Source organism: Crocodylus siamensis, chromosome 4, assembly GCF_052110815.1.
Source record: "Crocodylus siamensis isolate JL-2025a chromosome 4, ASM5211081v1, whole genome shotgun sequence".
NCBI lineage: Eukaryota > Metazoa > Chordata > Crocodylia > Crocodylidae > Crocodylus > Crocodylus siamensis.
Window position 1 is genome coordinate 71,553,680 of NC_143398.1, and position 261,768 is coordinate 71,815,447.

General features: G+C 42.8%; 1 protein-coding gene and 1 pseudogene across 1 annotated transcript; one reads left to right on the plus strand and one right to left on the minus strand.

Annotated features, from left to right (window-relative positions):
• Positions 1-55,196: 55,196 nt before the first annotated feature.
• Positions 55,197-240,622, minus strand: KCNC2 (potassium voltage-gated channel subfamily C member 2). Its single transcript, XM_090042545.1, has 5 exons — positions 240,432-240,622; positions 239,283-239,949; positions 66,903-67,830; positions 62,703-62,870; positions 55,197-58,270 (listed from the first exon to the last, which is right to left on the minus strand). The coding sequence occupies exons 2-5, from the start codon at positions 239,928-239,930 to the stop codon at positions 58,134-58,136; spliced, it is 1,881 nt and encodes a 626-aa protein (XP_089898671.1). The 5' UTR covers positions 239,931-239,949; positions 240,432-240,622; the 3' UTR covers positions 55,197-58,133.
• Positions 119,953-120,913, plus strand: LOC149865853 (uncharacterized; annotated as a pseudogene).
• Positions 240,623-261,768: the final 21,146 nt, after the last annotated feature.

Sequence of the window (261,768 nt, forward strand, 5' to 3'; positions counted from 1 at the left end):
AGATGTGGTACACCCAAATTCAAGTGCCAATTCTGTCTATTACCTTAAATACCATCCCAGCCATTGACTCGGGGGTAGAGGTCTGTCTACTTATCTCTTTATCAAACAGCAAAGCATTTCTAATGTGCTTGGATTTATGCCAATGCAGAATAAAAACAAGTTTCAAAACCTTTTGTGAAAGGGTATTCTTATTCTTTCCAACCAGCTGTACTAGCCAGAACCTTGATTTTGCTTCCTGTATTACCTTTTTATCATTTTGCTTTCTGAATTATCTTTCCCACGTGCACCAGGCATACTCCCGAACCCCCACTCCTTTCCCCTCTCTGACATAACTCCTGGCAAAGATATTTACAACTGGAAAAAAAAAGCCAGAAGAAAAAAATGGAACAAAACAAAACACATACAATGCCACATCTCATCACCCAAATGACATTACCAGAAACATTTCAGACAATCGCTTTCAAGAATGACAAAAACTGTTACAAATGACTCCCAATTACCCATTAATTAAACAGTCCAAATACACACACTAACCATCTACTTCAACATACCACCAGCCCAATCATCTGGAGGCATCAAATTTCCTTTTCTATATCACTTGATACAGTTCAAGTTAAAAGCTTCAGAGGTTCTGTGACATGAAGGGAATGACACACATGCTGATGTAGGGAAAGTGGCAATGCTTAGGGTGGGGACAGACAGGGGCTCCCCAGCACACAAAGGCAGCAGTTTCAGAAGTGGCCTTCAGATCCATATTCTCTGGTGCTGCTGCCTCAACAACACTCAAGGAATGAACACACATGTACTTTCTGAATTACTTCTAAATTTATAATCTGTTCTGATGTTTACTACTCCTGGGAGGAGAAAGTGCTTTGCTCACAGGTTTTAAAAAAAATGAAAAAAAACAGTCTTCTTCACCTTGCAGTCCTCTAGAACAAATACAAAACAACTGTGTATGAAATGACAACCTTTTATATGAAGGAGGCACAGCAGTGTCTTGGAATCATGCAATACTGTATTGAACTGCCTTTCAAATTCTAAAATTATCCTTCTCACCATTTTACTTATATTAACCATAACTGCTGCTGCCTTCATTCAAGAAAAAAAATGCACCATGAAAGTCCTATCATCATTTAAGGAAAACCAACACCTCCTTGGGACTTAAATTCACTCAGAAACGCCAGAAGTAATTATAACTCCTTTAAAACATTCCTCCCATATTAATAACTCCTACTGCAGCACTGCAAAGACCATATGCATAAATTAGCTGAGTTTTCAAAACAGATCTATGTAAGAAACTTACGATTCAAATTCATTCATAAGTATTTGAAAAGTCACATAATTTATATTTATTAATCTATCCCTGCTTTGGAATTCCCACTCCGATATGCAATATGGCACTATTAGCTTGTTCCAAGCACTGCCTCAGACCTTGAGTTCTCAGTCTTTCCTTCAGTACAAAATATCAACCTTAAATATTTTTTTCATTATCATCACTAGACACCACATTTTACCAAGTTTCACTGCTTAAAAGCATTTAAAGTTAACAGGCAAAGCAGAATGCTAATTAGCAATACAGGATTCTTCCAAATCTAATATTCTTAAATTTAGAGATGACTGTTTTGCTTAATATTAAAAACTCAATAAAATGACAAGCTCAATTAGCAACATCTCAAATCAAAGCACATTATTTCAGGAAGCATTAAATATGCCCAAGAACATAATATGGGAGAAAACCCAGATCCAACAATCAGACAGCATCTCAATTAAATCGAAACAACCCGTTTCCATTTTTAGCCCAAAGGAGAGATTTTTCCATCTTTCTTCAGGGTGCTTTCATCTGATCTAATTAAAGAAGTAGAATGGGAACACATCTTACTAAGCTATTACCTGCAGCAATGTAATTTTAAATATACCCTGCCAACAGACAGACAGTGTTATTTTGTGCATGGTCTTTTCTTTTTGGTAAGAAAGATACTTCCTATAATGGATCCAAATACAAACCTGCACATGGCCAATCTAACTTAATGATTTAAATCTCAAGTTGCCACTGGCAAAGTTGAACATTAGTACAAACCAGGCTACCATTCAAATTGTCTGGGTTTGTTTTGCCTCAAGGACAATTTTAACTTTTTTTTTTTAACATTAATCCTTACTGTACTTAGAGACTGTCACCACTCACGTATAAAATTCCCATTGATTAGAGTACTTACTGAAATAGGAACTCAAAACTATTCTCCACTTATTTTTAATTCAGAATGGGATGACTTACCTGTCTCAAGACTTGGTCTGTTTTGCTTCCCTATGTGCAGCTTGGGCCCCATTGACAAACTGGACTCATACAGATCTGAGATCCCTCTGGCTCATCCATACAGAGTTCTGTCAGCTTGGACCTTAGAAAGTAACAACAAGCCCCTTAAAAGGGGACTGCTTGTGCAGCTCCTTCAACAGGATAGCCACCTAATTGTGTGAGGACAAGATTTGAGTCACCACCTTCTCCTCAGAATTTCCTATTAGCTAATTTAGGTGACCCGCTGTTTAGCATGCTGGCCTTTGTGACTCCAATTCTTGGATGTCTAGCTCTTCACAAGCACTGCACAGGGGATCCTAAGCATCTAATTAGGCAGAAGGACACTTAAAAGTTAACTATTGCAATGGTAAGTCTTAGTTCTCTTTGGGTGCATTTACACATCGCCCTACCATGATGTAGCAGTGGCACTACAACGACATAGCTATCACATGATTGCCATAGTGACACACTCCTGCAGCAAAATCTAACCGTGCACCACGCACACAGAGCAGTAACTGCCCATACTTTGCTGTACTTTAGTACTTTCCAAAAGGAAGTACTAAAGCATGGCACTATATCAACATCACCATCAAGGTTCTCTCTAAGGTATGCACATGAGCGGCTGCGCACAACTAAAAGTGCGGCCACGCGCAGCCTTCCAGAAGAGGCTGGGGTGGGAGGGTGGCACGGGCTCCGCCAGCTCCAGCGAAGTGCTCTGCTGCCCCGCATCAGGGCCAGGGAGTGGAGCACTTCCCCTAGAGCCAGCAGAGCCCACGCCAGCCCCCTGCCCCAGCCTCCATCCCTGCCTTGCCTCACCTCGGGAAGGAGCTGCTGCCTGCCCCAGTGAGGCTCTGCCGGCTCCTGGACACTGCTCCGCGCCCCTGCATCGCCTTGGGGAGTAAAGAGGTATGGGGCATCAGGGCAGGGAGTGGAGCAGTGTCCCAGAGCCAGCAAAGCCTCACTCAAGGCAGGCAGCAGCTCTTCCCCGAGGTGAAGCAAGGCAGGGATGGAGGCTGGGGCAGGCGGCTGGCACAGACTCCTTCGGCTCCAGGGAAGTGTTCCACTCCCCAGCCCTCATGTGAAGGAGTGGAGCACTTATCCAGAGCTGGGGAGCCCACACTAAGCTCTGGCTCCAGACCCTGGTCCCTGGCTCCAGCCCCTGGCCCCAGCCTCCAGCCCCAGCCACCGGCTCCTGGCTCCAGCCCCTGTTCCCAGCCCCCTGGCTCCTAGCTCCTGGCTCCAGCATCCAGCCCCCAGCCCCCAGCTCCAGCCTCCGGCCCTTGGCCCCAGCCTCCAGCCCCCTTCGGAAAGTGTCCCACGCAGGACTGAGGTGGAGCACTCACGGGCAGCTGCTCCTTGGAGGGAACATTGGTCACCATATAGCGACATGTAGACACACCATTTCTGAATCTAGTCGTGATTACCCAAGAAAAATATTGCTTCCCAAATCACATTAATCAAGATCCAGCATGAAAGACATTCTTTCTTCATAGTGGAAAAGTCCACACAACTCTAGGACTCTGTGGGTCCTACACTGCCTATTTTCCCTCATCAGAGGAATTTCTGCCATGATACAAAGGCTGTTGTTCAGCTCTTTCTGTTTCTAGCTTTCCAAGTTATGTCATTTATAACCCAAGCTGTACATCCAGCTCCAACCATATCTCAGCAGGCCTCTATTAAGACCCTGCCAGACCAGTTAGGCCACTTACCCAGTTTTGGCAGGCTGTCGAGGGCCGCATGGGTATCCCCTCCCCTTGACAGGTGCCCCGCCCCCTGGTCACCATCTTGGGACCAATGTCCCAGGGCCAGCACAGGTGGGGCCCAGAGTGGGGCACAGGCTGGCAGGGGTCTGTGGAGCCGGGCTGGGCTGCACCAGCATGGAGAGGGGGGAGCTGGCCAGCTTCATAGAGCCCCTGCCAGCTGGGACCCTGCGCTCCTGCCACCCTGCTCTGGGTCCCACCAGCACTGGCCCTGGGGGACCAATATGGGCCCTGTTCTCCTGCTGGTTCCCCGCCCACTCACTCCCAGTGCCCCCCAGCCCCACAGTACAGGTGGGAGGCAGTGTACAGCCCCGATCCCCTGCTCACCAGCAAGGAAGCAGCTGGTGCTGAGGGGAAAAGTGGCCCCTCACCCACCCCCATGGCCGGTGCTCCCTGCTGCAGGCAGTCGCAGCCCACATGGGGCTGTCTGGAGCAGGCACAGGCAGCCCCATGTGAGCTGCAAGTGGCTACAGTGCAAGGCACCAGCCATGGGGTGAGCGAGGGACTGCTTTTCCCTGTGCTCAGCACCAGCTTGTAACCCAGCCCCGCTGCCAGCCTGGGCCCTGTGCCAGCTCTGGGCTTGCCTGTCAGTGGCAGCAGCTGAAGCCCCCCCCTCCGCTTGCTGCGCCAGGTAGCATCTGCTGTTGCTACCCACCTGGAGCTTGTGCACTGGGCAGCCCGGAGGCAGTGGTAGCAAACACTGCCCGGCGTGGCAAGTGAGGGGGGGGCCACAGCTGCTGTCAGCATGAACTGCCCTGACGAGCGAGCCTGGAGCTAGTGCAGCAGTGGGGCTGGATCACAAGGTGATGCTGAGTGCGGGGGGGAATGGCTCCTCCCTGCCCCATGCCCAATGCCCTGCACTACAGTCACTCGCAGGCTGTCTGCGCCTCCTCCAGACAGCTCTGTGTGGGCTGCGAGTGGCTGCAGCACAGGAGGCCAGCCACAGGGCTGGTGAGGGGCCGCTTTTCCCCACCCCCTGCGTTTCTTCTCTGCCCAGGCCCCCCCCCCCCTTCTTCCCTTTCCCCCATGCCCTTACCTGCAGTTTTGGCAGGGGGCAGCCACATGGTCCCAGGCTGGAGGGGGCAGGGCTGGGTGGGGCCTACTGTTGTGGGAGCCCACTGGGCTTCCTCTGGGTCATACTGTCCTTGGTTCCTGTCATTTGACAATTTTCTACATTTCTTAGGGGCCCCGTGGGCCATATTCTGCCCACCCCTGGGTTACATACTCACGGGAGAGGCAAGTCTAGTTTAGAAAGACAAAAGTAAGTCCTAATAGCATTGTTTTAGCACATATTGTTCATACCAGTTTATTTAAACAAAATATGAATGCACACATAGGTATAATATTTCTCTCTCCTCAAACAAACAAGTCTATCAGTCTCTGAAGTGAAAAGATATTCTCTTTTTAAGGCAGTGATCCTGCTCTAGTCATGCCAGTTAAAAGCCAAAAAAAGTTACAGGTCTCTGATTCTGTATTATAATGTGTTAATTCCCATACTTTTCCCCAACATGGAATACCATTATTCAGCACTTCCTGATGCAGGATTTCAGCCACAGAAATGAAATCCCCAACCCATAAAGAACAGTATTATAATGGTGCTGAACAGTGCAGATTTCATTTTGACCATGCCTACTTTCTTTTTCTACCAGAGTAGTTATAGTCAAGGCACCAAAGTTACAGCTGGCCACAGCCACGTTGACATCATTTTTTTTACCATGTAAGAGCACTTTCAGGGACAAGGAATCAGTTGCCTCTTGCAAAGATGTAAGATCCCACCTGTAAAGAATCAAAGGCATGCCTAATGAGAAACAACTGCACCTAAGCTGTAAATTAACTAAGCTATATGACTGTTTCTTAATATATTTAATTTCCATATCCAGTACTTTTGGTGCAGGAGTCAGAATTATACAGTATGTTCACTTTTCATTCTAGGATTTTCCTGGCTAGGTCACTGCTTTTCTGCATAGCACCGACATCAGATATTCACAAACTTCTTCCATGAAAGTCATGCTTTAGCAACACAAAAGCATTTTCTGCCCAGAGGAAAAAAAAAGGAGGGGAGAGGGGCTTTGTGATTGGATTTTGGGAGGCATCACAGAACATTAAAGTCCACAGATTGTTATTATGGTATAAAAACAAATAAAATAGGATATAAAAATAAAAAATCCAGCACTCATTTCATGATCCATATCATGCTAGAATGTTTATACTAAAAATGCATAAATGCTTTATCAAATTAATCTATTTGATTGTATCATTACATTTTATAGTAAATAAATTATACTACTTACTGGCTTCAGTACAGGGCTGTTTTAGAATGATTACAACATAAAAAATTGTTATGTCAGTGTTTTTGTTAATAGTAAAAATCCTTCTCTCCCTATACTGTACATAATTCTTCAGGCCTCCTGCTAGAAATAGTAAAAGGAAGCTTTTATTTATTTTTTGAGAGAAAGAAACAAGACCAATTGGTTGTGATAAATAGTAAACCCGAAAGGGCAACTTCTAAATATTACCTTCAGTTTTTCAGCTAAAGTAGAGGCATGTTTTCCTCAGTTGCTATTTGTGATTTCAGACTTTGGATACAATATAATATCTTTTTTAGATCAATCTAACCAAGGTTAGGTCAGCTTAAAATGTCCAGGTATGCATACATTCACAGGGCTTAGATTGCCCTAAAACTGGTGCGCCCAGTCTAATGTTATCTTACCTTAGAGGTGGGCTAATTTTAGATTGCCATTGGGTTAACCCAGTCTAAAATGGATTAACCCAGCCTAATGAACACATATTCTCAGCACAGCCCTGGGGCTGGGAAAGCCCAGCCACTCACCATAGTCCTGGGACTGGGCTATTCCTGTCCTTTACCCACCCTGACCTTGAACAAGCTATTTTATAGCCTTCTAACTAAGCCCCTCACTCCAGCAATTTTGTCTATTACAAGTAGTTTGCCCAGTAGGCCAAGGGGTTACAGTCCAGTGGTTCCACATCCTCAGCGAGATAGGTAGCCACTGAAGACTTGGTGCTACCTGCCTGAGGCTGGGGACTGGTGCGTTTGGACCCCAGAATTGAAGCCATGCCCATGGCGCACATTGGCAGTGGCTGGTGTGGAGGAGAGTGGCTGGTGCTGGGAGTGTGGCACAGGAAAGTGGATCCCCCTCTTCCACATCCCCTTGCCTCAGCACTTCAGCCTCTCTGACTTTGTTCACCAGCACCTGCGTCCAGTGATCAAGGGTTTTGGGGCTGCCAGTGCACATGCTGCCCTTCACCCTCAGGTCACACATGCCTGCCAACATGTGGACTGTACTGGACTGCAAGGGATCCAGCCATCTCCTGATGCCCTCCTTCAGCTGCCTCACCAGTGCCTGCACATCTGGTGACAGTGGCCTGCCCCAGCCAGGAACAGCGATCCCCTGGATTTGGTTCTCCAGTTCCCTCACTAGGGGGAGCACCTGGCTGAGGAGGGCATCACCAGCACTAATGGTCTCAGTAGCCTCGAGGAAGGGCTTGAGGACCACCAAGATCTGGGAGATGGTACCCCACTCAGCTCTGTTCAGGGGGGCACTGATCCAAATCTCCCCAAGCAAGGCCATCTCATGGATGCCTTCTGTTGCTCCATCAGTCTCTTGAGCATCAGGTATGTAGAGTTTCACCAAGTCTCTACATACTGCATGACTCTGTGCTGCAGGATGCTCAGCTCTGCCTGTTTCTTCCACAGCATCTTGCCCCCCTTGATGCTGCAGTGGAAGTAACCCACCACCTTCCTGCATTTCAAAATCAGCTGGCTTGTAGCAGTACTCATGGCGGCACCATCAGCAGCAGCCCTGTCCCCCTCCAAGGCATCCCTCACTATTAGGTGCAGCCTGTGTGCCACACAGCAGATGCCAACAAAGCTGGCATAACGGATAGCCTTCACCATATTAGCCCCATTGTCAGTGACGATGAACCCGCGGGTGAGCTCGACCTGCCCAATAAGCCCCCGCCCCGTGCCATGCGGTTCATGGCCCCTATGATCTCCTTTGCCATGTGGGACTCATCTAGCACCTCAGTTTGCAGTAAAGCCCACTGACAGCCTGACTGAGTGCACCAGTGCCCCATGAGGGAGAGGTAGGCGTGATTGCCACCCCGGCTGCTCCAGATGTCAGAGGTGAAGTGCAAGGCTACCTGCAGGCCTGCCTTGCACAGCTCCTCCCTCAAGTACTCCCTGTATGCCTCATACAGGGAGGGTACCACCACCCTGCTAAAGGTGGTGCATGTGGGCACTTTGTAAAATGGGGCAGAAGTGCTACGAACCGCCTGAACCCTGGCCGCTCAACTAGGGAGAAGGGCTGGCTATCCAGAGCAAGCATCTCCCCAGTGCTCTGGGTGATCTTGCTTGCCTTGGAAACATGCCCCCATTTCTGTCCACCTTTCCCCCACTGGTCCAGGGTGGCCTGCCTCTGCTGTGAGGGGAAGGGGGCTTTGGAGCGAGTGGGGGACTTCTCTTTCAGCACACTTGCACTGGTGCCAGGCTGAGCAGCAGGAAGAAGGGCAAGGGGGTGGTGCCTCCTCAGATGCAGCAGCATGGCCGTGGTGGAGAAGTGTCTCACATCCTTGCCACAGCTCATGTGCCTTCGGCCGTGCTGGCAGATGGCAAACCTGGGATCATCTGCCAGCTTAAAATGATGCCACACTACACTACTCCTCTGCTTCTGGGTTGAGGCTGAGGATCCTGCCTTATCCTACTCCTCAGCAGGCTGAGGCTCAACAGCAGGAAGAGCTCTCTCAGCTGAGCCACTTGCCTCCCCAACCTCGGCCTCCTCCAAGGTGCTGCTTTCCGGAGGAGACCTGGGTGTGAGGAGACCTCTGGAGGAGACTTGAGGGGTGTGGAGCACAAACTCTGATTACCCCTCAGTCCCCAGAACTGCTTGAGCCAGCACGCTCAGCATCCCTGGTTCCAGCTCCAGCTCCTCCTCTGGCAGTGGGAGACTCACACTGAGAGATGACATTGGAGTGGAGGAGACAGTGGTTCCACTGCTGGTGCCTCCTTCTGGACTGAGGGGAGGTGGTGCAGGTGCAGGGACATCAGGTGCAGACACTGCTCCCACCTCCTGGCCTCCACTGGCAGCGCTGATGTCATGGCTGCTTGGGAAGAGAATGTGCTGTGTTGGGGGGGGGGGAGCTTGCAGCTCTAGCTCTCCCCTACCCCCTCTCCCTCCCCTGACAGAAGACCTGGCACCTGCCTTTCCAGCATGCATCATATTGATCTTTCTTTTGCTGCAAAAGGTCTGTGTGCGTGTATCCTTTTGTATTGTGTGTTTTATTCCCTCTGTTGCATGCGTGCACTGGCCTCTTCTTTGAATGTTTACTTTGGTGTTAAGGGTTATGTAAAAATTGTGCACCGTCTGTCTGTCTTCTGCTGCTGTGAATATCTGTCCATCTTCTGCTGTGATTTTTTTATATATTGTGGGTCTGTGTGTGTGTGTGTGCGCGCGCGCACGCACGTGTGTGCGCGTACAAGCAATCTGTGCCTCCTTGCACAGTGATAGATCACACTGGCTGGGAAAATGCACATTTCTTTTTGCAAAGATTCCCCCCCCCAAAAAAGAGCAAATGTAAATTAAAAGAAATAAGTTGAATTGTAATACTGATAATAATTGAATAGAATAGCTAAGCTAAGCTAAGATAAATCCTACCCACTCCTTCTTAATAAGAAAAAGGAGCAGGCAAGTCTCAGTCTGAGCATTCCTCTCTCACGCAGTTGCTGACAGGGAATGAGCTGCAAAAGGCACAGAAGGGCTACAAACAGAGGCTTTTATGCTGTTTCTAGTCCCACCCCACAGATGCTGCCATTGGAAAGGTAGCCAGTGAACCCTGGGAGAGGTTCTTCTCACTGATTACCTACAGACATCAGTCTTCCCCCTCCCCCCGCTCCTTGTCCCTCCCCCCACTCCCACTCTCCATCCTTCCCTCACTCCCCCTCCCTCTTCTAATTGTGAATCAAGATGGCCGAAGCAGGTCTGAAGTGCTTTGGATGCTCTGACCCACTTCAGATACCATTGCTGAGACCCCGCTTCAATCCCGGCGTGCCGCTTCAGACGTCAAAGCTCCAGATCTGAAGTGGGATCCAAAGACTCACACAGCCCTAATATTTCTACCTCTTAACTACAAGTGATTCAAGAATGTAAAAGAAATTAGTTAAAAGAACCCACTCTTGAACCATGTGTAAAGAGGTAGAAATACCTTGCACAGAGAATATATGTATTCACACACTTCAATATAGTACATATTATAAGAAAGAAACTTATGGTACATGACTGACAGGTCAAAAATGTCAACATGGGAAAACTCTCCCCCTCAATACTTGCAGTTAACTGAATTTGGCTGCTGCATCTGCATATGAAGCATTAGCTTTTAGTTGAGACTGATTTTGAATGAAAGCCTTCCCTAAGGACGCTTTAGCTAATTATTTGCAACTACATGTCTTCATCTAATTGTCAATAGAAAATATTACAGCTTCTGTATCAGCTATTAAATTAGCTATTAAATATCAAATTACCTTGCATTTGAATATTCTAAGTATTACACTACCGAGGGAATATAACTTCAACAATCCCTACTGCTGGTAAAGGAAAGCCCTATCAAGTCCTTAAACACCTCAGTCTGGATCCAAATAAGGTCTTAGGCATCTAAATGGAGACTTGGGTAAACTTTAGCTAGATGCTTAAGTCCGAAACTGCAGTCCAAAGCAAACTCAACTTCGGTACCTGCCTAACCTCTCTAAGCGCCTCCCTGGTTGACCTAGAGGTTCTTTAGGTGCCTACCAGTCTGCTTCCCGGACATGAATTTAATGTTAAACAAACAAACAGTCCCCAAATAAAAAAATTAAAAAAACAACAAGAGACATGCCAACAAGAGATAGCCAATGCTTTGGGAGAAAGGTTGTGAAAGTGACTGTACAGCCCTTACTCAAGTGACTAACTCCATTCAGTTAATTTGGTACCTGAATGTTTGCCTTATATTTACATCCTTTGCATTGCTGAGTGACTTCACTCATATTTAATGTGTAAATATTTATATTTATAGAAGTTAGCAAATAAAAAACTGCCAGAGAAGATTATGATACATATAATCCAAATCCTAAAGTCTTTGTCTATACATAAATAAATCCCCATTTGCAGAAACAGTGAAGTGTGGGGTTTGCAAGAAGGAAAAAAATAGTAAGTAATGAAGTCAGGATGTGTCTGTAGGACAAGTGGCTTAGCAGAGCTTGTTATTAATTGACAGACATTATAGTTTTTCACTACCAGGGAACCAAAACAACAGTTTATTATCTAGAGCAGATCTTTAAAGCTAATTTGAATGCATATGCATTTTTGTAGATGTTTTTCAAATTAATCTAATGGCATCAGAAGATGGCAACCTAATTCTTAGTTGCATAGCTGCTTTTTCTGAATTCATCAGCCTGTGCCTCTAAGACCCTCAGCTTCCCCTTAAAAGAAGGAAGTGCTTAAAAATCTAAGTGATAGCCTCAGGTCCTTCAAGATCCCTGATGGAACAAAGAAATGTTAACAGCTACTCTTCATGAAGGCCCCATCCACTATGGAGCAAAAGAAAAAAACACATCCTGCCCCATGGTAAGTCAAGAGTAGAAATAATCCCTAGCAAAGAACACGTTAATTTTTTTTTTTCATAGATTTCATAGACATTAAGGCTGGAAGGGACCTCAGAAGATCATTGAGTCCAGTCCCCCACCTGAAGGGCAGGAAGTCAGCTGGGGTCATAGGATCCCAGCAAGATAAGCATCCAGTTTACTCCTGAAGGTGTTCAATGTAGGTGCTTGAACCACCTCCAATGACAGGCTGTTCCAGACCTTGGGGGCTCGGACAGTGAAGAAATTCTTTCCTTATGTCCAGCCTGAAACGGTCTTGCAGGAGTTTATAACTGTTCGACCTCGTCATCCCTTGGGGCGCTCTGCCATTAAAACAGGATGTTTTTACCAGAGGCCATTTAGCTAGGACAGTACATTTGAGGGGGGGGGGGAGACAGAATTTAGGTCCTAAAAAAGGCCACAAGCCAAAAAGGCCCACAAGCCAAAAAGAGCACATGCTAAACTGAATAAACACTTCAATCAGGAGTAAGTGACCTGGAAAGTTACTACAGCAACATCACATCCGCAGGCACAAACTTTGACATAGATGCTATTGCACAGTAGCAACAAGCTACTGCGCAGTAGGTCATTGCTACTGTGCAGTAGGGTTGGAAACAACCTGTGCACCACCAGGACCGCTTAAGCAAGTACTAAATGACTGTGTGGTAACAACTGTGCAGTCGGGCGCACATGTAGATGTGCCCAATATAACTCATCATACTAAGTAGGTAATTTCCTACAGGACAAGCAGATGTGTGTCTCATGCACTAAGTGAAAAATGTTGACACACTACCAATTACTATATATTAGCAAAATAATAAGCCACCTGGGAAACTGTACAGGGCTCAATTCTACTTTCTTTTACATCAGAGCTATACAACTATAGCTCCATCATTATGAAAGGAGAATCAGGACCTCACTGTACTTCACACAAAATGTTTGTCATTTGGTCACAAATAGTTGCATATCTCTATAAGTTGACCTAGTAAAAATAATTGTAATATGTTAGACATTAGAAAGGGAAAACAACAAAATTCAATACTTACCAAATGGAGGCAAGAAAGATATATCAGCTAACATAGCAACTCTAGGACTGCAGGTATTGGTTTCTGAAATTTAAAGGACCAACCTTCAGAAAGGCATTCTGGAAAAAGGACTTCTAAAGCATGGCACTATGGCATTGACATGAATAGGCAGTGAGGATGGACTGGGGAAGCGTCTACTACTTTGTTTCAAAACACTATGACGTGAGGAAAATAAAAACCTACTTTTATTTCTCCCTAAATAACAATACAGAAGCCAGTTTAGAATGAAAGGTGTTATATAAATAAATAGCAGTCTTCATAGAAGCATATAGAACTGAAAATAAAGGATGCAAGGTAGTACAAATAAACTCAGGAAGAAGTTAATTAGTTCAGGAACTGGAAACAATGGACCAAAGAATTTCAGTAGAACTAGAAATCAAATGCTGTCAAAATATGACTATAAAAGATACGGCTATAGTCTGCAACAGAAATATTGTAAAATAGTCTTAGAGGTAATGGAGAACAGTTTTTTTTCCAGAAGGAAAAATATGCTGGTAGCTAGAAGGAATATTTTTAAAAGACAACTAGCAATTTATATTTCTAATACTTATAAGAATAAAAAGTACCATGCTGCAAGGCAAAAGTTTAGCTGCTGCAAATGCAATGTCCATGTACCCTCCTAAACACTGGAGAATGAAGAAACAGCCCAATGCACGGAAAACATCTGTTACAGAATGTTTGCATGTGTTTGATATTTCTATTTCTTCATTTGCAAATTATTTCTAAGTGGATGTGTTGCCCTTTGCATAAGAAGGTGAGCTATAAACCCAAGACAACAGTGCTAAGCTAGACTTTCATGAAAATCACCCCTACGAATGCTGAAGACCCCAGATGAAACATCTTCAAGAATCTTGAAAAAGCTGGAGGAAAAAGAGAAGTCAAGAAATCAGTCTTCAGAACCCATCTTTGCTGTTATGCTGGACACCTCCTTGTGGTATTTCTGCACAAATGATTAGACACCAACCTAACTAGAAGTGAAACAAAGGGGGTTTTTGTGGCATGATTTCAGAGGCATTTCACAGCAGGCCCACCCTCCACCACCGATTGGCTGAAAGGCCCCTGTGCGAGGAGGAGGGCTAAGGGGGCAGCTGCCATCTTGTCTGCAGTCCTTCATGCACCCTGCCAGCCAGCACCTTCCATTCCTGGCAGTGAGGGGTGAGGGGCACTGGGAAGTCAGCATTTTATTTTCATTAAGTTTTATTTGTTGTTGTTGACTTTGCATATTTTGTAGACAATCCCAGATTTCAGAGTTTCCACGAAATCTGTGAAACCACAAATTAAGTAGGTCCCTACAAATAATATTAGAAATGGCCAAGAAAATTCTCCAGGGAAAATATGAAGAATAGCTTCGATCAAAGAACCTAAGAAGTTTAATGGACTTCACTAGTAAGGTTTATGTTTGTACTCTAAAAAGGCACCACAAGCCGGCCAGTAAGCTTTTGGAAAATCAGGAGTGCAGTAGGACCTGAATGTAAATGCCTGATCTCAATCTGAAGATCTCAGCCTTGAACTAAACATAAAAATAAAACCTCAACTTCTCTAAAGACTTCCAAGTCCAGATAGCTAAGAGCTAATTAACACTAAATCTTGTAGGCAAGGCAGGGTTGCCAATTCTTTTAATTTATTTTATTGCAAGTTAATTTGTAAACTACACCTTTATATTTAAAAACAATTGCTTCTAACCATGTTCATAGAGGAGAGCAGAAAACCAGGAACTGCTCTCCCACTGTGAACTTGGGAAACTTTCCTCTCACTGATCTTATTACTTTCCTCCCCCCCGGTGTCATGGTTTAATAGCCATTTTCACTATTTTGGGAGGCTTGATCCATACTTTTTGAATAATTGAGGTGGGCAATATTGGGCAGGCCAAATGGAAACAAGCAAAACAATTTTGGGATGCCAGAACTAGCACAGAATTTATATTTTTTGTTTTTGCCATGCACCTTATCAGCTGCTACTACATACAGTCCCTGAAAACATCATGCAGAAGGTGACTACATAGGAGAATAGTCTAATCTGCTGAAGCTACAACTGAGAGTTCCTTGTATTTCCATTTGCTGCACCTCAGTACCAGCTGATCATAAACAAGCTTGAGTCTTTGAATGCTAGTAAAAGGGGCAAGGCAGGGGGAGATTTAGTAGTCGAGACGCAGTAGCATAACTTGGAGTGGGTTACCGGGGCTAGGGACAGACATTCAAAAAGCCTGAACCTGAATTGATTCAATCTTTGAAGGTTAGCCTAACCTGGTTAGGCTGAATCAGTTTGTAACTAGACAGACATGCCAGAAATACAGGCACATGCCTGTATTTCTCAGGCTAGTAGCCAGGGGTGCTAAAGCAGCCCTCCCTTCCATTTTACAATGCTGAGCTGAGGTGGGGCATGGCCAGGCCCTGGAAGGATGCTTCAATTCAGGAGCGGTTCCCCCCACAACCAGCCCAGCAGGGAACTGATAACACAATTTATTACCCCTAACTCAATGTTCATCACCCCATTAAGAAAACAACAGAGGGACATTACCAGCTACCTGTTGATTCTGCCTTTGTCCCATCTGCCACAGCACAGACTGTAGCCAGCATGTGGTATGCTAGCTAATGCTGAGAGGTGTCTGTGTAAGGTAGAGGGGACAGGGGAATCCCTGCTTAGCAGGGAGTGGGGAGGGGAGAGTGGGGAGCAGGGAGAAGCCAGGAAGATGACTGCATTCTCTGCTGAGCTCCAGCCAGGGAGCAGAGGGGAGAGGCCAGCTCTGCTGTGAAGCAGAGAGCCCCGCCCAACCCAGAGCGCATGCTGGGATGCTAGGGGAGCCTGTTTTAACTTAAACCAGCAAGGGGTCTGGGGCAGACATTGCAGAAACTGGTTTGACCCAAATCAGTTAAGTCTGATATTACATTCAACCAGGTTTATCTCAAGCCAGTTTCAAACTGGTTTGTGTGCCCTGAACATCTGTTCTTGTACAGATTTAAACCAGTTTTTGATCACATAAACCAGTTTGTGTGCAATGTCTCAGTCCCTTGCCCAAGGTACCAGCTTTAGGCAACAACTTCAGAGGCATGCCAGAATCACCCTGCAATCCTTGCAGTCTTCCCCACAGTAGAAAATACAGCCCCATGACACTGGTCTTGTAGCAGCAACCAAATGAATAGACACCACACTGCTGCTGTAAGGGCAACATCCAGGGAGGGCACACCACACTGTAACTGTGGCAGCAGCAGATGGAGGCTGGTTTCAAGTCCCCAGTGTAGGCAAGACTCCTGTGCCCCCCACCCTGCTCTCAGAACCCCACCTCTCAATGGCACCTCCCCACCACCACTCCCTCCCATCCCTGCTCTCCCACAGGGTTTGCCCATGGCACAAATCTTACTCACTCCTGACAAGCCCTCTAGTGTGAACACTGCTACTGAGCAAAGCTGTGTTATACTCCTGCACCATACTTGCCGTTCCTACAATCACAAAGGCAAATTTTGCATTTGCTTATGCTCATCATGGAACTTAACAATCAGTGAAGAAGTTGTAGAAAAGTTTACCAGAGGGCACAAAACAGTATTTTTATGCATTCTTACTAGAGGAGCTTGCAGTGAGCAACTCTAGATCAGGACTAGGCACTATGCAATCGATCATCTTGCTGGTCTAGTGAGTTTGCAGTCTAAGTTAAGAGACAAGTTGCTTTAACAAACTCATGGATGCTGATACAGAATAGTACGTGATAGGATCAATCACTGGCACAAACTACCGTGATAGCTGCGTATATCACTACAAGCTTTTTGCCAAGATTAAAAAATGTTTCCAAAATAGTTAACATGAGCTTCCCATGGCACTTCTATTCCACTATTTTATAGAGTTCTGTATAAATGTGCATACAACTTTTATATGGTGTCAACCAACACTGACTGTAATGTAACAGATTGCCAATAGCCTGACACATCTATATATTTTTCTGTTATTCACTCAATATTATTTTATTTTTTCCTTCAACTGTGCCAGTTTGGAAGCTTTGTTTTTTGGGGTTTTTTTTAAAGAAACAGATTTATGATTGCTTTGTCTGTACACTTCAGTTTCAAAGTACAAATTGTTGGGACTTAACATAATGATGTTCTTCAGTAATGGGAAGCACTTACTATAATAGATAGCTATGAAGTATAACTTAAAGTGGTTTAAAGTGCTTTCTGAAATACTAGAGACTAAAAAATGGTTGTAATTAGTTTAGCAACTTCACTGCTATGAGAACATCACACATTAACCTAACATTATTATTTTAGTTAGAAATCAAGATTGCTAAGAATGTTGAAGGGGTAAGAAGGAAGGTTGAAAAGAAGGCCTGCCTTCACAGGTCATTTTAAAAGAAAATTTGAACAATAATTCAGAAAAACATACATACGGAAAACAGTGAGGATTCAAACTTCTTAAGCATTCAGCAGCCATGTGGAGCTTCATGAACAATACATCTGTGACAGAAAATGTGTCCAAGTATAGCATGAATTTGAAGTGTGGTACATCACTGTGTCATTGCATTGAGAAATATGGTGATCTAATCTAACGATGTCATATTTCTTCTAGTCTATATTCTGCAGGAACTTTATTTTATAAACATTATGAATGTGCAAATAGTAGTAAGGAAAATAAATATTCACTTCCAAGCCACTCAAATTTAGCCCAGAGTCTGCTGTTCTCTATATTCTCAAGCCTGCACATATGCTAAAAAGTTTGTAAATACTTCTGTGGTTTGACTGTGGTTCTGTACATGGACACCAGGAGCCCTTTTTTCTTTCTTCCATTTCATCCCAGGAAAACATTTTCTAGAGAAAAGCTGGCAGAAGATATTTGCAAGAGGCTGTGAAGTTGGAGGAATTTTTTAGCTTGACCCAAAACAAAGATTTCTTCCTATGGCAGGCTCCATGGGTTAGGGAAGTACCTCCCTGCCATATTGTAACATAAGGTCCAAGTCCCTGCAAATTACATAACTGAAGCATGCAGGGATTAGGCAGTATCCTTTAAATAGCCATGCTTTCTATGCTCTGTGTTTAGAAACCTTCTTCAGTTTTTAGTTACATCTTAGAAGTTACTAACCAAGTTTTGCAAATTTTGAACTAACGCCTTTTATCTAGAATGTTTCTTCATTTCATGTTTTAAGCTTTTGATCCTGCCCTGAAAAACATCAGCTCCAAGGTTATGCTAATTTAGGTGCACAGGACTAGGAGGGACATTGCAAGTTATTCCAGCAATGTTGCACTTGTGCCCCACAGTTGCAGCCACCTATTTAATCAATATAGTCCACATCACAGCAAATCACCCCCCAAAATTAAAAATGTCACAGGAAATGAGGAGAGACAAAGGCACCACCAACGAATATATTGTACCATTGCAATGGCCGGAGTCTAGGTAAAATATTCTTACATGAAATGCATAGCATGCTAAAACAGAGGCAACCCACCCAAATCCTTACCAAACTGATCCTAAATCAGGCAATCAGTTTGAGCTTAAAACATGTGAGCAAGAGCCACCAACCAGATACCTACAAGGTGACTGCATGAGCAGCAGCACATACTTGGACCAACAAGATTTTTGCAAAAACTTGCAACAACAAAAATTTTGTTGCAAAAATCTTGTTGGTCTAATAAAATATACCATCTCTGCTACGAGTCCTGATTGCTAGATAACAGTATTTTTAATAGAGCAACTTTCAGACATTCAAACATTTAATTTGTTTTTGAATCCTGCTTATAGTGGACATATTGTACAGTCTCTAGTGGCTTTGCAAAGAGGTGAGTTTTAGAATGTTCACAATCCAGCAAATGTTTTTTCTGCAGGTTTAATATAAGCTATTGGGTACCTCGGCAGGGGATAGATGTTAGCTTCCATTACATTCAGGAAAACCTTCATTTCTCATCAGTTAAACATTAGCTATTAACCACGCTTCCAGTCTCTTGATAAAGGTGGCTGGCATGTTATATATAGTAAGCTGTTGAAGTCTATTTTCCTAACCTGATATTTTTTTTAACTCCCCGCTTTTTTCCTTCTAACAAGCAGGTAGCCGAGTCCTTAATGACTGTCAGCAGCTGTTTCTTTTTGTTTCACTTTTAACAGGCCTCTGTAATCACCCTCTATTTTATGCTTTTGCTGGATTACAATTCCATCCTCTTTGCCAGTTGTGTTGTTCATTTTTAGTGCTGAAGTAATCACATAGCCCATGAGCTTCAAATAATTCTGTTTATTAAATGTAAACAAAAAAAAAAAAGTAAGACTTAGGTACATGACAACTGTTCTGAAAGCTTTTGAAACAGAATATAGGTCCACTTGAGTTACAGCTATACAGGCTCAGCATTGCGTGGCCCAAGACTCAGTTAGCTGACAGATGTACGAGCCTTTCTCAGGCGATATGTTTCTCTCTTGACAAACGGTACAACAGCTCCACACATTTTCTGTTTTGCTTTTCATCCAATTGGTTAATCCAATCTTCAATTTTAAAGCAATGCCTCCCCCCCCCACACACACACACACCCTTGAAGCATCCCCTGCCATCTTTTTAAAAGCAGAACAGCTGGAAACATTGTCACACATCAGTGCCAAATTAAGGCATAGGCATTATGGCCCAGCCCCTGACAGGGTTTTGGAGTCTAAACATATTTGAAAATCTGTGGGGAAGGGTCCAGTGCCAGGGCTCTTGCTCTCAGAGTCAAATGTTGGCATAAAAACCTCAGCTCTCATTTTAGAAACAAACAAAGCTAATTCCCCCAGTCCATATGGCTAGGGAGAAAGTTTGAAAAGCACAACCCAAGTGCAATCAATGCAGGGACATCAGCCTGAGCCTGAAGACACCTTGAAACAACAGCCTTGAAGTTGTGAACTGCCCCAGTGGGGCTGGTTCTTCTGAAGACTACTCTGCTGGGGTTCTAACAAGATGCACAAGATGGGGACAATTCAGATGAGATCCTTACTGAGCAGGCAGACATGGAAAGTGTCATGTTGCACCAAAGGAGGTTTAGGTTGGATATTAGGAAAAGCTCTCTCACTAGAAGGGTGATGAAGCACTAGAACAGATTACCTAGAAAGGTTTTTAAGGCCCAGCTTGACAAAGCCCTGGCTGGAATCATTTAGTTGGGGATGGTCCTGCTTTGAGCAGGGGTCAGACTAGATGCCCTCCTAAGGTCCCTTCCAACCCTAACTTTCTACAATTCTGTGACAATCCAGCACCAACTGATGGTAAGTTTCAGCAAGTCCAGGAGAAAGGGTGACTGCTAGGGTCCTCAGAGCTCTGGTGCTGGTGCAGGGCTCAGGGAAGTGCCTGAATGTGGGGGTGGCAATCAGTTCTGCTTGCCCCATCCCTGGAATTTACCAGAAGAGAGAGAGCATTGTGTTCTGCACAGAACAGAGAAGGTGAGAATTGGTAGCACACCTATGCTGGCACCATGGCAATTGGGAATGGGCCAGTGGCCCATTTAAGTCCTGATGGGATAGTTAAGGTGCCCAATGGCTGGGTCAGTTAATATTAACACCAAATACAAGTTAATTCATGTGTGTGAGTGGAAACCTGATCCATCCACCCCCACCCTCACACCACCCTGCTTAGCAAAGGCAGCTCATAGTCCATCCACCATCCCCACAGGCATCCTGTGTGCACTAGGGTGCTTTGGTGGGTTTCAGGGTGCCATGTCACTCCTGGTCCAGGGATATTAGTTATTGCAGGTTTAATTCTGCACACCAATACCTAGGGGGTGGGTTTAACAGAGCTCCCACCCACATGACATTTATCAAAACCCCAGAATGCCTTCCTGGAGCGTAAACACAGAAACACACAATCAAAGGCTTTTGTTTAGCACATCTGAATGTAAGCAGAGGCTTACTGAGCAGGGTAACACCCTAAGGAGAAGGAAGGTGTAGAATAGACCATGGCCCTATGCCACCCCTCATTGCCCTCCCACCCCCAGCACTGTTGGTATGGCCAGGGGCAGTCCCATAAGCTCTGCTGTGGGGATCAGGGACAGAGAGGTCCAGCACCAAGGAACATTGTTATCATTTGAGTCTCGGCACATTAGCTGCCTCCACCATCCAATGGATATTGTCATCCTGCAAGATTTCAGGTTCCTCTTACAGCTCAGGGTCGTGGTGACAGTGGGCCCAGAGCATTTGGGAAGAGTACTGTGACCAAAGACATTAAATATTCCTTTTGTGCAAAGAGAGGATCTCTTACTATACCTCCTGATAGAGAAATGGCCTATAGAAAGGAATAAGGACTCTCCTACTGCCACTCAGCCACCCTGTGCTGCTACATCTCCAAAGGATGATGTGGTCCTTTAAAACCATTCCGGGCACACTGGGAAAGAAGTGGAGCCATGACTGTCACATTTTGTAGATCAGTCTGTTGAGGTGGCGCATGTTATACTATGCTGGGGTTCATGATTATCTGGCTCTGCCTAGGAGTGACCGGTAGGGAGTGTACAGAATAGTGATTGACATCATTCTGAATACAGGTTGAAACTCACTGTATCTGGATTCATGAACTAGGCATACACAATAATTTTAGTATTTCAGTGATTTTAATCAGGCAAATTAATTTCTTTAATACGGCATAACAGTGGGGGGGGGGGGTGCAACTTTTTGGCATATGTGCCACAAATTAGCCCTGCACCCTTTTCAAGTGATCCTTTCTCCTACCCAATGTGCTGCTTTGCTTTCTGCTTCAGTCCTATATTCTCTGCTTGATATATTTCTCTGCTGTCATCTCGCAGGTCTGTGCTTCCTGCCTGATGCGCTGCTCAGCTTTCCGTTTCCTTCCCTATGCTCCCTGCCTGATTTTCTGCTTCCTGCCCTATCTACTGCTGTGCTGCATGTCCCTTCCCTGATCTGCTGCCCAAGCCATTTGTGGCATCCATACTGCAGGTTGGATAGACCTGATGTATAACTTAATTCTGCTACTTGCAACATTCATAAATCCACCTGTAAAATCATCAGACATCTTTCCTATTACTTTTTACTGTAATCCAGAAGCCTCTCCACCCAACTCCCACAAAGACACTTAAACATTTTTGTCTTCTCAAGAAAAAAATACACATTTTAAAAATAAATTTAAATTCCTGAGCTACATCCTTCCTGAATCCTGCAATCACTGAGAACTATTGTTCAACAAAATGTACATAAGTCATCTACATTTCCATTAAAATAATCAGAATTCCTTTAAGGTTTTAAAATAATATTAATTTTTCACAAATGTTTAAATAGAAACCTCCATATATGTCTTGTGTTATATGTATTACTATTACAGGCAAGCCTGAACAGCATCTTTGCTGGACTCCTTTCAAACTATCCACATCCTTCTTGAAGCATGGGGATCAAAACTGCACAGAGTACTCAAGGTATATAGAGCACAAGCTCTCATGAACTCGAGCTCACTTCATTAGGTGCTGCTAAAGGACAACATACAGCAGTGTAAAGTGGAGTGTGTGCATATCTACTCTGCCTTTTCCCTCCTCTCTGTCAAACAAGACAGTGGTGTTCACAGACACACAAGAATTGTCCAAGTGGATCAGTCCAATGGGCTTGTTGCTTTAGTAACATTCTTTTCTGATAGTCGCCAGTCTCAGATGGTTCACAGGATACTGCTAAGATTTCTTCACCCATTGTGGCTATTCTAGGCCTTCCCTGCTCTACCCCTAGTCTCCTCCGAGGAAAGACTCCAACTCATTTGTTATTCCCTGGTAGAGCCAAGGAGCTGCACTAGAATGAGCCAGAAAATTTCACCACCTTCTACAGTACACTAACTCATTCATTAAGACTCCCCCTGGGAGGAAGGGGGCTTCATATTCAGAAGCAACTCAATTGCCATCCAGTTCTAATAATAAAAATCTAAGCAAAGCCATGCACAAAGCACAAGTTATATATGTGGTTAGCTCTCTTACAATATAGTGTTTTGTTGTTAATGCGCACATTCAATATATGACCGTCATTTTGTTAACCAGAACCTGTGAAGTGAACATCGCTGGAAGGAAATACCTTTTTGTATATTCCCTTAGGCAGCACTGAATGAAAGCAATATATATATATAGCCTGCATGATTAACTACAAAAGCTCAGGCATTACATGTTACATACCATTAAGAAGAGACCCAAAACTAACCTTGAAGCATCTCTCTTGATGTACTTTAAGAACATGAATATCAGGTTAGTAATGCAGTATAATCCCTTAACAATTTTCTAGTCCATTTCTATAAACTCAGCTTGCTTTTCTTGAAAGAAATGCTCAATCCCAAATATCTTTTAAACCTTTGTATAGAAAATAACCTTGTCTCCTCTGTGTGTTTTAGAGTATGTCTATACCTCCTCTGCACTGTAGCAGAGAGTGCAGCAATGAAGCATGGCATACCTACTAGATTGCCAAAAAAAGTAGTGTAATCACCTCAGAGCAGCACTGGGTGCACACTAACAAGTACGTCAGACAGAAGTCATGACATGAGTCCTGTACTACTCAAAGAGCAGTGACTACATTTTTTATGGGTGTAGCATGCACACAGTGGCACTCTCCAGTGCAGAGCACTTTAAACACTTGGGAATTACTACACCAAGTAAAAATAACCATTTAAAAAGAAACCAGAAGATCTCAAAGTATCTTAGAAGTAACAACTTACTATTAGGAAGCATTGTACCCCTCTTCTGTATGAATAAGCTAAGGATTTGTTAAGTAGCAAACATCTCACTGCATGTCACAACAGGTCTGGAAAGAAAGCTCAAGTACCCTGACTCCTTTATCCCTTCACACCAGACCACATTTTGTCCTTTTACAGACCATTGTGCACTTAATGTTATTATTTCCCAAACTTGTGCTAAAAGTCTCAGAAAACAACTAGATGGCAAGACTGCTGCTCTAAGGAGTTTATTAGCTAAAGTCCTGATTTTTCAGATTTGCATCTGTTTAACTCTGCGTGGGTGAGTATAGCAGACCCAGGTCCCAAGGATAGCCATGATGCCTCCCTTGTGGCTTAACAGTTCCTGACCCTCTGGTTTCAACGCTGTTTTGATGCTGTTTCGATGTTTTGCCCATAAGCTATAATGCGGAGGGTTGAAACTTTGTCATTTCTGGCCAGATTTGGACAAAACTTGCAGAAATGGTAGCCCCTTCTGAGGGCATGACGCATGCCACGTTTCAAGAAGACAGGTGCAGGAGGTTCAGAGAAACTTCACCCCAAACTCCTGAAAGCAAAAGTCATGTCATGCATATGTGTTAAGCCACAGCAGAGTCAAAACTGCAAGCATGCTAGCCCTGTTAAGGGCTCTAAGCCTGCCAAGGTTCAAGGAGATAGGTGCAGGGGTTTGCGGAAAACTGCATCTCAAGCTGCAGACAAGCAAAACTTGTGACATGGGTGACACTGTGTGGGTTAAGGTGCAGCAGGATGAAAGCTGCAGGGATGGTAGCCCCTGCTGAGGCCATGAAGCCTGCCAGCTGTCAAAATAGGTGCAGGGGTTCTGGGGCCCTGCATCTCTGGCTGCTGACAGGCAAAACTCGTGACATGGGTGCTTGTGCAACGGTGCCTGTCTTGGGGCACGGGAGAGGGGAAACTACTGCAGGCCTGGCTGCTAGCCCCTGCTGTGGCCACTAAGCCTGCCAGCTGTTAATGAAATAGGTGCAGAGGGATTCTGGGACCCTGCACCCCTAGCTGCTACAGGCAAAACTCATGACATGGGTGCTTGTGCAACTGCTGCCTCTCATCAGGCAGCAGGACTGAAGATCCCCCATCACCTGCCACCACAGACCTGAGGGTACTAATTGACCACAGTATGAACATGAGCCAAAAGTGTGATGCTGTAGCCAGCAGGGCCAACAATACGCTGGCATGCAGCAATTCATGCATCTCCAGCAAAACCATTGCAAAGAAGTGATTCTCCTGCTCTACTTGGCTCTTCTCAGCATTGGTGAAACCGCAGCTAGAGTACTGCATCCAGTTCTAGGCTCTGCACCTTAACAAGGATGTGGTAAAGCTTGAGAGAGTCCAGAGAAGGGCTAACCATATGATCAGAGACTTGCATGGCAAGCCATACAAGGAAAGCTGAGGGACTTGGGACTCTCCAGCCTGAAAAAGAGAAGGCTGAGAGGGGACTTGGTAGCAGCTTACTGCTGCCTCAGAAGCGTACATCTAGGGCTCGGTTCACCAGGGCACCCTTGGGGAAAACTAAGAATAATGGTCACAGTCTGGACACCCTAGTTGTGAAGTGGTTTTTCCCAATGTTGAGCCTGAAATGAGCCTGAAACAATCTTCCAGGAGTTTGTGACCATTACACGCATTACCAATTTCTTATTTCAGTGGGCCCTCACCTCAGTCCAACTTTGTACCTCTCATGTCCCCTCTGCCCTGTTTGATGTCCATCTGTGCTTGGCCTTCTCTGTTGCTCAGGTTTTGTCTCTCCCATTCTCTGGTCTTGCCACTCACAGCTTTGTCTTCATCCCTCTAGGGCTCTGGGTCTGTCCCTCAAGTCTCTGGTTTCACCCTTCTAGAGCTCTAAATTCATCCCTCAAGTCTTTGATCTTGCCCCTGCAAGCTCTGACTTAACCCTTCACAGGTTATAGTCTCACCCATTTAGGGCTCTGAGTCTGCCCCTCCAGGGCTCTAATATCACCCTGAAAAGTCCTTGGTTCAACCCTATAGGCCTCAGAATAACTACATGTGCATTTGGCACCACTAGGACCTCCACCTGTCCTGTCATCCCAGTACTCTGGTATAAACTATGACAAAAGATAAGACCTCAGACTATAGGGGAAACTATACATCCTCTGGCTGCATAACAGAGCTGAGCTCTTTACAAGCCTTTAGTTTCATACTTGTAATCCTCATGTCCGGCAGATCCCAGTCAGTCACTCAGCTTCAGTCCTCTCAGTGCAGAGCTCTTCCCTTCTGGGTCAGCATGCTTCCCTAGCTCCAGCACTGAATTTATATGCTACCTAAGGCCTGCTTCTTTGGCTTTCCCCCCACCCACAGGTGTTTCTATTTTGGCTGGCAGCCCTTCAGAACAGCTTACAGCTGCTAAGCTAGGAGCCTTGCCCCAGTTATCCAAGCCTGGCTGTGTCCCATGATACTATTGCCTAGCAGCTAGCTCTTCAATAGGTGCCCTGTAGTCCCAAGCCAACTCAGCCCTATTGTACTACTGCAGGACAGCTCACTGCAATAGGCAGTCAGAGTCTCTAAGATCCTGGCAACCTGTTCTCCTATTGCCCATAATGAACAGTCTGGCCCTCCTGGGACTCTCCCCAACTGCTTAGTAACGGTGAGTCTCTGCCTCCCTGTTACCTTGAGTAGTCAATGGAAGTATTCACATGTGTAAAATTAAGCACATGCACATGTTTTTAGGACTGAGATCTTAAGGACTCCTAGAAGGTGATCTAGTTAGGCAAAACCATGGATATGAACATAGCTTTCAGAGAAGGATTGCTTAGATCATGACCAACCATTAAGCATTACATTCTGAACAGGAAATAATACAGACAGGAAGGCAGGAGAGAATTAACAATAACAAGTCTATAAGAAGGAGGAAGAAGAGAAGTTGTTAGGAAACAATGACCAAGATAGGAATACGGGTAGGGTGTCAAGTATCTACAGGTATCTAACAGAAAGGCCAGATTCCATGTTCTTCACCCAATGAGTCATATGTTTCCCATGACCATGTCTCCAATCTCTTTAAGTATTTGACATTCCCACAATACCGGCCTTATTATTCCTTCCATTTTTTCAAGATTCTGATTTTTGTTGCCAAATCAGCTGTTCAAATGTTTCTGTTGAATTTGCAGTTCCAAGTGTTCTGCAAGTTTCTGGAAGCTCAGGTATTCACATGAAATCAGGTGTTTCTCCTGGATATTTTTTGACAAGTGGTACTGCATACAAAGAAATAACATCTTGGTGTCTCTTCTGCATGTTGTAATAGAAAAATACCCCCAGTACTATGTTTTCAAGATGTAACACTACAAGTCAGACTTGCCATTGTTCTCTCATTAACACTGAAAGGACTAACCCCACAACTCCTCCTCTTGAAATCTAACTTCAAGGCATCTTGTCACCTAGAAGAATCTACAACTCTGACGAAGTGCCTAAGACCTCTGTACATGAGGGGAGTTAGGCACCTAAAAAGAGGAGACACAGAAGCCAGCATACTGAGTGTGGAAATGTTAAGCTCACCAGTAGGAAATGCCAGGAATAGAGGGAGAAGCGTAGGCCCACTAAACTCTGTCAAGAAGTTAGGAGCATAAGAAACTCTAGAAGTCCCTGAAGCACCTCCCTCCACTTACAGTTCACATCCCTGAATGGTCCCCTGTGTGAGGCAGATAAGCAACTTTCTCACAAAATGAAGGAGAGGGCAGTTGTGTTAACCCTTCCCCTGTCTACTCAACAGCCCAGTAGTTGAAGTCAGGCTCAATTTCCTACTCTGCCTAAGGAATTTAAATCCACTTCTCTGTCAGGTATTATGAAGCAGGGTTCTATCATCCCCCCTTGTTGAATCTGCTTCATTTTGTATAATTAAATATTCGTTGGGTCAGAGAGAGAGAGAGAATGTGCATGACTGTGTATCCAGGTGGTATCCAGGTGGTTAGAGCATTCATGGGGAATGCATACAATGAGAAGTCTAATATCCCAGGTAAAAGAAAGAACTGAACCCAAGTGTCTTACATTGGCACAATTCCTTTTCAAAGAGACTCTCATATCTGCATGAATATACTTAATGATTTTGATTTATTAGGAACATCAAAAAGACAGTTCTGAAATCCAACTTTTCATAAACGGTCTTTGACAAAGAATAAGCTTCAAGTCTTTGTATGTCAATTTTGACAGATTTTGTCATTAAGCAATATAAGGGTTTGAGATTTCCTAAGGGAGAAAGTAGTTGGATACAGAAGAGTAAATGTAATTATGCTATTGAATAACTCTATGATGTATAGTCTCCTGAGCCTTTCACTGTTTACAGTTGCTATTTCCAGATTTAATTTAATAGCTGGTGGATGGTGGGGTGGGGTTCCTTTCTCTGAGCTCTGCTTTTAACCAAACAGAAACTTCAGTCACCTTTGTAATATTGATTCAATTTGAAGTTGGAATCAGGACAACCCTGTCCTCAGTAAAGAACATTTCCAGCACGTAGACTTGAATAACCTGAGACAGTTGAGTCATCTGACCTCAAGAATTAGATAATAGAGTAATAAAACAATAAACAACATTTTCGGAATTCTACGGAGAGAAGAAGAAATTTTTTCAAAAGGCACTATTTGTGGTGCAAGGTCAGATTGTAAACCCAATCCAGGAAAGCAGTTATGTCCAAACGTAGTCCTAAATAGGTACGGCTTTCTAAGTCAAGCTTGATAGTACGGCCTATAATTTAAGGAGTAGAGGTCTGCTATTCTTTTGAAGGCTGTCCCTAACCTTAACCAGGAGTTTCTAGCTTCAAAATTCCATACTGAAAGGCAACTCCCTGTTCAGTTATCTGCAAACATTTTTAGGGAGAAACTTCTGCTGTGAAAGAGTTAACTTCAAACCAGAGCTGATTGAAAAACGGTAAGACTTTTTGGAAAAAAGACGTTGCAAATACTAATAACAAAATTTCTATTTTATTAAAAGAAACACTACATTTTCTCAGATTGTATTCCCTCTCCTTTTTCAGAGGAAAATACTACAAATTTTGGTTCACATCCAGGGTACTAAGGATTATATAGATGTTGTTTCTAATCTTGAGAAAAACAATAAAAGAACATGACAAAAAGCTCTGAGCGGAGCTTTGGGAAGAGCCAGGGCCGCTGAGCTAAAGCTAAACAAACAAAAATGTAACTTATGTATAGGAGAAATAACAAAGGGCGCGGTAATATAAAGTGTTTTATCACTGTATCAACATGCAAAGAGGATAGTCTTTAGATAGGCATATTTGTGCCTAATCTAGCTGCCTGAACCAACACCCTGAGAGCACTGAGGTTCAAGCATGTCCACTAGATCTGGGACACAAATCTTAAGAAAGATTTGAAAAATCCATCAAGTTGATCTGTATTATACATAATATAAAGGTATATAAACCATCCAGAGGGTCTATGACAGAACGCATAAAAAGAAGCTACCCAAAGAGCGTATTGGCATTGTCCTCTTATAACAGCATTGTCAAAATTGGAGACCAGATGGTTACCACCTTCGAACGCCAAAAAAATAAAACATGAATATGCTCCAATAGAGAAGGAGACTACAGTCTTAGGTCATAGTGTAAACATTTATGGGAGTCTAGTGGTAGCTGTAATAGATCATAAGCTACTAACTGCCATAACAAAAAAGCTCTGGCAAACAACCTCTTGAATAACCACAAAAGACAGAGATTTTAAATTCTATATTATGCTAATTGTATTCATTTATTAGATTTATAACCTGTCCTATCCAAAAGGCTTAAAACAGTTTGCAATTAAGAAACAACCCATACACAGGATTACCCAAGCAGTACCCCAAAACCTGAGAACTCCCATGCTCCCCCACCCCAAACTACTGCATCGCTGGGCAAATCCCCACAGAAACAATGCCCCCCCCCGCATCCTACCCACACCTCCCATCACTCTCATGCAGTTACAAGAAACCTTTTCCCACACACACCCCTACTCTACACACACATTTCCACCTCACCTCCAGGAGAGGTCCTCCCAAACTTTCCCAACATCTCCTGCTAGCCTGCAACCCATCTCCTACAGAGGAGCTGCAGCTGTCACTGCCCTCTCCCACTCCACTCAACAAGCACAACACAAATATCAAAGAATCCTAACAAAAATGTAAAACAAAAAGAAAGATCTTCTGTCCCTACCTCAGTCCCTTCCAAAGGATACCTTTAAGTGTCACTCTTTGGCAGTGCCTGTTCAGGGAATCTTGTGGCTTTGTATGTCCTGCAGACTGGCTTGGTCCTTCAGCCTCCTTCAGGTGGCCTACACGGGGTCTGGGCTGTGCATTTATTAATATTGCATGTTTATTGTTATGTTTGCCTAGAAAAGGAAAAGATGTGATGAACTGTACCTTTAAGAGGCTCTGACATGAGCCAGAACTCATTGTTACATTATGCAGTGGCTCATACTACGTAATACTGATAAGCTTGAATTTAAACACACACTAAACAAAGCAGACTTCAGCAGATTCCTTGTCTCTGTGTAGTTACTGAACTAAACAGCATATACACTGAACAATAATCCTGGATCTGTTCTCCTATGACAGGCTCATTAGTAAACTAAGGGAAAATAGCCTGGATAAAACTACTGTAAGATGGTACATAACGGGGTGGATCATCATGCTCAAAAAGTCATCATCAATGATGTAATCATTTGGAATATGGAGTTGAGAACCCACTTAGCAAATCTGTAGATGATATGAAGATGGGTGGAACCGGAGGCACCCTGCAGTGTAGATTTAGGATTCAGAATGACCTTGATAAACTGGAGATGATCCAAAATTAACTGAATCAAATTCACTAATTACAAATGCAAAAATATTGAACTTGGGATGGAGCAATTGTATGTATACATACAAACTAGGGAGTGACTAGCTAGGCTGCAGTGCTACACAAAAGAACTCGGGGGTTAGAGTAGGGTTGTAGGATGCAATAAGCTACAAGCCAAAAGTTGTAAAAAAAAAAAATATATATATATATAGCATACTGGGCTGTATTAATGACTGTCACTTAGGGTGCAGACAGGCGTAACACTTGAACTGTTCCCAGAATGTCATTCAGTGGGAACCAGTTAACACATGGCCCTGGGTAGAAGCGTATACCCATATGCTGCTAAGGGTTTTAAGTAGAACCCTAACCTTTAGGGATCGCATGGCTGCCCAAATGCCACCAGGGGGTGGTAGAGTACGCAGACCATCATGCCTTCCAGGGGTCATGCCTGGAGCTTTCCCAGGATTTTCCTAGAGGAGGAAAGAACCTTGGATTGGGGGAGGGGGTTGGAATGGAGGAAGTTGCCAGTGTTGGGGGGCTGTGTGGTCCTCTGCTTATGGTTCCCAGGGGACTGGGTGCTCTGGGCCCTTCCCTCAAGCACTCGCAAGTTTTTCCTGCATGCAGAGTGGAAACTTCCAGGCAGGAGTGCAGCACAGAAGATGAGAAGTTCATGGGATACTAATTCAGTTAACATTGAGCACAAAATTGACAGCCATGCTGTTCTATGATGTGCCTGTTGTCCAACGGCTCTGTCCTCCCCCGCCACCCAGCAATTAACAGGTGTTTACTGATACAGGCATAGCCACCCATCCATCAACCACAAGCAGGGGGCCACAACCCCTTCATCCCACCCTAGAATCTGACTACACCCCACCCCAAACAAACCTACATTCCCTGCCCAGAGTCCCTAGCAGGGAAGTGAAGGAGGCTTTCTGCTTCCCCATCCCTCTGGACTGGGGTCTCTGTAGGCAATAGATCTTTGGGCAGTAGAATCCTGGTTGCATCCCAAAGCAGATCCATTGTCTTGTATGGGTTTGCAAGATTGAGGGGGGAGAAGTGGGGGGAGGAGTTGTGCAGCTTGGGATGCATGGAGAAATGCTCTGTGTCCACAAGTAACATTGAACTGGTTCATGAAGGACCATGTCAAAATAGTACTTGACTTTCCTGGTGCGCTTTTGAAATGTTCCAGGAAGTTTAAGCCAGTCTAAAGTGATCTGTAGGGCTAGACTATTGAGGAGGGTACAGAAGTTGCTTTTGTGCCATTTAAAGTACTTCAGTGCCATGACTTAACAGAAATGCAGTTTTACAGCACTTTAAAAATGGTTACTGCGCTTTAAATTAATCCTTGTTAAATGAGGTATTAAATTTGAAGCACTGTATTTTTCAGCATTTCAGCAGCCTACAGAACTTTCAATAACTTCTGTATGCTGGACAAATTTCTGGCAATTCCACCAGTATCCCATGGGCTCTATAAGCTGTTGTCTGGCCCCATGGCAGACACAGTGCCTGTTCCCAGCAAAGAGAGGCAAGGAGAAGGGGATTAATATGACACGCTGTGGGTAAAAGGGCCATACCCACCCCCATACACTCACTCCCATGCGCAAACACACCCAGACCCTGCCCAAGACCCTGCATGGCTGGGGACCAAATGCTTGGAACTGCCGTCAGTGTGGGTGACAGCTGCCTTCGCCACTGGTCGTCTCCTGTCCACAATCTCCTGCAACTCCAGGAAGCTGTGGAGCACCCCATCCGTCCTAGTGTGGAAAGTACAGGGAGGCTCAGAGCCCTTCCCCACCCCCATCACCAATCACTGCATTTGTCATGTTTAAGAACACTGTAACTTTATAGTGTTATTAAAAGTGCTGTAAATTACAGCACTGTAAAATGTGCATAGAGCACTTCTGTACACATCTTTGGGGTTTAAAGTGTATTTAGACCTCTCTAATCTCTAAAGGGTCCACTACCCTTAAAAAATGCAAGGAAGTTATCGTTCTACTCTATTGGGCACTACTGAGGCCTCATCTGGAGTACCATGTCCAGTTTGGGGCACCACCCTTCAAAAAAGGGACAAAATTAGAAAGAGTCCAGTGGAGAGTAACAAAAATAATTCGAGGTCTAGGAAACATGATTTAGAAGTAAAGACTAAAAAAATGGATTATTCACTAGTCTGGAGAAGAAAAGACTGAGGAGGGATTTTATAACAGCCTTCAAATACCTGAGAGGATGGAGACAGAGTAGTCTCAGTGACTGCAGGATACTGGACAAGGAACAATGGTCTTGAATTGCGGCAAGAAAATTTAGGTTGTATTTTAGGAAGACCTTTTTCACTAGGAGAATTGGAACAAATTGCCTAGAAAAATTGTGTAGTCTTTCTTTGGGAATTTTTAAGAGCAGCTTAGACAAACACTTATCTAGGACGGTTTAAACAGAATGAGAAGGCCTGCAAGGGGGTGGACAAGATGTTGTCTTGAGGCACCCTCCAGCCCCACTTTTCTGTAACTCTATGTTTATTTCATAATTTAACAAAGTGCCCAGACTTTGACACTACACATCACATCTGCAAAGTACATACCATGATGACTACTGGAAATGTATTCCTACTTATAGACTAAAGGAAGACCACGCAACTTTTATTCAAGTGAACAGTCTCAGTGACTTCAGTGGGGTTACCAGCATGAGTAAATGGTGGAGTATTTCAGTGGGCTGTTACAAGCATAATTCTGATGACATAGGTATTTATCCAATCGGCTATATACCTGTCATACAGCACTAACATTTAATGTTGTCTCACTGATCCTGCTGCAGATAATGATATTTGCTGGAGTGACACCATAGTGTGTCTTCCTTTAATCCTGATTGATAGATACTGGCATTAATGTAATAACATCTTTCAGAGCCAAATCCTACAGTCTTCCTAGCAACTAATGGAAACTGTTTTAGCATAACAAGGACTTGATCCAGTTCCCAGTAAAGTCAATGAAGAGACTCCAGATGACTTAAACGGGGCTTGACTTCCACCCTATATTTTGCCTTCCTAATCAGAACAGGCAACAAACTGATCCTCTGTCTTATGTTGAGTAGTATTTACTGCACAAAATCCTACTCAATGGCCGCATCCAGATGCGCACTTGCAATGGTACAAATGGTACCGGCACAAATTTGTGCCACTAGTTTGTGCCTCAGCACATGCCCCTGTATGTGTGCTTTGTAAAATGCTGTTGCCCAGCTCCGCCCAGCTCCTAGCATGCTGGAGCAGCAGGAGCACAAATGGAGCAATAGAGATGCTCTGACCAATAGCCAGAGCATCTTGCTGGAGAACCAAGCCTCCGTTTGTTCCAACACATGCTATTTTCTTGTGCTCTGCACTGCTTTTTTTCCTCGGTGCTTTTTTTTTTTTTTTTGCTATCTGGAAATCCTGGCAGCAAAATTTGCCCCCATACTGAAAATTTGCAGTGCAGGGTACATTTTAATATTCCACACATGTGGTTTCTGGTGCCACAGAGGTCTGTGGTGCCATAAACTGTACATGCCTACATGCCTGGATATGGCCAATGGGAACAATTTGCTACCCAGTGGGCATGTCTATACATGCAATTAACATAACTGAATAAACATTGGTGCAAATTGCATCAGAGTAAACTAAACTGATCTGGATGTCACTGTCTATATGTGCATTTAATCACACTAATTTACCCCACCATCAGACAGTACTGGTGTTTGATGGGACTATCTGATGGTGGAGTAAATTAGTCTACTGTAGCCTAATAGCAGCATACATGTAGACAGTGACACCTACTGCAGAGCAAGTTAGTCTACTCCACAGTAAAGCACACGTGTAGATGTGCTTACTATGGATTGGCTCAGTGTGTGCATGCGATTCAAGGGAGTTCAAAAGTATAAATCAAGGTAAAACTTGCTTTCAAGTGCAAATATTTCAGTGACTCACAGACCACTATTAATCCATAGGGTTGAAATTAATACAGTAAAGTCCATTTTTTTCTCAAATAAAATCAAGAACATTTCTGCCCTTACATGAGAAAGAAAACCAAAGGGTAGATTTATTTTATGCATTATTTGTAACAAATTACTGGCTCAGTTACTTTCTACTCCTCTTAGGGTTCCCCCCCCGCTTTCAATGTTGGAATCAGTCACAGATTTTTCTTTAAGCTCTGTAGCACATTAATCTTTTTATCTTTTATTAATCTGACTTTGAACAATTACACTGTAATTAGAACTGCTGACACTTATATGAATAACGCTACTAACTTTCAAAAAACTTTTTTTTCCAAGATTTTATGAAACAGTTTAGAAGTCTAAATCTCAGTATTTAATTTTTTCTAAATCTGTTGCTGTTTTTTCCTGGCCTCTCCACAAAGATACATCAATAGCTTTACATTATCACTGTTCGACACACTGTAATTTTAAGTGTGTGGGGGTGGGGGTGGGGGGGGTTCAGCTGTTCTGATCATGACAGTTCTCTCTCTCTCTCTTTTTTTTTTTTCCCCCTTAAGGCTCATTTTCCCAATTTGTCTCCAGTGTATTATAGTGCAAAGGTGTATGTTACAGCTTGCTTTGGAAAATTTAGTCTTTGCAATTGCCATGAAAAAATTTACAGGACACTTCAGTTTGAAAAGGCAATGATGGCTGCCATTTTGATGTGCTTCTTGGCAGAAAAATAACAAGGGAGTTTGATGCTAAAGTACAAGTTTGTATTGCTGCTTTTAAATTTTTGGAAAAAGGAAGTTACATTGCTAAGCTTACCTGCCTGGTATTGGTTATTTAAATACTCAATGTGGGGTCAAATACAAAGGAGATGCATAAGATGTCAAATATAATTACACTTGCTTAGGCTCTATAAAACCATTCACCCCCCACATACTGATATGTAAGCATTCAGACAGAGCTAGGTCAGTATAAATGACACACACATGGTCATGCAGAGGGCTTAAATCACCCCAAAAAGGGTACGCCTTATCTTAGTTAGTTCACCTGAGTCGGTGCACTAGTTTAGATTGAGATCGGGTTAACCCAATCTTGTGAACACTTGTGTGTTTGCACTTCAGCCCCAGGGCTCGGAAGGCCTGGCCACTAATCCCAGCCCAGGGGTCTCTGCTATTCCTAACAACCTCCCTGACCATGACTGGACAATTTTTAGCCCCATTATATGCCCCTCTCCAACCACACCACCTCCCCAGTAGACCTACCAACCCCTCACTGGATCCACCAGCCCCCTGATTCCACAAACTCCCCCTGCAGATCTTTTAGCCTCCCAATCCCACCCAACCCTCCCCCCTCACCTGAGTTACTTACCACCAGTTTCCTTGCATGGGTCTCGGGAGTAGTGAATACTTGCATGCCCTGCTCCCAGTCTATGTTCATGCAGCTTAAAGTAAGTCACGTGAACACAGACTGGGTGCGGCAAACAATTGTACACTCTCTAACAGAGCTTAGATTGCTTGAACTGTGTGTTGAAGAGCCAAAAGAAAGTACCAAAGAATGTAAGATGAAGGAGACTAGGAAGGAGATGCAAAAAAATGTGCATCTTTTATCACCTGCTTGCAATTTGCTTTTCTTGCTACGTTACTTTCATCCGTCCTTCAGTGGTGACCTGCAGTTCAGACAGCAAGCCAAAGAGAGATCTTATACTATTCAAAAGGCTGTGAATCACTGTATTAGCTAAAAGAAAAGGTTATCTTAGTGCATGGGTGTTATGAATAGCAACTTCTTATGTTCCTCCCAATTCTGTCTTGCCTTCCTCCCAACTATGTATAGTTAGGCTTATTGACAACGTACTTGTAAATAACTATCTGAGCTATGGTAGATGCTAGCTATTTATCTCATTCCATCACACAGAATGTGCACATAGGATTTATGAAAGAAGAATATCCAGTCATTTGTCTTTATTCCTGGCACTTAAGGGAGCCCACCCCTGCCCCAGCCCTGGCACAATCTGTGGGCAAGGCAAGAGCCCCCAAGGGCACACTTGCCTGCCTGTACACTAATGCCAGGAGCCTGGGCAACAAGCAGGACGAGCTCGTCCTCCTGCTCAGTGCAAAGAAATATGATGTCATTGGGATAACGGAGACCTGGTGGGACTCCACCCATGACTGGACCACGGGTGTAGAGGGCTATACCCTGTACAGGAGGGATCGTGTTGACAAAAGGGGTGGGGGTGTAGCTCTCTATGTGAAGTAAAGCTACATGTCCCTGCAAGCTGATGTTGGCGACCGGCGTGGACAGCTAGAGACCCTCTGGGTAAAAATTCGTGGGGAATTCGGCACAGGGGACACAAGGGTGGGAGTCTACTACAGACCTCCCACTCAAAGTCCCGAGCTTGACCAGGAGTTCGCCCGGGAACTGACTGAGGCCACTTGCTCCAGGACCTTGGTTGTCATGGGTGACTTCAATTACCCGGACATCTCGTGGGAAGATCACTCAGCTAAGTCTGAGCGGGCGCAAAGCTTTCTCTCGTGCGTGGATGACCTCTACCTGACTCAAGAAGTCTATGGGCCAACGAGAGGCAAAGCGCTGCTCGACCTGGTACTGGCTATGGGGGACGACTTAATCGGCGACCTAGTGATTGATGGGAAGCTGGGTGACAGCGACCACGAGCTGATCACCTTCACCATCCGCCGTAAAGCTGGCAAGTCAGTCAGCAACAGAGAAGTCCTTGACTTCAGAAAAGCCGACTTTGACAAGCTCAAGAGGCTAGTCAGTCAGGCCCTCAGGGACCATGACCACAGGGAGTTGGGAGTTCAAGAAGAGTGGTTGCTTCTCAAGGAAGCGATCCTCAATGCACAAGCTAAATCTATTCCAACATGGAGGAAAGGCAGCAAGAAGGCACAGCAGCTCCTCTGGCTCTCCAGGGACCTAGCGGACCTACTGTGGCTAAAAAGGAAAGCCTACAAAGGATGGAGGACGGGATTCACCTCCAAGGAGGATTACTCCGCGCTGGTCCGGTCCTGCAGGGAGCAAACCAGGAAAGCCAAGGCTGCAACTGAACTCCAACTAGCTTCAGGCATCAAGGACAACAAAAAGTCCTTTTTCAGATACGTGGGGAGCCGGAGGAAAAGCAAGGGCAATGTTGGACCCCTGCTAAACCAGATGGGGCAACTGACAACTGACGCCCAGCAAAAAGCCAACCTATTAAATAGGTACTTTGCGTCAGTCTTTCATCAGTCACACAGGACGCCCATGCCTGCTATGGGACAGGGAAGTCTGGGTGAGGGGGATCCCCTACCCTCCATCAATGCTGACCTCGTGAAGGAACACCTTGAGAAGCTGGATACCTTCAAGTCAGCTGGCCCTGACAACCTGCACCCCAGGGTACTCAAGGAGCTGGCGAGCGTCATAGCCCAGCCCCTGGCACGGATCTTTGAAAACTCCTGGCGCTCTGCTGTAGTGCCCGAAGACTGGAAGAAGGCCAGTGTGGTGCCGATCTTCAAGAAAGGGAGGAGAGTGGATCTGGCTAACTACAGGCCCATTAGCCTGACTTCTATCCTGGGGAAGATCTTAGAAAAGTTTATTAAGGAGGCCATCCTTGAGGGACTGGCCCAGGCTAACATTCTAAGGGACAGCCAGCACGGGTTTGTTGCGGGTAGGTCTTGTTTGACCAATCTCATTTCCTTCTATGACCAGGTGACCTATCACCTGGACAAGGGAGAAGAGATTGATGTCATATATCTTGACTTCAAAAAAGCCTTTGATCTGGTATCCCATGATCACCTCTTGGCCAAACTGCCCAGTTGTGGCTTTGGCTCCACCACGATCCGCTGGCTGGGAAATTGGCTTCGTGGTCGGACCCAGAGGGTTGTGATTGATGGCAGTCACTCATCGTGGTGCCCTGTGACCAGTGGAGTCCCTCAAGGCTCTGTCCTGGGACCCATCCTGTTCAACATCTTCATTAACTATGTGGACATTGGAGTCAGGAGTGGACTGGCCAAGTTCGCCGATGACACCAAACTTTGGGGCAAAGCATCCACGCCAGAAGATAGGCGGGTGATCCAGGCTGACCTGGACAAGCTCAGCAAATGGGCAGACAAGAACCTCATGGTGTTTAACACCGAAAAATGCAAGGTTCTCCACCTTGGGAGGAAAAACCTGCAGCACCCTTATAGGCTCAGCAGTGCTACATTGGTTAGCACTACAGAAGAAAAAGACTTGGGGGTCATCATTGACCACAAGATGAACACGAGCCTCCAATGCGATGCTGCGGCTAGTAAAGCAACCAAAATGCTGGCGTGCATCCATAGATGCTTCTCGAGCAAATCCCGGGACGTCATTCTCCCCTTGTACTCGGCCTTAGTGAGGCCGCAGCTGGAGTACTGCGTCCAGTTTTGGGCTCCACAATTCAAAAAGGATGCGGAGAAGCTTGAGAGAGTCCAGAGGAGAGCCACGCGCATGATCAGAGGTCAGGAAAACAGATCTTACGATGACAGGCTGAGAGACATGGGACTCTTTAGCCTGGAAAAGCGCAGGCTCAGGGGTGATCTGATGGCCACCTACAAGTTTATCAGGGGTGACCACCAGGATCTGGGGGAACATCTGTTCACCAGAGCGCCCCATGGGATGACGAGGTCGAACGGTCACAAACTCCTGCAAGACCGTTTCAGGCTGGACATAAGGAAGAATTTCTTTACTGTCCGAGCCCCCAAGGTCTGGAACAGTCTGCCAGCGGAGGTGGTTCAAGCGCCTACATTGAACACCTTCAAGAGTAAATTGGATGCTTATCTTGCTGGGATCCTATGACCCCAGCTGACTTCCTGCCCTTTGGGCAGGGGGCTGGACTCGATGATCTCCCGAGGTCCCTTCCAGCCCTAATGTCTATGAAATCTATGAAATCTAATCAGCTGCTGTGCCCAGCCTCTGGGGCACAGTGGGCTTCAGAAAGCTTTGCTGTGCCCCAGAAGCTGGGAACACAGGTCAGCTGATCAGGGCTCCCAGCCTCTGTGGGGCAACAGTCCCTTTCACTCCAACACGCCTCTGAGGCTAGGAGAAGCAGTTAGTGGATTGATGCTCCCAGCCTGGGCCATGCATGGGGGTCAAGAGCTTCCATGTGCTCCCAAGGCTGGGACCCTGATTAGCCTGGCCACACATGTAATTTAAGGCATGATGGGAACCAGCCACAAAGTTGTTATACTTATTTTGTGTAATACATTTGTGGCTTATTCCATGTTTTATCACAGCATTAATTGTGTTAGTGGCCAGGTCGCTGCTTAAGATGCAATTAACTGCTTAATCATGTCTTAAATGTAATGTCTACCAGGGACCTAAAAGTGGTTGGACAAATGCTAAACAAATGCTTGACTAAAGGGGCTAGTTAGTAAGCAATTTGAAAATCATTTGTTTTATAAAAGTCTCAGCTTCACAGCAGAAGGAAGTATATGCAAGATGGTAATACTGCACAGGACTAGTATAAAAGAAAGAAATGAAAGAGGAATATCTCTTTTTGGTTCTCCTTAAAAAGGAAAAATTAAAAAGAAAACAAAACAGTCACCACATTTTGACAGAGTGATGGAAGTATCTGCTCTGTCCCTTGGGAATATATATCTTCAAGTTATTCTTGTCGAGCTAATGGTTTCATGTTTCCCAAAAAAGCAATAAGTAATCTTTCTAATAAAAGACTAAGCTCAATATTGCATACTTATTTAGTTAAAGAAATGTTTCTCCCATAATTCTTTTTCTGGGACTTTTAAACAGCACCATCACTTCCCCTTTTGTATTATCACAATTTTATGCAACAATTTCTCAACTGAAAAAACAAACCAACAAAAAACCCTACCTGTGTTTAGCCACACTGCAAATGAAGGCATTGAGGTGTAGATTTGTTTATATTGGTTCAAGCTTCTTTTTCCACCTACAGAAAAAGCTGCTTAGTTCATTTCTAATCAAAATGTTCAGATAACTTCCTAGCTGAGAAGAACTGTGTCAGAATCATATTTATGCCTGTGGAGAAGGCAAGGCTCAGATTCACAACAGCAAATCAAGAGATTCTACAGAAATGGATTATCCCACACAGTATTTCCAACAGGCCAGAGAGATTAGAGAAAATCCTCTTCTATCTTCCATCCATCAAGCCATGTTATCCTTAACCAAGAGCTGAATTTCCAAAAGAGGATTGCAGTATTTTGTGACATACATGTCACTGAATTGAAAGATGTCATGCACCTGCTTTTCAAGAATGACATGATATCTTTCATCCTATTTGCTAGGTAGTGACCTGGTGCAGCCTAATTTGTTTGGCACAGCTAAAATGCAGGTTTGGCACTCCTATCAATTCAATGAGACTGCACATAATGTACAATAAATGCCTCTCCCAGTAAAGATAAACACTTCCACTTCTTTTGTGCTCTTTCCAATATACTTCCAAAATAGGAAGAAAGTGACCTATTTAATTCAGTACAGATGTCAGAAATGAACAGTAAATTCACATATGTATTTCAGTTCATTCATGCCTGAAAGTGCTTTCTATTTGCCAAAACATCAGCATATGCTGGTGTGATGGAAATGGGCAAAGTTTCCTTTCAAAAGGCATCAGATGTTTAGGGCACAGGGTTATATTTTTCTATCATGCTATCTAAACATGTTTATTGAGATAAAATTCTCTTCCATGTGCCAAGTCCTGTAATGTCCTTCAGTCCTTATGTGTCCACTGTGACCTTTTCATTAGATCAGTGTACGAATACCATAGACACAGTTACCTTTCTATTTATTCAAGCTAAATCCAAAGAGACTGATGAACACCTGTTATAATAAGCCTTTGGGATGCTTAAATAATATTTTCTTTATGTGGGTCCAAAGAAATGCAATGTACACATCAGCAGAGGGCCAAGTGGAAGGTTTAGACACTTACACCCATTTTGAAGTTTTAAATAGTGCATGAGTTTTGAAGCAGGTCTCTGTGCAAAAGGGAAGACTTGAGTAAATAACATTATCCCCATTTCACTGGCAGGGAAACTGAGGCACAACGAAGAAACATGCTCAAGATCACAAAAGAGGCTGGAATTGGACATCTGGTTCCTTGTTTCCAGACCTAGGCTTTTAGGTTTCGAACCACTGCCTTTCCTGCTGTGTCCATGAGCACAGCTGGGAAGCATGACCTGCATACTCACTGCCCAGTCTGCATGTACCAATGCCTAAAAATGAGGCCCTGTGTGTAGTTCCAGAATCACTGCTAGGTTCTGTCTCAGGCCTAATTGTTCATGCACTCAGAGCCATCCAATGGAAGCTCCATTGCCTCATTTCCACCATTTAATGCATGGAAAATGGGACCAAAAGGGTGCAGTGTCCTCCAGTGACCCCTGGACACAGTGCAGAACTCATGCAGACAAGTTCTTAGTCCCTGGGCCAGGCTAATTCCCTTCCCTGAGTTAAACAGGAAGTCTAATATTTTCATCTGAACTAGTATTTATTCAGGTCAGCACCAAGATAGAAGCCTTTGGAGTAACCAACCCTCGTTAGAAGAGCCATGTGCTTGGCAAAGGGCACCATGCTCTGAGGAGCTGATACTTCGGAGGCAGAAGAAACTTGAGCTGCATTTCAAGTTCTGTTTGGCGGGAGCAGCAATTCCATGGATCTGGCCTTGAATGTTTGACAGGAAGTATTTGGTTAGTAATGGCCCTGATCTGCAATCCACAACATGGACAGAATTACAAATTTAGCCCTTTGGAAGACAACAGTTTTGTGGTGTTTTAAGACACCCTGCATTTTCACTGAAATTGCTATGCATTTGAAGTGATGTAAAATGAATGGGAAAGCACTCTAAGGCCGGTAATCCTGATGATGCTAAAACCCACATGCAGCAGCTACACCATGTACCAACACTTGCAATTCTACCTCACTTGCTGCCTCTTTTGATGTCTCTTTGAAAATGCTGCAGAGCAGGATGAAGATGATCTTGAAAGAGAAAACAGTATTTCAAAGGGAATGATTTCACTTCCCCATGTGAAACCAAATTAAGACGCTCAAACTTGACTGACCTGGGAGAAAGAACATTACAATGTCCTCTCATCTAAAACACATTTCTTTTTTTCTTTTTTCCAGGGTGCTTTCTGCATGAGCACATTCATTCCAACATAACACAGAAGTCATAGGCTGAAGCACATGGGCCATCAAGTAATTCAAATATGCTTTAGGAGCTTTGGAGGTCTTATGACTGCATCTGGTTTTTACATGAATGTTGAATAACTAAATACCCATTAATAACTAATTTCAGGGATACCGCCAAATCTGCAGCCAAATCTGTGCATACAAAAAGTGAAAATGCCTGTCTCAAACAGAATTCAGAGCAAGTGCCAGGTCCTGCCTCACTGTTCCCCTGGGAAGTGATGGTGGGTAGGTAAGAAGGAACCTATGTTAGTGCTAATCAGAATTGCATCCTGCTGTATTTCAAGGTGCATGGGAATTTCTCTGTCCTTACATCCCGGAAGATGAGGAAAAGATAGGGCTGTGGCTGGCCAGCTGCAAGGACACATCTGGAGGGCATATGGTGATGTAGTCATAGCCTCTTTCAGACCATGCTGAGGAAGCAAAAGCGAGGGACTTTTTTTAAGCAGATAAGAATCCACCTGCTCACAGCACCTTGCTCCCTGCTGTACTCTGTACTCAGTAGCACCTCCCCTTTCCTCCCCCCTGCCTGTTGCTGCCACTGCCCCCAGCTGATCTCAGGGACAGAGAAGCTCCAGAGCCACGCCAGTCGGACTGCACAGGGAACCAGGCTCAGCTAGGCCAGTGGCAGCAGTGGATATGTCCCTGCTCCCTGCCCAGTTGCCCTGAGTGCTCCCCAACAGCCTGAGAGCAGGCACAGGAAAGGGCAAATCACCTGCCACCACTGCTGTCCCCAAATGTGCCCAGCTCCCTACATAGCCATTCCCCACTGGCCCAGGTGAAGCAGGGTAAGACTGGCCAAGGCAGAGGCAGTGGCAGGTCTCCTCTTCCTAAGTCCAAAAGCACTAGCAAAGAAGCGGAAGGGGAGGGCAAGTATCACTGAATGTAGAGGGGAAAGGGCAGGGTGTAGAGTTGAGGTGGGAAAAACTTACCTGATTCAGGGATTTAAAAAAAGTCCCCCAGCATGCTCCTGCAGCATGGTCTGCCCACCCAGATACAGGGAAAGACTGCAGGGGGGGAACCACCCCTGCAGTGCTAGTTGCTGCTCCTCCCCAGTTTTAAAATTCCTGGATCTACCTAGAGCCAGGTGCATGGAGTGGGCAGTCTTGGGTGTGGAAACATCCCTGAGTTCTAAGAAGCCATAAAATGCCACCTCGTACTCCTGCCAGCCAGTGCTACAGCCCTTCGCATGTGCTATGCCCAAGTGACATGAGCAAGGCCTAGAAGACGTAAATGTGGAGGGTGAAGACAAATGATGAAACACAGTGATGGCACGATTTGGCACGATCCTGAAATCAAAGAGAACTGGAACAAAGCCAGGAGTTGGGCAGATACAAAGGCACAATAAGGCAACTTCTCCTAGCCTAGACTGCCAAGTCAAAAAAAAAAAAAAACAAGACTTACCTGTGCTCAGCTGCTTTTGGTCCTTGTCTCCTCCTCCAGATCTGAGAATATTCTGTCCGCAGGCTGAAGTTGTGTATGAAGCATCCCTTAGGGCAGGTGTTGACAACCTACAGCCTGGGGAGCCATGGCCTTGGCTGCAGTTGGTGGCAGGGGACTCACCCTGCTGTACTCACAGTTGGACACCTGAGGCTTCAGTGGGAGTGTTGGGGAGGGGGGGCCCTATGTTACACTGCAGCTGGGCAGCAGGGAGAAGCAGTGGAGGCAGCCAGATCCTAAGGCCTGCCCATTTCAGGTCCAGGCATTCTGGTCCCCCGCCAGAAAACATTGCAAATCCCTACCCCCACAGTAAGGAGAAAGAGCACTTTGCATCTCTTCAGTGCCTTCATGTTGCCTCCTGAAAGCTCTTGCACCTAGTCAATTTTATCCTGGATTGGAGCCCACCTCCCACAAGTGCAAAAACACCAATGAGATGTACTCAAGACAGAGTCTTGATACATGAAAGTACTTATAACAAAGGGCTCTGTTTACATAAAAGAATATAAGCAAATTTCACTGCACAGCCAAGCAAAAAAAAAAAAAAAAGTCAGCTCTGTTACTGATCCTTTTACGTTATGTGATTATCACATAACACTGCTTCTTGAGCAGAGAACTAAGAGACATCTGTAAAATCCAGCTGGTGTGCTAAAACTTTTAGGTATCATGCAAAATACAGTTCAAGGTTGAGAGCCATCCGACCTGCTACGCATACCAAATCTGGGCATCAAAGAGTATGTCTGCACTGCAAGCTTAACATATGCAACAGCACATGCCCTTAGCTAAATGTCCCAACCATCAACACACAAAATCATCAAATGTGTTTAAGAGCACTTGGAACCAATACTTTCATACTTATCTCAGGACATAGAATTAAGCATGTATGGAGACAATGTCACACAAGTGGCATACACTTAGGAATAAGCATATCACTTATATTGAGTCAATCCTTAACAAAAGATATGCCCAATATAAGAAAGCTTTACACACAAAATCATCAGTTATAAACAATTATACACTCCCAATAAAATACAAAGGAGAAATAAGTTAAAGTTATCTCCTGCAACTATCAATACACTCAAAATTAACACAACAAATTAACTTATTTACTTGCATACCATACTCACCTTTCACTCCAAAATGAGTCTTCCAGAATTAGGATACATGCCTTAAGCGGGAAGCTGATTTTTCTGCACAAAAGTGAAGCATGAAGATGATGCAAGATGGCTGCTGCTTCTTTTCCTTCTCTTACTTCCAACAGCTGCATGGGTGGCAAAGTAGAGTCCAGTAAGAGCAAATCCAAGAGAATCCAGTGGTGCAGTCACTTCCACTTTGATTCTTGCTCCACCCAAACTTTAAAGCCAACTACCAAGCAGCAGCAGTGGCATTTCTACTTGGACAGCAGTAATAGAATAAGTTGACCTCATGGGTCGTTATAGTCTACCTGATTCCTTCTAATTGCTTTCACTCCAGAAGTGTTGACACCTCTTTCCTTTTTAATGGTCTTGATATTCCACTAATAAAGCTATTCCTTCTTTTATTGTTGTCTGTGAGACTCTTCTGGTCATTCTTCTCTTATTTCACAACCCTGAAGACTATTTGTCCTCTCTTTTCAAATCCTAGAACTGCCCACAAACTCCAGTTTTCAGCAGCAGCTACACTTTCAGTTTTTGGCTAAGCTGCTGACAATTCAGCTGTGAAAGGGTTAACACTATAGCTTTTGCCTGAGCAGGAAAGGGAGGGTGAGTGAACTAAGATTAGGTTCTGTCCCTGTTCTAGGTGGCCAGAACTCGTTCTTCATTCTGCCTTCCCAAAAACAAGGTGCATGCCTTATTTGCAGGTCTGCAAGACAATACATGAATTTTAGAGAAAAATAAAGCATCTTTTTCTCTTAAAAAAAATTATTTCTCAAATTGTTTTTTTTCTAAAAAGAAAATTCTACAGAAATTGTGTTTCATGTGATATTTTTTAAAATAAGTTTTATTCCAAATGAAAAGGTAACTAACTTATAAAACATCAACATTTCCTTAAGGAAAAAAAAAGGAAATTCTTGAGTTTCAACTAGTTCTACTAGAGATCTGGCTCTCACAGAAGGTCCGATCTTGAATTCCACAACTTGTAGAATGTTCCATTAATAGCTCCTGCCTACTGACACACACAGAGTACAAGTATTCCATGATAACATAGGGATAGCAGTCACATCTAGATGGATGCAGAACATATATACCGGGCATGATAGATGAAATAAAGTTGCAGGGTCTTCCGAGTTGGAAGATGGGTGCAAATACCGTGGGAGATCATGCAGGAGGTATTTAACATGAGACTGGAAAAGATAGAAAGGAAAAGAGGGAAATGTGTACTGAATGAATTTTCCCACATAGATAAAAGCCACTCTAAAAAGTGTTTCAGAAGCTCAGTTCCATAAAACTGCAGTGCTAGGGAAGCATCAAAACAACAGATCTGAGAGCCTGCATGGAAGACGAGTGCCTGCCTGCAGATGGCCTTATGTTTCCAGTGGAGCATGGAGTCAAACTTTGGCTATAAACAGACATTGACAAACGAAGCAATGAACTAGGGTCATTTGAGCCCAGTTTTCTCTCCTGCCCAGGGCAGAGTGTCAGACTTGATGATCTACAAGGTCCCTTCCGACCCTACTTCTATGAATCTATGAAGTGGATCAGGTGTGCTGGTATGCGTCTCAGCAGAGCTGATCCACTTTGAGCAACACTGACATCGTACATTGCAAGGATCAATCCCAGGGCTTCAGGGGCCTGATCCTAAAGAGCAACTGCAAACCAGAGAACCCAAGTCCCACACTTACAGATGTGCACCTCTGGAATCCCCCAGCAGGGTTTCCCTGCATGGCACTGCTATGCCTCAACTCAAGGCATGCCTCTGCAAATGACAGGGTTCCCCCATTTGCAGAGGTGCACCCTGAGTTGGGACACAGCAGCACCATACCCATGTCTGGGGAATCCCCTGCTAGGGCATGGACACTGGGCCTCTGAAGCCCCAGAAGTGCCTGCCTGGGGCAGCTTGAGAGCTCAGGCAGCTCTGGGCTACTTATGCTCTCCTGCCATAAAGCAAACAGATGTCTGCCTTTAAAAAAGGCACACATTTATAGTACCTATTGTTATGACCACCATTTTGGACATCTGTGGCGTGACAAGACACATAACCATCTGTTCACTTGGCCTTTGTGCTACTATAAAAATGTTTATGGCAGCACATAGGCCACATCTGTTTCCAGCTTTTGTTCTTTCCACTGAAGTTCGGAAATGCCATATGAATTAGAAGCAGCGCAAAAAATTTGGAGACAAGCATTGCTTACCTGAAATCAAGAAAAAACAGGGAATACTAGGCTCAATGTTTATTTATGTTATCTATCTAAATATAGATATATACACACACTCAAGAAATAGATATACTTACAATGCAGTTAAATTTCCTTCTCCTAGAGAGATCAGGTAAGTCGCCTGAAAAAAAAAAGTTCTGCTCCATTTGTCCGCTTGCATTATGGCCTACCTTAATAACACTCTAGAGGAGAGGGACCTTGTGCTCAAGCATGCTAATAAATATAGCACAATTCTGATTAGTGTCAAGAAAAGCCAAGTAAAAAAAAAAAGAAGAGGTTCAACACCTTAGTAGACTGTAGCTTACACGGCCTGCACAAAAGTTTGATAGCATCCAATGTAAAGGCTTTGCTATCGAAAGCCCTTCCTCTGGAGAATGCTTTAATTTCATATTCATCTTTTCTTTTTCCTTTCCTCTTTCACATTCTACAAAATGGATCTGTCAAGGTCATTCTGTCAGAGTTGAGCGACAAACAATTTTTTCAGTTATGCATTACCTTTATTTAAAACACTGACGAAAAGAATAAGATAGAGTGTTTTTTTCATTCACAGTTAAACTTACCTGCTTTTTGTATATTTCCTTGGTAACGATCCTTTCCTTACGCACTGTGTATTTGTTAATGATCATTCAAGCTACATTAACTTGAAGTCTATACCAATAAAAACCATGTTCCCTTCCTAGTTTTTGTTTACAGGCATCATCTTTCTCAGTAGAGGGCTTTTTCTACACTGACATACTACGGAATGTAAACAAGAATCAGCTAAAGCAAGTCAACGTGATTGTGTTAAACAGAACTTAAGTGCCTTGTGGGTGCTCCCAGTCAGGAGTAGGTAGGTTTCAACTATTGAAATTAAACTGTTTTGAGAAGGATTGAGCTATATACCACTTTCCATCTAAACCAGAGCCCGCAAACAAGCTTCTAACTCACTTTACCTTATATACAATTTGTTCGTACCTTGACTTGATTCTTGAAGAGAAAGGAGTTGGTTCACAAAACTGATCTACTGAAATAAACGGGAGTTTTTGCCATTGACCTCCATGGATTTATCCATAGCACTGAGGTAGCAAGTCCTGATAGCACAAGACCTGGGCAGTAATTTAATGAAGGGTGGACAGGCTCTAACTTAAAGAGGGCTCAAGAATGGCAGCTGCTGCCACTGTCACTCCCAGCTGAGCTGCCACCACTGCCACAGCTGACCCAGCCCCTGGTGCCTTTTGCACAAACCCTGGTAGTTATGCCTCTAGACCCAAGCATGCACTGCTCATCTAAGTTCCCAAGACATGACTGCCTAAAATGTGTACATACGTGGCTGTGGCCCCTTCAGTAACTGACACCTCCCAGGGTGCACTGCATATCCTGTCATCACAGCAGCTATAATAGTACTTCTTGCTATGTGGCTCTATGTGGGTAGGAATGCGCTCCAGATGCTCGCTGCCATCCGTTATGTAGACCAGCCTTGAGTTGGGGCTTAAGGGTGTTAATGTCTGTATCTTTCCATTACTCACCAATTAAAGTAAAATGGCCAGGTGTTAAGTAGAGGTTAGCATTAGTAGTAGCAGAAGTCTTTCCTTTGCCTATGGGCACTAATAAAAATTGTTCAGGACAGCTTCCAAGCAGAAAAAAAGAATGTAAAATACTTGATTACATCATCATAGAGGACTGTGTTTCAGATAATTATGTTTTTCATCCACATGGACAATCTGCAACTTCAGAGGTTACCAGTCAGATCTGCAAACAATAGATTCTACATGAGTTAAGAGAAAACTGCAATTTCCAGCTTTTTTCCTCCTCCTTTCCTACTCCCATCAATGGCCTAATTGATTATCAACTGCCCCATGCAGCAGAATATAAAAAAAATACTAATAACCAAGTCTGTAGGCCATGTTCACCTTCAAAATGTCACATGCTGCATTAGTATTGTCCCAGAGCCATTTATAACTGTGACGAAAAATTAAGATCTTCATAGAACATCAGGACTGTATTTAGTCAAGGAGAAAGGAAAAACTGATATGGAAATGAAAATCCATCTATATTTAGTATCAGCTTAATAGGCTAATATGGCAACGGTTCTTTTTCATTGTTCACACTGATGGAATGTTGCATTGTTTCATTATAAAGAAGAACTTTTTAAAATAAATCAGTACTTGCTGCTTTTGCAAATAAGCACTCCACGGGCAAGAACAACAATTATTACTTCAGTAACTCCTAACATGTGTAGACTTAGTGCAACTGTAAAACAGTTGGCACTTTGCAGACTTTTTGCTCTCTAATAAAAAGAGTCTATGCCATTCTGCAACATAAAGATTGGCCTAGCTGTGCCTATTTGCAGAACAAGGAGACTTTTTTTACTATTGATTCATAATAAGATTAGGTTATTGGCAACATGTCCATTTTGTGAAGTACAGCATACTATATCCAATATAAAATGTAGAATAATATTGTCCAAACTGTCCTAGAGGTTTGGAATTCCGTTTTGGAAGAAAGTTAGGGTCTTGTCAACACTAACAAATTGACTTTATTAGTAAACGTTTACGATTGGGAATCCAGAAAAAAAGATGACAAAACTGATAGGGAAATACAGATCACCTGAGCGAGGGACTAATAATAGAGAGATGGGGGTGAGGAGGGGAATGCAACTAGGTTACAGGAGATACAATGTTAGCCAACTAAGCCCGGAAGTGGGGGATAGAGGGAAGGGGAGGGAGGGAGTTTGCGATGCTGAAAGAGAAAGGAGGTAGATACACACAAACCCGTTACAATGGTCTGCAGTGGTGGAGGAAGTGGTTCGAAGGAAATACCTCAGTGCATATAGAGTCTCATTGTGGGGGCCCTCTTCGGGTGGAGCGGGGTCGTCCGTGGTCGAAGAATCATCTCACAGTGAAATGAAGGTCTGTCTGGCACGGAGAGGGGGGTGGTTCAGGCAGTCCCTCCAGGTCCTGTCTGGCGGCGGCTCATCTGGTGGGGTCGGAGTACTGGCGGTGGCCCGTGATGTGTTCCATGTAGATGTCACAGGACCAACGGATGGTGTCGGACACCATGAGGCAGTGCATCAGCTTGGCATAGCAGTGGGAGATGCGGCAGGCATGCAGGACGCTCTTGTTGCTGGGGTTCCAGGCTTTGAGCGTTCCCATGATGAGCGTGCCGACCGACAAGTCGTAGCCGTGGCCACTCAGGGCGACGGCCAGTGGGGCATAGTTCTCCCGCTTGCAAGCCTGGGCATCGGTAAAGGCTTGGCACCGGTTCTCGAAGGGGATGGTAACGTCCACATTCAACATCAAGAACAACAATTATTACTTCAGTAACTCCTAACTTGTGTAGACTTAATGCAACTGTAAAACAACTGGCACTTTGCAGACGTTTTGCTCTCTAATAAAAAGAGTCTATGCCATAGGCTAGTTGTGCCTATTTGCAGAACAGGGAGACTTTTTTACTATCAATTCATAATAAGGTTATGTTATTGGAGACATTTCCATTTTGTGAAGTACAGCATACTAGCTCCAATATAAAATGTAGAATAATATTGTCCAAACTGTCCTAGAGGTTTAGAATTCAGCTTTGGAAGGAAGTTAGGGTCTTGTCAGCACTAACAAATTGACTTTTATTAGTAGATGTTTTGGATGGGGAATCCAGAAAAAAAAGATGACAAAGCTGAGATGGAAATACAAAGTGCCCGAGCGAGGGACTAACAATCGAGGGATGGGGGAGAGGAGGGGAATGTGACTAGGTTACAAACGATACAATGTTAGCCAATTAAGCCCAGGGGTGGGGGGATGTGGGAAGAGGGAAGGGGTGGGGTCGCGACGCTGAGAGGGAAAGGAGATAGATACATACATACCCGTTACAGTGGTCCGCAATGTTGGAGGAAGTGGCTCAGAGAAAGCGTCTCAGTCCATAAAGTCCGATCGCAGGGGTCCTCTTTGGGTGGGGTGGGGTCATCCGTGGCGGCGAATTCCTCTCGACGCAAAGCGAAGCGGGGGGGGCGGTTCAGGCGGTGGTGTCCTCCGGGTCCGGTCCAGCGGCGGCTCGTCTGGAGGGGTCGGTGTACTGGCGGTGGCCAGTGATGTGCTCCACATAGATGTCGTGGGATGAGTGGATGTTGTTGGACACATGAGGCAGCGCATTACTACATCTAGATTATAGCCAGATTAAAAATGTATTCTGTCATATGCGGTGTGGAGTTTGAAGGGAGGAGCCACTACAAATACCACCTATTTAGAGACTAATTTTGAAATTGTTGTTCCTTGTTTCACCAGTAAATCGTTACAAGAAGAATTTCATTAATAAATTCAGTATTAACCCAAGCTATTGCATCTAGATGCCAAATTTTCAAAAAGTATCCTCCAGTTTTTATATGCTAGAATCTCACCATCCATGAATAAAAAACTGTACCTCTGTCAACTGTGCATACATATGTTCATAATAAAGTAACCACTGGGCTTTTGTAATTGGTTTCTTCAAAGTTGTACTCAACATCTGGACTGGCAGCAAGTGCCAGAAAATCAAGGATTTCACTTGAAAACAATGAAAATGTTTTCATAACACAATGGTCATAAACTCAAGACACATTTATCTAAAACCCTTTTTTCAGTCAAAGACCATCCTCCTTCCCCCCTCCCCACAGCCCAGCCCACTGCTTGAAATTTCTTTTTTTACTGCAATTTTGTCTCTATTGTCTGTACACAGTAGCTGGGATGTAATCATCACATTTACAATGCAGTGTTTAAAGACAGTATCCCAAATTTCAGTAATATTCAGTCACAAGTCATCTCCACGATAGAAAAACAATTATCCATAACTTGCCCATTCATAGATTTAAGAAAAATATTTGAAAGACAAAAAGAATGGATTGAAAAATACTGTTAATATTTCTAATAGCTTTGGCTTCATAAAACGCTTTGCTTTTTCATAATTGTTTCCAATTCTATTAGTCTTCAAGGTATCTGTTAAGGATTTGCTGAAGTCACTGCTTGTAATAAGGCCTATTAATATATTCATTTTCTCTTTCTAGTATCATTTTTCTGTTCCACTTCCATTATCTGACTTCAGCATGATTTACTTTGATGATAAAATGAATGTCTTTCCCTTTCAGATAGTTTAATTCTTTCATGACTTTTTAATTCATATCTTCACATTCAACTGGGACAGAAATTATTTTCATGTCAAATTGACTTCCCCCTCCCCCTCCTTGCTTTTTCAGTACCAATACAGCAAGTTGCCATCCTTAAAAATTCCCTGTTCTTCTAATGTCTTTATTTTCGTCTATGGTTCTTCCATCTGAAGGTACCATTAGCAGCAATAACCTTTTCCACACATGAGATTTGTTCCTCGAGGCCCACTACTTGAAATTTAGTGTGTACTCTTACCAACTTTATCTTGAGTATGCACACTATATTTGGGAGACAATGCTATTTAAAGCACCACATATATAATATTGTTTCTAAATATTAATGGAAGAAGGAAATTTATCTTGATGCTAAATGAGGACTTATGAGACATGTAGAGAAAGATATTCATAGTTTTAAAGCCAAAGGCACCATGGTAGACATCTACTCTGGCCTCCTGCTTAATACAGGTCAGTAATCTCTACACCAAGCCCATACCTTCTTTATGTAGTACAGTTAACCTTCTGAACAACATCCAATCTTGACTTTATTTTCTAATCTGAATTTTTCAAGCTTCAGCTTCAAGCTATCAAGTCTTTCAGTAAGGAAAGCTTAGCTTAGCCATCCAATATAGGACTAGATTGGACCCTCAGTGCCTAAGTAAAAATTTGCAATCCAAATAAACACTATCCCACAACCACCTGAACCCAGGGTGCTTAAATTCACTAGCTGCCTCCTTGTTTGAATGGAAAATTCCTTGGACACCTCCAATTCTAATTCTGTACTTGCCCGTAGCTGTGCTACTCAGAGCAGCTAGTCACCCAGTGTCACCCTTTCTGGGAACCAGACACAGAGGACGATAAATAGAGGCGGCAGTGGGAGAGGCTTTACTGGCTATCTTGTACATAAAACATGTGTTCCAATGAGTTCTAATTAGAACACGCTGGAGCAGACTCGATTAATCAAGTCTGCTCCATGTTCCTATTAAAATGCTTTAACATCGCCTCAACATCATGTATATACAAGTCCCTGAGGGTTTAAAAATAGCTGCTGGGGTGCTTTAACGAAACCTTATTCAATGAACTTAAGTCAAAGTGTCCCATGGCCATTTTTAAATGTGTTGGGGCTTAATACACATGCTGCTGCAGCATTTTAATGAAAGTGATTCTCTAGGAAACACTCTTATTACAACGCCTCACCCCCACCCCTGAGCTCATGTATAGGCAGCTATACCGATTAGAACTCCTACCCAGGAATTGGAAGACCCAGTTTTGTCTTCCTTAGCCTGAAGAAGATCGCACCCACATACATTTCCCACCTCGAAGGAGAATGTTCTTATTAATAGACTAAGAGAGAAGGGGGCTGCAGCCCTCCTTTGAACTTGGGCCACTGTGCACCTAAAAAGAACAAGCAAGGGGGGAAAATATTTTTATACACTGTAGGGGTTAGGGCAGTCAGCTGGGAGGGAGGAGTCCTGGGCTCTGATCTGTGTTCCAATGCTATTTAAGAAATTTGCATTAAATAGTCACTCTATAAAGAGTATGAAGAATATAAAGAATTCAGAATTCCCCCTTCCCAGATGGGTATTCTAATCACTTGATAGCTGTCATGCTTTCTTCTACACTCTCTTTTTGGCCCATACATTTTGTACTACTCCCTGCAGAGCAGAATAGCTTCAGATGGAGGAGCAGTACACCTCACCCAGCCCTCATTCTAACCTGGCAGTTAATACACTTCCCTGTGAAATGCAAGATATTGATTTGAATCCTCCTCAGGCTGAGGACAGCATTGACCTTACGTCCCTTATATCCCGAGTAAGCGTTCTAATCCGTAAGCTATTCCACTAGAGGTGAATGACACCACCACCACCTCCAGCCATTTGTTAAAAAGAAAATTATTTCTGTTCAGTTCTTCAAATGAATAGTTGTAGGCATTAGCCCTCAGAGAAAACTCTGTGCTGTGGCTCTTGAATGGACGAGGGCACCTGCCTGCAGCCCTGATTCATGCATCTAACCACTAAAAAGGGTTAACAGCTCAGACATGTCCCTGTACTTCTGTACTTATCATTTCCAACTTGCCTGCTCTTGGCATCTCAGTGCTTAAAGGCAACTGGACATGATGCTAACCACATCACTCCCATGGATGCCTTAAGTATGGTAGGTGAATGGCCATAAGGTACAGATTGATCTTTGACTTCTAACTGGTGGTCTCTTCCTTGTAAGTTCAAGTATCTCATTCATCTTAGCTACAGTTTTGTACTGGAAGCTCTTTCAGTTACTTATCTATCATGACCCTGTAAGTCCTTTTTAGTTTTATTTCATTTTCAGTAAAGACAGGCAGTTAGCCATGTTAGCCTGAAGTCAGGGAGAAGGCAGGGCATGGTGGAACCTTGAGGTGCCTATACACATGCTCTGGGGTGGGGGACATGTTTTAAATACAGCAGGTCCAAGAGCCACTCTAATTAAAATGCCATAGTGTCTTGTATATTCAGCATCCCGCATTTCAAAGTGGCCACAGGGCCGCCTTAACTAAAGCTCATTCAATGAGTTTTAGTTAAAGTGACTCTACAACCATTTTGAAACATGGGATGTTGAATAAATGAGACACTGCATCATGCTGGAGTGTTCCAGTTAAATTGCTCCAGCAGACCTGATTGAGTTCTGCTTAATTTAATCAGAACGCATCAGAGCACATATACAGGCACACCTTAGAGACTAATAACATTTGACAAAGTAGGCTGTCATCTATAAAGCTTATGCCTCTCTGAACTAGTTAGTCTCTAAAACGACACCCTGACCTGCTCCTGCCTGACTTCCTTCTAAAATAAAGCATCTCAAAATATACGTGTGACTATTTTCACTAAAATCAATATGCAGTAATGCAAAACAGGCGGGAGAAAAAATTTAAATCCAGTTCACACTAGTCCTTTGAATGAGCTCCTTATGTGTTCAGGGAAACAAAAATGGCCACAGCCAGGGATACAGATAAATATCAAAAAAGCACATGAGCCATTTCATAGTATATGTTCCAAGTTCCTCCCCAGATCTTGCAGTTTTTATTCTCTCAGTTAGTTACATTTCCATTGGTTTCCACCAGGACTGTGCATGCACCTTGACATGTTCACAAGAGTTCCACAATACAGAGTTTCACAACTGGGATAGGTCCCTACATTGAGGATACCAGGGTGACAGATAGATTCTGGAGAAATTCTCATTAAGTAGGATGGCAAGAACATAATTCTTACACTGTACTGCTACAACGCATCATAAACATAGAATAGACTAGATCAATTTACCACACACAACTCACAAAAAATAATCAAAGAATCTCTCTCTTATGCAAAATATACATTTTAGGATATAATTTAATACATATTTTATATTTATTGATGCTGCTTCTGCGACATTTTGAATTAAAAAAAATATTTTTGCTGCCAGAATTTTATTTCTCATATACATATATTTCTGAGGTAACAATGAAAAAAAAACAACCTGTGAATTTTGAACATAGTCTATGATGTTTGTCTGCAGCCACATTTCTCTTATCAAAGTGAAGAGTAAACTTAAAAATTGGCATGTACACTAGAATTTGTAAAAATATAGCTATGGCGAACTGAGAAAGCAAGGACTTGTAGCAAAACCTATTCTGTCCATGTTCATGGCCTTTGCAGAAAATACCATTGCTACGAGAAGGTTAAAATAGATGTAGTTTACATCACTATCATTATAAGTGTGTGTCTTTATATGATCCACAGCACAACCTACTGCAGGAACCAGGAAGAATACACAGACAGAAGTGTGCGGGCCTTTGCATGGAGTCTTAGAGAAGATGACTTTCAATTCAGCGTTCCTTGACATAGATGGCAAAAACTGTTATTCCATGCACACACATTTTATTTACAGCTGACTCATCAACAGCAACTTTTCATCCCTTCTACTGGTAGCAGCAATTGAAAGCAGTCCTTAATCTTCATTAGCAAGTTTTGCTTCCCATGTGAAGTCTCAGTGACCTCTTCAAGGTGCAAGTTGCTTATCAGGGTCCATTCAGGAGCAGTAGTCTCTTTCCAGTACAGTCCTTGGTATGGCTAAATTCCATTGTCCCTTTTTCAGCAGTCAAAAATCCATGATAAATTCTGTACAACACTGTAGTCAATATAACAGCAGCACCAGACAGTGTATTAATTCCTTTGCTAAAAGCTGTTTGCAATTATCTTTCTCTCTATTGACAGTATTTTACCAAAACTAAAATCAATGTACATCTCTAAATATCAGAAATGTATATTTTGATAAATACATTATTGTACAAGAATTTTGACATGCAGACCATGCTATAGGACTAGGCTATATACAGAAGAATATGTTACATACTCCACAATAAAAGGTATGTTTTCTTTTCCTAACAAAAAATAAACATATGACAGTCAGGGTTTATTCAACAAATCTCAAAAACCTCTAAAGACTTTCTTTTCCTTGTATATCTACGGTTCAATATTGTTGGGTGTTTATCCTCACCAGCTCAAAATATCAAATCTACTACTGTATTTGTACTGGTGCATTAACGGGTTCTCTCTTTTTAGATCGAAAGAAAAAAGGGATACAGTTTGAATACCATAATGAATGCTGGTTGCTAGGTAGCAAAATTGATGTTGCTGCAGTAGGCAACCAGTTAGAACAACAAAACAGCCAAATTCCACGTTTCAGAAATCTTCAAAGTTCCCACATTCGATAGTCTAAAGGTTATTAACCTGCACTTGAAATATATATCATCTATACCACAAAGGGGAAAAGGAGAAAATGTATTTAGCAGTTAATCTAAAAAGATGGGGCATTTTAAAAGGTATCTCTGCACTTTATGAAAACAGATGAAGAATACAGTAGACATGTTACAAAACAGACAGACAGAAACAAACACAGAAGACAAAGCACCTAAAAACATTGACTGAAGGAATTTGTGAAGCTCATGATCCAGAGATTTAAACGCTGGTCAACACTCCCACCCCCATCTTTCAAACTATTGCCCTTCTACAGTTGCACAGCAAAAAAGCAATATTTTTCTTGCTTTTATTTGGTACACAGCCTCTGAATATGTTCAAGAACGCTGGAGTAGAAAAAAATACTATAGTACCAAGCAGCACTTGCTAGCTGAGAATTGCAAGCCTGGATGGCGTTTACCTTTCTTTCATGTTTTGTGCCTTCCCCAAGCCATTAAGAAAGAGATCTGGCCTCTGCTTGCGTGTAACCAGTAATGACAACCTCTTTGCAGTTATCTGTGTGCAAACAACCAGAGACATTCAGAGCTCTGATACAACAATCTAGTACCAAAGTCAATTAATCAAGAAAGAAAACTATTTAAAAACAAGTATTTAAAAAAATTAAAAGGTTAAACAAAGAAAAACAATCCCACATGCAGACCAGTTCATCAATTGCTTTCATATCAGCAGGATGGTACAATGCAATAACACACATCCAGAGCCATCTGTGGTCCCAATAATCCGCAACACTGCTTTCAGAGAGATGATGAAGACAGGATGGTCCATGAAAATGATCAGACTCAAGTCACATTGTGTGCCACCAAGACAGATTCCAGACATCTTCCGAATGGATTAATCACAAGAAATGAACGTCCAATGGAGTGATCATTTGGAAGCACATTGTTTTAGCTATCTCCCTGAAAACATACTTATTTATTGAATATACTGGCCAATGGAGTCCACTAACTGTCCTTTTATTGCCTTGGTAAAGTAGGACAATATAGCAGATAGAAGGAGAAGCGCTACTTTAGATAATCTTAAAAGCCAAGATAAAAATCTTCAGCTACCCAAGTGGCATTTCTTACTACTGACAGTTATATCATGCAGGATTTATACTGTATTTATGGAGCCTACAGTTAATGCTACATTTATATCCATTATGTGGTAAACAGTATTTTGAATTAATACTATGTAGCCGATTGATGCCATCTGGTTTACAAGATAGATGGGATGGGAGATCGAGAGCGTCTTAGAGGACAAGGTGAGCTGTAGGGTGATGTTACTGGAGACAGTCTCAGAGCATTGCCTGCCAAGCCAGCAATGTTGTTTAAGCTTCGGGATTTTTCGTATCCTTTTATGAGAAAATGCACAGACATCAGTTGAATTCAGCCAGGAAATAGACAAAGACAAACAATACAATGCAATGTAACCAAATGTGCTATTTTGGTTCAAAAGGAATTTGCCTGCACAGAACTCAATGTTGAGGCAGCTTGTCAAAAGGAAATGAAGGCGTATTAATCCAGCTATCCTTTCAAATGAGTCTGAACAAAGCCATCGCAAATCATATGTACTATATAATTGTAGTCCTATTATTCAGGCTAGTAGGCTGTATTCAACCCTGACCTATGTTCAGTAAAACTTCATTGGCTTCAGTTATGTCATATTATTGTAAGACAGGGAATGATTTGGTCTTGCATAAAGTACTATTGAGTGATTTCTGTAAATTGTATTATCTGGGTAAATATATTCCAGATTTCATTAGAGCAAAACAGATTGTAACATTTTAAAATCATATACTCTATATTAAATCCAATGTCTAATATGAGCAGATTTTCCTTAAAACTGAGAAGACTAATGAATTATACCATGCAACTATATAGTCATCCATATAGAGGATTATATTATACTATGTTGAAGAAATCCATCTTCAGAAATATTATGGCTAACATTAAAATATAATAAAGATAATTGAGTTTGATTTATTTGCCATTTGATCTGCAAAAGTAGAATCATAATATTTGCAGTCCTTATCCAAATAACTCTAATGAAAAATATAAAATGATTGCTTATAAGACTGAAATGATGAAAAATTTATTTTTAAATTGGGCAGTCGCATGAAGAGAGAGAAACTTCTTGCAATTTGGATGGAACACAGTGCTTGCAGACATTTCTATTCACACAAACTGTCGACTCAATCTGCCCATTTTATGCTGCATAAAGATTTGGCTTAAGTTAATGAAGTCTGTGGTTTAAACCATAAGGAAAGCATTGTTATTCAATGTTTCCCTGTTTTCAAACAGATATATAGCTAAGTTTACATACTAAATAATTTAACCAATTAAACTATGAGTTACCTATTGAGTTGTTCAGAACCTTAAGGATATCAGCAAGAAAAAGGATCATGAAACCCAAATGCTTACAAGCAATTACTTCTGATTTTAGCTGAAATTTCCCTGTGTAGATCCTATCCTGAAAATACTAATGTGAATGCTTAACTGTAAGCAGATGACTACCTGTTGAGAGTTAAGAAAGTCTGTATGTTTACAAGACTGGGGCATTGCTGTGCAAGGTATTTCACTATGAGATTCTCGCTGAAGAAAACTGAAAATGTAAATAAAAAAAATGAGCATTATGTTAGATCTTACTGAGGTTTTCTTATTAAAAGTTATCTGTTCAACTTCCTGAACTTCAGTATTTGGTCATATTTGTGATGGTTTAAATTTGTATCATATTCAAGACAAAGTAATTAGCAGTTTTAGGAAAGTCAGCTCTTAGTTTCTCTCCAAAATACACGTAGTTTAGAACAGAGATTGGGTCTTTGGCTTAATACGGGGCCTAGTACATTGAAAGCCATACTGAAAACAAATAAATAACAAAATTTTTTAACATTTTTTCCTATTCAAGACCTCTTAACTGATGTTCTGAGGAATTGCTTAAAATAAAATCTGTTAATCACTGGATACATCTACACATGCCACTAAGATGACGTTGTTACTCTGCCATGATTTCATATCATGGCGCAATAACACCCCAACCTGCGCTGGACAGTTATTTTTAGCAGCTACTCTGCCATAGCAGCATGCTACAGCAGGGGACCGTGATCATAAAGTAGCTGCTGGTCACATGTAGATGCCTGCAGATACTACCTTGCCGTAGCGCATTGCTATGGTAACGTAGTGTCATATGTAGATGTGGCCAATGTCTGCTAATACATCATGCAGTGTTAGCTCCAGATTGTAAGATCAGGTTGGACTGTGCTGCTTGAGAAACCTCCAATACATTTCAAATTCATAAAGTTTCTTTCAGTATTTGAACAATTAGAGAGTTTGAGTAAAAAAAAATCTAAATTTTTAATTCATATTTGTCCAATTCTTGTGGAAAGATATTCCTTGTAATATGGTAAACAAAGAAGAAATTAAATGTCTTTCATATAGATAGAAGAAATAACAATTATATTATTTCTGTTATGTTTCTTTTCCTCCTCCTCCCTTTATTTATTTATTTTTTTAAGAACAAAAGCAAAGGAGAGCCAATACATATAGGAAAGCAAGACACTACTGCAATTAATGAAAAAGAGATCTCTTAAAGTGTAAAAACTATCACACAGGATAAATAGAGATGGAAGGTTTGATCCAAAATCCAAAGTAAAACCAGTAAGAATCTTTCCAGGGAATTCAATGGGCTTTGAATCAAGCCTTAAAAGATCACAGAGATGATTAAAAAAAAAGAAAAAAAATCAAAACAAAACAAAAAAAACTATAAAAGAAAAGAATCAACTGTGAAAAGTATTGTCAGACATACAAACAAAAGCATAAACAGAAAGGAGACAACAAGAAATAATCCATCATAATACAGAAGTAGACCTGATGTATTAATTAGAATAAAATATTCCAGATAATTTGGTGATATCCTGAAGGTGCTTTCAGTGTAAGAGCTGATAACTTTATTCTCCATTGAATAAACATCAAGGCCATTGGCTAAAGTGTCTGATACGTATATAAGATTCTAGATGGGGGCAGTCAAATTTTGCAGTAAGAAAGCTTCTGGCCAAAAATACGTGAGTACATAGAAACCAGAGTCATTTCTTTGAATAGAACTAAGTTCTTGTTTACCTGCAATATAAAATGTGTTTCATTTCAATTTCTCACTTACAAAACAATGCTAAACTATATTTTTTGTCTTTACAGTTCCTTAATTTTTTCAGCCTAAAATTTTTGAATGAATGTTTTTAATGGGATATTAATTGGGGAGGGAAGGGTGGAGTTTCCAATTCTTCTCGTTATGGTTAATACAAATGTACTAGTAATTCTCTAATGTGTTGAAATGTCTAGTAGAGGTTAAAGATCCTGATCCTACAAGATGCCGGTAATCAGCATTTTGTAGAAGTTCCCTATTACATTTTGAAGAACATTAAATGTCTAATAGATTTTATAGGGTATAATTCTTAGTGGTCTAAAGTCTGTATGCAAAAACTCATGCATAAATTAAGTACCCACATTTCCATCTGATATCATTGCACTGTAGCCACCATGTATAAGTCTATAGAAAATCATACTCTTCTAAATCTACAGTTGTTCATGGCTACATTTCTGGTCATATGCATTCACATTTTGCATAATGATCTCAGCTGCTTATTTTTTAAAGAAATGAGGTACTGCATCTAGCAGAATTATCAGCATAATTTAAGACCATGTTCTTTTCTTCTTCTGTTAGCCAGCTGAAACAAGAAGTTGCAACAATCATGTTTGCTATAGACAACGCTGGTGAACAAAGCTACTGACCAGCTCCAGTTGTGGGCATAGAGATGATACATTCAAATAGCATTAATGCATAACTGTTCAGGAATTTATTTTAAACAGTCACTGAAAACCACCATAGCTAGACAATTCATTAAAAATGCAATCCAATTCTTATAGAAGGAAATGGAAAGGATCTCATTGACATCAATTACATTTGGAATATTCTATATGTAAGGTATTTTTTAACAGTGACCAGCACTGGCCTAATTTGGTTCCCTTTGAAGCCAGTAAGTGAGTGTAAGAGCAAATGCCTGATTCTACAAAATGCTGAGCAATCAGATATAAGGACACTCAGTACTTTCTTATAGAAAGCATCTGGCACCTTGCAGGATCAGACCCTAACTGTATCACGCCTGAATCCTGGCTAGAAGAGACCAATCTATTTTGGTATAATCTTTGTGCCCTTAGTGATACTGTTGTCATGATAAGCTGTCTTTAAGCATCATAAACGTGGTTCTCTTTCAAATGCCTTCAAAAATATTTGTATGATAAGTTTTGTTATGGTTTGGGCTTATTCAATTTTTCAATCCTTCAGTGTCATTAATTTAGCTATCTTTTTTTAAAAAGTTGTTAAATGCAAATTTTAGTTATTGAATAATTAATTTGTCTTTTAGGAATGCCAAAGGGAATATTTAAAGCAGCAGATGAGTGATTTAATGAGAAACGTCTAAATGACTGCTTTTTTCTGTAAAGTATGGACAAACGAAGACACAAGTATAATGGCTATATAACATCAAGCCCTTTTTTTCTTTTGTTTTTTGTTTTTGTTTTTTTTGTTTTTTTAGGGGCGTGGGCGAGTTAAGGAATGTCTTCTAAAAGGAAAGGCAAGAAAAGAAAAGGATGAACAAAAATAAAGAAAAACATGCATTGAACTGACCACAATCGTTCCTACGGAGCATTTGCGCACATTACTTTGTTCTAAGCTTGTTTCTCACAAGCACATTCCTGAGTAGCCTTTTATGATCTAATGAAAGAAGTCCATACCTTTCCTGATCCCTCCATCAGTAGCACACGTGTAATCACCTGTTGTCAGTAGGAAACATGTTCCCCCTCTTCTGTTTTTGTCTCTGGTACTAGAGCGTCTGATTGGTGGGTGCCTTTCACCAGGTGAGAGTGGCTGCTCACTTCCTGCACTGTCTTCACCTGATAACACTGGTTAAAGCACCATGCCCATTTACAGACAATAACGAATGAGGAAATGAGACATCACAAAGAGCTTATGTTGAATGCCAGTAATTTCCACAGCTCAAGTACAAAAAACAGTAATAAGTTCACAATAAAAACAAAAAAACCCGCAGTTAATCATCAGTCACTACAAAATGCAGCAAAATGGGAAAAAATGAGTAAAAATGTTTTATTCAGAAGCAAATGATCTTTCAGCTATCCTGACCCCACTTTAAATCTCACCTCATGTTCTACTGGCTGAATATGTAATAAAATATAATATGATAAAAGACTATTTTAGTTGTGCTTTCAATGACTGTTACAACCTTTATGACTACAGTTTGTCTCCATTGTTTCAACACCGTGTTCATCTCCTTGCCAATGTCCTGTATTAAAAAATGAAGTTATGTTGATCATTTTGATGCAAAATGCATTGTGTTTATTTAAAAAGGTTGCTGTAGAAAGGATAAACCCATCTCAAAACATACAGTTCTAAGGGAGTTAGTTATATGGGTCTGTAAACATACATACCCGAAGGCTAAATGCAGTTTTTATTCACTGTGATAACATTTTGAAAATAGCAAAATCCCTACCTCTACTTCTACCTTTCTCAGTTTCCCAAAGATACTTTTCTTTAGCAACAGATGTATAGTATTTTAAAACACTGGCCACAATTTAAAAAGCATAAATATTCATGGCAGCACTTACATTTTAAACATGTGCTTAAATTCTATTAAAACTTTAACAAGCCTTACTATGTGTTTAAAGTTTAAAACACTCTTCCCTGAACTAGGGGTGCAAATTAATTCTGAAATGACAACTTTAATAGAATTATGCAAAAGAAATTCAGGCTGTGGACATGTGACATTTTGACTAATCTCCAGGGATCCAGGTTTTCCGTTTCCCATGGAAAAATGAAGTAAACCGTGGATTTTACCTTTTACTGGAAGAAACTGAAGATTTCTCATTTTACCAGAGAAACCCACAGAATTTGTGGTTTTGTGACAAGCCCTCTGCAGGCTGACAGTTCCAGCCTACAGGGGGCTGGAGGGAGTGGGAGGAGAGCAGTAAGGCAGGGTGCACCACATGCATGTATATGCACGTGGCCCCAAGCAGCCTGGAGAGCCGCACAGGCAGGTAAGTGGGAGAGAGGGATGTGGGAATTGAAGCTCCCATAGGGAGGGAGAGAAGTTGAGCAGGGCTGGGGCTTAGGGCCCCAGCAAGAAGCAGGAAGGGGCTGTGGGAGGGTCATCAGGGTGGGGTAGGGCCAGGTCCCCACTGCTGCGTGTATTCCTAGGGGGGCTGTGGGGAACCCATGCCCCTCAGGTCTGAGTGTGGGGTGGGGCAGCCTGCCCACTGAGGAGGGGTGGGGGGCTACTCCCCGCTGCTGCGCACACTCCTGGGGGCTGCCCCCCAGACCTGTGCACAGATCAGGGGCTGCATGCTTCCTGCTTCAGGCTCACGCTCCCTGCCCTACTGCCCTCCCCCTGGGCCTCCGCAGCCCAACAGAGCCACACAGGAAGCTGCCTGCTGCTGCAAACTTCGTGCTGCCTGCATACACTGCACACAGCCCCACGCTGCCACCCCGGCTGCAGCTGCGGAAATAGAGGATGCCTCACCAAGACAGTGTGGAGCTCACAGTGGTAGGGGGCTTCCTATGCAGCTCCACTGTTCCGTTCATCACTGGGTCATACACACTGGGCTGCAGTGGCCCTGGGGGAGGGCAGCAGGGTGAGAGTCCACAGCGTACACCCCCTGCCCCATGCACAGATGTGGGGGACACTCCCCTGGGAGTGCATGCCATGGCAGGAAGCAGCCCCCACTCCCTTCAAGCCCATAGCAGTCAGGCAGCACGCAGAGGGGAGCCAGGCTCCACTCCACTGAAGCAGTTGCTGCCTCCTGCCAGGGGCAGGGGGCTGCAGACCCAGTTCTCTGCCCCTATAGTCCTGGCAGCTGGGGGCCCGCTCCAGTAGGGCTGGGGGGGATTTGGGAGGGGGTGCGGGGCAGGGCTGGGGAGCTATGGGTGTGCTTTTCATTTTAAAATCACATATTTGTGGGGTTTTAAATCAGAATTTTCAGTTTTTTATAGAGAATTTGTGATTTTTTTTAATCAGGAAAACCAAGATCCCTGGTAATCTCTGTATGCTGTATAAAAGTAGAGTGGACAAACAGGGGGCTGGACTCGATGATCTTCTGAGGTCCCTTCCAGCCCTAATGTCTATGAAATCTATGAAACATACAGCTCTTCATCTCTGTGAGTTACTATTCTCCAAGTAAAGTAACTCTTCAGAAAGTCAGAATTAATTATAAACTGGTGTAAATTACACCAAATTACAAGTCACGTGTTCACAGCTCTAGTCCATTTCATCCCTGGGTAGCTGTTTTGCTCTGTTCAAACAGGCCCTAACTGGCTCTCCTTGCCACCCAGTGTTGAGGTGCTGTTAGTGGTACCTACTGAGGGCAGCTACCTCCAGAGCTGGTGATCAGTTTCCTCTGGACACCAGCATAACTTGTATTAGTGTACATAACCAATGTAAGTTATATTGTGTCTTCAGTCCACACATTGTGTTAGAACATGAAGCAGAAATAGTGGCACAATCAGAGGGGGAAAAAAAAAGGAAAAATGATCGCTAAGTTTATTCATTTTTGCATATGTCTCTAACCTCAAGGATGGTAGCACCTTGTAAATAAATCTGCAGATTCACTGTAACTGTCTTTCTGCTCTGATCACACAGAGCCTCTTCTGTTATGGAGTACCTCTAGCAGGACTTGATGCAATAGAAAAGCTGTTATCATTAACACTTTGATGATCCTGCCTGAAAGTGTGCATCAGTCAAACACTGCAAAGCATATTCCACCCACTGCATGCAGATTCTCCCTTCCCCCTTTGGCATCTTTAGACTTTTCAAAAGTATTCTCTGTTTACTCCGCTTAAAATGTCTCTCAGAACCTGCAATTCATTTTCTTTGAACCCTAATGTAGTAGTACAGCAAGAGAATAGAACAAAGGTACTTTTCAAAGTGAAGCTTTTTAGCTCCTGACCTCTAAAGAGCAAATTCCAGCTAATAAAAATATTAGTCATGTTTTGTCATTATTATATGTTCACAATATAAAATGAACCTAATGATTGATGTGGGAGTTTTGAAATCCAGTGGTATTTACCATAACAATTAACAGATTTGGGGGAGAGCCCTCTTGTGATTGCAAAACAATACTTATTACATTAGAAACAAAATACTTTTTTTCTCATTTATCTCGAGAGATATTTTGAATATGCCAGGAAGCCACTGAGGTCAGAAGCATCTTTTTATTCAGTGTCTGTACAGTGCCTACACTGGCCTCCTGATTTATGGCAAGGGCTTCTAGGCATTGTGAGAAAGAGAATAATGAATAGTGACAATGCTATTACAAGTTGTTGCTGTTTACTGCTCTTTTTTATCTTTTCTTTAAAAAAAGACTTCATTATTTTACTTTGGAAAAAAAAATCTAAAGTCTAGAGATCAGCTTCCCATGCTACTTCCTTCAAGTGCTGGTGTTTCAATGATAAAACATCTGCTTCTTTGTTATATTTGTTTCTTGTAGTGCATCTTAAATAACATGCCACCATGTGGTGTAGGCAAAGCTGACACAAAAGACAAACACCCAGCAAAACAGCATGGAGTTCAACAGTGTAGAACGTCATGACTTTTCATATAATTACAATCATGCAGGAAAACAAAAAACATCAGTACAAGGCAACAAACAACAGGCAAAAAACTGGTTGATACTACCAGCTTAAATTCACAACATACCATTCACAACATTACAAGCAAACTGTATAGACCAGCTATGCGCAGATCTGAAAATGCCACTGTAACTACTTTACCATATACAAGACTGACGCACACAAACACTGGAGTGAGGGGGAAAGGGTGGATACTACATCTTCTAGTTGCAGAAAGATTTAATGCTTTCTGAAACCTACCAAACATACTGGTCTATAAAGTATTTAAAGATCATGCATTTCAAATTATGTCCTACCTGATCTGTTGTGTTCCATCAGCCGGTTTTCTTTGCCCAGACAGACATCACTCTGCATGCTATTGCAGGCCATATTCAAGTCTGTCTTGCAAAATGTAGGAGAGCTCGCTTGAGGAGCAGGAGGGATGTGCTTCTTCCGCTTTCTTGGCAGTTTCTGTTTTGCCATTGCCAGGGAGTAGTACATTCCAAAATTGTTAACAATGACAGGCACAGGCATGGCTATGGTCAGTACCCCAGCCAAAGCACACAGAGCACCCACTAGCATGCCTGACCAAGTCCGAGGACACATGTCCCCATACCCAAGGGTGGTCATGGTGACCACAGCCCACCAGAAGCCAATGGGGATATTTTTGAACTGTGTGTGCTCACTGGCCGATGGGTCATTGGGTTGGGCTCCTACTCGCTCAGCATAGTAGATCATGGTGGCAAATATCAAAACACCTAGTGCCAGGAATATTATCAGCAGCAAAAACTCATTGGTGCTAGCTCGAAGCGTGTGGCCCAGCACCCTGAGGCCAACAAAATGTCGGGTGAGCTTGAAGATTCGCAGGATTCTCACAAACCTCACCACCCTGAGGAAACCAAGCACATCCTTAGCAGCTTTGGAAGAGAGCCCACTCAAGCCCACCTCTAGGTAAAAGGGCAAGATGGCCACAAAGTCAATGATATTCAAGAGGTTCTTGATGAATTCAAGTTTATTGGGTGAAAAAATGACACGAACTAAAAATTCAAATGTAAACCACACCACACAAACTCCTTCTACGTAAGTCAGAGCAGGATCGGTCTCAATTTCATACTGTAGAACTGTTTCTGTGCTGTTGATGACTTGCTCAGTTTTGTTTATAATGGTATTGAAAGCCTCATGGGTTTCCAGGCAAAAGGTTGTGATTGAAACTAGGATGAAGAATAAAGAGGCAAACGCAATGAACTGCAAAGGAGAAAATAGAAAAAAGAATCAGAACCTTACGCTAATGCACACACGGTACTTTACATTGTTAATACATTCATCATCATTACTATCATGTATGTTAAACTGATTAATTTCAAAAGCTCCTAAACTGATACACAGACTCCCACTCATAAAACATAAAACTAAAGGCTACTTATTTGTGCAGTGCATGCTGCATAAAATATAGTCACTGGGAAAACTTTGACTGTGGGTATCAGGCAAGCTGAGAGCCATAAAAAAAGAAGTGGCATTTTTTGTTGTCTGCACTGAGGATGCAGGAATCCATTTGTCAAATCATCATGCAAAAGACCCTGATATCCCACATTAAACTTCAGAGTTCTCAGTCTCTCAGAGAAAACTGAAAAATTGGGTAGATCTGAATATGTTTGAGATCATCATACCTAAGGTTAAGAAACCCTCCAATTAAGCCATCAACATTTCCTGTACATAAAAAGAGATTCAAACAGAGATTTCATTTGCATTGCCACTAATTCACAGAAGTGGATTATCTTCTATGAATTGGCATATAGAGATGTTCTGACGGATTGTAGATGGAGTTGGTAGAAGAATCTACCAACAAACATTCAGCATGCTGTGAAGGAGAAAATAAAAACCCACACTCTCCAACCCATTACTTTGACCCATTTATCCTCTTTGCATCCCTCTGTTTTCTCTTTTTTCATATCAGACATAAGCTACATGTCTTTGTAGCATATTCTCACTCTGTCTTTTGTCCACTATTCAGAACAATTTCTAATCAAGCCTTTGATGCCAGCCTCAATAGCCTACTTCATTCTCCCATATTGCCCCAATGGCTAAGAAATAGTCCAAATAAACAAGGACAAAGCCATTTTATTATTCTCCATCAAATTCCTCCTTGTACCTTTGCTTTGCTGTGATGCCTCCAAAAACCATTTCCCAGCAGTTGAACAGCCAGACTCTTCCACTGCCTAATGGACTGACTGAGTTTACCTAATCATTTTCATGTACTCCCCCCTCTCTTATTAACATCTATGTTGTAAGCTTTTTGGGGTAGGAAATGACTTTTCTGTTCGGAACAATGGGATCCTGATCCAAGATTGGAACTTGTTGGGGCTAAAAAGTACAAATATCATCCCTATCCAAACCATACCATACAAACCATAATTTAAATTCTACATAAAGACTGCTATCAACCCTGACACAACACAGACCTAACACCCTAACCTGCCACAGGTACAGCGGGGGAACCACAGCAGCCCTGCTTCTAGAAAATGTTGTCAATATACGCTCAAGAGGTCCCAGGCAGAGGGTCACGCCTATCCTTACCAATTTTGTGTTGTCTACAAACTTGATCAAGAAGCTTTCTCTGCGAGTATCTAAATATTAACACACACTTGAAACAGCACCGGGCCAAGGGCAGACCCCTCTGGGATTCCACTTGAAACCTTCTGCCATTCTGACATGGACCCATTAGTAATTACCCTTTGCTTGAGGCCACCTTATAGTAATTTTATCTGGCCCACATTTCTCCAATTTGTTTATGAGAAGGTTGTGTGGTACCTTGTCAAAAGCCTTGCTAAAGTCTAGATACACTATATCTACAGCATTCCCTTAATCCACCCAAGTAGTTACTTTGTCTAAGAAGATCAGGTTTTTGTTTGACACTTTATTTTTCATGAATCTGCATTGGCTGCCTGTGATAAGCCCTTCTTCCTCCAGGTGCTTGAAACGGCCTTCCTCAGGATACGCTCCAGCAACTTCTCAAGTACTGAGGTGAAGTTAACCAGTCTATAACTCCCTGAGTCCTCTTTCTTGCCGTTTTTAAAGAGGGGCACTACACTGGCCCTTTACCAGTCCTGTGAAACCTGGCCCGTCTCCTACAGCTTCATGAAGAGGGCTCTGAGATCTCCTCTGCCAGTTCCTTTAGGACACTGAGATGAAGTTCATCCAGCCCTGATGATGTGAATTCATTCATACCCAACAAAAGCTCTCTGACAATCTCTTTTGTTATATCTTGTAATAATAAAAAAAAGCAACAAATGGTTATAAATTAGGTTGCTCCATAGTTCTCACTGTAAGGCCCCAGCCCTTACAGGAATTAAGATTAGGTTGCTCCTAATCTTGTCATTCGCACTGACATGACCTGGGGCAGGTATATGGTTCAGGCTTACTTTTTCCACACACAAAATTTTTTCAGCACAGATGGTTCATGCCATCTCTGGGAAGGAAAAAATTAAGAAAAGAATTCACAAGAATTCATAAAGTCTTTTCACTAAGATGCTTTAGCATTCAATGCTGTGGAACAGAGATCCAAAATTTGGATAGAGGTTGCAACAACAGCTGGGACAGGCTCTTGACTTTTCTAACTAACCCAATTTGGCCAAGTCATAAATCTCTGAAAAAATGCCACGTTGCACATGCTCCATAGGTATTCTTAAAAGAGTTTTCTAGCTAAATTTTCCCAAGATTTCATCTGGCATGAGCATGCTAAACAGATGAGAAAATAGCAAGTATGTGTGGAGACTGGAACTAGGTGGACAAAGGAACCAAGGATGAAACAAGTATGAAGAGCCTAGGCATTGAAGCCTGAGACTGGCTAGGTAAGATGCCCAAAACAGAAAAAAGGAGCCAAAGAGAGTGGAATTAGGATAAGGAGAGTGGGTGGGATTAACTGGAGAGATCATGGACAGAACGAGTCGGGCTTAGACCAGAAAAAGCAGTAGAATGTGTAACTCCCTTAACTCCCCTCAAAACAGAAACTGAAATACATTTCAGGATTATTCAGTCTTGACACTAATCTACTGTCAGCAAATATGGCAGTGCCACCAGTCATGTCCAGCTGCTCGCCAAGCACCCCCCCTGCCCCGACTCAGCGTCCAACAGTGCACCACCCTCCCCACCCCCGCCCAGTGGCCAGGGTTACACTGCTCTGTGTCTGTCTGCCGGGGGGTATAATGATGCAAAAAGGTTAAAAGCCCCAGAATTAAATAATTTACTCAAGTAGCAGAGGTCCATACACTGCATCTGAAGGTTTAGTCCATTTAAATACACATGATAAAAATCTATTTATTTAAATTACCTAAATGATTGAAAGATCAAAGTTGCTACTAACAAGCCTAGAAGTTAGAAGGATTTTAATCATTGAAGAAGGCAGAACAGTGTGGAATCTTATAGTCCAACTTGTTCAAAGAGGCATATACTTGCATAAGCTACAGTGTACTTTGTCAGATGCAGTGAATTAACTTGCAAAGAATAGGGGTACCCAATAGAAAGGAATAAGGCAAGGTAAAGGTGCACTAACTGAACCAGGGATGCATAAGCTTTTGAGAGCCACAGCTCACATGATCAGAGTCTATGAAAGGACATGCACAAAGCAGGCTATCAAACAGAAGTAGTGATTAAAATACAAAAAACAGATGCAGAGAAAAGGGAGGAATGGGAGCCCTACTAAGAGAGGCAGAGGGGATTGATAAGAACAATAAGGCAATAAACACATAGGGACATAAAAGCAAATCCAGGTAATGGAATAAGAATCCATAGTCCCTGTTCAGATCATAACTTCACCCAATCCAGCCTGTGAATGATTTCTTCTTCTGCCATTTCACATTCAAAGTTGATTTCTAAAATTCCATTGTTTAAGAGCAACTACTCTTGAGATCAGCAATGAAATGTCCAGGAAGTCTGAAATGTTTTGCCACAAGATTGTCATTCTAGACTTGATGTCAGCTCAGTATCCACTCATTCCGTCATGTAGGAATTGCTCTATCCAACACAGACAGCAGAGGGACACTGAGCAGATAATGCTGTATATGAAATCTTATGTTATAGTCCATGTTATTTGGTCCAGTGATAGTGTAATCTGTGTTGATGAAGGGACATAACTGGCATCTGAATCTCTTTGCAAGGCCTGGTGCCTCAGCGAGAAAAGTATTTAGGTATCCTGTTTCTGGAGAAATGCTGTTTTGAGGCTGGCACGCTGTGAGCCAGGACAGGTTAGCCTTCCGTGGCTACCTTGAAATGGGTGTCATTTTCAAAGAGGAGTTAGAGGTCATTAATGGTGTGCCCAAGCTGTGTTGTTCAAGCTGGGGGCTGTAGGTTATAACCAGAAGGATTCTCTTGTCCTGTTATACAGGTAGTAAAGTAGCAGCACAACTAATGGAGTAGGGCATTAGTTGATTTGAGTGGTTAGTTTTGGGATTGTGCTGTAAGTGTAGGAATCCCTAATCTAGACCCCAAGTGGGACCCTTAATCCTAGTTGATGGGGAACAAAGCAAATATGGTAGTAACATACATTTTTTTAAAGTAATAAGGTGTCTTCTCTGACCTATGGTGTCATTTCCATCAGCAACCAGCACCCACAGGATGTTTCTTTGCTATGCAAGCTGATCAAGAGGACTGTAAAAAGACAGTCGGGTTTCAGGCCAGAGACACCATGCATTGCTCTGATCAACGATTTCCTCCCATCTACTGGTTAGGAATGTGGATGAATACTTTGAGATCTTTCTGAAGCGCATGGTCCTGTGCTGCACATAACTAGGATGAATCCAGAGGGAGTCTACGAGTTGCTCTTCCTTTACCTGGAAAGCCCTCATATGCAGAGAATCAAAGCCCCAATTGTCTCTTCCATACACTTCTATCTAGTTGAAGCCCTTTAGCAAGCAGGTGAGAGAATACAGGCTGAAATGGCCACATAAAAGGCACTTAGTTTCTCCTTTTGAAGGAGAAGGAAAGCTGTGTCCATTTCATTAATGCAAAGCTAAAATAGTCACCTGATCATGGTCTGGTCATGCTGATTCATCCTTTTTGACATCTAGGCTTGATTATTTCAGCTTACCTTACTTACAGAAGCAACTATGTGCCCTGAAAAATCCCTTAACTGGTTCAAATGCAGGAATCCATCAGTTTAGCAACACATTACCCCAGTTCTCCATTCTCTACACTGTCAATGAACTCATAAGCATAGTTATTTCTCCTACAGGCAGAGAAGAAAAAGTGGCAGAGAAGTTGTGTTTATTTCTATTTTTAAATATTTAGGAGGCATTAGAAACTACATTGATGAAGATGACAAAAGCAAGCAAAGAGATTGGATAGATTAAAAAGAAGTCAGTGACATTTTGGGATTCATAACACCTTAAAATGATTTAAAAAAAAATATATATATATATACACACACACACACATATACATACACACACACACACTACATTTCAATTATTTCACACTGTAGACCAATAATAATAATAATGATGTGTGACCCTGGGCACAACACTACCCATACCTTCACCTGAATAGTGGCTACTGGGTACCCCAGAATCCCAGTGGCCTCACCCAGCTCCCTGGGTAGCAGCTGCAGAGTGCCTGAGTGGAGAGCCTCCCCTTACAATCAAACAATCTTGCAGACCATTATAAAACTATTTACAGGATTTAATTATTTCCAAGGTAACATATAACCAATGCAATAGACCAAATGTTACACCACATGACCTGGTGATGGTGGCTTAAGGGTTAATGCTTCTTGGATACACATTACACTAGGGCAAGGTACACAAATTACCCATGATAAATAAGGAACCAATAAGTAATTACATTGATACTCCAACTAATAAACCATCACGAATTTATTTACTCAATCCACAAAACGTTTACACCACGTACTGAGAACCTGTGCGCACTGCCCCTGGCTGGGTGTCTCAGGACTGGCTGTGCCCCTGCACAGGACCTGTGGGCAGTCCCTGCTGCTTGCATCCCTCACACAAGCTCCAGGGGTCTCTGTGCAGCAGGCGATGGCTCCTCCCCCGCAGTCCCTGCAAGAGAGCTTGCAGTCCCTGCCCAGAGCCCTTCCTTGGTTCAGCACGGAACAATATCTGAGCTGCAGGTTGTAACAGTTTCCCCTACCCAGCACAGCATCACAGCACCTGGTAAATGCGGCTCCTCCCTGTGCCCTGCCTGGCCCAGGGCTTCTGGTGGCTGGAGCAGTCCCTGCCAGTCTAGCCCACGGCTCCCTCCAGCACCTGAGCCTGCCCCTCCCTGGTGCCTTCTCACTCGCGGGAGAAAAACCAGGGCGGTCTCCAGCAGTCTCCCCCTGGCCCTGCATCCCCCTTCCCTGTTGTGCTCACTCAGCAGTTTGCAGGAGGGTCTTCCCAGGCTCGGAGTCTCCTCACAGGCAGCTCTTCTCTTGTTCTGCCCTGCGGGGCTGGAGGGGAAGGGGGGGAAACGGACACAGTGCAGCACTCTCCATGCAGACTCTCGCTGCTACTTCTGCAGGGCTGTGACAGGGGCTCTCGGGGGAGATGGCCACGGGAAGATCCTTTCCTTGGTCTCCAGCCTGTCTCTTCCCCAGGGGAAAACTGCTCCTCTCCTTTAAACAAGCCTCTCTGCCAATCCCAGGCCAGAACTCTTCCTGGGCTTTAGCTAACCTCCCTCATTCTAACCCTGTCCAGGTTGCATCACTCCTCCCACTTCCAAGAGGGCTACCTCCAACACAGCTTCACTTGCACTTAGGGCATCCAGTGTCCCAACTGGGACAAACTCTGTCTCTTCGCACTCTCTCTCTGTCCAGGGCAGCCCTTCCCATTCCTTCAGGTGGGTCCATTTTAAATGCTGCTACAGATGTAACCACAGTTACATATAAGGGTGAATGCAAAATATGCAGTGCTCTTTCAGCTATTAAGCAAAACCCCTCTCACAGCTCTATTTAATCTTGACAATCTCATGCCACAATGCGCTTATCAAAATTTGAGATCCAGGACAATCTCAGCCTTTGCCTCAGTTGGAAATCAAACTACTAGAAGACAATGGGAGACAGGAAAAATTACTATTAAATAACTTTGGAAATCTGTAACTGTCACATACAATTGAGGTGCTTTAAGCTAAGGAGTTAAATGCAGTGTGCCACTTGATCTTTGATTAATTCATATCATTATACATAAGTACTGAAGACAAGTATTTCCCAGGGCCGGGGAAGGCTAACTCTGGGCTAAGCACTTCAAAGGTAATATAAACTTCATATCCAGCACAGTTAGGGGAATGAAAAAGTTTTTTTGGCAGATTTCTCTGCTGTAATGGAAAGTAGCTGCATTCTCTTAAACAACAGTATTTCAGCACCATAGCTTCTCAGATTTGACTGCATGGTACACTAAAGATAGAATGCGTTTACACGGCTCCTGAAATTATGGCCTGTAATATGTTGGTGATTCATAAGTCTGGGTTGTGAAGTCTGGGTTTCCTTGTGAATGAGCATTTTACAGTTGCTAACACCACAGAACAAACTTCCTGAAGCTGGAGTAGGCCAGTACACTTATGAATGCTTAAGGCCAGAATTTCTGACATTGTTACATAAACTAACAATGCAGACAGGCACTTGGTAAAATCTTCAAAGGGACTAAGCAGTTTTGGCATTTAACATTTGGGTATTTCTGAAAATCCTGCTAGTTGTCTATCTGTATCTTGAACTGGTTAAATACCTTTGAAAATCTGGCCTTTTTGATTAGGGGCTGTAGGGTATCCAGAAAGACATGCAATAATATGACTGCATGCTACTTAGCTCTTTTGGTAGTTGACTTTCTATCTAGTAATAAACACTTATTTCTGCCTTCTTTCTGTTAGTGAAGGGGAAAGGATGTTATGAGGACTTCAAAACGTCTTTTAAACTCCTGAAGTAGGTTCTTCGTCCTTTCTTTTTCTTTTGCAAATCAATTAAGCATGTTTTATGCCTGTCAAAATACTGCTTACAAATTTCCCCGGGTATGGTTTGCTTAATCTCTTAATTCACCATCTAAAGCAAGATCTCTCAACTGCGAAGATTTGAAGCACCCTTGTGAGGTATGTAAAGAGATCCAGAAGGTACAAAAATAACTTACATTTGGTAAAATAATAGCGCAATTGTTTTCTGCTGCGAGTCTACTGGAAAGGGAAAGTTAGTTTTAGGGCCCCTGTGGTAGGTACCAATTGAAGCTGTGACAACTGTATACTGGAGTACAAACAGCTTGAAATTCATTATAGTGAGGTAAAGACAAGACAGAGAGGCAGCCATAATTTGGAATGTCTCTGTTCTGCCAATTTTAAGTCCAACCTTAACAGCACTGTAACTCACTTGTCCACATCTAATAAATTAATCACTGAATCTAAACTGATATCCATGTTACAAGATTTCATCTGCCTTGGTGCAATGTTATATGCTTGTCTTTCTCTCATTTGAGTAGTTAACTTGCTGAAACACTATTTTTGTATGGCCAATAGTAACTATCAATTTTATTCTACAAAACTAATTTAAAATTGTGATGTGACCTGGTAATTTTAACTTCTTCAGTATACCATATTTTCTTACATACAATATGTACCTTTTCCCAAAACTGGAGCGTGCTTTGTATGTCAGAGACATGACAAGAAAACTTTCTGCCACTTACCTGGCATATGTGAAAGTAAAGTCTACATGCAATGCACAGGGAACTGAACAACGGGCAGGCTCTGCTCCCAAGCTTCTAGGCTGTAACACAAATTGGCTGACATGACCAGACATACATTAAGTATATCAACTGAACTCACCCCATCAGCTGCAAACTCTCTCCCTACTATATGGGTACAAGCTATGATACAGCACTAAACCAATAGTGACCAAAGTATATAACAGTACCATCAACTATCCAAATCTTTAAGATGAAAGTGCTATTTGATCTAGAGAGTGCAAAGCAAACTGAGACATGTAGTATGGAATCGACATCTCTATCTTGATGAGATCGAGGCCTCTGATGGGCAAAATTTTAGGAGCTCCACTTTGATTTAATACATGCACTTGGCAACTATGAGCAATCATTTTCTTAAGCATATGGTAAGTAACTTCCAGCCTACCCCAAAATAAACTTAATAATAACTCATAGCAGAATTCAACAGAAACATAAAATAACAATCAAATAAATATTCAGTATTTCTCCAAATCAACTAGGAATTAAATTAGCAAATAATTAGCAGCTACAACTGTACTGTATTTAAGCAAGAATGTCTTATTCAGGTCAGCAATTAGATTCTGTGCAAAAATAGTTGCATGCAAGATTGTATTACATGCTATTTAATCATAGAAAATTAGGGTTGGAAGGGACCTCAGGAGGCCATCTAGTCCAACCCCCTGCTCAAAGCAGGAACACCCCCAACTAGCTCATCCCGGCCAAGGTTTTGTCTAGTCAGGCCTTAAAAATCTCAAAGAATAGAGATTCCACAACCTCTCTGGGTAACCTGTTCCAGTGTTTTACTACCGTCCTAGTGAGAAAATACTTCCTAATATCTAACCTAAACTTCCCTTGCTGCAACTTGAGACCTTTGCTCTTTGTTCTGTCATCTGTGACCACTGAAGAAATCCAGGATGACACATTTGATCATGTTTAAAAAGGATGCATATCCTATTCTACTAACCACAGCTTGAGGATCATCTAGGAGTACACTGCTAAAACCAAAGTACAGCTCTAGTAGGTTTCATTTTAGGGACAGATTTATTGATAACCCTGCAGCCCTTATTCAGATTAATGTACATTCATGAGTTATATGTATTCAGGCATGTTTATATATATGCCATTCATTGTTATGATGGGCAAGGAAGAATCTTATTTCAATATTCATACTAGGCTCCACATGCCATCTGACTGCTATGCCTGAGTGTTGTGCATTGTCTAAACTATAAGCTTTTTGTGTTTTGGAATCATTCACTTTTGTCAAAGATCAAAGTCTTTGATTTCAGATGCCGATGGCAAAAGGTCAGATGGCAAAAGGTCAGAAGCTAACGCAACAAACTCTGTAATTGTAATTTATCCCTCTGTATTAACAGTGCTGCATATACACACCCCTGTCTGTGCCTCATCTTTAATCACTTGAGTCTCCCATATGAGAAAAAGAAGCTAACCTTGAATTGTACATAACTCAAGGGCTATGACATCAAGAAAGATACCGTAACCTGGTAACGAGATACCAAATTGGCTGTCTTTGAAGAAATTGCGAAATTAAAGTAATATACTACGCGCGCCATCCTGTGACCAAACAGGACCAGTACCACCCCAGTAAAAATAACGCCCCCTTTTTTCTGAAACTTGAGCAAACAAAGAGAGCGTAAGTGCCAACTCATTAATTATTCATGCCTGGCGTGTAATAATTGGTCACTTTGCCAAATATAACTTTGAAAGAACTTCCGCCCAAAGCAGAGAACTGCGTATGCAGTCAAGAAGAACAGATTGTGCACAACAAATATTATTTCTCTGCCTACGTATCTTTCTGGCATACCCCTGTCTTGCCGGCCCATCTATCTCTGTCATTATCTTTCTTATCAAGAGCTCTCGGTAATCTGCAGACTGCAACGGCTTATATGAATTGCTCGAAATCTGTAACAAGCAAGGTTATTATCCACCCTGTAATTGCTGGTTAACATGATATCTGCATGCTGTAACTGAATAAATCAACTCCTCTGCCTACGCTGCAAGCCATCAGTAGCGTAAGTAAAATAAACTTTTTGTGTAACCACTAAGCTTTAAATCATCTGACTCCTGCCATTAACCCCACCTGTCCGGTCATAAATCCCTCCTCGCGCCAAGCCGGTTGTGTTGACCCAGGTTTGCAGTTCAAGGGTACACCGGCATTAGGGGTGCAACAACTTTGTGCTTGCACAGCATCTAACACGATCAGACCTTAACCTTTGCAGGTAACATACCTAACATATGTCTGGTCCTGTCAGCCAATTTGTGTTACAGCCCAGAAGCTTGGGAGCAGAGCCTGCCATTGTAAGAGAAGAGCCTCCGTATGATAAGAAGAACCTTCTAAGTAGCCATGTCTGAGGAGATGAAAACACTGCTTATGGTATGAAAGAATGTATACCAATAAAAAAAAAATCCTTTTTTATTTACCATTTATACATTTATTTCTCAAATACTATACAAGTTTAGACAACACACTGAAAGAAAATCTATCAGCGTTTTCCACAACAATTGCAATAGATGGGACTGGTAATCTCCATCTCTCGTTTTATTTATCAAGTGTAGTCTTTTCAATCTAATTTCATGTATTCTCAATCTGAAAGCAATGAGCCCCTAAAATGAAGCACACGTGTATTCCAAATCATATATCAATTAAAATAATATACTTAAGATTCTCTGAAGTTTGAACAGGATACAATATTTGCTGTTTCCTTTCCTAAAACTTGGCATGTTGCTATGCTATTGAACAGGTACTACACTTCATATTTCTATAAAAATGTCTACCTATTCTCTCTCAGTGAGCTCATAACTGGAATTCAGAAGCTGAAATCTTAAGGAGAAATTCAAATTGACCTGACACCATGACCACACTTTTTGCTTAAAACCAATATTTACAATTCTAAATGAAGTGCGTGACACTAGGGCTAATTACAGACATTTGGGAAGGTTAAGTTGGGTTCAAAATGGCTGCCCAATTTAAACTTAGCTTGTCCCAGTGCTGACCTTACACTTACAGATCCAGTCACAGTAACAGGCAATCAGTCTAAAACTGTAAATAAACAAGTTCCATGCACACAAACCGGTCTAAAAATTGCAGATGCAGTTTAAAATAAACTTGGGTCTATGTAGATTCATAGATGCTAGGGTCAGAAGGGACCTCAACAGATCATCAAGTCCAACCCCATGCCTAGGCAGGAAAGAGTGCTGGGGTCAGATGACCCTAGCAGATGCCTACCCAGCCTTCTCTTAAAGACCCCCAAGGTAGGGGAGAGCACCACCTCCCTCGGAAACCCATTCTAAATTTTGACCACCCTTACCATGAAGAAGTTTTTCCTGATATCTAACCTAAATCTGCTCTCTGTCAGTTTGTGACCATTGTTCCTTGTTACCTCAAGAGGCACCCTGTTGAACAGAGCATCTCTAATCCCTTGCTGCGTCCCCCTAATGAATTTGTAGGCGGCCATGAGATCACCTGTCATCCTTCTCTTGCGGAGGCTGAAAAGGTTCTGGTCCCTCAGTCTCTCCTCATAAGTCTTGTCCTGTAAGCCCCTAACGATACAAGTGGCCCTCCTCTGGACCCTCAAGTCTATCAACATCCTTCTTGAAGTACAGTGCCCAAAACTGGACGCAGTACTCCAACTGCAGTCTGACCAATACCGCATAAAGGGGAAGTATCACCTCCTTGGATCTATCTGTCATGCATCTACTGATGCATGATAAAGTACGGTTAGCTTTGCTGATGATTTTATCACACTGATGACTCATGTTCATCTTGGAGTCCACAACGACTCCGAGATCCCTTTCCTCTTCTGTGCTGCTGAGAGGGTCACTACCCATCTAGTACATGTGCTGGATATTTCTGCGCTCTAGGTGCAGCACTCTGCACTTGTCCTTTTTCTACTGCATCCTATTATGTACTGCCCACTTTTCTAACCTGTCCGGGTCTGCCAGCAATCGTTCCCTACCCTCCGGAGTGTGTACATCACCCCACAATTTAGTATCATCCGCAAATTTGGACAGAGTACACTTTCTCCCCACATCCAAGTCACTTATGAAGATATTGAAGAATACAGGTCCAAGGACTGAACCCTGCAGAACCCCACTACCCACATCCTTTCAAGTCAATACCAACCCGTCTACTACCACTTTCTTGGCATGACTGCTAAGCCAGTTTGCCATCCACCAAACCGTGTAAACATCTATGTCACAGCCTCTTAATTTATTCATGAAAATAGGATGAGATACCATATTGAAGACCTTGCTAAAGTCCAAGAAAATGACATCCACCTCTAGTTCTGCATCTAAGCATTTTGTGACCCTGTTGTAAAATAATACCAGATTGGTCAAGCATGATCTACCTGATACAAATCCATGCTGGTTTCCCTGCTAGATTATTAATCCCACTGGACTCCCACAAATATGATCCTTCATAATCTTTTCAAAGACCTTTCCAAGGATGGAAGTGAGACTGACTGGCCTATAATTACTCAGATCCTCCTTCCACCCCTTCTAGAAAATAGGGACCACATTGGCCCTTTTCCAGTCCTCTGGGACCTAACCCAAGCACCACAACTGCTCAAACAGCCATACCGGTGGTTCTGTGATGACAATGGCCAATTCCTTCAGTACCCTTGGATGCAGCTCATCTGGACCTGCTAACTTGAACACATTCAGTCCATCCAAGTGACTCTGCACTAAGTCAGCACCAGCAGTTGGTAGGCTGGTGTCCCTCTGATGCTGATCTAAGAACTCATTAGGAGACTTATCTTGAGCCCTGTTCAGGAACACTGAAGCAAAAAACTCACTGAATAGTTCAGCCTTGTCCCCCCTCTCTGTCACTAATTGCTCCTCCTTGTTCAGCATGCTGCCCTGCACCTTCCTTTTACTCTCTACATGCCTAAAAAGACTTTATGTTGTCTTTAATTTGTATCTTTAATGTAGTAGCAGACTAATCTGATTCAAATTGGTGCATAGAACATCTGTCTACTTCTACTGCACAGCCCCAGGGCTGGAAAAACCCAGCCACTGTCCCCAGCCCTGGGGCTACTCTTTCACCCTTCTTCCCCCCATACTGGTCTATTTTTTGTCTTCACCCCCAGCCCCCAACTGCCCAGCACTCTCAACTCTCATCCCACAAGCCACTCTGGGTGCAGCCACTTTTATTGGCATTTGCTGTTGCCAGAGGCGAGCAAGTAAGTCCTGGTGGGGGGCAGGGAGGGGCAGGAGGTGTAGGTTTTTTGGGAGGGCACCCCACCTGTGGGTCATGCCTGTTCCCCCCTACCCCACCCACGAGTCACGCCTCTCCCCCATCCCTCAGTAGATAAAACCCTCCTGCTCCCTCCTCTGTCTCTACCAAAGGGTACCCTTGAGCATTACCCACCTAACTCTGCAAGTTCAACTTCTTGCTTGAGTGTTAAATACATGGTACAATTTTTGCCTACTCTTCAACATCCTCTGAGAAAGATTCTGCCCAAGTATAAATAGGTCTGAGGTTGGGTGGGATGTCATCACTTACTTCCTTCCTCAATTCCCTCCACTATGTAACATATACTTTCTAACATGAGGATCCAATGGCAGCTTTTAAGGATTAGTCAGTTCATTTCAGTTTGACTGCAGGACTTACAAGGCTTGTCCTTGATATACTGGCTACAGAAAAAGAAAGGTACTGAATATTTAATAAGCCCTTGGAAATACAACATTTAATATTCTCTAGTGCAACTACAGTGTTGACTTGAAAAGAAAACAAAGGTCTCTTTCCAAAGAAATGTATTCATTGGCACAGTGTAAGAAATGATACATAAGTCTGGTGGTGTTCAATTGTGCATCTTCTTGGAACAAAAATGGTTTTTAAAAGAATTATCGGTCTTTACCAGTTCTGGTAGCTTGATCACAAAATTTAGGAGTCAAGAAAGGGTCTGTTTTACTTGTTAAAGAAACTAACCTTTAAGATTTGCCTGATAACAAACCCAATATTATTGCCTGCCAAAGGCACAGTTTGCTTATTTGGAGTCTACTCCTGCAAAATCCTGAGAACCCCTAAGTTCCCACTTAATTCACCCCTCAGCACCACATGCTGATCACCACTCTCTTGCTAGAGCCCACTGCAGAACTGGACCCAGAAAGCATATGCTACTTTTGTAAAAAATTCTGCTGGAGAAGGGCAGAAAAAATCTTGCAAATACTAGCTTCATTAGAAATTGGTTTTTTTTTTTTCCAGCCATTATCTTGCCCACAACTCCTTTTGTGTTTGCTTTGCACATACAATATATACTCATCCAACTGCTCACAGAAAACCAATTTTTCCTTCATCCATATTGCAGAAATAAATGGTGGGGATTTTTTTGTTTTTATGTTTCTGTTTTTTTACATGAGAGGGAACATAGCCGGGGACTGAAGTTTTCAAATCCCCTCACTAGAGTCCTGGTACACAACAAATTCAACTAGCCAGACAGAATTTGACCACATTCCTCAGAGTTAGGCTTATGTAGATATTGTATGATTGTGTTATAAGAAAATAAGTATGAAAATTTAAAGTCTGCATACAGCCATTAAATCTTGTAATGGTCTTAGGTTTCTAAGGATGATGCATTAGGCAAGGTCTCTACGGTTTAGGATAGAAAACCTGTAGTTTTTCTAAATTTTCGGTAACTATTTATGTGACACCTCTACCTAATCCTCCTCAATGCTGCCTTGATTATAGACATGGGCAACTGGTACCACCTCCATCTCGCTGGGGGTGTGGGGGGCAACTGGTACCACCTCCATCTCGCTGGGGGTGCGGGGGGGGGGGGTTTCAATCTTACTCACCGGCTTCTGGAAGTAGCTGCAGCACTCCCACTCCCTGCCTGGCACTTAGAGGGGGGGCACCAGCGCTCCTGCCAGTCCCCCCCAACCCATCACCTAGGCAGGGAGCGTAGCCTGTCAGGGGGTGCACGTGTACCCCCATGTACCCCCTACGCATTACCACCGATTACAGAAGAATTACACTTGTTAAAATCAGAGAACAGGGACAGTATTGTGCAAATTGTTGTGACCAGTCAGAACTAACTTACACAGCTCAGTTTTAAAATTCAGGGATAAAAGCACAATTGCTCATAGCAATCCAGAGTGCAAAACAGAATCTTTCAAAAATTCGAGTAAATTTGTGAAGATAGAGTATATTCAGGAAAATGATGAACTGTCTGATAACATTATATAAAAAAAGAGCTGATATTAAGCAACTAAATTATTTGTTCTGTGCCAGTAAATAGTTACCTAGGGACAGGCTGAAATCTTAAAATCAAATAACCCAAATCTTGTGAAAGACTGCATATGGAGTTGAATGTGGATGTTTAGTTTCATCTCTAGGTTAATAAGAAAATAGGGCTAGAAGAGATCTCATGAGATCAGGTAGTCCAACCACTTGCTCAAGGCAGGATCATTCCTGATGAAACCAATCCATGAAAGCTTGTGCTATAATATATCTACTTTGGTTAGTCTATAAGATGCAAATCTATCCTGCCTTCTAAACCATCCCAGCCAGGTGTCTGTCTGATCTGCTCTTCATAATTACCAGGGATGGAGTTTCCACAATTTCTGTAGCTATCCTGTTCCAATGCTGGACCACACTCAGAGTCAGGAAGTTCTTCCTACTCTCCAACCTAAACTTCCTTTGCTGAAGGCCTTTGCTCCTAGTCCTGCTCCCTATAGCCACAAAGAAAAAAACAAACAACAAATCTCCATCTTCTCTGTAATCACCCTTCAGGTATTTGAAGACTGTAATTAAATATCCCCCATAGTCTTCTCTTCACTAGACTAAAGAAGTCTAGTTCTTTCAGCCTTTCCTCATTATTCATACTTCTGAGGCCTCTAATTAACCAATTAGAAGATTAACCAATTGATTTTTGGATTATGATTAACCAATTGATTTTTGTTCCTCTCACAAGCCTCAGGAGATTGCTGCAATCATGATGTAGCTTCAAGAAAAAACTCTTGTAGATGCTTCAAATGTTAAACTTCAGTTTGTAGAGGTGATCTTTTATTAGACCAACTGGATATTTGCAAAAAAAAATATTTAAATTGCAAGTTTTATGGCGTTTCATATTTCACAGAGGAGTAAAACACCATAACCAGAAGTAAATAAGAACACATGCTGCTTGCATGTAAACAACTTAAAGGTAAGCAGACTATTCCAACTGTTCTCTGAGCCAAATCTGCATATAAAATGAACTTTTCCAAACAGGAGATTTCACCACCTTCAACTCTTCTATGAAATATGAGCTTTCTTTTCTATCCAGGAGAGCTTTTACAATATTTTCTCTGATGCCTGATGGAGGTGTGCCTGAAAGCTTGCAATTAAAGCTTTTTTTTTTTTTTTTTTTTTTGCAACTATCCAAATATCTAGTTGGTCTAATAAAAGATATCACCTCTATCATAAGTCCTGATTGCTTTTTCCTCTAGACCAATACAGCTACACCTGGATATCAAACTTCAGTTTTCAACTTTAATGCTAGAGACAGATATTACCCACAAACGTGTGTAAGTGGGTAAATTTGTAACACAACAGATGTTCAGTGCACATAAACCACTTCCAAAATGGCTCAAACAGGTTTAAGATAAACCTGGATGGATGTTTTATCAGACTGAACTCATTTAGGTTAAATCAGTTTATTGAATGTCTGAACTTGAATCTGAAGGGGATTTGGGTAACTCAGAGTCCCCCAGCATCACAGGTTTTTTTGTACCTCCACCACAAACCCCACCCTGCAGGGTGGTCAGGCTAGCCTTGGCCCAAGCTGTCTGCTCTAGCTGAACAGGGAGGTGTGCTCTAGTGGCCCTCCAGCTTCTAGCCTGGGACACCGCAGACATGTGGCTACATTTCCAGAATCAAAAATGAATGTCTGACACTCACTAAAAGTATAGTGTAGATACAGCTGCTATTCTCACTCTCCTCTCAAATACATTATCACTTACTTCCACCATCTTTCCCTAATCACAGTTGCCATTTTTCATTTCATGCATAAAAGAAGATGACACAGAATCATGAGTAGGAAGGGACCTAGACAGATCATCTAGTCTGACCCCCTGCAATGGACAGGAATGAGCACTGGGGGTGGGAGGGGTCATAAGACCCCAGCCAGGTGCCTATCCAGTCTATTCTTGAAGATCTCCAGGGAAGGTGAGAGTACCACCTCTCTGGGAAGCCTATTCCAGGCTCTGGCCACCCTTACTGTGAAGTAGTTTTTCCTAATATCTAACCTAAACCTATCCTCCCTCAGCTTGTGGCCGTTGTTCCCGGTGAGTCCAAGGGGGGCCCTGGTGAACAGACCTTCCCTGAGTCCCTGCTGGTGGCCCCTGATAAGGTTGTAGGCAGCCACAAGACTGAAGGGATTCAGGTTCCTCAGCCTCTTCTCATAGGGCTGGCCACAGAGGCCCTCAACCATACGAGTGGCCCTCCTCTGGACCCTCTCCAGGTTCTTCACGTCCCTCTTGAAGTGTGGCGCCCAGAACTGGACACAGTACTCCAGCTGCGTCCTGACCAGCACCGCATAGAGGGGGAGCAAGACCTCTCTGGACCTGTTAGTGATGTCCCTGTTGAGGCACAGCAGGGTACGGTTGGCTCTGCCTATTGCTTCATCGCATTGGCAACTCATATTCATCCTGGAGTCAATCATGACTCCAAGATCGCTCTCTGCCTCTGTGCTGCTGAGAGGGTCAGCCCCTAACCTATAACCATAATGCTGGTTCCCTCTCCCCAGATGCAGCACCCTGCACTTGTCCTTGTTGAACCGCATCCTGTTCAGATCCGCCCACTTCTCCAACCTATCCAGGTCTGCCTGGATGCGGTCCCTGCCTGCCGGTGTATTCACTTTACCCCACAGCTTGGTGTCATCAGCGAACTTGAACAGGGTGCTCTCCACACCTTGTCCAGGTTGCTAATGAAGATGTTGAACAGCACCGGCCCAAGGACCGAGCCCTGGGGGACTCCACTGCCCACACCCCCCCAGGTCGACTTCGACCCATCCACCACCACCCTCTGGGTGTGCCCCTGGAGCCAGTTTGCCGCCCATGTGACTGTGCATTCATCAATGCTGCAGTCCCTCAGCTTGCCCACCAGAATTGGGTGGGACAGTGTGTCGAAGACATCTATTATGTTCTGCCAACTACATAACAAAAGTATAAAACCAAGCTCACCTGGGTAAACTACTGTCCCATTCAGAAAAATAGAGGATCACAGATGTTCTTTATGCATCAAGATGTTTTACAGTGATGTCCCTCAGTGTAAGTGAACAGTAATTACTTTCTGAATTATTAGCATTTTTAAAAATTAATTCAAGATGAATATACTGGCATTATCACTGAACAAGCATAAGAAATGCACTCCTTCTTTCACATTACCAGTTTCTAAAGTTGAAAAATGATGCACTTAGAGTGGAGGAAACATTTTTGAGAAAATCTTTACAAAATAATAAGAGTGTTATGCAAATTACACTAACGACAAATTTTAGACATGTACTTAATTATCTGAAATATGAAAAAAATCCATTATTATGTAACTAATAAAACTGACCTAATTTTCAAACATTCTGAAAGCCTACAGGTCACATTGACTTTAATGGCCAATGAAGCCATTTCTGTATCCATGTCTGCACATGGATTTAGTAAAATCTGATTGGGAGGCTTTAGCATTATAGTTGCAAGACCAACATTAAACCTGGCTTTATAGAGTTCTTGCCAAAAGCTTGCTTTTTGTAATATAATAGCTTTCTTTTAGCACACATTGATACCATTCTTTCTTACCCACTGTATTAATTCAACACAATTCAGCATTCAACATAATTGTAAAATATGTTGCCGTTATAATTTTGTGCAGAGACGTATATAAATAGGCAAATGATACATCTGTCAGCTAGTGGTACTACAATTCAAACCAACTTTGAGAACACATCGTAATACAGGATGCTAGGGTTTTTGGTGCTGGAGTATTTGCTGTTCAGATGTTCTTTGATCATCTGCTCCTTTTTTCCTGGTAGTGGGAACTCTCTCTCAAGCACAGACTTAGGCTTTACCAATTTCAGTGGCATCTGAGGGGCATTTCAACATGGTTATGCACTTCCTCATATTCCATTTCTAGAATGAACCACTCCCAAAAGCTAAATCCTTGTCCTATTTGGTGAGAACCTCAAAGTCACCCCATTTACCCTGGATGAGTATCTGGCCCAAATAATCTAAGGATCTTTGGAAGTTAGGGAAGAAATATCAAAAGAAAAACAGAGTTAAATAATATATTTTCAACTGTATTTAAATAGCACTTCCAAAGGACTGAAAAACAATTTACATACTTAAAGCAAAACACATATGCTGTGCTGTTAAGTAGTATATACTTTGCCTTAGCTGAGCATGTGGGAAGTGGATATGACCTGCATTTCAATGGTAGGTGAAAAACCTGGACAGTGGGGGAAAAATTCAATGGGGTACATGGTAAGGGAGCTAAGGGTCTTCCTCTCAAACCTTAAAGTAGTAACAGATCATTTTGCTTTTACTGCTGTTGTCGCGGTCCCCTATCCATGTCTACATGAGACACGCAATAGGACTACAGACCTGGAAGAACACACAAAGAAAAGCCACACAAGTTCTACCACCTTCAGGGTCTTCCAGGATCAATAAAGAATGGATAAATGTTGTTTCTGCCAAGAACACTGATTGTACCAATTCCCGTCTAGCATTATCATCTTTCTGAAGGACTAATTAAATTTCCAAAGCTCTCAGAGGTTAGCTGCTCAGAAAAACTGAACTCAACTTCCTTTCAGCGACAAAGTGGCCGGGGCCCAGGGCAGCTACCACACACAGGGGCAGTAGTGACTTCTGGTTGCCACCCCTAGTGCAACTGGGCAGTTGTGGCAGCAGGCTCTTTTTCACTTTCTCCCTCCTCAAGTCAGCATCCAAAGCAACTGCTCTGGTCACCTGCACTAATTACACCACTGCTTCCTTTACTATTATGCTGTTAGTCCAGTATTGAACCCAACATATAGCCCTTGCCTAAAACATGTAACCCATTTACTAAGTTTTTATTTTTGGAACTTCAGTGCAAATTTCAGGGACCTGCCAATTAAAGGGCAATTTATTTGATCATTTTCTGTTGCTCCCAGCTGCTTTCCTTTCCATTTCCTATCTAATCTGGCTGAGCTGTGACTATCCCAGCAATATACTAAATTTTACAGTTATGAGTTTGGTTGTTTATTTTTAGCTACGCTTGGGATTGTCACTCCAGCAGTTACGATTTAAAGACATAGTTTTGATCTCACTACTGAAAATGCTTGCATGATTAAATGGATCGATAAGCAAACCACTATCACTTATGCATCAAGTGCTATAAATTGCTATAAATTTATGTGATAAAATAACAAAAATATTTCTAGTAACCATAAAAATGCAGAGCATACTCTTTCTTTAGTTACAGACCAAGATAAACAAAAAAGGCACTTCTTTTAGCCACGGTTCTGAGTTACAAATTATAACATGAGATGTTCTGCTCTGATATTCCTTACTACTCCTGGAGAGTATTCCAAATAAAAGCCAGAATTCATGGAAGGTCTAAGGGGAAAGGCGAATTACCATTGCTCTTTCAACCAGGAAGCTAACCATTTTAATTACTCTCAAATCTATGTGTTATATTAAGTTAGCTTCTGTGCATACTTAGTTTCCTTGTCCTTAAACTGCATGTTCTTCGGTCAGTCCCTGTGTGCCAGGAACTGATCCTGTGCCAACTTAGCCGGGCTCTGCATTCTTGGATCTAGCCCTCTACTACCTCAACTGGAACCAACACGACCTTGGTCATGCTCTGTGCCACTCTGGCCCAGCCCTGCACAAACAAATCTAGCCCCACACTGCCACAACCCAGCTTTGCATGCCTGGATATGTCCCCATGCTGATTCATCCCCACGTGCCTGATCTACAAGGTTCCCCATGTAAATTTGGCAACAAGAGAACAGCAATTAAAATTGCTTCTGCTCTCCTGTCACCAAATTTTGGGACCCATAAGCAGCTAATGGGCCAGATGACATGGCTCTGTGGGCCAAGGGTTGAGTATTCCTGGTCTAGATTGAGTTTTCAACTTGTAGGTTTATAAGTTAACTCTGTTGTGGGTGTCACTGGGAGTTACTACATTCCAATACTAGTTTATTGACTTCAGTCTACTTCTTACTATCCATGTCATAGAAACAACCACAGTTGACATTAATTGGCACCCTGGAAGAGTTAGAAGCGACTCAGGACTAAATGAAGAGCAAGACTATGATCTACTTCTCCCTGAGAAAGACCAGTCTAGAACCATAAATATGGGACTTTTAATAATTCCATTTCCAAGAATCAAACAATCAAATGGTGTCATTTTAGTACAGGTTTATACAATTTATATCAGTATTTATATTTATATGCGATTACACATGACAACATTAACGTAAAAGAACATCAGAAAAACTGCAAAACCAAGCTATCAAAAGCCAAGAGATACAAAAATTAACGTTACCCAAACAATCAAAGATCCTTTTTCTTGTGCATGTGCTCTATGACCCAGTTTCTAATTATATAATTGCACAGGGATAGGGATGATCCTGCCTCAGGCAGGGGCTTGGACCCGATAACCTCTGAAAGTCTGTTCCCACTCAGTGCACACTTACTATTCAGAATTTTGTTCCATCCTCATTCTTAAATATCTTATTTGCTATATAGCGTATAATCCCTGCTCTGAAGACAGGACTATTAATTTACACATTTTATAGTCTTAATCCTATCTAAGTGCTAATATCTAAGCTCTTCAAAAGCAATTTATTCATTTCCATAGCATGCCTGTGAGATGAGATGGTACTATCATCTCTATTTTTTACACTTAAGAACAGAGAACTAGAGATCCTCAGAACTATACAAATGCCCTACTTTCATTAAAGGCATTGCTATAAATTAGGAGTGTAAAACTCATCTGGCCCCATGGCTGGGTGTGGCATGGAGCTGATCTGCAACCAGGATCAGGTCCATGAACCCCCTCTCCCAGTTGTCACTCCAGCTATCTGGGACTTATCCAGATTAGAGAAACTGGACCTTTTCAGCCTCCGCAAGAGAAGGTTGAGAGGCGACCTGGTGGCTGCCTATAAGTTCGTCAGGGGGGGCACAGAAGGGATTTGGTGAGTATTTATTCACCAAGGCGCCCCCGGGGGTTACAAGAAATGATGGCCACAAGCTAGAAGAGAGCAGATTTAGATTGGATATTAGGAGGAACTTCTTCACAGTTCGAGTGGCCAAGGTCTGGAACGGGCTCCCAAGGGAGGTGGTACTCTCCCTTACCCTGGGGGTATTCAAGAGAAGGTTGGATGTGTATCTAGCTGGGGTAATGTAGGCCCAGCACTCTTTCCTGCTTATGCAGGGGGTCGGACTCGATGATCTATTGAGGTCCCTTCTGACCCTAGCATCTATGAATCTATGAATCCCAGTGTATAGTGCAAATCCTGGTGTGGCCAAAATGAGAGCTGCATGTGGTACAGTCCAGTCGAGCTGTGTAGCAAGGATTCCTGACCAGCCAGAGCAGGTATCACATGCTGCATGTGGTACCCACCCCAGCTGGATTGCACAACACTTGCTCTGGACTGGCTGGAGCAGGCATCATGTGCCGTGCAGTCCAAGAGCCGCCACGCCATGGTGCCTGCTCCGGCAGGTCTGGGATCTATACCACATGCCCTGGGACTGACTGTACTTCATATGGCACCCATTTATTAAAGCCATTCTGGGATCCACACTGTACATTATCTCTTATACAGTGCAGTTCCAGTGTGGCCAGGGTGGGTACTGCATGAGTTACACATCCTGGGCCCTGCCTGCGAAGCTGATCTGGCAAATGTCATGCTTCATGTGGGTCTTCAGACCCAGGGGCAGTACAGGGGCCAGATGGCAAGTTTCTGTGAGCTGGATCCAGCCTGCAGGCTGTTTGTTTGACACTCCTGCTATAAATAAAACACGTTTAAAATTTAAGTTAAGAGGATACCATATTTTCTTGTATACAACATGCTCCAGAATAAACACACACACACCTTTTTTTTGAAAGGCAGAATAAAGAAAAAAAACTTTTACTTGTAGTAAGGAACTGAATAGCAATAGTTAGGGAACCAAACCTGCTCATTGTTCTGCTCCCTGTAATTCACATGCAGATTTTACTTTTGCTTGTGCTAGATAAATGGAAGAAACTGCTCTTATCACATTTCTCACATATAATATGCACTGCCATTTTCATTTCCAATAACTGTTTTTGGGGGGGAAATTGTGTTATATGTGAGAAACTTTTGAGCCTGTGGACCAGAGGTTAAGGGGGAAAAAAGTCTACTAATTTTGGGTATCAGATGTGACATAGCCAAGACCTGCTTTTTCAGTGTATTCAGCATTAAATGTCATTGTACCCATTCAAAGCACAGGAGCCATTGACTTCATTGTCTTCAACAGATAACTACCACCGTAGCTACTAGAGTAATTCCTTGTATCATCGCTCTATGTTGACCACTCTATGTAGACCAGCACTAGTGGACAAGCAAGTTAGCAGTATCACAGGTATTTATTTACAACAGAAACAGAGTGACACTCAGGAATCTGGAAAAGGTACATCTAGAAGGCAAACTCCCAGTTTCTTTTTCCCAACTTGTCCTAATTTCTTCAAGTTTCCTTTCTAATTCACAAATACCTTTTCATTTCCAATTTCTCCACTCATAGTTCAACTTTTCCTACACTCAATTCCCCACTTGATCCTCCAGCTCTTCCTCCAGCCTCAGTCTCCCCTTTACCCCTGCCTATTCTTGCTGCAGCCCCTCATTTTCCTGCCTCTGTCTCAATTCTTGGTACAGCACGTCTTCTCCATTCACCACAGATTTTTGTTCTATTTTTCTTCCTTCCCCAATTTATATATCTCCCCTAAACATTGGTTCCTAATCCCAGTTTCCCTGCCTTTGTGTTTAACCAAAATTAAACACAAAAACAGAACCATGAGTCAGATACCCAGAATACAAAATACCAGGCTAAATGGTTAAAGGCAGGCAAAAACTTAAGAAACTGAAAACATGGTCTAATAATGTTTTTATAGTTAAAGGAGACATTATCATTATGCTACTTTGTCCCACCTACAAAATTACAGCGCAGTGCAACTTTGATATGGTGTAACTCTGCAATACATATTCATGTAAACTTATCAAATCTGTAACTACAGAATTTGGATATATTTCATACAGGTGCTACCCTCAGGGCTGAAACGCATGTTACCATTTTTCCTATTTTTCTTAAGTAGTATTAGTTCTTCCTGGAACCTGGCCCATGGGAGAAAAATTCAGTGCTTAATTAAATCCACTGCCAAGGTATAAAGCAATTCCTCTTCAGCTGAAGATATCTTTCTATAGTTACACCACTAGTGAATCTTTAAAATGAATTAGTATTTTAGCTTACATTTCATCTTAGTCCAGACAAGATAATGTCCTTGGAATGTTTCCACAAACTCACAACAACAGCTTAAACTCCTTCAAGGTAAATGCATTAATACAAAAATGTAACAGGCAACTAAATTGATGAACTGATAGATTCTAGTGGCATCTTTAATTGAGTACCTGTGCAGTTTCAGTGAAAGAGTAGTTTGAGGTCAGAAGGCTGTTTTTATTACCGGGTTTATTTTAGCTCCTGTAAATGCTATATGAGAATTTGTTCCAAAATTACTACACAATTACATAGATCAAAGCTGAATTTAGGAGACAGTGAATTATTCATTGCAATAGTAGGTAGCAAAGGTTATATGGACTCTCAGGAGCTGAACAAACTCTCAAGTATCTTTACTTAATACAGAAACACTGATGTCCAGGCACACCTTTTTACTTTACGATATTCACTGATCAACCAACTCTCCAGAATAATGCTGAAGAACTTCCCTATGCTCTCCTTTAAAGGTTTTAAAAATAGAATGAGAGGACTTTAAAAAGTGAATATAAATGTTATCCACTTATCTCCATATATCTCCATATAGTCCATGCATCTCAAATCAACTTAATAACACTGGGCAAGGCAAAAAAATTAATGTCCCATTTAGCCTGTATTTAATGTATAGATTATGTTCCATACTATCTTCATTACAATATTAACCAATAAGCTGCACACAGTACCACTCCAAATATATTTAAAGGCTTCTGAATTGCAAATATTGTATAGCTGAGGCACTCTCTCAAAGCTTTGTCACCAGTTTGCCCAAGGATCTAACATTAATCCTGCCACTCAGAATTGGACTAATCATCTATAATAACTAATACCAATGCTACTGTCATACACAAGCCATCATCTTGCTGAATCTTTCTTTATCCAAGGAGTATGTTGCTACTGAGCAAGAGCCTCCAAACATTGGAGGGAACTGATCTGTTACTCTTGAGGGTGTTTTCAGGAGATTCAAGGAACAACTCCTTATGTCAAATTTATCAGTCCATCACATAATGTATTTGTGCACAGTCTTTAGCACAATAAATCTCCTTCAAATGACAATTGATCATCCCAATACACTTGAGCTAAGAATTGAAAGTGTTTGAGAAAGATGCTGTCTGCTGATGGTACCTATGATTAGTACACTGTCTATAGTTCATTTAGGCCATGTACAGGGCATTATGTTTCTACCAGGAGAATTGCCACTCTCCTAATAGAAATCAGAAATGTACAAGCGTTTGTTCAATTTCCACCAGAGGAAATGTCCCCCCTGGAGAAAGATGTTCCAGGTTGACATGTGAAAGTTCTCCCCTGAGAGAGAGTTTCTTTGCTAGACTGAACATATGTATACTTGACTCCTCCATTATCAAGAAAAGTTGAGGAGCAGCAGCATCCCCTGTGCCTTCCCTAGGCTGAGAGACTCCCATCTGGGGAAGGTGAGGGGGCATTTCCCCACAGCTCAACTTCTCCCAATAATTCCCTTCAGATTCAGGAATATAATGGTAATATACTTGGTTCACATTTTCAAAAATATCTTCCTAGAAATGCAGGCTGGGAACACAGATTTTCAATATAAGCATAATCCTCCAAGGTGTAATTTCAGTGGCAAATTCTATCGTCTATGAAATCAGGAAGGAAAGGAGTTCTTTGAGGTGATTGAAGATCTTGTTGCTCATTATGTACAGCTGGGTTAGGAGCTTCTAAAGAATGTGCTGCAACTATTACCAGTACCAGGAACATTATGCAGAGATATTTCATAAATGTATTCTACAAAATGAGTAATTTGGGATATCAAGCAGCAAACTGAATGAAGTACAATTTGCTGTTTCCATTTCAGATGAGATATCTGTATATTTACTGGTGATGGCATTTTCAAGAATGGTTATGTTTATTTGTATTTTCATTTACATAAGGAAATGCTTGTACATGACTTTACAAGTATTGCCATGGCATTTGGTGCATCAATTGAAGCTGGTCATTAAGGGTGGATATAGAATAGCAACCTTTGCTATGAGGAAGTTTATGCTTTTATTTGGTGTTTTATGACATTGAATCAAATGGTTATGCATCCCTTTTGTTTATATGTTGTTGATGGTGTAACTCCTTACAGTGTCAGACAGTATCCTGGCAAAATGATGCGTGTTAAAAAAACCCAGCTATATTTAACTAAAGAGAAGCCATGTGGATGCAATAACCATATCTGACAGCACCCACATCAGACAATATACATCAGAATATAAATCAAATACATAGCATAATTCAGGAGAAGGTATTCCATGCACTACCAGCCATATTCAGGACTGGAATGCAAAGTTTTGGCCATACTCGGGACTGCAATGCACTAAGGAAAACTCCAAGAAAATAGGAGAAAACAAGATATTCAAAATGTAGTGCTGCCGTTCTGGATCCTGCCACTGTAGTAAGGTGGAGGTTCCCGTTGCATGAAGTAGTGAGAAACATGAGTGAGAGACACACAATTATACTTGTGGCTGGTTGGCAGCGGTGGCAGCAGCCCTTCAGTATGAGGATAATAGTCTTCCAGTAAACAGAGAACTCATTGGCGAGTCCATAGATGACTGAGGATGCCAATTCAAGACCTATGCGTTTAATTGCTGACATGGAAAATAGCTCCTGAAGGAAGGAGATCCTGGTAATGTAGCTTTCTCTGTGTTTCTCATCTATCCACCTCCACAATAAGGTGAATTTGCCTCAAATGACTGATGCCTTGTCATACATCACAGAACCACTGGGGACGATTCAGTGCTCGAGTCTCCCAGGTATTGATGTTAATATTGCATTCCTTCAAATTGGCCTTCAAGGTGTCCTTGAATCTTTTCTTTTGCCCACCTCCAGCATGGTGACCATCAGTGAGTTAGGAGTATAGGACCTGTTTTGGGAGCCAGTTGTCAGGCATCTTTATGACTTGCTCTGTCTAATGGAGCTGGTGCCATATAAACATGACTTAACTGCTGGTGTTTCATAGTTTCATAGTTGCTAGAGTCGGAAGGGACCTAGGTAGATCATCTAGTCCGACCCCCTGCCTTGGCAGGAAAGAGCACCGGGGTCAGATGACCCCGGCAAGGTGCTCATCTAACTTGTTGTTTTCTTCAGCCACAACACTCAAGCATGAAGCAGCATTCTGGCTCAAACAAACACCACCAGCATTGTGGCAGGGATAGCATTCATGAATGAATAGAAACTCAGCAAGAAAGGTCATGGAAAGGGTTTCTAGTTCCATAGGGAGTGTTGCTGGGAAGACTGGAAGCTCTATGCTAATAGCAGACTTTCTACACTGGTACCAGAACAGCACAGAATGCCACGGTAGTAAAAGACACAGCTCTTATCAGTCACTACTCTGTTGGGACACGAAGCATACTTCAGGCATTACTGGGTTTCAGGACCACTCTTCTCAAGTGTAGACAAGCTTCTTCATCTACTTGTGCTACTCTTAGCTCTTCAAAAAACACACACTTTCTGGTTAACAATGTAAACATCATCTTTTATGCAAATGAGACACTGCCTCTTCTGTTTTTGTTGCCTAACACAGGGATTGGCAACCTATGGCCTGAAGAGCCATTTGATCTAACCCTCGGATATGGAGCTTTGGCAGTGGGGGCTTCGGCTGTGGGAGCTGTCCCCAAGCCACTGCCGAGAAGAAGCTGTGGCCCTGATGGCTGGGTCTTAGCGCTCACCTGCCTACCCACCTCGGGGATGAGCTGGGTTATTCAAACCCATAACCTGAAAATGTAGCCATCTTCTGGCCTAGCACAAAATAAAATGCCATTCTGATTGGCGTGACAAAGTCTCCATGAAGGACCCTGGGGATGTCTTTTAGCCTATCTAGAGCATTGAATGTTCAAACCCTTGGCATATATTGAAAACTGTGAAACAGTTAAATAGAAGTACATACAAAAAAATTATGTGAAAGGGCACTGAGGGTGGTATACAAACAAAGGCTTGAACTGTACCAATTTGAAAATCATAAAAAAGCTGATCAATTAGCTTAACCCACATTGTTCATATCTCAGTCTTGATTTTTGTAGTATTATCTATAAGAATACTGAGTGGTTCAAGAGACTGGGAATAGAATAGTTTGTTTTGTTTTTCCTTAATCCAACAGCTTCAGTTTCCCTAAAAGTTTAGTTGTGGTTGATAAATAATGCATCAGTCCTGGGGCTTACCACAGAACATGTTTGAAGATTTCTTCTATCAAAAAATGATGATTAATGCAAACTAACATATATCTACACAAAAAAAAATTCATGAAAAAGGACTATTCTTTCCACTTCCAAAATTTATCTTTCAGGATTTCTTAAGGAAATACTCCTAAAAATCAAATGTAAAATATTACTGTATTTACAAACCAGTGAAACCACAGACAAATGCAAAAATCAACAATATAGGTGTTGATATTATAATGTAGATTGCCAGTAGTGATGCAATTCTGGCAAAAGATGTACCAAGACATAACCAAGTAACAAGTGCCCTTTACTGGAACCTGTGAGGCCAATACCATCTCCTTCAGGGTCATAAGTGGTGACCCTAACAGACAAAGCTGACAAAGTAACAGAAAATAATCAACTGAAGACTTTACTTTGTGGTTGGACAGACCAACATGAGCCAGAAAACCATATATCCTGCTGTCTCAAAAGCCACCAATAAGCCACCAATATAATAGTGATTGACGGTCTATTGGAGGAACTTCTAGTAGATGAAGAAGTGGAAAAAACATTTGCAAATATAACGGTAACAATAGTTTCAGAACATGGAGAGGGAAGGATAAAATAGTACCATTTGTCAGAGGAGCTCTGGGGACTCTGTCCATGACCCAGAAGAGCTACCTTAATGACTTCCATCCCATTCAGATAGCCAAAAAGTTGTTTTTTGAAGGTCACACCTTGATCTGTGTTGAGGAGCCTAGGCTTCCAGCTTCTCTGGGGTAACAAGATCCAGAGCCAGGGCTTCTTTCTCTGAGAGGAGAATTTTGAGAATGCATTTATTTTGAAACAAAATGAAACTACATTTAGAAACATTACAATCCTCCATGAAACAGAGTAACTTTCCCTACACATCTCTTAATATACTTCATTCAGGGGCAGCTAGCTATGTTAATCTGAATTCAGGCACAAGGTAGGGCAGGGCAGCACTAACCAGTTATCCTTCAAGGTGCCATCCCACCATACCATACACCTAATGTCAGTGGGACTATTCACATGCTTAAAATATTAGCGATTGGAGCATCTTGATACTATCCCTTTACCATTAGCAAAGAAGATATATGATTGTTCACTACTAATGCAGTATATAATTTAACTAGTATTTAAATAAATCTTCCTCTTGTACTGCTTTGAGCCAAGATTTCTCAGGCTTTATACCACACAAGATTATTTTAGATGTTCCCTAGTTCAGATTTTCAAATGGCGCTCTCATATGTGCACATGCTCTCTTGCTTTCATTACTTCCTTTATCAAGTACCATCTAAACTGACAGGCAGGCAAACAATGCATTAGCTTTTTCAAACTTTGGAAACATAAATAAAAATATCAAAATCCTCCCAAAACCACATAAAATATAATGGAATACAATTAATTAACCTGTCACTAGAGAAGCAGACACCATTGTTCTGATAAGCTTTTTAGATTGTGGGTTGTTTCCTCTTGCCAGGTGCAGCGGCAATGATAGAAGTGGGGGGAAAGCTTAGGAAAATATTACAGTGCCAACCAGCACAAAAATTGGCTTCAAGTCAAAATGAGTGGCCATGTATAATGTGAATACAAGAACTCCTTTTGCAGAAGGAAAATCAGACACACAAAAGGACAAAAGAGGACACAAGAATTCTTCTTCTGTTTTATGCTGCACAAATGTTATCTGTATCACAAAAAATAACACACTGGCATACACAAATATGTGGAGGCTTTTAGGGTCAGGACTGAGAACCTCTTGTAGCTGAAACAACAGATACACAGTAGCTTATGGAATTGCTAAACAGGTCATAGAAATAAGCTCTTAAAGGGATATTTGCCCATGTTCCCAAAAGGCAAACTGCATGTAGAAAACGAGAAAAATTGTTCAGCTTTACAAAAAATGAAGGGAAAAAAACGAAGAAGTTCCATTTTGTATACAGTTTCTTTTAACACTTGAAATTTAATTTCCATAATTGTACCAGATGAATGGGAAGCTTTACATTAATCATTATATAATCCATGTTCTCCTTTCATATCTTCCTAATGATTTTTCCCACTGCTACATTTCATTCATTGTCTATTTTATTATATGGTATCTTAACGGATTTCCTATATTAAAACCTCATCCATTTATAGCTTTCTTTTTCTGGCCTACACTTTAACTTTCAACTCAGATCTGGAAATTCTCAGCACTATTCTGATTTAAACCACTACCCAATACAAATGCTCATTGAACAGGTATTATGTGTCCTTCTGCCCTAGGATTATCCTTGTTTAGAAGTTCATTGTAATTTCTTCATATAACATACAACTGATGAGAGAGAAATGCATAATATTTTAACTACTAATAATCAAATTTAGCTATTAGCATTTTGATATCCTTGGATGGAATACTCTTTAAATACTAAGATGCTGTTAGTACATAATTACTATATTTGGAGTTATGTCAGTTTATAGCCATAACACTCCAACTGAAAGGTAAGGGGTATCTTGGGATGAAGCTTTGCTATATAGTTTTGAAATATACTATGAAAATGAAACTGTGAGGCAGAGAATTCATGGGATTGGGGTGGGTAATGAAATGGGAAAGGAAATGGGGGTTGGGAAAGGGGGGTGGGGGTTGGGAAAGGGTGGAAAAATGAAGGTAGTCTGTCACTAGAGGATAAAAGCAAGGAGTAAAAGAAAAAAAATCAAAAATAAATACAGAGGAAGTAAATTAAAGAAGGCCTCATGTTTTATTAAATTGGGATTTAGGATTGGGGAGTGGAGGGTGCTGGTTGTGTTTCCCAGGATGGCTGGGAGGTGGAAGTGGTAAGGGAAGGTAATTTTGGGGGAAGCCCCAGCTCATGGGGACCCAATCCAGCCGATACCTTGCCCCCCCCCCCCCCACCTCCAGTAGACCCCACACCTGGACCCATCCATGCCCTGCAATGTGGCTAGGTAGCATGTGCTCTGCAGATTACAGATTGTTTGCATGGGGCTGCACCCCTGGGTGTGGGAAGGTCATACTCCCAAGAGCAGGAGGGGAACTGGTTTGGTGCTAGAATCATACCCTGGGCGCTAAAGTTCAGGAGGTGGAAAGTCTGTCCACACAAAAAAGAAGGATTTGGGGGGGGGGGGGGGGGGAAACGGACAGACAGACACTGCACCCTGGGATGCTGGAAGACTGCAACTTGGGCGGCTCATCTGTGAGGAGTGGTCACACATTAATGGAACACAAGCTGGGTAGCAGATCAGAAATAAACCTGTTCTGGAGTGGTGTAACTTTAAGCTGCCTAAAGTGTACTTAAAACTAATCATAGGAGCCACTCTTTTAGCTTACTGGGTAGAGGTCTTTATTTGGAAGATAGGCAGTTAAAGCTTATCTTCCTTATATGCAACATGGAGAATAACTAAATACCATAGTTATTTGAAGGCTATAAAGTATAATATTCTACATATGAAATGGTGGACAATGGTATAAAACTCTTAAGCCTGATAGTTTCATATTCATTACGAGTTTTCTTTAAATACGAGAAGCAGCTCTTTCAATATTGTCAACAGCAGTATTTCGCAAACCGTGAAGTGCTCAGGTGCCAGTTATATTTATTATGTGGAGTTTTGTGGTATTGAATCATGCAAAAATCAAAGAAGAAGCAGATTCTGAGATCGTTATCTCTATCTGCATGCATATGGCTCTGTAGGCTGAGTCCCTTGTCCATGTAATGAATGTTAGAAAAATGTGTCAAACCTCCTGTTCATTAGGGCAAAGCAAGCACAAATTAAATGAAAATAGGTTTGCATGTTACAAATGACAGTGCACAAAAATGGCACTGAACAAGACTTGGTTGACTGTATATGCAAATTGGCACAAGTGTCAGCTGAAGGCCCTTTGGAAAAGAGAAAACAAGATGAACAGTATCCAGTTATAAGCATAGGTATGTATCAGCCATGCCACGAAAAATGTAAGTCAATTAAGACATTGTCTCAACAAAAGATCTGGTCTGCTTTTACTCATGGCACAAATGGCACTGAGTGGATGGCCCAAAATCTGCCTTGGTGCTTGCAATGGAGTTACTCTGGATTTAACAATGGTGTAATTAAGAGCAGCATCTCTACAAGTATCATTTGCTATATTGTTACTAATCTGGCTTATGTTGTCCTTTTTCTTTCGTCTTCCTGGGGCATCTTTTCTTGGTGCAGTTACTCAAATCCTTAATCTTATTCTCCATACGATCACACCATTCATTGAACCAATGTTCTGCATGTTATTTGCTTTTAATATTCAGCTGACCTAGGTCAAACTCCAAATTACAGATTACTATCAGTGAACTTGTTTGTTTAGCTATCAGCCTTTTATTTATAGCAGAGTATTTACATCAGTCAGCATGATAGCTGTTTGGTCACTAATACGTTCCCCACACCATTTTAGATGAGATGCCTACTTAGGGTGCCTAAATACCTCATAACAGATCTAACAACAGGCCAAAAGCATTTAAAATGTGACTAGTATTTCAGCTTGCTGTAGTTCAAGTTTTTATTCTGGCAAACACTGCCAGCGTCTAAAAACCTGGAAATATTACTGTTCAAATCACTATATCCTTCAAAATAACTGCATGTGCCAAAGTGAATTATTCCCTCTTTTAATATTTTACTGGGAAAGAAACTGTTGGTATAATTTAACTGTAATGCTCCACAAGGAAATGATTTAATCAGCAGTTAATCAGCATATAAACATCTTATGTTTAATAATAAGGAACTGTCAGTAAGTCAGAACATTCACCAAGTTAAACTGAGGCATAGTTACCATCCTATTAGCAGGGTATGAAATATGGTCATAAAAAACCCTGACCAATCAACTGCATGCGTCAACTCTGCCTTGAAAGATTAACTTAATTATGTTTCAGGAGGTGGAAACAGAGCACCTCCTGGATTTAAAATATTTTGATATACTGTTATAAAATGCTGAGTTGAAATGCCATGCTATAAAATATGCTATTTAATGCAAACATCATGCATGCAGCTTTCCTGAATGGGAAACATTTAGGAATGCTTGAGCAGGTTGGAATTTGTTTCAGAGAGGCTTGTAAGGGGAAGATTTTGTTAGCTTTATACATTTATTTTAAAGCTGGTCTAATAAAACCCAGTGAAGTCAACAGGACTTAGAAACATAAGAAAGTAGGGCTGGAAGGAAGCTCATACAGACATCCAGTCCAGCCCCCTGCTCAAGGCAGGATCATCACTGATGGTATCCCAGTTAAGTGTTTATCCATATTGCTTCTGAAAGTTTTTAAGGATGAGGATTCCACGAGTTGTAGATAACCTGTTACAGTGCCTGACCACACTTACAGTCAGAAAGCTCCTCCTAATTTCCAGACTAAATTTTCTCTCCTGCAGCATGAGGCCGTTGTTCCTACTCCTAACCCCTGTAGCCACAGAGAAAAACCTATCCCCATCCTTCCTATAAATCACCCTTCAGGTATTTAGAGACTATTAGCAAATACCCACTCAGCCTTCTCTTGTCCAGGCTACATGACCCTAGATCTTTCAGACTTTCCTCACAAGTTTTGTCGCCCATGTCCCTGATCACTTTTGTTGCCCTGCAGTGGGTTCTTTCCAAACTGTCCACATTCTTCTTGAAGTGAGGGCCCAAAACTGGACATAGTACTCCAGCAGAGGCAGCACCAGTGATGAACAGAGTGGCAAAATCACTTCTTTGGATATGAAAGTGACCCTCCTGTTAATACAACCCAGGATGCTATTGGCTGTTTTTTACAGCAAGAGCACACTGTTGGCTCACATTCACTACAGCCACAGGTCCTTTTCAGTACTGCAACCTAGTCAACCATTCCCCAGTATGTACTTGTGTGAGCAGTTATTCCATCCTAAGGACTTGGCTTTTGTCCTTGTTGAATTTCATCTAATTGATCTATGGATCATTTCTCCAGTGTATCCCGGTTATTCTGGATCCTAGCCCTACCCTCTGCAATTTCACTCAACTTGGTGTCATTCACAAATTTGCTAAGTGGGCACTTGATCCCATGATCCAAATCATTAACAAAGATATTGAACAACACCAGACCCAGGACAGACCCCTTGGAAACCCCACTTGATACCTCCCTCCCTCCTCCAACTAGACATTTAGCTATCTAGGATTAAGTCACCGAGTATGATAATCCAAACCAGTTCTGTATCCACCTTACTGTACTTCCACATGGTCTGTATTTCCTTAGCTTGTTAATAAGAATGTCATGGGACACGGACTGAAAAGCCTTGCTAAAGTCAAGGTATACCACATCCACTGCTCCACCCTCATACAAAGAGCTGGTTACTTTATCATAGAAGGAAAGTCAGTCATGCCTTGCTCTTAGTGAATCCATTCTAAGTGTGCCTGATCACCTTGTTCTCCTCTAGGTGCTTCACAGCAGATTCCTTGAAGATTTGCTCCTTCAATTTCCCAGGTATAGAGGTCAAGCTGACTGGCCTGTAGTTCCCCCAAATCCTTCTTCTTCCCTTTTAAAAAAAATGAGCACCGTATTTACCCTTTTCAGCCATCCGGGACCTCACCCAATATCCGTGAGTTCTCAGAAAGGATAGCCAATGACTGTAAAATTACCTCAGCCAATTCCTTCATATCCCATGCAGTCCTACTGACTTGATGAGTGAAGCTGACAGCAGAGACAGGGAAGGAGACAAAGATCTTAGAGTAATGGCAGACCAGGTTAGTGTTTACTTAGAGAATCTAGATACTTTCATAGATTCACATCTATGAAAATATGAAAGCATCTAGCTCAGGGGCAGGCAATTATTTCAGACGGAGGGCTGCTTCCTGAGTTTTAGTAAGCCATTGAGGACCACATGACAGGCAGCTGGGGTAGATTAATATTCATTATCTAAATTCTTTAGGGGCTCCGCAGGCCAGATAGAATGGCCTGGAGGGCTGCACCCGACCTGCAGGCCACACTTTGCCCACCCCGATCTAGCTTCTCTAAGTAAACCCTAGCCTGGTCTGCCATTACTCTAAGAACTTTGTCTCCTTCCTTATCTCTGCTGTCAGCTTCACTCACCATCTGGTAGCTGCCCCTTTTTATGAAAACTGAGTTTTAAAAAAAGCATTAAATACTTTAGACTTCTCTGCATCAGATTGTCCAGATTTGCAGAATGCGAAAGGCAATGACCTATGGAATCTCTGGTCTTCCTCTTACTTTTGGCAGAGCTACAGAATCCCTTTTCATTGCATTTAATGTCCCTTGCCAGCTGCATCTCAAATTGTGCCATGAACTACTCATTTTTCTCCCTGTATGCTCATGCAATACTCTTACTGCACTCTTATAGTACTTTGATAATAGTATGACCAAGTTTCCACTTTTTATTGTATTCCTTTTTGAGATTCAGCTGTTTGAAGACACTGTTGCTAAGGATGTGCAAAATAGGCTGCATTCAATTCAGATTTGGCCCAAATTGGGGGACAGTGATTCAATTCGTTGATTTGGATCACTGTCCTGATTCAATCCAGCTGAATCCAAATCTGAAGATTAGGAGAATCAGCGATTCAGCCATAGACACAGCTTTAAATGTTTTTTCTACATACCTCAAAGTACCAGGCATGGCTTGTGAATGCTGCGATGGTTGGGTAGATGGAGCATCCCACAGGAGTTCAGGTGGGGCCCCTGCATGCTCGGTGTTAAACCTGGAAGTGGACCAGAAGTATTTCTGGTCCACTTCCGAGTCCACTGCTGAGCACACGGGGGAACCCCATACCTTCCCTGCTTGGCAATCAGCTGTGGGGGGGCCCCAGGTGCCTCCCCAGACCCAGGAGGCACCAGTCACTGAGCCAGGGAACAGGGAGAGGGTCACCCACTTCCTCCGCAGTGGACCCCAAAGTGGACTGAAAGTGCTTCTGGGTCCACTTCCGGGCCTGCTCCCAACTGCACTGGGACCTCTCCCCACCCCCCCCACACACACACACACACACACCGCTCTTGTAGGACACTCCATCTGCCCCACCATCTCACTGTTCCTGAGCTGCCTGGTACCTTGAGGTACGTAAAAAAAATTAAAGCCGTGTCTATGTCCAAATCAAATTGGAGGGTTCCGATTTGATTCAGAGAGATTAAAGGGTCTCCTGATTTGATTGGGATTGGGAGATTCAGCTACTGAGTCTCTGCCGAATCAAATCAGTGACCGAAACTTCGCACAGCCCTAATTGTAGCCTTGCCAGGCTGGTCTCCAGTTGCAATTCCCATTCTTCCATCTCATTGGGATAACTTGCATCTGTTTCTTTAAGAGAGCCTCCTTTAAGTACAACCTAGACTTTTTTTCCCCTCAGAGTTGCCTCCCAAGGGATCCTGCCCATCAGGACCCTGAGTTTGTTAAAGTTCGTTTCTTTGAAGTCAAGTGCCCTTATTATGGTGCTCTTCCTTCCTTCCTCCTCTTAGTATCTTGAATTATATCACTCTGTGGTCACTGCCACCCTAGATACCTTCTACCTTCACATTCTCAACCAATTCTTCTGTTCGTGAGCAATAAGTCAAGACGAGCTTCCCCCCTTACTGGCCTCTCTACCATCTGAATCAAAAAGTTATTTCCAACATGCTCCAGGAACTTGCTTGACTGCTTGTTCACTGCTGTGTTTCCCTCCCAGAAGATGTCCCAGTAAGTAAAGTCCCCCATGAGAACCAAACCCTGCGACCTGGAAACTTCTGGCATTTGGTTAAAGGACTCAACCACCTTCTCCTCTTGACTTAAGCACTTGTGGTTAGTCATTAATTGGGTCCTATTTAGTTTTCTTCCTAAAACAAGAGTTTTTTCCCCAGCTAATAAATTACAAAATGCCAAATCTTATTGATCACATTGGGCATGTCTAACTCCTCTGAACATGCTAGGAAGCACCACTGTAAAAAATATTCCTTGCTCACTTACTCCCCCTCTGTGCATGGAACAAGCCAAAAAATGTCAGGTATTTGTAATCAGTATGGCACAGGATACACTGAGCACTAGTTTCATGAGCATACCTGAAACCAGTACTGGATACACACTGAAAAGCAGCTACATGCCATTTTTGGGGGCACATTTCATGTGGAGAAGTAGCAAATGGACCAGAAACATTTTCACAGCAGGGGTCACCATGTTGGTGTATATGGGCAGTACAGACAAGCTCATAAACTTACAAGACCATGCTGCTAAGGTTAGCAGTACGAGTAATAGCTTATTTTCAGCCTTTCTTAGAACAACCTAATAGAATGAACAGTAAAATATATATTTTATAATAATAAAATTACATGATTCATGGTTATTAGTAATAGTCTACAAAGAAATTGTAGCAAAAATTACACAGTCTGCTCATTTAAACAAAAGTAAAATGGAATGTAATATAGGAAGATACAAAAATTAGATAAAATAAAGCAATATAAAATAACAGAATAAAAAGTAAAAGTGGGAGATTTCATTTGATTTGGGGCCTTATTCATTGTGCGAGTAGAGTAAATACACCTACAGAGTATAAGGAGAGGAGCCGCAGTTTTTCTTCATTAGCCTATTATTTAAATTTTTTCACTGCTGGAGAAATCCAGTATCCTCTCATTTCTTCACAGAAATAAGATCAGAAATAGTGATTTCAATAATTTATCTAATTTTTCATGCAAGAACATCTCCTGTCCAAATGTAGGGTCCAACACCATCAACCCAGGATGACTGCAGATCTCTTTAGAGCAAGTCACAGTGTAGTAATGGCCTCTCATTGTTTGTGGTTTTTACTTTACATAGATAAGTTTCCAGGCCAAAAGAGTACTTTTATTAATCTCAGAAAAAGGAAAGTGCAAGAAAACCTCACTGCCTCCCTATCTGTCTGCATGCTAGCATCTTTAATTTGCAAATTTATATCTTGTTTTAAAAGTGGGAGAAATATTAGGTCAGTAACTGTCAGCACATTCCCCAGGCCATTTTTCTGGAGGATAGCATAAATGTTATTTAACCATCCAAGTAAGGGTTTAGTTGGAAGAGAAGAAGCTTCTTAAATGAACTTCTTGGGCTATCTGATAAGGATACAGGCTCTAATTTTTATCCAATAATTTTAAGTTTTTAATTGAGCTAATGTGGTTACATTAAGCAGCCCTGTTTCAGATTACATAAGCCCTCCCATCATAGGGCTTGGTAGAGATAAAGGTCATCTTAAAAAGTAATTACATTTTTTTCTATTTTGGAATGAAGAATGGGGTCACCAACACATAACTCCATTCCATATGATAAAATGAACTCTATCTTAGATCTGTAGGCCTTCAGCAGTGCCAGTATTGCCCTTCTACTAGTCTTACTTGTAGAACAGGCTAACCATATGGAGACTCAGGAAATCGGAGACATCGTCTGGGAAATCCAGGACACTGTCCCTCACCCTCACGTGTTCTCACAAATTGGCAGTGGTGGGGCTGCGTGCCAACTATACCCTGTGCCCCTGCATTTCCAGGACACCCATTATAATTCCCAACAGCAGGCTGGGACCTGCCTCTTAAATCCAGGACCGTCCCAGCTAAAACGTGACATGGTCACCCTACTGTACAAGAATAAAACTCCACCCGAAGCTTGTTTTGCTTTAATGCTTATATCTTTGATGTGTTTATTTCAGCTCAGATTTTTATTAAAATAAAGTCAAAAGTACTCAAATGAGGACACCACCTCTAATTTCTTTTACTGTAAAAACCATACTTATCTCTTCCTTTTGTTCCCAAAAACCAAAACCTTGGGTTTAGCACTGTTTATTTCCAAACGATTAGAGACACAGTACTACCGAAAAACACTTATTAACCTTTGGAGGCCTGTCTGGGATTGTGACATTAATAGTGCATCATCTGCAAACCGCAAGACAGGGACAGAATCATTCAATATAGCAGGTGCATGGAATTGATTCCTTCTTAAGCACATCTTTAGATCAGGGATCTCAAACATGGTCCATGGATCTCAGACTGACTATGCATACAATATACAGAGCTGGTCTGCCAAACAGTCTGTAGGCAGCATCGCAGATGCTACTCACAGCAGAGGGGGACAGTCTGGGGTGCATGTTGTATGTGGCCCGCATACCAGAACAACCCTGTGCACTGGCTCTGGGGGTGAACCATGCTGAGCCATGCTGGAGCCAGCGCATAGGGCTGGCCCAGCACAGGTGCCCATAAAGCATGTGCCCTATGCCAGCCCCTGTGCCAGGAGCCGCCACATGGCACCACGTGTGGGCCCCATTCTGGGACTTGTACTGACTGCAGCATGTGCTGGACACAGCATAACAGGCACTGCCATACCACAGGGGCCAGTGTGGGGCACATGCTGCATGTGGTGCCCTGTTCATGTAACTGCCAGTTTCTTCCATAATTATACTTGGTCTATGGAGTCAAATGTTCCCTTTCGATCTATAAAGGCATCATATACACGATGTAGCCTTTTTTTACATGTTTTGATGACAGATAATACAACATTAAGCAGTGTTCCATGCAAAAATATCCTTCGTTTCTCCCAGAATGTTATTTTCAGAGACCATATTTGATGCTGTCAATAAAGTTTGCAAGCTCAAACATTCACATTCAGCTTCAGAAATGTTTCAGATGTCACTGAATCTTCATTCAAATTTGCAATGCAAGCAACAATTTGAACAGTTACATTATGATCAAGTCTCAGACTTAATACTTAGTCCCAACTTAAACTAGATCTCACTTTCAATTCTACTGTCTGCTCATATCATGTATTGACAGTGCACCAAATTCATACACAGAAGTTTCTGGTTTTTGTAGAGCTGCTCAGAACCCAGAATTCCCATTTTATGGTAAAGTCCAAAATACTGAATATTGTGCATTTCAAAATGGAAATAAAATTCAAAATTTTGAAATTTACCATGGAATAGTAATTCTAAAATGTCATTTAAGAAAAGAAAAACCATTTTAATTTTATTGAGATATTCTATTAGGAGAAGATTAAAACACGGTATTTATAATGTAATACAGTTCCAAATATAAAACCAATAAACTATAAAAAAAAAAGAAGAAGAAATTATATATTTCTGATCCTGTGACACAGTGGCACTGCTTTTTGTTTGATTGTGTCTACTTATCTAAAGAACAGGGGATAGAATTACATCCTCCATAAACAATTTCACTAACTTGGCTGGTTGGCTGGTAAAGGAAAACGTAATATAGGGATAGGTTACAATACAATTTATTCTTTAATATATCTTTGTAAATCAGATCAGAAGAAATCTTTATAAAAAGAAAAGCACTGCAATTTTATTAGGCCATGAAATAAACGTGTAGTAATAATCTGGCTTTTAAATGCATTATATCTAGTTGAATGGCTGGCCATTCACTCCTCCCTAACACACAAAAATAGAACCTACAGCAGGAGAAAAAAAACCCAGATAAACAATACAAGATGCCTGCAAGTGCAGCATCAATATTATAAAATTGATTTAAAACACTGTATTAACCAACAATCCATACTGTTCATGTTATACATGAAACATTCTGTTTTATTGAATGAATATACAGGGGCAAGCATTATAAATTTGATTTAAAATGTCCCCAAGGACAAACAGTCTTTCCCATTACACCAAAACATTTTTACTGAAAGAATGCCCAGTTAATTTGCTTGCTACTGTTCAACAGATCTATTTACAAAAGAATGTGGATAAACTAGAAGAGTTGAGGCATTATTTTTTTGAACGCTAACTAGCATTTGAGTGATGTTGTAACTATGATGGTCCAGGAAATATGTGAAAGGCAAGGATTTTTGTGGGTAATACCTTGTATTGGACCAACTGAATGTGTGGAACAGTGGGTGTCCATTTTAGAGGCTCTAATTGAGAGACATTAAAGGGGACTAATTTTCAGAAAATACTTAAAAGCCTTCCTCTAGAACTATAAAAGTTTTCCAAGCTGAGCATCCAAACCTTGAGGCTCTAAAAACTACAAGTAATAGTTGAAAATGTAGTCCTAATGATGGGTTTTTCAGAAGTGTCATGGTGTGGGGTCCTCAGGAATGGCCATAACGCCCCTAGGGCTCTATGACCATGCCAATCTTGCCCAACAGGTGCCCTTTTCTTCACCTGCCATGTATTGCTGCTTAATTATAATAAATAGGGACGTTGCCCTTGAGTTTGTTTGAGCATGGTCCTGATGGCCCTCACTGTACCCTGTGGGTTCTTGAACCCCTTTTTGGGTCTTGCTCAAAATGGATGCCTCATGGGACACCCTCAACCTCACGGGCTAGATGCGTGGCTCCAAAAACTACCCCTTTACCACACCCCAATCCTCTCAGATGGTATGTAAACATAGTCCCTCTGAGGTCTTGATATAGCTCAGCATCTCCATCACTGGGCTAGCCGCAGCCCTGTCTCTGTGCCCACACTGGTGCTGGGGTCTCCCTAATGAGGGCTCCTCCTCCCCAGTAGCCTCATCCCGGTCCACCAGTTTATAAACAACAACCAAAATATGAGCCCCTGGGTTATAACATAATATAACCAGTTCAGAGTATGTTTGCAGAGACAATGTGTAGAAGGGACACAGGGGATGGGGGAGCCGAGATTGGCCTTCACCAGCTGGGGAGTGGGGATGCTGAGAGAAGTGTCGGCGGCACCTCTGGTGTCCCTTTAAATGAGTCAAACTCCCCTCCACACCCCCGCAAGCCTTAAGTGCCTTGTAGGCCAGGGTACCCGGTGAGCTCCTGGAGCCCCATTAGTCCTATGGTCAGCATAATCAGGCTGCCACAGCATCTTTGGGAAATTTTTCTCTGGAAGCTCCTTCCCATGGCTGCTGCCAGAGAACTAACCCATACTGGCCTCAGCCCTGAGGTTTGTGTGTGCCCAGGGTCCTGCCTTTATCCAGTCTCCTGATTGGGTGCAGGTGCAGGCTAATTCCCTTGTTAGCCTGCTGCCATAGTAACCTACACCTGTAGGGTATCTGCCTGGCTCCTAGAGCCCTCTCCCTAGGCAATTTCTGCTCTTAAAAGGAGAAGGCACTTTAGTGCCCTGTGACAAAGAGCATAAGGCCAAATCTGTACAACAGACATAGTGTGACAGGCAGAGCTATTCTGAAAAATGGTTTACACTTGTTAGATCCCAAATGGGAGGTAAGGCAACAGAATTTACAGGCAAACTAAATAAACTCTTCCAAGCAACTGTTCTCTACCTATCCAGTTTTGCACTGAGGATTGCTGGGTAAGTCCATAAAACCTGAAAGAAGATGTAGGATTTTTGTCTCAGTCTATGAAAAACGTCAAGCCATTAAATTTAAATAAAAACTAATAATACCTAATGTTCAGGAAAGTCTTCCACCAACTTCAATGGACTTGGATCAGGCTCTTAAATAGCAGCTTTTTTTTACAAGGGTCTCAAAGCACTTTACAAACATTCATGCCTGACTGGTGCCTCCCAAGTCTGCGGGTGCACCAGCAGCCAATCACCGACTGGGGGGGCACCCAGGGGCTGATCACCAACCCCAGAAGTGCCAGTGGCAAAAGCAGAGGTGCCACCAACACTTCTCTTGGCACTCCCACTTCCCAGCCAGTGCCAATCTCAGGGGCAGCATGAGCTGGTGCTTCTCTCAGCATCCCCATTCCCCAGCTGGTGAAGGCCAATCTCAGGGGGGGCATGTGCTCCCCCATCCCCTGTGTCCCTCCTACACATTGTCTCTGCAAACATGAATGAATCCTCACAAAACATATTCACTGCTATACATGTTTTAAAGATAAATAAGCTGAGACATAATGACTAGGGACAGACATTCAAAAAGCCTGAGCCTGAATTGATTCAATCTTTGCAGGTTAGTCTATCCTGGCTAGGCTAGTCTAACCTGGCTAGGCTAGATCAGTTTTGTAACCAGGCAGACATCCCAGAAATGCAGGCACATGCCTGCAGTGGCTCAGACTAGAAGCCAGGGGGTGCCAGAGGAGCCCTCCCTTCCCCAGAGATGAGGTGAGGGGGGCATGGCCAGGCCCCAGCAGGGTGCTGTGATTAGCAAGGTCTCCTCCTGCCCTTGGTAACAAAGCATTTATTAGCTCTGTTATCTGCATTTAAAGCTCATTACAAGCTTTTCTTAAACAGCTTTTTTCCAAAGAAGGAATCTGGGGACATTACCATCTGCTGATTGTAATCCTCCCAAAATTCCCTAAGCAGATCCCTGTCCTAACTGCCTTATACATCATTAGCTAGCAGACCACATTCTGGCTATACTCTGTGCTGTGGGAAAGAGAAGGAAAGGATCTCCGCTTAAGCAGCAAGTGGTGGAGGGGAGGGGGGCACAGGGAAGCCAGCAGATCCTGCTGTGCCCACAAGTCTCTGCCAGAGCTCTGTACAGGGAGCAGAGGGGAGGGGCCAGCTCTTCTGTAGAGCACATAGCCCTGCCCAGTGCAGAGAGCATGCTGGGATGCTGGAGGTGTCTGGTTTAGCTTAAACCAGTGAATGGTCTGGGACAAACCATTGCATAAACCAGTTTGACCCAAATCAGTTAAGTCTGATACTACATCCAACCAGGTTCATCTCAAACTGGTTTCAACCGTTGTCAAACTGGTTTATGTGCACTGAACATCTGTTTTGTTACAGGTTTATACCAGTTTCTGATCACTTAAACTGGTTTAATGTGTAATGTCTATTCCTAGCCAATGGAGTTAAATGATGGTGTTTCCAGGAAAAACCAGTTTTGTGCATTTCCTTTTCATGGCTGTGTAGTCAGTGCTAGTAACTTAGCTTGTCATTTATTTTATTTTTCATAGGGACTCCACCAAGAGTCTAGCTGTCTTACCACACTTTCTTGCTTGCCTAAATTCAATTCAGCTACATTCAGCCTGTTGAGGCTGAACTGCTAATAAGGTCTAACCCTGCAACGTGCACCAGGTAAAATGCCACCATATCCAGAAATAAATGCAAACAGCATTGCACCTGAAGAGAAACACAGGCAAAGAGTACTTTCCTTTTAAATTAAGTTATTTGCATTTCCTCTATTATTTATGAGGAATATGAAGAGCTACATCGGTGTTAAGTATTATGTCTAGCATTAGGCTATCAGGACTAATGTTTATAGAAGACCCAATTCAGCAACACACTAATGCACAAGAATGTGTTTGAAGTTAAGCATAAGCCCCACTAAAGTGCTGAATTTGAAAGTGTTTTCAACAGAACTTAGGACATGAATACACAGGCTATGGGAGGTGGGGAGGGGGGCTTTAATTAGAGTGACTGAAAGCCACTCTAATTAAAGCACCCAGAGCATCACATGCATTAGCATCCCTGTGCTGAAAAAGGGCAGTGGGGGACACTTTAACTAAAGATCATTCAGACACTTTAACTAAAGTCTCCACCACCATTTTTCAGTGTGCAGATGCAGACACATGCGACACTGGAATCTGCTGGAGTATGGTAATTACCACGCTCCAGCAGACTCAATTAATCAGGTCTGTTCTGACGCATTGTAATTACAGCATGTCGGCAGCCTCAATGTACATGTATAGGCACTGTTAAATGTTTAGAATTAAGTGTTTGACTTTTTTTGTATGGCATCAGATAGCAACTTCCAAATCTATGAGCCACTGTCTGGTATTATCACTTGATGTGTAGATTTCATCTACTGCATCTGGGCATTTGCAGAGATTACAACTTTTAATTAAATGCTGTGCTGTTTGTTGGACTCCCCATTCACAGGCTGACCACGATGTTCATCTTGTGAAGTGTTGTTTTGGAGCATCCATATTCAGATCTCAGTCTGTTCAACTTTACCCACACTTCTTCATCAAGGTTGTGACCAATGCATAACTCATTTGGTGTCGGTATAAAACACTGTAGGAATAGTTCTGACCTCTCAACAGTTGGCCCACTCCATGGCTGCCCGTAGATTTGGTTCAGCATCCCAAATCTCTTCCAGGAGTTTGAGAGCTTCATGTACAAATGATTTATGACTTAAGTCTCTTAAGCCTCCATCCGTTTGGGTCTTCAGTTAGCAGTTGATGGAACAGGTTATTTTTGTCATCTCTTGCCTCCAGTAATGATGTTAGGGTCTGTCTTGTTATGGTCACTTGGGCTAATGCCCATGAGTACAGGAAGTACATCCATGTGTGGATAAGTTGCACAGCCAGTTATGAGTCTTAGCACATTGTTAAATACAGTGTCATGGTTTTTAGCGTGGCAACTTCTAGATCATACAGGAGCACAATATTCAGCTGGGCCATATACCATTGCGAGTTCAGTAGTTCTGAGCACTTTGAAGTTGGCACCCCATGTCATGCTAGCTAAACATCTTAAGGCAGCTCCCTCTGCAGAGACTACTGCAGACCTTCTGAATGTGGTGTTTATAGGTTTGGAAATAGTCTAATGCAGTGATTTTCAATCTTTCCAGACCACCTAAAAATTTGAAATGGATGTTCAGACAGCTTGGCAGATTTTAAACAGAGGTGCAGACCCCTCTCAATTATAAGTATGGATATTCACATACTTTTGGCTGATCATAGTCATCTTTTGTAGAACTCTTAGACAGTCTGCAGACCCCCAAGGGCTGACACACCAGGGGCTGAAAACTACTGTTTTAATACAACTCCCAGGTATGTTGTGGTATGCTCATGAGGAAGCATGTGGTTGCCTGTTCTGATATTCAGTGTGCTTTTGGCTTGATGATTGTCCAGTATTTTACTGAACTGGGGCATGAGGATATAAGCACACTAGCGAAGAACATCTACATTTCTCTTAATAATTTAGTTATACATAAACTTAATATTTTAGTTATACATATTAAAATAAATAGATGTGCTACCACTGACATTTTTTCCTCAATTATCTATCTTTGGCTCTGCAAACTGTCAAACTTTGCCTTTATTACTTCAGTGGGCCTTTGTAATTGCCCTAACAATATAAAAAAAAGATGGAAAAATAATTAAATACATGGAAAAGAACAATGTATGCAATGCCTGCTGAACAGATGGTTGATCACTGTGCTAAACGAAAAACTCTTTCAGTGTAGGAAATGGCAAAAAGTTATATGCTACAATGTGGAGTCTTCATGAAGGTGTTGTGACATGCCAATAATGGAGTTCCCCTCATGGTTGTTAGACTGATGACAGGCACACGGATACACTAAGATGAACTTTAGCATTCCTAATTATGAATTTTTATTTATAACTATAAGAGATTCACCATGGGATACTTCCTGCTTTTTATTTGAATCCTTTACTATTTGAAACACCAATGTTCCTGCTTGGTTGGCCAAAAAGAACAAAAACACAAAGAAAAAAAAAGGCTGAAAGAAAACACTTCACTCTAATGTCATTTTACATCTTCAAAACCCAGTATCCTAAATAATTACAGCTCACTATAGCACCATATAACCAATGAAATGCTTTTACTAGCATACATTTTAGCCAAGTCTCTAAAAACAATATACAACTTCCTGCTTAGAGTATTTTTGAAATAAAGAACTCCAAATGTAGTTGCAAAAAGGTCTAAACTGCTTTTCCTTTTAATTTAAATTTTGCGCGCACATGCACACACACACAAATTGTACTGTTCCCTTAAAAAATCAAGAGCAAAAAAAAGAAAAGAAATAAAAAACCCTCACTTGATTTGACAAAACAAAACCAAAGTAATTCATTACCTGAGGACCTGCTTTTACTTCAAAAGTAAAAGTACTCCATTGAAGACTATGCTTTGTTTTCAGTTGGTAAGATTCTAAAAGGACATGATGTCCGATTTATGAAGTACTGCCTGAGGAATTTTGAGGATTCTTATAATATTTACTTTTTTTCCTTGCCCTTCATCTCTAAGGTCTATTTAATAAGGTTAGAAAACAGCCCAAGTGTCTTGACAGGCAGGTTTTTATGAGGAGTCACTCAAAGAGACATTTTGAGAGATCAAAAGGGCTTTCATTCCTCAGATTTCTCATGGCTAATGGGGATTAATTGCCCATGTCTCTCATTGTGATGAGCTGGGTTTAGGAACAATAATTGAAAGGTTTGGAAGAACACAACAACATTAATAATGGTTCAGTGCCTTTTCCTTCACTTGAAAAAATTTCTGCTACAAACTCTTAAAAGTTTGTTTTTAATACTAAAATAAATGTGGGGTTTGTTTTCACATAGAGGAATCTTTTTTTAAGTGGCTTTCAACTTCAGTAACTTGCAGAAATAAACCAGAAATTCCTGATTTTTCCATTTAACTTTTGTGAACTTATATTCTGCCTATAGGAAAGTTTTTTACATTATAAACAGACCCTACCTACCTAAGAGTATTTAATACCTACTTGCTAAGGATTAAGGGCCAGATTCCAATAGGTCAACTAGGCACTTGAACGAGACTGGCATAATTTAGGCACCTACATGACAAACAAGTTAGATCACACCCTGATGCCAGGATTTTTTTTCTGGGATTTTTTTCTAACCAATGACTGTCCAATGCAAAGTAAATTTAAAAACCCTGAGAAAAGTCCTGGGAAATAGGACTAGGGTCAAGGTTTTTTCTTCCTCCCAAAGGAGCATTCCTGGGCCACAAAGTCACGCTCCCTCTTGTTCATTCTCCTTCTGGACATCTTTATTTTGCATTCCTGGCTGCCCAATGACTGAGCTTAGAGTGTCCACACCCAGTCTGTCATTGAGGCCACAAACTGATGACACTCTGTGCCACTAAGAATTTGTATGGCAACAGAAAGTGAAATAAATAGACATCCAAGCCCTTTGTCATGCCACAGATGCCCAAATTTGTGCTGCTATTACAGGGTACCTGCCCAGGTTTCCCCATTTGTAGAGGCGAATCCCAAGTTGGAATCTCTGGGCATGTCTCTACAAGTAGGGAAACCTGGGGCCTGCCCTATTTGCAGAGGTACACCCTGAGTGTCATCTCACAAGACTGGATACCCTAAAGCCTTGAGAGTGGTAGAGCCCCAAACGTGATACAACAGGTGACATCTGTTTCCTCCAGTGAAGCAGATCAACTGTGCTCCCATTCATCCTGGTACAGCTGACACACTTCATTTGGTGACATCTGTTTATAGCCATAGCCTGGTGATTCAGGCACATTCCTGAGAGGTGAGTAATGTGGGCTAAAGCCCTTCAAACTCAGAAGAGTCTAAACTCTATTACTTATATTTACTAGACAAGTGTTCTAACCACTTTGCTGTTCTGCAAAAGTTTGGTGGTGGCATCACCATGCCACTGGTCAATTTGCTACTTCCTTTCTGGGTACACTTCACCCTGATTGAAGTCACATGGTGTTTTGCAAGAAGTCAGATGCCTAAGCTTTGGGTACAACCTACATACCTAAATCTTTCCTGTTAGGCACCTTCCTGCTCAGCCCTTATATTCTGGATCATCCTCTGGAAGGAAGGTAAGGCTGTTATAAAGGGGCTGGAAATAGGTTGTGACTGACAAGCATGGTGAAGGCAGAGGCAGACTTGAGATGTATTTCTCCATTTCATTTATGTTACATCAACTTAGTTTCTGGTGTACTTATGAGACCAAAACTCCTATGGCACAATGTACTACTGAGTACCGACTGCAAATCATATTTTTCACATGACATAACTTGTTGATTCAATTTGATTTCTGTAGGGAGTTGTATTTCAAACTCTTCAGATACAGTCTTCTACATCAGGACCATCCAACTCACAGCCCATGGGCTGGGGTCCACAAGGGGTTAAATAGCGGCCCAAAGGCTCCCACCTGGGCACCACTTTCCTTGACACTTTGGCTGTTGCTGGGGTCTTCAGGCTCTTCCTCCTCTTCCTGCTGCCACCACTGGGGGCAGCATGAAGGAACCCACAGCTCAGGGTGTGCCCCAGGGGTCTGCACAGCATGATGAAGTGTGGTACAATGGGGGAGAGGGTGCAGGGAGTGCCTATAGCATGGCAAGGCGCTTGCACAGCACAACATGCCCCCTGGCTACTCAGAAACCAGATAACACTGTTCTAAGACCATGGTTACTCTCTGGAACCATTAAACATTGTTTCAAGGCAAAATATCAACCTAAACTGGAAGAATTGTGAAATGCAAGAAGGACCATGTTGGGTTGGAAAGCATATGTACTGAGTACAATTACATTTCTCTAATTATACAACTAGGTACTGGCTTGAAACTGGAAAAAAAAACCACTAGTCGATTAAAGAAACTTTATAATGGACAGAAACAATTGCCTGCTCATTTGTGGCTTTTTCTTAAGTTTAACTGTATTCATGTAATTTATTTTTAATTAGCTATGCTGGCATTTAATTTTTATTTCACCTACTAAAATGATGACATGAAATGGAAAAAAAAAATCACTAACACTCAAGGGTTGAAATGAACCATTATATGCATGTTTAGTGTTGTGCACTTGCTGGATATTTTCTATTATGGTGCTATCCATCTTAGGCCTTTATATAAATCATTCTAGAAGACAGTTTTATTGACAGGCCTTTGAGATGGCCAGTTATCTTACAGCAGGCCGAGGACAAGTTTCCCTGTTTTTTGGCTTCAGAAGGCAATGCTGAAATGTTTCCAACACTGACTGTTAGGGTTACATGCAAGAGGTCACTGAGAGCAAGAGTTCTCAACTGGAGTGCCACAAGACACCCTCAAGAGTGCCACAACATAGGTGCTGTTGCCACAGCAGCAGGCAGGTAAAACTGTCACGTGCAAGGGGCTGTGGCACATGCACTCCTCCTGCAGGTCAGGAGTGAGGGATGATGGCATGTGCAGGACACTGGTATATCAGGGCAGCTCCTTTTCTGAATGTGGCAGGAGACCCAGTTGAGAACCACATGGAAGACTAGAACTGGAAGGGGCCTCCAGAGGGCACTTAATACAGCTATGCAGTCAGCACACAGGACAGTTTAACCTGGAGGCAGTAGCACCCATTTGAGGTGACAGCACCAAGGTAAACTGAGCACAGTGGTTCTCAACTGGGGAGGTCCTGCCACATTCAGAAAAGATATGGAGGGCCACGCTGACTGAAAAGGTTGAGAACCACTGATATAGAGATAGCATCTGATGAAAACAGATGGTGTTTACACTGTTTCAGTCCTGCTCGACTCTCTTATTGTCATTTATCATTTATCTACTGCTCTATTCAAGATAACAACAGAATGAAGGTAGAAAGCTTAGATGCACACATTGACCATATATTTTGTGCTTGGTATTGAAATTGTCATCTTTCATGACACCTCTTCTACGGTCTCATTATAAAACAAATTAGATAAACCACATATAGCTATTTACAATCACTCATTGCCAGGGATACTGGTTTTCTCTGTTTAAAAATCATGAATTCTCTCATTTAAAGGGAGAAATCCCAAATACTCTGTATGAAAACCCCCAAATCTGCATTTTTTCTGCAACTAAAATATATATAGGTATGAGTTGAACACAATGTTTTATTGATATATTTACAATTTTAAAGCAATTTGGAAGCCAACCACTCCCTCAATCACTATAATATATACTGAATTAAAGTTACCAAAACTGAAAAACCTGTTCTTTCTAAAGGCCTAATAAAATACTTCAGTGTGGAGAACTAGAAGAATTCTTCAAATGCCTCTGCCTCAAGGAATATTTCCACAACCAAAATCAATCCACTTCCAACAACAACTTATCCTCTGACAACATTGAGGAAAAAAGATCAACTCCAAAAAAACCATCAGATTGGACACCTCACAGTGGATGAAACCCTAATCTTGACCGCTATATTGACTGCTTCAGGGAAAGAATGAACAATGAAATAATCAACAACACACACCACCATAACAACCTCTCCCTATTAGAGAGAGAGGCCATAGAATCTCTAAGATCTAGCCACCAAATAGTAATAACACCAGCAAATAAAGGAGGAGCCAGAGTCATCCTAAACCATGAAGACTACATAAAGGAAGGCAACAGACAACTCTCTGACATCACCTACTACAAAGAACTACAAGAAGATCCTACTCCCCTTTTCACCATGAAACTCAATAACACCAAACCATTAACCAAACTCAATAAACTCAAATCATTTCTATCAGGACTACAAGAAAAACTACAAACCTTGATCCTCCCTACTACCTAACCGAGGGACTTTTTACATGCTTCCTAAAATCTACAAACAAGGGAACCTTGGCAGACCTGTCATATCCAACCATGGGACCTTAACTGAGGAAATTTCAGGTTTTGTTGAATCCATCCCAAAACCACTTGTCACCCAAAGAGCAAGTTTTGTTCAAGACACTACAGACTTTCTATGGAAACTTAAAAACATACAGCGCTGTCCCAGCAACACCCTCCCAGCCACCATGGATGTTACCAGCCTATATACCAACATCCCACACCAGGATGGCATCCAAGCCTACCTTACATATCTACAGGAGCAAGATTACAACTCGGAGTACAGACCCAAAGATATTACTGACCTCGTACACTTCATCCCCACACACAACAATTTCACTTCTAATAACTAACACTTCCTCCAGACTGTGGGAAGAGCTATGGGCACAAAAATGGCCCCACAGTATGCCAACCTTTTTACGAACCACCTGAAAAAAAGACTTCCCCAAAGACTGCACCAAACCCTTGCTATACTTAAGATATATTGATGATATCTTCATCATTTGAACTGAAAACCTGCAATCTCTGTTGAATTTCGGATGGAACTCGATTAATCACCACCCCTTCATCTGACTATCTCTTGAATACTTCAGCACCAACATCTCCTTTTTAGATACAATGATCCGTATCCAGAATGATAAAATACAGACTACGTTATACAAGAAACTCACAGACCAACATACGTATCTGCACAGAACTAGCAATCACCCTAAACACACCAAAGCAGCTGTGATATACAGCCAAGCCCACAGATACCACCGAATTTGCATTGCAGAGAACACCCGGGATTGCCACCTCACCAATCTTAAAAGGGTTTTCACTCAACAAGGACGCTCCTCCAGAGAGACAGATCACACATTTGAAAGAGCTACCCAGATACCACGTGAAGAATTGCTGCAGACAGAAGAAAAACTCCCATAAATTGCACACCACTGGTTATGACATATCACCCCTCCCTCAAACCCATACAGAAAATCCTCAAACAATGGCAACCCATACTAAAGAGACCCTGTTCTTAAAGAGATCTTTCCAGAGCCATCCATCCTTCAAGCAAGCACTAAACCTTGCTAACCACCACCAGAAGCAACATCCTCAGGCCCGGAACACACCAAATGGATCCAGACCGTGCCATGCCAAAAAATCCAAAACCTGCCAACGCACCTCCACCACCCCCACAATTACTACACCCCACAACAGAGCCATCAGCATTCCTGGATCTTACAGCTGCACCTTCAAAAATGTAATCTCTCTCATTCAATGCACCAAATGCCCTGATGGAAAACACGTAGGAGAGACCAAACAACAACTGCACACCAGGCTGAACGCACACCGGAAATCTATCAAAGACAGGAATACGCAATTTCCTGTGGGGGTGCATTTCTCACAAGAAAACCACTCTCTCTCCAATCTCTCAGTCCTGATCCTCAAGGGAAACTTACAAAACACTTCCCAAAGATGAGTCTATGAACTCCACTTCATCGACCTCCTGGATACTAAAAGTCATGGACTAAATATAGACACTGAATTTATAACACATTATAACCTGCCTGACATCTGGCTCCCCAGGTACCTCTCCACTATTTATCCCCCTTCTCTCACCCCAACCCAGCCTGTCTCACCCATTGACTCCTCAATCTACATCTTCATTGACTCCCTATCTTGCATGCATACCAGCCCAGCCTCTGGTTTCTTTTCATTCCATTCAGGAAGAGCACACACCAACTGCTAAAACTTCCTTAGCCTGACAAAGGGTTTTTAAACCCAAAAGCTTGCTTAAATTTTTTTTTCAACTGTTTAAGTTGGTCTAATAAAAGATCAGATTCACCCAAAGAACTTTATTTCACTATAAAAATTACATTTTAAATACCTATATATTTTGGCATTTGATTTTGTTTTATTATCATAGAAAAATCAGTGCCCCCACTGCCCCCTTTGTTCACCAGGACGTGGGTCCAGCTGCAGCTGTCCCCCACACTCCCAGTGTTATGGTACTGAGCAGCCCTGATACGCTGGTGCCCTTCCCCTGCCCACGTCACTGCCCCTCAATCCTGACCCACAGTCCCCTGGGCCCTGCCAATGTCCCTCGCTTCCAACCCACAGCTCTCCATCCCTGCAGCCCTGCTAGTGTCCCTCACTTGCAAGCTGCAGCTCCGTGCTTCCACCCACCCTGCTGAATGGGGCCCCCAGCTGCCAGAGCTACAGGACCAGGGACAAGGACCAAGGCCCTGGCCCTACACAGCCTCCTATCCACCACCCCTGCCAGCAGCATCTGGGCCCTAGCTGCTGTCCATGGGAGGCAGTTGCTGCTGAAGCCAGAGCAAACCACAGAACCTGTGTCCACACCCTCCCCTCCCCACATAGACAGCACACCCAGAGCACAGCGCATGGGCAGGGGCAGATGCTGGGTGCCCACTGTCAGCTCAGGGCTCCTTGCCCTGCTGCCCTCACCCCAGGGGCCCCAAAGCCCAGCAGGTGAGACCGAGCACAGGAGGACAAGTAGGCTCATTGCTGCTGCAAGGAACCCCACACAGGCCATGCTGCCATGGTGAAGCACCCCTGCCTGCCCAGCAGCACCAAGGATGCCTCATCATGGTGGTGTGGCTGGTGTGGGGCTCCCAGAGGCCACACTAAGCCTTCCCCAGCCCTAACTGCCCTCCTGCAGGGGGTGCCACACATTGGGAGGCCTCTGGGGGAGGGAAGCAGGGCAGGGAGCCCCAAGCCCACTGCTGGCAACCCACATCCACCCCCACCCCATGCACAAATCTGGGGTGCACATGCCCCACCCCAGGCCTCTTTCCCAGGAATGGGTGCAGCAGCACAGAGCCAGTCCAGCAGCAGGGAGAACCCTTCCCCCTACCCCACCCTCACCACCACCCCTGGATAAGCCACCAGTGGCTCTGTCCCACTCCCCAGATAAGCCCTACAGCTGCACACTTCCACCCCAACCCAGGCCCCACACACGGCACTGGCTGGGCAGTATCCCAGCCCTAGTCCTGCCCCTCCATCACTGCTGGGGCCTCAATTTACCCTCCTTCTTCCCCTCACCATCCATAGACTTACCTGGAGGCAGCTCCAAGAGCTGATCTCCACCATGCTGCCTGGCTCCCATGTGCATGTGTGTACATGCAAATGCATGTAGTGCCCTTTGCCTAATCAACCTCCTCTGGCTCCCTTTACTCCCATTGCCCCCAGCCCCAAGCAGCCTGTTGTAGGCTAGAATTCTGCCAGCATTCCCACATTTCCCATGTTTTTCCCCTTCAAAGGAAAAAATCTTCATTTTTCCATGGCAAACAGAAAACCCAAAACCCTGCTCATTGTACACTTTTGAACTAAAAAATTGAAGTACCTTTCTTCACATAAATCTTTCCATGAGAAACCTTTATGTTTTAAAGTCTGATTAATTTGATTTTATTTGAAATTTAAATGAGTATCATATTACTATATTTCACACTCACACCCTGAATTCAAGGCAGTACTAACATGGTGACATCCCTGAACTTAGAACCACCTCCTGTCTGTGCTTTTAGCCACCGTCTTCCCTGTAAGACTCACTAAGAAAAGTGGGTAATGCTGGCCCACTGGAGCCATTTAAAGTCTTACGCACTGCCTTGAATGGAACAGGGATTTTCACTCAGATTCTTTTGATTTGAAGAAAATGTTTTGCAACACCTGGAATTCATACAACCCATACTTTTCTTGCTTCCAGGTAGGTTAAGATATAAACAAAACCAGTGACATCATCTGTTATAGAACAGAAAGGTGATACTCAAGAAAAAAAGTGCAGTTCCACAACCTTTTAAGGGCTGCCAAGGGAGCTGCACATCCTGGCTGTTACAGGAATTGTACTATTGTGCACTACAGGGGAGATCCATACTTTATTTACAATCCACCAACCTGGGACAGAAGCTCAAAGCCATACTTAAAACATGGTAAAATAATGTAATTAATTTCTCACATCTATATGAGACTTATTATCCAATGCATGCATAGGGCTTTCTGATAACATTTAATTTCCCATTACAAAGCAGTAATGATCTAAAATTCAGCCTGAGTGCAATAAACATATACTAAAGGAAGAATTCTCAGGCTTTTGGTCTGTACAACCTTTCTGACAAAAAAATCAACCAAACTATTAGTGGGCTTTAACAGGAGCTCTAACTCTTCCCAGTCAGAAGACAATGACTCATGACTGGGAATGTAATAAATCAAAAGACAGGGGCAAGGAAAAATGTATTTGAGGTCTGGGGGACAGGAACAAAAAACAAGGTCCAAGCTTTCAATATAATGCATCAAAAAATTGGCAGGTACTTAATTCACACTGAACCACACAAACTAAATAACTGCATATGATAATGCCAGCTTGTGCACAATAAGTCAGCCGTTACATGTTTTGCACACAGGAATGGCCCAGCACGTTGGGAGCAGAGAAGCTTGCTAAAAATGTGTTCTGATTTAAGTCCACAAAGACAATTCATACTTGGAGCTCCTCCTCTCTCTTTCATCCTATAATGACTCAGGATAGCAAATAACATGGTAAGCTAAGGACATCTGGGAACTTGCATACTGTGAGTCTGCCCCACTCCCACTGATATCAACTACACAATCTCCGTTGCCTTCCCTACAACAGCAACACTCTATAGCTATTAAAATACCTCTCAGAGAAAAATACTGAATCATCATATTTAGAAACATTTTATTGGAATGACAATCCTACAGCAGACTTATTACAATGTCTGTTATTTGTGTTAAAAGCTAGGGACAGAAGTTACACATAAACCAGTATAAGTCTTTGGAAACCAGTTAAAAAATGTAACACAACAGAAGTTCAGCACACAAACTGCTTTCAAAATGGGGTGAGCCACCCAGGCCATGGCCCAACCAACTTTTAGCACGTTAATTTATATAACCCACAAATCTGCAATTGTCATTCTGGTTAAAACTGTATAGCTATTTTTTTTTTTTTTTAACTACATAACTGGCTAAATTAACATACTAAAAGTTGGTTGGGCCATGACCCAAAAGTTGGTTGGCCCACCCTGTTCCACAGCCTATGTCAAAATGGCCAAAATTGGTTTAAGAGAAACCTGGATGGATGTAGTATCAGACTTAATCAATTTAGGTTAAATCAGTTTATTGAACTTGTGTCCCATATCCCTTCCAGATTCAAGTCAACTCACTGTCCCCCAGCATCACAGTATGTTTTGCACCTCCCCTGCAAACTCCTTCTTGCAGAGTGGGGGAGGGAGGAAGGGGAGGAGGCAGGCTAGCCTTGGCCCAAGCTGCCTGCTCCAGCGGGCAGGGAGGTGTGCTCTAATGATCCCTAGCTTCAGGCATAAGGCTGCATTTCCAGAATCAAAGGTGAACATCTGTTCATTTGCTTATTGGTTCAACCTACGCAGCCTAGATAAACCTGCAAAGATCGAAACATTTCATCTTTGGGCTTTTTGACAGTCCATACTTAGCCCATCAGTTTGGCACGTGATTACATGATTTCTCTGGATAGGGATGCTAAGCACTATGCTTTCCCCCTTTGAAAAGTTCCAACCTGTGCAGAATGACAGTGTCATGTCAAAAAAGAATGTATAGGAGTAGGTGGCCATAACAGAAGCCTTCTTTATTTCAAAACTATCAAATAGATCATTATACTCAGGAGTCACTGGGATTTTAGTCCCACTTTAATATGGCGAAAAACAGTGTTGTGTCACTACAGTCATGAGCAGGTAAAGGAAATGTACACACTACAAACAGAATACCCTTGAAAATAAAACAAAGAATGTGCCACCCGATTAGTTAAAAAAAAAATGTGGTCTCTCTATCGCTGCTTCATGCAATATATCTTTCCTTAGGTCTGAACTGGAGAGATGAGTATGCACACAGCTGCACAGGCCTTCAGTGGTAGCTGCCAGCAGTCAGCCTGTCCAGGAGCAGTCCCTAAGTTTGGGCTTTAACAGGTCTGTTAAAGTTGAAGCTACATCTTATTCACTTTAGCTCATACTTCACTACCAAAAAGTGATGCACATTACAAAGAATTCACAATGAGGTTTTTTTAAAATTGCTTTTTTCAAGTTAAAGATGAGGAAAAAGAAGAAAGGAATGTGTTGTTTTTATTTGCTAACCAAATTCAGTAAGCCCGGAAATTGCACCAGAACATCTTTTAATTTAGGAAGAAAAAAGGGAATATTAAAAACACAAAAACAATCCAGCCCAAGCTGCTTATTCCAACAATAGAAAATGACAGCATATGCACACATATAATCACATGGGAAATAATAATAGGACATCCCGATCCACTGCAGAGCATGAGAAAGCCAACTGCCTGAGGGATATGTCAAGAATGATTTATTTGTATACAGTACTCGCTTTCTGTGCGTCACTGCCCGATTTCATCAATGGGAATCACTACAACCTCTGATGGAAATACCTTTTCCCTTGGCATCTGCAAGTGAATTAAGCAGTCTGCCTTTTTTGAAAGAAGTAGGAACTCTCTTCTTAAGAGTGATATTTATGACAATTATGGGGACAAAATCCTTAAAAATAAATAAATAAATAAAAAATAAAAGTATCCAGCACCCAACTTAAATTAACACTCACAGTTAATGGGGGGAAAAGTTTAGGTTAGCACAGTATCCTGAAATTATGCTAAGAAAATTTATCTAAAACATGCATTGCTGAGTCAAAGACTCGCAAACTCTCTTGCTATTTTCTGGATCAGTACAATTGCATGCCTCTTTCTCTTTTACATGCATTTACGAAATTATAAATCACTATGAAAATGTCCAGATGTGTAGATATTAAAAGTTCAAAAGCAGGGAGGTTCAAATACATAATTTACTGATTCAGTTCTGCCCAATTTTTATTGCTGTGTAATTCACTGATTCCTGTTTATGTTTCAGAATAATTGTTTTTAAATGAATTGCTATATAATTGACCTCCTTGTTTAATTAAACTTAAAGATGTTCCCTGATCTTCTGAATTACTATATTGTTCTGATAATAGTTATCTTTTTTTCTCCAAAAGAACCATTAAAATTGCACTCGACTTATACACTGGGGTCAACTTATAAGCGGGTCCTGATTTTGGTACTTTAAGTATTTTTGTGCATACAATAAAATACCAAGGGCTGCTGCAGTTTTATCAGTGTACTTTTTACTTTAGTATATTTTGTGCATTTAACCCTCTGGGTTCTCTTTGGTTATTTAATTCTCTGGTAGGATATTTATAAACCTTTGCTATTTCCTTTATATCTGCAGTTAAAGACATTCAGAGAAAAAGCTACTGAACCTAAAGTGAGGGTTGCACCAAAATTGTTTCTGTTTATCCGTCATACTGACATTTCCTCCCATACCCCCTTAGTGATGTGAGAAAGTGTTTCAAAAGAAAGACTTCATCTGAAATCATACTCCTCCAACTGAGGGATTAAAACAACTTGCAAAGATAGTATCTCAAATTACTATATAGTCTTATAGGCTTATTATAAAATAATATAATAAAGAGAAGCAAGGATTTTTGGGGAGTGATAACTTTTACTGCACCAACTATATGGTTGGAATAGTTAGACAAGCCTTCAAATCCAAGACGTTCTTTATCAGTTCTGAGGAGCAAAGCAAGTACAGTGAATATTAAGAGCCGAAAGACACGTGTAACGCTGGTGAAGGAAGGAAAGTTCCTGGTGGTAACAGACAAACAATTAGCAAAAAAGAAACTTATTAGTGGGCAATCAAGACCTAACAAAAAGGAGGGAGGCCATTAATACCTGTTGGATGCAGGAAGAGATTCAGGAATCAGGTAGGTTATAGCATGGGCCATAAAGTCAATAGCACCATTCAGTCCTTGGTTCTTAGTATCCAGCCAGCTTATGATGTTTTGTTCCTGAACCCCCCTTTTAGAAGCTTTTTGGCAGTTTTCCCTGGAGCATTAGGATAGTGAGATCAGAAAGGGATTGGCTGTTCTATGCAAAATGTGCAACTACTGACGTGTGTGTCTGTCCTTTATTTTTTTGTGGGAGTTCATTCTGGTGTGGAGTATATTTTAAACATGGTACAGCTGCAAAAGACAAATCTTGATAACATATCTGTCAAGGTAGGCTTGTCTGTGAGTATGTAAATCATTTGTGAAACCCAAGCATTTTAGAGAAAGGCAACACTTTAAATTCTTCTTTCTGTGAAGAAACCCATGAGATCATCTTCCACGAGCCAAAAGTTGTAAGAGATGTTCATTACTCTACCAGTACTTCCGTGCAAATTTCAAAGAACCTGGCAAAACTGAGGTATTTTGAGCTAGGAATACATTCCAGAAGTCAATTTGTGAATGCTTTTGGCACACTAAATTTTTTTTTGTTAAAAGTAAAATTCCTGAAGGACAGATCACATGAAATAAGCCAGCAAGTGCTCAAATTGGGGTCAGGTGACAGGAAGGTACTGGTTTCTCTAGTTTTTACACAACAATGGACTACCAATCCATTATTTCTCACTTCTTGATGAAGTTTACCTTTACACTAGAAGTAACTAATTAAACACTCATTGTTACCCTACTGGAATTCACTATCCAGCTCAGGGTGTCAAGGGCTTACAGCAAGACTAAAGCCCTTGACTTCAGAAGGGCCAACTTCAATGACCTTAGGAGATTAGTGGGGGAGGCACTGTGGGCCCAGAAGGTAGAGGAGATGATCGTACCTTAAGGGGACAATCCTCAAGGCCCAAAAGGTAACAGTCCCTGAGAGAAACAAGGGGGGCAAGAGTGCTCAGAAACCCCCTTGGCTCAGTCCTCAGGCATTGCTGAATGCCCTTGCTAAAAGGGGGGTGTACAACCAGTGGAAGGGAGGAGCTATCACCAAGGAGGAGAACTCCTCCTCTGCCCAGGAGTGTAGAAGGACTATAGGAAGGCCAAGGCAGAGATGGAACTCAGGATAGCATCCAGGATTAAGGACAACAAAAAGTCCTTTTTCAAGTACATTAGGAGCAAGAAGAGGGCACCAGACAATGTAGAGTCCCTGCAAGACTCAAATGGTAATCTTGTGGCTACACCAGATGAGAAAGCTGGTATTTTTAACAGTTTCTTTGCCTCTGTTTTCTTGAACAAGGACCAGGACATCCCTCCTACCAGAGCTAGGGACAATCTCAGGGATAGCTCTGTCAGGACTTCGGTCAGCACAGATGTAATTAGGGATCTCCTGGAAGGGCTGGACATTTTTAAATCTGCAGGTCCAGATGCCCTCCACCTAAGGGTTTTGAGGGAGCTGGCAGAGGTCATCACAGAGCCCTTGGCCTGGCTGTATGAGCATTCATGGTCATCTGGCCAGGTGCCGAAAGATTGGAAACTAGCTAATGTGGTCCCAATTTTTAAGAAAGGGAAGAAGGAGGACTACAGGCCATGTAACTACAGACTAGTAAGCCTCACCTCGGTGCTCAGGAAGATCTTGGAGAGAATCATCAAGGAGCACATCTGTGGGGGGCCAGCAGGGGAGATCATGCTCAGGGGCAATCAGCATGGGTTCATCAAAGGCAGGTCCTGCCTGACCAACCTGATTGCCTTTTATGACCAAGTAACTAAATCCTTGGATGATGGTGTTGCTATGGATGTGGTCTTTCTAGACTTAAGGCGGCCTTTGACTCTGTCTCTCACCTTATTCTCATCAATAAATTAGGCAACTGTGGCATTAATGCCTACACAGTTGGACGGGTAAAAATTGGCTGATGGGGTGCACCCAGAGAGTAGTGGTGGACAGGTCGTACTCAACCTGGCAAGGTGTGAGCAGTGGGGTCTCCCAGGGCTCAGTCCTCACGCCCACACTGTTTAACATCTTCATCAGCGACTTGGATGAGGGGGTTGAAAGCACATTCTCCAAGTTCGCTGATGACACTAAGATGTGGGGCAAAGTGGACACACTTGAAGAGAGAGAGGCTGCAACTAGATTTAGACAGACTACAAAAGTGGACAAATGAGAATAGGATGGGGTTCAACGTAGACAAATGCAGGGTGCTGCACCTTGGGAAAAGGAATCCACAGCATACATACAGGCTGGGGAGTTCCCCTCTTGAAAGCAGAGAGGCAGAAAGGGATCTTGCAGTCATTATTGACTCCAAGATGAACATGAGCCGCCAATGCCAGACCACAGCCAGCAAGGCCAGCCATACCTTGTCATGCATCCAAAGACTCATCTACCCCTCTATGCGACATTGGTCCAGCTACAATTGGAGTACTACATCCAGTACTGGGGACCATACTTTAAAAAGGATGTGGCCAGCCTGGAGAGAGTTCAGAGGAGAACCTCCCATTTGGTGAGAAGGCAGCAGGAAAGGCCCCATGAGGAGCGACTGAGGGACCTGAACTTATTCAGCCTCAGCAAGAGGAGGCTGAGGGGGGACCTGGTGGCTGCCTACAAACTCATCAGGGGAGATAGGAATAGGAAGAGCCCTATTCTCCCCAGCACCACCTGGGGTGACAAGGAACAATGGTAATAAGCTGATGGAGAATAGGTTTAGGTTAGAGATCAGGAGGCAATATATTACAGTTAGGGTGGCCAGAATATGGAACCAACTTCCTAGAGAAGTGGTCCTCACCCCTACCTTGGGCAAATTCAAGAGGAGGTTGGATGATCACCTGTCTGGGGTCCCTCCTGACCCCAGCTACTATGAAACTATGAATCCTACACACTTAAAAACTTTAGCTCATATAATTTTTAAATTCTGTTGTGTTCTATATACTTCTACACACTTTTCTATAAGGCACTATAACAATGAATCCCAACATTTTAAAGTGAACATGGCTTAGGGACTGGGCCCACATCTGCTAGCTGAATATAAGGTATTTTTTAAAACTGAAGTCAAACTACATTGGAGCTACTTTTCAGTGACTTTAATCCTCTGCTTATTGCCTCTAGGATTTAAAAAGTCCTAGAGATTTAAAAAGTAGTCTTGTCCCCACCTTTACCTCCATGAGAATTTTCCCACCCAGCCCCTCCCAGCAAATCTTTTGGCAACAGAAAATTGTCTTTTCTCTGTACTTCTGGTTACAGCCGGGACCAGAAACATTAAAAACCAGAAGTATCATTTTAATGAGATTTCCAGGCTGACTGGGAAACTGAAGCAACACAGAATTCAAGAGGTTTTAAAAGAACTTTTATAGACCAAAGCACTTCAGCCAAGACTTGCACAACTTTAGAAAATCTTAACAGGATAGCCTAATCTTTTGAAACTTACCCATTTCTAGCTTTACTGTAAGCATGGTGCAATGAAAAAAGACAAGCTACTGCTACAACCAGATGCCTTCAGAGAAGTCTGTGACAAAATGAAGCAGGCCTTAAAATGCTCAGTTAAGCTGGCAATGTTCAAAACATATCTATCAGAAGTCAATCAGAGAACAGCAGAGGCAACAAATATCAAAGAGGAAATGATTTACTGTTCCTGGTTTCCCTTACTACCAAGAAAAAGGTACATAACAAGAGCTTGAGAAGCTAGCAGGGTCTCAAAAACAGGAGATATACCACAGTAGGATAAAGGAATTCATTTGTATCTGTACGAAAGATCCTTGTTTCATATTAATGATCTTTCACCAGTAGAGAACCATACCTTTATACAATTAGGCAATTAGAAACAGGATTACTCTCCTGCAGTTGAAATGATCACCTTAGAGAAACACCAACAATTCAATATTATTGTTGAGCTGCATCAGATGATATTACTGACTTCCAGCAAATGGATCTTTGAACGACTGATAGTCACCAGTCTCATTGGCTAAGTACAGACAGTCAAAAAGCCTAAGGATGAATCAGTTCAGTCTTCACAGGTTAGTCAAAGCTATGTAGATTGAATTGATACACAAGTGAACAGACATTCACTTTTAATTCTGGAAATGCAGCCACATGCCTGCAGTGACGCAGGCCAGAAGACTGGGGTCACTAAAGCACACCTCCCCACTCAGTAGAGCAGACAGCTTGAACTAAAGCTACCCTGTGAGGGAAGGTTTGTGTGGGTGGTGCAAAGCATCCTAGGATGCTGAGGGACTGTGAGTTAACATGAATCTGGAGGGGATCTGGGACAGAAGTTCAATAAAACAATTTAACCTAAATCAGTTAATTCTGAGACTACATCCATCCAGGTTTATCTTAAACCAGTTTCAGCCATTTTGAAAGCAGTTTACATGAACTGAACTTCTGTTGTTACAAAGCTGAAGCAGTTTCTGAGTGATCATTTATACTGATTTATGTGCAATTTTTGTCCTTAGCCATTAAGACCAATGATTTTGCAAAACATCACTCCTTCAGGTTAAATGGAAGAAACAAAGCTGCTTTATGAAGTGAGATAGTTGGAAATATGAGACGCTAATGTCCAAGGCATTAATGGGCTGCATAGCAAGGTTTGACCAGCTGCTAGGCCATACGTAACCAAGAGCTCCCTTGAATTGTTTGACCAGCTTTAAGTGTATGCTAGAAGATAGGGAGCCAAAATCCCCACGGAAATGAGGAGCAGCTTTCACAACATAGCTCCAAGAGGTAGAACTCCTGAGTCGCAGAACATACTGGAAAAGCAAGTGCCCCAAACCAACTCTGTGTTGCCTGAAGCACCAAGTTCAGCCCTCATGCCATGGGAAGCATGCACCAAATGCCAGCCCTGTATGCCACATGCACAGCAAGCTCTGAGGCATGTTGCATGTATGCAGGCACTGCACAGCAGGGGTGGGGGTCCAGATGAGTTTGACACCCCTACTACATTTTGGTATAATTGTCCATGTGACCAAACTGGATATAGCCTAATATGACATTTGTTGTATGCTCACTGTATATCTGCAACACACACCTATATTAATCATTCAATCAGTCTGCATTAAATAATCATCAGCTTGTTTTACTTTTAAACAGCACTTTTTTAACCTACTTATATACCGTACAAACTGTACTGGGGCCAAATCAGCCAAATCAGTTCCTAATTCTATCTACTGAGCAGAGCTCAATCATTCAAATCTATGTGGTGCTACCACTCTTCAGCCTGGGGTTTCAGATGCTCCCAAATCCATGGCAAGCAACCTATGTACAAACCCCAAGCCCAGAGGCCTTAGAGTTCAGATGCCCTCTAGCCTCGCTTGCCCTAGCCAAGGAGCAAGCAAGAGGGAAAGCCCGAGAGAAGTCCCACATCACCATGAATTCTATAGCCTAGATCCTCACATTTGGAGGCATTTGTAGACTCTCACAGGGGTCAGCCTGCCCACAGTACAAAGGACATGTCTTCACCCTCTGACTATACCAAATCACTCAAGGCTGAGAAGAAGGGCATTCCCCCTGCCAAGTATGCATGATATTAGTTCAAAGCAAGAAGGCTCATCATTTACCATATATTTCACTGGGCTGGGCCTCAACAGAGTAAACCACATTTCAAGCCCTGGTAAAGAAACTGAAATCATTGGAAATAGGAAAGGAAGGCACAGCTCAGCTGCGGGAGTGAAAAGGATGTTGAAATGTAGTCTATTAGTGGCTCACCAGGACTTGAAAAGAGAGTTGGCACTGAGAGCACTACCAGACATCTTATTCAGAAGGGCTGCACTAAACCTATCCTTCCAGTAGGTTCCCCGCTATATGTTTCCTCTTTGTAGGCCACATGTTTTATAGTCATGCTCAGTTCTGACTGCATTTAAAATCAACTTCATCGTTTGTTTCCATGACTGAGCATATGTTGCTTTTGGTACCAGTTTAGTGTGATAGACAATGTATTTAATAAGGTTTCCTTCTATGCAAATGTAAGATGAGAGGCTTTCCCCTCTCACCCCCGCATGCTGTTGGAGAAGAGTGGTGGGGAGCCTATTTCCTAGGCTTTCAATGTTACCCTTTATCTCATATCCACAATCTATCAGAGGTTCTGGACTTGATAAATTGCTATTGTATGGTTTGTCATAACCAAATCAAATTTCATCAAAGAATACTAAGATATAAGGTCTAAATACAAACGGTCAAAAAGCCTGAGGCTGAATTGATTCCATCTTCACAGGTTAGTCTATGCTGCATAGACTGAACCAACAAACAAGTGAACAGACATTCACTTTTGATTCTGGAAATGCAGTCGTGTGCCTACAGTGGTTGAGGCAAAAAGCTAGGGGGTGCCAGAGTGCACCACCCTGCTTCACTACAGCAGACAGCCTGTCTAGACCACAGGCTAGACCACATCAAGGGCCAAAGCATCCTGGGATGCTGAGGGAGTAAGTTAACTTGAATCTGCAGGGGTTCTGGAATAGATGTTCAATAAACTGATTTAACCTAAATCAGTTCAGTCTGGTCCATCCAGGTTTGCCTGTTTTATCTTAAACCAGTTTTGCCCATTTTGAAAGCAGCTTACATGTACTGAACTTCTGTTGTGTTACAGATTTAAACCAGTTTCTGATCACTTACACATAAACAGATATAATTTCCATCCCTAGCCAAGAAGTATTTTACAAGGAACACTTTTCCGTAATTCAGGCGATTTATAAAAAGTATCCTGATGCAGGAAAAGGAAAGAAGTGGATACGTAGGAGGAAGGGGAACATGATGGATTGAGCAATTATGAGGTGTCATGGGAGGAATGAAGACATTGACAGAGACAGAGTGTAAGCTACAAAATTTCACTGAGAATAGATCTATTTACATAACAATATTTTAGAGCATATTTTTAAATAGACCTGGCTGTCTTATATTGGATTAAAACGGGGGGGGAATTGAGACTTAAAGTGATCCAGAATAACATGAAAGCTTCAATGGAGTCAGGAATTGATCTCAGAATTTATGATAGAAGTATAACATGAATTGTATTTAAGGCTTTTTGACAACAGTCTGGTAATTGAACAAGAAGGAATTGAGGAAGGATCACATGGGGGTAAAATAGTAGACATCATGGGGAGCACACGTGATTATCTGCCTTTGCCACATCACAGACATCTCTGACTTGCCTGTGGTCTAAGCAATGGCAAGCATGATACGTCTCTCTTATGCACCACAGGACATTTATCAGATCCAGATATTGCCACCTCGCCTGAGGAGATCCAAGCTGGGTTTGTTGGTATGTTATAGCAAAAACTTAGACCTTTTCCTGATCCTCCTTTACAAGATGGGAAGAAACAGTGGTTTCTTGGGGTAAGGTATTTCTCCAGGAGAGCTGGCTGTACTTCAAAAGAAGCCTTACTTAGAGTGCAAGAATGAGCCATCCCAGTGTGTAAGAAGACTAACAAATATGGTAGACCATCTTGGCTGAGCAGAGAACTCTTCAGTAAACTAAATCACAAAAAGGAAAATTATAAAAAGTGGAAACTTGGACAAATAACTAGGGAAGAATATAAAAGCATTGCTAGGGCATGCAGGGATGAAGGCCAAAGCTCAACTGGAGTTGCAGCTAGCAAGGAATGTAAAGGGTAACAAGGGTTTCTACAAGTATGTTGGTAGCAAGAGGATCAGGGACGATGTGGGTCCCTTACTGAATGGGGGAAGCAACCTTGTGACAGAGGATGCAGAAAAGGCTGAAGTGCTCGATGCCTTTTTTTGCCTCAATCTTCACAGGCAAGTCAGCTCCCAGACTACCTCACTAGGCAGCACAGTTTAGGGAGGAAGCAAGCAGCCCTCAGTGGTAAAAGAACAGGTTAGGGACTACTTAGAAAACTTGGATGTGTACAAGTTCATGGGGCTGGATGGGATGCACCTGAGGATGCTGAAGGAGTTGGCTGATGCAAATCAGGGGCAAGGAAGATCCAGGGAACTACAGACCAGTCAGCCTCACCTCAGTCCCTGGAAAATTATGGATCCAGTTCCTCTTGGATCCATATCCAAGAAATGGATAGGAATCCATTTCTATCACTTGGAGGAGAAAAAGGTGATTAGGAACCGTCAGAATGGATTCATGCCTGACCAACTTGATTGCCTTCTGTGATGAGATGACTGGCTCTGTGGATGCAGGGAGACTGGTGGACGTGGTGTACCTTGATGTTAGCAAGGTTTTTGATACGGTCTCCCACAACATTCTCACAGGTAAGCTAAGGAAGTATGGGGCTGGATGAATGGACTGTAAGGTGAATAGAAAACTGGCTGGAGCATTGGGCTCAGAGAGTACTAATCAATGGCTCCATGTCTAGTTAGCAGCTGGTATCAAGTGTGTTGCCCCAGGGGTCAGTCCTGGGGAAGGTTTTGTTCACTGTCTTCACCAACAACCTGGAAGATGACAGAGTACACCCTCAGAAAATTTGCAGATGACACCAAGCTGGGGGGAGCAGTAGATACTGGAGGATAGGGCTAGGATTCAGAGTGGCTTAGACAAATTGGGGGATTGGCCCAAAAGAAATCTCATGAGGTTCAACAAGGACAAGCGTAAAGCCCTGAATTTAGGAACAATCCCATGCACCAGGACAGGCTGGGGGCTAACCAGCTGAGCAGCAGCTCTGCAGAAAAGGACCTGCAGGTTACACTGGACAATCAGCTGACTATAAGCCAGCAGCATGCCCTTGTTGCCAAGAAGGCTAACAGCATACAAGGCTGCATTGGTAGGTGTGTGTTGCCAGTAGGTGAAGGTAAGTGATTATTCCCCTCTATTTGGCACTGGTAATGCTACATCTTGAGTACTGTGTGCAGTTTTGGGCCCCCCATTACAGAAAGGATGTGGACAAATTGGAGAGAGTCCAAAAGAGGGCAACAAAAATGGTTCAGGGGCTCGGGCACATCACTTCTGAGGAGAGGCTGAGGGAACTGGGCTTATTTAGTCTGGAAAAGAGAAGACTGAGAGGGGATTTAATAGCAGCCTTGAACTCCTTGAAGGAGGGTTCACAAGAGGATAGAGCTCTACTGTTTTCAGTGGTGGCAGATGACAGAACAAGGAGCAGCAGTCTCAAGTTTCAGCAAGGGAAGCTTAGATTAGATATTAGAAAGAATTCTCACTAGGAGGGTTGTAAAACCCTGGAGAAGGTTCCCAGAGGGGTGGTGGAAGTTCACAAGTTCCTTGGACGTTTTCAAAACAAAGGTTTGACAGGGATGATCTAGTTGGGGATGGTCCTGCTTTGAGCACAGGGTTGGACTAAATGGCCTCTTGAGGTCCCTTCCAATGCTAACTTTCTACGACTCTATGAGCCAAACTAGAAGAGCAAATTTAGTTTACATCTACACAGAAGCAGCAGCACAGTATGAGAGGACACTGGCTGTGGCTCCCCATCAGAAGAACTGCACTCAGAGTCCTTCAGAGGATGATCAAACCTAATCATGGCCAGCAACCCTAAAAGTCAACATAAGACAATGAGCAGGAAGAGGAGCACAGGTACAGGGGAAGGAGAAGTCAGAAGGAAAGCTCTTTCCCTGATGTCATGTTTCACCTAGCAAGGAAATGTGTCTGCTCTCAGTTATTGACTGGTTAACTCATCCCACCACAACTTTATTCAGTACCCTATAACCCTTCTCTCACATTTTTTCCCAGCAGCCCCTCATCTTCTCCTATGCCATAACTATGCCTCCTCACTCTTGCCCCCATGTCACAAGGATACTTGATCCTGAAAATTTTGTCTAGGAACATATGAAGTTTTGTGTGACGTTAAAGAGAAATAAATGCACACTTTAGTATTTTAATATAATTGGATTGTCAACACTTATAGAAGGAGACCTCACACTGTTCACTGCATGCAATACACACTGGCGATACCAAGGAGGTGATTCAGGATGAATAGCTCAAAATCACCATGCAAACAGATTTTTTCTCATTTCCCACTCTGAACGTATGAAGCTGCAGATCAGCACTTATTTTTCTGTGACATACCGAAGCACAGAGGGAAAAGAGAAGTACATATTAGCACTGAGGAATGAGGATCAAACAGAAATTGCTGTTGGGTACATTCTACTGTTGGTCCCAAAAGGGATAGGATGTACCTTCTAGTAACACAGAGGGGCCCAAGCTTTTTGGCCCATGTGCCAAATTAGCTCTGCGTCCCTCCCTCCTCCTCCCCTCCATGTACCACTCTGATCCTCTACCTCCACCCAATCTGCTTTGTTCTGCGCGCCACACACCCAGGCTGTATTGTGACACTTGTGGCAGACATGCCATGGGTTGGCCACCACTGTGCTAAAACATGGAATTGATCATAACCCTGCCCAATTGCTGGAAGGGTGTGCTGGATTAGGGTACAGAGCCTCATACCTACCCACTTTCCAGCACCTGAATGCTAGACAGGTAGGATTTTGTTTGGCACTAGCTAAGAGACATTCCTACTCACCTCAAAAATGAACAGATTATTTCCTAACTAGTCACATCCAGGTTATCCTCTATCTGTGAACCCCCACCCTTTTTTTTAACCTGTAAACAGATGCACAGAAAACCTATTGCCAGAGCTACTAATATTTTTATTTATTTATTTATTTTAAATCAAGCACAAAAACTCACTCTAATCTGGCCCTCCAATTAAATCCATCACCAAGTATTTTTTCCACGTAGGTTGCATATATTTTGGGTTGGGTGTATTATGGTGTTAACTATGGGTGCACCAATAGAGATTTTTTGGGCCAATATCAAAAGCTGATTTTTAAAGAGCCGTATCAGCTGATACCAATCCAATTCCAATATGCAGCCAGGCAGCATAGAGACCAGCATCAGGCTGGTAAATCTGGTGTGGGGGAAGGGGTGGGGGAAAGGGCAGATAAAGGGCCCCGTGATGAGAGAGGGAGTGGGGCAGGGGCAGGTGCTGCTCAGCTAGGGCGGGGGCGTGTGCTTGTGGATGGGCACACGGGATGAGAGTAGGCTACCACTACGGGCTGGGCCTGGGGCTGTGCTGGGCTCTTTCTGGTGAAGGCTGCACTAGGCTGCACTCAGGGCAGGTTGTGGTGGCCCTGAGAGGGGCTTACGATGGGGGAGGCCTGCAACCACCCCAAAATTCACCATACCCCACCTCCCAGTGCTGCCACCACCTACCCCAAATACAGCCTGGCCCAGCCCCCTCCGGGAAGAACCTGGTGCAGCCCCAGCAACAGCCCACCCTCATCCCACCCCCATGTGCAGATTTGGGGGCACACACCCCCCGTGCCCTCCCAGGGTGTGCAGTGGCAGGATCCACCCCTCCCCATGCCCCCCAGACATGCCGCTCACAGCTGTCCCAGCTCCCCACCCCAACTGAGCAGTACCTGCCCCAGCTCTACTCCCTCCCTCCTGCAGGGACCTTGATCTGCCTCCCCCACACTCCTTCCCTCCCCCAACCCTTCCCCCACAATAGACTTACCAGCCAAGCTTTTGTAGAGGTCTGAAAATTAAATCGCCAATCAAATAATCTCTAGGGATACAACTCTATCTTAAAGATACCTTCCTTGGTTACTGAAGCAGTAAGATTACTGATTAGAAAGGTTGACATTTAGATTTAAGTCTACTTTTTAAACACTACAGCAGTATCTAGAACATTCTATGGGATTCCAATCTATGGGATTATCCTGGAGTGAGCTAAACTCTTGGTACTGTAGATAGCCTCCTGAACTTCAAGACTGTCACAGAATCATGGAACCAGAAAGGACCTGTACAATGATCAAGTCTGGTCCCCTGCCATGGGTAGGAAGTATTGGGCTCAGGTGAGCTCGGCAAGGTGCCTGTCCAGCCTCATCTTGAACACCTCCAAGGAGGGTGGCTGCACCACTTCTGCTGGGAGTGTGTTCCAGATTCTGGTGACCCTTACAGAGAAGAAGTTTTTCCTTGTATCCAACCTGAATTTACCCTCTATTGGTGTATGCCCATTGGTCCTCATCCTCCCTTGAGGTGCCCTCCTAGTTTTTGATGTTCCCTTCCCCCCCCCCCCCAAACCCCAAGGTACTTGTAGACAACTATCAAGTCACCTCTCAGCCTTCTCTTCCTCAGGCTGAACAGGCCCAGTTTCTGGAGTCTCTCCTCATAGGGCCTACCCTCCATGCTCTTAATCCAATGAGTGGCCCTTCTTTGTACCCTCTCAAGTTTATCCATGTCCTTCTTGAAGTGCAGTGCCCAGAACTGGGCACAGTACTCCAGCTGAGGCCTCACCAATGCTGAACAGAGAGGGAAGAGTACCTCCCTAGATTCATTGGTCACACAGCAGCTGATGCACACCGGAATTTTCTTGGCCCCTTTGGCAGCCTCATCATACTGTTGGGTCATATTCATCTTCCAGTGGATCGTGACCCCCAGGTCTCAGTCAGATGTTGTGCCAGCCAATAGGCCATCACCCATTGTATAGTTGTAGTGAGGGTTCTTCCTACCCAGGTGAGGGACCTTGTGCTTCTACCTATTTAAACCTCATCTGATTTTGTTCCGCCCATAAGTCGAGTCTGTCAAGGTCCTCCTGGTCTTTGCTCTGTCCTCTGGTGTGTTCATGTTTCCTCACAGATTGGTATCTTTTGTGATCTTAATCATTGTACTTTCTACCCCTTCACCCAAATTGTTAATGCATATATTGAATAGCATGGGTTTGAGAACCAACCCCTGGGAGACCCCACTGGAGATGGCCCTCCAAACCATCGATCACCACTCTCTGCTAGAGGCCTCTGAACCAGTTGTCTACCCACTTCACTGTAGACTGCTCCAGCCCAGTACTCTCCAGTTTTTTAGAGAGAATCCCATGGGAGACAAAGTCAAAGGCCTTACTGAAGTCTAAGTAAATGATGTCAACCTCATGTCCCTTGTCCAGATGGTTAGTGACCTGGTCACAGAAGGATGTAAGGTTCGTCAGGCATGATCTGCCCTCTATATAGCCATGCTGGTTGCTGTTAAGTATTACCAGCTTGTAGTAGATGGCCTCCTTAACCAACTTTTCAAAGATTTTGCCCAGGACTGAGGTCAGACTGACTGGCCTGTAGTTTGTGGGGTCATCCCTTTTCCTTTTCTTAAAGATGGGCACCACAGCAGCCCTCTTCCAGTCATCTGGGACCACTCCCGACTGCCATCACTTTTCAAATAGCTTGGCCAATGGCGCTGCTTTGAGTTTGGCCAGTTCTTTCAGGACTCTTGGGTGCAGGTTGTCTCGTCCAGCGGACTTGAAGATGTCCAAGTGTTGTAAAAAATCCTTCTCCTGTTCTGGGCTTATTTTGTGTAGGTTGCTACCATCCCCTTGCTTCCTGGGCCTCTGGTCAGATAAGCAGCCACCACCAGGGTTCAGGAATACTGACGGAAACTATGTATTCAGGAATTCTGCCTTTTTTACACACATCAACTCTGGGCTGCCCCAGGTATTCAGTAGAGGTCTCACAGTAGAGACCAATTGTTTCTTGCTCTCTATGTACCTGTAGAAGGACTTTTTATTTTCCTTTATATTGGTTGCCAGTTTGATCTCCAGGCCTGCCTTAGCTTTCTGTGCCTTGTATCTGTAGGGCCTACTGATACAGGTATATTCCTCCTTGGTTGCTGAGCTGATCCTCCACTGTATATACAATTCTTTTTTCTTTTTCAATAGTTCCCTAATACTGCTGGTGAGCCAAACAGGTCTCCTGTCTCTCTTCCCATTTTGTGCCTGCATGGAGATGGTCTGTTTTTGAGCCATGAGAACTGTCTCCTTAAGGAAGCACCATTGTTCCTACACACCCAGATCATCCAAATGCTGGTTGCAAACAGTCTCTCTAACAAGCCTCTTGAGTTTGCCAAAATTTACCTTCTTAAAATTCAGGAGTTCTGTACTGGTGACCAACTTCCCAGCTTTGCAGTGGATGGTAAACCTTATCAGGTCACGGTCACTGTCTCCCAGAGTACCATCAATCCTCAGATTGCCTATGATGATTGCCAACACGAAGTCAAAAGTAGACTTGCCTCTGGTAGGCCCTTCCACAACCTGTGTCAGAAACAGATCATCTATTGTCACCAGGAAGTTCGCTGACCTGCTGGAGGTGGCCGAATGTTACTCCCAAGAGATGTTTAGCTAGTTGAAGTCACCCATGATGATCATGTCTTTAGTGCCAGCTGCCTCTGTCAGCTCTTCTGAGAATGCTCAATCACTCACCTCATTTTGGGAGGAAGGCCTGTAGTAGACTCCCACCATTAGGTCTCCCTCTCCCAGTCTCCCATTGTAGCCTGACCCAGAGGGTCTCAAGGGACCCTTCCCTGCTGTCAAAGGTGACCTGCAGGGAAGGGTACCACTCTTCCATGTAGAGGGCCACACCTCCTCCCTTCATCCCAAATCCCATCCTTCCTATGAACCTTCCTATAATCCCCAATATTAATTGCTTAGTCGTGTTATCATCTCACCATGTCTCTGTCACCCAAGCAAGTAAAATTTCTCATCAGCCAGAAGTGCCAGTTCCTCCTGTTTATGTCCCATGCTTCTGGCATTCCCATAAAAGCATCTGAGCTTTCCCTTAGTCACCTCGGGTATTCTGTCATGATGTCTCTGCCTCAAGGTGCTAGATTCCATCTGTACTTTCATGGTTTGAATACCCTCCCAGGTGTAATTGTGGCTAATGGATTCTGCTTCTTCAGTGAAATCTTCTCCCCAGCCCCCGGACATACCTAGTTTAAAGCCCTCCTCAACAAGTTGACAACTCTCATGGCAAAGAGCTTCTTCCCACTGCTTGTGAGATGAATGCTGTGCCTTGCATCGAGGCCACTATAGCTAAACTGTGCACCAAGGTTGAGGTATCCAAAGCCCACATAGTGATACCATCTTCTGAGCCTTCAGTTGACTTCCTAGATGCACTCCTCCCTCTGACAGCCACAGCCCCTGCTTGGGAGGACTGTGGAGAAAACAACTTGTGCTCCTAGGTCCTTGAGCTTTTCCACCATGGTCCCATAGTCCCTCATGATCTCCCAGGGCTGCTTCTTGCTATGTCACTGGTTCCCACAAGGACAAGGAGCATAGGGTAGTGGTCAGTAGGGCAGACCAGTTTAGGGATACTTGCTGTAATGTCACAAATATTCGCTCCTGGAAGGCACCAGACCTAATGGGCAAAGAAGTCAGGCCAGCAGATGGCTCCCTCTGTACCCCACAACAGAGAGTCTCCCATGACAATCACTATGCATTGTTTCCTTTCTGGGGTTGGTTGATCCTGCATAGGTGCATCCTCCATCAATGGTGAGAGAGCTTCATAACTGTTGTGCAGTGTTATTGGAGGGACAGCTGATGCACAGTGTGGCTTTGGTCCTGACATGACCAGCTTCTACTTGCTGTCAATTGGGGTAACTTGTTCAGGCCCACTCATCAGTCTGGTCACTGTGGTGCTTCTCTCCAGGCTGGTCTCTGTGGTGCTCTTCCCCAGGTGCAGGGCCTGGCAGCACACATCAATCTCTCCCTCATGTTCCTTGAGGGCATGCAGCCTGTCCACTTCCTCTTGTAGCTCCTTCACCCAGTCCTCCAGTCTCCACCAGGGAGCACATCCCACAAGCAGGACCACCTGTGCCCTTGATCCCAGCATCTAGCAGATGTGTCAGACATGCCAGGCAGTCCCTGCAGCCTACAGTCAAGGGTTCCATCTGTGTGGAAGCTAGGACCATGAGCTGTCTGGGTGGAGACCTCCAAGGTACCAAGTGGGGGTGGGCTATCCAGTCCAGGAAGCCTCAGGGTAAAGTGAGTACCCATCACCATGATGCCGGGTGACCCTGGTTACATGATTGCCTGGGTGTTTATGTTAGGAGGAGATCAGATGGATGTTATTCGTTCCATGTGGTACTCACCAGATGCAGCTGCTGCTGGTGTGGTTAGGCAATCAGGATCAAGCAGCTGCCTGTAGGGGGGGTCCCCTAGTCCCTCCCTGGAGGAGAGGAGGAGTAAGCCCTTGTCCCTTTACCTGGTGTCTAGCACAGAAGTGCTGGAGGACTACCCCCAGTGTGGGGGTGGGGCAACTCATAACTAAGAGTGGTCCTCAGTACTAAGTCAGCCACCAGACTGCCTTCACATGTGCCCTTCTGCATGAACTCCTGCACAAATTTGCGCGCTGGGCCCAGAGCACACCTGTTTGCATGGCTTCGTAGGGGCTGGCCTAAGTAGCACATCTAAATAGCACGTGTTGTTATATTTTATGGTTAAAATAACTTACACTAGTTATTTATACATAACATTTCTAATTCTGTGAAATAAAGCCTGGGGAAGACAGCAAGTCACAACTTCCACGTTTAGATCCTTGAGCCTTGGGGCAGGATTCTTGCAATAAGTAGCCTTATCCTGCCAGTCCCTGGTTTTTGTTTGGTTAGGTTTTCCTCGACTAGCTGAAATCCTCAACCATTAAATCAAGTGTTTCAAGGCAAAAATCAGCCTTTCGGATGCAACGTCTCACTCTTTTAGCTAAAAGTTACCATTCTTGTGCTCTAGCAAGTCTCAGGATTGTTTCTACAGGGACACCAGGCATCTGCTGTCCTATAAGCACTTGCTTTCCTCATCTGTGGACAATTAGCATTGTTTTCACTGAATCCAGCAAGTGACAGCTCATCTGTCACCTCTCATTTGACTGCAGCTCAGCTCAATATCAGATCCCATTGGTGCTGAGTAGGTGGAACACAATGGGGTGGGGGCATGTCCCCCCCCCACGAGAGCACTGGTACTTCCTCTGACATCAAGTGCTCCAGCTGGTAGGGGGGCACAGAGAGGACTAGTGCCCCTCCTGAAATTGGCTCCACTGGCAGCATAGGACCCCGCCCCCCACAGTTGCCAGCTAGCCTCTGGGGGACCCCCCGGTCATGCCTGACTTGTGTCAGGAGGCACCAGTCGCCCACATCAGATCCTGAATAAGTGTTATAAAAATAAAGGGGTGTAGGTTGTAACCGTGTTAAAATTGTAAATGTAATTGTTAAAACCCAAAGAATCTGGTCTGCCTATAAAAATAAAGTCCAATCTATAATTTTGAGGTATTGGTAGGAGCTGAAGGAAAAATCATTACTTTAGTTGCTTGATATTACATAAGAAATCATTTCACTGTGTGAACATCTGATTGGAGAGGCAGAATAAACTGAGATGCCCCCAGTTAATTAAGAAGAATGATTTAAAAAACAAGCAAGACTTGCCAACAACAATTATGTTTATAATTCAGCCAAGTAAAATCCTACCTACCAATGAGACAAGTGACTTTGATTTCTGTAACTCCTAAATGTTCAGACTTCTTAGAGATGTTTTATGCTTTCATGTATACCAAGAAAAAAAACTGACATACAAACCAAAGAAAAACCAACACCATAGCAAGTGCAATGTGAAAGGACTTGGTGAAATTATTTCCTTGGTTCCTCTCTCCCTACTCTAGGAGCAGACCAACATTCCATGCAAAAACATCCAGGCTCTTACTAACCCACAGCACTGATGAATAGAGGTATGGCCTTTGGTTCCACAGAAGGCAGGCCTGTCCCCAGCCTCAACCCCACTCAATGAGGCCAGATTAAGTCCAACAGTGTCCTCCTATGTTTGTTCCCTAGCCTCCTTGCAAAGCAAATCCTTGATCAAGTTCCAATAGTGCCTTCTCCACATCTAGGCTCAGAAACCAAAGATACTTAGCTCCCTATCTCCTTTGAGAGAAAAGTCTAATGGTCCTAGTGGATCTAGGACCCCTTTCTAATCAAAGATTAATGTACAGTAGAATTTCTATACCCATTTTCAGGGGTGGGGGAAACAGCCAAGAGGAGAGTTGAGGCATTAACCTCCATTAAATGTTATTCCCAGTCTCCCCAATTCATTAGCTTTCTTCACACTTCTTCTGTGCAGTAACATAATTAAAGGCAGGGAGACCTGGGCAGCAGCCCCAGGTGCTGACTTGGAGGGAAGGTAACAGAAAAATACCAGCTGCTACTGCAGCCACAGCAGCAGCACAGCAATGGCCAGAAGTTGCCATGAATCAAAGCTGCATCAGGCATCTAGCTGCCTTGTTATGCCCTTTCTGCTGCAGGCTGGGGGTAGGGAAGCTACATTTAGCTGTGGCTCCAGAGGCACATATTTGAGCCCTGGTCTGGACTTTTGTGGATGAGGATTCTGATGGGGAGAATCTACGCTAAGACCCAGTTGGTGCAAGGAGGCTGAAGTAACAGTTACAGCTTTAGGGAGATGATTCTAACAGACAATAAATTTGCTGCAGGTGGGAAGTCAGAGGTCTGTCCCAACTGACCAGCCCATCAAGATAATAGTTAAAGCCCAACAATTTCTATCACTAACAGCACACAACGGAGTGATGTGTCTAACAGCACATCCAGCCAACTTTGATTCACCAGCCAAATGAGCAGGTACTCATTTACAGCTGGATCAGCTCAAGGCATGCCGTAACTTCAATGCCAGCAGAGATGAGGAGATTATGGATTAAATGGGGAGATTTAAGGGATTAAACCAGTGAGGAGAAGATACAACTGATACATTTGGGGTGGGGAAAAGAAAAAAAAACTGCCCAAGGTAAACCACCAGTGAAAGGGTAATTGAGCAATCAGTAAATGAGTAAATTGATAATGGAGGGTGAACTGAGTGGTATAGTTGTGTATCTAGTATGATTGATGATCAGGTATGGAGCATGAGACCAGAAAAGAACATGTGAAGGAGAGTGACTTCACCTCCCTTTTCCACCTTGTAATCATTTACAGCCCGACAAAATTAAACACTTCAAAACTGAAGCTATACATCTGCACCAACTTTGCACAGATGTGAATAACTAAACTTAGGGGCTGACAGTTCACTTCTACACTCAACTCAGTGCATAGAGAATTGAGGAAATGAGGGGCAAATACACCACATTCACACTTCCATTGTTTTGAGGCCAGCTGGGCACTGGATTAGTCCTTGAAATGCAGCCAGGCATAAATTGGTGCAAGTGGTCCAAAACAGCAAATCCAGAAACTGGAATAACCACTTCTGGCCCACCCCTTATTTAAAACCAGGAATTGCTTCAAGAAGGACAGTCTGTAGTCAGCACCCTTACATTGTTGCCTGGTCTCCCCTTACTTCAGTGGACTTCTCCTGAGACCAGCTCAGTCAGACTCACAACCTGATTTGTATCAACAAGAGTGTAAAGGGGCCATAGAATAATAATAAAACAGGCTGCAGGTACATGGCAGTGTAAATATGCTAAGTTTTTAAGTTTCAAAAGCTTTTTTCCTTTCTCTTGGTCACCTTGAAAAATGTAAATCAAATGTAACCCAATCACTAGGGATGAAAACTGTTGATTAATTTTCCCTAAACATGCATGTAATCCACAGCTTCCTCACCATCACCCAGAAAAGCTGGGAGCATTACTGAGAGAACAGGGGACAAGATAAGAGCAAGTAAACAAGGGAGAAAAAGTTTGAGACTTAAAGTGATCAAGAATAATACGAAAACTTCAGTGAGTTAGGAATAGATCTCTGGATTTATTATACAAGTATAACATGAATTGTATTTCAGACTTTTGGACAAGAGTCTGAAAGTTGAATTTGCATGCAAAAAAAATTTTTTTAAAAATTTTAAAAAACCCTTCAAAAACTTAGAGCTGCCTGAGTTTGAACTCTTGCCCTACGTCTAGTAGTTATTAGTTTAAAACCGTGTGCAATAAAAAAAAAAAAAAAAAAACCTGGAACACACACTACTCCTGTGGCAATCAGATATTCAAAATTAAAATCTATTCTAGAAACAGGTTTTTCTGGGGTATTGCTCTAGAGCAGGTGTGGCCAACTGGCCACATACCTGCCACAAATGCCCATTTTGCGCACAGACAGAAGTGGCATGTCACGCAATCGGCCCCTTGATATGTAGTCAAAGCACTGCTAAAACTGAAAAGCATGGCTGCAGAAGCCCTTTAATCCTGTGACAAATTAACCCTCATTGTATACTTTCTCCCCTCTCCCATCTAAAAGACAGCAAGGGAGCACTGAAGGTAGAGGCAGAGCCAAGGAAACAGATGCAGGGGAAGATGTAGCCTCTCCCCTCAGATCGGTTCCAATCCTCCACCCTTTATGTGGCAGGTTCGCCACCCCTGCTCTAGAACATTTCCTTGAATCATTGAGCTGTACTTCTGTATGCGCCCAAAGGAAAAACAGCACAGAACAACAGATGGGACAGGGCAAGGGGATCAGGTGGCATTCAAGGTGGGGACAGAGCTTGCTTTTTAGCATGCTGGCCAGAAACATTGTCTCCCACTGTTCTAAAAAGTGAGGCGAGTACCAGAGGACTGGGTGGTGCGGGTGAGGTAGGGGGAAGAAAGAAATAGATGAGAGAAAAAAGGGTAATCATTTCTCACCTCATATTCTCCTACACCTTTCTGTTTACATTTTTCCCTTTTTCCTCGGTCTCTCCTCGGCTCTTATCTTCTTTTTCTTCTCCCTTTCATCTCTTTCTCCCTTCCCTCCTCATTGCCAGTTGTTCTCTTGCCATATTGTCATCATCCCATCAATCATTTCCTTTTCTCTTGTTCTTTCCAATCCAAGCAAACAACCACAGCCCAATGCTCATCTGAGATGCAGTGAAAAACAACAGAAACATCAAATCATTCTAGATCTATAAACAACTAGTATGGCACATCTGAACTCCCTATAGACTCCACATTCAGCCTCCTCACAGCTCTGACTCTGCTTAGCAGAGAGCTGACTCCTGGAAATTCATACTGGGATGTTTTGTGAAAGCTACCATGACAATACTGTACAACAGACATGTGCTTTCTTCCTGAAATGCATCTCTGTTCATGCAAATTCAACTGGCTGACAGCTTATTCCTATGGCAAACCTACTGAAATATTCAAGAAACCAAGACAAAATATTGTTTTCTCTACTTCCCACAAGGACATGACCTTAACAGGGTTCTCTGACACTAGAATTTCTCTGCTCCCAAGAACTTTGTTACCTTGGTTTTCCTTTTTCACCTCTTCCTACAAAGTAACATAAACCCTTGACTTACAAAGGAGATTGAAAATCAAAAACTATATCCTATTTCCTTCCAAAGGAAAACCTTAGAAGCAACTGTTTAAAGTTCAGCTTCTTTAAAACTGTCATTCAGCAAATGTTCACACACATCTCTGCAGTTTGTCAGTGTTTCTGGCAGATACTTTTGCTATTTCCAATCTTAAAAAAAACAAAAACAAAAAACTGCTCAACAGCTTTAAATAGGGAAAGACATATCTAGAAAGGTTTTATCCAATCTTTGGAGCACCACAAAAAAGATAAATTCCATGAAATATTTTAAGTAATTCATTTTAGCAAAATGGAGAGAGAGAGGCTTTTTGCATATACATATACACATACATACACACACACACACACAAAAAGAAAGAAAAACTGGCGAGACTTTTTATGCACATACAAGGCTCTCTCTATATATATTCTCTCGTGCACACACTCTCTCTCTCCTCACACACACAGTCTCTCTCCTCACCAGTTTTTCTTTCTTTTCATTATATATACACATGTATACACACACCTGGGACAAGGGCATGTTGTGTTTTTCTTTCTTATACATATAGATATCTATGAAAAACACAACATGCCCCTGTCCAAGATCCTAGTGTAAAAATGATGTTTTCCCTTCTTGAAGTACCAGGCAAATGCAAATTGAAATATATACAGGAGCTCAAACTCCCACTTTGTCAGAGGCACCTTGAACGTTAGCCGATATTAGTTCTGTTGTAAATTTAAAACTTATGATTTTCAAGTTACTCTCATTACAATAAAAATGTAGTCTTTCATCCCTAGCTTTAAAGATTTTGCACTACACTTCCAAGCAGGCTTAACTGTTCCTTAAATAATTTCACTCCTTTGCACATTTGAGCTTTTGTGACAAAATATGGCAATTTTTGGTTTGAAACAAAAAATGAAAAATAAAATAAAAAACAAAAATATTCCAAGGGGGGAAAAAGCCCATTTTCTGATCAGCAGTACCAAATATTTAGCATAACGATGCTGTGAGGAAAAACAGAAAATGCTTCACACAAATACAAAAATAACTGACACATTCAAGTACAAGATAATTAAACATAGCTAAACCGCAATTTAAGTCCAACAGGCAATAAATATTAGAATGAATATACCTGTAAATATTTGTTGCCAGAAAGTGTACCTCTAGGCTATGGACAGACATTCAAAAAGCCTGAACCTGAATTGATTCAATCTTTTCAGGTTAGTCTAACTTGGCTAGGCTAAATCAGTGTTGTAACCAGACAGACATCCCAGAAATGCCAGCACATGCCTGCAGTGGCTCAGGTGAAAAGCCAGGGGGCGCTAGAGCAGCCCACCCCCACCCCTCCTTCTACAGCACTGAACTGAGCCAGGATGTGGCCAGGCCCCAACAGGATGCTCTGATTAGCCCAGCAGAGACTTGATAACAGTATTCATCACTCCTCACTCAGTGTTTATCACCCCATTAAAAAACAGAGGGACATTACCAGCTACCTGTTGATTCCACCCATTGATACTATCTGTTGACTCAGTAGGGACCATAGCCAGCATGTGGTTAGCCAGCATCTGCTAGCTAATCCACAGACACCTTTCGGCAAGGTGCGGGGGGGGGGAAATCCTGCTTGGCAGAGAGTGGTGAGGGGGATAAAGGGAGCAGCCTGCAAGTCTCTGGAGCTGCAGAGAGCTTTGCCCAGCTCAGAGAGCATGCTGGGATACTGGGGGAGTCCGGTTTATCTTAAACTAGCAAGGGGGCTGGGACAGACATTGCATCAATCAGTTTGACCCAAATCAGTTTAGTCTGATACTGCATTCAGCAAAGTTTATCTCAAACTGGTTTCAGCCATTTTCAAACTGGTTTATGTGCACTGAACATCTGTTCTGTTACAGGTTTAAACCAGTTTCTGATCACTTCAACCAATTTGTGTGTCCCTAGCCCTAATGATCATCAATAGAAGTGGTTAAAATACAGTTTCCATTCTGAGGGAAATTCTTATATTTCAAGGCTATTCTTACTCCAAATCTTAATTTCATATTAAACAATTTTTGAGTTATTTCAAATCAATCTAAACAATTTGCTTCAATAAAATGGCAATTTTTGTTTTAAAAACAGTAGCTCCCAAACTTTTTAGACTAACAAACCCACCTCAAAAGTTCGCTCTGACCCTTATATGTTATTATCATTAAATTTCTCATTTAGGTGGGATTGGGGCCTATGCAATCTGGGATCACTTACCATGCCTTCACAGACCAAAACTTGGGAAAACATTGCTTTAGACTTTCAGGAAAATTTATTGGTTTTTAAATACTATAAATATAATTTCAATAAGAGGTTATTTCATTTCAAAAGAAAAAACTAATTTTTTTTATGAGAAGGCTAAGTATTTGGACCTCATTCACCACACTGTTTTTCTTCGAAGTGAATTTAAATAATGCATTTCCTCAGAAAGTTTCCATTTTGTTGAAACGTCATTTTCCAATACAAGATTCTTTCAGAAAAAATTTCAACCAGCTCTAGTCAGCAGCCACATGCTCATCACAAGGAACACGAATTTATTGTATCCATTTTATTGTTTTTTCACATAGAAAAAGCAAACAAGATATTTTTAATCAGATTCATAAACCAAAGAGGAAAAAATAGACAAGGTTTCTCTAGAAGAACGTATAATATCATTCTATCTTTACAGTCTGCAAGAAACATAACACACCATTGCTTCTGTAGACTGTAATATTCTTAAAGATGTAATACAAGAAACTGCATCTTGCTTATCACATAAATAAATGCACCTTAGTTCATAAGTAGAGATGATATAAAAGCAGGATTTGTGGTTTGTGGGATTTTTTTCTCCCCTCAATTTATTTTCTGGCAAAATGAGGTGGACAGGGGTGGGCAAATGAAAATAAGATGGGATTCAATACTGACAAGTGCAGGGTGATGCACTTAGGCAGTAGGAACCAGCAGCATAGCTATAGGCTGGGGAACTCCCTTCTTGAAAGCACGGTGGCAGAAAGAAATCTTGGAGTCATTACTGACTCCAAGATGAACATGGGCCATCAACGTGAGAACACGGTCAGTAGGGCTAATCGTACCTTGTCATGCATCCACAGATGCATCACAAGCAGGGCCAAGGAGGTGATCCTCCCCCTCTGTGTGACACTGGTCAGACTGCAGCTGGAGTACTGTGTTCAGTTCTAGGCACTGCACTTCAGGAAGGATGTGGACAGCATCGAGAGGGTCCAGAGGAGGGCCACTCGCATGATCCGGGGACAACAGGGCAGACCCTACAAGGAGAGGCTACAAGACCTGAACCTGTTCAGCCTTCACAAGAGAAGACTGAGGGGGGATCTGGTGGCTGACTATAAAATTTACTGTGGGGTGACCAGCGGGGTTTGGGAGTGACCTTGTTCCCCCAAGCACCTCCTAGAGTAACAAGGAATAATGGCCATAAGTTGCTAGAGAGTAGGTTTAGACTAGACATCAGAAGGCACTACTTCACAGTCAGGGCAGCCAGGATCTGGAACCAACTTCCAAGGGAAGTGGTGATGGCGCCTACCCTGGGGATCTTTAAGAGGAGGCTCGATGTTTACCTGGCTGGGGTCATTTGAGCCCAGCTTTCTCTCCTGCCCATGGCAGGGGGTCGAACTAGAAGATCTACAAGGTCCCTTCCAACCCTACATCTATGAATCTATGAAAATTTGACCACAAGCCAATGTCCAATCAGAGTTCTTTTAAAACACCAAAGTACAGTGTTTCCAAATCAAAATATGGCCTTCAAACTCTGCAGCCACCCAACTAAACTGTCACCATTTGTGTCAGTCAGTTATGGAAGCTCTAAAGCTTTGGTTGGCTGTTCCAAAGTCCATAACCCTTTGACATCCTGCCCAGTGGGTCTACTATCAAGCCCAAATCTTGGAGTCCCACCAGACAGACTGTCCCAGAACTAGGAAGCCCATATGTCCATGGTTCCTTCTCTGAGGTGCAAATGAAACTGATGGTTCAATAAATCATTCAGGCCAGTGATCAGACCCTGAATCATAGTTCTCCAGGTCCAGATCATACCTCCTACAAAAATTACCCTAGGGTAGGGGTGGGCAATTATTTCAGCTGGAGGGCCATTTAAGGAGTTTTGATGAGCTGTTGCAGGCTGGCAGGGGGAGGGTGCTGACCCAATCTGTCAACTGATCCTATCCAGCCCCAGGCCTGTCTGCCCTGCACCCACTGCCAGGGGCACTGGACAGAGTGGGCAGGTGGGGGTCTACATACAGACCACCCCAGGACCCCTGTAAGGACAGCACACTTAGCTGGATGGATGGGATGGGGCCACAGGCAGGTGGGAAGTGGCATCTGGGGGCAGCACAGGTGGGTGGGGCCAGGCCAGGATCATAAAGTAGTGATAATGGGATTGGGGCCCAGGGCAGAGCCTCAATTCATTCCCCATACTTCCCTGCAATGTGCACTTGTTCCAGAGGCTCCAGTGCCAGTTCCAGCAGCTCTAGCCTCAGGCCCTGGCCCCACACGGTCACTGGCCTACAACCCCAGGCCCAGCCCTGGCCCCAGCCCTGCCTGCCTGTAGCACTCCCTGTCCACCCATGGCCCCATTCCATCTGCCCAGTTGAGTGCCCTTTGCCTGTGGGAGTCCCTGGATTGTTCTGTATGGAGACCTCACTCACCTGCTCTATCCAATGCCCCCAGCAATAGGTGTAGGGTGGACAAGCTGAGGTTCCTGTGCAGCGAGGCTGGGTCCGGTGGTAGTGGAGATACTGGCAGTGGCAGCCAGGTAGAGTAGGCCACCACCATAGGGGCTGCTGTAAAACTGACTCTGGCAGCTGCACCACCCCTACCCCACTATACACTGGAAGTGGCAAGACCAGCACATGCACCCCCATGCCTGAGCCAGGCAGAACCAAGGGACCTACCATGGACAAAGACAGAATCCCTTGGTGGGTCACATACAGCTCATGGGCCACATTTTGCCCAGACCTGCCCTAGTAGCAGGTACACATACACATACCTTCCAGTAGCCTTGGATCCATTAGATCCCTGCCTTGTATTTGGCCTAAATTTGTTATATCATAGATGCTTCAAATAAGATGTTCCAGGCTGAACAATCAGCATTTTCCTCTAAAAATTCCTTAGCCGCTCTATTTATTGAATAAAACCTGACTGCCATTTGTTACAGGTAATGGGCCATTCCTAATGTAATCACATTACAGGATTCCACACTTTGCATACTACAAACACACAAAGAAGTGGTCTCCCCTATCTAATTGTCTTTTGTTGTATAAGATCAGATTGAGGTATATTTATAACTCCTCTTCCCATCTACCCATAACAACTTGTATTCTGACATATATCATCATCTACTCAATTTTCTGCTATATGCTATAGATAAGACTTCAATTACTGCATCATTTCAGTCAGTTAATCTAGTTTTAACAAGGTTCTTCCACAGAAGTGAGTTCCAATTTAGTCTAAAAACAGTTTACAAATGCAAATGAATATAACTTCACAATTATCCCTATTTGTTATCAGCAGATTTTACAGATATGGAAGCTGACATGCAAAAAGGTTTCCCAAAGCTGGTATTACAGTCAAAAGTAAAATCCATTTCCTTTTCTCCCTAAAAAGGGCCTAAACAAGTTCAGCCCAGGGTACTGAAGGAATTGGCAAAAAAAGATCTTTAGAGCCTTTGGCAAAAATATTTACAAAGCTGTGAGAGCAGCAAGGTCCTAAAGGACTGGGAAAGGGTCAACATAAAAATAAGCAAAAATGACAACCCAGGGAACTACAGAACAGCTGGCTCACCTTGATACCCAGGAAGTTACTGGAGTAACAGGAGTTACTGGAGAAAGTCTATCTGCAAACACTTGGAGAAAGAAAGGTTGACCATGAGCAGCTAGAATGGATTTACTATGAACAAATCATGCCAAACAAAACCCGATCCCCTTCTTCAACAAGATAACTACTTGGTGGATAAAGGGAATGCTATGGATATAGTGTATCTGGATTTCAGCAAGGCTTTTCACAAAGTCACACATGACTATCATAAAGAAACAGGAGAAATGTGAGCCAAACAAAACTACTATGATGTGGACAGATTGGCTCAATAGCTGCAAGCAAATGAATTCACAGATTCATAGGTTCATGTTGGAATGGCAGGTGATTTAAAGTAGAGTCCCACAGAGGTCTGTCCTGGGCCCAATGTTATTCAACACGTTTTATTAATGATTTGGATGCTAGAATAGAAAACTTCTTGAGTTAATTTGTAGACAACATGAAAGTGAGGACTGCAAACTTACAGAAGCACAATTCAGAAGGATCTTGACAGATTGGAAAGTTGGGTTGGAGCCAACAGCATGAAATTTAGCACTGACAATGTAAGGTGCTATAGCTCAGGAAGAATAATCCAAGGCACAAATACAAAATGGGCGACACTTGGCTGAATGGCAGTACTATGAAAAAGGACCTAGGAGTCCTGGAAGATCCCAATATGTAGCTGCAGCACACTGCAGATACATACAATGTGAATGTGGTTTGGGGCTGCAAAGAAAGCACAAAGTACAGACACAAGCGTTGATAGTGCCTCTTTACTCAGTACTGGGTAGACCCATCTAAAGTACTGTGCCGTTCTAGGATTCACATTAAAAAAAAATAAAAAATAAAAAGGATAAATTAGAAAAGGTCCAGAGACAGGCAGCAAATAAATAAATAAATAAATAAAGGGCTTGGAAAACAAACTATAGGAGGAGAGATTGCAGGAAATAGGCATATTCAGGTATATTCAGCCTATGGAAAAGGCACTTAAGAGGGGCCATGATAGCAGTCTTCAAATACTTGAATGGCTGCCAAAAAGATGGGGGAGAAATACCTCTTCTCACTAGCTATAAAGAGCAGGATGCAAACCAATGGCTTGGAGTTGCAGTAAAGTAAGTTTATATCAGATGTAAGGAAAAACTTCTTCACTGATAAAACAGCAGGCAGTGGAATAGATTTAACCCTGGCTCACAGCACCATGTCATCCAGCCTGCAGGGCTCTCCAGGGGTCTGGAAATTTGGTGGTGGGAGAGCGATACCATCACTCCCCTGCTACAAATCTCCAGACCCATGAGGATCCCTGGGCTCTGCACGCTGGATCCAGGCAGGGGCAGCAACAGGCTCCAGGGCCCAATACTGATGTGGGGGACCAAGAAAGGTTGACACCAGGCCCCCAGAACCCAATCCCAGCATGAAAGAGGGGTGCTGCCAGACTCCTGAGACCCAATCCCAACACATGAGGCAGGAAAGAGGTGCTGCCAGCACCACTCATCTGCCTCACTCATCCAGCACCACCCATTTGCCCCATGGGGCCAAAAGATTGAGCACCACTACTTTACAACATTAAACAGAACACAGTACCACATGCCACCACTCTTTTCCACCTTCACTGCTACCATAGCTAGAGCAGGAGCTGCTGCAGGGAGGGTACAAGGCACGGTGGAAGTGGGATCTGAGGATGGAAGGGTGAGGTACAGCCTAACCTTCATTCCAGCACCTCCCCTTAGGCAGCACCTGAGCCTCATGCCCCACTCTCCCACCCATCCTTATGGTGCCACTGTTAAAGCAGTGCAAAAGGTCTTTAATCTAAAAAAAGCCGTGAATACACTGACCAGAGGGCCTGCTGAGTTTCTCTAACAAGTCGCATACACATGATTCTAATAGACTTTAATTGGAAAAAAAAAAAAACTTGTTATATTGTTCCAGGATACTGCCTACCTGGAGTGAGGATTCAGGACGTGAAAGGGATGCTCCAGACTGTAATCCAGCCCACCGATTATTACCCTATGGTCCCAGTCCATGTGGGTACTAACGATGCGGCCAGGAGGAGCCCTGATCGCCTGATGGAGGACTACCACACTCTGGGGTGCGTGCTGAAGGAGATGGGCACACAGGTGGTTTTCTCTTCTATCCTGCCAGTGAGTGGACGAGGCAGACGGCATGAAATGTGCATCGCGGAAACCAACTGGCAGCTACAGGAATAGTGCTTCGAGGAGGGCTTTGGCTTCCTCAGCCACGACTGGCACATCACAATGAGAGACATGCTGGGGTGGGACGGGCTCCACCTTTCCCCTAAAGGTAAGCATGTGTTCTCTTCTAGGTTGGCAGACCTCCTCCGGCGGGCTTTAAACTAGGCTCGTCGGGGGAAGGGGAAGATGAGGGCGGAGGAAATATCAGACTGCCAGACCAAACAGCACCCACAACTACAGCCCAGCCCAGACCGACGGGCAAAGCAATCAAACAGGTAAGAGAGAGGGGCCAGGGTAACGTTGGGACTAGGGGGTCAGTACACACGCCCATAGGAGGCCTCAAATGCCTCTACACAAATGCTCGTAGTATGGGCAACAAGCAGGAGGAACTCACCCTCCTGCTGGCTGACACCAGCCCGGACATAGTGGGGATTACGGAAACGTGGTGGGATGAAACGCATGATTGGGCGGTCAATGTCAAGGGCTATAGGCTGTACAGGAGGGGCAGGATAGGAAAGAGGGGTGGGGGTGTGGCGCTCTATATTAAGGAGGAATACATATCCTCATTAATTAGCAAGAAGCCAGGGGAGGGGCACTCTGAAGTGCTTTGGGTTAGAGTACAAGGCAGTTGAGGGGAAAGGGACTTAATGGTGGGAGTCTACTACAGACCTCCCAACCAGGGTGAAGAGCTTGACCAGGAATTCTTGGGTCAGCTCACAGAGTTAGTGAAGGCTAAGGATGTGGTTGTCATGGGGGACCTGAATTTCCCGGACATCTGCGGGGAAGAGCAGTCAGCCAGGTCTGAACGCTCACGTAGGTTCTTGGCCAGAGTGCAGGACCTCCATCTAACCCAGGAGGTGCACAGCCCCACCAAGGGGGACGACCTGTTGGACTTAGTGCTGGCCACGGGTGATGACCTGGTGAGGGGACTGCGAGTGCTCAACCACCTGGGCGACAGTGATCATCGCCTGCTGGAATTCACCATCCAGCGCAAGGTGGCAAAGGCATGCAGTAAGGCAGCGGCCCTAGATTTTAGGAGGGCAGACTTCAACGAGCTAAGGCGGATAGTTGGAGAAGCGCTGAAGTCCCGGGGGGGAGGGGAGCCAGGTGTCCAAGGAGAGTGGTCACTCCTTAAGGAGACGATCCTCCAAGCCCAAAGGAAGGTACTCCCAACAAGGATCAAAGGGAGCAGCAGAGCACACAAGCCTCCGTGGCTCACCAAAAGAATCCGGGAATGTCTCCTTGCTAAAAAGGAGGCTTATACCCAGTGGAAAGAAGGGATCATCACCAGGGAGGGCTATTCTGTAGTTGCTCGGGGATGTAGGGGGGCAGTCAGGAAGACCAAGGCAGAGATGGAACTGGGACTAGCTTCCCAGATTAAGAACAAGAAGAAGTCCTTTTTTAAATATGTAGGGGGTAAAAAGAAGGTCCCGGGTAATGTGGGGCCCTTGCAGGACGCAATGGGAAACTTGGTCGTCACACCAGATGGCAAAGCTAACATGTTTAATGATTTCTTTGCCTCCGTCTGCCTAAGTAGGGACCAGAACAGCCACCTGGCCCCCCTCAGGCCCCAGGGGAGGCACACCTGGGCCATGGGTTAGCGAGGATTTAGTTAGGGAGCTTCTGGAGGGGTTGGACGTATTCAGGTCAGCCGGCCCGGATGATCTCCACCCTAGAGTTCTAAAGGAACTGGCCGGGGTCATTGCAAGTCCCCTGGCACAACTTTATGAGCACTCGTGATGCTCTGGTGAGGTACTGGAAGACTGGAAGAGGGACAACGTGGTCCCCATCTTCAAAAAAAGGCAGGAAGGAGGACCTGGGAAACTATAGGCCGGTTAGTCTCACCTCGATCCTAGGCAAGCTGTTGGAGAAAATTATGCTGGCACACATCCAGGAGGGGCCGGCAGGAGACTGCATGCTTAGGGGCAACCAACATGGGTTCATCAGTGGAAGGTCCTGTCAGACCAACCTGGTGGCCTTTTACAATCAGATCACCAGATCGTTAGACGCAGGGGTAGCAGTGGATATAATTTTCCTGGACTTCTGGAAGGCTTTTGACACTGTCTCTCACCCTGTTCTCATTAAGAAACTGGGGGGCTGTGGCGTAGACACCCACACAGTCAAATGGATCGCCAACTGGCTGGAGGGCCACACCCAGAGGGTGGTAGTGGATGGGTCCTTCTCAACCTGGAAGGACGTGGGCAGTGGGGTTCCGCAGGGCTCGGTCCTCGGGCCTGCACTGTTCAACATCTTCATCAGTGATTTGGATGAGGGGGTAAAAAGCACCCTGTTCAAATTTGCTGATGACACTAAGATGTGGGGGGACGTGGGTACATTGGAAGGATGCAACAGGCTACAATCAGACCTCGACAGGTTACAAGGGTGGGCGGACGAGAATAGGATGGGTTTCAACACAGACAAGTGCAAGGTGATGCACCTCGGGAGGAACAACCGGCACCATACCTACAGGTTGAGGAACTCCCCTCTTATCAGCACAGAGGCGGAAAGGGATCTGGGGGTCATCATTGACTCCAAGATGAACATGGGCCTGCAGTGTGGAGAGGCAGTCAGGAGGCCAACCGCACCTTGGCATGCATCCACAGATGCATCTCGAGCAGGTCCAAGGAGGTGATCCTCCCCCTCTATCCGGCACTGGTCAGGCCGCAGCTGGAGTATTGCGTCCAATTCTGGGCACCGCACTTCAAGAGGGATGTCGACAGCATGGAGAGGGTCCAGAGGAGGGCCACTCGTATGATCAGGGGACAACAGGGCAGGCCCTATGAGGACAGGCTGCGGGACCTGAACCTGTTCAGCCTCCAAAAGAGAAGGCTGAGGGGGGATCTTGTGGCCTGTTATAAACTAGTCAGGGGGGATCAGCAGGCATTGGGGAAGTCACTGTTCCCCTGAGCACCGCCAGGAGTGACCAGGAATAATGGTCACAAGCTGGCAGAGGGTAGATTTAGGTTAGATATCAGGAGGCACTACTTCACAGTCAGGGCGGCTAGGGTCTGGAACCAGCTTCCAAGAGAAGTCGTGCAGGCTCCTACCCTGGGGGTGTTTAAGAGGAGGTTAGATGAACATCTTGCTGGGGTCATTTGACCCCAGTATTCTTTCCTGCCATGGCAGGGGGTCGGACTAGATGATCTGCTCATGTCCCTTCCGACCCTACAAACTATGAAACTATGAAAGCACAGATTCACCCCCTGGGGATGGAGGACAAATCCCAGGTTCTGCCATCTTTAAACCAGTCTGTTTGTGCCAAACTTCTGTTCTGTCACGGGTATGGAATGGTTTTCTGTGTCAAACATCTGTTCCATTACAGGTGTACACCATTTTTCATCACTTATACTGGTAAAAATGTAAGTCTAGACTTGGCCTAGGACTATAGCCTTGAAACTGAAAACAAAACTTGGCCCCTTGACACATCGGTTGCATGATGAGCACCAAGGCAGGAATGTACTAACTGAAGAGGGAGGGGAGAAATTATTTAAGGATTTAAGGGTCTAAACAATGCTTTGCCATGAACTCAAAGTTGGAGCTCTTGGAAGCCCAGCCTGAAGATTATGAGTATGGGAGTCGCAATTCATACAGTTTATGACCATGAAGATAGCACAGAGCACAAAGTTGCTCCCAGTCACTTCCATGACTTCTGTAAATACTACAGCAGTTCCTAGTTACCCTCCTCTTGACCTTCGCACACCACTTCAAGAAGCACATGAAGGCAAAAATTATGCTGGATTTATACCCATCCAACCCACAGGGTGCATGACCAGGAACAGCTATGTTGGCTGAAGCCAGTGCTTGCCTTCCCACCTACCTGCACAAAGGTGAAAATAGGGAGACTCTTCTGAGCCTTCTTTCCCACTGACACACCTACCAGTGATGGGTCACAAGTTTGCCTTGCACTTAAAAATACTGATTTTTTTCAATTTATATGCCATCCATCCCAACAAAAGCTCAGGGTAGCTTGCAAGAAGAGAAAAAAATAACTTATAAACCAAGAGGACAAGAGAACCAAACAATTTAAAAGAGGATGGATATTGTCTAGGGGGTTTCTGTTTTATGTTGATAATCTAATTGCCTTTGGTTGTTAAATGCCTGCCCAAGTAGGAAGGTATTACAGGGCTTCCCAAAGATGTCCAGGCTCAGGTTCCTGCAGGTCACATAACAGAGGGAGTTTCACAGCTGAGGAATGACTGCTAAGTGCAACCTCCCACACATTTTCACCAAGCAGAGACTTGGCACATTGATGATACTTACAGGAGGTTGCCCTTGGCTGACCTAAGACTAGGACGTACTTTATTTTCTCTGTAAAAATAAGTATTTATTTCCAATCTTCTTAATTAAATTATTTTTGGAAGATGACACTGTGTGCTGGATCTTTCCCTCACTCTTACAGCAAAGCCTGGGAACTCCCATCAAGGACCACAGCATCACTGGGTTAAGCACTGTACAAGTACATAATAAGACCTGCTCCAGAGCCCACAGTAAACAAGCTGCAGTAGGCTGGCAAAGAAAGGCCAATAGGCAGGGCCAGAAGGATGAGATAGAAAACTCAGTATTGCAAAACAACAAATAAATACCTGATATAGAAGTTCTTCAGTAGACTGAGGCAGAGCCATGCAGGACTGAAACTGTAATTGTGGACAGTCATCCATATGACTAAGGGGACTGGGCTTCAGTTGCCTGGGATGCCTGAACTTTTGTGCTTCCTGACTTTTGGGATGTTCCAGCTTTGAAATTCTATTCTGTAAGCATACCAACAGATAAGCATACATAGGTCTTTAGGTTCTGTGGATCTCTTTAAACCATCCAAGACTTATTTTTAGCATACTTTATAGAATAACTGATATTTACCATGAAGCAGTGTCTGAAATCTCAGCAATTCCCCTATGTAGAGAATAAATATTTATGGGGTCTGTTGTCAAGTGATGACTTTTTTTGTTTTTTAATAGTAACCAGTTGAGATATCCCAGAAGACTGGAAAAGAGCCAATGTGGTGCCAATATTTAAGAAGGGATGGAAGGAAAATCTGGGAAATCACAGGTTGGTCAGTTTGACCTCAATATCCAATAGGATTTTGGAAAAAATTATCAAGAAGTACATTTGTGAGAGACTGGCAGAAGGCATGATGCTGAAGATAGCCAACATGGTTTCATCATGGGCAGGTCGTGTCTGACCGATGATCAAGTAATGAACCACTTAAATGTGGGAGACGCAGTTGATGTCATATACTTGGATTTTAAAAAGGCCTTTGATATGGTCTCCCATGATGCTCTTATAAAAAAAACTGAGGGATTGTGGTTTGGCAGAGTCTACAGTCTAGTGGGTTGGGAACTCGCTAAGGGGTCAAACCCAGAGAGCATTAGTGGACAGGTCTGTATCGTTTTGGCAGGAGGTGGCTAGTGGTGTCCCTCAGGGTTTGCTGTTGGCCCTGTACTGGTCAACATCTTTATCAGTGATTTAGATGAGGATGTGGAAAGCATGCTGGCCAAGTCTGCAGACAATACTAGGTTATGGGGGAAAGCGGTCATGCTAGGGGATAGGATATGGATCCAAGGGGACCTGGACAAACTGGAAAGGTGGGTAGAGCAGAACTGGATGCAGTTTGTGTTAGGGCACTGATGGTGCCTGCCACTTTAATGACTGGGCCAGGGAGGGGTAGATACCTGATGAGGGCAGCCATTTTAAGGCCCAGCTCCCTGAGCTGAGGGCACTTTGTGATTGGCCAGCAGAGGAGAAGCACCTCTCTGCTGAGTTCTTCCAGGAACACTGCAGAGGACAGGGTGAGGTTATAGGAACGGAGCTGGCCCCATTTGTCCTGGGTATGACATGAAACTGTACCCTGCCAGGCAAGGAGGATTCTGGTGGGGCTCCCTGTGGTGGGATAGCCCCCAAGAAATGCCAGGCCTTCCTGGTAAAAGGCAAGTGTGAGGTGCCTTATAACCCCAGCCCCCACATCCCTGGTGGGTTCAACCAGTACAGGGGGAGCCCAGGCTCATGGGAGTCCTGAGGCAGGGCCCAAGTCAGTGGGGACTTGGAACAGTGTCCAAGCTCTTTATGAGTCCCGTGGCTGTGGGGACCCTGAGAGGGGACTATAGCCACCTGAGCCTCACAGAGTGTAATACCCCAAGGCAGAAGGCCAGGCAGGGCTATGGCCCCCTGAGCCGGAAGGGGTGTCAGATGCCAGTGAGCCCCAGTGAGGGGGCTGAGGGCTTGGAGCCCAGTATGGTATTTCTTTGTTTGTCTGTTTGTGTGCAAGTTTTATAAAAGACCAGTACAAACCACTGGTAGATGCCATCTGCGAGGCTTGGGCCACAGGATGGGGTGGAACAGAGCTGCAGATATGCCCTTAAACATCAGGGTTCAAAATGGGCAGCCTCCCGCCTGATTAACATCCCAAGACTATTACATCAAGGCATGGCAGATGAGAGCGAGGTGGACAGGTAGCCTGTAGACCGAAGGCAAGCTGGTTCTTGCACCAGGTGTGAAAGCCTGCCCTGCCACACAGTTCAATAAAGATAAATGCAGAGTGCCTCATTTGGGGAGAAGTAACCAGTGACATGAATATAGGTTAGGAGGAGATGTCCTGGCCAGCACAATGGCTGAAAGGGACCTCAAGGTTATAGTTGATCAGAGGATGAATGTGCCACCAGTGCAATGCTGTAGTTGACAGAACTAATAGCCTACTGGGATGCATTAGCCAATGCATCATAAGCAGGGCTAGGGAAGTGATGCTTTCTCTCTGCTCAGTGCTGGTGAGACCCCAGCTAAAGTACTGTGTCCAGTAGTGGGTGCTTTTAGCATACCTTTAGCATTAGCACTCGACTTTCCTTTCCTTTTTCATGCCTTTGTGTGACAAGGTATTTAGCAGAATTCACAGATTCACTGGAATCTACCAAGGCTACACTGTGAGGGCGTCTGTTACAGCCTCAAACTTGCAACAAGTCTGCTATGGCCTCTAGCCTCATGTCAACCATGAGCCTTAGCACCAATAGCACCCCAAACCCCGGATAGGACATAAGAAACAAACCATCCCCCAACACTACACTTACTTTCTAAAGATTCTTTGCCTTGTATTGGTAAGATAGGTCTGATAGTAGATGTGTAAAGTATAAATCGACAGTAGAAGGGGTGATATTCCGATCTGTTTAATGTTTTATAGCAGTCAGTATTTTTCTTTTTGTTGTTTTTAGCTTGAATTCAATCTAAAATAAAAGGATATCCAAAAAAAGAAAAATAAAGGATTTAAAAAAAAAAAAAAAAAATCACAAAAGTAGGAACTGGCTAAAGTATCAAGACAATGCATCCTTACAGTTTTAAATCAGCAAATGAATGGAGGCTCTTCTAAACTCTGTTATTTGCAATCCAATTCTTTTTTATTCAACCTGAAACCTTCAAAGCTTTGCTGACCTGATGAAAATGTTTTTCTCTTCCACTTAAAGTTCTGTCTCTCTCTGCTTACTTATCACCATTAATGAGGTTCTTGCCCTTAAAAGTTCACTATTTTATTTATAAAATGCCAAAACATACCAAGAATTTTTAACAACATTATTTAGCTCTTCATCTACTTTTAAAAAACTTGAAGATCCTCTTTCCTCCTAAATAGATTTCACTTTCAGTCTACATGTTTCACACCATTAAACAGCATTAAAATCAGTATTTTTTATTTTCCCTCTCTCAGAATAATAGCCTTACATTCATAGACACAATGCTAAAATTGCATGGAAGCCACGGCCTTGATCCCTCCAAACCTTATACATGTAGTTAACTTTAAGCATGTGAATGGTCCCAAATATCCAATTGTGCATCTTTGCCAAACTAAGGCCAGTGCTCACTGCCTGCAAAAGGTTCCATCTTCAAAGCCATACAGCACAACAATGATCTACTAGTGCAGCAATTATACAAAGGCCTATGTATATAAGGTACCATGGAAATGTAGCCATCATGGTGCTCTGCGCTCCTATATGGCTTTATTATGAAAGCTTTTAATTATCTCAGCACAATTGTAACCTCCACCACAAACCCAGGCATGCCCCCATCCAAAACAAACACATGCAAGGCACCTAGACTAAGTGATGCCCAACACCTGAATTTACATAAACATTCAGGGCAAAAGATATATAACAGTGATCAGATTTTCTTTTTGTAGGATCCCTTCCTCATTCATTGCACACTTTCCCATATCTGCAACAAAAAGGTCCCAGAGGCAACAGACACCTCATTGATTCAGTGGACATCATAAATCTTTTGAAGTGAATGAGGCAGTAGCTTTGTGGGAAACGCATATGTAATCATGTCATTGAAGACTTCACAATCTGGCATTTTCAAACTTGTAAATACTTGAATTTGAATCCTTAGTTTTCCTTTAATGTAGTTTTCTTCTTACTGTTGTTACAGAATTCAGAATTAGGATTCAAAATGACATTCATTAACTGAAAAAATTATCTGAGATTAATCAAATGAAATTCAATAGAGAGAAATACGAAGTCCTGCAATCACGATGGAGCAATCAAACACACAAAGATAAACTAGAGAACGACTGATCAGGATACAGTACTGCAGAAAAAGATCCAGGGCCACATTCTGTGCCATCTATTGAACATCTAGGTAGACTTAATAGGATTGAAGTGTTGTTGAAGTCCAGGAAATGTACAAGCAGCAAGACTTCTTTGTAATATCTTTTCTTGGACCAACAGTATGGTTGGCATCAAGTGCCCTTTGTCAAGCCCTAAGTGGATTTTTCCCTAAATGAGATTAGATTCCACCCCATTCAAATCCCTGAAAAGCTATATTGCACCTTTTATAACACTTAAGCATCTGAACTTTAAGACAGTCACAAAAAAGCATCAAGGAGGAAAACTCACCCAACCTTCTGCATTAACAGATTTTAAGACTCGGACTGGGTGGAATAGAATCACAGTGGGCATGTCTACGCATACATAAATGTGCTTTAGTTAATGTGAATTAAATCTAGTAACCCTGGGCATCTGTACACATGCATACACCGCAGTGCTGAATGCTTTTAAAAGCATCTAGTGCTGTCATGCACGCATTTGTATAAACAGCAAAGGTGCTGAGAAAATGGTGGTGGCTCACTTTTGAACTAAAACACCTTGAAGGTGTTTTATTTCAAAAGCGCAATACTGCCATTTTCTACACACCCGTGTGCATTTCACGATTTACAGAAATACATACGATGCAGTACCGGGTGCATCAGCTCACATGCTCCGCACACTCAATTAATTGAGTCTGCTCCGACACTCCCAAAATCCAGCATGTTAGAGCAGACAAAGGTACATGCATAAGTACCCTCTATTATGAGGCACCAGAAAAACACACATTAGCCTGTCTTAACTAAAAATCATGGGATGCACATACATGAGTGCAGAGACTTCTCTGACACATTCTAATTACAGTGTGTTGGAGCAGACTCTATTAATTGAGTAATTACCAGGCTCTAGCAGCCTCCCACATCCTGCATATCAGTGTCCCTACACTTAAAAATGGCAGTGCGGGCACCTGAACTAAAGCTCAAACAAGCTTGAGTTCAAGCACCCCCACCACCATTTTTAAGCATGCAGATGCTGATATACGAGATGCTGTGACGCTTTAATCAAAGCGTCTCTTGGAGCTGCTCTAATTAAAGTGCCACCCCCCACCCCCAGAGCACCTGTAAAAGTGCCCATAGTTTAAGCGATGCTTAATGCACATTAGCCTATTTTAATGTGCATTAACCAAAAACCATTGGTTTTTTAGTGACACTTTAATGTAAATTAAAATGGATAAATGTGCATTAAAATGTATGTGTAGACATGCAGTTAGGTTCATATGGGTACTTACTCACCTTACAGGTAAACTAGAATCTAGTCCCTGCAGTTGAAGTGCACTGCAAGCTGAATTCCTATTACTGCAGGAAGTACCAATAGGCATACAGAGCTGTAGTAACAGCACTATCACATGCAAGTTAAGGAAATGATTCTTCCACTCCATTCAGCATTGGAGACCTAGAGTACTACATTTAGTTTGGAGCACTATGCTTCAAAGAAAGACTTTGATAAATTGGGAAAAGTACAACAGGGTGCACTAAAAATTAACACAGGTCAAAGAAACATGAACAGTATGAGAACACTGGAAGAACTGGGATTGTCTGGAGAACAAAAGGCTGAGGAGGGAGTTGATAGCAGGCTTTAAATGCCTGAAAGGTGGTTATAGACTATTCACTGTGGCCACAGGGGATAGGACAAGAAGCAATTACCTTGCAGTTGAAATAATGGAAGTTTAGGTTAGATATTATGAATAACTTCCTAATTGTGAGGGTAGTTAATCACTGGAATGATTACCTATAATTTTATGTGCCAGAGAAGTTGAAAAATCTCTAACCTTGAAACACATGTCTGGAATGTTTTAGACACTGATGATCCTGCTTCGAGCAGGGAGTTGGATTAGATGACCTCCTGATGTCCATTCCAGCCCCACTTTTCTTTGATTCTATGAATTTCCTATTTTAAAGAAAATGAAAAACAAATTCTAGCATGTAGAACAATGGTTGCAAACATACATTGCCTTTGTACCTCCATATTTTTTTTTTATGATGGCACAAAGTGAAAACAGACAAGACATCCATACCCTTTGTCATGCCATAAATACCCAAATTTGTGGCTGTGATGAAAGTTTGTATAGATTTGTGCTGCGATGTTGCAGCAGACAGCTATAGGCTGTAGATTTTAAAGGCAGGAGAATGCAGGTAGCCTAGAGCTCCCAGCACTCTCCAGCTGCCCTCCCCATGTGTTCCTGGGGTTCAGGGGGCCCAGTCCTGCTCATCCTGGGAATTCCCCTATAGGGAACTCCTGGGGCACACAGAATTGGGCCTCTAAAGCCTTAAGAGTGCCTACACAGGTTTTCTCATTTGCCTCTTCAAGCAAGGAACCCTGGGTTATCCCACATACAAACATGACTGGCAATTCCAACTCACAAGTGTGCTTCTGCAAATGGGTAAACCCCAGGTTTCCCTACTGGTAGAGGCATGCTGAGCAATTCCCTGGGGCTCCCCAGTTTGCAGAGGTCCACTCAAAGTGTTTTCCCACAGGATAACAGCAGGGGCCTAATCCTGTGGGACAATGGTTAACATCTGTTTTGCCCAATGAAGCAGATCAGCTATGTCAGGGTGCATCTGTTTCTAGCCAATGACGACTCCCAGTTTGGATCAGCAGCAGCATTCAGACCTTTGTCTTAATAGTATTGATGTTTATCTCTTGCTATGAGAAAGTAACTGATGGTGGTAGTAGGCTGGTGTCTTCCTTTGCCATCACCGTCTCTGTACCTACGTAGTCTGGGTCTTGCTCCCTTCCCCCCTATTGAATTCCATACCCTCACTCCTGCCAGACTCCTTAGTTTTTTGACTCTGTCTTAATATTAGCAGAACGTCACTGAGAACAGAAAGGGGTTCTTTCCACAGATTTTGTAGCTGGTCCCACACAGACCATCAACAGCCAGCAGAAACAAACTACAGGAAAAGTCTTGCTAAACTACTGAGACTCTAATTTGGAGCTTGCTGGGTACATCAAGACCCTGACTTGATTGCCAAAGACTAACAAATCTTCAGTGAGCATTTTCAAAGCGAGATGTTCAAATCTGGGTAAACTGGGCATTTTCAGGGGAATAGCAAAAGGCAAGGAAAGTCCTCTGTCAACATTTTTAATCCTTCTAAACTAGTGGCAAGAAGTGTGAGATTTGTTCATGTTTTTTAAAACATCAGCAAAAATATATTTTCCCCTAATGCTGTCTTTGGCAAGAGCTGAAACTTTGCTGAAAGGGTTCAAAATTCAGCCCAAATGTTTAATGTTTACATTAAACCAACTATTATAGGCAAATGAGAGAAAGTAACAGGCAGTTCTAACTAAGAATTGTTCCTACCAACTCTGCTTTAAAAAACAGCAATAGAAAAAACATATTTGTGTGAAATTACCCTCAATTTAAGTCAAAGATGATCATAATGCAGATTTTTCTTTTGTGTGCGTGTGTGGGGGTGGGGAAGAGGAAGAGGGGCTTGTTTGTTTCTGGTTTTTTACCAAGAGATCCAATCAGTTTTGCTTTACTGAGTTTATCATCTTGAATTATACCAGAATATAGTAATAAGGAATACCCAGTTCAAAACCTATCGTCTAAAATGAAATAAAAGTGAACAGATTTCTCAACAAAGAATACAACCAATTTTTGTTATTGTCCTAACATAAAACATGCCTTTGTGAAATATAGCAAATGGCTTGTTTATGAGTATGGAAATTTTATGAAGATTTAATTACTAAGGTCTTTAATTTGATTTTATGAAAACATAAGAGAACGTGAAAAGAATAATTGTGCAGAGATATTTCCCTTTGATGCAAAAGAAATTCCCAGTGCTGTTAATAGTAGTATATACTTCATTGCACCTTCTGTTTACACACCACTGAATTTAACAGGACTGCAATTGCGTAACAGACCAGGAACTGCTCACAATATGAAAAATTCTGCTTTTTTTTTTAAATTACTCCTCACCATCAGTTTTGCCGATCTCCCTTTTTTAGCCCTCTATCTTGTAACTACTTATACACATGAGTTTGCCCCACTGAGTGTTTGTTGAGTGCAGCCGAGCCATTGTCATGGAGGACGTAAAGAATCACACTGCAAATGGAGATGCATATCCCATAATCATGAAATGGATGCGACTAAAGTGCAATTCAATTGCATCAGGTTTTTAAATATATATATAGCTGGGGAAGGAGCATGGAAAAAGTAGCATAACAGAGCAAGGACAAGGGTCATTTTTTTGTTCTTCTGTACTATGTGGTTCCACCAGAACTGGAAATAGCAATGCCAAAACAGCACGAGGAACACTGTTTTCCAGGTATTGCCTGGCTAATCGTAAACAGGAAATACTTCAAAAACCTCTCAAAAAAGCCTGGGTTCATGAATTCTGCAGCCCAAATTTTTCAAACTAAGTCTAGATATATGGATGAGGTTGATGTAAGCATTTCAGACCAGAAGTGGGGTGTGGAAAATAGAAAGGAAACATATTTCTCTCATTTGGATTATTTTGTTTTGTTTTTCCTCAACTCTGAATGATATCCAGATATACCGTGCTAATGGCCCTGCTAAGAATTTTAATCCCTTTCAGTCCTTTTTTTTTTTTTTTAAACTTGTTTCCTTCCTGTGTGAAACCTAACAAAAAGGCAGCACTACTCATTAAGGAATATAGTATGTATTGTTCACGGCAACATCAAAATCCCAGTTTTCTGACTCACAAGGATTAAGAGGAGAATGCCACACTTGTTTAAGTGGAATTTGAAGCTTGAAACAAAAACAATGTCAGGTCACTGACTGAAAAACTACACAGAAATCTATGCTATACTGAAGTGTGCATTTACCTTCCATCAGAATTCAAGTTTTCTCCAAATATTTGCATGTGAGAAATTCAGGTGAGAAACTACTGCCCCAAAAATAATTGTTGAGACCATACGATCAGCTAGAACTTTGGGACCTGAATGGGATGCTGTCAGTACTTTAATTAAAGTGTCATTTCCTTCAAACTGTAATACCATTTATTTCTGAAAAGCAGGTTTTTTTTCCCTTTTTCCCCACTTCCTTATTTTAACTCATCAGTAGAAGTAACAAAATCAATCAAACCTCAGAAGTGGACCAAATCTGATTTTTCACAGAAACACTGAGATACTTCTATGTATTCGCATCCAGAAAATTTAAATGATAGACTAAATTAAGTACAGAGGAATGAATACAGATATAAAATACAGGGAATTTCATCTTTTAGATGAGAACAGTGAGAACAAACAGTGCATTAGTCCACTTGGAATACCAGTAACATGCTGTTAATATAGCTTCTTAGCAACTATTAAGGTGACAATCCCTTTGAATGAAACCAGATGGGTATTTTGCACATTCCTCAAATGAGGGCAACTAGAAACTTTAACAGATCACGAATGACTCGCTCTTCTGTCTCAGCCATCCCATTTCTTCCACCTTTTTATTCTAAATCCCCAGTGAACAGTAAAAGAAAGGGCTTTGAAAGAGCTAGAAATACTCTAAATCCTTTTTGAAAAGCATATTAATTCTGAGTCATCTTGTTCTGATTTTGTTTCCAAGGTTGCTCCCTGACAGTTAACCGTGTGGTCATCAGAACTGCTGGCAGTACATAACCAGAATAAAGTGATCTCTTAAAAAAATTCAGCTTTCCATTCAGCCTAGATGGGAGTATTGCTATCCTCCTTAACTCAGGCTTCTCTTCCTGCCTCCCATCCCATCCTACTCCCACTCCAAAAACAAAAATCTTCCCAAAAGACAGCTTACCGAGAACCTGGAAAAACAACTGATGATGGAGGCAGGCTTGAACAATGAGTCTCAATCAGGGTGTTATGGTACTCTGAGGTGCCTCGAGATCCTTTCAAGCGTGCCACGGAGCACTGTGTAATGTAAACACTATATTAAGTGAGCAAACATGGTTTACAAGTTAAAGCCAGAGATTTTAAACAGGAATCCATAACATTAAAATACATTCTGACCTGAAGTGATCCAAGTTCTTTACAACAGAAGAACTACCCTATTATTTTTCCATAGTCAAAAAATGAGTAAAAATAAGAGCCAGCAATTTGAGGGGTTCCTCATATCTAAGGAGCGCTGTCTTGAATCTAAAAAGGTTGGCAACCAAACTCGAAATTTCAGTCTGAGATCTGTATAGTTCTCCTCTAATAAATATGGACCATGCTGGTGCACCCTGTCACTAGACTACTTTGAGGGGCACCAGATCCCAAGTTGAGGCAATTCCGAGGAAAATGTTACAATCTACTTGCTTACAAATGGCAGCATGTGGGTGGCCTAAGCCACTGCAGATACCCAGATACCTTCTCAAGTTTAAGGAAAGCGCAAAAATATGTAATAGATCTGCTTACTTTCTGAAGGTAAATGAAGAGAAAGGATGCCCAATTAGCCATGTGTTGAGCAAAAAGGAAGGTGCTAATATGTTGCATTCTACAAACCCTAGAAGGGAAGCTATTCTTCCACATAGGCAAAGGCAGTAAAAGACCAAGCTTTCTGGAGGAACTGGCATTCAGTGGGAAGGTGAAACATGAGATCTGGTCGGGGTTTGCGAATTTCAAAGTATTGACTTACCCTAGCTGAATACTGTCATAGTGTGCATCATTGGGGTAGGTATGCATAGACTTTGATGACTACAAAGCACTGCACTCTCTTTAATGTTCCTTTGTTCAAAAATTTGCAGAAGTCAGGTAATACAGAAAATACTGAACACCATGTATAGTGCTTGTGAAAACTACACTGACAGCACAAATCCAACTCATTGCTTATTTTAATATGCTAAATATTTGATGTGGTAAGGTTAATACATTGTGTAACCGACGGGCCTTCTTGTGTCATTCCTGGGAGCACTGCCCTCCTGGTTGTTGGCTACTCCATGTCCGGACCTGGTTGTCACCGTGGATGTTTGTTCTCCCTCGTCGCCAACCCCGCTCTCACCTGCCATGACTTTTTGTTTCCTCAGTGGGCAGGGCTACTTCACAGGTCCCTCAGTGGCTCAGGCTTGGCCTGCCAGTTGCACATGGGGCTCCGCCACCCCTACACCCCGGCCTCATGCCACCTATGGACTCCACTTTCCCGTCCCTGCTCTGTGCTGCTTCTGCAGGCTTCCAACACATCCTTCGTACTCGATCCCACCATCCGTGGGATACCCCACCTCAATGTTAGCCCCTTCACCTTAACCTATACCAGTGCCTCAGTCGCACCATCTGTATACCCCGCACCACAAGCCCTTCACCCAGTGAGACCCTCCACACTAGGAGTCACTGATATTCTCACTGTCACGCTGACCCTCCACCAGATCCCTCTTAACCGAAATGGGGCGGGGAAGGGATCCCCTTAGCTGCTCTCTGGCTGCCCCGCTCCTATTCCTTTAACAGACGTCCGCTGATCTTGGCAGCGATCCCGCCTTGATCTCCCTCCAGCCAGGTGATCTACGATCCTTCGCCCCTCTTCGGCGTGGCTCACACCCACTGTCCCGTCACTTACTTCGGGGTCCTCAGAATCCTCCTGGGCCGTCCCAATCTCTAGCAGCTCACCCGATTCACCGCTCCTGGGACGATCCACCGATGTCCCTGTCATCGAGCTTCTCTTAGGGGTCGCTGCTCCCTCTGGCACACCAACTTGATGTTGTCAGTCCCGGAGTTCCCCCGCCACTGGCCCTAACCGTTTCTTTATTCCTGGGCTCTCCGCTGCCTCCGGAGCGGCGGCCGCCGTTTTTAAATCCCCCGACCAGCATCCGACGCTGCCGTCAGCTGCTGGCTGCAGCTGTACGAAGATGCAGCTAACGAGCCGTGCGGGTTCTCCCTCCGGCTCGGCGTCTCTCCTGTCCTGGGCTTCAGGTAAGTGTCTCCTGTTACCTCGGGCCCCAGAACACATTGAAACTAACATTACTGCTTTCTGCATATGCCATCTGACACACTGTACACAAACTGTTTGTCTCTTAAAGTGTCAGTCAAACTGTTCTGAAGTACTTACTTTATTGGCGCACAAGCTAATATGTAGCAGTAAATGACTTCTTATAGGCCAATTTAATTATCTGGGGCAAAAAAAAAAGCCATACAAAATGTTATTTCCAGTATGAATGGTTATTTTCTTTTTATATATTAAGTTCCAACTAAAAGCACTAATTACAATTAAAAAGACTAAATGTAATTAAGAACAGGATGGAAATAATTTTACATAAAATTATATAAACACTCACAATTGCTAATGTCTGAAGCTCTCTGCATATTGAACTGTTACTGACCCCACATATATCTAAATGTATAAAAAAAATAACTATAAACTTATGCACATACTTATATATACACACACATTTTATAGGCCTACACAAGCCATATTTAGACATAAGAATGATTTTTAGCTATTCTGTTTTTGATTATTATACTCTCTAATAGAGCTCTTAGTGGCAGTATAGTTTAGGATTAGGTATTTTGTCTTGCATGCACAACCCCAGGCATGCATAATTTGGGACTGAGGAATTTTAGTACCAGGAGTCCAGTTGGCTAACAACAGCCTGAAAATTCTGAGCATTATAGTGATCCCCCACAGCATCTGAACAAAGTAAACCTCTTCCTTCTTTTACACAGCTCCTACAAACACAGATGCCAAAAACCCCTACTTCATTTATCTTACCAAGTTTTAACTAAACTTTAAAAACACGATTTGTCTCAGTAAAGATTCCTGAAAAAAAGAGTATATGATGGAACTTATACAACACCAGTATTCAGGTCACCTGGTGCAAATTTTCTTAAGAGCTTGTGGTTGTCTTTATTGGTGTTACTCGCAAACTGACACTAATGAGATTTTTGCAGTATTGTTCCCCAGCAGTTAGTTCTCAGTCTCTCGCTATCAGAATTTTCTAGAAGTTAATCAGATTCAAGCTAAAAGACATATACATTGCATACATTTTCTTGTCATGTCTACACATTTGACCATTGCATACTTGAAAAATATGTTCATGCTACTCACTATTATAAAGCAGCAAAGAATGCGATTGTTCCATTTTAGATTACTAAGTATTCTTTTATTATTGTGCTTTCCGTTATGACCATAATTGGGTGACCATAGGTCCCATTTTTGCCATGACAGCCCTGTTTTACACCTGTCCTCAGCCTTCCACTAATTTGCTCCAAAGAATGCTTTTGTCCTATTTTCAGAAACCTTTGTATATATTTCTTAGGGCTTGTTCAGACATGCATTTGAGGCAATTCAAATGCTGCTCAAATTTTAACTGCTTTTGAAAACAAAACAGTTCGGTATTGTTCACGCATGCAGTGCCCGCCTCCCCCCACATTCCCTGCTGGAGTGCTTCTCTGCAGTGACTAAATACAACAGTGGTAGACTCAAACCTGGGGGCACAATACAGGGTGCCCACCCTCCAGCATGCGACAGCCATATTCTCCAGTATGCTCAGCTAGGACCACAGCTCAGAGAAAGCCAAGTGTGTCAGGAACCAGGAGGTGAGTGTCGGGAGATGGCTGAGGACCTTTGAAAAGGAAGCACTTGGGTTACCTTGTCTGCCACAACACTAATCAGCTTGTCTCATTTTGAGGTTTTGGAAATATGGTCACCCTAGTATAGTCTTTCATTATTTCCTTTCAGAGCCTGTTAGTTGCAAACTGATGCAAGAGAATAATTTCAGATCTGGGCTCTTAGAAAAGTAACGTCTGAACTTCTAAGTGTCACAGTGCTCTCAAGTAGAGCACAATAGTGAGCACAATAGTTCATAATGAAGGTGATCCAAAAAACCTACTGAAGCCAACAACTTGCATCATTGCTGATGTCAATGTACAGGGCAAAAAATAGGGAGAACTCTTCACCGAGTCAGAGGGCACAGGTCATGGTGATGGATCAGAAAACAGTTCTCTACAGAAAGTAACAGGCTGATGGTGATGCTTCTTTTTTTCAAGTTAGTGGGAATCAAGAGGGTATTTTATATATTTTCTTTTGTACACCACCAGATAATCTCACTTTGCTCACACTTTAGCTCCAATGGTTGATACCCAACAGAACCATTCTACTGCTAAGTCAGTCAGTTTGCATTGCTGACAGACGGCGCTTTACATAATGATAATAATAAATGCAAGTGAGCAGCTGTCAGCAGTGCTCATTATTAATGCACTGTTCAATATTGCAGCCAAACATGCACCTTTTGGGGACAATGTGTTTTCAACCCAATCAACATTTAAAAACTGTCACCCAGCACAACAAGAAAGCACCTTGAAATAACGATCTAACGATAAAAGGCTACCATTGAATGGACTGAAGAGTTCCTCACTACACAAAGAAACTGTTATTCACACTGCTTGTTAAATGCTAAACCATGGGCTGTATCCCAGGATCAGTTATACCCATCACTGATGTCAACAGGGTTGTAGTATAATGGAAAGCATAATTTATCTCACGTATTCATTCATAGTCTCACTCCTCATAGCTTGAGAAGCTCAAAACATTAACTTTCCTAATATTTGATATTTAAGAGACTGCTTACAAATGTAATTTGTCCAGCTATGAAGTATACCAACTTCACTGTACTACCCTTCCTGTCTAATTTGAAGTCTTGCAGTTTCCTGTACTTAGTCTGTGATGCACCAGGTGGTATAGAAATGAGATCTTGAGTCTGTTTCTGTCTAAATCAGGGGTACTTAACCCTTGGTCCGTTAGCCAGATCCAGTCCCCAGCACCTTTTCATCTGGTGTGCGGGACCAGTGCACAGGGATGCACAGGGCCTGATCCCAGCGCACAGAGCTGGGCAGAGGCAGCATCACACCCCCAGCCTGCAGTCAGACAAAGGCAACTCAGGACCCAATCTCAGTGTGCAGAGCCTGGCAGAAGTGGAACAGGGTCCCAGAGCTCCAATCCTGGCATGTGGTGCCAAGTAGGGTGTGTGCGGGGTCCCAGAATCCCAATCCCAGCTTGTGGGGTTGGGCAGGGGATGGTGCCATCCAGATTTGGGTGTGCAGGCCCGATCATGGTGCATAGGGTCTGATCCAGCCCATAACAGAGCCCAAACAGTGATCACTGTTCGGAGGAAGTCAAAGCAGCCTTCACTATTCCTTGCCAGTTAGAAAGTAAAAGCCATTAAGAAGAATATTTACTATGTGTATGCACAATGTGAACAAAAGATGAGTATTGCCAAGATGGGATGCCCCCTCATCCAGTGGTTCATATCAACACTTATTTCTTTTACTACTTTCTCTGCATCAAAATAATTAGCAGTACTATACTTTGCCTTTCAGCTATTTTGTTCAAAATAAATAGGTTTTTGGCAAACAATAACTTTAAGCCAAGCCATGTGTTATTTTGATCATATGCCAACTGCAAAATTGAAAATCACCTTGCTGACACACTTAAAGTGACATAATACCTTTATTTACAGCTTGCATTGCCCAGCACAGAATATACTTTTTATTTATCTGTATTTTTTTCCAATCAAATACTTATTGTACTTCCTAAGTTCTGTGGAAAAAATACATCATTTTAGATGAAAAAATGTTCTGACCTAAATTAATATCCATTTGGTTTTGGTTCAAAAACTGGTCTTAATCCAGATGGTAGATTTTCCAGCTGAAAACCACAATGGAGAACAGGTGTACTTGAAAGCAGTGATAATGAATCAAAGCAATCATAGTCCAGTTTCAACATACAGCCCACCCACATAGCCATTAGCTCATTTGCCAATCAAAATTCTGGAACTTAACAAACTACAATTTTGTGTAATTCATGAACAAATAAATTCCATCTGTTTTACCTTCCAATTCAGTGTTGATTAGAGGGCATGATGCAGTAATGTGGAGAATACTCTGTAGTATTCTACTGGCATAAACGTATATTGAGAAAAAAGCCTAAAGGCTGGCAAACATTAGCAATATCCTAAAGCTTATGCATCAAGAGAAGGGAGATTGGTTTGTGTGAACTGAAGAAGGTGAAGAGAACAACAATAATTCTGTGCACTCTACATTCACAAGCTTCCCCCTCAGATTTAGCCTTTCCAAAAAAGATGCCAATGCAAATGAAACATCACAAGAAAAAGAATAAATGAAAATAAATTTAGTTTTAACTGATTTTCAGCATGTTTAAATCTTCACTTTCTTTGATGGTTCCGCAAGTTGAGTTGTTCCTACAAGAAAGTTTAGACTCAGCTCTGTCCAGTTTTCCTTTTAGATTATGCAAGTAAACATGTTCTAAAACACATGGTCCCAAATCCTTTTTGCTTCTGGACTTGCACAACTAGGCACTATTCCTTACTCAGCCTGAGAAAGTATCTTAATCTCCCTTCTGTGATCAACTCCCATTCAATGTAAGCCAGGTAACTTCAGCAGTATACCTGCTTTCCCCACTCCTGTGCTGAGGAGCCCAAGAAACTAGGAGTTGCACCTGCATTGCCACTGCTTCCCCCAGACTCCTGCTCCTCAGCTGTGGCACGGGTGCAACTTCCAGCCTACAGAAAGCTGCATCAGAGCTGGGCAGCTGAAAACTGCATTCTCAATGCTGCCCCTTACCCTCACTCTTCGCTCCACAGCTGCAGCCTAGGTATAGTTGGAAGCTTCCCAGCCCCAGTGTAGCTCCCCCCACTGATTGAAGCTATGCCTGCACCACAGCTGCAGGGAGAGGAAGGAGCAGCAGAGGCAGCATGGGACATAGATCATAGATGCCTGGCCCTGCCACACCTTCTCATGGGCTGAAAGCTGTCTCTGCATCACAGCCAGGAATCAGAGAGCTGGAGGAAGCAATGCTGGCACAGGCAGGGCACCCAGCTGCCCAGCCCTCACATGGGCACAAGCAAAGCCCTGCACTGCTAACACACCAAAGCTACTCAGCCCACATTAGACAAGAGTCAGGAGCACAAGAAAAAGTGGCAGCAGCACAGGCACAGCTGGAAGCTGCCGGGCTCTAGTACATCTTCTTGCTGCCCAACCCCAGCATTGACACAGATAAAGCCTTCTAGCTCCACAGGCGCAATCTGGCCTGCAGGATATATGCTGCTTAGCTCTGGAATAACTCATTCAGGGGGGCATGAGTAGTCAGAAGCTGCACTCATAGCCTATGAAAGCTCATGCCTTTCTGAGCAAGTACGTCTATAAGGTGGCACCCTGCCTTCTTCCTAATTTCTGACTAACACAGCTAACTCTCTCTCTTTGAATTCATAATTTAGTTTTGAATGAGGATCTGCAGTTGTAGATAGCTCATCCCTTGTATTGGCAGGAAAGGGAAATTAATTTGGAACACACTTGTAGTCAGGTATGTTATACCTTAAGCAGCAGTGCCATTCCTTTACCTTCAATATGCTGACAACTGCACCACACTAAGGCAAACTTCCAGACTAACTGGGTCTCTTCAAAGAAGCCTTAACAAACTTTGGGCCTCTCTCTCAACACTGAGAAGACTAAAGTACTCTATCAGCCTGCCCCAGGCCATGAACGTGACCCCCCACTTCCCAAGTTACCATAGAGGAAAAGACCCTGGAAGTAGTTGAGCACTTCCCCAACCTCATTAGCCACCTTTCTCATAGGATAAACATTGATAAGAAGATCCAGCACAGGATCCAGTACAAGTGCCACCTTTGGGAAATTACTTCAGTGCGGCTTTAGTGATCAGAGTCTCTGGAAAGACACCAGGATCCAGGTCTACAATGAACTTATCAGCCCCACCATCCTCAATGGACGTGAAATGTGGGTGATCCTCAAGAACCAACTTTCTTGGTTGTGGGAGCTTAGTAACAGCCTAAGATCTCATGATGGCCAGCAGAAACACTACACTACTGAAAACACTGAAGGTATGCCTCAAGAAAACAGATACTGACATCAAGAGCTGGGAAGAGCTTGCTGGCAACCAAATCCAATGGTGCCACAACCTCAACCAAGAATCAGCCTGTTTTGCCTTCAAAGCAGAGAAGAGAAGGCAGAGGACAGAAAGAAAAAAAAGGAGAGGAATCCTAGCTTACAGCCTACTCTCCTCTGTGGAAAGATCTTCAGTTTCTGTAGATGGATCTGTGGCTCAAGGCTTGGACTCTAAAGCCATCTCAAGACCTATCAATGAGCTGTCACAGAGACATCATCAAATCGAGGGATTGCCGACAGCCGAGAAGCAGTGCAAAGGTTTGGAGATTTCCCCCAAAATGGTCCTATGACAGTTTACATCAACTGAGGCTCTGTCCTCTAGAGAACCAGTGACAACTATGCAGGTAACTCTAAATTGCCTTAATGCACTGATACTTAATTTGAAAGAATTGCTTCCAAATTTGATTGCTAGTTATGAAAGGTTTAGTTCCAAAGAAAGGCAATTATTCAGCTGCTGGCCTGCCCAGAGGTCTGCTGGCCATTTCAGCACCACAGCTGCAGAACAATTGTCTGATTTCAGCATCCATAATAAACAATTATTGGCAGCTGGTGAAGGCTTTCCTCCCCTTTGCCTCCAATTGCAGCACAAGAGCATTTATTCATTCTTACTCTAGCTACTATATATGATATGACATTTGGGGGACTTACACTGGCTAACTCAGTTAACATCCTTGACATATAGCCACAGAGGGGAAAATCTTTGATTAGAATGAAAAATGGGAGCAGACTGGAAGTTAAATGACTTGCAAAATAAAACAAAAAGACCCTCTGCCCCTTTATTTTACAAAGACAGGAAATGAAAGGCAAAAACCCTGAAGAGCCTGAAAAAAGATTAAAGACTCAAAATACTGTCAAAAGAAAAATGAAATGCAAATACTTGCAGCTGAGGCCACAGATGAGCAGTGGAAAAAATATCCACATTGCCACTGAAATAATTTCCCAGACAAAAATAATTCATTAAAAGGATTCACTCCACCTTTATCTACCTGCAGAATTGGGTAAAAAACTGCACATCAGAAAGCCAGCTAGTTCAAGTTTCCCTCTGGAAAATCAGAATCACCACAGTATTAAAAAAGATATCTTCCATGTACTGGCCAGTTTTTCTCCAACATAGTGGTCTGTAAAAAGTCAAGACTGACATACCTTTTCTGGTTCCTGCAGCCTTGATCAACTGTGAAGGTTACAAATCATCACTGTAACTAAAGGCAGCACTACAGGTTTAGAAGGAGAATTTTATTTTTTGGCATGTGGCACTACATACTCAGCTCACCCTTTCCCTGGCATTTTTTCACAGAACCCCCACTGACTGAAGAAACAGAAGCATCTGCGAAGGAGAGTCATGAGCAGCTTCTTAGCTCAGTTCATCACTGAGGGAACTTACTGTTGATAAGCTCTTCCCTCAGCAATAAGCATTACTAAGTCAATGGGAATAAATTTAGTAGGCTTGGAAAGATAAAAGGCTGATTCATCCTGATGAAAACAAAAAACAAAAAAGGAGCAAACAAAATAAAAAATGCAGTAAGTCTCATGTTTGCTATGTGGTTACTTTTCATCTCCCAAAAATAAAATATTCATGATTTTTCCAATGCTAGCTGCCTACTGCTCGGGAAGAAACTGTTAAATATGTAGCAGGATGATGCCCTGTGTGAGAGGTCTACACATTTAGAGATTTAATTTTTATATGATGCTTTTAGGATTTTCATGTATTTCACAGTTTTATCCCCCTCTAACAGTTCATTGCCAAAGAGCCTCACAAAATGTATGACTTCTTATGGAAACAGGCTAAAGGGCTTTGGAGAATTTTCTCATTTTTCAATCTATACAGCAATGCTACTAAAAATTCAGCACTCATATTAGAAAACAGAATGAGATATGACTGAAGAGACGTAACCTTAACAGAGGTAAACAACATATATTGAGAAAGTCAAACATCCATCCACAGAGTGGAATTTAAGTACAGGAAAAAAAAGTTATGATTTTTTCATGTAAAGTTTACCATCATAAAAGCCTGATCTTATCTCTGATGGAAATTTTGAGCATCCGAGGAACCTAAACATATATTTCTCACTTAATTATCCCCTTATTGGCTAAAACAATGGTGCTCCATCTTCCCGGCCTGCATGCCAGATCTGGCTGCAGAATGTCCCCAGGTGCTGGAGCCATTCACAGGCAGTGATATAATCTAGCATGCAGGGCTAGGACATCCAGCCCACAGGACTGTCACAGGTCCAGAAACTGGGTGCTGGGGGAGCAGTGGCAGCATTGCCACAGCTCTAGGGCAATTAACCAGCAACTCCAGGAAATGGATGACATGGACCTGCAGGCCCGATTCAGCCCGCGAGTCAAAAATTGAGCACCACTGACCTAAAACGTGCTGGATGGGTGCTGGTCTTTAACACTATTCAAATAAATCTCCACCTCAACTACAAAACAGCTGCAAGTCTCTTTCCTAGGCATTCCTGAGGAAAATCCACATACTCTGTCACTGCTCTACTGCATGTAAGAATTCTGGTACATGCACATTCCCAACTAGCCAAGATTTAATGAACAGCTCAAGGAAAGCCCCACATCTGTCATGTCCTACTGCCTCCTTTCCCCTTCTGATAACTTGAAAGCTCATGGGTTTCCAAGGCTAGGGACAGACATTCAAAAAGCCTGAGCCTGAATTGATTCACTCTTGACCGGTTAGTCTAAGCTGTGCAGCTTAAACTGATTAACAACTGGACAGACATTCTGTGTTAAATCAGGAAACGCAGGCACGTGCCCGCAGTGGCTCAAGCCAGAAGCTGGAGGATGCTAGAACATGCCTGCCAGCCACTGCCAAAGGGGAGGGAAAAGAGATGCTCTCCAAGGCTCTCACCCCTCCCTGCTGGAGCAGACGGGGCATGGCCAGGTACCAACCCAGGCTAGCAGGACACACAGGATGCCAACCACCAGCTTGGTGGGGAGGAGGAGAGGGAACTACTGCCAGACAGATGAGTGGGGATGGGAAAAAATTCTTCTCTCTAAAGCAAGCATATATTAAACACAGCAATTTGCAAAGCATACAACAGGGAACTACCAAAAATCTTTGCCTAAGCTAAGATACATCCAAGTAAAATACAACAGACACAACTTAGTCCAACTTAAAACATAAAGCAGGAACACAAAAGAATGCATAAGTCTTACTAATCCTGAGGGCAGAGTGTCTCCTTACAGCCAGGCATTCAGAAAGGCTTTGTTTAGGTTTTACAGGTTCTGCTTTATAATGTAAATGTAGCTGTCTGCATTCCTTGGTCTGCAACTTCCAGCCAGAAGCTGTCTGCAAATTCCCTTAACTCCATCTCCAGCACATGCGTGTGATGATTGTCAGGTCTTTCCAACACGTCTCACCTCTCAGTCTGGTCCTGCAGGTCTTAGCTCTGGGATCACAAGTGCAGGTCTTGCTGCCACCCATCTCTCCTCTGGGACCACTGTGGAATTAATCTCCTCCCTGGCTGGACAGAGGGAGGAATGAACTCCATCTCTGCCTGGCTGCCTGAAATTGCCTCTGCAGAGTTTACCAGCGGGGGGACAGAGAGGACAGAGGGAGAAATTTGCCTCAGGGGCCATGGCAGGCCAGCATCTGGCCACACCCCACCCCTGCTCTGGCTAGAGAGCAGAGTGGCAAGGCCAGCCCTGCTGTAAAGCACAATGCCCCACCCAGCCCAGAGAGCATGCCAGGATGCTGGGGGAGTCTGGTTTAACTTAAACCAACAAGGGGTCTGAGACAGACATTGCATAAACCAGTTTGAGCCAAATCAGTTAAGTCTAACTACATTCAACTAGGTTTATCTCAAACTGATATTGGCCATTTTCAAACTGATTTATGTGCACTGAACGTCTGTTCTGTTACACGTTAAAACCAGTTTCTGATCACTAAAACCAATTTGTGTGTCATGTCTGTCCCTAGCCCAAGAGTTATACACTTGAAAAGTAGGTAGTACTCTGGGAGCTTTGCCAGCCTTCCAGAGGTAGCCTCTCTGCAATGGAAAGTGAAACCCAAACCACTGATCCAACCAGAACATTTTGGAAAACTTTTTGTTGCAGAGTCTCTGTTGCCAAGACTGAATATGTTTACATGAGTCTCCTGCTGGAAAATACTGGCCAGGGCTCAGAAGCAAGCTGAACTGTACTGAGACAAACACACACAAAAACAGACTTCAGTTCCCCCTTCACGAACCCGCTAGATTTGCAACAAGTAAAAATATACTTGTCAGTAAAGCAAGCAAATGTGCTTCAATATGTACATGAAGTTTTTTTATATCTTTTAAATAAAAAGGTGCCATTATTCCATATCCTCGTCTAACAATAGAATCACCTATTAAATAAGAAATTTTGACAAAAATCCTCAGAGACTGAAGTATTGTATATTAAATGGATTGATTTTAGACAGGTAAAAATTTTTCAAACAAGACCAAAAACTCATAGGGGAAATCATCCCCTCAAAACTTAAAAAGATTTTTGAGACAGATTTTTTGAATGACTGGAATATAACCACTGAACAACTGTGGTAATAAACAGCATATCAGTACCATTTTGTTTATATATAGAACCTAACGTAAATCAGTCATTTTTTTCAAAAATGATCACTTCCTGCTGAAAAAAGTAAACTACATTTTGAATTCTGAAAAATATTCACTATAGGAATGGATTCTAAAGCTAATGTTACACTTTTCCTCCCTGCATGAAGAAATGCTGCCCTCAATTTTTATTTATTTTTTACTTTGCAGAAAGTTTAAAAAAGCTGGTGACTGAAAAAGTATGAGGTTTTTCACTGTTGGAATGGGTATATAATCAGATCACCTTTACAGGAATTTCCACAAGCGAGAGTTACTTCTCTATAACTGAGGTAGGTATTCTCCTTGCAAGTCAGGACACTCTTCTCCCAATTTACATACAGCATTATATTTAATAATCCATATCCTAAAAATATGGATATTAAAGGGAATCATATTTAGATTACAAAAAAGCAAGCATTTGAAAGTTGTGAAATGCCAAATCTATGCAAGCTCAATTCTATCCCTTTGTGCATCTGTCCTCAACATGAAAAGATGCAGAGTCTGGGGTGCGGGAAGAGTATGTCATCATGCTTATTACAAGACTATCAATTAGAGACTATGTTACAATGCATACACACAAAGGGATGGAACTAAGGAAGCACATTCTATAACTTCCAAAAAGAAAAAAAAGAAATTCAGGAGTCGCTCTTCAGCACCCTTTTCAACATTTCTCCAAGGTTTCAATGTTTCCTTTGTCCTCTATTTTCACTCTCTGCCACAACCCAACACACACACCCCCACAAAACTCATTTTTTGTTGGGTCTAAACAATTTCCAGTTCTTGTTCTCTTTAATATCACTACATAGTGGTTCCTTAAATAGAACACACCCCAGCTATTAGTAGATACACAGATGGATGAGTTTTTTGCTTTCTTGTTATGAAAAAAAAGAAAAGAAAAAGTAGAAAAGGCTTTTCCTTTCTCCCACAACCACTAACCTACAGTTTTTAGAGGCCACGGGTGGATATTTTGTATTTTTTTCATCATTTAGCTGATCGCTGTTCCTGAGCGTGATCATCTCGAGTCCTAAGACAGAGATGTAATCAAATGGCAGGCACTTTAAAGAACCATATTGTCAAGCCTGGCAACTAGACTTGATGGAGTCACATTCTGCTCTGGAATTTCTAATCATATATTCAATAGCTGCTGAAGATAGCGAGTTTTCACCCCTCCTCCATACCAAGAGAACTATAATTAGCTTCCACAGCTGAAGTCTATAAACTTCTTGTGGACCAACAGCTATGGAAGTTAATTACTTATGGCTTGCGCTCACAGACATTAATGGCTCTGAACTGGCTGCACACGTACACAGCTAGAGTAAACCTCTTAAGATACACACATCCCCTATCCTCCAATCCACTAGAGGTTAGTGGAAGTTATCTATGCAAATTCTCAAGCTCCCACATGAAGCTGCATGCCAGGAATGACTAGAACATGCTTGTTGGTAATTGAATTTATATCTTATTCTCATTTTTCTTCTCCAAGTAACACCTAAGACATCTCATCTAAACAAAAATGCTGTAATATGCTTTCTCCATAACATGGTGTTAATTTATAAGGGAAAGTACTTCCTCTGACAAACAAATACACTGAATGTAATAGAACCTAATAATGATGTAATCATAAAGCCAAATATCCCAAAGTCTTGATGAAGAACGTCTTGCATTTGAAAGCTTGTCTAACTCTAACACAGATATGCAGCTGGTCCAATAAAAGATATCACCCTAAAAAATCCTTATCTCTCACATAAAAATTGTTAGGGCAGGCCAGGACACGGACAGTCCAAAGAGTGCCGAGTTCAAGCTGAGTGTCCATCCACGTCCAGGGTCTCAAGCTTGGGGCTGTGATGAAGTCAGGATCAAGGCGGGCTGTAGATCATACCAGGAAGTTCAAACTGGAGACAGAACCACTCAAGCACAAGCAAGGCAGGAACAGGACAATCCAGGACTGGAACAGACGGGCATGGTAGTAGGAGCAAAGACAGGTAGGTGCTTATAAGGGATCCAGGCAGGAACAAGGCATGGGTTCAAGCTTAGCAAGGTGCAGGCAGGAACTAGGCAGGGTAAGGCACAGTTCTAGGCTATGCAGAGGCATAAGCGAGAGCAAGGCAAGACAGTGGTATCTAAATAGGAGCAAGCAGGTAGGCAGGCTTCCATACAGGTCAGGAGAAGCAACCAGGCATTCCACTGCTCAGTTTCAGTTCCGCTGTATGGCCTGGCCCATGCAGGCAGGTCCTCTGCCTGAGGCCCCTGGGGACAACACAGCCCATGCCTCCAGCTAGACCTAAACTCCTTAGAGAGATAAATCATTCTTCTGTGTATATTTGGATTCAATTTTGACTTTTGATTAGGTGAAATTAGGTTGTTGCTCTCATTCTAAATACCAGTTTAGTCCTCATGGCAAACCAATACTCCTTTCACTATAATACAGAACATTTGCCCTGGAAACACCAACAACTATGACATATCCTGACCCTCAGATTCAGCCAGGTGTGCCTTGATATTCACTCCTAGAGAGTGTTCTCACACCTTCAGGAGTGCTCTTCAGCTTTAAACCCGCCTGCAATCTGCTGCTTAGACACTGAGAATAGACTGAGATGCTCCAAAGATCTCATCATTGACCAATGATCAGCTTTACCTGCCTCACCCAGGTCTTCCCAGCCCTTAGCAGAGGGGATTTTGCCAGCTAGAAGAATTGCATCCTTGTCTGATCATGTGCTCAGAAAAGATTGATTCCCCCTTTCTTGAAAGAGGCCCATCTGTATGCTCTGAAATCACTTTTACTACTGACAATATTAAAAGATAACAGAAAAATTTATTATAAAAATAAGGGCAAACATTAGAAATCAGTAACCATATTGAGACATACACAGAATGCAAGAAAAAACAAAAAAAAAGGAAATATCAAAACAACAATCTGATTTTATCCTGCAACTTAAACCTAAAGATGCAAAATCTACTCAGCTCCCTGCAACTTCTCCTGTCAGGTAGAAAACCCAGCCACTGGCTAAGGGACCAAACCACCTTAATCCCAGGAAGCTTTAGACCAATGGTTCTTTTATTTGCAGACCCCTAAAAAATATTGAATGGAGGCACAAACCCCTTTGGAAATTTCAAAAGGAGGTACAGACCCCTTTGAATTTTAAATGTGGGTATTCATATACTTTTGACTGATCATAGTCGTCTTTCACGGACCCTTTAGACAGTCTGTAGACTTCCAGGGGTCCATGGACCCCCAGATGTCTGCAGGCCACAGGTTGAAAACCACACACTTGCTCTCCCAGCAGATTGCAAGTATGGTTTCTTACCTGGCCATTTACATACATTATCCATTGGATTTCTTGGGGAGATCGTACTATAGGTATATCTTCCTGCCCCTCAGTGGTCTGTGTACCAGACCAGAAGTCTTTCCTGATCTAATTCTGACAAGGAGAATATTTGCATCCTTTCAGACACAAAAATCCAGCATCCTAAACATGATGTCACTCACTCACTTCCCCTCTGTGAGAAGTGTCCTTCCCTGAATGGCCAAGTGCCACTCTTGCCCCACTCCTCTCTTTTAAAATGTAAATTCATCATGATCTGGAAGGACCTGGCTCACTTGCCTCAGACCATTCCTGCAGGGATCTATTTGACTGGCCATTATGCATAACCATGTTAGATGCTAATTCTTAGAGATTACTTTTCTGTCAATATGGGAGGAACATTTAAATTGATCGTTGCCCTGTTAAACAGTCTTGGCCAAAAAATGAAACAAAATATTATATTCATACCAGTTGTCACAATTCATATAGGCATAATAATGATAAGGCAGAAAGTAGCCTGATACATAGATACATAGCTACCTATACATAGATACTACACATGCCTTTTTAGCCAAACAAATTCAAGAAAACATGTGTGACATTCCACAAACACCTCAAAACATTGTGAGTTCATAAAAACAACCATATGGTAGGGAGCAAGTAATGTACCTCAACCAAAACCATCATCCCTCAGTTTCATTTTCATGAGCAATTAATGTAAATAAATTAAACTAGATCTGTGGGCTTGCATACCATGACCTCACCTATCATACTCAAATTGGAAATAATTTATTTAGCTGAGTTAAATCCTAGAAATCAGGATGTAGCAATAGAACCTGTAGGGCAGCGGTTCTCAACCTTTTTATACTCAAGACACCCTTTGGAAAATGTCAGCTTAGTTTTCACTCAACTTCTGAGTGCAGAAAAATAGCAATTCTTCTGTTGCAAAGAACACCGAAAGACCAAAAAAGGTCAGAATGGTTTTAACACTGTGGATTCCCATTTGAAATCTCTGGGTTTACCTTGTGAATCATGTTTGCACACCTAACAGTGCTGACAGCATCCCAGTGCGTCACCCTGTTACACCTTAAAGGCATCTCAAGGCACCCCAAACTGGCATGGCTCCCTATTTGAAAAATCTCTGGTATACAGTAACAAACAGTACCATAATAATTAAAAACTTTGCTTTAAAGCAGGGGCTGGATTAGTACCACAAAGTCAGTCTGCAGGCCAGACTGGACTAATAGGCTGGATCCTGTGCATGTCCCAGAGAAGCCAGAGCAGATGCTGTGTCTGGTATGATCCTGCTCCAGCCACTCTGGAGCCTTGACGTATGTAACGACTGCTATGGGATATGCACCGGATCTGGAATGGAGTTGATGCATGCTGGAGTGGGTGTCAAGCACAGCACAATTCCACAATTGCCAGTATGAACATTGTGTGCAGTGCTTGGGGTCATCCAGTGCACCCCTCATACTACCTGTGGGTCAACTCTAAGATCCACAGGCAGCACCAAGGGCCAGGTGATAAGGCTCCACAAAAAGGATATGGCCTTCACATTGCATCTTTGACACCTCTGCCTTACTGAATTCTTACATAGATACACATAATATCAAAGTATTTTTGGATATGAGTTACTATCTGTACAACTTTTCCCATATAACTATAAACTTCCAAAGGAAACAGTTACTGAAGATTTTTTTTTTTAAAAAAGAGGCAGAAAATTGATGCCAGTTAATATTCTTCTTTTTTTGTACATTCTGAAATGCAGTTAAGATTTGCTACCTGCCATTGTGGTTCAGTGGTAAAATCCATGTCTGCCACGTGGAAGACCCGGGTTCAGTAATATGCACGTGCATATAACTACAGCCATGAAGGCACTGAAAATCCCAATTCAGTTCTGGCTTTTGGATTCCATCTCAATGGCTTAAAGTAGGGGTGGAAAGTCTAGGCAATCTCCACTCCTCCATACACTGAAGGTCCTGGTGACCTTCAAGGGGGCTGGACCCAATGATCTTCCAAGGTTTCTTCTGGCCTTACAATCTATGAACCTCTCAAGCATACGCCACGATCCAGAAGGATTGATGGTTGCCTACTACTACTACTACCACCACCATTTGCTGCATGTTAGCAAAATGCCTTAAGACTCAAAGAACTGTAGTAAACACAAACTCTCCTGATGAATCTGAGCTGGATTTCTAGTGTCCATGTACCGTGAACCACAGTCTGTCTGTGCAGAAGACATTTCCATAAAGCACAAAGATTTCAATTTCTTTTCTCAGATAAAAATTATGAGTCAGTAAGTGCTATTCAACCTTTAACCAAGAGAAGAGATACTTTGCCATTTGGCACCTCCAGTTAGATTAATATAATTTTATCTCACCGCATAAGATAAAAGTAGATGTTTTCAATTTTTGTCTTCCATTCAAATGGGTGGGCAGATGGAAAGTGCTATTTTTCAAAGCAGACTTTCACTTTTTCCCCTCTTGTAATCAGTGGGAGATTCTACTTTTTAAAAAAATGACACCACTATGTCCCTACATATCTACTGGAGCTGATTTTAGTTACTCCAATTCAGACTAAAGCCACTATTAATAAACTGGGGCAAACCAGAACAATAAAAAGACTATTGTGATTTTCCATGTGGTCTTGGAAAAAGAGAGACAGAGAGAGAGAGAACGAACACACAAGAATCTGTATTCTACAGCTACATTCCTTTTAAACTACAAACAAGGTGACGTTGGCAAGTCAGTGAGCGCTCAAGCTGAGTCCAGACCTGACCCAACTCAACTGTGAGTCCATGAAAATGGAAGAGCCATGCCAACAAAAGTCCTCTGCCAGTATTTCCTAGATGCAGTAATGACCTAGTATATCATGCTATATATTTTGTGCTTGCCTATCATCAGCTCAGGTTCTGTTCCAGCCTAAATAACTAAACCAGTCTCTTTGACTTCATTGCAACTTAGTTAGAAGTACCTCCAAGGTCTTTGACTAAGCCAGATCTAAAAATAGAGCTGTAGTGTATAAAAAGAATGAAGCACAACATAGCTTGAATGCACGACTATACCTCAGGATAAAAGAAAAACAATTTGACAAATGACTTATCCTAGCATCAGAACTATAAAAGAAAACATCAAGCTAAGATATTTAATGGCCACTGTTTTTGATGCTGAGCTTTCTTTTGTTCAGTCATAATACATATGATTACAGAGAAGCTTCCCATTCAAATTGGATCCATTTCTAAAAATTCTGCTGACCTATTAATTCACACCTATGTTAAGCACCTGTTTGCAACCAATAATAGTACATGTGTTGGTATAATATAATATATGGAATGATGCATCCAGTTTGCCAAGTGGAACACATTGTATCATCTTTTTTTCCCTTAGGGAGTTAAAGTGTTCTCTGTAGCCAAGGCAAATGTAAGAAGGAATGGAAATTTTCTACAAAAAGGCTGAAGAAGCAATTGCCTTCATATATCTGATTCGTGTGTAGGAAACTAAGATTGTGGGCTTTTAATAAAAAGCAGAATTAGCTATACATAAAGACTAAAAAGAGCCAGAAAGCAGGTATAAATTGGTGTAGCTCAGGGGTGGGCAATTATTTGGGCTGGATAGCCACTTAATGAATTTTGGTGAGCTGTTGAGGACTAAGGGTGGGGAGAGGAGCTGGATAGTGATGGATGGAGACTGGCTGAGGGCTTCCACACTGTCCTGTGCCCCTCCCACCACCCTACAGCTCTAAATGGTGAGGTGGGACAGGACAGCAGAGGCTCCATCCTCTGCTGGCAGGGGCTGTACAATCCATGCTCAGGCGCTGGCAGCTGCTGGACAAAAGTAACCCCACGTGCCCAACACTGCACACAGCTAGAGCCAGAGCCACCAGGGCCCAAACGCAGCTTGGCCAGGGCCTGGCTGCTCAGCAGGTGGGGGTACTTCCACCCACCACCCCCCATAGCACCTGGGAGATGCAGTCCAGCGCACAGGCCCTGGGCAGTGCCTACCACCAGAAGCTGGGGACTCAGCACAGCTGGCCCAGGGACTGCAGGGCTGGACTGCATCTCCCAGGTGTTGCGGGGGATGCTGGGCAGAAGCAGTTCCACCTGTCCGGCACACCGTGGCAGGCCCTGGGCAAGCCATCCTCAGGGTTCCACTTCTGCTGACAGGTAGCAGCTATGGCTACAGCCTCTGCTGGTGCCAGACAAGTGGGGGGGGGGGGCAGCACCAGCACCTGAGCCACCCACCCACAAGCCAGATTACAAAAATAAAATAAAATAATTGGTAGGCCATATTTTACCCACCTCAATGTAACGCCACCAATGTCAAAGGAGCTACATGAAATTACTTCAATGCCTCACCTATTTAATTACAATTAGACTTATCAACTGAAATTTTCCCAAAAAATATGGGAGTCCAGCACTTAAATCCCACTGATTTTCAACAGAATTTGAGCACCTCCTTTCTTCACGACCCTTTGAAAATCCCACCTACAAACTGCATAAAGCACAAGCCCTGCATTAAGCTGGTTTTTCACCTTAAAGAGACAGGTTTGGAAAGATCATCAGTGTACAGGACCACAAATCTATTGCCACCAGCAACAGCAGTCCCTCAATACGAGGATGACAGCCTTCCAGTAGATAGGGAAGTCATCTTCAGTCTGTCCAGAGGTGACTGAAGAAGCCAATCCAAGACCTGCATGTTCAACTGCATCACGGGCAAACAATTCCAGGAGAAGGAAGTAGATTCTGGTGATATCAAGTCATAGCTCTTTCTCTTCATCTCTTTCATCCATCCACCTCCATAATAAGATAAGTTTGCTCAAAAAGGTCATTGCCTTATCATACATCACAGAGACACTGGGAATGATTCAGTGCTTGAGTCTCAGACCAATCTTCAAAGTGTCCTCCTGTCTCTTCTTTCCCTACCTCTAAAGTAGTGACTATTGGCAAGTTGGGAATATAGGACTTCTTTCAGGAGCCAGTTGTCAGGCATGTCATAACACATCCTGGCAGGTTTTAATAAAAAATGAGACTGCATCTCATTCATCCAAACACATGTATGCACACACACACACCCCCTTAAAATTTTAGCACCAATTGTTATGACCTCTCATATAAAACAGGTCATTCTTCTGCACTGGGCTCCCTTGAAACTTAAAGAACTAAATACATTGCCAGTAGATAGCACACTGGAGAAGTGGTACATTGCAGACAATGCTTGGTCACATGTTTTGATCGTGCCCGATTATCAATTCTTTTTGGAAAGAAATGACTAGAGTTATAAGTATGAGCTGCAACAGAGTCTGTTGATCCCAGATAGGCCTCATTGTGGGAAAAGCAGGGGGGCTGAAAACCGTTTGCTTTTACGAGAACTTAGGAAGCATCTACATGCAGCTTGTTTCCCGCTCTGTTGTGCAAACATGCAAACTGCAGACTTGCAGTTGGAAAGTCCTTAGCTTCGCAACTATACTAGTTTGAAATCCGATTGCGCTAATGGAATTTTCCCAGTACCTTGTAATCAAGTATATAAGCAATGGAGAATAGGCACTCAGGGTCAGGCTTTGATCCGAGTCTCATGACTCCAGGCCGACCTGCTTGCAAGCCATAAAGGCTTTATCTCTGTGGCTTGTGGTGTGACTCACTTGTGGGGACCAAATTGGAACTTAACCTCCAGGAGTTCAAACGGCCCCTTGTACAACAATTCTGGCGAGCCAGCCAGGAGAGCTCTTGGACCACCCCGGGGCCAGACAACAAGACGCCGTACGTACTCATGGAGTGCGCACCAAGCCATAATTTGGGCCTGCCACGAGGCCGAAAGCATGAGTCGGGGCACCCGGGAGGTTAAAGGCACTGCATTTCTATTTGAGTCACCCCAGCCACAGACTCTGAGGACGAGGTACCTGAACGTGTTTGGAGTGAGTATACTAATTCCCTGTCTCATTTTGTTAGTATTGTTATTTGTTGGTCCGTCAGGATGTTGGTCTGGGAGTTCTTTGGCCCAGAATTTGGAAAGAGACATAATGGGTACGGGTCGCTCCCGAGTTGAAAACTCCAACACCCCGTTGGGTTGTATTTTGTGCAATTTTGATAAATTTGTCAAATATGGAGATTATGGAATAAAAATGACTAAGGGTGAAGTTTCAAAGTTCTGCCAATTAGAATGGCCTACCTTCGGGGTAGGCTGGCCAGGAATGGGATCCTTTGATGTTGACCAGGTCACAAGGGTACATAACGTAGTAGTTCATGACTGACATTGGGACCAGTTCCCTTGCATTGACTGTTGGTTGGGCATGGCCCAGGACCAACCATCTTGGATCAGGAAATGTGCAACAAGTATAACTGTCAGCATATTCTTTTGCATTGTGTCAAGCTGCTGTCTCCTCACCTGTTGTGTACAGTGGTGTTTGCAGGCAGACTGTCACAGTTTGGATTTTCAGGCAGACTGTCATAATTTGGATTTGCTTCTGCTTTTTTTTCTGGCTTGCATGCTTAGGGTGTGTTCAGATGTGCAGGCATGTGGGCTTTGTGGTGTCACAAACTGCACTCATTGCATGTTAAACCGTGCTTGGCACTGCTAATTTGCAGTGCAGGATTTTCTGGTAGCACAAATAAACCCCAGAAAAAAAAGCATGCAAAAATAGCATGTGCTGGGACAAACTTGGAGATGGGGGAAGCAGGCAGCATACGGCGGCTTGCTCCCTCATCTCTGCACCCTTACTCCAGTTTATTGAAAAGGTAGGTGTGTTCTGTACTTCAGACAGATTTATAGGGTGGTGGGGCAGTGGAAGGGGTGATCTTTTAAAAGTGAAGGTATAGTAACCATTTCATTTGAAGCTGTAATGTTCCAGATATGCTTAGAATTGGTAATCTGTTTTGGAATAATGCATGCATTTAGTTTGGAGGTATCCTAAGAAAAAAAGAGAACTTTTTTCCTGAAGTTTTAGTTTTGGAATTTTCAATCCATCTGCATATGCCTGAGTGCCTTGATACCTTATTGACTGGTTTCAAGGCTATTGGATTTACTTGGGTATTTGAGAGTTTCGTGTCACAGAGAGCAAGACGTGTCGAGGTGAATGCATGTGCCTATTGCAAAGAGAAAAGACATTGGAAGAGGGAGTGCCCTCGGTTGAGAGAAAAGAGTGGGGAGCACCCTAAAGCACACCAAATGAGAATCGAACTTTCTGGGGAGGAGTCCAGTTGATGGGGATCGGGATCCAAAACCACCACCTTGTGGGCGAAGTCCCGCGAGGTTCCCATGGTAACAATAAGGGTTGGTGGTAAAAATTATGAAGCACTAGTGGACACTGGAGCTACATTTTCAATGCTCCCTGAAAAGCCCCCATCCGGAGAAGAGAATGGGAAGTATGTAACGGTAGAGGGAATTGAGGGGAAGCAAAGTAAATTACCCGTGTGCAGACCTCTCCTCACTAAAGTCGGCAATAATCTACTTGAACGTGCCTTTGTTTACTCCCCCACCTGCCCGGTTGCCCTGTTGGGACGAGATAGCCTTACTAAACTCCAAGCTGAGATTTTCTTTCGAGGAAACCAGATGATGGTGCAGTTACCGGTGAAACAAGGATCCAACTATGAGATGGCCCTCCTGAAGGGCAAAAGCTCAGCAGTGGGAATCGGGGGCTTGGAAGATGTAAATCCGCAGGTATGGGACAATGGGACCCCCGCGAGGGCCAAGCATGTAACACCGGTAAGGGTTTACCTTAAGGAGGGAGAGGGGCCCGCCCGTGTAAAGCAATATGCCCTTAGCAAGCAAGCCAGAAGCGGATTAAAACCCCTCATAGAGAAGTTTAAAGGATATGGATGGCTAGTGGAAGGCTCATCTCCATTTAACACCCCCATACTCGGAATACCCAAGGCCGATGGGACCTTATACCGATTGGTGCAGGACTTACGAATTGTGAACCAGAAGGTTCTCGTAGATCACCCGGTGGTCCCAAATCCTCACACCATCCTAACCCAGGTCCCACCGAATGCAAAGATCTTCACAGTGCTTGACCTAAAAGATGCCTTCTTTTCCATCCCTCTCCATGAGGATAGCCAAAAGCTCTTTGCTTTTGAATGGGAAGATCCGGACACTCACCGTAAGTCTCAACTTATGTGGACGTTTTGCCTCAAGGATTTGTATCTGCCCCACACATTTTTGGCATCTCTCTCCAAAAGGACTTAGAGGAGTGGAAGCAACTACACTCGGATGTTACCTTAACTTGTATCCATAATACACCACGAAGAGGTATTAAATTGTCCCCCTACGAGATAATATTTGAAATGCCGCCCCGAGTCTTGCCACCAGGAGCTCGAGAAGCAGTCACCTTTGAATTAGGTATTACCGAACTTAGAGCGTATGTTATTGCCTTGCAGTCTGTCTTAACCTCTCTCCACAGGTACACCGCCTCCTTCCAGCAACTTCCCCTAGACACGCCAGTCCATAACTTCCAACCAGGAGACTGGGTATTGGTGCAGCAGTGGAGGTGTGAGCCACTCTCGGAAAAGTGGGAAGGCCCATACCAGGAGGCGGACAGCAGCTCCCTGAGTGAGCCCGCACCGGAAGCTGGGCCACCCTCAGAACAAGAAGCCGACACCTCGACCAGTGAGCAAGCAGGGGATCTCACGCTCCGACTTAAGCGATCGTCTAAGACCTAGTAGTATGGCAAAACAGTTGCTTTGCTTGCTTTTTCTCTCATTCCTCCCAACTACCCCATTCCCCTTTCCTGAAGGAATGTTAACCTCCTCCTACCAGCTTGCTAACCGCACAGCTCATAGTCTAAACCTTTCTGCCTGCTGGCTTTGTGTATCCCAGCGAAGCTGGGGAACCGCTATCCCAGCCCCACCATCCCTGTGGGGTTCTCTACAGGCTAGTAATTCTCAATGGATGAGAATGCACCCTAAATCAGACAGGGGTCAGTTTCTGAGGGGAGGGGAACAAGCGCTTAAGTCGGCATGAAAATTCAGAAATCAGCCCTTTACAGCAAAAAGCCCAGCATCCAGGTCCATATTCGGATATATTACTAATCATGCTGAAAATTTATACCCAACTTGCTTGCAAAGTAACTATAACAGCTACCAAGGTGCTGTCTATCTTGGTAGCATAGAACCCTGGCAGTGTAACCTTACCTTCGTGGTCCAAGCCCCTGGGTTCACCCCGAGTGGCTTTAATTATTCAGTGTTCTCCCCCTCACAGCTTAGCAGCCCTCCAGAGCCTAGACAGTACTCAAATTATTCCTGGGGCAGGCCAGTAAACTCTCACCCTGCTATGAAACAGGGAGCGCCAAATGCAATCGTATTATAATCCTCTTCGCGGCCTCAAGGACAGGTCCTTTTCGATGCGGGCTGAGGATCAATCTTTTTCTCCCCCGTGAACGATACCTCCTATAAAGATCCTCCCTTAGACCCTTTGCTCTCGGCTACCACGGCTGCTCAGACATTGCAGGCCTTTGTTGCAAAAGACACTCAGAACGGGAAGGAAGTCGACCTCAACCCACAGCATTTATATGCATCCGCTATCTTTAAAAGTGCAGCATCAGGAGTATACTGGATATGCGGTAACTGAGCCTATTGGGTTCTGCCTCCTGGCTGGCAAGGAACCTGCTCCCTAGGGTTTGTGCTGCCACAAATCGAGGTGGCCCCCTCAGGGACTCCACTCCCCTTCCAACTACAAGCAGTAGGTAAAATAGCTAAAAGAGCAGCCCCACTGCTACCCCTAATGGCAGTAGTAGCAGCGGCAGCCGGCGCAACCGGGATAGCCACCGGGGGAACTGCGCTAGGGTTACAGCAAGAACTGTCCCAAGAGACAGCCAAAGCCCTTGAAAAAAAACGGGTGAGACTTTAACCTAGCTCCAGCAGCAACTTGACTCCCTTGCAGGGGTAGTGCTCCAGAATAGACGAGCTCTAGATCTTTTGACCTCAGGACAAGGAGGAACATGCCTGTTTCTCAAGAGGAATGTTGCTTTTATGTAAACCAGTCAGGGCAAGTACAAGAAAACATTAATGAAATACTGCAGCATGCTAGCAACATCAAGTCAGCGGGATGGGAAACCTGGGCAGGGGGACCAATACAATGGCTATTATTCCTTCTATTGCCCCTCATACCAGTCCTACTCATCGGGCTAGTTATCTTAATGTGTGACCCTCATATTATACAAACCCTGAACCGATTTATTTCTGCAAGGATCAAAACTGCTACACATTTACAACTCGCAATGCTTCACGGGAGACAGATGAGGAATTAAAAAGAAAGCATCTTGAGGGGGGAATAATTGTGGGAAAAGCGGGGGGGCTGAAAACCGTTTGCTTTTACGAGAACTTAGGAAGCATCTACATGCAGCTTGTTTCCCGCTCTGTTGTGCAAACATGCAAACCACAGACTTGCAGTTGGAAAGTCCTTAGCTTCACAACTATGCTAGTTTGAAATCCGATTGCGCTAATGGAATTTTCCCAATACCTTGTAATCAAGTATATAATCAATGGAGAATAGGCACTCGGGGTCGGGCTTTGATCTGAGTCTCATGACTCCAGGCTGACCTGCTTGCAAGCAATGAAGGCTTTATCTCTGTGGCTTGTGGTGTGACTCACTTCTGCGGACCAAATTGGAACTTAGCCTCCAGGAACTCAAACGGCCCCTTGTGCAACATCATCACCCATCTTTGGGCCCACAGACAAGACAGTCATAGAAGACAATCACCCTTGACTGCAAGGGATTGCCAATGATGGTAACTAGAATTAACATGGTTTTGAACACAGCACCAATAATTTTACCAAATGCATGTGTTCTTGGGTATACCACTATGAAATTCAATCTGAGTCATTCCCAGACTGTACTCTTACAGCAGGCCTTGTTAGTGGCACACAGGGTTATATTCCTGCATTGGAAGAGTAGGACATCTCCAAAAGTCAACCTGAGATAGCTGGCACAGCTGACATCTATGGAAAGAGTCACATTTATCATGCTTAACTGTTATGAAAATGTTACAGTTATTTGAAAATAATTCTTAGATGATGTGGCACACTTCTCTTTTCTTGTTCTATCCCTCCCTCTTCCTTCTTTTTTCTTTTCCTTTTTTTAGTTATTTTAACATACATGTATATAGTTCATATTTAGTTGATACACGCACTCCTTTTTTTTTGTATTAAAAAACAATTAAAATGTGGGGTTTTTTAATTGTAAAGCCCAGGAATTATGAACTTCACAGACCTAGACAAATAATTTTTAAAATGTGCATGAGAAGGACCATACAACTCATCTTTTACTTCAGGTCTGAGCAGCCTCTAGTCATTTTTCCTGCATCTATCTTTCCTAACAGTCTATTGGAAACTGGCAGACTCAAATTCTACTCAGCAAAGCCAATTGAGAACTTTCATATGAGGCTTCCCCCATTTCATATAGACCCTCATTAACCCCATACCACAACATCTCACTTGACCAGTGACACACTAAAATGTCATATTCTCCTCTTGGCCTGAGACCCGCAATTTTCCACATAGCAAGGTCAGCAAGGAGGAACAGCTCATGCAACTGATTAAATGCATCATGTTGGTACATACAACATCCTTTCTACTTCTCTCTGCACCGATGCCAGTTCAATTGCTCTTTAACACAAATCCATTTAGAAATCCCCACATGCCTGATCTGTTATGATAGAAGTTTAATTAGACATAAAACTAATTTGAAAGTGTCAGCAATTTTTTTTCCAAAAGTGCATTTAGGTATACTCCATTTAATAACAATGTGACATGAAGTATGTAATGAAATTATTAATGTGGGAGTGAAAATTGTCTTAAAAGAAAGGCTATTATTCATACTGAATACCCCATCCTTAAATGACTGGCATTGCACTAATAATTATAATAGTTATCACTCTACATTGAATAGAAAATATATTCAGATTACTAGCTTTATTATATTAGAGCAAAAGAAAAAATATGTAGATTTAACAAATGTTTTTTCCTGGTTAGAACAGTCATTTGCTGATTTCTGTTCCTTTTATAAGGAGACCATTTGTTTTAAAGTAAATGGTACTTCAATCTCCAGATAGGAAAGTTGTTATACATAGACACAGGATAGATATGTAGTCCTATCAAAGAAAAGAGGGAGAGGGGAAGAGAATAGAAGCAGAAAAGAAAAGATACTTGTTTTCATTTTTGTCGTGCCACCCCCCCCACCCTCCCCCAAAACACATTATTAAACCAAGCAAAGTGAAAAGCCAGGTTTGGGGTTTAATAGTTCTTTTCTCCACTCAATATGTCTATGTTTGTGGAGCACCAAGTGTTCCAAATATAGCTCAAATTCTTCTTCCAACCACAAGTAATCAGTTAATCAGACTTCAGTTAATACTTTCTAGCTGCGACAGCCCTGAGTTTAGAAAATGTCCATACTACATTCTCTCTCTGCTTTCCCACAAGACATAAATGTTGATATGTATGTGTGTGTATATAGGAATGTACATGCACACACACACACACACACACACACACACACACACACGGGCGTCCTTAAAGGATATTACAAAGATTAGGGCTTTGTGTTAGCACATGTAGTAGTCCCTACCCCAGAAAGCTCCAAATAAAACTTAGCTTCTAAATTGATTTTGGCTATATCCCTGGCAATTACTCATTGGCAAACAACAATCATGTTTGAAACAATGAAAAATAGTTTGTCACACTTAATATGACATGCAGTAGAGCTACGCTAGCAGCTATTGACACTGGATGTGTAAATTCATTACTGGGGGCTAGGAACGGTTTTTGGCAACAAGGGGTTCCCATTGTAAGCAACTAAGAAAATGTGGCAACTCAGAAGGATCAGTTTGAAGGTGCTTCTTATTGCTGGATTGAACAGGAAGGTATCATCGGTGCCTGTGCTTAAAGTATGTTACTGGATGCACCTGACCATGACTATTCAACCACACAAAGAATGAACAGGTTTGTTCCTAGTGGTGGAAATTTCTGAAAATTTTTCCAGAAGAGGAATCAGTTCAGGGCTGCCCCTTTCACCTGAACCCCATGTCTTCTGCAGACCAGGGAGATCCCAGGCTGGGAAAGACACGGGGAGCAGAGGCTGCTCTACTTCTTCCACTGTCATGGGAGGAAAGGAGTGTGGGGCACAGTAGTGGCGAAAGACTTCCTGCACTTTCCCAAACCATGGTGTCCTCAGTCTCAGGAAGACTTGGGGGAAAGCACAAGCTCAACTTCATGATCAGGAAGGTGTCCCATCCCTTCTGCCACTTTACCCAGACTACTGTCCTCTAGTCTGAGGAAGGCACAGGGGACATTGCTACTCAGTTCTTCCTGATCACATGCATTCATTCCAGAAAGAGAAACTCTCTTGCAGGGGAGAAGTTTGAGGTGTTTGAAAGCCTAATTGGTCAAAATTTAGAGTTTTGCACATACTGCTACATTACAGATTCTGATGGGAAATGGTGCACAGATGTAACCAGGCCCTAAATTCATTTTCAGGGTAGAGAGGTTGCTGGGTGGGGAGTGGGGTGAGGCAGCCTGCAACCTTTCAGGCAGCGGAGAGAGTTAGCCAGCTGATAGATTACACTGAAGCAAAGACACCTATTTCAGTATAACAGCCAAGATAAACCTGGCACCTTCAAAACATTAAGATTTTCTGAGAAATGACATCAGATCCCTCTACTCACTAGACATCTCGCCTCCCTGACAACTGAAAGCAGTGTATGCTTTTTCTTTTTTTCTCCCTCTGCGTTCCTACTTCACCCTTTCTAGAACTTTTATTTGCATCACACATCCAGATTATATGGTTTCATCATTTCTCCCTTTCTTTACCAAGGTCCAGCAAAATAGTTAACATTAACTTTCATAACATTATAAATGCCAAGAAAATATACACCACTACTGCCCTCACAGAAAAATACTTTCAGATGCAGGGAATTTAGCACTCCTGCCAAAACAGCTGCTAAGAGACAATTAACCTTGATGGTCCTTTGAGCAGAAATATTAACAGCAAAACAATCCCTATGCTGTGGGCATACACATCCACTGACATTTTTGTTCAACAAGCTCTCAGCTCAAACTCTTTTCCTATTCATTCCTGGTTATTTTTTACCACGTTAAATAGGCTGCCTAATCAGGTAAAGTAAACCCACATTCCAGCTCTTTGTACCAGCACTTGGAAGACATGGATACATTACTTAGAGCTAGTAAACACTGCGCAAATACTGAGATAATACCGAATGAATAGTAATTCAGTAGTATCCCAGTTGAAAATTGTGTCAGTTTTTACCTATTCACAACATATCCTGTGCATCACGCTTACATGAAAAGATTCCCCTCGTGACTACTAGAAACTCTCGCACAAGGAATAACCCACAGGAGGGCAATGGAGACTCTGGCCCCTTATCCCTATTGTTACTTTACACAAAACATTTTCACACAAGAAAGTTTTGCTCTAGAAAAATGTGAGGGTTTTAATTTAACCCTTTTTGTATTAACCCTTTTTGTATTTTGGCAATGAAACCCTAAAATAGTATGACAAAATGTTGGTGGGGAGAGGTATTTTTTTTAATTTATTTTATATGGGAGGGTTGGGGGGGATTCCAGTCAATCTTTAAGGTTTTTCTCCTGTCAAAACAACTCAAAAATATGATAAATCTTTTGAGAAAACCACCACAGATGGTCTCAAAAGTGAAATTTATGCAGGAAACATCCACTGAGTGAAAAAGTCATTTTTCAATAAAAAATATTTTGACTACCCCTAAACCAAGCTGTTGTATGTCAAAAGATCCAAGTATAGGACTAGTTTACTCTGCTCGTGTGGACATCTCCTGTCACCCAGTAACTGATCAATACCCCCCAATACCCTACAGCAGTCATTGGAGTCAGTTAAAACTCATTCTGTGATGCGACCATGCAAATATGGCCAAAATCGTATGTCTAGTTTCAAGGAATAAAAATAATTTTTTCAAAAACTATGGCTTCATAACGCCAGCTAATTGAAGACTGGAGCTGTACAATTAAGTTGATAGTGTCTGCAGTGAAAGATCACACTAGGCTTGCTCAGCTGCATGTTATAAAGTGAGGGCATGGTGCCTGAGAACTTGCATCATATCTTGGTAGAGTGTAGAAATATGCACACATGATGCAATAAGATCATCTCTTTAGACGGTTCAAATGGCATAAAAATATATTTTAACAGTAACTTCAGTAGATACATTGGCCCCAGCAGGCATGCTGACAACCAGGCAAGACTAAACAGTTGTAAAGCATCATAATGACTGGATAACAAAAACTGTATCTATATCTAAACAGAAATGGAGACAGTAGATATCCTAATACAAATTACATCATGTGTGAAGGAACTCAGCATGGACACTCCTAACAATTAAGGGTAAAGGTATTCAATGATAATTATTGTACATTGGTTAGAAAATAGGAAATATATGGGGATTACTAGCTTTATTACAGAAAAAGAAAAATATGATTAATTTAACAAATATTATTTCTTGGCTAGAACAGTCATTTGCTGATTTCTGTGTCTTTTATCAGTATACCATTTGAATTTTGCTAATGACTGGACCCACCGTCAGAAGACAGGGTAGATTTGCACCTTATAGACTAGCTAAATCATAGATGCATAAACATAAGATTTCATGAGCCTGAGCTCACTTCATCAGACCCTGTGAAAGGACATGCATGAAGGAGGTCTTAAAAATGGAGAGCCTGATTTGAAAGCAAAAAGACAGGGAAGTTGGGCAAAAGGGCAAAGAAGGGAGGGAGAACAATGCTGGGAACAGCAAACAAGAAAAACCCATAGGCTATGGACAGACATTCAAAAAGCCCAAGCCTGAATTGATTCAGTTTTTGTAGGTTAGTGTAACCTATAAAGAGTGAACTGATTTACAGATGGATAGACATTTTGCACATGCCTGCAGTGGCTCCAGCCAGAAGCCCGGGGGTGCTAGAGCATTGCTCCCCAGCCCCCTGCCTTCTCTTCCACAGGGAAGCAGAGCTAAGGAGCAGGACATGGTCAGGCCCCAGCAGCTTTCCGACATCCACGAGCAATCTGGGCACACAAGGCTACCCAGTCAGAGGGGAACTCTACCCCCTCCTCCTTCTCCATTCAGGGGGAGCACAAAGTTCACCTGGGCAAGGTGGGTGTGGGGGGGAATGTAAGAACCCCCACACACTCCTCCCATAGCTGCAGCCCCCCGCTGCCCAGCAGCAGCAGGAGGCAGGGAGGTCAGGACACTCATGCTCAGCACAGGCATGGCTCTGGCCAGTGCTGCACTGGGGGAGAGAGCAGAGCCTGCCTTATCCCCCACCAGGGCTCTGACCCTGAGCCTGAGCTACAAGCTCCAGTACTGGAGTGAGGTGCTTCCTCCACTCCCCGCTGTTCAGTCCCATACTTGGCCAGGACTGGAGGGACCTCCACCCCCACTTCCCTGAACAGTCCAGTGCATGGCTTCTCTGTCAGAAAGCAAGCTGCAGGAATGGCATGGAGCTGAGGAGTTAGAAGCAGCCGGTCAAGCTGCACAAGGCTGCACTCTTCACCCACAGTGCAGTGCTGGCTGCCTCTATCCCCAGGGCAGAGCTGCAGGCATGGCATGGAGCCCCAGGGATAGAGGCTGCCAGCACTGCACTCCAGTCCTGGCCAAGTGCAGGACTGCTCACTGGGGAGTTGGGGAAACGCCTGGCTCCAGCGCTGGGGCTGCAAGCTCAGGGTCAGAGTCCTGGTGGGAGGTAAGGTAGGCTCTGCTCTCCCCACAGTGCAACACTGGCTGGAGTCATGCCTGCACCAGGCACAAGCACCCTGATCTCCCCGCCTGCTGCTGCTGCCAGGCAGCAGGGGCTGCAGTCATGGGGGAAATGTATGCATTCATGAAGGGAGACCCCCTAGATGCCCCACCATCACCCTGGCCAGCTGAGCTCTGTGCTCAGGACTACAGCCACAGGGAGAGTGTGTGCAGCCATAGGCAGAGTCCCCTACACCCCCATCCCCACCCTGCCCAGCTGAGCTCCACGCTTCGGTTGCCCCCCTAGGAAGAGGTGGGGGAAGAGTTCCCCCAAGCATGGAACAGAGCCTCCCCATTCCATCCCCCTGCCCACACTCCCCCCCCCACCCGGGGCCAGGCAGCATCACATGGAGCCCCCCTCCCAGCCCTGCAGCAGCGGGGGGGGGGGCAGGGGGAGAAGGAGAGGAAGAGTCCCCATCCAGCACCTCACAGAGTCCTCCTCCCAGAGTGGGGAGGAGGAGGGAGACTCCGTGAGGTGCTGGATGGGGACTCTGGGAGGAGGAAGAAGGAGGAGAAAATCCCACTCCCCCAGCATGGAACAGAGCTCCCCTCCCAACTGTGCAGGACAACCTATCTAGCGTGGCCCCATTAAGGTGATGTGGGCAGGGAGAAGGCTTAATTTCTCCCCCATCACTTCCCTGCAGCTGGAGTCCACCATCTCCAGAGGCCAACACTGCAGCCCTCTGCCCTCTGCTCTTGGCCAGAAAATCTGACCCCAGCTGCAGTGGGGCAAGAAGGGAAGGAAGGTATAGTTAACCCCCTATCCGCTCACTTTGCCTTAACAGAGCCATGCCAGCCAGCGTCTCCCCTAAAGCCAGTCCCTGCTCTGGCTAGAGAGCAGAGGGGCAGGGTCAGCCCTGCTGTGGAGCAGAGAGCCCAGCCCAGAGAGCATGCCGGGATGCTGAGGGTCTCTGCTTTACCTTAAACCAGCAAGGAATCTGGAATAACATTGCATATACTGCTTTGAGCCAAACCAGTTGATTCTACACTCAACCAGGTTTCTCTCACACCGGTTGCAGCCATCTTCAAAATGGTTTATGTGCACTGAATGTCTGTTCTGTTACAGGTTTAAACCAGTTTCTGATTACTTAAACCAGTGCACATGTAATGTCTGTCCCTAGCCATAGGGAGAAAGTCAGAATTAATTTAAAACTTCAGCAAAACAAAAGACACCTAAACTACAAACTCTCATTATGGTCACAAACTGACAAAGCAGATTTAGGCTGCATATCAGGAAAAACTTCTTCACAGTAAGGGTGGCCCAAATCTGGAATGGGTTTTCCGAGGGTGGTGGTGCTCTCCCCTACCTTGGGGTCATCTGACCCCAGCACTCTATCCTGCCTAGGCAACGGTTTGGACTCAATCTGTGGAGGTCCCTTCTGACCCTAGCATCTATGAATCTATGAATTAAAAAAAAGGGGTAATACTGTGTGTTAACACATTATAATCTTGGATCTTGCAACTCAAAAAGTCTTTCTACGATGCATCTATACATGCAATTAATGTGCATGAATAAACTCCGGGGCCTATTGCTCCAGAGTTTATTTGTGGGCAGCACATGGAGCTCGGTCATAGCAGTCCAGGCTGCCAAGGGAACCAGGAGGTCAGCCCTGGGCTGCTCCAACCAGGCTCCATGTTCAGCAGAAGGGCTGGCTGAGGCACACTGATGCTTCTGCACAGGACTAGCCAGCAGGCAGCCTCTGCTCTGAAATACCTTTGTGCCCCAGCCAGCCCCACCACAGCCCATGGAGCTGTATATCAACAGCCTACAGCCCAACTGTATATCAACTCAACATAAAAAAAATTCTAAATAATGCTATACAATAGGGCTATGCAAAATTTCTCCACGTTTCATTTTGAAGCTGTTTCAACGTGCTTCAAGCTAAAAACAGTGACATTGAAACAAAACAAAAAGCATTAAAACAGGGGGCTGGCAGAGCCAATCGGAATGCAGCGCTGGTTCTGCCTGCCTCCTGCCGCTGGGCTGAACTCCGATCAGGTCCACCAGCCCCAGGAAGCTCAGTCCAGTGACAGGAGGTAGACAGAGCTGGTGCTGCGCTCCGCCTCCCGCCACTGGGAGGAGTTCCATGGGGCTGAGAGTCGCTGGGAGCTGAGCCTGGTGGTGGGAGGTGGAATGCAGCAGAGTATGCTGTTATTTTTGAAGAAATTCATGAAACTTTCTTGAAGACTCAATTACAGAACCATATATGCACCTATAGTGAAAGATAGCCATGCTTGTATATGAAAAGTCATCTATTAAATCTTTGATATTTATATGCAGTGGATGTTGAGATTAATTCAATCCATCCAAATCACCATGTGGTTGAACAGACTATTTTTAATCATATGTCAGAATTATTTCTTGGGCATTTCTTACTTCTGGCCTTATCCTGTGAGAAGAAAAGCTAACTCAAAGAGTTAATGAACCACCCAAAGACCACAACTGTCAAAATACACCCAGCTCAGACATGCTGATTCACGTTCCTAGGAATATGAACACATCACACCAGCCTCTCAGATCCAAGCAGTCTGTCAGCTTCACTTTGATGTGCAACAGGCTAGTACACTTTGCTGCTGATTATCTTCCAAATCTCTTCCAGAGACATTGCCCCAGAGGGCTTCAACTTTGGCCTTTTATCTTTTAGCCTCTTCAAAAAGCTTAACTGTACAATCAGACAGAAGTCTACATTTGCTTAGAGCTCTGAAAGATAACAGATTTTTTAGTTGTGTAGGTAGAACAAACCATTGAAAAAAAACTCTTCCCCCCTTCTCTTTTTTGGATATAAAATAATTGAAATGTTTGGTTTGCATCAACAGTTAACCCCTTTTATACCTTTCTTTAAAATTGGGGTCAAATTTGAAATGAAAATAATACTTCATAAAATAAAAAGCCAAAACTAAAATGTTTCAATATCCCAAGTTTTCCCAATTATTCAATGAATACAATTAAATTTGTGACTAGAGTCAGTCTCCCATTCCCCTTAAAACTGAAGTTAATGGCCAAAGGAAAAAAAAGAAATTCCTTGCTCTCCATTTGCCTTTTCATCCATTCTAATAGCCCTCCATATTTTAAACCATGCATGTTGTAGATTAAGGCCCTGATTCTGCAAGGCATTTAAGCATATTCTTACTTGTTTTGCCAAATAAGGGTCTAAGGGCAAGATTTAGATCAGTAAACTAGGGATGTGGACAGACAATAATTAAAACATTTCAAGCACCAATGAAGTTTCAAGGGGTCAGCTATACACGTACAAACTTTTTGAAACATACAAAAAATGGCTAAGACATTTCAAAATATATCACAAAATTAAGTAGATTTTGGAGCGTTCCAGTTTTGTTACATTTGGACAGGCACAGAAAGCTCATAGGTCCATCAGAATAGGTCCCACAGGGCATCACTCTTCCCACCCCCATTCTTCCACAGGATAGGGAGGGTACAAGGGAGAGATGGGTAGATAGGTGGTAGGATGGATGACTTCCTGTTAGCTGACTAACAACTGGGTCCCACTCCTAGGACTTCTCACTTGCTGCAGCTCCGGTTTCCTTCAAGTGGAAAGGTAGAGGTGAGTGGGAGAAGAGAGCTTCTAATGATTGGAAGCTTGAAACCCCAAGGTGGGAACCCTACCATTGCCACAGACCCCTGATGACCCCACTGAAACTCTTGAAGCCAGGTACTCTTCTGGCCTCACAAGACTTGTGCATGCACCTGCACCGACTGTGGTGCCTAGCTTTCCAGCCCCATTCTGCCACCACTGCAGGTACAGGAGCCTCAGATCAGAAGGGAGATCATTGCTATAATCCCTGCTTCTCCTGAGGGGGATCCTTGCAACACCCCATGGGAAAGAAGGAGACCCCATGCCACTGTCCCTGTCTCTCCAGAACAAGAAACCTCTTATCACCAACAATCCAAATGGGGGCACTAAGAGTGCCAAACAGTTCTAGGTAGAAAGCCATGGCAGTCTTAAATCCCTAAATTGTCTTATTCCAACATTTCACAGAGAAATGGGAATGAGACTTTTTTATTTTCAATTATTTTGCTCATTTGTTCCAGATATAGCAAGGCACAAAGAAAGTAATTCCAAAATATGTATTATGCTATTAAACTGAACTGCCTTTAAAGTAAAGAAAATCCGCAAAATTCTACAAGCCACAACACAACTAGGGTTTAGCTGCAACTGCCAACACAACTGTAATTGCTTAGAGTACTATATTTACCCAAATCCAAGATGGTCCTGAATTTAAGATGACCCCCTCTCTCCAATAATTGGATCTTATACACAGAAAATGTATTTAATTTGTTAAAATTTTCCATTTCTAGCATCTAATTATGGGAGGCCATCTTAAATTCATCCCCACTCCCACCTTCACCACAGGGAAACAAGTGGCCCCTTGTCAGCCCCCATACCACACCACTTGTGCCCTCCACTGCCTGCCTCCCTCCTCCCCTCGCCCCCCCCACCACAGCCTTTCATAAATACATAGATTGTAAGGATCTGGAAGGAACCTCACAATATCATTGGGTTCCAGCCCCCGTGCACTGGCAGGAAAGACAACTAGGGTCAGGTGACCCCAGAGAGGTGACCTCACCTTTGCCTCATCCCACTACCTCATCTCCCTCCACCTGCCCCCACCCCCCTGCAGCCTTTTCCTCGTATTCCCCCCTCCTTCCCTGCAACTTCTGCCCCCTACCAACTGTCCTACCTCCCCCCACTAAGACAAGGGGCTTTCCCCTCCATGTTTTAAAGTTGGGGGACCTCATCTTGGAACTGAGTAAATACATTGAAATATTACACTCTTAACATATACAATTTCAGACTCATTCTCTAAGCTATCATCCATTCTAGTAATGATACCTTAAGATTTCTGATGGGGTAAAACACTTATCTAATAAGTAGTAAAAATTTGGGCTTTAAATGGTTAATGATTCTGGTACTTCCTGGGCATAATTGAGCTTCTGAGTTAATAGTTCATTAAAGTGAATGGGAAAGTTCATGCCTCTTGATACTGTTATTTCAGTCTGTCTGGCTGCAGAAGCAGAGCAGAGCAGATTATTTTGGCTTCAGAATCAACTCAGGCTCTATGATGGCAAAACCATGGTAGTCTGTATGTCCTAGGAGGCCAAAACCATGGAACATTAATTTCTCTGATAAACAGGATCCTAAATGGTTACTGATACTGAAAATGCAATAAACGCTAATACATTTAGGGACAAATTTAATTAAAGCAGCTACTCAACAAAAAGCAACACAACCTATTTGCATCCATGAGCCAATCAGGCAAGAAGATTCACCTCCCACACTAATTCTTATTTGATGGGAAATTATTAGTCTAAAATTAAATCATTTAAGTGATATCCAACAGCCTTATGCTGCCTGGACTTGGTTGGTTCCCTAACAGCATGACCTGTTGCTTTGAAATTTAAAGCAAATTGTTTTCATGTTTATAACATTTCCAGTGACATTTAGATAACAAATCAATCTCCCTCTGATGCTCTACAGACTGTTTCCGCTGAAACAGGGAAACCATTAAGTTCAACCGAGTGAATGAAGTTGGCTTCCAGCTTCAAAAATCTTTAGGAAAACAACATGAAAATGGGCAATCATTCTCCAGGGGCAGAGGTTTTCCTACTGCTTCATTTTTTTATGGCCGTGTTGTGAGAAAAACTGCGTTTAGCCTTTGACATTACATTTAGTAACTGTTCACTGACAACTTGCCAATACTGTAAAGTAAATTGTAGTGAAGCGTTTGTTCAAATACAGGCATATGTTAGCCTGAAAAAGTCAATCTATGCATACAAAGCTCACAAAGAATCCAGCAGTTTTGTAGAGAAGTCAGTTTAGCACAGAGGAATAAAAGCAAAAGGGTCCTCATGGCATTATCATCATCGTCATCAATTTAATCTTACTCAAGTAGTATGATTTTTTCAGAGAACATCTTAAAAGACAGCAGATGCACAAAATCAACTTCTTTGTAAGTAACCTCCAAAACTAATAAGCTCTAACTACCACAAGAGCATTTTAGTCCCAGACTAAGTACAGATGGTCAAAAGCTCAAAGGCTGAATTGACTCAGTCTTTGCAGGTTAGTCTAAAATGCAGAGATTAAACTGAGAAACAACTGGACACACGTTTACTTCTGATTCAGGAAATAAAGCCACATGTCTGCAGTGACTGAGGCCAGAAGCTGGAGGGTGCTAACACACAGCTCTCTGGCACATAGCCAGCATGGTCTGCACATTCACTTCCTCTTCCTACAGCCCCCAAGGTCTCTGGGGTTTGCAGTCCAGACCCCAGCAGCAGGACTCTGCAGGGCTGCTCATCACTTCCTCTTCCTGCTTCCAGGCACAGGCAGGGGTGGCTTCTGCCCCTGCCTCTGGGATTTGTAGTCCACAGTCACAGCCAGCAGTAAGTTTGTACAGGTGAAAGGGTGTTTAACCTCCCCCTCCCTAGCCTCAGATCCCAGCCCAGGTGTAACTGGAGATGGGGTGGGAGGACAGTCCCTGCCTTCCCCTCCTCCCCCCAACCCATCTCTGCTGGAACAGACAGCCCAGCCCAGTCCAGCCAAGGGCTGGAAAGCATGCTGGGATACTGGGGGACTGCAATTTAATTTGAACCAAAAAGGGGTCTGGGACAGAAGTTCCATAAACCAGTTTGACCCAAATCAGTTAAGTCTGATACTACATTCAACCAGGTTTATCTTAAACCAGTTTCAGTCATTTTGAAACTGGTTTATATGCCCTGAATACCTGTTCTGTTACAGGTTTAAACCACTTTCCAATTACTTAAACTGGTTTATGTACAACTTCTGTCTCTAGCCCCAGAGAGCAGAAAAGACTTAACACAAGGCCAACAAAATATCAACCAAGTGAAAGGACTTGTGACAGTTCCTACATTTGTAAGTACTATCAATAAAACAACAACAGCAAACCCATATATATGGGTTTTTTAAACAAACTAAAAGATTTACTATCATAACTTTTCTTACATTAATACAATCTGTGGGGCAAAAACCTCAGTGAATCTCAAAGAGTGTATACTATGCTTGACAGATCTACTCTGCTTTACTGACAGGACAGAGCACCATGAGAAACTGAACTTGAAAAGTAAAAAGTGTGTGCAATGGAATACATGTTCATTAAGATTATATGCCCAGTTTTTGTTTCTCCAGGTCTACAGGAGAAGTTTAGATGATAATTTGTATAAGATGGTTTGGATAGGGATAATCCTACCTGAGGCAGGGGATTGGACTAGGGACCCTGGAGGCCTGTTCCAGCCCTGCTTCTCTATGATGCCAAATATGCATAGTATAATACTAACTACCTTTTACAAATTGAAGTTGAAATTATTCAGAGGCATTAATTTATTTACCACCAAAACAATCATTATGGAAACAAAACAGTAAAAACTAGATAAAGTTTTTTTTGAGTTTGCTTTGTTTTGTTAAACACGGATACTTTCTGTTTCTGCTCTGGAACTCCAAAATCTCCAAGTCTACCTACTCATCTATTAAAAAGACAGATTTTTCTAGAGTTCATCTTGGTATGCAAGGCCAGTAGCAACCCCATACATTCTGTATCCTATTGCATTTCATTGCTTTTTGTCATCCCTTTGTACTAGGAGTTGGTTCAGCCCAGACTTATTCATAACCACCCCAGATTCCTAGTTCCTTTACTATAGTAGGCTGACTGCTTAACTTTGTTTCTCAGCAAAGGATGGCAGATACAAAAGGAGTAAAGAAAATGCAGTCTGGGTTTTGAGCCCTTCAAGTCTCTGTACTACTAGCTGTTTCCAGTAGGCATACTGCAATGTGTCCAACGTTGCCAGGCAAAGATCTTTTCCTGTTTATTTTGCCTTAGCTAACAGTCTCCTGGCTGACTTGTTCTCTCTATTTACTTGCCTAGTGTGTATTTTGCTATTTTATTTACAAAAGCAGCTTCTGAAGTGCAGTTGGATGCCCATCATCATATCCTCAGAAAGTCACAGAAGGATAAAAACAAGATAGGAGCTCTTTAGTTGAATGGGAGACCTACACCCCAGCTTCTACTCATTGCCACTAACAAGGGAAGAAGGGAAGAACAGAGATGGAGGGGCTAAGCAAACAGGATTCATAACTATACCCCACAGTTACAATGTGCCCATGCCTCAGAGCTGCATGTCAGGCAAAGAACATCACACATTTATGGAAAGCAGAAGAGTAATGGAGCCCAGCTGTGGTATTTATTACAATTTATATCATACTTCCCAGCTGTCACAACTGTTCTCTATTAGGAGCAATGAGAGCTGTTAGAATGGAACCTAGATGCTTTCACTGGCTTCCTAAAAATCACTCAAGATCACTGGAACAGTGCTTGACTTTGACAAGGTCACAACTTTGACAGGGAAAGGTCCATGAAATGCCATACTATTATCAGTGTTTGTATTACAGCAGCAGTTTCAAATCCCAACAGATATTGGGACCCATGGTGTGCTACACAACATGTGCATGTATCACACACTGTATGTACATATGTGGTAAGCAAAAATCTATACCCTACAGGGTTTGCAAGATAAACAGGCCAAGGCAACAGAGGGACAGAAAAATGAAATGACATCCGAAATCATAAAGTTGACATTATAGCTTACCACAGCTACCAGAGGAAAAAAACAACTATGATGTATTCTTATCCTCCTTGAATACTTAAATTTGAAGACCAAATTAATGTATTAAATTCCAAACACAGACACACTAAACATTACAGAGTAAAATAGACAGCCCCAGAACAATAGGAATCCATCTAGGAATATCCCATACTTGTCAATACACTGCAATATTAGAACCAGTGTAGACAGAAAATACACAGAAATTACACTGATTTAACTGAAATAGGTGTCCAAATTGATTTACTTAAAAAAAAAAAAATAAAATAAAAATCAATGCAACCCCCTTCTATGCATTATTAAATGTGGGGAAATTAGTTTGGTCACCAAAAAAACTAAATCAGTATTTACCAGTCTTAATCTGATTTAACAGTGATCACATGTTACACTCGATGATCTCCCGAAGTCCCTTCCAGCCCTAATGTCTATGAAATCAGCAGACTTGACTAATCTAACTAAATCAGTTTAGAAATCAAGTAAGTTAAATCTGTACAATTTCTATATTTAGGCCAGGTCTTAAAATGTAGCAGTATAGGATATGGCATTTTTCTGTTCCCCATTTTGGCTCATTTTCAATGACTGGACATTCATTGCTTTTAAATACTAATTTGCTGCATTTATAGGAACAAAATATATAGACAAAAACGTCTACTCTGCCAACATATAATGCATAAAATATAGTAACAAGTTATATTTTAGATCTAAGAATTTTCTGGCAAAAACTGGGCGATTTCTGCGATTCTGAAATAAAAGTCCTTATAGAGGGTTCTCTGCATTTTCAGTTTGTCAACACTGTCTTAGCCAACCTTGAGACATGGTAATGTTTGGCCCATTATACCCACTGAAACTGGGCTATGGATTTAAATTATTCTGATCCATTGAAGAGAAAGGGAGACTCAGGCCCTGCTCTATTTGGGAATCAGGGCCCTGAATCCACATACAGTCTCAAAGCTGACATCATTACTGCTCTATTTGAATACAAAGATCCACCTACATGGATCTCCTTACAGGAAGAGAGCTTGCTGAAGAAGTTTCTTTGTAGAAGCCCAGGTTAGAGCACATGAAAAATGTAATAGATAAGGATGGCATGGAATGCAGGAAAATTAGAAAACTAGAAAACAGGAGAAAGAAAATTAGATTGTACCAAAAATGAACATATCTATTAAATGAGAAAGACATACATGTCACATAATTGAATAAAAGAGGAAAGGAAAAATATGGTCTGGTGAGGAAGTGGAATTGTTTCTAAATTCAAATCAAAGTCTCTCCAAAGCAAGGTGTCATTAAATCACCACTTATTTAGTCACATGTTTGTTATTGCTATTTTTTCCTCTCCTTATCACAATAACTCCTATTTTTATCAAATGGTTTACTCAGAGTCACAGACAAGACAGTTTGTCAAGTCTGTCCAACAGTTTAATACATGTCATAATAAATCATGAGAAAAGGTATTTTAAATCCTCAATTTTCATTTCCAATTTTTAACTGCATTTCATTGCTTATTTTCTGAGGACATGTAATAAGTGAACATTCAGAAAATAAAATTTCCACATAATCATAGTACTAGAACTTTATGCCAGACCTCAAATATTATGCATTTGTGATGTTACTTCAAAATCACTTAACCTTCCGCTGCTATTTTCTCTTCTTTAACTCCCATACAAATTCAGCTACTTCTATTTTGACCAAATCCTGATATCTTTAAAGAAAAAATAGTCAATGACATGGGTGAGGAAAATGATCTATTATTTACTTGTTAGTTTTAATCCATAAGTGAAACAGTTCTCTGTGGAACTCCCTCTTGGTTAGGCAAGAAGCCCACAGCTGAGCAAAGTATCTCCACAGTCCTGGATCATGTACAAGCGTGACTCGCCCAACTACTATTAAGTAGGGATATGCGAAATGGGCCGTATTTGATTTAGCCAGAATTGGGGACAGCGAGTCAATTAATTGATTTGTATCACTATCCTGATTTGATTCAGCCAAATCCAAATCTGAAGATTTGATACTGATTCAGATACAGACACAGCTTTAAATGCATTTCCTACATACCTCAAGGTACCCGGCGTTCCAATACTCAAGAATAGCCATATTCAAGAATGACCACGTTAAAGAATTTGCTGTTCTATGTTAGCAGTATTAAAAGGGGGGGGGTTCCCCCTAAATGCTTTCCACTATGTTAAAAAATGCCCATGGTCTGTAATAAATGCAAAACTGTTTTGCATGTACTTTCTCTTCCCTTGGCAGCAGAGTAAAACAAATCAGGAATCAGCAATAACCAACACAACCCACATTTCAAGCAATGCCATTTCCTAATCATCTGAGTCTCTCTCTCTCTTTTAAATTTTCAACAACAAAAAAAAAAAATCTTCCCCCTGCTCAGTTCCCCAGTCCTTTTAATTCCTCTCCCCTCGCCTTTCTTAATTAATTGCCATTTCAAACGCATCCATTTTTTCAGCAACTTCTGATTAGGTTTTTCCTTAAACAACGTATATTTAAAATTAGAGGAAAGACTTTTTTCAGATTGGTTTCCTAATTATAGCTATTTATAGAAGTTTCTCAATTTAGTGATTCAGTTTGTCAGGATTCCCTACATGTTCTAGGAAAACATTGGCTGATTTATAAAATGTCACAGAAATATAGGACACAATGAAAGAATGACACTGGAGATTTTTAAAGTTGCACTTCCTGGACTTATAAAAAGACTGCAATCACTCAAACCTCTATAAAGAGCAAGGTAACAATTTAACTTGGCATTTATATAAAACATAATTTTTCACTAACAGTATAAAAGATTTTTTATCCATTCTACCAATTTACACAGAATTAAAACAGAACATAAATGTATGATGATATGAAACAAAAGGTAAACTGAAGCAGTGAACAATAAAACACAACTGGAAAATTCTATTTGATTTTGGCCTTCATTCTTTGTGCAATTAGCTCAAATACAACAAAGGAGTATAAGTAGAGTTCTACTTAAGGCGTGCCAAAGCAAAGGAAAAAAAAATCATAGGCCATGAACTACCCCCTCCCCAGGCCACTGATTGGCTGAGGAATTCTGGAGGCCTTGCCCCTCACTGCTGATTGGCCCAGGGGTAATAACAACAGCCCCTGCCCTTTGCTGTTGGTTGGAAGAAAAGGCCAGCGCCACACAAAAGGCAGCCCTTTTAGTCAATCACTGGCAATCTTGGCTGTCCACTTTGTGCCAGTGGCTTTTCCCCCTCCCCTCCATCCAGTGGCCTGCAACTCCAGGCTGCAGCAGCCACTGGCTTCTACTGGGGAGCCTGTATTTTATTTTTAATAAGTTTTTAAATGTTTATTTGAAAATGGAGATGCTTCTAGAATGCATTTCTGGTAGGTGTAAAATATCTTATTGTCATCCAGTAATTTAGGGTTCTTAACTGAGCTAAAGTGCTCATATTTATCAGTCCAGTTTCAGAGCACAAGAGCTCGCCTTCCCCACCCCCACACCATCATAAAATTAGGCAGAGATAAAAGCTGCCTAAAGAACCAATAAGAAATCTTTTTAGTTTTGTGGTGGTCCATGGCACCCTAGGTTTTTTACTCCACACAACAAATGGACTCTACATTGGATCTACAGACCCCTTAGTGGTTCCAGAACTGCTCTTATGCCCATCTTATTGTAGAAACATAAAACTCTACCCAAAGCTTGTTTTATTCTAATAATTACATTTTAAATTGCTTATTTCATCTCAGATTTTTGCTAATATACATTCCAGGATATTTAAAAGATAACAGTTTCTTTTTCTATTAAAAAAAACCCAAATTTTACTTCCTCCTTCTATATCCAAAGACCAATACCTTGGTTTTAGTTGTGTTGATTTCTCAGAAATTTGAGATGCAATCCTGTTGAAAGGCATCTAATAATTTTTGTAGACCTATTTGGGATTGCAACAGAATTAAGTCATTCAGCGATAGGGACATTCAAAATGATGGGTGCATGGAATTGATTCCTTGTTAGCACATTTTAGATCATTCAAGAATAAGCTGAAGTACTACAGCAAGCAAACTTCTTTGCCATATTCTTGTTTTAGTTGGGAAATTATTGGATAGGGCACTGCCAATCCCATAATGAACCCCAGATGCTGTGTCTGAATACTAAATGATGATTAATTGTAAGAGAGCCTTGTGTATTGATGTTACTGCCTGTTTCTTCCATAATTTTAATCTGTCTATGGAGTCAAAGTCTCACTGCAGCTCTGTGAAGGCTATACGTTAAAATACAAAATCATATGTATATTTAGATGCCAAGTAACGGTTCATACAAGAATAGCCTGTTCTTCTCCCAAGATGTTATTTTTCAGAGATCCATATCTAAAGCTGAAAAAGTAAATGTCTGCCAAGTATTTTGGCAAAAACATGCATACGACTAATGAGGTGATAGGATACTGGATCTCTCTCATCACCATTATTAAAAATTGGGACTATTACATTTTCATTCCAATTCTTTGGATAAAAGCATTCTAAAATAACTGTCTATTATTTACCAGAATCAGGCACCAACAGTCAATGAACAGTCAATGAATTCCCTGAACATTTCTGGAGAAAGAAAAATCAAGAATAGGGGCCATTCTATTTCTCAGTAAAGATGTACATAAACTTATTTGAAATTCAGAGGCGAGATAAAGATCTGCTTGTCATTTAACAAAGAACATTTTCAACAGTAAGAAGCTACCATTTTCTTTGCCATCTGCAAATATGCTGTTAATTTAAAAAAACAAAAACAAAAATAAGCAGCCTATAAGTACATAAAGGGTGTGCATCAGGATCTGGGGGAATGCCTGTTCACCAGAGCACCCTAGGGGATGACAAGGTCCAGTTGTCACAAACTCCTGCAAAACCGTTTTACACTGGACATAACATAAAACTTCTTTACTGGCCTGGAATAGACTCCCCCAGCACCTACTCTGGACACTTCTAAGAAATATTTGGACACATATTTTGCTGGGATCCTTTGACTCTAGCTGACTTCCTGCCCTTTGGGCAGGTGGGGCTGGACCCAATGATCTTATGAGGTCCCTTCCAGCCCTAATGTCTATGAAATCTATGAAAAGCCATCTCTCTTCAGTGATACACGCATCAGGAATTACACTAAGTTCTTTGGTCCCTTTGGCTATAATTTGCCAAAAAAATCTTTATTTTTCCCTATAGCCACTAGTTACTCCCATAGCTTCATTTGATATTGTTTCTTTTTCTTATCTATTAATATTTATAATCTATTTCAATCTTCTTGATCCATTGGAAGTTAATGCAGTCATTTTTAGACTAGTATTCCTCCAAAGCAACTCTTAAATCATCTTCAGCCTGAAAACAGCCCTCATTAAACCAGGGTTTGTGCCACAAACAGTACTTATTCCCAGCAAAGATACTCTCTTTTGTGAGGGCATTTCCCAACAATCAGACAACTCTTCATATTGTATAATTGCTTCTTGGGGTTCTTGTACTTGGAGATCAAGAGATAAGTGGACTAAGAAAGTGCCTTTCAAAAGAGCAGCACATTTATCTCATAACTAATTATTCCATTGAATTCTCTTTTTATTGTCTTCTTCTATTTTGGAGGCTAGTTTTATAGTCTGAGGAGAGCGCCTCAAAAATAATGGAATTTTTAGAGAAAGGGGGAAGCGGTTACTTTCCACATGTGGTAAAATTTCAAATCATGTATGACATATGTGGATCTATTTTTATACACACACACACACACACACACCCCTATATGTATAATTGTGATTTTACTACTCCAATATATATATATAAATAAAATCACAATTGCTCCCTTAGTCATTACAAATGTGAATGCCTCTGGTACATCTTTGTCAATTCATCCCTTAGACATTCTAAAATTCTTTTCTGAAATGAACTTTTAGAGGCATCATCCTCCTTCCTTTAGTTTCTTATCACAAAGTTGCAGGGTGGGGGTCCCCATATTTCATTAATATTTTCAATATTATGGGTGTCAGTGCCACCAGCTCTAGAATGAAAAATCTCCTACTATTATCATCTCCAATTCTGGAAATTTATTTTAGATTATCTCAAGAGTATTTTATAGCAATTCCTATTGCAAAAATTTCATCAGATCTTGATGCAAGTGGTGGGAAGTAAAAATGAATACAAACCAATGAAGGTCTATAATGGAATTTAATTAGAACTGCTAGCAGTTGGCTAGAGTCTAATCCCTCAATCAGACTTCTTACTGAGTGGTGCTACTCTTAAAGACATTTTTATAAAATGAAATAAACCAGGAATGGACACCATCTTCCCCATGTGTCTCCTATAAAATAATTAATAGGAATTTTCCACAATGGGTTGGATAATTTGTTCAACCACCCAGCTATTTTCCAGACTAAGGGTATTCAATCTGGCCTACAGGCCAGATTCAGTCTGCAGCACCGTGTCATCCAGCCCACAGGGCTCCCAATGGGTCTGGAAATTTGGTAGTCGGGAAACAGTGGCACTGCTCCACTGCTACCAAATTTCCAGACCTGTGGCTCTGTGCTCTGGATCAGATATGCAGACCAAGGCCCAGTACTGGTGTGGGGAGCTGGAAGTGGGCAGTGCCAGGCCCCAAACCTCATGGCAGGGGGTGGCACCAGTTCCTCAGGGCCCAATCCCAGCACACAGTGCAGGGAGGGGGAAGTACTGGGTCCCAGGGCCCAGTCCTGCTACACTGGGTTCCATCCGGCCTACAGACTGACTCCAGGCCATTCATCTAAACAGCAGGGACAAAAGGCTGAGCACCACTGTTCCAGATCAGTCTCACCTAAGGGTACATCAGTCTGGTTCGCTTTAAAATCTACATGGCTAGAGCAGTCACTGGTGGCAACTGAGGCCCTAAACTGCCTATTATATTTGCTACTCTGGAGTGGTAGGGTATCTTCCTTGATTACTACCCCATTAAGTACGTAATAGGCACCTGCGGATAATCCTGAAAGTCAATCATATAAACTCTTAAAACCAACTCTCATGGGAACATATGTGGCTGAGCCTTTCAATGGTTGAATTCTGGATGCATAAATATTATTTTCTAATAGCTGAAGTGAGATTCTAAATCTTTTGGGTAAGAAATGTGCAGTTCTGCATTTCACATTGAAGTAGTTCTTTCATGTGGATAAAAGTTGAATAATAAGACATTTTGCTCTGTTAAGTCATTTGTTTTCAGTAGAGCTACAATTAAAGAAAGAGGACGAAATTTTCAGATGGTCAGATTCTGAAACTGTCACTGTTCAGGGTTTTAGTATTATTAAGTCCATTCCTTAAGAAGTCATTGCTTATCAGTTTCCCATCAATTGCTTTAAGTAAACCATTGTGTGCTTCTAGATGTAATTTTAAATCACAAATTAAATTTCTTAATTGCTCTTTAATCATTTAAAAGGAAAACATTTCCTTCTTCAGTTTCCTTTAATCACAGCAACAACTGAGAACATGAGAGAGACTTGGTGGGTGTGATAGTCTGGAGCATCCTTATACCTTTCATTTTCCCATTGTAGGGCTGTATCATGTATCCACGTCTTATCTCCTTGGGGTGGGGGGGGCAGAGCCAAGCAGCGAATTTAAATTGTCCCTCAAATTGAAGTCAAAGATAATGGATAGTTGTGGATCTGATAAATCTATATTAAAATTTATTTTACCCACAGTGCCTATAGTTTATGAGGCTGAAATCAGGTTTCTTCATCATTGATGTTCTCTTCCAACATTCTCAACTTGTCCAGGTTGTGTCACTGGATTACTACTGAGAGTATTACTGACCTGAAGGAAAGACGTTCTTTTTAGGCCTTTTTACAATAAGATTTGCAAGTTTTAGCTATGTAGACAAATCTCTGTTTACTGACAGCAAAGGAGTAGAGACAAGGGGTGCTTCCATGCTCAGCAGACTAAAAGTCATATTACAGTTGATGAGAGCTTTTCATTATAAAAGCAATTACCCAAACCAAGGAATTCCTTCCTTAGGGCACACTGGATTTTTAACAGCCAGCTAATAAATAAGTGTTGACAACAGACCAATAAAACAGAAAATGCTCAATAAAATAGTAGAGATGAGAGAATAAGCTAGAAGTTATCAACACTTAAAAAAACAAAAACAAAAAACAGATTAATTCAAAGTACACCTGTTTCAAACATACAGAGTGGTTGCCACCTCCAGGGCAGCAGTAGTTTAGGGATGGGGGTGGTTCCAGTTCACCCAGGTGCAGAAGGGTCCACTAACCGAGTCACTGCTGGGCTCCCGCCTGCATGCAGCTCCACTCTGCCTCCTTATTACAAAGGAATGAACCGAGTGAAATAATCTTTTACTTACACATAAAGCATGACTGTTCCAAGTGGGGGGAAAAACTCCATAGATGTGACTATATGCTTTAAGTAAATGAAGCATCTAATCTTGAACAAATGCTGTGGGATATATTTTCCAGCACAGAGGGTGCACTCTAACCGTAATGTCTCTCTTGTGTTGCAGAACACTTCAGTGTTACTTACCTGTTATGTGAAACATAATTTAAAGCCAAGAAATAGGTGCTATTCTCTTTGGAAAACCTTCTTATCCAATTTTTTTATTAATTCAATAGCTGTTGTAATATAATTAAACAAAAGTCAATTTTCTAATATGTTTAAACACAATAATTGGCAGATACATTGCTAAGAAGCAAACAGCTGAGCACACTCAGGTAATCAGCCAGACATTCAGCAATTAATCAGCACTCATTTAGAGTCAAATGAAGTCATTATTCTTCCTCATTCTAAAAGCCTGCAGGTTTCCTGCAGGCTGAAACAGAAGCTGTAAGGGGGATGCTTTGGTGGTAACACCAGGAAGCTTCATGTGTTTGGGGATTGTGCAGCAGCTTTTGAAGCACACAATGTAACACGTGACTATAAGAGGCAGCACTGAATACAGTTAGGCTTGGCAGAATTTGGTTTTTATTTTGTAATTAATTTTGATGGTTAAAAATCTATGTTTACTATTAATCATTTATTTAGATTGTTATTAATTTAAGTTTTCAGGATTCAGAAAAATTAGGAGGGGGGGGTGCGCGTGCACACACACAGAGACATGTCCACTTCCTCCTCCAGTCCAGCATGCAGTAGGCATGAGAGAAGTTGCTGGGCTGTCAGTCCACTGCCTAGCCCCCATGCACAGTCCCACTAAGTTTAGCATCTGCTTTCCTTTGTCCTGCAGCTATACATTGGCCACTGACACATCCCCAGAGTAGAGGGCAGCCCCTCTGGGGCAATCAGCAGTGAGGGGTGAAGCTGCTGGACCCCTCAGCCAATCAGCAGCAAGGGGAAGGGCCACCACCTCTCTCCCTGGTTGGGTCTGAAGCCCTCTTCTCCTGGCTGTACACTGCCCTCTCTCTAGTCACAGCCAATAGAATCATGAGGACAAATGATTGGTATGCATTTCCACCAATGAACTGAAAAACAGGACTTTTTTTCTGTCCATTCATTCCTCATTTAGAAGCGACAGGTATCAAAAGGTTTAAACACAGGATGGGTCCAGTATAAAACAGGACCAATGGCCACCTTGCACAACAGTCACTGCCCCCAGGCCCCACCCCCTGCTCTCCAGCAAAGGAAACTCTGGCTTCATCTGCCCCTGCAGCCAGGAGCTCTCTTTCCCTGCCAGCTCCCACCCAAGTTTTGCAAGGGAGGGCTCAGCTGGCTAGCACCCTGCAGGCACTGAGCTGGGAAGAAGGGGGTGGAGACAGATTACCCAGCCTGCCCACCCACCTCCAGACGCTGCTTAGCAGGAACCCACCTGGGCATTGTGGCAACAGCCTATTTTTACATCCCCTTTCTATAAAATCCAACTTTAACAATGGAAATATTTGTTATCTGTCCATAATAAAACTCAAATCCTGCCAAGCCTAAGCACAGTGCACTTAAATAAAGCTCCAGATTGTTACAGTCCAAACTGAGTCCCTTTATTATTACAATGAACCCTGCATGTGAAACATTCATCTTGGACAATTTCTTATCTGTGCCTTTTTCAAGAGAAGTCAAATAGAACACATGCATTTGTTTCAACTCATAACCACCGATACAGATGCCTCTGCCATATGCACCTTATGGCAAAGTAGCTGAAACATAACTTTAAGAGACAAACTGCAAATCAAATAGAGAGCATTAAAATACATATCTTTTGTATACGTTAGGTGGCCCTGATACCATTGCCTTTTAATATGACTTCCTGACACTCTTCATTTTAAGCCCATTTTCAGTTGCTTCTAAATACCAGAATGTAACTGAGCTGAAATCTTACATCCCAAGTATTTTTAGAAACACTTCAGCCATTCATGAGTGAAGCTAAAATATTATGCGATTTTACCCATGCTAAAAATTCTGCTGAACTTCTCCCTGCACCTCTCCCCGGCTTTTGGCCAGTGACTTAATATTTTTCAGTGGACATATTTTTTTCCATCCTCTTAAAAATGTGGCCAAACCATAAATCACCAAAATTTGGCCAAGCTTTAAGCCGTTAAAGCTTTGAAAGACTGCAATTTACACTCACTTAATAGAGATTTGCTAGAGTTTTTCCAGCTGGATTCCCTGAAAATGTTGCCCACATCAGGCCTGGTCTAGTAGACAGCTGAGCAAAGCTGCCTCAGCAAATGCAGCTTTGGGTTTCTGTGTCTAGGTCCAAGAGCAGGAAGCCCGTTCTTCAGCATTCTCCTCTTCATGAATGCTACTAACGTCTGAGACCTCTGCCATCCTCCATCTTCCTTTGAAGCACTGGGATTTTGGCCAGCGCTAAGGTGGGGGAAGCTGCTTTACTGAAATTCACTGATGCTCCTTTCAGTACCTAGAAAATCCAAGAATTCCCATCTCAAAAGTGTTGTTGTTCTGCTCAGGATCATAACCAATCACTAATTTGGGGCCAGGAGAGAATTCTTCCCTAGGTTAGGTGGCACAGACTGTATTGTGATATGAGGCACAGTCCTTTTAGTTTCCTTTGATCGTATATTAACTACTGAAGTGGCAGTACACTGGCAGTGTCCTCCTCTCTCCAGCTTTTACCTGTGGCACATTATATGGTGTCTTTAGTATTTCAGATATGGTGCATCATCATCATCATGAATCCGTGTTTGAAGTGGCAATTTTGCAGATACTTCTAACTAAGAGCAGCCTGCAAACACAGGAAACTGGACACAAAGGACTAGAATTGGCCCAGGAGGCCTCTCTTCTGAGAGCCTGGAGGAAGAACCTACCTGATTTAGGATATATCTATCCATTCTGGGTAGTCTCTAAGGTGCAAATCTACCCTGCCTTCTACTTGATTGAAAAAGAGCCAATGTTCCTCAAGTTTGGAGGAGAAAGCTACCTAATTCAGAAGCAGAGGAGACAAAAGTCAAACATAGCGGGAAGCAGACTTGAAACTGAAGCTGGGAGACAGGGAGAAGAAAAAATGGACTGGAGTCTGGTGGGAGGCAGAAGAAAGAAGAAAACTTAGATTAGTCGAGCAAGAAGTCTGTAACTGGGTGACAGACGAGAACAGAGACTGCGGCTGGGAGAAAGCAAGCCAGTGGCACCGGAAGAAACTGAAGCTTTTTATTCTTTTGGTGATTCTTTCCCCAAAAACTTAAGCATGCATGCGTGCACACACACACAGTTCACAAAAGTGAAGCAATCAAAGTTGGAAAACTTTATAACATATCACAAAAGGGAAAAAGCATACTATAGTCTTTATGTATATGAACATATACATCCAATTTTTCCACACTGCTTGACTCATACAGCGTATGGGATTTATGGCATTTACTTAATTAGCAGACTTGAATATTTTCTTTTTCTACATTGTTCAGTATGTGACCCTATGCTTTAGTTTTGGCATAATACTCAAAGCCTGCTCTGATGAAAGATACTGATTCTTTCATTAGCATAGTGATAAGTACCATAAAAATCCAAAATGCTTCACAAACACTTGGACACCTCCATTTATCTTCACACTACTGTGAGGAATTACCCCCATTTTACAGAGGGAGAATGGAGACATGGAGAGATTAAGGTAAAAATAATTCACTAATTTGGGTTCTAAATTGGAGACACCTAGCACCCAATTTTTTCTTTTTTAAGTATTGGGCATCATACAGCTCTTTATGTATTCAAAAAAGTTTCCACATACACATGTCAGAATTCAAAACTTCTATGAATCAGACCCCTTGGGTCTCAAGTCTTCTATTCGCAGAGCCAGGAACACAAAAATTTGTAGTCCTCTGTAAAAGCACGTGGTTTAAATTACTTGCCTAGCATTGGACAGAAATTCTGTGGCATTGACAGAAATACAATCCAATTCTTTAGAGCAGCATTCAGTTGCCTTAACCATAAAAACAACCCTTTTTCCTGTAATTCCCTACTGTGCTCACTACATATCTTCTGCAACAAATAAATATTAATTTGCTGGACACAACCCCAATTTATATCTTAGGGCTGGTTCACCTTGTAATTGCATGAAGCATGGGTTTTGTAAAAAAAAAATAATAATAATACAATTGCAATTAAAGCCCAACTACACAAAAACATACTGAGTGTGCTCACATAACTTTAACTGTCACATTTCCTTAATGTTTGAATGCTTGACTTCAGAAATTCAATAATGCTTTTCTAATAAAGCAGGGATATAGACTTCAGGGCACATAAGTATACCACACCCAGCCTCTCTGGAGGCTGCTGAAAAGCCTCTCCTAAAGTGCAAAGCATCTCCTTGAGACTAGAGACAGACATTAAGAAAGTCTGGATTGACTCAATATTTGCAGGTTAGTCTAACCTGCCTCGGTTCAGCCAGTTTGCAGCTGCACAGCCGTTCTCTCTAGACAGAGAGAAAGCAGACACGTGCCTGGAGTGGCTCAGGCTAGAAGCCGGGAGGTGCTAGAGCAGCCCTCCCCTCCCTTCCATAGTACTGAACTGAGGAGGAGGGGTGGAGACAAGCTTCAGCACAACACTGATTAGGGAGGGGTTTAAACCCCCAACCTGCCTGCAGCTTCCCAGGCTTTTAGAGAAAAACCCACCCTTTTACCTAAATGTTGCCAGACCCAAGCATCCAGCTAGCACTCTGAAGCAAAATTCGGTGTGCAGTACATGAATCTGTTGATGATATTTAGTTTTTCAATCTCCTTCTCCCTGTTTCTTCACACTGTCTGCAAACCTGACAGGCATGGGAGCCAGCAGGAAGCTGATAACAGTGTTTATCAGACCATCAGCAAAACAAAAGTCTCTCTCATTAGTTTGAGCTCTTCTTAAACAGCTTTTTCCAAGGAAGAAATGGAGGGACATTACCAGCTGCCCTGTTGATTAGCTCCAAAAAACCCGAAGTAGACACTGTTCTGTCTGCCTGTCCCAGTGAAATTTGAAACATACCTCACAACATTAGCTAGCATACTACATGCCTAGGGTCCATGGGGCTGGAATTCGCACTGTGGGACACAGGAGGCAGGGAGGAATCCCTGCTTGAGCAGCAAGTGGCAAAGGGGAAGCAAGGCAGACCTGCTATGCCTGCAGTCTCCACTGAAGCACTGGCTAGGGAGTAGAGGGGCAAAGCCAGCCTTGTTTTCTGGAGCAGATAGCCCAGCTCAGAGCTGCAAAGCATCTGGGATACTGGGGAATTCTGGTTTAACATAAACCAGGAAGGAGTCTGGGACAGACATTGCATAAACTGGTTTGACCCAAATCAGTTAAGTCTGATACTACATTCAACCAGGTTTAACTCAAACCAGTTTCAGCCATTTTGAAGCTGGTTTATATGCATTGCACTTTTGTTCTGTTGTAGACACTAGACACTTAAAAAACAAACAAAAAAAAAAACACACAACAAAAAAAAAAAACCAAGCAAGTGAGGGAGGCCCAAATAAAAGGTATAAGGACAGGTTGAATACAACTCAAAGCAATGCAACATGTTCTGTTTAGTCTGAGCATCACTGATAAAAGGTTGCCTAATATAATACAAAATATCTCAATGTTACTTGTTTTTACAATTTGAGAACTTAGTTCTATTTCGATGAGCTAAAATGACTAAATCACACTTCTCTTTTCATTCTAAATCAGTGGGTTCCACCTACAGTGCACATGCCAGATCCAGCCCCTGAAGTGAACTGTTTTGGCCTGCATCCTGGGGGGGGGGGAAATCAGTGGCAAGCAACTCATCCAAGCTCTGCCCTTTTTTGCTTATCTTCTCCACTGCCCTCTCTGCTATTTTCCCACCTCCTCCCCTGTGATAGATGGTACTTACTATAAGTAAGCTCTCTCCTTTCCCCTCTGACACTGGCAGCCACCTCCCCCTCACCAAATCCGTGGAGGGGAGTGATGGCCTGCAGAGCCCCTGGCCCACCACTCAATTCTAAAGCACTCTCATCCAGTTTCTATCATTGTTCCACAATTTCCCTTCCCTACATTTGTTCTGCCACCTACACGTCAGCTTACATATGCAATGACTAGCCAAGGAGACCCTGTAGCTGCAATGCATCAAACCTGATTTGTTGAGATTTCATGGGTCATTGCCACCTTAGCCTCATTTGCCTTTGCCCGAAATAAATGCTAAACAACACTACCACTTCATGCAAGCAGGACAGATATATGGCGACCTTAGCAGCTGGTATAAAAGTAGCTCTTTGTCCTGCTGCCAAAAAGGCCAATATAAACTGAGAGGATATACAACATTTTCCCAAAGCACAATCACCATAAAAATCTACTGAACCAGGAATGAAGAGATCCAGTGTTTATACAATATTTCATCTGATATAAAACATTAGTTATGCAGCCAAACTTGCTGGGAATAATGGACTATATTTGAATACCTAGGATGAAACCCTACCTTCAAACGAACTCAGAAGTTCACCCAAAAATCCTTTGACACCTAACTGCTATATATGCTCTTCATTTAAAACAAATCTGAAAACATGAAATGTAAGGGAGGAGAGTATCAAGCTTCCCACTTAAATACGTTACTCAGGCCCAGTCCAGGAGCACGCTTAAACATATAAATAATGCCAGGCAAATCAGAGATTTATCATTAGAGATGTACCAAATTCATGATTTTGCAATTTTGACAGAAACTGCAAATTTGGAAGCGCCCCCCATGAAAAAGCCCAGTCCTTGTGAAAAAGTACTGGGACCACAAAGAAGTGGGAAAACAGTCAGCAAGTGGAAGGGGAGGGGGGAGAAAAAAAGGGAGCTGCCCTGGGTTACCTAAAGCAGGAGGAGGGGAGGGAGATGTTCAGAGGGATACAGCAGGCCGCCCCCATGCCTCTGTTTGGCCAAGGGGCCCCAGAAGTCCTACCCCTTCCTGAAGAAGGGGGCCATCTATCCATCTCTGGGAAGGAGAAGGACTTATGGGTCCACTGGCCAGAGGCGTGGGGGCACCTGGTGCAACCCATTAAAACATGGCAACTAGTGCTGTGCCAAGACTGAAATCCAGAGACAACTGCCACAAATTAGGCAGGTCCCTACTTAATCATTCATTTAAAATTATGCATGCATACAAATAAGGTTGCACCTACAACTGTCTTAGAAATCTGTTGTACTTTTTCATCCAAATTCCAAGGTAAGTGGGCAACCTCTTCCTACAACTTAAAGCACCAGTAGCATAACTAGAGCAAGACTACTGGGGCAACTGCCCCAGGTGCCAACTTGCCCAGGGGGGTGGACGGGGCCACAGAGGAGAGGGAGAAAAGCAGTGCCAAAAAAAGAGCTGCCACTGGCAGTTATTTCATTGCACCTATAGCATGGTAGAAACTGGAAGTTGCTGCTCCCCCTGTGACTCAGGCACCTGGTCAAGTTGCTACACCACTGTGAAATACTGGAAAAATCCCACTCCAAAATGTGAATGGAAGATCAATGATAAAAGAAAAATAAAACCAAACAAACAAATCTACCTTTCTCTTTCCACAAGTTTAGGAAGAAAACAGTTGAAATATTAGAAAAATCTACTGTAGGGAACAATCCCACTCTAGTAGTGAAACTGGCAAGATGATCTCATATATCTTTTTCCAATCTCCTAACTCTCACAATTCTCAAAAAACTTCAAATGCCTCTGCTTCCAGCAGCTAGAAAAATCATTGCTAATCTGATTAAAATATAACTAAGTGTGAATGATTTTTAGAAAACAACCCTTTCCTGAAAAAAAAAGTCTTTAATATTATTCCATAAGTCTTAAGGTAAAACAACTTATTTATAAATCTAAAATGTTAAAAATGTGGAAAAACTTTTAACCTGCAAAATAGCAGAGGTTTAACAAAGTACACTGTATGTTTACTTAAAAATGACCTGTACATACTCCCTTAAGAATTTTCACTACTAATTCAAAACTAAAATTGTGATTAAGCAAGTTTTTATTATGATATGCTTGATGTCATTTAAATTTACACTAGATAGAAAAGGAGATTAATATATTTCGCAGACATTTATATTCTGATAAATAAAAGTATAATTGGAAGAAATTAATCTTCCATCTATTTTAGATCAAAGGGTTTGGTGCCCTTTTGAGCGTCCTCAATATCCTGTCTCAGTCTAACAGCCACTGATGAAGTCTCTGTTACATTATTAGTATCCCAGCCAACATTCCCCATCACTGTATTATATACACATCATATTAAGAGACTGTTTCTTTATCATCTTTTTTCCAGTACATTTAACTTCTACATCATATGCTCCCCAAAGTAATTCTCTACTGAACAATTCTCTCAGCAGTTCAATGAGATACCTCATTTCTTTTGCTTTAAAATCCTATACCATAGTCAAACTATTAGCCTCAGAGTATTCTAGTACTACTATTCAGAACAAGCATCCTAGCTGAATGGAAACTGTTTCTGTAGTAAAACAATTAGAATAAGGACTAAGAGCAATAGTTTATATAGTTGGTATGTGGTACCCAATAATACTAACACAGTTCTTAAAGAGTAACAATGAGAGATGCTTCAGCAAGTTGTTCAAAAAAGCAGCATATTAAAAAAGTATATTGTTCAGCATTCCATAGACTAATGTAATGAAAAAGGCATACAACTCGAACTAAATTAACCAATTATAAAGAAAAAAAAGTATATTGTGTAAAACACAGCATGTACATTATTAATAAATATTGTCACATTATCATTTGGTCTGCAGCATTCAACACCATGGTAAGAGTCACTGTTCTCATCCAATTACAACACTTTTCCCCAGAGCATATCAATGAACTATTAAATACAATTCATCCACCAGCACAAAAGCACTTGTATTAATCATGCTATCCTTTAAAATGACGTCAGTCTTGCTCTATTAAACTTAAATAGAAAGAGGCTCAAGTGATCCTAAAGTCAGTGACTAGCTACCAGTTGCTGAAATCATCTCTTACAAGTTAAGCAACAAATTTTTTTTGCAGGTGGGTAGAAGAATATCAATCTTTGCTTAAAGAAATTACAATTTTACCATACCCATACATACACACACACACACACACACACACACACACACACGTAGGTACCTATCCAAGTCTACACAACCTGCAGAAAAAAGCAAAAAAACTACCTCTGTCAGAGAACAAGTTTTCAAAATAATTTTTAAGAAGCCTAAAAAATAAGGAAATATCCCAATGTTAACTCTCAGAAGCAGAGCAGTGTATATATAACATGCTATTGAACTGGAATCCCTGATGACTGTGGAAGACTGCCTCTGTGATAAGAACAGACACTGAATTAACCTGCTGACATGAAGACCAAATGCACAGAGACATTCCAAAGCATTCAGAAAATGTAAAAGCAGGGAGAAAAACATGCCATCATGGCATATACCTGAATAATTTGGTAATCTTGTATAATGTTATTATTTTGGTCAAAGGTTCTCCAGAACAAGATGCAAATAAATAGCAGAAACCCTACTTCCGTTGCTTCAGAACTCTAATGGAAGGAAATTAAGTACAGTATTATCCTTTCAGAATCATTTTAGTTGCCAATTACCAGTTAATTTTAATGAAAAATTACAAGAAATACAAGCAACTCCAAGTGTCTCTGGTATGAGTATTTGAAATTATTATGCAACTTCAGTAACCTTTCATGGTCGTAAAGTAAATAAACCAAGTCACCATTGTACTTGAATGTTCATCTTGCTGAAAAATCTGTGCAATGAAAATGTATTTTTATTTGTAAGTTAACAAGTTTGTACATATTTCCAGAGTTTTACCAGTATATTTTTTCCATTGCTTTAAGTTATATTTGCTCCATAAAAAGATATGATGATGCAGCCCTTACTGGGGTCAAACTCTTTTTGAAGCCAATAGCTGTTCCACATGAAAAAGGAATCACTTATGCTGGAGCTGTAAAAGATGTTAACAAAACTAGTCAACATGGATTTTAAAACATGGTTTTGCCCCTTTTTGTACCTTTGGGGTCATGGTTTCATCGAGGGGGACTTAAGGAAATAGCCAGTACCAGAGTTCATATACTGATATACTAATTAGATATTCAATGAAAGGTTATTCTGTATAGCTGCACAAGAGCTTCTTTGTTACCTGTTAAAAGTACACAATCAAAACATCCTTGTATGCATATAAATAAGTTCCTGTCAGAAACAAGATATGAAAAGGAGATAAGTAAAGGGGACAGGAGAGGTAACTGCACTATCTGCTAAAAATAGTGAGTTCATCCCATCCTCTGCCTCAAGACACCTTGCGCTCCTCCCTGGCTCCTTCTCAACCCTCACTGATAAGGAGAGGAGTCCAAAGTGGAAACAGTAAGGGCATCTCACTAATGGGTGGAGCAGCAATGACATTTGACAGTAGGAAAAAAAACCCAGGTATGCCTCTTCTCTAAAATGTCTGTGCAGCACTTTGAATTTATAAAGCGCTATATAACTTTTAACCATCAAAAGAAAAAGAAAAATCTTCCCTCTTTCCTACTCTCACTCCCTCCCAGCTTGGGAAAGAAGTAACAGGGAGAAATCCATAGACAACTGTAACTGGAGGAGGGAAGAGAAAAAAAGATGGTATACAAAAATCTGTTTTAAAATATCTTAAGGTCTTTTAGAATGTATGAAACTTCATCTAGGATTTCAGAACAATTTGCCCCTTGCTTTTTTTTTTAAATGGATCAATACTAATAGAAACTGGAACGCATCTTTACTCAGCGTTCCTCACCCTGCAGTAAGACGCTTGTCTGAGGCAACTAAAGGACTTAAACAGTTTTCAAATACATTCTTTCTTTTGCCCTGTTGTCTTCTAGTGGTTGAATCCTATGACCATGCATTGAAGCACACTGTGCCAACACTTAACTTTTATATCCATGACAGAACTGATGAGTTCTTCCTCCTAATTTAATCTTCTTCAGCTACTTGATTAGAATGAGTCCTCTTCCCCACAGTAGCTTTTAAAAAACTTTTAAAATGACAGCCAACGAAATATGAGATGGTCCTTTCTGTTTTAACTTTAATAGAAGAGAAGGAAGTTGTCCAACAGACTTCCCAAGTGAAAAAAAATCTCATATTTGATCATCGTCAGCCACATATAGCAGTGCATGTATTTTAGACTAACTTCTGCTTCCACTTACACCAATGCAAATTCAGAATAAAATGACTATAATGGATCCACAGGAATTATTCCAGAATTGAGAACTGAATTATGTCATATATTCTTCAAAAAACAAAGGATGAACAAACCACAAGAGTCCACTAGGCTAGAGCACCATATTTGATAGGTAATGGCGTGCAAGCTGTTACTTGCAGGAGCACATCCAGAAAAGTGCTCATGAGCAATATGCAGCACCACAAACCCATCTGCGATGCCACATGCAGATATTCCCTACACTGCTGATTTGCAATGCGGGGGTGAGAGGGGGTGATACTGGGAGATCCCAGTGTCAAAAAACCCTGTGCCTAAAAAAAGTGAGGCAACACACATGGCAGCAGCATGTGCTGCCCAAAACCAGAGCCTGGCTGGCCAGAGCCACACTGCAGCTGACTGCCAGGCTCACTGCTGCAGGTTTGCCGCAGTAGCAGTTCCTGGAGGGCCCCAGGACCACTGGTAAGGTGCTGGCCCCAGCCTCCTCTACCCTACTCGGGGCAACATGCTACGCATCAGGGGATTCTCCAGGGAGAAGCAGCAGCAGCTCGTATTGTGCCACTGCTGTTTGTGCCTGGGGAAAACACACATTCCCACTTGTAGGGATGTGCCCCACATAACTATTACCACCTTTGACTCCCTAGCCTGAAAGATCAGGTGCCTGCTTATAGCTGACTCAGCCAACAGCACCTTTCAGCATGAATCTAGAACAGTGCTTGAACATGTGCCTTAGAGGCCACAGCAAAACAACTTCACCAATCTGCTAGCCTCCAGCTCTGGAACAGCAGCACAAATCATCTCTGTGGCATCTGTGTCAGAGCCATGGCAAAATGTTTTTCTGAGATTAATAAGTGGCAGAGAGAAGGCTGTTTTCAATGGGAAAAGAAAGCCAGGAGCTGGCTTGTTTCCATGGAAACAGTAGCAGCAGCAAGCAGAACAGCTGTAGAGAAACAGGCAGAAGTTAGGGAGGCAGAAATCTTTCTTATTTTACCTTGTTGACATGTCAGTAGAGCAGATACCATCTACACTCAAGGTAAGCCAAATAGTTTTTGTTGAACAGGTGATTTATTAAGTAACACTGATCAATTAAGCCTTCTAGCAGCAGCACTCCCAAAGACAACTGCTAAGAACTCATCCACAATATGATTTAGTCCATCTGCAGCTATATAAAGATATGGAATGGATACCCATCTCTGTAATACTGCCACATCATTTCTTCTCATAAAGTACAATTCCTACTGTTGCTTTAAAAGCATCAACCATCCCTAAATATTTCAACCAGACTAAATATTTCAAACAGAATGACTGGTTCTAATTAATTTAACCTAACATATTGTTTCCCATTTTAAAATAACCCCAAAACCTATCACTTTTCTTACCAAGATATTAAAAGGAACTCCCTTTCAGTTTCTTAAGATCCACTACTATTTCTTTAGAACACTTCTGTAATAATTTCCAGACAGAAGGGGACAATACGACGGAGCAGCCCTTGGAAAGTATTTTCAGATGCTACATCTGCTTCTGTTGCAGGAGAAGAAATGAACAGTAATGACTTGCACTTGAGATTTGAAAGGGTTTTCCTCTTTCCTTTTTAAGAAAGTGCATAAGCCCTCATCTTTTACTATTACTTTGCAAGCAAGTATTCTTGCAAAATCTTTTTTTAAACCTGTCATATTTCCTCTGTTCTCTCACCATGTCCCAGTCAGACTATCCCAGCAGTGTTGCTTCCAGAACTAACATTTTAAAAGCCTCATGCATTATTAACCAGTCAATTCCTAGGGCATACAGTCACCTTATTATGGGACACAATTTAGAAACCAAAATTAGATTAATCCATAAATGAAAGAGTTCCGATGATGCTTTAATAATACAGTATCCAGTTTACTTTAGTGTCACTGGCTTCAGCATTCTGAAGGTGGTCTATAAAGCCACACTTTTTCCCTCTCTCACCTTGCTAAACATAACTGGATTCACATCTTCAGCACACAATCCTCAAGATCAGCTTAAGGATTTTGGAGAAGTGTATTCAACCAAGTCTTTGAAAGACAGATTTAGTATTTTAAAAAGTACAATCTTCATGATTCCCACCCACTTCAGACAGCTCCTGTGCAGTTGTTTGTGCGGAAACACAGCAAGAATTCCAATGTTTGCAAAAATATTTTGTGAAGGACAGGTACGCAGGTGAATCCAAAGCCAAGACAGCAAAGTGCTTAGAGCTTTTACGTACATAGGTCTGATGTTAGCACTTAACAAAAAATGACCAATAAGTTATTATAAACTGGTCCCTTGTAAGTCAGGTGAATGTTAGCTCCCCAACCTGTAACACAGCAATAATGGCTAAGAACAGACAATCAAAAAGCCTGAGGCTAAATTGATTCAGTCTCTGCAGGTTAGTCTAAGATGCAAAGATTGAACCAATAAGCAAATGAACAGACATTCTCTTCTGATTCAGGAAATGCAGCCACATGCCCACACATAGCCAGCATGGGCCGTGTGTTCATATCCTCTTCCTGCTGCCCCCAAGGTCTCTGGGATTTGCAATCCAGAGTCACAACAGCCAGACTCTGCAAGGTTGCTCATCACTTCCTCTTCCTACTTCCAGGTGCTTCTGGGATTTGAGTCTGCAGTGACATCCAGCACTAAGTAAGGAGGGTAAGGCAGCTCCATGGTTGGGGGAAGGGAAGTGTAGCCCCTGCCGCTGACCCCAGACAGGGTTTGCCTGGAGGGAGCGAGGGTGGGAAAATGAGCCTGCCAGTGAGGCAGTTCTCATTGCTCTGGCTAGGGAGCAGAGGGACAGGGCCAGCCCTGCTCTCTGGAGCAAACAGCCCAGGGCTGCAAAATGCTGGGGAACTCTGATTTATTTTGAACCAGGAAGGGGTCTGGGACAGAAGTTTCATAAACCAGTTTGACCTAAATCAGTTGAGTCTGATAGTACATTCAACCAGGTTTATCTTAAACCAGTTTCAGCCATTTTGAAATTGGTTTGTATCCACTGAACTTCTGTTCTGTTACAGGTTTAAGCCAGTTTCTGATCACTTAAACTGGTTTACGTGTAACTTCTGTCCTAGCCAATATGGCAGAGGGGTTATGTGACTTGATTCTAACTACAGGGGGTTAGGGTTAAAACACAAAGGGTTTTACATGCAGTACCTTGTTTAGCCTACTAGCCCATGCTAGTTTCACAGTGCTCACCCACCTGACTTTGCAGCTACTGACCCACAGCTGCAAATGGATTTATTAAGTTTCATCAGAAGTGAGGAGTATGAGCCCTGGGTGTTAATAAATATAAAGCTTTTTCTGAAAGGTTTTAGTAGGAACTAGGGATAACCCACTGCCTTGGGAGAGAATATCAATAACAAACATTAGTGAACTGTTTATACTTGATTATATCTGAAGCTGTCTTTCAGAAGGAAAAGGACAAGAACACTTCTTTTCAAATTTAAACATGAAATCTAGGACTAGACTTGGCATTTCTAGGTCCCTCTTGGAATTATATATGTCCCAATCAAAAACATTTATGAATCCCAAAGAACGGTTCTGTTTGTACCCCTTCAAAACAGAGCTTAATTATGACTCTCATATTTTCACTTCGTTATTTTTAGATTTATCTTTGCAATTTGCTGTTCTTGATTGCAATCAATACTTCCCATTTATATAGCAATTGCCCTCTAAGGATGCAAAAGCGATTCACAGACACTAAGCCTCAGAACACATTTATAATTTGAAATTAATACCTGTTTTACAGATGGGTAGACCAAGGCACAACAAAGAGCTCTGCTCACTTACCCAAAGCTTTCTCTTTTATGCCAGTACCCTAGCACATTTTTCTGTACAGGCATAACATTATTTTGCTAAATAATAATTTGTGAATGATTTCTCTACTACTTATGCCTGGAGCAAAAGAAGGCTGTTTTAGGATTACCGCGCTATTTAACTTCAGCAATTTCTATTCTATGAAATTTGACATTGCTAAAACAAGAACTGAACTATACCAGAAAGCAGCTATGGAACTTTTCCTAAATGCAGTTCTTAAAAAGTTATCCTTCACATGCAAAAGTTAAGAAATACAGTACAAATGTGTGATATTTATGAAGTAGCAGGAAGAATACTGCTTATTTGTCTTTTCCTTTACTAATATAATGGGCTGGAGGGACGGAGGGAGTCGAGCATTAGGAGAGGGGGAAATTCTTACGGAATTTCAAACGGTATTTCAATGGTTTGTCATTCTTTGGCCACTCATTAGTTTATTAAACAGATAAATATCTGTAGCCATCTTTTATGAATAGAATTGAAGTTGAAGTTGAGGATTTTTTTGGAATCATGGAGAGAGACAAGTGCATCTTTTGCCAACTAGTTATTTTTACTATTTATATAATAACATTTGATGGCCGTGCTAGAATACTCCCCCTCTCTCCCCCCCCCCCCCACAATAGATTACCATGGCAACTTTGAATTTCTATATTTGAATATTTGAATTTCTATAAAACTTCTATTTTTAGAGATCACAGTTTGGGACAAAGAAATCACAAGTCATCAATATTAATTACTATCCTATTACTAAAATAATTAAAATCCACTTTGGATCATTGTTGGAGTTGATAGGTCAGAATGTGTTGAAAGTAAATTAGGCAGCAATCCTAAAAATGATGATTTTATATATATTAACATATATGTATTCTGGAAGCTTATCACTAAGCATAGTCTCTACAATCTAGCATAAGTGGCATGCCAATAAATCTACATGGTGAGACCAAACAAAACCTTATCCCCAGTGACATCAGCAGGAGTTTTGCTATCCAATTCATTGGGACCAAGATTGTGTCCACTACATTTATAAATCTGTGCATCTTTTGATTTCACACACAGAATAAGTACAATTAAATCAGAACAATCACAAAGTGATAATTTTGTTTTGAAAATACTGTCTGAATCAGCAACAATACATCAGTTCCAAAGTAAAGATGCCATCACTTAAAATATTATTAGATGTTCATTAGCACTTACAAATACACATCTATTTTCTGCTTTAAAAGTCACTGCCAATACGCAAAGTGAACCTCCCTATCAGAAAAATCACCATAAACAGCAGCAGACTTGAGGAAAAGCAAAACATTGAATTTAAATAGTGAGGTTATAGGTCTGAGTATGATCTTATTTCTGACTGTTTACAACAACAAATCCACGTACAAAAAGATCCAAACTAGTTTTCAAAATCTACAGAAAAAATAAGTACATTCGAATCTGCCACTATTGATTTGTTAGTAGTAACATAAATTTGTGTTCAATTTTAAAAATTCAAAATATCCACTAGTGTCAACCAAACCACCGATACGAAAATATTAAGTGTTCTGGTCAGGGCAGACACTTTAGAATTCAGGGCTTAAAGACAGTACTGAGAAATCCAAGGTGGTCAAATACATACCTGAAGTAACCACCACGCTACAGGTTAATTACATCCATGTAATTAACACGCTTGTATGTTTCACTGTTTTCTCCCATTTAACTTTTATTTCCTAGTCATCGATTCTTTGGCAAAGAATGCTGGGAAAAAACTCCACAAGATAAAACTACTAATTCAGTGCCGTCAGCACAATCACTAGGAAAATGCAGCTGACGAATATACTGAAAATATTTTGCAATGGAATTTGGAGGCAGGTTGATATTAGTCAGATATTTAGAATATGCCCTATTTTTAAACTGCAGCAGAGGTGTTAACAATGCACGTGTGTCTCATTAAACAGGAAAAAAATAGATTCTGAAAGTTTTTTGGCTTTTTTTAATTCTTAAAGATCTTCCGATTTTAGTATCATTTGAAGTCAGTTGCACAGGCAGAATAAATGAATTGCTGCAGTCTTGGACACCCTGGGGAGTACTAGCAATCAGCAAAGAAAAATAACTAAAAGGCCTCTGAGCAGCTGAGAGAGTTGTATCTCCTACTTCAGTCCTGTCCTTGCTAAGGACCTGATCGTACTCCATTCAAGTCCAGAAGAGTTTAGCAGTTAATTACAATGGGAGCTGGATCAGCCCTAAAGACATGATTCAGCAAACCTCCTACGCACCCCCTTAAATTTTATACAGAAGCAGTCTGATTGAAGTCAATTCCATTACTGAGATAGTAGAGTTCAACACAGGTGTGAGCATTCGCAGGATTTGAACCTCTTAGAAGAAACCCTGTTCAGTACAGTGTGAGAGCAAGTTTCTGTTTACAAACATAAGCACACGTGTTAGTAGGATCCCTTCCTGTCCCAATGGTTACACCAGGGCTGCTGTCCTGCATGAGGGCTGTTGGCTTGTAGGCTTCTGTTTTTGTTGACTTACTTAGAATCAGAAAGAAGCAGAGCTGGAAGGGACCTCCAGAGATCATCTAGTCCAAGCCCCCTACATGAGGCAGGATCATCTGTATCCAAACTATCCCATACAAACCATAATCTAAACTTAACCTTTAGACCTGGAGAAGCCTCCCTTTCTTTTTCTCCAAGCCTTGCCCCTGATGAGCTTCCAAGCGGAAAGTTTCAGAGACCTAATTAGGCCTAATGCCACATGTTGGAGGGGCCAAACCTCAGGATCACATTGACCAGCAGAAAGCATCTGGGGGCACCTTCAAACCTCCAGCCTGGGCACAGGCTACACATGTCAATGAAAGCTAGCTGGAAACCAACTGTGATGTTATTACACAAGTTCCAGCACGCTTTCCCAGCTGGCTGGACTTCTCTCAGGCATCGCAGTTAGTCTGCACATGCAGCCAATCTAAATGGACTGCACAATTAAGCAGGTAATGGCATATCAGATGTAATGGGGAGGGGGAGCCTTAAAAAACTCCTCCTTAAATCAGAGGTGAGAGGAGGATTACCCTAAGAAACCAGGGACTAGAGCCAACTGGAGTGACTCCCACCCCCAGGGGAGAGTCACCTTCAGAAACCAATGGCTAGAGCCAACCAGGGTCACTCCCACAGGAGAGTCAGCCTCAGAAATCAGTGACTAAAGCCAACTGGGATCACCCCCTGCTGCCCCTTACCATAATGATACATCCTCCAGAGCTAGAGGACCCCCAAAAAGCAAAAGCCCAGGGAAGGGCAGAGGACAGCGGGCTGACTCCCGCTGTCTTCTGCCCTTCCCTGGGCTTTTACTTTTTTGTACTTACAGCTGACTCCCACTGTCCTTGAAGCCACCTCCGCAGGGCCCTCCGGCAAGAACAGCCCATGACAGCTTCACCCATGAAGCATCCCCTCCAACAGCATAGGCGACATTCCTGCCCCCCAGACGCCCACCCTGAGGGGACAAGGGACCCAGCGGGCGCCCCGTTGAGCCCCGCTGCAGGGAGGGGAGCAGGCTAAGGACTCTTACCCTGGCAGCCCGGGAGGAGTAGGGGTCCTCAAAGAGCGCCCACATGCGGGGCTGCAGCCGCTTCCAGCGCCCGCCCTTGGCATCGGGGGCACCGGTGGCGGCAGCAGCAGTGGCAGCGCCCACGTCCTCGATGCCCAGGCGCTTGGCAGCCAGGTCATCGTCGCGGTCGGTGCCGTCAGGGGGCGGCTCGCCCGTGAGCAGGTCGGGGGCCTCGAAGATGTCGAGCGCCTCCTCGGCGTCGCGGTGCTGGCGGTAGGTCATCCAGCAGCAGGGCTCCACGTCCGTCTCATCGATGCCCCAGAAGGCCAGCTCCTCCTCGAAGAGCGGCCCGCACACGTCGGCCGGGCAGTGCAGCTTGCCCGTGCGGTAGTAGTTGAGCACGTAGGCGAAGACGCCCGGGTGCCGGTCGAAGAAGAACTCGGGGCAGCCGGGCTCGGGGCAGCCGCCCGCGGGGGGCTGCGGCGACGGCGGCGGCGGGGGCGGGGGCGGCGGCTCGTCGGCGCCGGGCGCGGGGGACTCGCTGCGGGACTCGCAGGCCAGCAGGGCCAGGCGGGTCCCGGGCAGGGTCTTGAGCGTGCTGCGGTACGTCTCGTGCCGGGTGCCGCCCACGTTGAGGATCACCCTCTCGTGGTCCTCGAGCTTCCCCATCTCTCGGCCTCAGACATGACTGTGGGAGGAAGGGAAGGCGGGCGGCACCCGTGAGCGCGGGGCAGTCACCGCCGCCCGGCCCCGCCCCGCGCCCCCCTCCCTTGCCTTGCCCTCACCTCACCTCACCTCACCTCACCGCGCGCGGGGAAGAAGCGGCTCCTCTTCCTCGGGCGGGCTCGGCTGCTCTGCGCTTGCCGCCGCCGACCGAGGGCTACTTGTTGGCGGCGTCCAGGCGCCGCTGTTGTCCTCCTCCCCCTCCCCGGCGCGATCGCGCCTCCCGCGTGTCCGTGTCAGCAGCCGCCGCCTCCCCGCCGCGCAGGGCGGCGCTCCCCGCAGGTGGCGGCTGTTGATCTGCCCGCGCAGCCACAGGTGCCGGCGCTGCCCCGCCGCCCGCAGGCTTCCCAGGGGCCGCTCGCGAGGCAGCCCTGCTGCGCGTGCAGGCGGGAGGCTGGGATTTGCGCCCTGCCGCCCGCGCCCGGTTGCGGCAGCCGGCTCCCTCACCTGTGGCTTCAGGCCCCGCCAAGTCTCGCCTTCCCCTCCGGCCTCGAGAGCCCCGCGGGCCGGGGGAGCCAGGCGGGGGGAAGGCCGCCCCTGGCTTTTTCCTCCAGCCCCGCGTTGGTAATGGGAAAGGCCGTGGCTAAAAGCAAGAAGGGCGTTTGCGAAGGAAGGAAGGAAGCAGCTCCCAGAGCCTCCTCCAGCTGTCTTGTCCCTGGCCCAGAGCAAATGCAGTACGGTGAAAACTCTCCCGATCAAAATGCCCCCTGCCTGAGGAACAGCGTTTGTGCCTGAAAGCTTCCAAGGCAGAATTTCTCCCAGTTTCAGCTGGTCTCATCAAAGATATCGCCTCTCTGCCCAAAGAAGCCGCATCCCGTTACACAGCTGTAACCATTGGCAACACATAGGGGGTGCACACGGGTGCACGTGGCCCCTCTGAGCATGGCAATGCACCCCCTGCAGAAAGGCGAGCGTGGCAGTGCACCCTCTGTGAAAAGGCACCAGTGGTACTGTCAGCAGCACCTGCAGGCAGTCACCACTTGCCACCCCCTGCAACACCAATGCCACGCGCAGCATCTGTGGGCAGTCCACAATTGCTGCTGGTCACCGCCAACACTGCTGGCACTGCTGGGGGAGCTCCCCACTTGCCTCCATCATGCTCCTGCAGCTGACAGCACTACCACAGCCTCCACGGCAACGCGGCCTTCCTGGCGGTGACTCCAGCGTACCCCCACTCTAGGGTGACATTAGTCCCACTGCCAGGCTCTGTGGGCGTTTCTACATGTGCTTTTTTTCCAGCAATGCAGCAGAGACCTGCTGCCTTGGAGCAGGCCCAGTGAATCGAGCTGAGGTGCACCACGCTGCCCAGTGTGCAGTTGTATAAGTAGCAAAATGTGCATCAGCCCACAGCCAATGGCAGCAGTGCACCTTTGAGCCAAAGCACCTCTGAGGTGTTTTAGTTCAAAAGCGTGCCATCACCACTTTCTCAGTGCTCACGCGCATGTTGCCACGTATACAACCGCATGCAGCACAGCACCAGGCACTTTTCAAAGCCTCAACCACTGCAATGCACACATGTATAAAAATGCCCTGTAATTTTTATGCCCAGGATACTGGTATGTAGAGCTATATTGTACATCAGTGGTAGGCCTCCTTTTTTGGCAGCTGAGCTACAAATTAAATCACCCCCTGTCCCCATAAGTGTTGCTCTGACTGTACCCCCCCCATCCCATCTCCTCCACGCACCTGTGTTCTCACCCTGGGGCAGTGGTGTGGATGTGGATGGGATGAGGTGGAAGACAGCTCTGGCTGTGTACCACCACAGCCAGAGGTTTGATCACCCTGCCTCCAATTTGGTGCCTCCTTGCACTGAGGGCCCAGGACTCAACACGCCACCTACGACAGCTACTGGTGTCACTTGTGGCACATGTGCTGCAGGCTGGCTGCCCCTGTTTCACATGCTTTGTAGCTTGCAAAAGAGCAAGTGCTGAAACACCTAGGCAAGGCTAGAGATAAGGTTTCAGATGTGGAGCTCAAAAGTTTTTGTGTTTGTTTGTTTTATGGAAACAAGTAAAGATAACTACATCTGGGAAGAAGCAGCATTCATCTCCTGCATGATAAGAAAGAAATTGAGATTGCTCAAACTAGTGCTCAACCTGTAAAACCAAATTGTAAGATCTAGTCACACAGGCAACTGGTGGGGGGGGGGGCGGCCCACAGGAGGGCATGTGCCTCCCCAACAGGGCTGTCCCCTCCACCAATGCCAGGTGCTCGCCAGCTCAATCCCTGCCGCTGACACCACCAGCGGCTTCTGCAGGCACTCGCCAGCCCCGTGTCCACCGTCGACAGCTTCTTCAGGTGCCACCACAGACTCAAGAGGCACCAGTCACCCATGATCCTTACACAGATCTTTTCCCCCTGGTACTTAAACTTTCCTTTTACAGAAGACTCCCTGCACATTTGGGGATATGCCTGAAATGAGGGGCTAGCCAGAAGCCTCCAAGAGGATGCAAGGCCAGAAAATACATTCATCTTCTCCTCTTTAATCCCATAAAGATCCCACAAGCAATTTAATGGAGGTGTTTTACATTCCTGTAGTTCTTTTCCACCATGTGAAATCCTGGGTGGAACAGTAATAGCTACTGGTACACAAGGAACAAAGCTGGCATGAATTCTCAAGTCTTAATTCAGGTTAAGAAACATTAATTCTTCACAGTGGAAAACGTGTTCCTAGCCACTATCACCACCTGAAGCTCCAGGTGCAACAGAATGCCACAGCAAATATAATAGTCATTGATGTATTTACAATGACATATAATTCTCTCCTACAGAATCTATTAGAAAGTAGTTCAATACAGCTGGTAACATAAGCAGAGATTCACAAAGGGTATCTCAATCAAAACAGGCCAGAATAATTCATTTCAGTTACTGATGTAAAAGAGAAGTTAGGTTATATAAAATCAACTGCCAAGAATCATAAAATGATTGAAATATACCAATCACTAATGTATCAATAGGAAAGAAGCAAGTCAATAAGAAAATCTACTTCTTAAATAAAGACACAGAAATATATGTATTCTGACTTTAGGAATGAGAGTTATGTACCAAATGCGATTGACTAAGGGACAGCATTCATGAAGATAAGTTTTTGTTACTTTTCCCCAGTTAGATGTTAACTGGGTAACTGGAGCTGTACAGGGTGACTAGAAAAGACTGTAAAAGCCATTGTGAAATCATTTAATTGCTTTTAGTGGCAGAACCCTGGCACTTCACAGATTCATTTATTCCAATTTCATTTCCCCACTAAAATTTTAGTTCTTTGTGACATTTTTGGAAACTGAACATCTCTCAGTGAATCATATAAAAACTGTAAAAGTCCCTTTCACATGAAACATTTGAAAGAGAAGGGAAACTGGAGGAGCAAAAGCTGGAGTTTCCTTTAAAATGATGACACACAGGAACAAGGATAAGCCTCAGTCCACAACCTACTAATCGTACTAGCCTACCTAGTAATCCAATACACAGCATGTGCTATATGTATTAGTTAAGCTTTATATTTTGCATTTCCCAACCTTTCAATTTAAAGTACTATAGTTTTTTTGCATTTAAGTTTTTGTTTTAAGGGGGAAAAAAGAGGTGGGGGGTGGAAATGATACAGCTACAACACTAATATATAGTATTGCTTTGTATGTTTCTGAACCACAGCACTCAAATCTCCCAACTTCAGCTACAAAATTCACACTTGCATTTTTTCCCAGAGCCTTGAGCAAATTCATACTCTTTGTTGAAAGGATATAGTCCCAGAACACATTCCTTATCTCAGTTCTCTTCCTGATTCTATGGCCAATTCAGAAGCATGCAACAGTTGTAAAATTACATTCCTCTTCTGATTTCTCAAGCTTTCACAAAATAATCATATTGTTTCTTGGTTCTTTCAAGGCTCAGGGCATTGCCTTTCCAGGAACTCACCAGTTATCCTAGTTTCAGTCTTAAGATCAATTGAGTAATTTGTTAGGGCTCCCCAATTATCCTTGTTTCAGGGTTTCAGGTCTCTCTCAGCTTTTGCACTGGTTACTTACGCCAGGCCACAAATAGTCCAAGACGGTGGTGGGGAAAAAAGATTACTCACCTGTAACTGTAGCTCTTCAACTAATTTTGTCAGTACTGTTTCACATTTGTGGGGTGTAGCCCTTTGTAATATTCAATAGTCTTTACATATAGGTTATATAAGGCTATATATAAGGGGGCATGGTGCCAGGCTCCCTCAGTTTGAGAGTTTTTAGTATCCATTACTGATTCTGAAATAGTGGGAATGAAGTTTTGATCTGTCCTGACAATCTACTTCAACTCCAGTTTAAAGTCCACTATTTTTCTTACTCCTTCATGTGTTGTCAGTACAGAGTCCCACTTCTGAGGGACTGACATGTCCTAATGCGTCTAAAGAGAAAGGTTGAAGAAGACTAATTAAACAGCAAGTACAGTACTCGCCTGCATCCAATCTTGAAGCCACGTCTAGAGTATTGCTGTGTAAATGTACAGGCTGAATATTTGGGTGCAGTTTCAATAGCAAGAATATTATACAAAGATGCCTCAGATCAAGTCAAGTATGCTCTGATATCATGAAGGACTGAGAAATCAGCTAAATAAGGTCCCCAAGTCCCAAATCAGAGCTGGAGTGCAAGACCGGTCTTCTGATTCCCCTTCGGACACTCAGGGAGGATAGGTTTGGATCGGGTGATTCAATTCTGAGAGAGGAATCCTGAGCAATCCCAAGAGTCTAACCAGCGCTATAGCTAGACTCCTCTGGAATCTCAGCTCGGCAGTCTGACACGTGGCCAGTGACAGGATGGGAAATTTGTGAAACTTCACAGATACCTACAGCCTTTCTGTACCTTCCCATTCTGTCTTCCCCGTTTATTTTAACTGAAGCCTTTGAGATATGGACCACTTCTAAATATGTCCTTATCTCAGTCGGATCCTGAAGCATCATTGTAATAGAGATAGCAAATGCAATGGCTGAGGCTACATAATATCCTCTTTTGAGCAAAACAGAGGGTAGTTCGAGAGGACACAGCAGTCAGAACTGAAGAGAGATTATTAGTTGTTAGTACCCCGCAGTCTGCTTAAAAAAAAAAAAAAAAAAAAAGCAATGTCTAGATCATGAATTTCCAATTTCTGGACATCCATAGACATAGACTCTAAGTCAGTTTGTTTAGTAAGTCTTCAAGGAAGCATCCAGTTTCTGTGCCCTCTTTATGGACTGCCAGTGAGTTCCCCATAAAGAAATTGAGGTTATGGACATACAAACAATTCACTACATGGTAAAACAGATTGCGACTTTACTGTTCATCAGCTGTTCCATGCTAAAACTATCTGTGTGCACACACTTACCTGAGGTAGGTAGAAGCTACACCTTAGTAATTTACCCATCTTTCACTGACAGGACTATAACATTCACAGTTCAGCTTCCATTATCCATAGGTAAGAGTATGCACACCAGAGTTATAACTGAACAAGTGACATGACATAAAGCCCTACTTCCTTTTCTCCTGGAGTGAATTGGTCATATGACCAAACCCTTAAAAAGAACTTTAATATCCATTACTTTTAAATCCTTACTTAAGTTGATGTAATTTTGCCTCTAGAGAAGAACACAAGTGGTCAACTCTGTATTTGATTTTTAATAATTATGCCACCTAACATTTTACTGTTTCATCTAATGCAGGTAGTATGGGATCTGATGGTAAAAACAATGTTAACCTTATGCATATGTCCCAGAATGATGAGTTAGCTGAAAAGGTTTAAAAAAAAATTCTAAATACATTGTTAACATTCATGAACACAGGCAAAAAGAATTAGGACAGGATCTTCTCACTCTCTGAGTGATGTAGGAAGTTTCACATGCCTCCAGGGATTTTCATAATTTCCTTTGTTCTGACATTGGGACATACTTATCCCAGCTGACCCATTGACCGGTCCACCTTATGAAGTTGATTGTACAAGGCTCCTCTGAGGGAAAGAGTTGTTCAGCAGTTCTATCTAAGTAACACTGTAATAATCTTCTGTTTTCTACTACTGCTGAAGAAAGTAAGAGATACCTTTTTGCCCTTTCTGTCAGTTTTTTTCTTCATCTGCACAAGTAACTATGGTTTACAGATGACCCTCCAATAAATGAAGCAAGAGAGGAGAAGCTCCAAGTGCTGGTGGCAGAAGTCTTGTGAAGAGTCTCACCAACTCAGATGCGCAGGTGTAAGATCATAAACCATGGCTGTGCAGGAAGCAGAAAAAGTGTTCTTCACAGCATCTGCAAAATCCCATATAGTGGAACCAGTTTCAGTGTATGCAGGCTTGATTAATTTTGGCTGCTTCCATTCAGTTACAGTCGAGTTTTTCTCTTTGAATTTTTGTTCATGTTACTCTGCAGACAAAATTGCCCAAATTCAGACTGAGCTGTCTACTGCCATGGAAACAGTACAGTATTCTCAAGAGGACAAACACTGCATCTTCTTGCTTGCTCTTCAGTACAGTACTACTCACTGAAGTTACAGAGGTGATGGCATAGATCCCTGCTATAACCTGTGAATCAGATTCATATAGATTCACAGGAACCAGTCCTTCCTGGCTGGTGCAAGCCAGGTAGCAAGTGCTGGGTTCGAAGTGTGCCATAATTTTAAACATTCCCTTGTAGGAGGATGGCGAGTTATGGTTTCAATGGCCCTTAAAGAAACTGTGAGATCACTTCCAGGAAACAACTCTCAACAGAAACAGTCTGACTAACTATTGATTGACATCCTATGACTTATCCCATGATACCAAGAAGATTGTGGTATGACAAGATGATTTCTCAGGTTTCTTCGAATCTGGTCAGACTGGGTTATACATTTGGATGCAGAACTGAAATTGTATGGCTAATATCATTAGATCTCCATCTAGCCATAGATAACAATTATTTTTTTAAAGGTTTCAACCACATTTGACAGTGAGCAGCAGTTTGTCAACTTATTTCAAATCCTAACTATTTCATTCCTGCCTCAAGAAAACCCAAAGGGTAGTTCTAAGCAATTATTTTCTCCTAAAAGGATCTCTCCCAAATGATGCCACAAACATCTATGCTGTCACATGTTCACCGATTGTATGAAGTCCTGAAAGGGCTACATTAGGCAAGAAAGGCTGTGATGCTTTCAGTAACCTAATGACACTATAGTGCATGTCCCTGCCTTTATCATATCAGACATGGCTACAGTAGTGAATAACCCGGTGCCTGTATTAACTTGCTGATATGGGGGGGGGGGGGAGGGCTCAGTTGAGTGTGATTTTTGCCAAATCCAAAAGAGATGAGGTTTCTGGAGTGGGAGAGCTGGAAGCGTTTATATAAAGTAAAGTATTTCAGCACTATTGACCGAAAGTGTGTGATTACTGTTTGCAACACAATGCAGAACTGAGATGTGTTATTAAATCCCATCTTGGCTGCCGAAGTAGCAGGCTCTTTTTGTACCTGGGAAGAAAATGAATGATTTTTGCCCAGTGCAGGCCTTTGCACAGTTATCCGTGCCTTTGTTAGACCGGATATCTTCTACCTGACACTATACCTTGAGAACATTACAACTAAAATTAACACTCAATGTCCCAGCCTTCTTAGTAGAGCTGTCAGGCTATTTATTTATTTATTTATTTGACTTCTATGCCACCCTTCCCAGAAGACTCAGGGCACTTACAATAAAAAGCAAGATAAAGGATACATACAGATAAAATAGTAAAATAGAATAATATAAGTGATAAGCAAACCACAAATTCCCCAAGCAGTACACCGAAATGTAACTACAAGTGTTCAGAATACTGTATTTACCCAAATCCAAAACAACTTTGAATTTAAGATGACCATCCCTCCCAATAATTAAACACTATACATGGAAAATTATAATATTGAAGGGTCGTCGTAAATTTGTCCCCTTTACCACCAAGGCAGGGAAAGCTGTAGCAAGGGGGCAGACAATAAGAAGGAGGCAAATGGCAGGTAGCCTGCCCTCTGTCCCTTGCCTCCCTTCCTTTTTCTTGGCTATTTGTTCCCTCATTCCCCCGCCAATTGTTAGTATGCCACTACTAACCTATGCAGTGGCTCTGACTCTAGCTCTGGCCCTGGCCAGGCAGTGGCAGCAACTCCAACCCCAGCCACAGCCAGGCAGCAGCTCCAGCCCTGGGCCAAGGCAGGCAGCAGCTGTGGCTCCAGCTTCTACCCTGGGCCTGGGTTGGAGCCAGAACTGCAGCTATTGCCTGCCTGTCCTGTGCCAGTACTTGAATCCAAGATGACACTCCCCTCCATGTTGAGTTAGGGAAAAAACCTTGTCTTATATTCAAGTAAATATGGTATTTAAAATCCTGATAACCAGGAAACTTGATTCCCATTGACTTAAAGATGAAGACTTGCTCAGCTTTTTCAAAACATTCTATAAAACATCAACATTATGCTAATCTAGGTTCATTATACTGTTACTGTATCCTCCAAAACAGCCATCTCTATTTCATCCATCTGTTGCACCTTATTTGACACCTAAATATTAAATTGTCTAAGGCAGGGACTGTCCCCTGTTCCCCTGTGTTACTTGTTTTTCTGTGCCTAGGACAAGTGAATATAGCCAGATATATAATGGATATGGATTTGCTTCCTGTAAATTAATAAAGGTTCAACAACACATTAAAGAAAGTTTATCACAATCCTTAATCAAGATGGGGAGACTTTATCACAATCCTTGTATATGTTAGATTAATAAATGATCTCCTATCACATCAATATTTATTCTACTACTTAGGTTATTCTTGATAGTTTTCTATCACGTATATATATCAATAGCGTTAGAAAGCTAGTTGATTTTTTTTTTTTTAATTAAAACTCACAAATATATTGTAAGATACAATGCTGTTCTCATTCAGGTTTCTTTTTTCTTTTTTTTTTTTTTTTTTAAGTGTCAGAACCTTTGACTTTCAGCTGTTCACAGATGTGTTATGAATGCACAGTCTATATTACCTACTGCAATCAAGTATTCTGTACGATCTAAGAGTGCACATCAATCTAACTAGTTATCAGAATGACTGTCCTTGAAATGAAAAGGATGGTAGAACTGTTTCATGTTCACAATTATTAGGAATTAATGAGACTACCTTTTCTAATATTCCTTTTATTTTGGTGAGCAAAAAAATGAAATTAAACCAAAAAGAGATGCTAACAAATTAATAATCCTTACTTGTGGGAAAAGGACCTTGTCGTCTGCTCCTTCTAAATGAGACGGGCTACATAATTTAAAGTAATACTACAGCAAATTGATTCATTGTGGGGGAAAGTATTATGGGGGAAAAAATTCAGTGATTTATGCATAGCAAAGAACATGAAGAAAAACCTCACCTGATGACAGGTGCTTTTTCTCTGGGTCTTATTGAAAAAAGTGTTGAAATTGTCCAGCCTAGGGAAAAACCTAATTAAAGTCAAAGCAGGAAACAACACAGCAGCAGGAAATAATAAAAATCCTAAATCTTGAAAGCAGCCTGAGAAAAGTCAGGCAACTCATTGATCTTTTTTAAAGGTGGTATGACTTGTCAAGCATACAGAATGTCCAATACTTTGGGAACTACAGTGAGGTAACTTGGAGTGGAGGCAACACACCTGATTTTGTACTTCACGACAAATTAATAGAATTTAAAACTCATATCAAAACCAAAGAGGAATGTGTTTCTATGGCTATAAACAAACAGTTGTATTTGTTGTGGGACCGGTTATGCTGCAACTTGTCCTACAACTGAGAAGTTGCAGGACTAGCGTGTCCCCACATTGCCCTTCAAACCAGGTTTGAAGAGTAGCTGAATGTACGGATGCTATACCACCAGCAGATGGCCTGAGACAGCACACAAGCCAGCATTCCTGGAGTTGGCTACATTTCTATAGGTCTCGCTGATTCTGCCAGTGCTAGGTAAAGCAGCTAGTAGTTCAAATTATGAGTGAGTAGTAAACTTTGTGTGGGAGGGATCTTGGTGTGATTCAACAGGTAGCTCAGGCCCCTTGCTGCCTGAGCTGCCTGCCCCTTTCCGCTCTCAGTCACCACTGATCATGACTTGGCATGTGACCGCTCTTGGCTGCTGATGCATGGCTGTCTTGCAGACCTTGCTGGCCCAGCATTGTGAATTCGTGAAGGAGATTGAACGGAAAAGGTCTTCCAACCAAGTCCTGATGAACACCATGCCTACTTTCGTGGCTGCCAGACAATGAAGGGTCTGTGGTTACACCCAGACCCCATTCCGTGACAACAGCCACTGCCATGAGGATCTTTTGGCTGCAGGTCAGCACATTGTGGTCCAGGCAGACATGGGACTGACTCAAAACTGTGGACTGTCATTTCTGGCTGGGGAGACCAACAGTGACAGGTGGAAGTGGATAGTCACGTCCACTTGTGACAATGAGCTATGGCATATGGACTTCCATATGTTCAGGGGCACCTTCATAGAGATCTGCACTGAGGTTTTTTCCAAGGGCACAAAATGAACCAAAAAATATGATAGAAAACTGATTCAATAAAGAGCACTATTAGATGAGAATATCATATTTATTAATCTACTAATAAGAACAGACCTATTTACATATAATAAAATAACCTACATTATTTAAAACTATGTTTTACCTATTTAAACTATGCTCTGGGACAGCATTTAGTACACCTATATTTTGTATTGGGTGTGCAGACAACCCAGTGTCTCCATATACACTGTCCAGGCGTTTACACCCTGGAGAGATCCCTTCAGCTTCACAGAGAGGCAGGCTCCATCACTGCACCAGACAAAAATAAAGAGAGAAAATCAATACTTTGCATTTCAACATGGAATGTCAAGACCATGTGTCCTCGCCTGACTGACAATCTTGTGAATATCTCTGATGCTCGTAAGACAGCTGTGATATGGAATTAAACAGGTTGAACATTGGCTTTGCAGCACTGCAAGAAATATACCTGGCCTCAGATGACTCCTTAAAATAAACATACTACACATTCTTCTGGCAACGGAAAGTTCCCCAAGATGTACATGAACATGGCATAGGCTTTGCTGCTAGTAACAATCTTCTCAAAGTGATCAAGAATCCATTGAATAGTTCTGAGATGATCCTGGCACAGTCATCTTAGTGGGTGCCTATGCTCCAACACTTTACTCTGAGATTAAAGACAAGTTTTATGAAGAAGTGGCTAGCATTACTGGCAAGGTTCCAAACACTGAGCCCTTACATCTCCTAAGGGACTTCAATGCCAGAGTTAGTGCTGACACCAAATCCTGGGCAATTTGCCTGGGCTCACATAACATGGGAAGCATGAATGGTAATGGACAAAGGTGGTTGGAGTTCTGCTCCTATCATAGCTTGTGCATAACCAACTCATTCTTTCAAACAAAGCCATGCCATAAGGTATCATGGAGGCACCCAAGGTCTGGCCACTGGCACCAGCTGGACCTCATCATCACTAGGCAATCCAATCTCAGTAATGTCCTCCTTACTTGTAGCTACCATAGTGTTGGTTGTGAGACTGATCACTCACTTTTCTGGTCACTAAGATTAAACAGAAACCAAATAAAATCTTCTGCTCTACGTATTAACATCACCAACACATCTGATCATCAGAAAACCTTGCAGTTTACAGAGGTTCTGGAGAAGGCTGCTTCAGAGCTGCTTTTGTGTGAGACTGCAGAAGAGAAATGGGGAAGTCTAAAAAAAAATTTAAAAAAAATGATGCGTCACTGCTAACTCTATATTCAACAAACAGGTTAGAAGAAACCAGAATTGGTTCAAGACACATTCACATGCGCTGATTTCATTTATCAAGGCCAGACAAATTGCTATGTTAAATCACATGAAAAATGCCTCAGATGGAATTTTGAGGGGACTCAGGAAAACAAGGAGTGTTGTCCAACAAATCTGAAGATGTTGTGCCAATGATTATTGGCTGCAGCTGTGCAAGGAAATTCAGTGGGTATTTGACACTGGAAACAAAGGCATGTATGACAGAACCCAGAGGCATTAGGTCCAACTGCAAAGAAGACAGTTCCATTAAAGACAACATCAGAAGTCATAACAGACCAAAAGCAACAGACAGGAAGATGGGTAGAATGGTATCTTGAGGTCTATTCAAGGGAAAGCAATGTTACTTAACTTTATTGAGAGTCTGTCTGTCTTTGAAGAGCCTGATGATATTCCAACCTAAGCAGGCCACAGACAAATCTGGCCATTGCCAAGGCCCCAGGAAGAGATGGCATTCTTGCAGAAGTGATCAAGTGCAGGCAACCTGTGCGTTTCCCTCACCTATAACAAGCTTCTTATTCACTGCTGGACAGTAGGGAATAAGATCCTTACCGACTGTGTTTACCATGAGTCACTGTATGGCTTCAGCACTTGTAGGTCCACCATAAATATGCTCTTTTCACTCCAACAAATCCAAAAAAAAAAAAAAAAGTGTAAGGAAGACAGAGACCCCTCTATACTGCCTTCGTTGACCTGACCAAGGCCTTCACCCTTGTCAACAGAGAAGGTCTCTTAGAATCACAGAAAATTAAGAGCTGGAAGAGACCTCAGGAGGTCATCTAGTCCAAACCCCTCCTCAAAGCAGGACCATCCCCAACTAGATCATTCCAGCCAGCTCTTTGCCTAGTTGGGCCTTAAAAATCTCTAAAGATGGAGTAAGTAACTTGTTCCTATGCTTCACAACCCTCCTAGTGAGAAAGTTGTTTCTAATCCAACCTAAGCCTCCCTTGCTGCAACTTGAGACCATTGCTCCTTTCTCTGTCAAAAAGCTGCCTCCAGAAATAATAGAACCATCCATCCCATGCAGGACTTGAACCTGCAACCCCTGGTTGAAAGTACCTTGTCCTTCAGGCCACTCAGACTACTCTTGACATTATGGAAAAAGATTGGCTGTCCAACAAAACTCCTCAGAAAAATCCACTCTCCTTCCATGATGGAATGTAGGGAACAGTCAGCTACAATGAATCATCTGCAGCTTTTAAAATTCAAAGAGGAGTCAAGCAGTGTAGTACCTTTGGACCAACACTATTTGGAATTTTCTTTTCTCTTTTTCTGACATACTTTGGGGATTACCAGTAAAATAATTTATTTCCATACATGTTCAGATGGAAAATTAGTCAATCTCACATGACTTAAAGACTAAAAAATGTGGAAAGATTTTTATTTCTGAGCTGCTGTTTGCTGAAGACAATGCACTGATAGCCCACGCGAGACTGACCTTCAAAGCCTCATCGATCACTTTGCTCATGCCTGCCAAGAGTTTGGTTTTATAGTCAACATCAAGACCACCGAAGTTGTTGGCCAGAACACTGATTTACCACCAGCAATCACAACAGGTGAAAATTTATTGGATGTTATAAATAAATTGACATCCTTTGGCTCCACTGTTACCAACAACCTGTCACTTGAAGCTGGACTGAACACCCATATTGGCAAAACATCAGGAGCATGCTGAGCAACTGTGTGTGGAAGAACAAAAAACTAAGACCAAAGTCAAAGTATATCATTCTTGCATCAATCAATGCTCTTTTGTATGTCAGCGAATCCTGGACCACATGCTTCACTCAAGAAAAGCATGTTAACAGCTTCTACTTACATTGTCTTTGCTACATTCCAGGAATTTCCTGGTAGGACAAAGTTGCCCACGCTGGGACCTTGGAATGTGCCAACATTGCAAGCATCCATTCTCTTCTCAGTCAGGATCGACTTTGATGGCAGAGAATGAACAGTGGTTGTATACTCAAGGTCTCTTGTATGGGGATCTCTTTACAGGAAAACAATCCTGTGGGCGTCCTTATCTCTATTTCAAAGACGTTTGCAAGAGAGATATTCAGGCAATGAACACTGAGCCAAATGACTGTGAGAAGATTGCAGTGGATCAAAGTTCTTGGAAATAATCTGTTAAGTGTGGAATGAAGGCATTTCAGGAAAGAAGAGCACAATATTGCAAAGGAAAGCAGAAACCTCAGGAAGGACTCCACACCACATTCATGACTGATACAATCTTCACACATGATAAGTACAGAAAGGACTGTTATTCAACAATTGGACAGCCATATTTGCAGGTACTTGATGATGTGATACTTCACTCAGCACAAATCTACTGTCTCATGAGACAGACAGATGGCTATGCTCCTGTAGTAAACCTTCCTTCTAGAGTACAGAGAATTAAGCTAACCTCAACCATTGTAACTTGTGTGCAAACAGACAGTTCTTGGGTACCACTCTCCATCAAGCCACAGTCCTGCACAGGTGCAGTCAAACACACAGCATACAAAGGACCTGATCTATTTCCCATGGGAGTCAATGAGTGGCCATTAAGTTCAAAAGTAATTGCAAGCACATGAGTAGTAATGTTAACCAGATAACCAACCTTTGTTAGTTCTCCTGGACCCGATATACCCATCCAAATTTTTTAGTTTTGAGAATTTTATTATGTTGTTAAATTTTGTTAATGTTTTCCTAGGGAAGGGTTAGACTTTTATAGGACTTTTAGAAGGAGTTATCTTCTAAGGATGGTCTCTCTCAAGGACAAAAGAATGGAGGTGTCCGGGAGTGGCCCAGGAAAGGGACACAAGGAAAAATGCATCACAGTAGAAAGCGAAGGGATGAAAGGGGAAGAAAAGTCTATAAAGGTCATGGAATATCAACTGTTAGCATGGAGAGGATCTGCTCCTAATGAAGATCTCCTGCAATTAGTTGTTGTTTCCTTTTTAAAATCTGGGTACTTTTGCCCCCTCAGGTCACTCTGAAACTATGCAAGAGTAATGTTGAGTATAGTCCTCTCTCCTTTGAGTCTATTAAACCCATGAAAAGCACAGCATTGTAATATAATTTGGTATGCACTGTCCTGCTTTATCAGCCTTTTCAAAAATGCTATTTTAAAAAAAGAGTGAAATTGGAGCACTGGCTTGACATTTAAGTGCCTTAAATCCTCTTTTCCTGAGAACACTAGATGATGTCTTTGACTGTCAGGTTCACATGCTAAACCTGGACACAGGCAGAGGAAGAAAAAAAAAATTGGGGGGTGGGGGCTGAGCACGTGTGTTATTTACCCCAGCAGGTAAGTCTGCAGAAAAGGGGAAAGGGCCATGTGGGGGCAGGACGTGGGACTGAGCTGCAAGGGCTGGCAGGGGTAAAACTGCTGGCTTTCATGTGTAACAACTGCCTCACCCTACAGCTCCTATCTTTAGGAAGGAAGGAGGCGCAGCAGAGACTGCCCAAGTGGCTCCACTTTGGGAATGGCTCCTGTGCAGGGGTGGGAGAACAGCCACGCTCCCAGAAGGTGAGGGCAGCACACAAGACAGTGCTTTGCCCATGGCAGCAGGCATTTTTTCAGTGGAAACACCTCCTGTGTCGGGGCGGAGGAAAGGGCAGACAGGGCGCGAAACCGCCCTGAGTGTGGGCGCTTCCATTATGTATCCCTTCCTCTCCTGCCCCCGCCCCTTCTACGTGTAGCAGAAGCCATGACCCCTGAGACAAGATGCTCATGGCTCAGTTCCCCAACCCACCAGCTCTGCAGTGCCCGCCCCTCCCTTGGCCCCAGCCCCAGCCCTACTCTCTCCCTCACCGCTGCACCCACTCTCTTTCCGATCCCTGCTGCAGCTTCTGGGAGCCCACAGCTGGGCTGCCCGGTGGCCCTACCGCTGCCCTGCACTTGGGGGAGCTAAGCCCCATTAGCCCCCCACCCTTCTGCCACCTATGAGCTTGGAGCTCCCGAACTACAGTAGCTATTCCATTTGGTCCAGCAAGACTGAGTGGGTGGAATCCAAGAATGTCTAATTGGCCTAAAAAGCAGAAACAATTACAAGATTCATAATGCTACCTGCAGTTTTCATTGGCATCACCACAGCAAACACTGTCATCAGAAGAAATGACTTCAGTGAAAAGTGGAAGCCACAAATCATTTTATCAGCTTGATTCCAGCATTGAATTCATTTCAAGAAAATTATCTGATCCCAGAGTTAGAATGAATTACAGAAAGCATTAAAAATTCACACTTAATTAATAGGCATTTTAACAATAGGGAATATTGCTATTAGAGGTGCGTCTCCCAGATTGCTATTCTCACTCCACTTACATTAAATTGGGCTCGTTTAATAACACGACGTGGGGTTTCCCCAGGTAATGTGCAGTCTGGGATATCACAATGACGTAATTTTCCAGATAATTTAGTGAGACATTGGTCTCAGTCAAAATTCTCAAAGCCGAGAGACATGGAGAACTGACCAACTGCCATCTCTGAAAGGCCTAAAAAAAGAGGACAGAGTCAATTGGTAGGAATGTCCGTAAATCGTGCCAAAAGCGCGCCCCACAGTGGCTTCTGTAATGCTTTTTGTTTTGCCACTTGCCCCCCTGCCCCCTCCCCGACTTGATTGGCAGAAGTTTGAAATATGCCATGGTTTTCACTTCACCAGTGATCAGTGACAAACAACCCAGCTACCGGAGCCCCTCCACCAACTGGGTGGAGGGGGAGTAGGGGGAAGGAAAGCCAGCAGTGAAATGAAAAATATTCAAGTTGCTGCTGTGGGGGACACTTCTGGCATGACTTCAGGCGATCCTTATCAATTGATCTAAAGCTAAACCATTCCCTTTCACTGTCCCTGCCCTCCCCCCTTCTCCTCCTCCTCTTTCCCCAAAAAGAAAGTTGAAGAGCTTGCTTGGTTAATGTCTTTCCCCAAACAGAAAAACGATATATTTTATTGGCTATTACTTGGCAGTTGGAACACAAACTATATACAGACTCAATCAGGCCATTCAAAAGGCAAATGGCAAGCAAAATAGTGTTTCCACAGACAAATACCCTAACCAGCTACCTGCTCAACAGTTTCTAGAATCTCATTTGTTTTCAGTTTATGTATCTATCTATCTATCTCAGATGAGAGGACAGACAGTCCCTTGAATTTTGTTCTTGTAAGATGGAGAGAAAAAAGGCAGAGAGGCAAAAGCAACTCAAAAGGTCCCCAAATAACCTGCATTATTATGAAAAATGATACAGTGCAGAATCAAAACTTAGACACAGAGTTGCTATCTGGTACTACCTATTCCCTCCCAATTATTTTGATTTTGTATTGTCCAGAGAGTTGCAGAGGGGTTTCCCCTCAAAAGTAATCACTACCTGGACAGTAGGGACTGCTCCCTCTCTCCCCCAGAGCAACGTAGATCATAAAACTTAGGGCTCACAAAGAAGAAACTAATCAGGATGGCACCTTTTTGCCAAACTTCCTTCCAAAGCAATCACTACCTGAACAGATTAGTTGGAGAGTTTGAGGGATAAAGTTAAATCAGTATTGAAAAGATCATTCCAGTATGGTCCTCAGTTCTATGCACAGATCATTCCTCTGAATCCAGCTTTTTACAGAAACCAACACTAAGAATTTGGAAAGCAAGTACATATTTATCTCCCTCTAAATTTACAAGATAGGTAATAGGAATACAATCTTCATTTTTTGGCTAAAATTGTTTTAATGAATGTTAAGACAAAACCCTTGGGAAACCAAAAAACCCCCAGAAAATAACAAGAGTTAAAGCCTTCCTCTAAAGCAGGGTTGTCACTCGTAGCCATGTTGGTTTAACAACATAGGCAGGCAAAGTTCTTTGGGTAGATGTAATATCTTTTATTAGACCATATTCGGAAACATGTTCCTTGCAAGCTTTAGGGCACAAACACCCTTCTTCAGGCAATTGTGTTGGAGAATACAAAACAGCAGCAATACTTATATTGCTATAGCAATATAGCTATACCTGAGGAAAAGTATTTGCACTCGAAAGCTTGCAAAAAACATTTTTCCAACTATTTACCTGGTCTAATAAAAGATATCACATCTACCCAAAGAACCCTGCCTTCCTCTAAAGCAGTGATTCTCAGTCAGGGACCTGGAGCATGCTGGAGTGCCACAAGAGCCTTTGAAGGGTGCTGAAGGAATTGTGAATAAGCAGATAAGGGAAAGATCAGGTTCTCCCTGCCTAGTTGTTCCTCTGCCCCCTCTCTTCCCTACCCCACTCCCTCCAAGGAGGTTACCACTGAAATAAATAAATTGATTTTTGAAATGCAATGCTGTTCAATTCACAAAAGTTATGGAGGGGTGACTTGAGTCTAAAAAACCCCCAAGAACCACTGCTTTGAAATGCAGGGTAAAATCAGCTCCAGCCACTGTGGGGGAAAAGAGGCTGACGGCAAGTCATTCAGCCATCATGGCAATCAGTGTGCTTACGAACTAAGAATAGCACATTCTATCAATTTCCTTTCCCTTCTAAAATCATTAGTCAAGATTTGGTACAGAATACCTAGCATCGCTTTTTATGGAAATAAACAATAGCAATTTCACACTATTTGTGAATCTTCTTAATAAGATATTCCTGAACTTAGGTCATAGACAGACTCTGCACTCAGATTATGGCTATGGCCATGGCACTCTGACTATACTTTATAAATGTTGTTTGGGGCAGCCAACATTAGTTCAGACTGTTGAAGACAACTTATTTTGTTGAGCTTTGTGTGTTGTATTGAATTAGCTAAGAGGGTTTTTGATTGGGACTATCAGTTCTGAGGGTTCTTTCTATTTATGAAGTCTTATGCAATACTAAGAGAAGCACCGAATATAGACCTACTATATTTGTTTAAAATCTACTTGCAGACAGAAGCCAATGATTCCAAGCTTCTCATAAGTGCATCTCCCAGAAGTTTGAAATATATAAAACTTGGTTGAAAACAAAGAGATGCAGTTTAATATTACTTTTCAAATAAAAAAGGTACAAGAAAGTTAGGCTACAACCAAATAGATAACTGAGACAACAGAAGAACAGCTGAAAAAAACACCCCAACAAGGCAAGGACACACAGCTGGCTGTCTCACATACTTGGATGGTGGAAGTTAACTTATAAATTATAAAGCTAAACATTAGCATGAAATATTTGGGAGCTGGGTCTTCCAGTCCAAGATGATGGCGACTAGATTGGAGAGGTAAATCTCTCAAATATTTATGCAAGAAGAATGAGGCACCTGAAGACACAGCTAGTCATGTGGAGTATTTATAGGTATGCCCATGGATTTACTTCCATTGTAACATGCCCTCATATCTGCATTTTAAGGCACATAATTCTTTAAAAATTTGTCCTTTAGTGTTTATGGTAGACATCTGTGTCAGGGAGAACAAGTCATTGAGCTATCAAGAAAAAAAAGATATGCCAGGCAAGGAGTTGAAACATGGAATCATGCAGTGGCGGAGGATCCAGATGGGGTGCAATGGCACAACTGCATCCTCTTTTTAGACTGCACTGTGGGAGCCTTCAGAAACTGTTTCGAAGTCCTTAAAGCAGATGAAAATCCACCATTCCCTTCTTCATGCTCAGAGGTACCTCCCCTTCCCCCCATTTCCCACCTGCTGCTTTTCCTACTGTCCTAGAGGTGTGGGAAGCTCCAGAGCCACTTTTGCCTGCCCCAGCCAGGTTACTTGGGGCTGGGTTTTGGCTGCACTCAGCCCAAGGTTGCAGGGCTGGGGGGGGAGGCAGGGGGCGGGGGGGCACACAAGCAACAGCTGCCTGTGCCCCTGGCACATCATATTTAATTCCAAGATGAGGGACTTCTCCCCATATTAAGTGGGGGAAAAACTTTTATCCTGGAATCAAGTAAATACATAAGTTTCTAACCTGATCTTTCCTTATTTTAGTCTGAGCTTTTACCTTCTTGCTACTGATGCTAATTGTGTTAGCTATGTGATCACGGTTAACATTTTTAGTGAAGACTGAAGTCAAATATACATTAAATGTTTTGACCGTCTTCAGACTGTCTACCATTAGCTTTCCCTCTTTGTTGAGTAGTAAGCCAAGTTTTCCTTGGTCATTATCTTACTAAAGCAGAGATGGAATGTGTTCTTGTTACTTTTTATGTTCCTTGCTAGTTCCATTTCATTTCATGCCATGGCATTTTTGATTTTGTCTCTAAATGCTCATGCTATTTTTAGTGCTATTCTTAATAAATTGGCCTATTTTCCATTTTTGTCTTCCTTTTTAAGTTTCAAGTCATTAAAAAGCTCAGGTTAGTTTCTTATGCCACTCCCTCTTTTTCTTTCATATTGGAATAGTTTGAACCCATGCCTTTACTTTTTTAAAAACTGGCAGTCTTTATTCTGCTATTACCCATCATTTGCCCAATAATCCTAGATTGCCTATCTAGACACCAACCACAACCATCAACCATGTTTTCTCATGTCGTATTTCCCAAGGACTTTCAACAGGTTTGTCTCTGACTACATTCTAGACCTCAGAGAAAATATACCGAACAAGTTATGATCCCGTTCTTTTTCCCCCCTGCCTCTTTCTTGAACAAGCCATATCTTCTTCCATACCAATATGCCAATTGTAAATTAACCCATTACATCATGCTAATTTTGTCAGAATCTATGTACTGATACTTCCATTTCCTCCTCTTTATTCACCAAACTTTCGTTACTACATAACTGACATGTAGTTTCCTTCATATACTCCCATGACTTAATTAATACATTTCCCCAGTGCTCCATAGATTTTAGGACTTTGTCCAGAGTTATACTTACTTATGGGTTTATTTTACTGGCCCTGCTGAATCTAGTTTGAAGTTCTTCTCAGTGGGTTAAGCAAGTCTATGATCAAAGTTGCTCTTCCCATTCTTTGTTAGATGGACCCCAGGTTTGCTCAACACATTGCCTTGGAACAGTTATTTTCCCATGGTCAAGGAAGCCAAAGACCTCTTTCTGATACCACCTACTTACATTCATCTCAAGGATCTGTATGTACCCACTCAGGGTAGAGAAAACACCACATGAGCACGAACTCCTTCACCGTTACTCTCAGAACCATGACCTATTCAACATCATACCAGGCAGTATGATCAGTGGTTGATCAGCCTTAGATTAGGAGTCACAGTGCCAGATGAGCTTCATCATGCTTCATCAAATCAGCAGCTAAATGCCTTCATCATCCTCAATAGGGAATTACCAACTACCACCAGAATTTATCATTTCCTTCAAAGAAACGACAGCTATCAACCTCCCATCTTTGGAGTTGGGGGGGGGGGGGAACGGGACAACAACTGACATCTTCTCCAGCACTGCGTTTTATAGCTATGTAACAAAACACTTCCCTATGAAATGAGAAGTTGCGTCAAGATTCATCACCGTTCCCCAGCATCACCTATTTCATGCTAGGTGATGTCTACAAAAAAATCTCTTTAAAGAGAGATTCCCACTGTGACAGGAAGATGGTATATATTTTAATCAAACCCAGCCACATTCTGTTACCAGAACAAGTGCTTATGGGAGTTTTCTTACTTTAGACATGAGTATATTCTTATTTTAGCCTAAAAGTAGAGAGATAGTCTGTTATTTGGAGATTTTAAGGATGAAATCAGAATGATGGACAAATTATCTTGCGGCGATAAAGAAGGTCGTGTAGAACTAAATATGATTCATTAGAGATCAATATAACTCGGGGGTGTTCAACATCCAACTGGCTGGCCAAATACAGCCTGCAGAGCCATTGCATCCAGCTTGCAGAGCTCCCCACAAGTCCAGAAATTTGGTGGCAGAGTAGCAGTGGCCATTAATAGTGGCCAAATTTCCAAACCTCAATACCGGTATGGCTGGTCAGAGCCAAACTATACCCCCTTCCCCGTGGGGCTGGGCCACGCCCCCTCCCACTTCTGGATTGGGCCCTGGCCATGCCACCTTTTCTCCCATGGGGCCAGGCTATATCCCTTTCCCTCTTGTGGGGCTAGGATGGAACCTGGCCATGTCCCCTTTCCTCCCACTGGGGCTGGGCATG

Excerpts from the sequence above, each read along its gene's own strand:
- KCNC2 (XM_090042545.1), bottom strand. The coding sequence starts at position 239,930 with ATGGGGAAGCTCGAGGACCACGAGAGGGTGATCCTCAACGTGGGCGGC. Across the intron at positions 62,871-66,902 it reads GATGGAACACAACAGATCAG|TGTTATCAGGTGAAGACAGT; the intron begins GTAGGACATAAT and ends TGCTTTAACCAG. Across the intron at positions 58,271-62,702 it reads TGATGGAGGGATCAGGAAAG|GATACGAAAAATCCCGAAGC; the intron begins GTATGGACTTCT and ends TTCTCATAAAAG.